General features: G+C 51.8%; 61 protein-coding genes across 61 annotated transcripts; 29 read left to right on the top strand and 32 right to left on the bottom strand.

Moving 5' to 3' along the window:
* Nucleotides 1-319: 319 nt before the first annotated feature.
* CGGC5_v005182 (putative DNA primase large subunit) lies at nt 320-1,990 on the bottom strand (the record flags this gene model as incomplete). The annotated part of the gene is made up of 4 exons (XM_032032995.1): nt 320-482; nt 554-1,161; nt 1,209-1,753; nt 1,801-1,990. The coding sequence occupies 4 exons, from the start codon at nt 1,988-1,990 to the stop codon at nt 320-322; spliced, it is 1,506 nt and encodes a 501-aa protein (XP_031893405.1).
* Nucleotides 1,991-2,904: 914 nt separating this feature from the next.
* CGGC5_v005181 (uncharacterized protein) lies at nt 2,905-6,071 on the top strand (the record flags this gene model as incomplete). The annotated part of the gene is made up of 5 exons (XM_032032983.1): nt 2,905-3,083; nt 3,342-4,862; nt 4,925-5,442; nt 5,493-5,757; nt 5,807-6,071. The coding sequence occupies 5 exons, from the start codon at nt 2,905-2,907 to the stop codon at nt 6,069-6,071; spliced, it is 2,748 nt and encodes a 915-aa protein (XP_031893041.1).
* Nucleotides 6,072-7,099: 1,028 nt separating this feature from the next.
* CGGC5_v005180 (uncharacterized protein) lies at nt 7,100-7,849 on the bottom strand (the record flags this gene model as incomplete). Its single annotated transcript, XM_032032972.1, has 1 exon — nt 7,100-7,849. One exon carries the CDS (start codon nt 7,847-7,849, stop codon nt 7,100-7,102), a length of 750 nt encoding a protein of 249 aa, XP_031893042.1.
* A 2,042-nt stretch (nt 7,850-9,891) lies between these two features.
* On the bottom strand, nt 9,892-10,603 carry CGGC5_v005179 (uncharacterized protein; the record flags this gene model as incomplete). The annotated part of the gene is made up of 5 exons (XM_032032961.1): nt 9,892-9,946; nt 10,005-10,044; nt 10,103-10,329; nt 10,377-10,495; nt 10,547-10,603. 5 exons carry the CDS (start codon nt 10,601-10,603, stop codon nt 9,892-9,894), a joined length of 498 nt encoding a protein of 165 aa, XP_031893039.1.
* Nucleotides 10,604-11,339: 736 nt separating this feature from the next.
* CGGC5_v005178 (uncharacterized protein) lies at nt 11,340-11,827 on the bottom strand (the record flags this gene model as incomplete). Its single annotated transcript, XM_032032950.1, has 3 exons — nt 11,340-11,342; nt 11,391-11,411; nt 11,498-11,827. The coding sequence occupies 3 exons, from the start codon at nt 11,825-11,827 to the stop codon at nt 11,340-11,342; spliced, it is 354 nt and encodes a 117-aa protein (XP_031893040.1).
* A 1,577-nt stretch (nt 11,828-13,404) lies between these two features.
* CGGC5_v005177 (uncharacterized protein) lies at nt 13,405-14,427 on the top strand (the record flags this gene model as incomplete). The annotated part of the gene is made up of 3 exons (XM_066151408.1): nt 13,405-13,598; nt 13,666-14,365; nt 14,416-14,427. The coding sequence occupies 3 exons, from the start codon at nt 13,405-13,407 to the stop codon at nt 14,425-14,427; spliced, it is 906 nt and encodes a 301-aa protein (XP_066008977.1).
* Nucleotides 14,428-18,383: 3,956 nt separating this feature from the next.
* On the bottom strand, nt 18,384-20,015 carry CGGC5_v005176 (uncharacterized protein; the record flags this gene model as incomplete). Its single annotated transcript, XM_032032928.2, has 3 exons — nt 18,384-19,656; nt 19,705-19,925; nt 19,974-20,015. The coding sequence occupies 3 exons, from the start codon at nt 20,013-20,015 to the stop codon at nt 18,384-18,386; spliced, it is 1,536 nt and encodes a 511-aa protein (XP_031893038.2).
* A 323-nt stretch (nt 20,016-20,338) lies between these two features.
* CGGC5_v005175 (uncharacterized protein) lies at nt 20,339-20,993 on the bottom strand (the record flags this gene model as incomplete). The annotated part of the gene is made up of 2 exons (XM_066151407.1): nt 20,339-20,536; nt 20,793-20,993. The coding sequence occupies 2 exons, from the start codon at nt 20,991-20,993 to the stop codon at nt 20,339-20,341; spliced, it is 399 nt and encodes a 132-aa protein (XP_066008976.1).
* A 3,863-nt stretch (nt 20,994-24,856) lies between these two features.
* CGGC5_v005174 (uncharacterized protein) lies at nt 24,857-25,182 on the bottom strand (the record flags this gene model as incomplete). The annotated part of the gene is made up of 2 exons (XM_066151406.1): nt 24,857-25,064; nt 25,136-25,182. 2 exons carry the CDS (start codon nt 25,180-25,182, stop codon nt 24,857-24,859), a joined length of 255 nt encoding a protein of 84 aa, XP_066008975.1.
* Nucleotides 25,183-29,594: 4,412 nt separating this feature from the next.
* are2 (putative sterol O-acyltransferase 2) lies at nt 29,595-31,395 on the top strand (the record flags this gene model as incomplete). The annotated part of the gene is made up of 3 exons (XM_032032904.1): nt 29,595-29,767; nt 29,827-31,315; nt 31,369-31,395. 3 exons carry the CDS (start codon nt 29,595-29,597, stop codon nt 31,393-31,395), a joined length of 1,689 nt encoding a protein of 562 aa, XP_031893036.1.
* Nucleotides 31,396-39,044: 7,649 nt separating this feature from the next.
* CGGC5_v005172 (uncharacterized protein) lies at nt 39,045-39,368 on the bottom strand (the record flags this gene model as incomplete). The annotated part of the gene is made up of 1 exon (XM_032032893.1): nt 39,045-39,368. One exon carries the CDS (start codon nt 39,366-39,368, stop codon nt 39,045-39,047), a length of 324 nt encoding a protein of 107 aa, XP_031893033.1.
* Nucleotides 39,369-43,846: 4,478 nt separating this feature from the next.
* On the bottom strand, nt 43,847-45,547 carry CGGC5_v005171 (uncharacterized protein; the record flags this gene model as incomplete). The annotated part of the gene is made up of 2 exons (XM_032032870.2): nt 43,847-45,364; nt 45,449-45,547. 2 exons carry the CDS (start codon nt 45,545-45,547, stop codon nt 43,847-43,849), a joined length of 1,617 nt encoding a protein of 538 aa, XP_031893398.2.
* A 4,161-nt stretch (nt 45,548-49,708) lies between these two features.
* Nucleotides 49,709-51,795, top strand: rglC-2 (putative rhamnogalacturonate lyase C; the record flags this gene model as incomplete). Its single annotated transcript, XM_066151405.1, has 3 exons — nt 49,709-49,897; nt 50,142-50,822; nt 51,559-51,795. The coding sequence occupies 3 exons, from the start codon at nt 49,709-49,711 to the stop codon at nt 51,793-51,795; spliced, it is 1,107 nt and encodes a 368-aa protein (XP_066008974.1).
* A 767-nt stretch (nt 51,796-52,562) lies between these two features.
* Nucleotides 52,563-54,282, bottom strand: mngA (Mannosyl-3-phosphoglycerate synthase; the record flags this gene model as incomplete). The annotated part of the gene is made up of 3 exons (XM_032032848.2): nt 52,563-53,816; nt 54,122-54,151; nt 54,199-54,282. 3 exons carry the CDS (start codon nt 54,280-54,282, stop codon nt 52,563-52,565), a joined length of 1,368 nt encoding a protein of 455 aa, XP_031893390.2.
* A 1,927-nt stretch (nt 54,283-56,209) lies between these two features.
* On the bottom strand, nt 56,210-62,528 carry CGGC5_v005168 (uncharacterized protein; the record flags this gene model as incomplete). Its single annotated transcript, XM_066151404.1, has 10 exons — nt 56,210-56,231; nt 56,288-56,356; nt 57,098-57,249; nt 57,319-57,648; nt 57,704-58,209; nt 58,336-58,607; nt 58,664-59,281; nt 59,341-59,691; nt 59,739-62,298; nt 62,414-62,528. The coding sequence occupies 10 exons, from the start codon at nt 62,526-62,528 to the stop codon at nt 56,210-56,212; spliced, it is 4,995 nt and encodes a 1,664-aa protein (XP_066009184.1).
* Nucleotides 62,529-67,683: 5,155 nt separating this feature from the next.
* Nucleotides 67,684-69,507, bottom strand: ERDJ3A (DnaJ protein ERDJ3A; the record flags this gene model as incomplete). Its single annotated transcript, XM_032032815.1, has 1 exon — nt 67,684-69,507. One exon carries the CDS (start codon nt 69,505-69,507, stop codon nt 67,684-67,686), a length of 1,824 nt encoding a protein of 607 aa, XP_031893391.1.
* Nucleotides 69,508-80,999: 11,492 nt separating this feature from the next.
* On the bottom strand, nt 81,000-81,974 carry CGGC5_v005166 (Heterokaryon incompatibility protein 6, OR allele; the record flags this gene model as incomplete). The annotated part of the gene is made up of 3 exons (XM_032032804.1): nt 81,000-81,071; nt 81,161-81,479; nt 81,547-81,974. The coding sequence occupies 3 exons, from the start codon at nt 81,972-81,974 to the stop codon at nt 81,000-81,002; spliced, it is 819 nt and encodes a 272-aa protein (XP_031893394.1).
* A 1,560-nt stretch (nt 81,975-83,534) lies between these two features.
* Nucleotides 83,535-85,904, top strand: CGGC5_v005165 (uncharacterized protein; the record flags this gene model as incomplete). The annotated part of the gene is made up of 1 exon (XM_032032793.1): nt 83,535-85,904. The coding sequence occupies one exon, from the start codon at nt 83,535-83,537 to the stop codon at nt 85,902-85,904; it is 2,370 nt and encodes a 789-aa protein (XP_031893393.1).
* A 255-nt stretch (nt 85,905-86,159) lies between these two features.
* CGGC5_v005164 (uncharacterized protein) lies at nt 86,160-87,914 on the bottom strand (the record flags this gene model as incomplete). The annotated part of the gene is made up of 2 exons (XM_032032782.1): nt 86,160-87,490; nt 87,548-87,914. 2 exons carry the CDS (start codon nt 87,912-87,914, stop codon nt 86,160-86,162), a joined length of 1,698 nt encoding a protein of 565 aa, XP_031893396.1.
* Nucleotides 87,915-88,218: 304 nt separating this feature from the next.
* On the top strand, nt 88,219-89,202 carry clpP (ATP-dependent Clp protease proteolytic subunit; the record flags this gene model as incomplete). The annotated part of the gene is made up of 5 exons (XM_032032771.1): nt 88,219-88,371; nt 88,426-88,444; nt 88,496-88,521; nt 88,577-88,718; nt 88,766-89,202. 5 exons carry the CDS (start codon nt 88,219-88,221, stop codon nt 89,200-89,202), a joined length of 777 nt encoding a protein of 258 aa, XP_031893395.1.
* An 875-nt stretch (nt 89,203-90,077) lies between these two features.
* On the top strand, nt 90,078-91,949 carry CGGC5_v005162 (putative dihydroxy-acid dehydratase; the record flags this gene model as incomplete). The annotated part of the gene is made up of 2 exons (XM_032032759.1): nt 90,078-90,154; nt 90,218-91,949. 2 exons carry the CDS (start codon nt 90,078-90,080, stop codon nt 91,947-91,949), a joined length of 1,809 nt encoding a protein of 602 aa, XP_031893013.1.
* A 525-nt stretch (nt 91,950-92,474) lies between these two features.
* On the bottom strand, nt 92,475-93,527 carry vps66 (putative lysophosphatidic acid:oleoyl-CoA acyltransferase; the record flags this gene model as incomplete). Its single annotated transcript, XM_032032748.1, has 2 exons — nt 92,475-93,430; nt 93,497-93,527. 2 exons carry the CDS (start codon nt 93,525-93,527, stop codon nt 92,475-92,477), a joined length of 987 nt encoding a protein of 328 aa, XP_031893014.1.
* A 1,122-nt stretch (nt 93,528-94,649) lies between these two features.
* On the top strand, nt 94,650-98,725 carry klpA (Kinesin-like protein klpA; the record flags this gene model as incomplete). Its single annotated transcript, XM_066151403.1, has 9 exons — nt 94,650-94,670; nt 94,746-94,968; nt 95,058-95,236; nt 95,531-95,980; nt 96,037-96,313; nt 96,824-96,949; nt 96,998-98,604; nt 98,652-98,664; nt 98,718-98,725. 9 exons carry the CDS (start codon nt 94,650-94,652, stop codon nt 98,723-98,725), a joined length of 2,904 nt encoding a protein of 967 aa, XP_066009185.1.
* An 857-nt stretch (nt 98,726-99,582) lies between these two features.
* CGGC5_v005159 (uncharacterized protein) lies at nt 99,583-100,554 on the top strand (the record flags this gene model as incomplete). The annotated part of the gene is made up of 1 exon (XM_032032726.1): nt 99,583-100,554. The coding sequence occupies one exon, from the start codon at nt 99,583-99,585 to the stop codon at nt 100,552-100,554; it is 972 nt and encodes a 323-aa protein (XP_031893020.1).
* A 2,081-nt stretch (nt 100,555-102,635) lies between these two features.
* Nucleotides 102,636-104,352, top strand: CYP51G1 (Sterol 14-demethylase; the record flags this gene model as incomplete). The annotated part of the gene is made up of 3 exons (XM_032032715.1): nt 102,636-102,970; nt 103,048-104,062; nt 104,158-104,352. 3 exons carry the CDS (start codon nt 102,636-102,638, stop codon nt 104,350-104,352), a joined length of 1,545 nt encoding a protein of 514 aa, XP_031893021.1.
* A 714-nt stretch (nt 104,353-105,066) lies between these two features.
* On the top strand, nt 105,067-106,026 carry imqB (Nonribosomal peptide synthetase imqB; the record flags this gene model as incomplete). Its single annotated transcript, XM_032032704.1, has 1 exon — nt 105,067-106,026. One exon carries the CDS (start codon nt 105,067-105,069, stop codon nt 106,024-106,026), a length of 960 nt encoding a protein of 319 aa, XP_031893022.1.
* Nucleotides 106,027-106,708: 682 nt separating this feature from the next.
* Nucleotides 106,709-107,491, bottom strand: CGGC5_v005156 (uncharacterized protein; the record flags this gene model as incomplete). Its single annotated transcript, XM_032032693.1, has 1 exon — nt 106,709-107,491. The coding sequence occupies one exon, from the start codon at nt 107,489-107,491 to the stop codon at nt 106,709-106,711; it is 783 nt and encodes a 260-aa protein (XP_031893015.1).
* Nucleotides 107,492-110,933: 3,442 nt separating this feature from the next.
* CGGC5_v005155 (Transposon Tf2-9 polyprotein) lies at nt 110,934-115,709 on the top strand (the record flags this gene model as incomplete). The annotated part of the gene is made up of 5 exons (XM_066151402.1): nt 110,934-111,456; nt 111,523-111,634; nt 111,676-115,383; nt 115,620-115,632; nt 115,689-115,709. The coding sequence occupies 5 exons, from the start codon at nt 110,934-110,936 to the stop codon at nt 115,707-115,709; spliced, it is 4,377 nt and encodes a 1,458-aa protein (XP_066008965.1).
* Nucleotides 115,710-116,295: 586 nt separating this feature from the next.
* On the bottom strand, nt 116,296-119,420 carry apr-2 (Subtilisin DY; the record flags this gene model as incomplete). The annotated part of the gene is made up of 6 exons (XM_032032671.1): nt 116,296-117,291; nt 117,346-117,612; nt 117,670-117,856; nt 117,919-118,064; nt 118,197-118,321; nt 118,379-119,420. The coding sequence occupies 6 exons, from the start codon at nt 119,418-119,420 to the stop codon at nt 116,296-116,298; spliced, it is 2,763 nt and encodes a 920-aa protein (XP_031893017.1).
* A 21-nt stretch (nt 119,421-119,441) lies between these two features.
* CGGC5_v005153 (uncharacterized protein) lies at nt 119,442-121,447 on the bottom strand (the record flags this gene model as incomplete). The annotated part of the gene is made up of 5 exons (XM_066151401.1): nt 119,442-119,812; nt 119,870-119,929; nt 120,007-120,022; nt 120,419-121,260; nt 121,315-121,447. The coding sequence occupies 5 exons, from the start codon at nt 121,445-121,447 to the stop codon at nt 119,442-119,444; spliced, it is 1,422 nt and encodes a 473-aa protein (XP_066008964.1).
* A 271-nt stretch (nt 121,448-121,718) lies between these two features.
* Nucleotides 121,719-128,025, top strand: CGGC5_v005152 (putative ankyrin repeat protein; the record flags this gene model as incomplete). The annotated part of the gene is made up of 13 exons (XM_066151400.1): nt 121,719-121,732; nt 121,830-121,940; nt 122,032-122,274; nt 122,338-122,548; nt 122,606-122,634; nt 122,799-122,805; nt 122,860-123,099; nt 123,159-123,300; nt 123,363-123,785; nt 123,851-124,185; nt 124,394-124,403; nt 124,454-127,653; nt 127,705-128,025. The coding sequence occupies 13 exons, from the start codon at nt 121,719-121,721 to the stop codon at nt 128,023-128,025; spliced, it is 5,286 nt and encodes a 1,761-aa protein (XP_066008963.1).
* Nucleotides 128,026-129,794: 1,769 nt separating this feature from the next.
* On the top strand, nt 129,795-131,781 carry MFS2-4 (MFS siderochrome iron transporter 1; the record flags this gene model as incomplete). The annotated part of the gene is made up of 5 exons (XM_032032637.1): nt 129,795-130,006; nt 130,071-130,341; nt 130,403-130,748; nt 130,801-131,176; nt 131,226-131,781. The coding sequence occupies 5 exons, from the start codon at nt 129,795-129,797 to the stop codon at nt 131,779-131,781; spliced, it is 1,761 nt and encodes a 586-aa protein (XP_031893363.1).
* A 1,538-nt stretch (nt 131,782-133,319) lies between these two features.
* On the top strand, nt 133,320-135,202 carry CGGC5_v005150 (uncharacterized protein; the record flags this gene model as incomplete). Its single annotated transcript, XM_032032626.1, has 3 exons — nt 133,320-133,729; nt 133,798-133,973; nt 134,028-135,202. 3 exons carry the CDS (start codon nt 133,320-133,322, stop codon nt 135,200-135,202), a joined length of 1,761 nt encoding a protein of 586 aa, XP_031893373.1.
* Nucleotides 135,203-136,279: 1,077 nt separating this feature from the next.
* CGGC5_v005149 (Zinc-type alcohol dehydrogenase-like protein) lies at nt 136,280-137,461 on the top strand (the record flags this gene model as incomplete). Its single annotated transcript, XM_032032614.1, has 3 exons — nt 136,280-136,870; nt 136,927-137,230; nt 137,280-137,461. 3 exons carry the CDS (start codon nt 136,280-136,282, stop codon nt 137,459-137,461), a joined length of 1,077 nt encoding a protein of 358 aa, XP_031893372.1.
* A 600-nt stretch (nt 137,462-138,061) lies between these two features.
* CGGC5_v005148 (Uncharacterized protein) lies at nt 138,062-139,369 on the top strand (the record flags this gene model as incomplete). Its single annotated transcript, XM_032032603.1, has 1 exon — nt 138,062-139,369. The coding sequence occupies one exon, from the start codon at nt 138,062-138,064 to the stop codon at nt 139,367-139,369; it is 1,308 nt and encodes a 435-aa protein (XP_031893371.1).
* Nucleotides 139,370-140,533: 1,164 nt separating this feature from the next.
* CGGC5_v005147 (uncharacterized protein) lies at nt 140,534-141,760 on the top strand (the record flags this gene model as incomplete). The annotated part of the gene is made up of 4 exons (XM_032032591.1): nt 140,534-140,685; nt 140,742-141,099; nt 141,158-141,474; nt 141,589-141,760. The coding sequence occupies 4 exons, from the start codon at nt 140,534-140,536 to the stop codon at nt 141,758-141,760; spliced, it is 999 nt and encodes a 332-aa protein (XP_031893370.1).
* A 634-nt stretch (nt 141,761-142,394) lies between these two features.
* Nucleotides 142,395-145,231, top strand: CGGC5_v005146 (putative transcriptional regulatory protein; the record flags this gene model as incomplete). Its single annotated transcript, XM_032032579.1, has 8 exons — nt 142,395-142,505; nt 142,558-142,581; nt 142,726-142,841; nt 142,963-143,459; nt 143,515-143,807; nt 143,857-144,312; nt 144,365-144,615; nt 144,667-145,231. The coding sequence occupies 8 exons, from the start codon at nt 142,395-142,397 to the stop codon at nt 145,229-145,231; spliced, it is 2,313 nt and encodes a 770-aa protein (XP_031893368.1).
* A 2,883-nt stretch (nt 145,232-148,114) lies between these two features.
* Nucleotides 148,115-148,933, bottom strand: hsdA-2 (3-alpha-hydroxysteroid dehydrogenase/carbonyl reductase; the record flags this gene model as incomplete). Its single annotated transcript, XM_032032568.1, has 1 exon — nt 148,115-148,933. One exon carries the CDS (start codon nt 148,931-148,933, stop codon nt 148,115-148,117), a length of 819 nt encoding a protein of 272 aa, XP_031893367.1.
* A 719-nt stretch (nt 148,934-149,652) lies between these two features.
* On the bottom strand, nt 149,653-150,723 carry CGGC5_v005144 (uncharacterized protein; the record flags this gene model as incomplete). Its single annotated transcript, XM_032032557.2, has 1 exon — nt 149,653-150,723. One exon carries the CDS (start codon nt 150,721-150,723, stop codon nt 149,653-149,655), a length of 1,071 nt encoding a protein of 356 aa, XP_031893366.2.
* A 1,446-nt stretch (nt 150,724-152,169) lies between these two features.
* Nucleotides 152,170-152,508, bottom strand: CGGC5_v005143 (uncharacterized protein; the record flags this gene model as incomplete). The annotated part of the gene is made up of 1 exon (XM_032032546.1): nt 152,170-152,508. The coding sequence occupies one exon, from the start codon at nt 152,506-152,508 to the stop codon at nt 152,170-152,172; it is 339 nt and encodes a 112-aa protein (XP_031893365.1).
* Nucleotides 152,509-153,739: 1,231 nt separating this feature from the next.
* On the top strand, nt 153,740-154,851 carry cctO-7 (Cyclochlorotine biosynthesis protein O; the record flags this gene model as incomplete). The annotated part of the gene is made up of 5 exons (XM_032032534.1): nt 153,740-153,799; nt 153,855-154,032; nt 154,082-154,398; nt 154,462-154,487; nt 154,539-154,851. 5 exons carry the CDS (start codon nt 153,740-153,742, stop codon nt 154,849-154,851), a joined length of 894 nt encoding a protein of 297 aa, XP_031892992.1.
* Nucleotides 154,852-155,098: 247 nt separating this feature from the next.
* CGGC5_v005141 (Uncharacterized protein) lies at nt 155,099-157,324 on the bottom strand (the record flags this gene model as incomplete). Its single annotated transcript, XM_032032523.1, has 4 exons — nt 155,099-155,574; nt 155,626-156,814; nt 156,868-157,028; nt 157,084-157,324. The coding sequence occupies 4 exons, from the start codon at nt 157,322-157,324 to the stop codon at nt 155,099-155,101; spliced, it is 2,067 nt and encodes a 688-aa protein (XP_031892993.1).
* A 4,881-nt stretch (nt 157,325-162,205) lies between these two features.
* rntB (Ribonuclease T2) lies at nt 162,206-163,249 on the top strand (the record flags this gene model as incomplete). The annotated part of the gene is made up of 2 exons (XM_032032512.1): nt 162,206-162,513; nt 162,649-163,249. The coding sequence occupies 2 exons, from the start codon at nt 162,206-162,208 to the stop codon at nt 163,247-163,249; spliced, it is 909 nt and encodes a 302-aa protein (XP_031892996.1).
* Nucleotides 163,250-163,613: 364 nt separating this feature from the next.
* On the bottom strand, nt 163,614-164,153 carry CGGC5_v005139 (uncharacterized protein; the record flags this gene model as incomplete). The annotated part of the gene is made up of 2 exons (XM_066151399.1): nt 163,614-163,809; nt 163,972-164,153. 2 exons carry the CDS (start codon nt 164,151-164,153, stop codon nt 163,614-163,616), a joined length of 378 nt encoding a protein of 125 aa, XP_066008946.1.
* A 4,079-nt stretch (nt 164,154-168,232) lies between these two features.
* Nucleotides 168,233-170,568, top strand: CGGC5_v005138 (putative sucrose utilization protein SUC1; the record flags this gene model as incomplete). Its single annotated transcript, XM_032032501.1, has 3 exons — nt 168,233-169,032; nt 169,095-169,536; nt 169,588-170,568. The coding sequence occupies 3 exons, from the start codon at nt 168,233-168,235 to the stop codon at nt 170,566-170,568; spliced, it is 2,223 nt and encodes a 740-aa protein (XP_031892997.1).
* Nucleotides 170,569-182,515: 11,947 nt separating this feature from the next.
* Mfsd1-1 (Major facilitator superfamily domain-containing protein 1) lies at nt 182,516-184,228 on the bottom strand (the record flags this gene model as incomplete). The annotated part of the gene is made up of 4 exons (XM_032032479.1): nt 182,516-182,864; nt 182,917-183,121; nt 183,173-183,826; nt 183,883-184,228. The coding sequence occupies 4 exons, from the start codon at nt 184,226-184,228 to the stop codon at nt 182,516-182,518; spliced, it is 1,554 nt and encodes a 517-aa protein (XP_031892995.1).
* A 1,996-nt stretch (nt 184,229-186,224) lies between these two features.
* Nucleotides 186,225-187,886, bottom strand: CGGC5_v005136 (uncharacterized protein; the record flags this gene model as incomplete). Its single annotated transcript, XM_032032468.1, has 1 exon — nt 186,225-187,886. The coding sequence occupies one exon, from the start codon at nt 187,884-187,886 to the stop codon at nt 186,225-186,227; it is 1,662 nt and encodes a 553-aa protein (XP_031893000.1).
* Nucleotides 187,887-189,617: 1,731 nt separating this feature from the next.
* On the top strand, nt 189,618-191,322 carry betA-6 (Oxygen-dependent choline dehydrogenase; the record flags this gene model as incomplete). Its single annotated transcript, XM_032032457.1, has 2 exons — nt 189,618-189,900; nt 189,947-191,322. The coding sequence occupies 2 exons, from the start codon at nt 189,618-189,620 to the stop codon at nt 191,320-191,322; spliced, it is 1,659 nt and encodes a 552-aa protein (XP_031893001.1).
* Nucleotides 191,323-191,437: 115 nt separating this feature from the next.
* Nucleotides 191,438-192,898, bottom strand: Pm20d2-2 (Peptidase M20 domain-containing protein 2; the record flags this gene model as incomplete). The annotated part of the gene is made up of 3 exons (XM_032032446.1): nt 191,438-192,282; nt 192,336-192,479; nt 192,538-192,898. The coding sequence occupies 3 exons, from the start codon at nt 192,896-192,898 to the stop codon at nt 191,438-191,440; spliced, it is 1,350 nt and encodes a 449-aa protein (XP_031892998.1).
* An 871-nt stretch (nt 192,899-193,769) lies between these two features.
* Nucleotides 193,770-195,567, bottom strand: CGGC5_v005133 (putative transporter; the record flags this gene model as incomplete). The annotated part of the gene is made up of 6 exons (XM_032032435.1): nt 193,770-194,189; nt 194,255-194,587; nt 194,644-194,769; nt 194,820-195,157; nt 195,210-195,313; nt 195,365-195,567. The coding sequence occupies 6 exons, from the start codon at nt 195,565-195,567 to the stop codon at nt 193,770-193,772; spliced, it is 1,524 nt and encodes a 507-aa protein (XP_031892999.1).
* A 637-nt stretch (nt 195,568-196,204) lies between these two features.
* Nucleotides 196,205-197,272, bottom strand: GOR1-2 (Glyoxylate reductase 1; the record flags this gene model as incomplete). The annotated part of the gene is made up of 1 exon (XM_032032423.1): nt 196,205-197,272. One exon carries the CDS (start codon nt 197,270-197,272, stop codon nt 196,205-196,207), a length of 1,068 nt encoding a protein of 355 aa, XP_031893351.1.
* Nucleotides 197,273-198,031: 759 nt separating this feature from the next.
* On the bottom strand, nt 198,032-200,044 carry CGGC5_v005131 (Lactose permease; the record flags this gene model as incomplete). The annotated part of the gene is made up of 8 exons (XM_032032412.1): nt 198,032-198,218; nt 198,275-198,762; nt 198,812-199,045; nt 199,095-199,236; nt 199,294-199,446; nt 199,507-199,623; nt 199,681-199,762; nt 199,822-200,044. 8 exons carry the CDS (start codon nt 200,042-200,044, stop codon nt 198,032-198,034), a joined length of 1,626 nt encoding a protein of 541 aa, XP_031893301.1.
* Nucleotides 200,045-202,193: 2,149 nt separating this feature from the next.
* On the top strand, nt 202,194-204,828 carry priB-2 (Protein priB; the record flags this gene model as incomplete). Its single annotated transcript, XM_032032401.1, has 8 exons — nt 202,194-202,396; nt 202,459-202,536; nt 202,589-203,013; nt 203,074-203,215; nt 203,277-203,583; nt 203,651-203,944; nt 204,009-204,395; nt 204,460-204,828. 8 exons carry the CDS (start codon nt 202,194-202,196, stop codon nt 204,826-204,828), a joined length of 2,205 nt encoding a protein of 734 aa, XP_031893348.1.
* Nucleotides 204,829-205,724: 896 nt separating this feature from the next.
* Nucleotides 205,725-206,417, bottom strand: CGGC5_v005129 (uncharacterized protein; the record flags this gene model as incomplete). The annotated part of the gene is made up of 3 exons (XM_032032390.2): nt 205,725-206,130; nt 206,334-206,346; nt 206,402-206,417. The coding sequence occupies 3 exons, from the start codon at nt 206,415-206,417 to the stop codon at nt 205,725-205,727; spliced, it is 435 nt and encodes a 144-aa protein (XP_031893347.2).
* A 1,231-nt stretch (nt 206,418-207,648) lies between these two features.
* CGGC5_v005128 (Bifunctional solanapyrone synthase) lies at nt 207,649-209,332 on the top strand (the record flags this gene model as incomplete). The annotated part of the gene is made up of 4 exons (XM_066151398.1): nt 207,649-207,948; nt 208,035-208,735; nt 208,790-209,001; nt 209,061-209,332. The coding sequence occupies 4 exons, from the start codon at nt 207,649-207,651 to the stop codon at nt 209,330-209,332; spliced, it is 1,485 nt and encodes a 494-aa protein (XP_066009144.1).
* A 4,600-nt stretch (nt 209,333-213,932) lies between these two features.
* On the bottom strand, nt 213,933-215,483 carry tpr (Thiol protease; the record flags this gene model as incomplete). The annotated part of the gene is made up of 1 exon (XM_032032357.1): nt 213,933-215,483. One exon carries the CDS (start codon nt 215,481-215,483, stop codon nt 213,933-213,935), a length of 1,551 nt encoding a protein of 516 aa, XP_031893344.1.
* A 3,237-nt stretch (nt 215,484-218,720) lies between these two features.
* On the top strand, nt 218,721-220,184 carry argH (Argininosuccinate lyase; the record flags this gene model as incomplete). The annotated part of the gene is made up of 1 exon (XM_032032346.1): nt 218,721-220,184. One exon carries the CDS (start codon nt 218,721-218,723, stop codon nt 220,182-220,184), a length of 1,464 nt encoding a protein of 487 aa, XP_031893343.1.
* Nucleotides 220,185-221,454: 1,270 nt separating this feature from the next.
* Nucleotides 221,455-222,336, top strand: BNA7-1 (Kynurenine formamidase; the record flags this gene model as incomplete). The annotated part of the gene is made up of 1 exon (XM_032032335.2): nt 221,455-222,336. The coding sequence occupies one exon, from the start codon at nt 221,455-221,457 to the stop codon at nt 222,334-222,336; it is 882 nt and encodes a 293-aa protein (XP_031893346.2).
* A 2,268-nt stretch (nt 222,337-224,604) lies between these two features.
* CGGC5_v005124 (uncharacterized protein) lies at nt 224,605-225,790 on the top strand (the record flags this gene model as incomplete). Its single annotated transcript, XM_066151397.1, has 6 exons — nt 224,605-224,788; nt 224,844-225,056; nt 225,116-225,362; nt 225,423-225,495; nt 225,634-225,715; nt 225,774-225,790. 6 exons carry the CDS (start codon nt 224,605-224,607, stop codon nt 225,788-225,790), a joined length of 816 nt encoding a protein of 271 aa, XP_066009146.1.
* Nucleotides 225,791-227,685: 1,895 nt separating this feature from the next.
* On the top strand, nt 227,686-228,402 carry CGGC5_v005123 (uncharacterized protein; the record flags this gene model as incomplete). The annotated part of the gene is made up of 3 exons (XM_032032310.1): nt 227,686-227,745; nt 227,812-228,207; nt 228,283-228,402. 3 exons carry the CDS (start codon nt 227,686-227,688, stop codon nt 228,400-228,402), a joined length of 576 nt encoding a protein of 191 aa, XP_031892951.1.
* Nucleotides 228,403-230,052: 1,650 nt separating this feature from the next.
* On the bottom strand, nt 230,053-231,197 carry ERG26 (Sterol-4-alpha-carboxylate 3-dehydrogenase, decarboxylating; the record flags this gene model as incomplete). Its single annotated transcript, XM_032032299.1, has 2 exons — nt 230,053-230,661; nt 230,736-231,197. 2 exons carry the CDS (start codon nt 231,195-231,197, stop codon nt 230,053-230,055), a joined length of 1,071 nt encoding a protein of 356 aa, XP_031892952.1.
* Between the last annotated feature and the right edge of the window lie 1,223 nt (nt 231,198-232,420).

The following is a 232,420-nucleotide window of genomic DNA, read 5'->3' as shown; positions in this document are numbered from 1 at the left end:
CCTGAACGCCGAATTATACTCATGGTCCGTGAGGGAGACGGAACCAAGCTGCTGGCTGCCTCTTGTATGTTCATAAGTGTAATCCTGCGAGACATTTGCCCAGTGTCTTATCCAACGCCTCCCAAAAAGGTCCAGACCGTCGTGGAACCCGCCCTTTCATCAAGCTACCCTTCATTAGTCAGGCCCAAATGCAAGCCTGCCGTTCCTCCCCCACGGAGCCAGACAGAGCTTAATCAAAGCTTCATCAAAGCTTGAGAAACCAGGAGCTTCTGGCATTCTGAGCCGTCTCGTGACCCTTGCCCTGCATGCCTTACTCTGTTCACTCCTCCATCTTGACGTCCGCCTGCTTATCGAGGTTCTTGAGCAGGTAGCTGCGCTTAAAGTATTCGTTAGGGTGCACAATGGTCTCGAGTTGTGCAGAAGTGAAGACGCCCTCGTCTTTTGCCTTTTTGAGTTCCTGCTTGTGCAGGTGCTCGAACACGCTAGGGGTGTGTTAGTCAGAGTGAATGGAGCGGCTGACCAGCCGTAGGGCTGGCTGAGGGTAGACACATACCGATTACACGCCATGTGAAACTTTTGATTTTCTTTATCCTCCTTGACTCCGTTCAAAGTGGCCCGGTCGCTCACGCCCATGGCTTGTACCAGCGTCGTGAGGTTCTCGAGGTTAAAGTGGCGGTAGGGGCAGCCGTGGGCCTCGCCTGGGCCGGGAGGGTGTTCGGTCAGAATCTTTTGGCAGCTGAATGGGCTGTAACCGCCGCCGCGGCGGTTCGAGTCGCCTCCGACGTCGCCGTAGACGTGGCGCACGTTGTAACGGTATTCCTTGTTGAAAGTGTCGTCGGTGATGTTGCGGAAGCCCTGGCGCCAGAAGACCAGGCACTCCTCGAGGTTCAGGCCGATGCCCTTGAGGAACAGGGTGTATTGCAGACGGCCGTAATGTTTAAGGTGGGCATCGCGGCGGAGCGAACGGTGCAGGTGGGACATGCAGGCCGGGAAATGTTGGGCGAGGTTGTCGATGTTGCGGGCGGTGATCTCGGCGCCGACAGGGGCTCCCGTGTTGGAGCTGTAGGAGCTGTCGGGGGTGATGAAGTTCTTGGAGAGGTGGTCAAGGATCGGGGTGAGGCGGTCGTCCTCGTCGAGACGGGGCAGGGCGCGGGCCGTGAGCTGTTGACGTTAGTCTTTGCCTCCCTCTTGATGTCGGTGATGCATACCTCAAGCTGCCTCTCCAACCTGGAGACGAATTCGCCAACGACCATGCTGGCCTGTTCCCTCCCAGGTACGAATGCCTTGCCCTTCTTCAAAAACACCTTGCGCTGCTCCACGAGTTCCGGTACACGGTCCCAGTCGACCTTGAACCAGTCGTCGTCCTCCATGGCGTTGGCGCCTCGTGTGCGTGACATGGACTTCAGCTCTTGAGCGTACATTGTCTTCTCCTCTTCCGTGACAGTCTCCCACCAGTCGAGACTCAGACTCTTGACGAAGGCAGTACGCTCCCTCAGGTCGTCGCTGTTTAGCCGCAGGCGGAAGAGCATGGTCTCTACACGTACGAAGCGGCGGCGGAGGTCTTCTGTCCTCGAGAAGGCCAGGCGGAGAATAAAGTGGCTGTAGTGGTCTTTTTGGCGTTGGGAGAAGAGCTTCGGCGAGTGTGACATGTTCGATTCGAGGGGAAGGTACTTGTCGAGCAGCGGCTTCATGTGGTTCGCGACTTCTTGGGGAGACTTGTTGCGAAAGGCGCAGGCTTCGAGCTCGGCGAGGACTGGACATGTCAGCAGGCGGTATGGATCGGTCAAGCACAGGACGCACTCCTTAGGCGGTCAATGGCCCATTGTTCAAACTGCTCAAGGGTGATGTCTGCCGTGGGCGCATCGGCATAGAAGTTAAGGCGGTGGGGGTACTCGGCCTCCTTGTACGTGGGCGACGCGAACTGCTTCTTGCGATGGTCGAGGACATTGCGCCGCTTAGGGTCGATCCGGTTGTAGTCTTGTTTCAACATCTTGAGGTTATCTGGGCATGTGCGTTGGCGAGGATGACGACGGGTTCTGGTGGTGGTGAGGAGAGAAATGTTGCGTCTGGCTGGGGTGTCGGCGTCGCAGGGGACGCGTCGAGCGCGTCGTGGGGACAATTCAATTAAGAGGCGTCGGCCAATGGGAGCGGGCCGAATTCAATGGTGGAGACGTGCACTCAAGATGAGTCAGCATATCGCTACGTATCTGCTCCTCCAGATGAACCGGTGTTGCAGCCGTTTCTTTCCATGTGAATATCATCCTGTTTCCCTCTCCCTACCATATCTTTAGAGGTCATTCTCTTTTCATGAAACCCCCAATGCCATAGTAAACAAACCAAATCAGATCGTTGGATCTCCGCATCAAACAATCACCTGAACAGAGATGCATGCCGACACGCTCCATCAGTGTTCCTAATCTCGGTGTGAACATGCTTAAACTCCAGGCAACCAAGAGCGCCCATCCCGAGAATCCAGCTGCTTCATCCGGAACGATCTCGTATAGTTCCGCCAGCAACTAGCCATCGATCGTTCCCTTTCGTCGCGAATATGCAGGACATCACGTTTCTCTCCCAGTGCATACCGAGCGATCCCCAGACAGCCCAACCAGAGCCCCAGACCGCTAAGCCGGTGCCCCGCGTGACCTGCCCGCCGATTCCTAAATCTTGTGGCCCCACCACACCTCCGGGGACCCCTTTCGTCAGCATCAGCGCCGGACCGCTCCAGGCAGCCTTTTTCAACCCCGTCTTCCGGCTTCTTCACACACAATTCACGGCACCGAACCTGATCCTGTTCTATCGCTTTGTGATATGCACTCATCCTTCGTCCACTAATTTGACGTAAACCTTACCGTTATCATCCTTGGAACCCCGTTCTAGACACCAATGCCGCCTTAGGCTTTCGAGATGGCTTCCCTGTCATCTCTCGGCCTCAACCTGCGTCTTGCCGACATTGATGAGAACCTCAAATCTCACTCAAGTGCTCTATCGTGGCCTATAAACGGGACAGGAGGGAGTGCCCCTCGACGAACCCACGACTTCATTGATGACGTTCCCTGTTTCGCTTACAATGAAGTATTTGAAAGGTACGCAAATAGCTATTCATAACTTGCGGTCTCGGAGGATTTGATTCCCGCAACTCTTTTTGGATGTGTCATGCACACATTGAGCGGATTAGAATAGCAGAAGATGGCCTGTTACACCTACATTCAAACTGGTTTGGGATCTGCAAGTGCCGGGGTTGAGACCTCACCTCCAACATCTTCCGCCGTTGCAGCGTCACCGAAGCGCAGTCCGACTCGACGGCGCGGCATCCCAGCCACAAACTGACAGCTTGGCAACAGCGGCGAAATCTTCCAAGCCGTCTCACCCGGCTCAGGCATCTACCTGCCTCTCCACTCCTCCCCATGCCCTCAACCGGCCTTCACTCTCTCCAAGTCTCGGCCGGCCAAGACCATAGAGCTCGACGTCCACAGTCTGTCTCTCTTGCAGTCTCTCGCCATCGCCATCCCATCCCCTTTCGACTTTGCTTCCCTCTTGGCCAACTATAACACCCTCAAGTCTCATTTGCAGCACCTCGAGTCCATCTCGCCAAACCACCCCACCACTATCGAGCTACGCCTTCTCATCCGAGATCTGCTCTTGGACAGGGCCCTCTATGCCGGTGTTGGTGTTCAACTCCACCCGTCACAAGGGCTGTTAACTATCAACCAGCTTCATGATATGCACCAGAGGAGCGTCGACGCCGGCCTGGATGACCTAGACTCCTGCTTTTCTCTCGGACTCATACCCGACATAGTCACCGACGACTATCTCGAAGGCCTGAGTGCTCGATTCACCGAAATCGCCCTTGCCGGTGACCTCGCATCATTGCATGAGCTGTGCGAGCCAGTCGTGCGCTCCGGCGAGATTGAATGGCAGACGAGTCCAGACCTGCTGCTTAAGCTACTAGACTGTGGCCGTCTAGATATCTACCGCTACGTTCTGGATCTCGCGTCACGGACCAAGGACAAACGCGACAGCCAACAAGGGCCATGTCTCGCGGACATAACCCACGACGCCCTGCATGTAGCAATCCGGCTCGGTCATTCAGAGCACGTCGGCGGACTCCTCCAACAAGGGGCCACTTTCTTGGGTGTCTACCAGGGCGAAGAGGCTGGCAGCGGTGTTGTTCTCACTCCCCTTTCGGCTGCTGCCTTCTGGGGCCAAGCCGACATGGTGCGCTTGATTCTGAGCCACAACATCATGGCCGATGGTGCGCAAGAGGCTGCTGCGATTGCGCTTTTCAACGACGACACGGAGATCATGCAGATTCTCTTGTCATCCGGTGTCACTAACCCGCCAGCAGAACTCCTACCGGAGGATACTGTCAACTCGTTTGCGGAGCTCAGCCTCATGGACCATTATGCTGGGTTCACGGTGAGCAAGCCAGACGCCGTTGAGTCCGCCGCGGGGTTCCCTTCTGGGGACGAGGCCCTCTCGCCGTACCCGTTGGTCAACCGAAGCATGTCAACATCAACCGAAAGGCCCCTCCGGCGACCGATGTCGAATCTACGGAACGACCCCGTGCAGCTCAAAGGCTCGCGACGTCAGAGACACTTGCTTGGTCGCGATCTCGTCACGAGCATGCACGAATTGTGCTCCAAGCTACGGGACGTATGTAACCGCTCGACTTACGATGAATTGAAAGACTTGGAAGACGAGTACATGGATGGCGACGGCGTTTGGTATCGTGGCATCAGTGTCTTCCGTGGCCTCATGCAAGACAGCCCGCCATCGGCCTTGGGCGAGGTTGTCGACTCGCTGTTGGTGGGAAATGCCATTTGCCTTACCTTTTTCAAGAATGACGGGGCCATCTTCAACCAGTACGTTGGCAATGCTGGGCAAAGCTAATACCTTAAAGTGACAGACGCTGATATAAATGTAGATTCTGCAACGACATTAGTAAATGGCGCTCAGTTCTGCCCATCTCGTCTTGTATACCGTTCGACGAGGTTGCACACGAAATGTGGGAGTTCATTCCAGCAGACGAGCCATCATGCGGCCTTGATCTCGGCAACCTACACCACTTCCAAGGACTCGTCCAAGGCCTTCTGGCGCTTGAGAGACGGAGGGAAGCTGCCCCATCGCGAAGCTCCGCTTCTGGAAGTAGACTTGCCGCCATTCAAAGGGCGTTTGAGACTCACGAGAGCCGGCAAGGGGTCGCCCAAGGCCAGGCCATCCCAGGTCGGTCTCCACCGCGGTCTGCAGCTCATTCGACCTCATCGACGCAACAAGACGACTTCATGTGGGCAGACTTCCTCCACATGGACCGCTTTGAGGAAATGGCGAGAGTGGGGTCAAGAACGCCGCCTGCACTCCCGAATAGCTGGGAAGATGCGCTGTCCTCGACCATGATGCTGTTGGCCTCGGTCGCATTCTCTGTCGTTCTCTCTTTGGTGATCGGTGAGCGAAACTCAATTTCCTTGATAGCCACAGTGCTAACAACATCGTAGGTCTTCACGGCTCGACAACTCGCATTCTCCAAACCATCTCCGGGACCCTTCCCGGATACGCCCGTTCATATACCCTGCTGGCAGAGTACCTCGCGATGCACAATGTCCTGGTCACACCCAAGCCAGACCCTTTTCAATCGGCCACCCCATCCATCGTTCCACCATCACCTGCATACGGGTCAGAAGCCGGCATCACCCCGAACAGCAGCTTCTCTTCTTTGAACACGCTAGGCATGCGCCGCAACGTCTCGTCATCCAGCATCAGGTATGTTCTCATGGTCAACCGAACCGAACAATGCTAACCGTCTCTGCAGTAGCATCGCCTCCACAGCCTCCAGGCAGTCGTCGCGCGACCACATGACACGGGGTGGTAGGCTGCCGTGCCCGACGCCGCAGTGCACCAAGACGTTTTCCAGCGTCAGCAACCGCAACAAGCACATCCGCGAGGGGTGTGCGTTCACGCGCGAGAAGAGACAGCCCTATCAGTGTAGGAACTTTCCTTGCACGAAACAATTGACTACAAAATGGTACAGAGATACCCATGAGAGAGAGCGGTGCCGGTTCAGGCAAGCGGAGTAATACCGGGATGGGTTCTGCATCGGCGTTGGGGTGGAGCGATTGTCATTTGGCAGGCAGCAAAGACTGTGCGTCCACGAGGGGAACGATTGGTTTTCTTCTGAGGCTTGAAGCACTTAATGAACTTAAATGAATACAATTGAAAGGCGCCTACGACTTATGCCTTTTCGGCTTGAGACCGCTAGATTTTCCTGTGTCTAAACGACTAGATGTCCTGTGTGCCGGGTAACTTTGACAAGGACGACGACAGAGGACGACGATAGACGACGACGATAGAAGATGACGATAGACGACGACGACGACGGTAGACTACGACGACAATAGACGACGACAACAATAGACGACGACAACAATAGACGACGAAAAAGGACGACGACAGAGGACGACGACAGAGGACGACGACAGAAGACAACAGCAGAGGACGACATCAGAGGACGACGATAGATAATGACAGAGGACGACGACAGAGGACGACGACAGAGGAAGATAACAGAGGACAACAATAGATGACGATAACAGATGACGACAACAGAGGACGACAATAGAGGACGACGGTAGAGGACGACGGCAGATGATGACGATGATAGACGACAACGATAGTAGTAATGATAGTAGTAATAATAGTAGTAATAATAGCAGTAATAAAAATAGTAAATTTAATGCAAACAATAGTAGTAAAGATAGGAAAAGTAGTTGCTGTAGCGTAGGAAAAATAGGGGGGCTATTCGGCTTGAACTGCGCGTTGGTGTTTGTGGACATTCGGTAGACTTGTCGCCCCACTTTTGCGCGCGAGGTTGATGACATGCAAACTTTGGTCCTCTTCCATCAGCAAATCCTCGATAGTCTAGTGGTGAGGATATCGGCTTGTCATTGTACTAAACGCCGGGGACCGGGGTTCAATTCCCCGTCGAGGAGTTTCTTTTGGTTTTTGTTGCTAATGCGTTCTCTATTCGATCTTCTCGCGCAAGTTTTTGCCTCTACTTTTTTATCAACGTCTCTTTTTCCATCGCTGCCCAGCACTAGATGCACCCTCACGGGTTTTCGACCGCCGCCAACCTGTACTTGTCCGAAAATATCGGCGCCCACATCCTCTCCATGAAGAATCCGATCTCAGGGTTGCTCGAGTTCGCCTTCTCAAACTCATCCAGCGCTTTCTGATAAACAACCCTCGGAAGCCTTTGAATCGTCTCCCGCCTCACGGCAAACGTGCCGCCGTGCATCGCCCGGATCGCAGGCGGGTGCCGGCTGCCGACCACCCTAGTCCAGAACTGCCCGGGCGTGTACGGCGCCAGCGCCAGCGTCTTCTTCTGGCTCTGCGTGATCCAGAGCGCCTGCTTGGAACTGTTCCAGTCGATCTTGGTCCAGTCCGCGACGTCATGAAACAAAGTCGGGTTGAAGGGCGTGACGTCGTCGGCGGGGACCTGCAGCGCCTTCTCGATCATCTGGTCCGGGGTCGTGGCGGCGGGCGCGAGCAGGTCGAACGGGTCCGCCTGGGTGAAGACCATGACGTCGTCGAGGGTGTCGTAGTTTGTGGCGATGTGGAAGAGGTGCGTATGGCCTTCGCGGCCGATGTTGGGGAGCGGGACGTAGGAGCGGAAGGAGGAGTGCTGGATTGTGTCGTTTTCCTGCGGGACGTTGCCTTTGGCGTAGATTGTGGTGAGGTTGGAATGCGGCGCCCAGGGGTCGAGGGGTTCTTTGAAGCGGGCGACAACGATGCCGAGTTTCCCTGGCGCGGCCGCGGCGAGGGTCGCGAGGAGGAGGGTGAGAGTCAGGGCGACCATCGTGAACGACGTTTGGTAATGTTGGGGTTGAAGTTGGGTTGAGTTGGGAAAAGGAGGTGAGGGGCGAGGGAGTTGGGGTGGGCATCAATGTGATGAACTCCGTGAACTTTAATCTGTTGTAGTTGTTGCAAGGGGGTTTGAAAGAGTTCATCCCACCGGTAAACCTTCACCGGCGGTAATGTTACGATTCGAAGCTTGAGCCATGTAACAATCTCGGTCAACCAGGTCTGTTAGATCGCAAGCCGAGGACTTCGGATATAACAATCATTGGCTATCAATACTTGAAGATTCCACGCCAGTAGGCACATTGTGATTAGGAACAATCCGGTATGCGCTGGCATGACGAACAGAAGAGCGTATAATTCCGTTGCAAATGTTAGAGTTAATTATGGACGAACCGATCCCTTTTCAAAATTGACGCCGGCAATTGAAAAGACAGAAAAAGGGGAAAAGGGTATACATTGTGCAGAATGTGAGACTAGATAGCATATTTTCAAGATGAAAATAAGTGTCGTCCGCAACGCAGATCATCGTCTATAACCCTGATTCTTTTTGAATAGCTATGCTGTTCAATGGCGACGTGATAGGCAGCCACTACTTGTGCGAGTACACACATAGAACTGGGACATTTCTTCAAGAGGCATATGGTAGATATGAAACGGTCCCTGGCCGAATCATTCCTTCAACTAATAAGGAAGCAAACTTTCATTGCGCCTTGAGATAAACACCAATGTCGGCACATTCCTCAGCTTCCTCCAATGATATCGAATCTTTCCCCTTGTTCACTTCATCCATTCGCTTATTCCAGTAATCCCCGAAGACACGAAAGGACTGCGTCCTGTCACTCAGCCTTGGCTTGAATTCAACCATGAGATCTTCCAAAGTCTCCGCCAAATATCGGTCCTCATCTCGTATTTCTTCGGCCTCCGTATAATCCATGAGTTTGATACGCGGCTCTAGTGTGTCAATGTCATGAAAGTCTAAGTCGTGTGTACAACAAGTATGACGCATTTCCAGACGATCGAAGGTACAAACTCGGACGAATCCGGCCCTAACATCATCTTGCTCCTCGGAAATTATGCCAAGCATCATGCCTAAGTCCTCGGATTGGTTGCTAACTTGAGGTTGGTAGCGACCGTCGGAGAACATTCGAAGACGATCACGGAGTAGTCTAGACCACGCCTTCGCAAGCAAGGAGATTGAGTCGCAGCCCTCCGGCGCACAGTAGCATTGACATGGATCTCGACATGATTCTAAAAATATCTTCCGCAACAGACAAAGATACTGACGCCGAATTTGAGAGTACTGGTTGTCGTCACTTTTCGACATGCACGCCGTTCCATACCCCAGCATGCTCGCAACACGATGTATTGCGCGGAATTGAAGTGGTCCTGGAAGGGGGCTTCCTGATCGTGAAAGTAAACCAGCTGGAATAATCGCGAGGAAGTTCGCTTGTTTTTGGCGAAACCAACTAAAAATTCTTAAAAAGTCTGCAAGATCGTTGTAGTTCTGCATCATGAGAGGTGTACATCCATTCCAACTTGAATCAGTGTTATGGAAGCCAGCCTGGAACATGGCCTCTGCTAAGATATAGGTCATAAAGGGCGAATGGTAAACGGACCCAGGCCTAACCTTTACGAAATCTGCCGGAACCCAGGCGGTGCAAGACTTCAATGACTCGCCAACTTCGAATGCGGTCTCTTTCAAGAATGACATGTTCCTCAGGTCGAAACGAGCCACTTCTGATTCGGGGAGGTGTTCAAGGGCATATTGCAGCATCTTTGTTCTGCGGTCTACAAGAGCCGCTACCAGAACCTTGCAAACTTCCTTATCATGGAGCTTGTAATGCCCATAGGAGGCCTCGTCATAAGTTGTATAGGTCGACATGTCCTCAAGATCAGCTGTCGCGTTCTTTTCCAGCAACATGGCCACGGACTCGGCTTGGGGCCAATAAATGGCGCATTGCAGCGGCGTATAACCCGTTGAGTCTGTCGCATCAATAATTGAGGCGCACGCATCATTTGCCAATTCGAACAGTATTTTCAAGCCTTTAGGCCAGTACACAGAGACATGTAACGGCGTTTGTTCATGGTGCCCCTTTTCAGAAACATGATCGACTGACTGGCAAAGTAGCCGGCGAACATCGACCTCTGACCTTCGAATTAAAGCCGATGATAATGGTCCGTAATCGAATCCTTCTAGTACATTAGCAAGAAGTTTTCAGTTGGCCAGGAAAAGATGCCGTGTACACACCATGAAGGGCGTCTCCAAGATGAGGTAAGAGGGCTGACAGGGCCCACGAGGCCCATGGAAGTGGATAGATTTCCAGTTTCTCTGAATAAATGGCGCGTTGAAGTATCAATTCTCGAGCGATGAAGCTGTATGGCTGAATGTGATCAAGGTAGCCATCCGTTCTCTTCGGTATGCTCAAATCTGATCCATTGAGCTCGTGATAATACAAGAACCACCGTAGCGGGGTACTTTTGAGAAGTCAGCTAGTAATCTTTTTATCATATCTCTTACTTACCCGTAACGGCCATCTCCATTAATGGGAACACCCATCGACACCAAAGCTGCTAACAGCTGGACAAAGAGGTGATGCGTGTTATCAGGCCATTTTTTCGACGAAAACACAGCGCAAGCTCGCTGGTGTCTGGTCAACAGAGCCTGTTCAAATCGATATCATATGTAACTTACGTGGATAATGTTTTCGTCTGTCCTCGTTATGTCCGTTGGCCAGGCTTTGTGATCCATGAACAATTGACGCAAGCCTCTGGTAATAATCGACAATTTCGCTTCCACCTCATCTTCTGTCATTTGACGATTAAATTCATCCAAGGAGTTTATGAGCTTGAATGCAGGGCTATTGTCATGAATAGCTGTCACAGTTAAATTGGACTGCACCTGGAGATCTTCCAGGAAAAACCGAGAATAGCGGACGCTGACTTTCCAACGAAGAAGAGTGCTGAAAATCCTGATCTCGCCAGATATCGTTCGTCTTCTCTTGTTAAGAAAGGCAGCAGGGCACACTTCTTTGTGTTCTAGTATTTCGGGGCTTCGATAACCAGGTTGACATTTAGGGGCGTGTTTGCATGTGCAAACAAAATTCGAAAGCAATGGCGTATTTCTTTCTTCAAGCTGCTGATATCTCTGGGGGTACGGTTCCGTAGCAATATCAACACTAGATGAGGGGCTTTCGGTGGACTGTCGGCCGGGATCAAATAAATTGCCACTGGTGTTCAAATCTTGCCGATCGTCTATAGGAATCGTTTTCCCTTCTCCTTGGACATGAAACTGGGTGGTCTGTGGTGCTTTGTTGGAGCGTGCTAAAACCAGTTCTTCCAGTCGGCTCAATCTATCGTCTATGCTCTTGTCTATCTGGGGTAGCAAAAGGGATATTTGGTCTGTTGTTCTTTGCCCCTGTAAGACGATAGCAGAAGATATTTTGGCAGCCTCAGAGACTGTGGTATGAAGAACTTCCGTCGTGCGATCACTATGGATTGTTAGGATGACGCCATCCCTATTCTATGGGGAGACTTACTAGTTTAGCAAAAGCAAGCAGCTAGAGAGAGCATTTTGAAATTCGAGCATCTGGGATTTGAGACCATCGAACTTGTGTTTATGAAACGGAAACTGTAGTTGTCGTACAAATGCCTTGCCCTGCTTTCTGTATCCAGAAACAGCTTTCGGACGAGCATACTTGGTGTTGAGCGCTGCGAAGTCCTGCAGACACATGTTGCATGTGGCATGACAATCCTCGAAAGTCGTTGCTAGAGATTGATCGACCTGGAAGTTTCCCTTCATACGGCCTTCGATCAACCGTAGGAAATCCTCCAAACTTTTGGCATGTTGACTGAGGGCGAGGATGTCACTGTCTCTGCTTTGATAATCTCGACAGTACGCGTTCAGGCCTTTGCAAACCTCGATACCCAAGGATATGAGGCCAGCTACGCCGGTAGCTGCCGAGAAGGGATCCATGGTCCATTTATGGGTTACGATGACTAAATCCGCCGTATGCTATATCTCGTATTCGATGACTGCGATTGGCGAGTGGAGGACGCGATCAACGCCGTCTTCTTCGGACGAGCAGTGACGCCAGCCAGAAGAAGTCGGCCTTTGGAGTGTGAAGCATAGACGAGAAGAAACATGGGAGTGGGATGTCCGTGAGGGGTAAATTTTGGGCGACGCCATTATGCATATCAGCCGAGAGAATCGCCTCGCCGTCATTGCCTGCCGCAACCTGCGCACAGTCTGCGCACAGCCTGCTTGAAAAGCCCACATGATTATCTGCGTGAAGAGTCTGGAGGACAATTGCAATTGGCTGCTTTCCTGTTCACAGTGACAACACACTCCCAAAAGGTCGCAAGTATCAGGCCAATGGCAGAACAGCTTGACAATCCCCGGTTAAGCATGTATCTCACTAGCCCAGCCCCTGGAAGCCCACGAGCCTTGAAAACACGCGACTCGATTGTGTGCTTTTATTTTCGGTTAGAAGACTTTGCGGAAAGTTTGACAGACAGTTGGAAGAACAACTTGGGCCACCGTTGACATGAAGGAGGGCGAAGTCTCTACGACAACGTGAATCTGAACCCTCAAACCATCCCCACAGCGATCCACGCAACGCTCGACAACATGATTGCCGCAAGCGTCGTCACCCACCATGTCCACAGCGACAAAAAATCATCAAAGCGCCGATGGTTTAGTGGTAAAATTCTCCGTTGCCATCAAGCAGCGTCGGGGAGCCGGGGGTTCGATTCCCCCTCGGCGCAATTTTTGCTGCGATTAACATAGACGAGTGCTGTGAAAGTCTCTATCGCTGCCCTTTTTGTCATTTAGTCGAGCTCTTAGAAAGACAGTACTCATGCTTATTTAAACTTACAGACGTTAAGATTTTTCTGCTTTTAAACATCATCGTTATAATATTTGTCGCGCAGCCTGTCTAATCCTGGATCTATAGATATAAATGCCTTTCAAATTAAGGCACATATGTGTAAGGTATCACAGTTTAAATCAAATGTGATACCGTACAGACACAAAAAGAGATCGTGGCATTTGCATCGACCATGGGCTTAGGTTGTTTCACATATAGACGCGTGTTTGCTGCAACCTCGTCAGACGTACCAGCCGATTCACGTGTGACAAGTCCGACTCGCAGCTTGCTACTACCATAGCAAGCTTCCCGAGACTGATTACTTATTTATCCGCCTACCAGCGAGAACAGCTCGGACTCAGACCAGACCGCCATTGTCTCCCAGAATACCTAGTACAAAAACTCACCTCGACCATACTTCCCGATTTTGGTCCCATCGAAAATTGCTGCAAAGATGGACCCCTTATCAGTTATCGCAAGCATCGCTGGCGTCCCTCAGGCGGGAGCATCACTCTCAAAAATGATATACGAAATAATATCCACAGTTCGTGGAGCACCAAAGGAGATTGCAGACATTGCCGGGGGCATTACTGATCTCTCTGTCATACTCAGCGAACTCAAACGCGTCTTGAAAGACGGTCTGTCATTATTCCGACGAAAGTTGATTGGACGTATTCGATCCGCTATGAGACGGATCGATACGATTCATGGCGAGATTGAGAGGCTGATGGATATCAATGGGGGCGTGGGCCGATTGAAATGGGTGTTCAGACGATCGATGAGCGTAGAATTGCTTCACCAGATTGAAGCTCACAAGAACGCCATCAACATGATCCTCCACACGATGACGCTTGCAGTCCAGATCAAGTTGACAATTAGGTACGGATCTTCTACATTCATTCGCAGAGGAGAAAAAGAAAATCTCATTGCTAACAACCCGGCGCAGCTCGAAACGGAGCAGTACTGACGATACTGGTGTGACCGAGAGAGCTTTGAAAATCCAACAGACAGAGAATGTGGTACAAGCATCCTACCAGTCATTAAGAGAACTTAAGGAAACAGAGTTGGTGACTTCACGGTCAGGACCAGATGTCGCCGATGACGAAGGAGCCAACGAAGACTATGGACAAGATCAACTAATGCTGTGGAGAGACGCCACGCGAGACACGGCGGGTTGGCTTTATGCCGTCGTTTTCTCTGCTTACGCAGAATGTCGCGCGGAGGGAGAATATGAGCATGAGCATGGTGCCGTCAAGGAAGAAGATGATGAAGCATGTCCGTCATCTTCCTACACAGGCCATGGATGGGTCGGCGATTTATCTTTGAGGGTGACGCAAAAGCCGATAGACCCGCGAAGGGTTGTCGATGAGTTACTTGCTGAATGGACTGAGCTTTCTAACGACGAGATTCAGGGATCTATTGCGAAAGATCTCGGAGTACAAGAAGCCGAAAGTGGCAAACCGGAAGATGCAAGGGCACAAGAGCCCATTTCTCAACAGCAGAGAGCCAGGAATGCATATAAACATGCACAACAAACGCCGACTTATCATGAACATCGACACAAGAAAGGAGACGAGTTGATTGAATTCAAAGATGCTGTTGGAAGGAAATTCACCCTCCCGTATCACGAGGTGAGACGCTGGAGAGTAAGTAACCCACACTTTGCAGTGTTCGTGGGCTAAAATCAAACGATTAGGATATGGAATAAGTGGTAAAACAAGCCTTTCTTCACGTTGATGTTATAGGGCCACATGTTCAAGAAGGCCATTATGACCTGATAGGGTCAGATGGGCGGATAATTCTCCCAATGCTGTGGGATTCGGCGATCAGACCGGGGGAGGCTATTGAAATGAAAATGTGGCCCTGGACACATGGACAAAAGGCCCTGCATCTGCTTCTCGACAGCAAGCTCAAGATGTGGACCATAGCTTTCCGCGTCCAACGCGTCCTCCCTTGAAGACTCCACGGCGGCCTGTAATACCTCGACACGAAGTTTCAACTGGGGACATACCGATGACGTACACCGAAGACCCTTCTCGGCCATCTTCGGTACCGCCTCCTACGCGAAGTTCCCGTCATAAGGAGGAAGACCCGGATTCTCTGAGTTCTCTTTTACCAAACAACGATGGAATGCTTGCTGGTAAGCGTTGGGGCTCCCAGATTCCAGCCCCTCCATATCCCTTGCACATTTCTGCAGACCCTCAATCACTTCGAAGTCCAACATCGGCACCATCTCCATCAAAGCCTGGTGTACGGAGTGTGGAACGGAACCGCAAACGCACGTCGAAAAAAAAGAGAAGAGGACGCGACCTCATTGAGAGTTCGCAGAGCTCTTCCGCATCTGAGTCAAGCGATGACGAGGATAATCAGTCGAATGCGGAGACGGCCAGCCTCCCATCCACGACCCCAAAGGCCGAGAAGAAGAAAGAGAATATCGTGACGCGCTTTGGACTGTGGCTTAGCAAGTAGGGAATCTTTCATGAAATTTCGTCGAATAGTAGCGTGTGTGATCTTATCTGCGTTAGTCATCTATGCCTTGTGACGACGAGCGAAGCCAGCACTTTCAAGCTGAAATACATTATACGCAAAGAAAGTTCGATGCTATTGCAGCAAATAGATTTGCCCAAAAGCGAAGAGATCACAGGGGATTAAGCTTGTAATGAAACTCATGCCCCAATATCAAAATCAAATCATGGCCTGAATGAGCTTAAGAAAGTAGAGTCGCAACCTGAAAACATTGATAAACTCGCTGATGCTGTGATATATGGCCTTGTGCCGGCCGGCACCGGTGTCTCAGGCCGCATACATCGATGACCAGGACACTAGCATCACATACCAGAACCTGGATGCTGATCCCTTGGCCATGTCATGAAGCTTTGATATCCGGGCAAGTAATTCTAGCGAAGCGGACAGAGGAATAAATGCATTGGTCGGAATTACATTATATTACGGTTATCGGTTTTAATATCCTTGCTGTCACGCATGTTCACCCACTTAGCAAAAATCGCATCCCGAGTATGAGGACAGTCCAGCCCCGTCCTGGCACGGATAAGCAAGTCACAAGTCAAGGCCCTAGAGTCAGTTCTTCGAAAGATGCTGGATAGCGGCAGTAATCGCGATGACCCATCCTCCCGGGACGTTCAACCACACCAAACCCCTCGGACAGGCCTCGTCCCTACATCGGCATCCCACCCGTGCCACGCCGCCTCTCAGCCCGAAAACAAGCCACCACCACCACCCCGAATCACCGGCAAACGCCGTAGCAATTCTCGCTCAATCAGTAATTAAACCGCCAAAACCGCCCGCAGATCAATGCCCCCTTTGCCAGTTGAAGTAAAGGTCCAGCCCAAGCCGATCGATCTCCCAGGACGACGCACACACACAAGTCATTACTCACAAGTCACACGTCGCTAACTCAGCCCAGCTAGCAACGCCAAGCGCGACCCAGCCCGCCGCCGGTGGTTGCCGGCGGGCGAAACTCCCTCGGAAGCAGCCGATGTCTGGGTGCTAGGTGCTTGGCCACTCACTCCATAGTACGCAAAATTTCAGACGTTTCGCCGGCAGTCGAGAGTCAGGAATCAGGGGGAATGGACGTGCGATTTGCCCACGGAGATGGTTCCGTTAGATCCTGACTGGGTGAAGGGAGCTTTAGAGTTATGGATAGTTTTCAATTAGGATGGTCTCAGAGTGGTTGGAGGAATCAGGAATTTCCGCGGGCTTTGGGAGAGAAAGTTTGACATTCACCTCATATCAATCAGCGCACGATCGTTTTTTGCAGTGAAGGTATCTGTCAGAGCCTGGATGAACCCTCGTGAGTGACCCATGTCACATGTGCACAGACAGATAGACGAAGAGGAGGGAAAAAAGACGATTTGGCCGAGGTCTAGATGTCAAAAGATAAGATAGAGAATCAGAGACGAGTGAGAAAAAAAGGGATCAATATGGACGGGGATAACCCTCTAAAAAAAGTGGTGCGAAGGAAAAGGCTCGATCCCCGAAATGACAGAACAACGCTGAACATCTCGGTACCAAACATGTGCGCCAACTCGCGAGTCGCGATTTCGCCCATGTTGCCTTGCTTGCATCTCGTCATCCCGGGCGCATCTCACGCCAGCTGCTATTTTTCATTTTTATTTTGGCTCGTGCTGTGACACCCCTGCCATGCGAGGCGGTCGCGAATCAGCGCAATTCAATGCGTAACAGGAACTGGTCGTCGAGCGTGGGGAGCGCGTGGGAGAGAAGAGACAAAGAGGAAGGAGGACAATTGTTAGCATTTCAACGTCAATGTTGGAAGCGCACGTCGACTTGAGAGGCAACACCGAGCCCCGGCTGTGCCCGGGATTTCCGGTCGGCAGGCTGGGAATTGATCAGTTTCCATTGTTTTGTTTCCTAGCACTGGAGGTGGTGTCTAGACTCTGCTCAACTCCGTCAACATGGACCCCTCAGTGGAGAGAGAGAAAGGCGCGCGCCGGGGCTGAACCCCTCCATCAGCATTTTTTTGGCAGCGATGCCCTGCAAAGGGGCCCAGTTTCGCGCTCCAACTTGAGCCGACGGCACTCCCGTTCCCCGCCTTGGCGACCGAATTGGCGGAAAAGACAGCATTGAGTCGGGATAGTTGACTTTTCCGACAATACCGCCGTCATGAGCTTCTGATGATGTTGTCAAGAAGCCTTGACGAGAACTGTTACTCGCAAAATATGGCGCTGAAAGACCGAGAAACCGAAAGCGACCTGACATCCCAAAGCCAAGAGCCAGGCGAAGGAAAGCCAAGGAACATAAGCAGCTGAACGTGGTACCGTTCAGTCGTGGCATCAACTGAAAACCCACCACCCTTCCACTGCATCTGCATGTTGCTGGTTGCTGCATGCATACGGCCCAGGGACCGTCCGGAGTAGCCCATACGAATAGACGAAATAGACGAGAGGAAATGCTTGGGTAGAGTGGGAATCCCCTTATCGCGCCGCGGACAGGGCAATCGGAAATGTTCCCCTCACCTCCGTGTCCGGGCCTGAAGGTGTGCAGATCAGCCTGATCAGGGCACTCGGTTCGGTTGGTTGGTTTCTTATCGCGTCAGATTCGGTTTGGCGTTGCTCATCCTCCCCACATCATCCTCGGTCTTTCAATCTCACTTCATCGCCAAAACCTGTCGGCATCACCATTTGGTCCTTCATGTCGGGGGAATATCGTCTTTTCCAAAATTTGGTCGTTTCATCTCTCTCCGCTCATCTCATCCCTTCCCCCTCTCTCGTATCGTGGTATCGCGTCATCTTCCTCCTTCGCTGATCGATGCTATTGTACAATGTCATTCCAGAAATGCGTGTGCTCGCTGCTGTGTTGGAATCGGAAAACCCCAGACGCCGGCCATGATACGCATTCATGACGTTATGCCCTGACCCAAATACTCCAAACATTTCCAATCCCTTCTCGCCCGCTTCTTGAGGTATCATTGATCCCATCCTGACAACCCGGGTAATCGCCTGCGCCTGTCGAAGTGGCGGTTGCTTTTTTTGCGGCCGTCGCATCGTAGCATCTCTTGTCGTATTAATAAAATGAAAATATAAAAATAAAATAAAATGCCACTTGTCCGTGACTCGTCGGGGGTATATGTGTCGCTCGTTTTATCGCCTTCGAAATGGGAAAATAATAGTTGCATGGTAGACGCCATTAGATGAGCGAGAACTTGGAGGGGGCCATGTGCCCCAAGGCTGCTGCCAAGGCGGAATGCGAATCGGGAGCGTGCTCCGTGTAATGCATGTCCTCCTCGAAATACGGCAATACTTTGATGCCGCAATGTTGCTGAAAAAATTGCACACCAACGTCATATCGGTCTCTGCATCGTCTGTCCCATGGATCAACCTTCAACGGACTATGAAAGCAGAATGTGTTGTGCTCCGCGCCGCGAACCGGGAAGACGAGGCCGGCGTCCTTCATCGTGTTCCACAGATCCAATGCCTCTAGTCGAGTCGTATCGCCGTTAGGCCACGCTGCTTGCAACAACTGCACCACAGCGTATCGAAGAGACAGGTCTTCCGCGCTACCCTGTCCGTATCGTCCAGCTATTTGCCGACGCATCGGTTGAAGCTCGGCGAGAAGCTTTTCGAGTCTTTCGGGGTTGGCGTGGTTGTAAAAGATGGCAAGGTCGATCCATGTGCGGGCCACGTAGGGGTGGCGTCTGCCATAGATAGCTTCGAGTTCTTCGGCAATGGTTGGGATACAACCCCAAATGAGTTCGGAAAGCGTGATCGGGCCGTGCTTCTGCTGGACTTCGTAAAGAGTTGAGAACGTCTGTCGGAGGGGATGAGATCGCTCAAAGTTGGTCGTCGAATAGGCCGCGAGGTACTTGCAAAGTGCAGTCATCATGCCGGCGTCACGGTGCACCATACCAAGGAGTAACTCCTTGATACCCTGTGGCGACAGTTGCTTGAGGTCCATCTCTAAGCGCTTGAATGCCCTCATCAGCAAGTGTCCGCCGGCATCGTGCTCGCCCATCTCGAATTTCTTGTTCGCGTCAGTAAACATGTCGCTCGATCCGGCGCCCCAAAGCATGATCGACGTCCATCCAATCTGCCGATCCGTCTCGACCTCGAACTGGCGACAGTGCAAGAAGGCCTTCCTCATGTTCGCAACAACTGTCTCCTGCGCTCTGACTAGATCTGGTGACTGCAGATAACCCGGAGCGGGCGGCGGTGTCGGGGTACGACATCGCACGTACGACGGAAGTTGAGCAGGCGTTTCGAAATCGACAAGATCGTACTCCGTCACTCCCTTGCGCTTGAGATACGTGCCCAGGTTGACCACTCTGCCGTTGCGTACGAATTCGGATACCTTGCCCTCGGCGTCGCGCTGAAATTTCATCGATAAAAGTCTTTTGACCTCGTCCTCGGTGTTGTTCTTGACAAATCCCCATTGCGAAAACCGTGTCTTGTACATCTTGGGCCTGTGATTGTGAGCATGGGTTTCAACATATAGAAGCCGACTGACGTACGTTGCCTGGAAGCCATACTGGTCAGCCATGATTTGCATGACTTCCTTCAGAGGCCGTCTTTCTTCCAAGTACAGTTGTTTGATGGTTAGTTTAAATGATTCCCATGCCTCGGCAGGCACCTGCTCGCGAGATGGTCGACTACCGGCGCCCGTCGAAGGCTTCGGTGTAGGCGCGACACTGGGGGCAACACTGGGTGCGACGCTTGGTTGTCGAGCTTGGCCCTGCACGACGTTAGAAAATAAGCTTTTGGCTGCCGTGTTGGCACATACCCGGAACGACGTGGGAGGTGGAGGGCCGAATGGTGTCTGCATTCCACTCGGGGTCGGGGGCACAAAGCTCGGGGCGGGCGTGGGTGCTGGGCTGAAGCTTGATGTCGCCGGGCTGAACGGTGTGGGTGCCGGGCTGAATGGGCCTGGACTGAAAGGTTGAGGGGGCGGACTGAAGGCATTCAGAGCATTCGGAGGAGGGCTGAATGTATTTTGCGGTGGACTAAAGGCATTTTGTGTTGAATTAAAATTGCTCTGTTGTGAGCCGAACGGATTTAACGAGTCAAAGTCGCTTGACTGTGAGGTAAATGTATTTGACGATGAAGTCAGGTTGTTCTGCTGTGAGCTGAATGCGTTCGCTGTTGAAGTCAGGTTGTTCTGCCGTGAGCTGAAAACGACTGGCTGAGGTTGAGCGGGTGGTTGAGGGGCAGGTTGAGACTGAGGTTGCGACTGCAAATGCAGCTGCTGTTGATGTTGAATTTGCTGTCGAGGTTGAGGTTGTAGTTGAGGTTGCGCGGCGGAGTTGGAAGGACCTGGACGATTGTTCCCATCACCGAATTGTTGGTCTGGCGTGAATAATGGAATGTTAGACGGTGCGCGACCCAACACAGGCTTGGTACTTCGTGGCACTGGTGGACGAAATGACTCCGGGGCACGAAAATAATTGGGCGTTGCTGGGCTGTTGACGACAGGACTTGTGATTCTACTCATGCCAGAAGAACTCATGTTTGTTGAGCTATGCATGCTGCCGTTCATGCTGCCAAAATGTGCCGATGAAGGGCTCGTGACTGTCGGGCTTGCCACAGAACCCATCGGACTCACGACCTTGCTACTGCTAGGCGGTGCGGCGCGAATCCCCTCAAAACGAGCGATTAAGTTCGAGACACCAGGCCCGGCCGGGCTAAGTTCGTCAAGCTCCATGCCATCGTTCTGCTGTTCCTGCTGTTCCTGCTGAGGTGCGTGGCTCATCGAGGAGCCCATGTTGAAGCGCGTCTGCTGCGCGCCCGGTGAAGTCCATTCCATGGTCGACGAGAAATCCCTCTGTGACTGTTGCTGATGCTGTTGCTGCGGAGGCGGACATGTCGAAGAAGAGCCGGCCATGCCTTGCGGCATGCCAAACCTTGGCCATTGTTGGCCAGAGGTATTGAGAGTGAGGCCGTGTTGACTGCCCCCATATCCTGAACCTGAGGGAGCACCGCGGGGCCTGTCCCCAGAATGATTGAACATCTCGGCCGCGTCCCGTCCTCCGATGGAGCAGAGGACCGGACTGCGGGCTGATGAGTTCAAGACTCGGACGAGTCAAAGCTCCTCGGTAGGACAGGTGCCTCGTGTCGTCGAATGCGATTCATCCAAGAAGCCCAGCGCGTTGCCTGTGGCAAGGCAAGCATCAATTGCCGTGCGGTTGGAGGGGGTGCCACTGGACCTTCAAATGAAAGACGAGAGCGTGGGAGGAGACCAAACAAAAGTGCCCATGATCGTCGCCACATAAAAGAGAAGGTCTCTCTGGGTCTCTAGCTGCCAAGTTAAAAATAGAGCGGCAGAAGAGAAAGCGTCATGGTCCAGTGTGGTAACCGATGGGTTCGAAAAGATTAAAGAGTGAGTGAAGGGCCTGAGACGGTTGGACTGGCGCTGGTCGGGAAAGGTCAGGCTCTGGCTGCTCTGGCTTGACACGTCGGATTAGGACAAGGACAGGAACAAAACCACTGGAAGAAAGGCGGCAGGACCTGGGCTGGGCTGGACTGGACGGGTCAAAACAGGCGGCGGACGGCAGGCAAAGTTGTCTCTCCTGCGGTCTGCGTCCACGGAGGAAGAGAGATATGGGGATCAGGGAGCCGTCAGTAGCTCGATATGCGAAAAGGCAGACAGCAGCAAGCACACCAGGTCGTTTTGGTAGGGCTCTTCTCCGACACTCAACGAAGACCACTTTCCGCCGTTGCGCTGGTATTGGTCGGCGGTCGCCAAATTCCCCCGTGTGGTGAAAGCTGCAGGCAAAAGTTCCTTCGCGTAATTTCCTCAACAAGGAAAGCGAGCGTGGCACATGGGTAGAACAAGCCCGTATCCCGTCCCCTCGGGGCTCTTTCCAGTGATAAGAGGGCCTCTCCAGCAACAGAGCAGCAGCTGGGTCCGTGGAGCTGCGCAAAGGGGGGGAAAGAAGCGTTACATGGCCAATGAAGTTCTGGTAGTCTAGCCGTCCGGGCGTCTTCTAAACGAATGGGGAACCATTCACGACCACTCTTGTTGCTTCGGAACGGGCGCTGGCTGGCAATTTGACCGAGAGGAGCAAGAGGAGATTGGGGGGACCTGAGCAGTTCGGATGGGGGGAAGGGTTGGGTTGGGCGTGGTGAGTGGGAGGGACGGATTGCTATCGAAGACATGGACATGGCTTCTGGCGAAGCTGGGGCAGCAGGTCGGTTGGTTCATCCTGTGGTTGGTTCAGTGGGTAAGAATCTCATCGCGGCGGACACACTCCCTCGTTGTTCATCGCCGTTCCAGCGCGCCCTACTGCGTCCAGCCTCTTTCTCCAGGGCCTGCACCGAGAAGTCCAGGAGACCCCCGGGATTTCGTCCCATGTTTGTCCAATGGGCGGCGGGAAGCATGTCGACATTCTGTGGTAGGGCTGTGGGAATGTGGTTGAAGCGCACAACAACCAGCAGCAATTCCAATTTCCAGGGTGGCCAGGAGGCGGGGAATTGTGACAATGGTGTCACCACTGTTCTGGATTAAGAAGGTGTGAAAGTGACCTGGCCGGCCTAAAAGGCGCCAACGACCGAGTCCTGACTCAGACCACCAATCATCGTGCTTGTTTCCGAGTGTCCTATCGGCCTGGCCCTCCCCCTTTTCGGAAAGGCCGCGGTGAGAGTCGCAGGCTGTCGCCAACTCGCTGTGGCCCTGGGTCGCGACCGGGCAGTCTTCCGATGTCCCTCGGTCCACGTCGCCCTCAGGTCAAAGGCTTCATCGTCCGCCATCGCGGATGCCCTCGTTGTTCCGCCATGGTTAGCCAAGCAACCAACGCCAGCTTGGCCAGCTGTGTGTGAGGCAAAGAGCAAAGCTGGGGAGAGCTGTGCCGCGGGCGGAAGACTAACGCCGTAGAAGCATGGTGCATGTTCCAACGGCCTTCCACCAACCCGTGCTGGTGCCATCCGATAAGCCACTCGTTGAGCACGGCCAATGGCCGTGATGCTGTCAGAGACACGTCCGAATGAACGCCGCTTGAGGCTAACCCGTTGGGTGGGTTGAAAGTTGCGATCGCGGATGTGCCATTCAGCCACTTCCAATAGGCGACGGCGAAGCTGGCCAAGCAAGGCGGCTTGGGGGCGAGCTCCCGCGGACTGGCCGCAAGACAAAGGGGATCTCTGTCTAAGGATGCGTCTAAGGACGCCACGATTCAGACCCAAAATGCCAGCCACCACGCGGAATTGCCCTTGTATTGGGTGGGCTTGCGGGGGCACTGTCCAAATGCTTTCGGCCGGTTGTACCACTGTCCGTGCTGTTCTGTTCAGGCCGAGGTGTGGCCAAATGCTGACTTCAAGCAACCAGATAGCCTGCTTCAAGGCTCTCTTCCCCTCTCATCGAGGCAGAATGTCACGAGCGTTTCGAAGTCTCAGCCTCTGTAGGCCCTCGAAGCCCACAGGAAACAGCGGTATGTCTGCGCTCTGCAACATTTCAGCGTGCAGCTGAATACTCGCGGGAATACCACCTCAAAGCTGGACGCAGGATGCCGACATATCCCAATGCAGCTAAGTGCCGGGTGTCGACCGTACTTCTCGAATTTTCGACCCCAATATCCGTCTGGCCAAGGAAATCCTTGCGGGGCGTCTCACGAGCACGATAACCGGCGACGGGCTCCTTGTCAACCTAAAATGAATTGAGCTGACATGAGTCCCTCTGTCAGAGTGTTCCAACGACCGATTGTTTCGTACCGCTTCGGAGGCCGGGGTAATGAAGAGCGTGAAGCCGGCGGGCAGTACAAAAATGCCCGGTCGAATGAGATAGCAGTCAGTACGACGATTAATCTCCATTTCAGCGTGGGTCTCTGTACCGACCAGACCCCGAGTGATCCACGGGCAGAACCGCGATGCCGTCGGTTCGTCCCCAGCTGTCTCCAGCAAGCATGCAATTTCGATTGAGTAACACACCTCAAGCACGACTTCACGAGCATGAAGACGTGCTCACGTTGCGCTCCAGAAGCGATCGGCCCTGGAGATGTCGTCCCCGGATCCATTATTCAGGGCACGCGAGCCGAGTGGCTCTGGGCGCCTGTGATCGCCTGGAGAATACCCACTTCTCGGATGTTGATGGGTGTCTTCCGTGGAACGTAGACGTCTTCGCCAGCAGCCAATGCGATATATTACGCCAGCGTAAGGTTATGTCCCAGATTACCGATGACGTCCGCGATGTCAATTTGGAGATGCATGTTGGGGTTGTGGTGTGGCAGCCACAACCCGAGAAGAGACATCCGGTTATCTTTGCGGAGGCATCGAATCAGCTCAGAGTCCACGAAAGGTTTGAGCTGGAAGCTTGCTGTGCCATGATAAGTCGAATCATGGTCGACTGCGATGCCGATTCCCCTTCCAAATACGTGGACTGAAGTGGCCCAGATGATAACGCCAGAGTTCCACCTTGTTTCCTTTGGGAAGGTAGGTAGGGTACTTTGGTCGAGTCCCCGTCATTGCCAAAGACCTATGCTAGCCGTTGCGACGGGGGTAATCACATATTCACCGAAGATGCCGGTGACATTGGCGCCGTGAGGAGGGAGTTTTCCCGCAACAGTTGAAAGGGCCGTCCTATCAATACTGACTGGTTTCGGTGAGGCTCGTGCCTACCAAGCCCGGTGGGCCAACAGCGTTATCTGACTGAGCACCACACTCGGTGACTGTGTTGCTACCTTAGCCGCGTTCCTCGGGCGGTATCCAAACGGTCGTCCACGACGGGTATGCACGGATAGATGTCACTGGACTGCCGATCCTAGCCTTTCCCCGGCCGCGAGCCATCCGGGGCGTTGGCTCGTTGTCCATGTCACCCAGCATGTCGGCGGGAGGCATGACGCTTGGGTCCGTTAGGTAATGGAGGCATCCAAGGAGCATTTGCTTGGGCCTGGTGGATGATTAAAGGTTAGCCTCTGTCACCGAGTAATGCTCAGGTCCGCGATAAAGGGCGAGACAGACAAACCAGCAAGATTGAGCTCGCGTCCTTTTCTTCTCGTGTATGTCATGAATTTCGAACGGATTTGGGCACATGCGTCTCGTCGAGAATGACTACTCCCAACTGAATCGCTCTGTCGTCAGATCATGCGCAGGGTGCGTGCTAGAGGTCTCCAGGCGACACATCAGTTCATGGACGGAGATTGTCGTTGATCGCTCCCTTTCCAGAGAGAATCACGGTCTAAACCAGGCACAGAGCCCGTACGCCTTTGCCATGTCGAGACACTTGAGCCAATGCGTAGGAGACATCCGATGACGACCGTTGCTTCAGGCGCGGGGGTCCGTTTTCCTGCAGTCAATTAGGGGGTGTCCTCGGAGGCTGCCTTGAAGCCTGACGCGTCCGCGGCACTTTTGACACTCGCACTCTTAGCGAGGTATGTCAGATCTTAACGCACATTGATAGATGATGCCAGGGTCAGCAGGCGCCCGGCTGACGTCCAGAAGCAATCGCAGTAGGAAGCGGCAATATAAGAACTCAGGCGGTGGTGTAGTGTGCTTCTGTCTTGAGTCCCGTTGATACGTGGTATGTGGTGTTGGACATCTTGGATCTCTTCGCGTTGAGTTGTTGTCAGCATCAAGGAAGGTCGTGATGCGGACGAGGGAGCGTTCGAGTTGGAAGCCACCGGTTCCTTCCAGAGGCTACTCCGACGCGGTGTGAGGAAGGCTCGACCCACAGCCGCCTTCCCCGGTCAGTGGTTCCCTCAACCTCGTTCTTTCCAAAGCCCTTGCTTCAAAGCCACAGAGGCAACTACCCACCCTTAGGCATCCACCTCATCCCTTCCCGCAAAGGCAGTAACCTGCTACATTAAGTCCCGGCAATCTCGCATCCAGACACATGCACCAAACCTACCTATATGTAAATGGAAACAGAAGCCTCACAATGACCATTGTCATCGTCTCCGGGGTCTCCTGGCTTGTGTTTGTTTCTTGACTTTCGCAAAGTTCAATTCGTGGACCAAGTAGTTGTTCCATACACGTGCAAAAGCCCCTATTCGGCAGGCTCTGTCCTGTGGGAGTCGATGGACCTCCAACATCTTCAAATTCGAGTCTCATTAAACTCTGCAAAACGTCTCATCATTGTTTCTAAAGATCTTAACATAACTATTGTTGGCCTGTAATACTTGACTTGCTCCGAGATCTCTGTGCTGCCGTCATCGCGCCTATCGATCGCAACAGCGAGTCAGGGTTTGTTCTGCCACTGACGGCCGAAGTCCCGAAAGACAGCTACCTCGTTCAATACCATCATTATTTGTATCGATAGGTAGCTACCCCTATTGTCCATCGATACTATTCATTCGATTCCCTTGTGTTCCTCTGCCCAGCCCGACAGACTTGCTAGATACCAGTCATTCTGGATGGGTTTGAACTTTCACTTCATCTAACTACGAAGAAGCCAAGATACCATTCTTCTCGATGGCAGCTGACCACTGGAGAACCTTTGTAGATATTGCCATAGCTACCGTCATCGCACTCGAAGTTTCATGTTGAATAGGCTGCGGTTCAAGAATTGGTCTTCTCTTTCATCTGGTCATTTTCTTCTGACTTTGATGAGCTCCATATCAAATTAGTTCTGATCCCCAGTTTCTACTACGTGTGGTTTGAGGTGTCCTCGATGGTGATGAGGGAAGACAAGTCTATGCATGACCAAAATCATTCATCGTTTCAGCGAGGTATAATGGAAACGATCATACCTAGACATCATGAGCGAACGACTGGGACCCATGCGGCTGCTGAAAAGCGCATTGAAGCTTGCAGGTGAGCCCCTCTGACTGTGTAGCAGTCTTTGACTGGGCAACGACACAAAGCTAGAAGCACCTAGCTTGTTATCTGAAAGCCTGGCAACCGCAGGCTCTGAATGTCTCATCTGTATCATCTGGAATAGAACTCCTTACGAGAGGACGAGGGAACACATTATGTTTACTATTGAGTATGCACTCAGGCACTCGTTATATCCTCGTCAGATTACATCCAGACGCCTGTCTAATAGTAGTGATGATTTCTAAATTGAAGTTGAAATTGTTGGAAATTTGCCATCCTTATCGTCGTTCCTGTTGTTAAGGTCATGTTGGAATCAGATTTTCTCTCTCCGGGAAATGATGTACACTTTTCGTTCATGCCGAGAGTTGCAGCCGCAGACATGGAACGTTGAATTCTGTGATATCAGCCTCTCATCCAGAGGTATTGTGATCAGCAACTTGTCTTGCATCTTGATTCACTGTCACTCATCATCATCCTCTAATTATTCACATGTACCACAAGGGAAGAAAGACGTTCGTTCCCCTACGCCATCACCTGGATGCATATGGCGAGCATTGCGTTGAAATCAGTGACTACTAACAAACTATCTCCCGATAGACAGCTAATCTGAACCCAGTTACACAAGATGAGGGATATTTGGGGTGCTTAACCCATAACGTTGGAACGAATATTTATCCTCATAAACAGTTTCCAGCACGCTTCTGCGGTCGTGAGATATGATTGGCCACCTTCAAAACGACTTTTACCCGTTCGGTTGCATATGTAACGAGGAAATCAGGTTTAGGGTGGAATTCATATGATCATATTCGCTTTCTTACATCGGTAATCGCGGACATTGGTGCAGAGAAGAGCCAAAGTCGACACGGTAGAGTTCAGCAATCGACGTCTAGCTAGGAGTTGATGACAAGCACTGCTCAGTGCTGATGGTCGGTGTTTCTGGTGTATTGGGCGTAGTTGTTGCTCATAATACCGGAGCCTTTTGCACCTTCTATGTGTCTGTTATTCAAACAAGTAATCAACCAGACAGCTTGAAGCTTACCCCTTCAATCTTAAGCATATTCGTAGGATCATTTAGTAGCTCGATTTGCCTTTGTGTGAGAAAGCTTTGACAGCTTGTTGTATACTACGGGAATTGTTAATATGTTTTCATGCATGATAACTATGATTCTTTTCTCAGTCTCCTATTTGAAACTTAAATTACTTCGTGATCTTTCACTGGTATTATGAAATCGCCTTACAAGCAGTGATTTTGGACACTGAGCATAGTACCATGATGGGAAATCCAGCGTCGGTCAGACGGCTTTGAGTTTCTGACCTTCGGAGCGTACATGTCAAGTCCTTGTTGTTGAACATGAGCCAAGTTGGATGATTCACAGATGAAGTAAGCCTGGAGAAACAAGCCTAGGTAGGAGCCCTGTACCACGAGAGGGGCAGTGCAACACCAAGAGCTTATTGAATCAATCTTGTCTCATTACTGTCAGAGGTCCTAGGTGACAACTCTGAAGGATAAATCGGGCCATGCCACGGCATCAAAAGAGGATGACAGCGTTGCAGAGAGCTCAAAATTGGATGCTGACGGCGACGCTAAGCCGCACCGCGAGCGCCGATCGGGGTATCGTCCAGTGAGAGACCGGGCCGCAGCAGGCACCAGCTTTAACAGACGAGTGATATTGCATGTCAAAAGCTCAACGCCACATGTTTGTGCTCCTACATTGGCACATTGGTGATGGCAGGTGTGGCTGTGCGGCCAACGCCACGTAAGGCAGTGCGCGTTAGCAGCAACAAATGCTCCGGTTGGACATGACGGAAGCTGAGCCGGCGAACGGCATCTCTCCAGGCTCAACGGAGCCGAAGAAGTCAATGGCGACGGATTCCGGGAGCGAGGACCCCTGTCAAGATCGCCGGCGAGGCTCTCTGCTCCGGGCACTAAGGAGCATCTGGAAGCACTCTGATTGGGTGCATATCTGGTTTTGGCCCCACCCTGGCCCGTGATCCCATGCATCACGTGGGGGTGACGTAAACGTGGCCCCAAAGACCGGAAAGTGCTGTGCAGTCTGCAGGTGAGAGACAGAAACAGGCAGTGGCTGCTCCTTCCGGTAATTGTGGTGGGCGGCGCTGACCTCGATGCGACGCGGACCCCAACGGCGCCAACGACGTGCAGCAGCAGCAACAAGTGGAGGAGGAGGGGCATCACTTACCCACGCCTTGCTTTGGTATCCAGCATCAACCACACGCGGGTCCCGTCTGCACAGCATAAGGAAGCCGGATACCTCGCCTCATATACGCGGACTCTACCCGAGGACATGGCCGCAACCCCTGAATCCAAATTCAAACTCACATTGCGACCCTGAGACCCTTCTTTAACTTCAGTCGTCTCCTTTTCGCGACGAACCTAAAAAAAAAGGAGCCGACATCCCCGTTGCCGGTTGTCGTCGACCACCTCTCGCCGCTTGCATCATCACTCGCATTCCCCTCCTTTCGCTGCCGCCACGCTTGTGTACGCATTTCCGCCGAGGACCGACTGCACCTATCTACCTGGCCGTGTTCCATCGCATCCCACGATTCCGGCCGGGCGCCAGCAAGCTTCACAACTTTAAGCCTTCCGACTCGCGACCGGTCTGAGCTCCGTCAATAGCTCCAATCTACCCCGACCAAGCCGGACACGATGGCCTCAACAGCGACCGCGCCCAACGGCGCTACGCACGACCAGGTACTGCGACCGAGGCCCAGGAAGCCGCAACACTCCCAGCTCACGAGGACCATCAGCAACACCTCTGTTGGCGAGCTCAATGGGATGACTCCTCTGTCCGAGACGGGCCAGACGAGCGGCAATACGAGGTATGCCCATCCCAGCTTCAATTTTGCCGATAATCCCACAGCTAACACCATCGTCGCAGTGGCCGCTCGACACCCGTTCCCGCCGATGCTCTCCCCTCCGTCAAGTCCATGTCCTCCGCCCGAAAGCAAGCTCGCGCCGAACAACGCCGCCGAATCTTCCCCACGATCGAATTCGCCAGCCGCGTCTCCCACTTCGACCCGAACTCTGATTACCGCGATTTCCATGGGTTCTTCAACCTATTTTGGATCGGTCTTGCCATCATGGCCATCACCACCATGCTGCGCAACATCAAGGATACAGGATACCCCATGCGCGTCCAGATCTGGACCTTGTTCACCATCAAGATCTGGCATCTGGCCATTGCCGATTTCCTCATGGTGGCCACCACCTTGGTGTCTTTGCCCCTTCACCGTGTGTGGCGCGCTGCCCCCGCCAACAGCGCATTCACCTGGAAGAACGGCGGCATGGCAGTCCAGAGCATATACCAGGTTGTCTGGCTGGTGTTCTGGATCGCTGTGCCTTTTGTTCTTGACTGGACATGGACTGCGCAAGTGTTCCTGCTGTTGCACACCATGGTTCTGCTCATGAAGACGCACAGCTGGGCTTTCTACAACGGCCACTTGTGCGAGACGGAGAAACGTCTGTACGATCTCGACAACCCCTCGACAGCCTCCAAGGACCCGGTCTACCTATACCCGACCCCCGATAACCCGATGGGCACTGTTAGCAGCCCGAAGAGCCGCAACCCGGAGGCCACTTCGGACTCTGAGTCCACCTCCGATGAAATCGATCAGCTTCGCGAGGACCTCGCCCAGGAGCTTACTTCCCCGCTGGGCAACAATGCCTATCCTCGCAACCTGACCTGGTCCAACTACTTCGACTACCTCCTCTGCCCTACTCTGTGCTACGAGCTCGAGTACCCTCGTACGGCGCGCATCGACTGGCAGAACCTCATCTCCAAGATTGTCGCCGTCTTTGGCTGCATCTCCTTGCTGACGGTCATTTCGGAAGAGTTCATCCTCCCAATTTTGACCGACGCCTCCGTGCGCCTCAACGCGACTCCCGCTCCGCCCGTCTCCGAGGCTCTCCTCATCCTTGCCGAGAGCATCTCCTGGCTTCTTTTCCCTTTCATGCTGACCTTCCTACTGGTCTTCCTGGTCATCTTTGAGTACGCACTCGGTGCTTTTGCAGAGCTCACCCACTTTGCCGACCGCCACTTCTACTCGGACTGGTGGAACTCGACCGACTGGATGGAATTCTCTCGCGAGTGGAACATTCCTGTCTACAGCTTCCTCCGTCGTCACGTCTACAGCGCCAGTCGACCGCATATTGGTCGCTTCCCCGCCACTGTCATCACCTTCCTCATCTCCGCCATCGGGCATGAGATCGTCATGGCGTGTATCACAAAAAAGATTCGTGGCTATGGATTCGTTTGCCAGATGTTGCAGCTACCCATCGTAGTGCTGCAGCGCACCAAGTGGGTCCGTGGGAAGAAGACTCTCAACAACGTTTGCTTTTGGTGTTCCATGGTCATGGGACTGAGCATGGTACGTTTTGCCTATCACATTTCAAGTCAGCACACTAACTAGCATCGCTCTAGATTTGCGCCCTCTACGTCTTGGTCTAAGTGCCACTGCATTGTATAGCATCACATGTCTGCCGCCAACTTTGCTTCATTTGGTCAAGGTCTGGCTCTTTTTTGGGGGTCGACCGGGCCGTGTACATATATCAACCCACTCTGTATCATTAGCACATCGATCGACGGGCGGCGATCCCGCGGCGGCTTTCATTTTCTGGCGTTTGTAGATAGATCTTTATACCCCCAATCTCAGGCCCTTTGGGGCAACTTTCACCGTCCTGCTGCTGGATTTCCGCTCATCTTGAAGAATACTGCAATAAGAACTCGCATTGGATGTTTTTGAGAGACGCTGAGAACCACCAATACTCTCGCAACCAGCCTCTCTTGTCTTGATGAACGGGCGAGATCCTACCCGTTCAGTCCAGTGTCCCATTCGTGGCGGTTGGTGGAGCAACAGTAGTGTTTAAGTTTGGCTAAGCTCACAATGCGTGCTGCCCACCACGCGATCTGGACCATTGCCCTCCACGGCGTGAAGAGCTGGCTGTGTTCAACATCGGCGAAAAGCTCCTGTGCAACCAAGATCTGCCTGTCGGGCTTCGTTGTTTTGCCGATTAAGCTAGGGATATGGATCACGGACAATGAGAGATCGCGTAGCGGTGCTTGTGGTCACAGGTTTGCCGCTTCAAGGCCTTCGATAAGACCCCACCCCAAGCAACAGAATCCCCCCACAACGGAGACACGTTAAAACGCAACTTTTCGATACGCGCGATATAGATGCACCCTACTTCTTATAAATTTTCACTACTATAATAATTAAAAAGAATTCTTTTAAAAATACTAAGGTATACTAAATACCTTTATATACCCTATTTAATCTTATTTCTACTATTATAGTAATATAAGGTAGTAAGCTTATTTTATACACTTTATAGTAATAAGGAGTATTATTTATAACTATTTATTAATACCTTACTAATATTATATTAATATAAGAAGTAAAAAAAAGCTAATAATACTTTCATATAAAATAAAAATTAGCTTTTATAATATAAGTATTTATATAAAGTTCCCTTAGCTTTATTTTTAGCTACTATTATATTTAACTTTTTATTAAATATATTATCTATAGTTATTAAAAGTTGTTAACACAGGTATAAGCGTATTCAGGGGCGTGGTATATACGCCTATATAGTATAGGGTTATAGATGGGCTTATGTTATGATGAAATGTAATAATCCTAAGCATTTATAGGCATTTAATCGTATCGAGAATAATAAAGGAATTGATGCATTGTGATTACTCTTATTGTTGTTGGCAGGTTGCATCCTCTAGTAGGGAAAAGTGAGGGGAAAGATAATCTGAAACGTAACCTACTAAACTGCTAATTACATAAGGTGCTTACGTAGCTATACGTATTACATAATCAATATTATAGTTATAAGTTGTAATAAATAGAGTATTTTATATAAGGTTTTATACCTTAAATGTTATTAGTTTATTTTATATAGAATATTAAAGTAAGTTAAGCGTTATTATTATTCTTATATTATTATTATTATTATAAAAGAATGTTATATGTTAACAAAAGTAATATTAAACTTTTTAAGAGGAAGTGAATAGAAAGATGTTTATATTATAATCTTATTATAAAGAATATAAGAGTTTAGAAGATTAATATATATTAAGAAGATATTAGTATTAATAATATAAAGAAGTTTTTTTAAGATTATAGCTCTCTTAGAAGTTAAGAAGATTCTTATAAGTTTTAAATAAAATATAAATAAAATAGAAATTACTGAAGAGATATAAAAAGATAATTTAATATTAAGATATTTTAATAAGTTTTTAATCTTTATCTTTAGTTTAAATTAATATACTTAGATAACTATAATATAAAGGTATTTAAAAGCTATAAGCTATAGTTAGGTTAAACTAATAGAAAAAGCACCTAAAAAGTAAGTATAATATTACTATACTACTTTTACTTACTTCTTTTCAATTCTTTATTTTTAACTTCTAGTAAATACTTATTAAGTCCTTACTATAAAAAGTTCTATACTTTAAACTTATAAACTTTTCTATCAATTTAGTTTCTACTAATTAAACTATCCTTAAACTTTCTAAACTAAATATCTAATCCTTTATAATTATCCCCTTTCTAAATATAATAATCCTTATTATAAGTTTAGATATTAAGACTAGCGTTTTATTAATATCCTTCTCTTTTATCTAAATAATATTTTATTAAACTTAATATTATTATCTCTATTATTTAGTATAATATTTACTTACTATATATTTACTAAAAAATAATAAAATTTATAAAACTATAGCTATAATAACTAAACTATAACTTATACCTCTTAGTAATATAAATATTTAGTAATATATTATTATATATCTTCTATTAAATATAACTAATAAAATTCTTATAAAATTAATTCTATTATCTTATTTATTTTTATATAACGTTACCTTAATCTCAATATATTATAATTGTTTTAAAGATTTTATAATAGGAAGATCCCTTTTTTAAAATAATAAGCTTCTTTTAAACTAAAAGATATTATTCTTATTAAGTTAATATTTCTAATATTCTCTAATATTTTAGTAAACTTTAGTTATAAGTTCTCTATAAAAGTAGTCTTTAGTTTATAATTCTCTAACTATTTATTTAAGATTTATATTTAATTATAATATATATATTATTTTATTTTAAATAAGTTTCTTTATTATAATATGTAGAATATACTACTTTAATATGATAGCTTTAGCTCTCCTTAAGTTCTTTAATATAGTTATTACTATCCTCTTATAAAATATTAGTATAATACTTATATAGTTATAGTTTTAAGTAAATAATAATATTAATATGTATATTTTGATATAATAAATTATTAACTTAAGCTTATATAAATTATCTTATTTAGTACTTAGTAAATACTAAATATAAATTTTTTAGCTTAATTAGTAAATATTATTTAAGTATATAATACTATTATTATTACTAATCTTTTTGAAATAAAATAAAAATAAAAAACTATAAAAGTGTTTAGAAACTATAAACTGTAGTTAAGTTAAACTAATAAAAGAAGTACTTAAAAAGTAAATATAATATTACTATATTACTTTTACTTACTTTTTCTAAGTTTTTTATTTTTAGTTCTTAGTAAGTACTTATTAAGTCTTTATTATAGAAAGTTCTATACCTTAAACCTATAAGCCTTTCTATCTATTTAGCCTCTACTAGCTAAGCTATCCTTAAGCCCTCTAAGCTAAATATTTAGTCCCTTATATATAATTAAATATATCTTGTCACGGGCTAGAGCCCGGATTGATATCTCCGGCTTCGCCGGAGCAGTTACCGAGATCCGGCTCCGTTGGACCCACTATTCTGCCGCAGTACGCCGCCTAACCCGGCCTGCTTCACCGCTGTTAGGTGCCTATCCCTGTAAAGTCCTTTCTTCCTTCTTCAGCTTAGAATAGTCAATCGACGGCACCTCTACGTTGAACAAGCCTAGGGGCCAGCCCCTTACATATCTTAATAAATAGTAAATATCTTAACTTCTTTTAAAAATAAAATAATATAGTAGTAATAGTTCTTTAATAAACTAAATAATCTTACTTTTTAGTTTTTTATATCATTATAGAATAACTAGATATTAAACTCTATAAGTTTTAAGTAGCTAGAGAAAATATTTATACTAATAATAGTAAATAAAGCTAAAAAATATTAATTTAAATATTTCTTTATTATAAATAGCTATAAAACGTATATTTTAAATAACGTTAACTATATAGAAATACTATATAAATAATATCTACTTAATATACTTATTTATTTATTTATTATATTTTATTTAATTACTTAATACATTAATATTCTTATTTCTAAAAAAAGCTTATTAATATTCTTTTAAAATATATAATTATATGAATTAAAAAGTAGAACTTTCTATATTACTACTTTTATATTTAAAAAAAAACTTTATAGGTTTATATTATTAAATTAAAATAGAAAATAATAAGTATATAGCTTATTGATACTACTAAGCTATTAATAAGTTAGTTTATTTATATACTTATTACTATAGATATTTTATAACTTTCTCTATAGCATAAGATATCTATAATATAAAGAAATATTTTTAAAAACAGTGTTATAAAAATACTAAAATCCTTTTATAATTTAATATTATATGAATAACTTTTGAATAATAAAGTAAGGTTAAAGTTTAAAGTTATTAACCTTATTATCTATATATTATTTTTAGAGAAAATTAATAAATAATTAGACTTTAACAATATAGCTATAGTAAGTAACTAAGAAGTTATTTAATACTTTAAAGTTTAAATTAAGAAATATAAGCTAAAACTATATATAAAAGTTAAGCTAAACTTAAATAAAAGGTTTATAATAGCCAACTAGATTTAGAAGAAGAAATAAGAAATATAGAATTATCTAATTAAATTATAAGTAGTATTAATTAATAGTAAATCGTTAAATAATAAAGAGAGTATAAGATTATATATTAAAGTTATACGTTTATAGAGATATTACTATTTATAATAAAATATAATTATAGGTTAGGGCTATATAATGCATATGAAATCGCGTCTCTGTTGTAGGGGGATTCTATTACTTAGGGTAGGGTCTTATATGTTAATAGGTTCGCCTCAGTTGTTCTTCTTGGAAAAGTGGACTGTTACGGATGAGCTGATTGGCGTTCATTCCTGTCAATGGATCTGGTGGTTTTATGAACGCTTGGCTTATTTTTGGCGGTTCTGGGACCATCATAAAAGACAGCCTGAGCATGAGCTCAGTATGGCAGCAACGAGAAATAGAATTGGCATGAGAAACTTGTTCATTCCGCATGCGAATGGCTGTGAAACTGACATTGTGCAGAGTACAGGTTATGACTCAGATGTGCCGGGCACTGTTTGCTTTGAGCGCCATACCTCTAGGTTCAAGAATACCCAAACCGAATATCTCTGAGAAAATTGCGGATGGAGGAGGAACAGAGGTGAGTGGTGGGGCCTCGGCGTAAGGTGTTTGATCGTGATGTGTGTATAGAGGGCATAGAGGGCATCGTGACCAGAGGACGTATTACGGTGAGTCGCTTGTCTATTGCCGAAATTGAACGAAAGACGAAGAGGGCCAGTTCCATACTGTGCTGTCCGAAGTCGATAATTAGCATTACATTTGAATTTATAGTATTCAAGCCGTCTTGATTCTCCCAGCAGACATCTTTGAGGTAGTATTTAAGCACGGCTCGAATTTGGATAGCTGGGATGTTCTGTAGAATGATACGTGAAAGGGCATTGAATACTAGAAGGTTCTTTTCGATAGTTTCCTGGAGGGGCACGCGTGTTCAGATATGGGAAAGGCGGTTGGCTGACTGAAAAGCTACGTGATGAGCGGAAATCAGGGAGGGGTCGAATACGCCCAGGATGAATCAGGATAGCGGTGCCAAGGAACGACCGGGGACCGAAAGCTGGCGTGGGATCCTGGGATACAGCGCCTGCGTACAAACAGAAGATCTTGGTGAAGAGAGCAAGGTCAAGCAGTTCGTACTTTTTAGCAGCAGCTACAGTTGCAGCATTGGGCTTCGGTGGCTTCTCGTCAAACTTCGATGCGCCTCTGCTGTTTATAGTCAGCCCACGACACAGATCGTCACGAATCCCTGAAGGTTTCTTGTACAAGCAGAGTTCCATCGCCAAATACTTGTTTCGGAGCCGCGAATGGATCATTTGCTTTGCCACTGTCGTATGATATCTAAAGATTGTTTGAGCGATGTCGTCCAGTTTCATCAGAAATGTCCCCCTCAGCAAGCCTAGTTGCCTGCTCCGAAGTCAATCCCAGAATTGAGAGACATGTCTTCATCTGTCTGGGATCTTGCAAGGATCAACGTCTGGAGGGAAGCAATACATTCGCTGGACAGGGACGAGACTTGAATTTGTATATAGTGGAAAGTAATAAGCTGAGGAGGATAATGAGAGATGATATTCGCTTGTGAGGCAAGATTATGGGAAGATGGTGAGGATGAAAGAGTCTTGGTCCATATTGAATCCCAAGGTTGTCCTCACAAAGAACCGCTGCTGTTATCTATAGACTTCTGAGCGTAGGTTGAGCCCATCTTACTTGCTCTCTAGCTAAGATAAAAGAGACCCAAATTCCTCTGTAGACGTCACAGACCCAATCCATATCTGTTTTTTCTTCGGTTTTATGTATGCTTCGCAAGATCGTACTGACCGAAACGGCGAAGACTGTACCAGCGGCATCGTCCTTGAAACAACCAATTACCGCCCGTTTACTTTCAGTGATTTCATTCATGAATTTGGAATACTTGTAGCCAATACCTGTACAAGAAGGACGGGCGATGCTGGATGACACTCCGTGGCCTGTGGGTCTGTACTGTGATGATTGAGACACTGGATTGAAGTCACTCTCCCGTCTGTAGATAATGTGCTTAGCATGGATACTTTTCAAGGAATCCGTCCATTGTGTACCCCCTAAATTATTGTGTCTTCCCCAATTCTCATGGCATCATCGGCAGCAACTTTCGTCACTTTTATATCAGGTGAGAGGTCGACCGCTTTATTCAGAGGCGTGGTTGCTATTTAAACGCATCGCACGTCTCAAATAGCATTCAACTCAATGTCTGTATCTCCGAAAACCATTTCAATGAAAGATGCCTGGTACTCTGTCTGTGCAGTTTCTGAGCTCAAAGGACACGATGGATTTCAGAAGGGGTCTGTGGTGGTGGCCAGCGGTCCGTGTGGGCGGTGAGGCCATGGTTGTCTACAGCTTCTTAGTGTGTATTGGAGTATATTGAACACTGAGAAGAGATGTGTGTGGACGAGTTAAATGCGAAGGTGCCCTGCAGTCAGAACATGGATACAGCTCGGTGATGATGCGAAGCACACCCCTCACTAAAGCTGGCACTTTTGTGACTTCTCATGGATTCACATGACTCCAGGATCGTTTTGGCTTTCCGTTCAGACTCATTCAAACCATCTGTTCTTTTATCAGGGCCTTAGATGTTGAGACGGGCGTTGGGTGGCGGCGGGCTTTTTGCACGTCTTAAGGTGAAGTAGAATGCGATGCTCCCTCGGAAGATACAAACAATCATCTTCCCCTGATACGTTTTCCGTTTCCTGAAGATGACTGTCATGACTAGCGAGATCTTTCTGTGACAGATTTCCTAGGCTGCAGAGCGTTGTTTGGGCTATGGCCCTGGGAGATTACTATCGGAATAAAGTCAAAGAAGAGATCCAGGGAACGGAACACGTTTATTGAAGTAAGATTGCTGAATCAACGCCGCGATAAAACAGCTAGACCAAAGAAATCGAAATAACCACTGATCATAGTAGATAGCCTACATCATTGCCTATCGATGAGAGAAGAACGGTACATCGTGGTGCCTGGTGATGTTTTTAGGTGCAATACGTGAGTTTTATAGATTTCAGCCGAAATATGTCGAAATAATTTCGCCCTTGACCCTGACAGTCTGAAGTTCATTCGATCCATCAACCCCAACTCGGAAATGTTGGAGACACCTCAGTACAAAAAAGCCGTCCGCCGCAGGCCGAGTTGCGTCGATGTAGGAAACCGATGACCTCCACGAGCCAAGTGACTCATTGAAACGAGACAGACTGAAACTCCCGCCAGACGTGACGTCCCCGAATCCCGTCGCTTATGAGTTGTTTGACGAACTGGGAAAGACACCGCCCGGCTGCGGCTCGGGCTTCTTCGGGCAGCACTTGGCAGTCCAGGTGCAGGGGTGGCCAATTCTCTGGCCGTTGCAAGTGTCGTCCGAACCCATCACCTTAATGAACGAATAACCGGGGTGGCAAGTTTGAGGCTCACGAGGTGCTCTTCCGCAGATAATCTCTCCGTCTTGGATGCGGCATTTCGTGTGCCAGGTCGTCAGTTTGCAGTAGTCTAGTTCCTTTCCTGGGAGGGCGGAGGCGGCGGCGATGAGCAGCGACAAGGTCGCGATGAGGGAGGTGATGCGCATCTCGTAGAGGTTAGGAGGAGAGAGCGAGTGGTTGAAGTGAGGTTGGTCGGTTGAAGGGGTTGTGGTAACGTAGATGAGTAGGTTAGATGTACGAGAAGTGTTTGATGGCAGTTCATGATTTCGTGAAAATTTCCGAAATACTGCGTTGTGGCCAGGTGTGCCAAAAAGGTGAGGGCTGAATCCTCGAAAGAAACTTGAAAAGTGCGAACAGTAGTTAGTTGTACATAGTTACCACTGAACCTTCGATCAAGGTTCGCAAGTTGCATCATCAGACTTGATTGACACGTGAATAAAGGAAGAAACCTCTATGGCCAGCCGACGGTGCTCACCATGACTCCGACGTCAGCTTGGATTTACCAGTTAAGGAAAGCCACACTCTAAGGTATCCGTGTCCAATCAAGCAGGTGGCAAACTTCTGGAAAGGCGACTTCCTCTTCGAGACATCAAAATTTGGAGATAAATAAGAGTCAATCAGCACGAACGCAAGTCCGTGAGATTCCCAGCAATCCATACAGCCTAAACGTCTCCACTTGATCGTGCAATGAAGCATGTATTAGTGGCCATCTAGAATTGCGCTTTTAGTTTTCTAAGGAATGTAGTGGTAGCTATTTCAGGGAAGTTTGAATAGTCTAGAGACAACGGGTAAATACACAGAAAGAGACAAAAGATAACGCACGCTAGAACCTGAATATTTGGAGAACTGCAACCAAATCCCAAGGTTCTTTTGATGTCATGTGTCCCGAGAAACAGACCACGAATTGACAAAGATCTAAACGCTAGGATTGCGTGGGTCTAGCTGAGGATTGGTTGAAAGATATGCTATTTATCAACTGGTCGACATCTTGATTTGAAGAAATATAGCATTGCAGGACACTGGGAATCGCAGTTGTAGAAATCTCATAATCGCCTATAAAGCTTACTTTATAACGCCTACTGCTGCCTTTTTAATACTTGCTAATAAGATTCTTCCTTTATTCTATAGACTAGTTGCATATCTTAAGGATCTTGTCGGGATACTGTTACGTTCTGTTGCTGTTGAAACTAAGGTAAACTAAGCTCTAGCGTCTCTAACTGCTCCTTAATGGGAGCAAATGGAAATATCGCCCTCATAAGGATAGGATCAGATACAACAGAGATAACGGACGAAGAAGGAACGCAACGGAAGCTCTTCACCGTCTGGTGTACAACACGTACCAGCAGCAAGATGATGACTAAGCAGTCTCAGAGGTCTGAAGCATAAGTAGCATGGCCGATGATCATCGCCATTGTTGCCCCCAGAAAACAACTGCTGAGAAGATTTGTCTTCTCTTGCTGGGTGATCTTTCAAATTGTCTTATACAGAAATAACATTATTGAAGCAGAAGGATGAATCCACCGGTTGAGCTGATCGTTAGGATGAGCCATTGACACAACAGATTGTCGACTACTATCTAGTGCCTAGCTCCGCTCTCTCGCCTGGAAGACCACGAGTATCAATCGCCCACTTGTACCTGCGGATTTCTCGTTAATAGTGGGTATAAAGTCTCAACTCTTAAGATCATAGAAAACAGACCCATCAACGACGAGAGGCGCACAAAAGGTTACGCATATACTACTCCAAAGTCGACACGAGATATTATTATATCGTATTAATGAGTATCCTACATTTAGGAGCGACTACCTCAAGAAGATAAGATAATCATAAGTATAGTTTGAATACTTAGAAGATAGCAGAGGCGCAGGAAGACGCCAGCGGCTGACAGGCACTGATCTAGGTGATGTTTGCAGCTCAGATGGAGTGTAAAAATGTCACTCAGTCTCTCTCACTCAGATGGACACCGGCAAAATCGATATCCATTCCGCACTCTGCTGGGCAGGGACCGCATTGTGCTGTCTCGTTCTCAAGATGCTGGCTCATCTTAAATACTCCGTCCTGCATCCATCATACCCCGAAAGTAACGAAGCCGACATACCACGGCTAGTCCCACCCATATAAAAGATTCAATCGTCACCCAAAAGCTTTCCCGTCCCACACAAATTGAAGTAGCAAAGAGTAGAGGATGTTGGAGTGTTTGCATTCTTCAACAGCAGCGAAGTAGCTAACGCCCCTGTCTCAGCCATCTCGCATCACCACCCCTAATGCTATTCGTCTTCCATGTTCTTCAGTCTTCCTGGTGTATTCGCTCAGATACCATACCTCGTGATATCCTTATGTCATCACAGGCCGCTATTCTTCGTCACGTCACAGAGACTCTAACTTCGCTGTGTGGCATATCTCTAGCAGACGTCCACTAAAGCCCTTGATTCATTCCTCTGGTATTCGCTTGTCGCAGCTAATAACACGTACCTTGCTCGTAAATTTATACTACAAGCCAATCCCTTCCCGCGATATTGCAGTCAGCCCAGCTCACCACCGCGACTTCGACTGAGCTACGGCTCGCGTTGCCATATAAGGGGATCATGCTAGACAGGCAGTCTTCGTCTCTAGACCAATGTCGTCTGCCCACTCACATTCGACAGCAGCAATCTTAGCAGTCTAGGGCTTTTTTTGTCGTTTAAAGCAGAGTTGTCAACGCCATTGTGAGGTCCCAATTGTCTCTCACCTAGGAGCTACCTCATATACGGGCGCCCTCATCATCATGCGTCATCTTCACACATCTATTCTATCTGGATACGCTCAAACTACTATCCTCAGCCAGCTCTTAGAAATTAGCAACAACAACACCTCGTCACCAGAGAGAAGAGTAAAGAAGAAAGTCACGCGTAAGTAAACATAAGGAATTGAAACTCTGCTAAGTACATGCAGTACGCAGACTTAATCGATTGCATAAAAGCCTTCTACCCTTCCATCATCTTTGCATTTTATACATCGCCTCACGCACACTCCCGCAAAACCCAGAACCGCGATCTACATATTCGCGATGAACATGGTATGTATGCACTACTTTATAAAGGCAAGACCCTCGAGCACAAATCAACCACCTTCCCCAAGACGATATGCTGGTTGTATGCCTTGGCAAGGTGACGATGCGTGCTTCTCAGCTGCCTTATGCACAGAGCATTAACCATATCACAAAAACCGCACCACAGCTCATTCTCCCACAAGCCCAGGGAGCACACGCATCACGTATACCCTCCATCCATCATCGCCATTCGAGTATATCGCAGCAAATACAACCAAGCCGGCCATCGCATAATCAGGACCCTACGAACCTCGAACTCCCCACCAACAACCGAGCGGGAGTTTCCCTGAGCATCGGAGGTAACTCAGGCTCAATCCCCAAGTCGGTCACATAGTATGTCCGATTTGCTCCTCTCAAAATCATCTCCCTGGCCATCCATCCTCTTATATACCCATCCTCACCTCCATCTTCACCTTGCCGCACGCACGGAGCAACACCACCTTCACAACCAAGCCCATGACAACTTCCATCATCCACAACCTCACTAACACCCCCTCACCTCACGAAACGAAGCAAACTTGAATGGGATGGGTATCAATTATATATAAACGTCCCTCAACACCTATCTCTCCAATCTCACACTCCTTCTTCCCCTCGCTCCTCTCTCCCCTTCCCCCCTCTTACAATTCCCCCCTCCTCTTCCCAATCTGCACCATGCTCCCATCTCCTCCTCTCCTCTCCCCCTTGAACAAAACACCTCCAATCTCAACGCCCATCCCCGAACTAAAAACAAGGCAAACGCCAGACATGAACACAATCCCCCTCATCACCTCTCACCAACAACCTCAAAAGGAAACACAACAGCAGGACACTCAAAGACCAAAAAAGAAACCTTATTTTTTTTTTCAAAACAAAAAAAGAATCGCTACGATTATACATTTTATAATCGGGGTCAGACAGACAACCTCAAAGAAGCCGGTATGTCCTGTCGTTGGGGATGGTGGTGGTGTGTGATGCGGCTCAACCGTCTGTTCAGGGTGTGGTGGTAATATTCAACTTTCGAAGATAACAAAAGGGGCCGCGACACCACTCTGGCTCTCTCTCTTTCCCCTCTCCTGCTTTCAACAGCATCAGCATCTTCAGAAACACGTTCTCCATTCCATCCAGCCCCGTCGTCCATCGCCACAAGTCATCCTCCTCTTGAATCGAAAAGTGGCACACGCGTCGACTGGGAATGGGAACATCCTTCTCTTTCTTCTCGCATACGCTGACCCTTATGATGCTGTCGCTGCGGAGCCTCGTCGGCCTTCTTCTCTTCGGCGGTGTAGGGTTACAAAGGAAACTAAAGCTTGGACCGTGGTGCTTCTCTAGAGGTGTGTGTGTGTGGTCGTCTCGCCGTGGGACGATGTCGGAAAAATAATTTCGGGTTGGGAATATGGTCGATAAATACATGTGAACGTTCGGGCCGAATGCTGCGAAAAGGAATTAGGAGAGTCGTAACGTCGTTGGAGGCTCGCCTCGCGGGTGGTGGTGGGTGGGTATGTCGGTAAGGTAAACGTAGGCACGGATATATGACAGGTTGATAGGGTGAGTCCATCACATGACGATGCAGCAGCCGCAACCGCCGCTCTTCTTCTTCGACTTCTCGCCGCCCATCGACATCTGGGCGGCCGAAGGTTGGTCGGGCACGCGGATGACGGTCTGCGTCTGCGGGGGTTGCTCGGGCTGCATCATCGGGCTGCGGGGACTGCGGGGACTCGGCAGCGGGCTGTTCTGCGGCTTGTCGTTGAGCTTCGGCATGGTCGAGTAGGAGGCGCTCTGCTTGATGCTCGGGGACGTGGGGCTCTTGGGAGCGTCGCCCTTGAGGGGCCACTCATCGTGGGGTTGTTGTTCTTCGTCGTCGTCCGGAGGGGTGGACGTGCTTGGGCCGGCTTCGGGCGGCATCAGCAGTCCCTCGGCAGTCAGGGGACGGAACTCCTTGTCGTAGATACTACCAGACTTGCCCTCGCGTTCCCACTGCTCTTGTTGTAATCGTCTCGCCACGGTCGGGAGCAGTTGCTGCTCCGGGGGGAGACGGGGGTCGGGTTTGAAGGATCCAACCATCCATGGCGGGTCGCCCTCGGGCTTCTTGACACCGGGAGACAGCTCGCCGGATCTCGTCGTGGGGCGGGTCGTGCTCGTCGAGTCCTTGCCGCCTCTTGTCTTTGGCTTGCCCGACTTGGCTTGCGTCGACGCCTTGCGCGTCGCGGGCGTGTTGTTTGAGGCGCCGCCGCTGCCTTTGCGGGGTGAAGTATCGGTGCCAGTGCGCTTCGCAGGTTGCAAGTTCGGGGTAGCACCAAGGGTATTTGCGCTGCCGCTCCTCGGACGTTGCTTTGGGTAGGCTATCGTCTCCAGTTCGTTGGGTCCGCCGCTCAATCTCCGCGCAGAGGGCGCGTGCCGCTCAATGTACGATTCTGGAATGGGAGCCGGGCTGGCCTTGGCGACGGGAATCTTGGACTGCCCCTTCCTCTCGCCATTGGACATCCAGTAGTTACCGTCCCCTTCCAAGGCAATCTCCTCGGGCCGTCGCAGGTCCCAGCTGGAGGAAGGCTCCAAGTCGGGCATCTTTTCCGTCGGGACTCTGTTTTCCGGGGAGATGGAGGCTTTCCTAGACCTCGGGCGAGGCATCTCATCATCAGCGGCGGTAGACGTCGTCCTCTTGGTGCTCCCGTTCAGCTTCTCCTCGCTACGACCCCTCCGCGGCCTGCTACTCGCGCGCGGTCTCGGCAAGATGATGCCCGCGGCCTGGAGCTCCTCGCTCTCGATCTGAGCCAGCTTATCGCGGTGGATCCATTTGGAATTGTCATGCTCGGGGTCGTTCTTCAGGTCGTTGGTAGACCGCTTCTCGCCAACCTTTCCGCCAAAGACGTCGTCCGCCACAGCCAAGCCCGTTTTCGCCGATGCGTCGGTATCGCGGCGGCTCTTCTTGCCCAGCGACAGATTATCATTAGAGGCCTTCTTCTTCGGAGGCGGCAGTGGCTCGAAGCCGTACTCGTAAATGTTGGCCGAGTTGCCGTTTTGCGAAAGGGGCGGCCTGTTCGAGTCGGACCTTGCGGACTTCTTATCCTGAGGGTTCTACGACAGATGGTCAGCGTCTGCGCCGGCATGCCGCTGCGAAACCCGTGGGCGATTGTTTGCCCTCTTCTGCACAGCACCTACCTCTGTGGTGTCCCAGGAGTTTTGGTTTCCGTTGCCATGGCTGCTGCTGGGCGGCGTGATGGTGTTCGCGGTCGCTGACGCGGCAGACATGGCGGCCATCGCGTCGTCTGGAGAGCTGGAGGCCCAGCAATCTCCAGACTGTCGTGAGCGGGTGTTGGTTGGGGAGGTCGGCGTCGGCAGAGCTCTCGTGTAGATGGGGAGTCAATTGTCGGCCAAGGAGAAGGGTTTCGGGGGCTGGCGTGCGCGCGCGATTCGAAAAGGTAGTGAGAGAAGCAAAGATGGCGCTGGAGGAAACGCGAGCGGGAGATTGAAATTGCGTCGTGGGCTGGCGGCTTAGCGTGGTTGGAGTTTGGTGTATTTGCGGTAGCTGGCGGCGGCGGTGGTGGTTCACCGGCGAGGCGGCTTATTAGGAGGCGGCCACGAAGTGGCGCGATGGTGGGAAAGGTAAAGTGCAGTTGCAGGTGCCGGTGGAGGCAGCAGGTGCAGAACAATCAAGACTGGCTGAAGTCTTTTTGGGATGGAAACAAAGGAAAGCAGGATAGCGTCAGGACGGAGGGCCGGCCGGGAGGAGGACGGGGTCGGAGGAAGAGGAACGAACGAAAGTGGCGGCAGGTCGATCCGAAGAAAGCTGCTTGCTGCAGACAGCGAGAGTGAGCGAGTGGTGAAGAATGGAAGTGGTGTGTGGGAATGGAAGAAGGTGTTTTCGGTCAAGTCAGGGACAGGTTCAGCGAGAGGCCATTCGCAGCGGTGGTTGACGCTGTGGTGTCGTCCGTCTTGCGTCTGGGTCTGCGTCGTCTTGTCTCTGAAGATGGCCGCTCGCAGCGTTTCCACAGTGCCCAGGAGAAGGAGAAACGAGGACGACGACAACACGCGCAGGTTGGTGGTGGTGGATGTGAATTGGCAGAGGACGTGGACGGGACGGGGGCAGCGCACAGGCACACGAGCACAGTGCGGGACGCAAAGACGCTAAGCAGGGGAGAAGGTGGGCTGCTCCGAGTACGTACCGCTTCTTGAGGGGCTTATCTCGATCAAGACTAGCGCAGCCAAAGTCGAGGGGCTGGTTGGCTGAGACCCTAGTCCAATCAAGGGTTGCGGATCCACAGGTGCAAGGCGTGGGATTCCCTTTTTCGGGGAGACGAGCTTGCTGATAGGAAGAAATTGAGGAGGCACTCGAGTTGTGCTTTGCTTGCTTGCTTGCTTGCTTCATCCCCTATTATCCCAAGCTCCAGCTGATATCCGTCCCGATTCGCGGGTATGATGAAGGAGTGACGAGTGTTTCCTTACTGCGATACTTTTAAGAAGCGAAAGCCAGTCATCAGGCAGGCAGGCAGGCAGGCACATGGAATTAAAATAACTTATGCTCCGAGCATGCTCCCAACCTGCGCCTGCAACCGGGACCAGAGTTGCATTCTGCCAATCTTCGTCCCAACTGCTGCACGCCTCGGATCCCTTTGACTTTGCATCTCTTTCTCGTCATCCGCTGTCATTGGCCGACGCAGACAAGGCGGGCACCGCAGCGCAGAAATGTTGGTTAGCATTTCCATGGTGACGAAAGACAGACAGAAGAGGGGCCAAACGAAGCACAAATAAAATAATATCAAAAAAAGGAGGGGGATCGAGCGGCAGCAAAAATACCCAAGCGATGGAATGAACCTACGCCAAGTCAAGTCAGATCAACTGGCACTTGACACTGTCTGTCTGTCGCTCAATGTCATTGGAGAAGGCAGACAGCTTGCTCCTCCTCTCAAGCCCTCTCGACAGCACTGTGACTCCTCCAATTGGCGGTCCGCAGAGCAGATGCGCGATGCAAGACAAGCTGCAGCTCGACCGCAGCCAATGACGGCAGCCAGGACCGCCAGACAAGCTCCTTCTAACAGAGTCTAGAGCTAGGTAGGAGCCGTGCAACGGCCCACCTTTGTCTGCCTTGTGACGCTGCACATCACAGCGCGGCAGACAAAGGCACACACAAACCTCGCTGGAAGGACACACAGAGTCTTTGATGAGTCGCTGGCGGCAGCGTGGCAGCATGCCCACTGATTCAGAGGGACCGGGCCTGAGAGAGAAGACATTGAAGAGACATGGCACAGGAGGCCCAAGTCACCACCACCCCGCCTGCTCCTATCCCCATGCCCGGGAGGCACGGAACGAGCGTCCTTTTCTTTCCTTCTTCCCTCTTTTCGTGAGCAGAAAAGAAGAAAAATCCGGGTAGCGAAGACAGTGCATCAACTGCGCTCGGACGGGTTCCATTTTCCATTCTAACCCTTCCATCTGCACGTTCGGAGACGGGGGAACTTTGGCTACTGATGCTATTCCCAATGGCCCCCAAAGCAGCCCCGGGCCAGGAGAGAGCGGGACACTATGGGAGGTGAAGCTCAAGCGAGTGGCCGGTCCACAACGGAGCCGCAGACATAAACACAGCGAGCTGTTGTCAATGGTCAACATCGACGACGGGGATATCGCTCGTTAATTGCTGTGGAGCGGGTGAGGACCGTTGAAGAACGATGGGGGTCAAACAGCCGCCAGCCGCGAAGGGATTTCGGTGTAAAAAAGGGACACACACACGCAGGACCGATGCTTAGCATGAACAATAAGCCGGCACCAATCCACCATCGTCATCTGTCACCCAGGCTGATCCCGTCCATTCCAGCCAGCTAACCTGGGACCCAAATTCAACGTCAGCTATTATTGTCGGGTCAGGTCAGCGATCTCGGATGGTCCTCCCGTGGTCTTCGGCACTTGGTGTGTTTCTTTTGCTTCTGGGGGGAGAGGGTTTCTTGTTGATCACTAAGGACGGGAAAAACTCACCTCACCCAGCTGGTGCCGTATCCTGCATAAAACCACACACAACAGTCATCTTGCACAAACCCGCAACTGACTCTTGTGGGCTCTTCCTGCGAAGAATTGGAAAGGCGCACTGTGTCTGGACCTCGTTCGAACTCGGGGCCCTTGCAACTGCCTGTTGCACCCCGGCACTCGTCATTTGCGCCTCCTTGCGCAGTAATCAATCCCAGGAAAACGACTCCAACGGTCTGTGCCTTTTTTCTTCCCTTCTTTTTTTTCTTCGTCTTCTCCCGTTGGGCTTCTGGCTCCAGGCTGTCGGCATTTTCCATTCGAAATATTGCGGCCTTGCAGCCTTGATTGGACCTGAAGCATCGTACAGCATCGCAGCCTTTTCGTATCGCGGCAAAGGTAACGCCTGCTAACTGCATGTGTTGTCTCTGCCTCTGCATTGCTTTCTTTTTGTGCCGTCACCTGCAGACCGTTTGTCTCTGCGTCGGACCATTTCGTAAGCCAATGGCCGCCCAACCTCGTGTTTCCTCTCGTGCCGTTTCTTGTCATTCACCTGTCCATCTTGAATAACAGCAAGACCCTTCACAGTGTTCCTCACCTTCGGGTCCTCACCGCCAATAACACCCCCTCCAGGTCCGCCAGCATCTCGCATGACGGAGACATTTTCGCCGGCCCCACATCCGGACAACATCCCCAGGTGGTGTCCCTCCAGCATGGCCCCCCTCCTTGTGATATCGCACCGTCCGAACGAATGAATGCTTATCTCATCAAACCATCAAAATAACCACCACACACATAACACTCACACTGCAAATACATGACTCCATCCATCATCAAATCTGCCCTGCCCTGCCCCCCTTCCTCACCTCCTTCTAGAAGAACCAACTCATCCAAATCTCGCAGGGGTGGGCCGTGGTTGGGAAAAAAGATCAATTCAGATCGTCCTCTGCCTTATAATTTCCGAACGGGGGCTCCGGGGGCAGGCAACAACACTGTTGAAAGCTACATTCGTCGAGGGGAGGGCCTTGCGTTGCGTCTTCACATTGCTTGCCCAAGTGCCCTACGGCTTGGGTTCTCTTCCCAGGAAAGAGACAACCTAAGAGCCGGCGCACGGTGAAACAACGCCGACCTACGAATAGCAATTAGTGCCGGCCTGCCCTTTCCCATCATCCACGTATTGGCCTCTCTGATTACACCTGCATCCAGCCTGTTTCAAGTGAGGCACCGCGCACAAACATCTCCGTCCATCAATCTCGTTAGGCAACCCCCTAAACCTGCGTCCGCGTGCACAATCACCCTCCTGCCTACAACACTCTTTATCCAATACCAGGTTTGCACAACATCCTTCATAACCAAGACCTAAGCACTGAAAGAAGCATCGCATAACATCCTGCCGGCCGGCCCCCGTGTCACCGACCATCCCGCCCCATTCCCCGGCCCCCGATCCCTGACCCCCGAAAACCAGAAACCATGGACTCCCTCGCCGGCACTGAGGCCCAGCCGCGCAGCACCAGGTGCCGCCACCAAGACCCTCCCACCCGGACGCGGAGGACCCGGTTCGTCTGCGTCTCCGACACCCACAACACCACCGTCAAGCTCCCCAAGGGCGACGTGCTGATCCACGCGGGGGACCTGACGAACCAAGGCAGCTTCTCAGAGGTACGTGCTGCGGCGGCCTCCGTCACGGGACTTTCCCTGCTGTTCTTGCCTTCTTCCAATGTGTAAACTCCCCTCCGCCGGGAACTGTGTGGGAGCACCACTTCGTTCGCGCAGAGGCTGAAGCTGCGTTCTCGTCTGGGATCTTCGCGGTAGTGTGTAAATAAACAACACCGAGCTTACTTGCCACCACCATCACCATGTTTACTTTCTGTACGGATACCGCACCCGGCTAACATTACAACAGCTATCACGAGCAGTAACCTGGCTCGAAAAGGCCCCCTTCGAAGCCAAGATCGTCATCGCAGGAAACCACGACCTCACCCTCGACGCCCCCTTCTACGCCCTCCACGGCCCCCATTTCCACAACCAAGCCCCGCAGTCCCCCTCCGACTGCCTCGCCCTCCTGACCTCCTCCCCCAGCATAACCTACCTCAACCACGCCTCCGCCAAAATCACCCTCACCTCCCCCTCCGGCCCGCGCACCTCCTTCTCCGTCTTCGGCTCCCCGTACTCCCCGCGCAACGGCCTCTGGGCCTTCTCCTACGACACCCCGCCACAGAGTCAGACTACCCTGACGGCAGCGGACCCCCCCGCGCTCTGGGACGACATCCCCCTCGACGCGGACGTCGTCGTGACGCACACCCCGCCGCGCACCCACCGCGACGAGTCCCGCCTCCGCCGCGCAACGGGATGTGAGGCCCTCCGCCGGGCGCTATGGCGCGTGCGCCCAAAGCTGGCGGTTTGCGGGCATGTCCACGAGGCACGGGGGGCGGAGAGGGTGACTTGGGATCTCGGGTGCGCGAACACGGCGTTCAAGGAGGACGGGATCGCCGGGTGGGAGGATCCTGGGCTTGGGGGGAAGCAGTCGCTTGTCGACCTGACGGCGAGAGGCGGACGGGCGTTGGAGAATGACGGGTCGGTAACGGTGGGTGAGGGTTTGAAGACGGAAGTTGTGGGGGATGTGAGAGGGTTGGGGGGTGATCCGGCGAGTGTGAGAGCTGATCGGACGGCGTTGGTGGGAAGGTTGGGCAGGCGGGAGACGTGTGTGGTGAATTGTGCTATCATGGCGAAGAGTTGGCCGCATGTTGGAGGGAAGACGGTGAATAAGCCCATTGTTGTGGATTTGGATTTGCCTGTGTGGGAGGAAGAGTAGGTCTGGGATGGTGAGGCAGACTCGTGATGGTGTTGAACGGAATAGGGCCCTAGGATTGCTCAAGTAGACCTAGACTGAGGGGGCAGTGACAAATATCTTCGTGTTATCGTTAGATGCCTTTTGCTGCTGATCAGGGTGAGATCTCAGAGACCTCTACATCACGACGAACGACGACCCCAGTGCTAAGTAGGGGCAAGTTGTCAGTTGTCTGAGGATGATGATGAACAGATGACGAAGGCGATGAGGACGGTGAAGATGGCAAGGATGACAAGGACGACGGGCTATCTTTGCGCGCCTAAAGTGGTATCTCTGCTGTCGGAGTTTCCCTCCGCTTCCCTCTATCCGTTTGTGACTCAGACCACGGGGGCCATAATTCGTTCTGAGCAACTTGCTCACTTTCGAATGCCGTTTCCTGCCCTGAAGCTCTCCAAACCCCAACTCGTCACGACCAACTCCCCTTCAACCGATCCCTCGGCCCCTCCATCTCCTTTTTCCGTCTGTCAAACAGACCTCTTCAGCAAGGGCCCAGAGACTGAGCGCTCCAGGTGTTGGGAAGGTACAGCACGTCGATGCCGCACGAATCCGTCACCTGGACGAAGAAGTTCTTGCCCGAGGCCAGGATGTAGCCGCCGTCGGTCTTGGAGATGCACCCGCTGCCGACCTGCACGTCGAAGTCGTTCTTGAGGGCGACGTTGCAGTCGGCGAGGGCGCTGGCGGCCAGGAAGATAGCGGGGATGGCGGCTGAGAACTTCATCTTGTCTGTACAGTTGTTAGTTGATGGGTTCTTGTCTTGGTTTTCTGAGCGTGACGAACGGTTGGAATGAGCGGGATGGTAAGTGTAAGATGTGTAGAACGAGTGATGTATTGTTTAGTCGCCGGAAAAAGAGTGACGGTGGTTGAAAGAGAGGACAAGCGCAGGACTTGCGGACATGATGTAGCAGCATATTTGAACGCTCGCAATCGGTTTAGATCGTCAAACGCGTGGGAACTACGGGTCATGATCATGAGTCGTTTGCCGGAACGAAAGCGAGCTCGGGGTCCGCCCCGGGCCCATGGCATAGGTACGTGCTTCCTGCTCACATGAGTCGGTGGATACACAATTTGGGCGAAGTCGTGGACTAATAGCTCTGCCCCGCTGAATAGGACATAGAATAGTAATCAACGGACTTCTCTAATCTCCTGTAATGCCGTACGATACATTTGTCGAGAAGCGTTGTGTTCTCCGCGTCAGCACCATCTACGGTATTAGGGATTCGGGAGGAATATATCCACATTTAAGGCAACAACACATCATAAACGAATATTGGCAGGTGCTAGAAAAGATATAAGTGCTGCGTTCAATTGAGATCGCTATCTATCTGGAAAAGAAATATCTGGCTTGCAAAATGCTAGAAAATATGAAAGCAAACTCCCCTGAGGGCGATAATCTAGTTGGGGCATGATAACATAAGAAAGACGAGCCGGCATACGGTACGCTGTGCAACTCTACCAAGCAAAAGTTGAAGGAGAACATCAAAGCCAGGTCTTCCTCTGTGGTTGTTGTGTGCTTATCTGAAGCCTTTTGGCGTTTTCAAACACTCTGTCAAGCTTCCTCAAGTCCAAATCCTTGATGGCTGGATACACCCTCTCCTTCCTCGGCGTCTCACCCTGTTGCAGCAACCCCTTCTCAATCATCTCCTCCAGCAAGTCCTTCTTCATCCCCTCCGGAGTAAGCGGCGAATGGTAGATCACATTCAGCCCCTGGGACTGCATATCCCCCACGTGGCCAGTGCCCTTGTTGTCGTGCAAGTGCGGGTTGCGAGTCATGTGTTGGTGGATGTGCACCAGACTCGCGGCCGCAGCCTTCGCATCGCCGCTCTTCCCCATCTGCTCCAGCAGGAAGATGTACTCGTACGGCTCCACGGCGAAGCCACCGGCCATCTCCATCTTCGTGGCCAGCGCCATTGTCATTGCGTGCTCGCCCGCGTTGCCGGTCTCAATAATGTTGGTGTACGTGCTGTCGTTGCCAGTTTCTCGGTAGATCTCCTCGAGGAGCCGGTTCAGCCACCCGTTGACGACCTCGGAGCACCGCCCGCGGCGCTCAAAGACCCATTCGTTGTCGCGGTACTTGGGCTTCGAGCCCCAGGATATGCGGACCATGGCGTCGGCTGACTGGGCGAGGTGGAGCCCCGAGGCGAAGGACTTGCAGTACTCGAAGGCGGAGCCGGGGATGTAGTTGTCGGCGTCGATGAAGCCGAGGTACTCGCAGCCCTGCATGGCGGCGAGGGTCATGCCCATGAGCATTCCCTCACCCTTTCCGTTGCGGATTGTTGGGATGGCAGTGGATGGGTCGATGAGATCGGGTGCGCCTGCGGCTTCGAATGCTTCCGCGGTGGCTGGGTCTTTCTGGTGGATGGCGATGGCCTGGCGTCCTGTCAGGCGGCAGAAGTTCTTCAGAAGACTGACTTCTATTCTGTAGTTGTCGACTCCGCCGTGTTCTCCTCGGCTGCTGTTGGAGACGAATATGATTGTGCAGCCGTGAGGGATGCCGGCGAAGAGGTCGTCAATGACGTTGGGCTTTTCGTTCATGCAGAGGATGATGATGGCCATCTTGGATTCGATAGCGAAGAGCTTGTCCTGGGAGACGGTCTGACTGAAGGGAGTGCTGTGGCCGTACCCAGCGTCCATCTCCAGAATGCGCTGGAGATCATGGACAAGTACTGAGCCGACTTGCTCGAACCTCTTGGCGACTTCGAGTCTCATGACGGTGGTTAAAGTAAGAATGATCTGAAAGGGGAAGTAAGATGTCTAGCGAGGGAAGAAAGTGATGCCTGATGGTGTCTCTCCATCCTGAATCCTTCGAAAAGATGCAGTTTAAATAGAGAAACTTTCCTTTATCAAGCCTTCCACCGCCGTGCTTCGCCGTACTCATGCGAACCGGTCGACATATTGGCCTCCTTCTCCCCGGGCCAACTTTCAAGGCAGCAATTCCAATTAGTACCACACAGCGACTTTCAAAACCGACACAGCAATAGTGTGCCGACAAAGATTTCCCATTGGCGCCGCGAACCGCAAGGCATCGAGTGCTTTACCCGGCAATAAGCGTTGTTCATGTGGCCTGCCTGGGATGTGTGAGATGCGGCCTTTCCATACTGTCGGGAGCACTCACCGATGCGGTGGGTTTGGGGGCTATTTCCCGAGCGTCTGGGTCCGAAAGTACGCCAGTAAATACCGAAAACTTGGATGCCTGCATTTTTGGACTAGATGTTTGTGGAGGGTAAGACAGACGGTGACGGCCGGAGTTGGCCGATGCTGTAAAGGGAGTGATTTCGTTCGCCCCTATTCGCAACCTTTAGCCCCCAAAAATCGTTCGACCCGCGAACATTTCTGTGAGCGGGTAAGACACCCGGAACAGTGAGTCAACCTGGGACATAAACCCGTCATGGGATGAGTGCTGGAAATAAGATTGAGGCTCTGTCCCCATAAAAGATGACGCGGGCACGTCAGCTTGCCAAGTCGGGTACCCTAACCGTTGGCAGCCTTAAACGGTTGCTGTTCTGGCCCGCGACTTGCCGACGACGAGAACGAGTGCGGTGACTCCTGGCCGTAGTTTACTTGCTTTTGCTATGTAATTTAAAGTTTCAAATGACATTCAAATTTCAGTGCCAAGTAGCACCCTGGCGTGGGGGGGGCGCATGCTTGCTTGGTCTTTTCATGCTTAAGTAGGAGGAATGGGATGCTTGCTGAAAAGGCCCGCGAAGCAACGTCCAACCAGATTTCCGGGTACGAATGTGCACATTGCTGACCACATGTGCCAAGGGCAAGGCCAAATAGACCTCTAAAGAGTATCCATCAATAGTGACCCTCCCACGTAAGAGGCGCATTAACTGAGCCCACTCGTGACTGGGGCTATGTCTCGTTGCCTTTACCTATGCCGCATCAGCCACCCAAATCAAATATTATTACGCAGTTGCGATGGCCGTGATGCTATTACTCCTTTTTATACTGTGAAATTGTAAACTGTGTGGGTATGAATGATTCTCGACATTGCGCAGTTGCGAAGTCTCTATGCTGATGAGGATTTCCGCGCACGTGGGTATCTTTACGACTCTGGGTCATACGCCGAAATACGAGGGTCAAATGAAAATGGGACTTCCATCTATGCCTTTTATTGGTCTCTCAACTTCTTCGACATCGGTTTTTTTTTTTTTAACCCAAATCAGTCGGCTTAGAAATGGTGAAACCCAATGTAGGTAAGGTAGAGTCTATCTCTCGTAACTACCGTCATGTGTTGATTGGCGGGAATTATTCGACTTGCCTCTCACGAGAATTTCGTCCCAAATGTTTCCGAATTTCAACCTTTGCTGTGAGTCTCGCTGTTTCCAGAATCTCAGGCTACAAATTCCAACTTCAAAACATTTGCGCCTAATTTCCTTACACTAGTTAAAGAAAAAGCATATATACTGCCAGTTTGAGTGTTGAGTATCAAACATGTAAGACTTCCACCGCAGCGAGCGATATGAAACTTTTATTTCTGGCAGCTATATAATGGGAAGAGAAAATAGAATGGCAAATTTGTAGAAGCTAAGGAATAGTCTTTCCCGTATCAACGTCGTTTTCTGAGAGATAAAGTCCCAGCGAGAAAACAGTGAGGTATATTCTGAAAATTTCTGAGAAGAATATTTAATATTAAACGAGATTTAGTTTGTCGTTCATGCTTAAGACTTCTTTCTTTCACGTATTTATTATCGTATCAATTGAAAATTAGCGCAATCAGAATATGCGGGGTTTAAATTGTGGCCTTGAGACTTGATTTGCTACAAGATGTTTGTATTACTCTGAGGATGAAAGACCTGCTTTTGTTTCTACACGTCGCCTTTGCTGGTATACACAGACGGCAATGCTCAGCTTGCCAACTTAAGCAACCATGCCAAGGCGCACAACATTCAGCACAGGGTTTAACCTCGGACTGCCACGACTGTCCTATGACACCCAGCCCCATCATTTGCAGTCTAATGTGGTACAGCAATTCAAGGTTGAAGTACCCTCGCCTCCGCAGCTGTTGAAGAACGGCTGTGCGCAAGTAGCGCCGTTTGTGAACGATTTACATTTGGCTGATACGAGAGAAGGTCCGAGTAACGCTGCAACTGCGGCAACTACAAGGCGGGAGATATGCATCTTTAAGGTTTCGCTGGGCTGAGTCTTATTCACCTTATGTAAGGCTAGTGGTGTATTGCGAGCGCGAAGGAAGCACTTACGAGTTTTGATTGCTTTTCTTAAGGAACCCTAGTATCGATGCTTTAAAGAGAGTGAAGAGCGGGAAGTGACTGAAAATGTTGCGATGGTGGTCTAAAGTAGTTCCGTGGCTGAGAGAAGACGAGACCGGCCTTTAAATATTTCGACCATACGCCATCTCTGATTCAGTATCGACAACATCGCAAGATAATTCGCTGAATAGCTTTACCACCAAGCTGGTACGGGCCATCTGAATCACGCCGTCTATCTGATACAAAACGTTGCAAAGTATCCCACCGGGCGTGCATCGTTACCATACGGCCGGCACCCGATGGGATGTCAGTAGTGGTAGGTTTACGGAGATTCTCGTCTCAACGTCGGAACAAAGACTGGACTAGATCGGTATCAATCGAAATGCGACGAACCACGCGGTTCGAAAAACTTAAAGAAGTATGGGAATCGTCTCAAGGCCTGTCCTGAACTTGGCATGCCACGACACTTTGACCAAGTGAATGGGTTGTAGATCCCTGGTGGTTTTCAAAAGTCTCCGGCTCACCACCTTTTTCCGCGGCGTCTTCCTGACCATCTCGGTGACCCGGTGGCATCTGCCATGCCGATCCACCGGCCCAGCGCCAGCCCTTAATAATTCGACATCCCGACGCTGCCTCGTTCACTCGGAGTGCAACCATTCCCATACGTGCATGATTCATCTAGTTGGGAATCGACGACAGCATCTCATCCCTAGACTGGATTTCGTTCTCTTTCCGTCTTGCTCATGAACGACAGGAACGTGACTCGTGAATGCAAGTCAAGCTTAGCCAGGAACAACTGACCATGTCTCTCCTGTGAATTTCAAACGTCCAGCCAGCCTCAGTGTCTCTGGGTCAACATAGACCTTAAGACCTATGTCCTTTTGCCCAAGATTGTACACCCGGAAAATGACATACACTGTGTCGCTATCGTCTGTAACAAGATTGTTTCTCATCTTTGGCATCCAATATTAGAAGCTTGTTTTGGGCTGATGCGAGCACTCAAGGTTGTTCTGCAGACTTACTCTTTGATACTGGGCTTTGCTCATGTAAAACGCTGTTTCGCAAGACAAGGTTGTCGTCTTGACTTCTATGAAGTACTTGGGGCCACGAGGTCGCGAGAGCCACCGGGTCTCGAGGTAGCCTTGTCGAACAAACAGGGACGTCAGCTGCTTACTGACGTCTTCGTACACTATGTCGGAGGTCTCTCGACCGCTCCAAGGCTCCATCAACGCGTAGTCTGGATGCACTGTCACGTATCTGCGGATGTTACTTTGCCAGTTGTCTCTGGAGAACTCAGGCAGTGGGGGCAGGGGCACATCTTGGTCCGATAAGTGAGAAAGCAACTCAAAGACCTGGCAAGGGCTAGTAAGTCGTCTAGTATAGTGATGATTCAGGGTGAAAACTTACATAGAGCTCTTCCGCTGCGCCAATCTTGCAGTCTCGTTCTATCTGACTCGCCGAGCGCAATCCGAGTTCTGCGTCGTCTCTAATGGGCTGAAGATCCGTGTATAGTTGACTAAGATCAAAGGCTCCGCATAACGGCAACGCATTTGCCCTTGGGTTTTGGCCTGCGGCGATCACCTTGCTCAAAAGTGCAGCATAGGGAGCTTGGCTACTGGCGTCATTCCGAGAACCCCCAGATAAGGGAGTCCATGAACCTTGTGAGGGGGTGTTTGATGTCCAGGCCGAACTTTGTGCAGACATCGAGCGATTGACTGTTGCGCTGACTACAGCATGTTGGTTGGTTGAGGAACTGGACGCAAAGGCCATGCGTATTTCCGCATCCTCCGCCTCGCTCCCACCCCGACCATTCGCGTTGTTGTCTGTTCTCGTATCTGCAACTGATACTGCTGTTTCTGAAGAAGCCGTGTCCAGGGCTACATCCTCGTCAACGTTCGCAACTTGGACTTGTGCTATGCCATTGTCCTAAAGGGCTCGATCGAGCATTGCAAGCGGTGCCAGAAGGATGTTTTTTGTAGCATTCATGGCGCTGTTTGTGACGTTTTGAGACACTTGCGTGACAGGGTGTCTCATCATACAGTCGAGCAGCTTGTCTGGCAAAAGATTGGTGAACATATACTCCTGATGATCTTTGTCTCGTGGCACGTATATCTTGAGACCAGATTGAGTCTCATCGATGTGCAGGCTTGACTTTTCTCCTTCGACAGCAAAAGAAGTCTCGCCTTGCACGAGACAGAGACCTGAAGAGATTCCGTCAGTTTCATATATTCGTGCTGACCGTAGAACAGCGAGGAGGGAATCCATGTCTCGACTGTTTTGCGAACGAGGGCTGTCGAAGTGTGCCGCAACTCTTTCTATGGGATCAGCATGCGTCCGGATGACCCGACAGCGCCTTGGACAACTTACCTGAGAAGAGCATGGGCTCGGTTTCGAATCTGTCGCTGCGGATTTGTTATGGGAGTTGCTGGTCCGCCATGGAAGGAGGTAATTTCCTTGACGCAACGCGAAAGATATCTATCTTCCAAGTGCGTCCATTCAAGGAAGGGACGCAGCCGAGCCACTTGTTCTAGTGTAAAGTCGAGAAAATTCACCTTGTTTTTAAATGAGGATCTCAGAGATTCACGGTCGATGACGCAAAATCCAGTTGTTGCAGTTCCAACCGTGACCCTGCCGTTGGGGTGCGCGATAGGGAAGATCTTAGTCTTCAATACGTCTCGCGAGCTTGGTGGCTTATGCACGGTAGGAAGCAAGGAGTTGACGGCCCAAATCAAGTCCTTGATTTCAGAGGACGTTGCCGACGCCCTCGTTGCCACGCTTTTCAGGTCGTCGATGGCCATCGAGAGATCCAGTGGTTTGACACCCAAGAAGTCGACGAAGAATACCTCCAGATCTTCGAATTCTTCATTGAGGGAGACTCTTCCGCTCAACTTCGTTGCATTTGACCACACACACTCAGATGGTCTATGCCATGATAGCCCACTGTCTACTGGGAGATATATCAGTGCTTCGTCCTCGAAAATCAACCTAGAGTAGAAAGTCAGTCGCCATGCGGAGAGCAATCTCAACCAGTAAAGAATTCATACTTTGACTGATCATCTTGGATCACCAAAGGATCACGACACAAAGCATTTAAAGCTTTGTAGATCGTCCCAATATGGTCTGTGTCGTCGCATTTTGAGGCCTTGAGCTCCCTCAACTCGTCGATTAAAATTGCCCATGTGCAATCCTCGATGCCGATCATGCTTCTAAAAAGGTTCAGGTAGGTGGAGTTGTTGTTCGTGCCGTTGGCCCTAAACCAAGGTTGGTAAAGCCGCTCCAGAGCGAATTTAGTCCTCATATCAAAAGGTGCCGTCCAGACACATTCGTCTGGCAGAGCCCATTTATGATGCTTATACCGTGGAACGAAGATGCATCTCCTTGTGTGAAACGCATTACTACATCCGTTAGAGTCCCGCTTGAATCGGATTCGCATAAACCGCACCTGATGATCTCTGCAGCAGCGACTCGATTGTCACTTTCCTGATACTGCATGTGGATGTGTTGATACAATTCAAATAACCGGCTAATCCTTGTGGGGTCCATAGAATCTGCGTAAGCATCTATAAAACGATTGAGTATGGCCAGAGCAAACTCCAGATCGTTGACGGGTTGCCCCACAGAAAGCTTTGATAGCAGAGTCTTCCATTTCGGCGGGATGGCCTCATAGACTTCGTGTCTTTCAAGCCATAGCCAAGGGAAGAACGCGTCCTCTCCGATGAAACGCGCCACGCGTTCTGTCAGCCTCTGGGTTGGAAAGTAAGTTTCTTTCAGAGGGATCTTACGCTTGCCGCCTCGACACAAAACTGTCAAAGACTGAAGGTAGCGAATCTCGCCCTCCTTAAGTTGCAAGGAGGGTGTGTGGTTATACCATTGCACAACGCAAGCCATGAACTTGTCTGGTCTGCTCAATTGAATGTACAGCGATTCATATGACAGATGGACCCCAAACCTTGGGCTCGAGACGATCTGTATGTCAATGTGTGTCATGACCGCAAGTCTTTCACTAAACCAGGCACGCCACGACATGTTCTGGCCTTGTGGAGCTGTTGGTTCGTCTTCAAAGTACCCCCTGTTGACGAACACGACATTGTAACCGAGTGCACCGTCTCCGGGGTTTGGGCCCGGGCTTGTTGGTTTGAAAACTTCCTCAGCGCCGTGGGGGTCATCGTTCGCCAAGTACATAGTCTGCTGATTTGGCCTCTGACACTCGCCACGATGGTTGAAGATAGCTATGGGCTCGTATGCACGATTCTGCAAAGCCAGATTCTCAGTCATATAAAGGAACTTGAGATGGTCCTTGGAAGCCTCAATGGTGAATTCTGGTCGTGTGCCTCTCTCATAAATCTGCAGAATTTGCCGACGCACCAGTTTTGTTTCAGCAGTAGTGACACCCAAGGACTTGAAAAGCAGTAGTCTATGGTGATCAGTCACTCTCCTTGAAACGACTCTCAACCCGACGTCAGTGGGAACGTTCAAGCTGTCGGCCTGGGCGAAATAAATTAGCCCTGACGAAGTAGATGCCCACGTTCCATCCGCAAGAGGAACAAGGTCCAAATTGACAAGGTCAGCAGTGATTTGATGCATCTTCTTGACGAAAGCTGCATTCAAAAATCTCGCTGCTCGTTCGTGCCAGTTCTCTGGAGTGTCTGGCGACTTCATTCTAGACGATTTCGCGTTCCTCAAATCCGCTCTCAGCCAGCCAATAACTCGCGAATGATCTACATCGCGCAGTCCGTAACCTCCAAGGAGGCGTAGTTCGGCTTGGCTGTATCGTCGTGAAATAACCTGTGCTGGATTGCCGTCGTCGAATAGTGGGTTCCCGTGCTCGTCGGTGCAATCAGGCAACAAACGAAGGAGCTCAAACACTCTTCTTGGAGCGAAACTCTTGTGATCATAAAGCACGGGCTCGAATCTCAGGAGCATGGCAATCTTCTCAACCAAGCCAAGCCAAAACCCATCCCAAGAGCCATTACGATCTGGTAGAAACTGCACCCACCGATATCGCAGTGTCTCATGTGCTTGAAAGTCGATAGCGGCGATGACAAATGCTTCGCCAACAGCATGGAGTAGACCAATGTTACGGCGAGAATCTTTCAAGATGTCTTGTCGATTTGCATTGGTGACAAAGTCGGCTTGTATTACGAAGTTGAACCCAGCCGGCCTTACCGGGAGGAAGGCAAAAACGTCTTGCGGTTCAACGATGGGCACTAATGTCTCCGAGAGCGGAAAGGCAACCACGACTTCCGAAGCAGAATACGCCTTGGCCGCGTCTTCTGCCTCCGTGTAGGTTCTGTTGTCGTTTTTCGCAAGGTTCGTCGCCTTACCGCGCGTAACGTGAAAGTACTTGGTTTGCTCCCGTTGTCGTCCGTTGGTGGCATAGACACTTGACAGCTTAACCTGACCTGGTTGGGGTTGCGTGCGCAAATGTGAAACTGCCGTTGTTCGTCGTCCGTCATCACCGTAAAAGAAGACACTGATTTTTCGAATGTTCTTCAAGAATAAGAGTACAGTCTCTTGGAGCTCGTCGAACTGTGCCCGGATCATCTCTCTTGTTTCAGCCACCCCATTGCTGGTTTCAGTGTTCAGGAGATGGAGAGTGATTCTTGTCAACTGTGACTGCAAGACTTCATCAGTCTCCTCCCACACCGGAGTGATCATACCCATCCCAGAATCTCCTTTCTTGTGTTTGAAACTGACTGAGAAGGCGTTCGACTGGATGTGTACTTTCCACGCGACCATAAAGACGGATTTAAAACCGATGCCCTTTTCGCCAATGTAGCCCTGGGCGCCCGTTTTCGAGCTTTCTCCGACCGCGCAAATCGCTTTCATATTTTCGTGAGTGAAGCCATCCTCATTACAGTGAATGACGATCCGACTGGGGTAAATGCGGAACGAGATGTATGGTGTGTCGCCTAATGCTGAAGCCTTGCTATACTGATTATCGTCGGCGTTCTGGAGGAGCTCGAATATGAACCGGGTCTTGCTCGAGTATAGATTCTTGGCTAAACTATTGACTCATGTTAGCTTGACGTCAAAAGTTCGGAGTGAAAGGTACATGCGTGATAATGCTGAGTCCGCTCTGCGCCGAAAGACTACGAATTGCATCTTCAATCTCACGGCGCGCCTCCGGATTGGTGATGTGCTGCAGAGTCTCCTCCGCGAGATATCCGTACTTCTTTGCAATCTTCTGCACCAGCTCTTTGGCCAGTCGGCGTCTGTCTGATTCTGCCATTGGTAGGAAGTCGGATGGAGCAATTCGAGCGGAGCTGGCGACAATTCCTAGCCAGTCGTGACACGAGAGAGCTATTGAAATGGGAGTATCAGATTGGAAGAGCTGGAAATAGCGAGGCAGCGGCTGAGAAAAAGTAACTAGAGGGCAGAAACCTGAGCTTTCCGAAAAGGCGAAGCCTCCCGGCGCTCAGTATGAGCACGAATAACGGAGTGATTAAACACCCTTGCATCCACCATCGTGTGCTGTGGTGTGAGTGGCCCATGTAACGCCAGTTATACGTTTTGATTCGCCTCTGAATGACAGATCCTTACACCAACAACCAACACTTGCACCGACAACCAACAAACCCCTGATTTGGGTTTCAGCTTCCCATGCACCTCGAAGGCGAGCGGTCCCAATCTAGCGATTACTATCCGCAATGGGATAGACTCAAAAAAAACTGACTCGGTCATCTTGTGCAAGAAGGCGTGTTCGTGGCCAAGGCATGGGCGGTGTTTTATGCAAAGCAAGAGAAGATGTCTCCGCACCGCATATAGGATCTTGGCGATGAACTTTAGAAACCAGCCGCGACCTCTGGCACGATCTCCCTAGTCTAGTAGCATCGATAGTGCAAGGCTTGATGTGGTTTGATGAATCGAGTGGTATCTCAGAATGTGGAGCGTCTCAGTTGCGCCTGGGAGACGGAGAGTGCCATATTGGCATACATATTTGATCTCATCAGGCCCGAGAAAGAACCGGAACGACACAAGATGGCATTTAGGAGGCGTGCGACATGGGCAGATGCTACTTGAGACGCAGAATCTATCACGCAATATAGATCGCATAGCTTCAACTGCCACGCCAGCCTCTCGTCTCTCAACGCAGGCTTCTCTCTTATGTGTCTTTTCCGATCCATCCTTCCTCAACTAGCATCATCAACACTAACACAACACGCAGCCATTCCTACTAGCTCACACGAGTACACGCCGAGGCGAACTGATACCGCATTTCAGCATGGCTTGGCATCTCACCGTAGGCTCCAGGTCTGAAATGTTCTCCATTTGACGCAGTCATCACACGACGGCTATTAAATCAAATAACTAATCCTGGTCTCCCTCCATCTAGGCAAGAATAGACGGTGAATAGTTCTTCTGTTTCACGTACAGATTGATTTCCACCTCTGAAGGAAGGCCTCCCTATGAATTTCTCTCTCATACTGCTAGTGCATTAGAGAGCTTTATAACAATCGTTCCTGTCGACGTCTATCACTTTTTGTTATCCCGAGCGTATTCAGCGGTTCACAGTTCGTTTCTTATAAGCATCTGAAAGCCTTGTCTCATCTCTTCTCCAAGGCAGGATCAAGTCCGAGATTTGTCTCTCATATAGCAGAGAGATGCTTATCCACGGTTCGCATTGCTTATCTCGGGTGTTTTAAAGGCACATCAGGGGGTATGACCTACCACAAGTTATGCATTTATTTGTCTACTGCAGCAACCCTGTGAGTCCAGACTCAGCTGCGGAAAGCGATATAAAAGGGATGCTAAGGCCCAGTAGACAGAAATCCTTCTGTGCAGAAGATCGTGCCATTTGTTTGCCATTGATGCTCAAAACGAAAAGTTCAAGTAAGGCTCACAAGCCGTGCTGATCGGTGATCGGCCATATCACTCACCGCACGAGAACAGTACAATCATTCCCGCCATTCTCCTTGCCGTCCTTCTCTCCTTCTCATGAGTCATTCTAGCATAATCATTCCATGCCATCGCTGGAGACATCTCAACGAAAACATGGATACGGCATCTGGAGCTACGGTACGAAGACCAAGGCGCGGTAAAAATCGCTCTTCAGCCAACGAAGTAGGATCAGGAAACGCTGCCGCCATTACTCTCATAAAACCTCCATGGAGTAGCCGAAAGGGTTTAAATGCCCCCACAAACATCACTAATTCAGTCATTGGTAAAGCCTTGGAAAAGCCTTATAAATCAGCCACGAAGAACGGTTTTCACTAACAAAGCAACCGATGCTATGTCCATCTCATCACCGAGCCATTCGGGAAGTTGGATGCCTAAACGCGAGTGACGCTGTGAAGAAGACACTCTTTTCTCAGGGCAATCAGCCAAGACTTTGTTACGCTTTCGCGTGCCATATCTCCTTCCATCGATGACTGATTCCTCTAGGAATACCAAGGCGGCAATGAGGGATACCGAGACCAACGGTCCTCATGTCGAACTAATGTGGCCACCAGACAGCCCTCATGTTAATAATCGGTGCTCGCGCTCATGTCATCGTGTGGACCAATCGCAAACTTAATTAGTCAATCCCTTCGGGCTCAAAATGGATCAATTCTGGCTCTCTCAAACCTATGACGACGCCCTCTCCAAAGCTTTATACCAGTTCGTGTGTCTATCCGAGCGAGGCTGACTTTACATCATGGCTTACATGCCCCTGAATAGTACACAACCAAAGCATATAATCAAATTCCGAGAAGGCGGTCGAGCATCGCGGTCGAAAGTCGCAAGGGTGAAACTAAGTCAACATTTATAACAAAGTCTTGGTGGGAAATGAGTGAAAGTCACGGCTTTGACCCCGTTGTCTCTCAAGCGTGGGACGAACTAATATTTCAAACGCATCCCCGAGTTCATTCCTTTCCCCATCCCCTCTCTTAGCGGCTTATGCATCACGAATCCTCTCAAGACACAAAAAAAGGATCAGTCCTTCTGTGAAGGCTGCTTATGCCACGGATTGATCCGGCCAAGTTACAGAATGCTGCTTCTCTCTGCCTATCAAGCAAGGAAACGGAAATTAGGTTCATGATCATGGTTGTTGAACGGTGAGGTGAACGCTTTCTGCACCCATTTATGTACTTGGCCTAGACATCCATTGTGCAATTCAGATCTCATCATCGGCGCGAAGCTCACCTACGCTCCAATGTATATAAAACCACACGTCCCTCGCACCGAGAAACGTAACGACCAAGACAATGGCCCGCTAAGTACTTGCATGGTGTTTATCTCGTTTCGTTTCTCTTCTGTTCAAGTCTGATGTATCCAGCAACTCACAATCAGTACTGCAACCTTGCTTGATCCTGATTCCTTCGTCATCGTCCGTCACCCGTCTCTGCCTGTTATCCGTTTTATTCTCTTCAATTTAAACGACCTTACAGTTTAGACTCACATACTACAAAAAAAGCTTCCATTTGCCTGATGATTCATGGCCAGGTCCTGCTCAGGGTAACCAAACTGACGGCTCCATCTATCAGAAACAAGTAGCACATGCTTTGATTGCTGTGACATCATCTTCTCCTCTCCTCCATCAAGACCCTCTTATATATCCCCAACTCGCCGCCCAAACTCAAGCATCAGCAATACCGACATAACACATTCTACCGCCCATCCTCCTGACGCAGCTTGCAATGATATAAATGACACACTCCCGATAGATCCTAAGACGGCTCAGCAATGAATGCCCGCATTGGAGAGTGTCCACATTGGCCTACCTTCCTTTCCATCGCAGACGCCATGTACGACACCACAACCCTCACCAACTATGCAAACACCCAACTCCCCTCCCGCAATCCACCGCTTCCAACAGCTCGTCTCCCATCCCCTCTACTCCCCGTCTGTTCACACCCCAATACATTCCCTCCAAGACCTCGTTTCCTCTCATTATATCTCTTTGAATCCGCGTTCTGAACAACACCTAGCATGGGCTGCAGGCACGAAGACTTTTGATAAACACTGGAAAAGTGCTATTATTGCGGCAGTTACAATTGTTGCAGAGAAGCATTCCACTCAAGTGCCTCCGTCTTATATACCGCATCTTCACCCCATGTCACATATCGTTCCTCAGCCGTCCTATCCACCTTCACGAGAGACCCCCTTCCCGTCTTCTTTCCAGACATATCCAAGCTTGTCAACCACTCAAGCACTCACTTAAGAACCAAGTTCCCATTTGCCCCAAACCACAAGGCAAACTCTCACCCCTCTCATGTCACATCCACACATGACATCATGCAAACTTCACTCTCACTCTCACCACGTAAAATGCAAGAAACGTCCGTTGACATTCTAGCTAAACCTGAACCAGACTCTCTCCCTCTCGTCCATCTGATCCTTCTCATCACAAACCAGGGAATCTGCCCAAGCCCAATGCCCTGTATAGACCTTCCCTCCTCTTCCATCAATGCCTCGTCCCTCTTCCAATGTCTACCTCATATCCATGTATCCCTCACAGTCCTCGCAACTTCCCAAAAATGAGTGTGGTATCTTTCCTCTTCCAAATTCAACTCCATAAGCGAATGACGGTGACAGAAAACACATAGTTGTAGATAAACAAAAAATCGATATCTTTAGTTTCGTTAAATGAGGCAAGATAGATAGCCCCTGACATAAGATAGGATAAAACGCGCAACTCATAAGAAAAATAATCGCCTTCCCAATGCATGCATGTATGTGTGTGATGTGTGATGTGATGTGATGGATGTGTGTGTGTGTGTATCGTCAGACTCCAGCGTACAACAACCTCTGTGAGAAACCCAGGACTATCCCAAAACAAAGTCCCCGTTGCATAAAGACCAAGCTGGGCGGTCGTCGGCGGTTTTCGTCGCGGTCACGGTCACGGGTGTGAGTCCCTCGGTAAGAGAGAGCCCTGGGCTGCCTTGCGGGCCACAAAGCCACGCATGACAACCCGACACGGCCACTCGAATCCGCTCCCCGCAGACCACGTCGTGACACAACCCCCTCCAGGCAACCGCCCGCCCGCCCAAAGCACGTCTCGCTCCAATAAATGCCAATCAACGACCGATGTATCCATGCGGCCTTTCATATTCCCTCATATGCCATCCCCCCTCCCAAGCGCCATAATATCTGGGCCTTTCTTTCAACAGCCCTCCCGAAGATTTGATATCAGAAAAAAGTAAGACATGTCGGTAACTCGTTACTGTATGTGTTTAGAATCTTTGTTTGTCGTCCCCTCATACCAGCACGGAACCAGAGAAAAAGAACCCAGATTGGAAAACGGACGAAGAAATGGACCGAAAATGGTTGTTAAAAAGTGAACCGCGTCGCGGGACACGCGGGAGGGCTGATCTGGACGCATTCCTGCGCGCGATCGGCTCTCTCCTCGCGGAGACGGCGGCGTGTGGGAGAGACGGTGGCAACCCTGCCAACTGCTATCTTTCCTAGGCGTATCCTGCATACTCGTAATGGGGGTCACGAGCTCTGCGAGGGATGTCACTGTAAGTGACGTTGTAGGGAGCAGAGGTCTTGACGCTGTCGAAGCCCGAGTAGCCACTCGAACCCCGGTCCATCGAAGGGCGCTCGACGTAGTATGGCCTGGAGCGAGGCGGAGACTCATCGCGGTAGTAGTGCGACGACTTCGACTCGACCGGGACAGCACGCCCGGCGTTAACAGTGTAGCGGGTTGAGCGGCCGGCGTTGTAGTCGATGGGGACGGCGTCGTCGACAATCTTGCGGTGACTCCTGCGGGAGTGTCGCGGCTCGTCCTCGGATTCTGAGTCTTCGCTGACGGTCTGCGATTGCATCCTCGAGCGGTGGCGGCCGCGCGAATCGTCGACGCCGGTGTGGAATGTCTGGGCCCTCTGCAGGCCGGGAATCGGGCGGCTGTAGGTGGTGTCGAAGGTGGTAGCCCTGGCGACCTTGGGCGGCGAACCGCCGGCCATGGGTGATGAGTGCGCGGAAGCATATTGGGGCATGCGGGTAGTCGGGGAAGCTTCCACGATGTTGTAAGCCGGCTCCTTGGCGGGCGACTTCTTATGGCTAGACTTGTCCCGCTTCGAATCGGATGAGCGTCTCGTCTTTGAGCGGCGGGCGTCGTCCTCGGCAGGCATGGGAGGCACCGGGGGAGCCGCGAAGGGCGTCACAGCGGGCGGTGTGGGAGCTGCGACCGGGGGAGCGAAGCGGCTGCTCTCGTGGTATGTCGCGGCACGAGCCAAACCGGGTCCGCGGCGAGACTTGTCCATGTAGGCTGCAGCAAAGAGGATGTTGTCGTCCATCTTTGTGGCGGAGGCATCGGTCGGGAGGGCAGGAGTTGGCGGCGGGGCCTCTTCACGCACGACTTCTCGCGGGATGGAGCGGGACCGCACCTTCTCCTCCTCCCTCTTCTTGCTGCTGCTCGATTTCTTCTCCTTGAAGTAGGTCTCGCCCTCACCGAAATCTTCAACATAAGCACCCACGTTCCTGTGTTTCTTCGACGCGGCCTCAGCCTTGCGAGCCTTTTCACGCTCCTTCTCGGCCTTTTCCTGAGCCTTTTCTTGGGCCTTGCGCTGGCGGCGAAGAAGCTCCCTCTCCTCAGCGGCCTTCTGTTCGGCTCTTTCTGCCTGTTTCCTGGCAGCTCTCTCCCTGTCTTTGCGTTCTTGGCGTTCCTTCTCTGCGTCTCGTATCCTCCTCTCTTCGTCCTTCCTCCGTCTACGTTCGCGATCCGCGGCGCTCTCCTCTTCCTGGCGAGACGGCTTCTCGTACGTCTTCTCGTAGACCTTTCCGTAGTCCTTCTCGTAGCTCGCAGCCCGGCGGGCCGCACGGGGCTCCTCGAAGATGGGACTTGACCGGTGGATCTCCTCGTCCCACGATCGCGAAGGGTACTGCGAGTACATCTTGTTGGGCGACCGGTACGTCGACGACGTTGTCGTCTTGAAGGTGTCTGCTCGGGGCTCGGCGGTGCGGATGTTGACGTCGTAGGTCCTCGCGGAGGCGGCACGGGGCGCGGAGGTGTTGGCGCCCTTGGCGGCCGCCATCTCCTTGCGGAGCTCGGCGAGCTTGACGTTGTCGTCGTACTTGAGGCGCTCGTTCTCGTCGCTCAGCAGCTCGTAGGCCTGCTGGACCTTCTGGAACTCATCCTGCTTGATTGCCTTGAGGGCCGGGTCCTGGACCTTGTCGGGGTGGCACTTGAGGACCAGCTTGCGGTGGGCGGATCGGATCTCGGGGAGCTGCGCATCCTTGGAGACGCCTAAAATCTTGTACGGATCAGGGGGCAGAGAGGAAGACATATTGGGCAGGGCGTCTGTTGGTGTCGTGGTGTTTGGGTGGCTCGTGAATCCAGCTCGACGGCGTCCAAGGAAGGCGGAGGTCGGATCTTCAGGAAGGGTGCGATGACGTTGAGACTGCGAGATGTCGCTCGCAGTGTTGGGTGTCTGGGCGCACGACGAGGCTATTGTTGCATTGAGGCGGTGGTGATTAGGGAGTCGAGGCTGGGCGGGTTTGTGGGTTGCAGGATGCAGATTGCTGGTGGATGGATTGGAATTTGGGGGCGGCGGTGCCCGGCGTCAGGATGGCGATCCGGCGAGTGGGAAGGAATTCGAGGGATGGAATGTGGAGGGAGTGGAAGTGTGTTTAAGGGCCCTGGGGTAGCAACAAGGCAAAGGTAGTAAGGTGGTAGTATGTAGGCTGAAGTGAAGGCGCGCGCAAAGAGAGAGGAAAGGTATGGAAATGTACTGTCGGGTAAGGCAAAGGCGAGGTGATGAAGTAAGACGGGTTGAAGCAAGGTAAGGTGAGGTCGGTTTGTGGTAAGGCGATGGAGTGTAGATCAGAAGAGAGGCAAAAAAGGGCGGCGGGATGGCAAAGAAGAGAAGAAGGGAGCTGGCAGGTCGGCTACGCAGAGTATTCGTATGAGGTAGTGACGGATACTGTTGGTGGTGGTGGTGGTGGTGCTGGTACCGGCGAACGGGACAAGCAAGCAAGCTGGCTGGCTGTAGGGCGACGACGATCGTGGGTCGTGGCTCAGTCTCTTTCGAGCGCTGTGGTGCGGTTCCGCGGTTTCCCCTCGACAACGACGAACGAGCAGCCAGGGAGGAGCAAAGGGGTGGAGTTGTTGTTGCTGTTGTTGGTGGGTTGATGGATGTGTTGCTTGGATGTTCGCGAGAAAGCGACGGGGAGAAGAACCAAGAACCAAGGAGAGGGGACCGAGAGAGCCAGGACCGGAGTGAATGACCACTGGGGACCGATGCAGTTCGACTAATGATGATTGAGCGAGTGGGAAGCGAGTGTTGCAGATGCAGCAGTGAGTTGATTGATTCCTTTTGGTACGGATGCTGCTGGGGAAGAGATCGAGAGACACGGAGACAGGCCCAGAGACACCAGAGAGCGTCCAGTCAGCCAACTGAGAGTGAGAGGTGATCGGTCAGTGGAGCGCGAACAACAAGCGGCGTGGAGCCCGGGGGGGCGTTGTTGGTGGGTCGTTCGTCGTCGTGGGCCGTGGGCCGTGGACCTGGTCAGGGCCGTGGGTGACCACACACTCACGCTGAGCAGACACTTACACACTTCGATTGGCACTGGCGCGGGCGTGGGTGATGGCTGCGGCCTGGCTTGGCAGGTGTCCGAGGTGCTGAGTACGTACTGCTCGTGACGGAAGTACTTCTGGTACGTACCTCTTCTCCTCGCTCTCAATTCCGTCCTTAAAATCCTCACCACATAGGAAAAGAGTGTGGTCGGTGCTGGGGGGGGAGGCTGGGCCAGGCCTGCTCTTTTTTCTCTCTGTACGTACCGCCTGGCAACGGGCACCAAAGACGTCACGGGCTGCTCGGAGGGAAGGCGGTGGGGTCTTGTCCCCGGGTCTGGATTGCTTCTGGTTGGACTAAGCAGGGTCTGCAGCGGATCCGTGTCCAGTCAGAATCCAAGACGGACGTCTAGCGGGGAACACTGGGGGCTTCCGTTTCGACGGAACGGATGATGGGCGGTCGGTGGAACGCCTGTCTGTCGCCCTCCTTCTCAGTAGCCTGTGTCCGTATACGTACCTTACCTCCGTTAGCATTTCTAGTTCTAGTCTTCTACACGTTTGGTGCCCAAGCTGAGGCGAACCACTAACTAGCCTGGACAGCACTACTTTTTGGCCCTACCTCAACACAATGGGAGGCGACTGATTGATATCTCGCCGCCAGTCCTTCCTGTTCAGGAGGTTGGTCAACCCTTTGGGGCTGCTCTCCAGGGCTGTTGCGGCGAAACAAACGCTGATGGGCGTTGATGGGCGCTGCGAGGCGGTACAAACGGGAGTGATGAGGGGCTTGTAACTTGGTGAGACGGTCGTGGCCTTGGCTGATGATGACGGGGGGCCCAGATAGGGATCCCCAAGTCTTGATGTCGACTCGTTCAGAGAGGGGGCTGGAGGGGCTGATGGCCGTGATGCGATGGCGAGCGGGTAGCCTTAGCCTTAGCTTCAGCCTAGCCTGTACTTGACCTACTCTAAAAACCACCTCGAATGGGGTTTGTACTCGCGACACTGCGTCTGTAGTCTGTGGAGTTTGTGTCCAAGGTGGATTGCTTGGCCTGTCGTTGGAAGCCGTCCGTCGGTGCTACCATGACCACAGACAGTCTAGTGGTGAGAAACCTCAGACATCATCTGGACTTTTTGTCCTTCGATTCTGACAGCGCCTCCGGTCTATTCGACGTGCCTGCTATTCTTATCAATGGCAGTGTTCTTGCGCCGTCGCACATCACATCGGTCTCGTCGTCCTGCGCGGTCTCCGTCCCGCGCGCTGGCGTCAACGGCGCTCGTCTGTGCCCTTCTCTCCGCTTCCACCGCCTCGGACACGTCTTCTCGTCTGCGCGCTTTGCCCGTACCGACCCATGCCGGGAGGTACATACATCCGCCCATCGCCCAAAGGAGCGCAGTACAGCAGGTTGCTGTGCGGCCTGTGGCTTGCTGCAGCCGGGACGGATGGATTTGACCCAGACGGCGAATGGCTTGATGACTGAACCCTGGCGGAGCTCAGGTAAGATGCGCAAAGCAAGCCAACTGCAAGCCCGCGAGAGCCCCGACTGACGTATGCGAGACCCCTGAGACCTGGGGTCTTTCTGGGTCACTTGCGTCCTTTGGGATCCCTTTTTTTCTGGGGGCCTCTCGTGCCTTCAGTTTCACTGACAAAACCCGGCGTTGTCGGGGAGATTGTTGGTCAAGTATCCCGTGTGATCCTCTTGCTTGGGAAAAGGCGGCGTGGGAGACGCTTCTGGCGATGAGCGACAGGGACGGCACATGGGCTTCTCTGCCCGGCTGCCGTAGTTCCCCATCCATCCCTCGCGGCGGTCGCGGATACGGTGAAGGGGTGCTTGCGACGACGTCCGGGCGACGAAGGTACCTCTGCTGGCCTTTCCGGTACGAGGTGTATAACTTCGTGTCCGCGGGGGTATGACCGGGATGTGTTCAGGTCCCCCGGAGCAGCTGTATCGGACCAAAGAGTCACGGCGAGAACGACGACGACGCTGGCGACGACTGTGAAGCTGCGCCTCGGGGAGAATTGACTCCTATGGGGCGAATATGATGCCGAATAAATCAACATGGATCAATCTCTGCTTCCACTTTGCGTTTTTCTCCGCCGGATCCAACGGGGATTCGGCCACTTCGCGAGGCATGACAAAAACGAGAGCGAATTTTTTTTGAAATTTTTTTTTTCCTCAGCCAGGGGCGAATAATGGTCTTCGTTGGTTCCAATGGAGCCCGAATGCAAGCAATGCTGTGGTTCTGGAAGGATATGTGGTTGTGTGGTTGTACCCGCGAGAAGCTGCGCTGCAAATCGAGGCAGTAGCCAATGAACCCCAAGCAAACAGTTGCACTGAAGGGAGGACCTGAATGTGGCCAGGAGCAATTGGTGGCCGGCCGGTGGTGGCTTGAAGCCGAGGTCCTAGATACTTTGCCTCGTGAGGGGTAATGGGGCAACCGCCACGTACCGTCTACAAGGATCCCACGGGAAGGGCTGGCTCAACTCAGCCAAGTACCTGTTGTCAATGTACTTCCTTCCTGTTCATCCTTTTTTCTTCAGTGGCAACAGCGCCAGCAACCAGTGTACCCCTAAAGGAAGCAGGCTCTGGTCTCGCTGAAACGATTTTTGCAGTGCAGGCCGCGCTTTCAAGCAACAACCTGAGACGAAAACGCTCCGTTTCCCGAGCGTACCTAGCACAACATGACAGGTCTCCCACAACTCACAATAGGGTGTTGAACATGCAGTAGCCAGCTCTTCCATCCGAGTCTAACGTGACCAGACACCTTGTTTAGCAAGCGTTAGCTGGTTGCTTAGCTGCTGCCGTCTGTGTACGGCGGTACCATGACTATGCATAGTGCTTGCTGGAAGGTGTCAACGAACAAGCGCGGCGGTGTTCCTTTCGGCGAGGGCGACGATCAGGTCGGAGGCATTCGGGAAGCAAATTTGGTTGAATCAGCAAATGTCTGACCCTTCTCCGTGCTGTCTCTGGGCTGGTGATATTTCTAGCTAAACCATGCCGCTGTCACCGCCGACAGACCGTTATCGCTACCCCCGAGGAAGCATGGAAGCCATATTTGGCAGCACGGGAAACATGATTTCAAACGCATCCATCAGCCGTTGCTGAGGTAATGCCCAGACGGGCCCTGCTCCCATTCTCTGGCCTTCACTTGCGTATTCTATACCTTTGATTATAGTTATTCAAATAGTCCGTACCTTACCCTGAGGTGCTGATGACACACGCAGTCAACACAGCCCGGGCTCTGTCTGCAGTCCCTGACAACTGCAAGAGCAAGGCAAGCCCGGGGACATCTGGCGGTGAACGAACACCTTGTTTGACAACCGTTTGCGATAAAAGCGGGCCGGGCGGGCACTGGAGCCCCGTCCTCCGTCGCCGTGACTCCCGCTCCTTCAGTACACTACATAGTACATCCAAAGATACGTACTTCCTCGCTTAGGTAAGGCTCGGGAGATGTCCATGCCTTACGAGGACATTCCCAGTTCGGCAGGAGTGCCAGAGTTTTCGGTGGCAGCTGTCTGAAATGTCACCGTCTGACCCAGACCACCAACGCAGTCTCGCTAACCCAAGGAAGGAGTCTGGACATTCTCACCAAGTGACAACCCAACCACGCCAACCATCAGTCATGTCGACCCAACCCAACCCATTTTCGACAGCACAAATGACGATGGTCATTTGGCGTTCGATGCCCAACTCATCGTCATCTTCCTCTAGAAGACCAAATTAATGAAAGACCCCACGGCGAAGCCCGACGACGACGTCGATGGCTACCGGCATCGAAGATGGCCACCAAGCCCGTGTTTGTGGCCGGCCTGGGCTCCCAAATGATATCAGTCTCTGCTGCCACCAGCCAAAGAAACGTCGCCAGCAAAGTCATGGGTGCGCTATCCCGGGTCGATATGCCATACGAGGCTAGCCGTAGCTGGCCTTTAGCAGCTGCCATTGCCTATTATTTGTCCTTTCCCGCCGGGAACGCGCAAGATGCCATGCCATGCCATGCCACACTACCTACAGCAGCACTTCGGATGAGAGCACTGGCCGTTCGACACATGGCCCTCCATTGTCCATTCAGGTCTGGCCTGGCCGGCCCTCCGTCACCTTACCTTCTCCGGACTAACCAAGGACAACATCCCACTCCTCGTTAGCTTGCAGCGCCCAGAAGGGGCAGGGGAACCGCAAACCTGTCTGCCCATCGCATCGTCTGTCTTGCTCCAGTCGCTCCCATCGCTCCAGGACAACGTCACTGTCGCAGACTGAGAAACTGGCTGCCGTGAGCGTCATCGGCTAGAGCCCTACGAAGGATTGCTCTCTTGAGTTCCCTTCACACCCTTTTGCTCGGCCTTGTCTCAAAGAATTGCCTCGGAGACGTTCATCACAGGCTTCCATGCGCTTCTCGAGCCTTGCATGTTGTCAAGCTTGGTTCGCATCCACCAACCGTGTTGCCTCTACCATGCATCCCAAGGGGGAATAATGGGCACGCATCTACCTTACTCGCAAGCGGCCGATGCATCTCGCCAGTGGCCAATGGAGGCCGCCTGCTTGGACACCGACTGTGGAGTCTGACTCCTGTCGCTCGAATTGTCCCGTTATCCGTCGCCGGCATGCCTGCGAGAGCTCCGAATTCGCCCTCCGCCGTCCAATGTCTACGGCGGCCGGCAATAGAGGCAGCAACAGATGGGTTTTCAGGGTCGCAGTCGACCAGTGACGGCGGCCACGGCAGAGTGCGTGCATGACACCATTCAGAATCCCAGACGGGCTTCCTGCATCCTCCATCACACAATATCACAAACCGTCCGACTTTCAGGGCCATTCGACTCTCGGGACATGTGCCTCAGCATGCCATCCCACTCTCCCATACTCGTGATGGGATCGCCCGTCACCACACAAGGTCGCGTGTCAGCGGCCACACGAAGATCGGAAGCAGGTACGAACTCTCATCATCACAGCCCCCAAACTCAAGCGCCCACCAGAGATTTGTGTGGACGGGGCTTCAGCATGTGCAAAAAGCCGGCACCCATTTCGCCGTCTCCTCCACGTGAAATATCTCACGCCGTTGTGTGGGATGGGAGGTCTGCATGCTGCTGCCATTGGGCCAGAAGACCCCGCCATTCAGGACCAGAACACAAGACGGCCTCCCGCGCCAACAAATCAGACGAAACATGGCACGCCGTGACGACCAGTCAGAGAGGCTCAGCTGCAGCTAGCCCCCAGCGAATGGAGACCTAGACCACGGGAGATTTTCTCAGCGGCTGCCGCATTGAAAGATACAGTGCTCGAATCATGTCGACCCGAGATATCCTGGCGTGAGGCAAGCTTAACAGATAGTAGCTCTCGGTCACGAAGCTTCTTCCAGGACATATCAGCTCGGAGCTATCACCAAGTACATGGGCAAGCTTACAAGTTACCCCTCAGCAGCACCTCACGTCGCCGTCGCCGCCGTTTCTGACTGGCGCTTGGCTGCCAACGGGGTTTCACGTTTTAGCGGTCAGCGGCGTCTGGGCCAATGGTTCGAGGGCGACCTAATCGTCCCGTCTCGTCTTGTCTCGTGCGCCCAGCGGGGTCAGGTCCGTTTTCCTCCACCGCGGATGATCAGCTGGCTGGCGCCGCAATCGCGCGGGTTTAACAGCTGCTGTTAAGGCATCGCCCTGCGAGGCCTCAGCAAGGCCATCCCACGCTGTCTTCTGCCCACCTTTGCCTTAGCACCGCCGGTATCTCAGCTATCGGTCGATCATGGACTTTTCGTCCGTTCTTGGTAGGGGTTGCAGCTCGATCGGATTGGTGCGGGGGGTGTCGATCGGCCGTCTGAGATGCAGCAGGCTGCTCGCTTGTCACAGGCCAGTCGCTCACCCGTCTGTTCAGTGTGAGCAGTAAGACGGGCTGTGAGTGAACGGCGTGAGTGAGAGTGAGAACTGAGCAGCCAACAAGTGTGAAGTCATGGACGACTAGAGGTGACTTGGCTGCACCACGTCTTCAGAGGTGATCCCTTCTTCAGAAGTGCCGACGCAGAATTCACCAGGGAAAACCCTCTTTCCTCCCGTGCAAATCATCAGAGAAAACCACTCAAAGTTGGCACCTCAAAACCAGGTCTTCCCAGCACACGTTCACATTCACGGCGGAAACGGCGGTCGATAGCCTATCACTGAAAAGATTCGGCAAGGTATGCAGGTCAGTTGGATGGGAATTTTTTTCCGTTTCTTACCACAGAGCGGGGACTCCGCCAACTGCCGTCGTCGCCAATCGAAGCCGCCGTTTCCCGCCCGGTCCAGAGCGAGTGTTCGTGAGGGGGGGAGCATGGATGCCATCCCATCTTTTCCGCCCAGAATCCAGGAACTCTGGGTGAAGCCGCTGCATCTTGGAAGCCAGCGCCGACGATCTCTCCAAGGAAAGAGCTTCCAGAAGAGCACAGAGGCATTTTATCTATGGGGCTTTCTGGGAGTGCCATTCTTGCTAGTGCCAGACTTTGCGATGTGTAGCGGTCGTTTCCTGGCTAGGACATCGCTGCCAGGTCCATGGCGGTGAACGTTCCTGACAAGCTTGGACGGAGGGGCTTTGGTAGAGCTTCGCTCAAGCTTCCATCCATGCGACTTCATGCGTTGTTCAATTGAGATTTTTTCGCAGTTGCCTCATGATGAGCCATGTTTTTTTCACAGGTCGCATCTCGATGGACTGATATCCTCGTGAGCAGACGGTCAGGCAGGGTCTCAGGTTCGCATTGCGAGCACACGCACACACGACCCCGCGATTCCGATCACATCACACTGGGCACCATGATCCCACTGCCCGCCGTCCTGGGCTCACCCACTCACACACGCACTCACTCGCAGAGACCCAGCACCCCTCCGCAGAGACACTCCGGGCCCCGCAGATGAGCTCATTGGCCGCGCAGCAAGCGCCGGCTGCAACCAACCCTTTTTGGGGAGGGAGGGGAGGGTGGTGCCTCTTCGCTTTTGGCACCGCAGCCCGAACGGAAGGGCTGATGTCTGGGAATGTGTGCAATGTGAAATGTGCAGTTCTTGCCTTATACAGCCGCAGAGCCTGCTTGATGCATACGCCGTACAGCGCGTTAGGAGCAATTCAAGTAGGCGGGAGGGGAAGCGTGGGCCATTGAGCAGAGGTGGGTAGGTAGGTATGGCGCCGCCCCGGCCAACCGGCTCGGGGCCGCGGGTATGTTGTGTATGCTTGGTATGTAGGTGCTATGTGCTGACGGGATATCTGTTTGAGTAAGCACACCCGAGAGGTTGATTATCCCTCTTCGTGAGAGTGGCTTTTTTTGGCCTATTAGAGATGGGGGTGGGAGTGTGCCTGGGGAATCTGGCACTTTTCGTCAGAGGGAGGGAAGATGTATCGTGGAGGGGGCGCCGTGGTTCTTCTTGGGGGTGTTGGTTGGGCTGGTCCGTTTGTATGCGGCCTGAAGCATTTGAAAAGGCAAGTTGTGAGAATTGATATAATTGTTTGTTGTTCCCTCGCGGCCATTGAAAAGGTCCTCGTTGTGGTTGATTGTGAGGTATCAATGGATGTGGCCGTGTTCGCGGCCTGGGTTTTGATATACAGGAAGGGAGGGGAGGGGGCATCCGCGGAGTACAGGATCGAAGATGCGGGTTTGGGGCGTGGCGGGCAGTCCAAGTCGGGTCAGATCAGGCCAGGCACGGGTGGTTTGGATGCCTGATGGGATGGATGGATGGTGGTGATGGCGGATGCGGGCTGGATTGGTTGAAATCTACGGTGTTTTCGGATTGGTTCGGGGAGGGTGTGAGATTTGGTTGGATGGAACGTTGTAGGAGGGGGACAGAGATGGACGGGTAGGTGAGTGGGTTTGGGTGGTGGGAGAGGCTCTGTTTCTTTCTGCCTGTCTGCGGCTGAGGAGAGGGTTTGGGGATGGGGGGAGAGAGGGAGAGGAGGCTTACATCAGATGGAGATGTGAGGTAAGCGTGAGTGTCCTTTCGGAGGCGCCGTTGCAGGTCGTGGGGGTGTTTGAGGTTTGGGTAGGAGTTGGTGAGGACAGTCGAACTTGATACATGCTGTTGCCTTATGGGTCTAGAGGGTCATTGGCATCTGTGGTTGTTCCTCCTTGTCTCGGAGTTGTGAAGTCTTGAACGGATGCCTGCTGTTGAGAACTCTTGATGTTTCTTGATTAGGCAGGAGGAAAGTGAGGTTGTGTGGAGTGGTATGGGTTGAGGCTCATTAACATCTGTGGCTATCACTCCTTGTCTTGGAGTTGTGAAATCTCGCATGACTGCCTGCTGTTGGGAGCCATGTCGTCTCTTGGATAGGCAGGAGAGGGAGGTTGTGTAGGGTGGTATGGGTTGAGGCTCGGTGCAGATCATTGAGGCGCGACGAGGCTGCGGACGAGGATGGTTTGCCTCGTTGCCTTCTCTCGGGGGTTGCAGTTTCGTTACTTTCGGTGAGTGAGTTCTGCGCGGTTGCGCAGGCGGATTTAGGGATTGTGATTGTGAGGGAGGTTGGAAATGCTGAGAAGTTGATATTGGAAGTTTGGAATGGATGTCTTTGAGGTGAAGTAGAGGGACGGAGGGTGTGTTGGTATGCAAGGGAATGTTTGAAGTATCACTGATTCTACATGAGCCTGCCTACGTGGATAATATGCCTGTTCGTGAAGGGAGTGAGGATGAGTTTGGGGAACACGAGCCTTCATTCATCGTATCTCTAGGTTGTTAGTATGGCTGACGTGAACTCTGAACTACCTCGTTGATCGTGAATAGTACATATATACATTCCTTAGATCAGATTATCTGAATTCGGGACTCTAGCCCTATGATACGGCTGGATCCAGGATTGGACCGATGTAATCTAGTGGATGTTCTGAAACCGTTGTGGTAAACAGACTGTGCGTGGCGTAACTCTTCCCGTGAGCCCTTTGGGTTGCCAAGACCAAGACATTTCCAGATGCTAGTGATACACAAAGTCTCGTCTATGTCGGAGAAAAGTGTTTCGACGGAGTATAGACGGCAGACGATATACATCACTTCCCGATGTCTTATTTCTTCCGTCTCAATCTCAGAGCATTTGTCGGAAACGTTCTCATATCGTGTATATTCCCAATGGTCTGTAAAGTTGAAATTCTCCTGCCTCGCGACACCTTGGCCCATGCATCTGAACAATATGCCAGCGGTACTCTCTTCATCTGCGGAAATATCATAAAGACACTTACATACCTCCCAGTCGGATTTTCTAAATGTCAATGTGAGAAAATAGGGGAAGCCAGTGCCTTGAGGGGCTTCAATTTTGGCTTCAAGCCCTTGGGCGGTACTGTTTTCCAAAAAGCGTTGAAAATTGTGTCCGTCTAAGATGGCCGCCAGTACCACGTGAAAGGGCGTGTTTTCGTTTCCTGGAAACGCTCTTCGTAGATTTCGACCAAAGGCTCCCCCAAAAAGCTTATTTTCACCCAGTCCTTCGTCAAACTTGTACATCGGACGGTCCCAGATTTCTTCGAGAATATCTAGTGCGAAGGATCGGTGTTCTTGAATTTCTTCTAGGGAACCACGGACTAGTCGTAAAGGATCGAAGTAGACCATCGGGACGCGAAGAATAAGCTTGTATGCTTGGTCTGCGACTTTTCGCAAAAAAGACATAAGACGGTCTTTTATGGGATCCTGCTGAATCGCTTGGAGCCAGAAGATGAAGCTCGTCACCCCTTTCCACTAGACCATTCAGGCTTTTGGGGGTCACGACGAAGAGACCACAACCGGAGGCCTGTACCGGGCACAGGGGTTGATCATTTCTGTTTGAAGTGGGAAAATGATTTCTGCTTGAGTCTCTGTATTCTTTCACCCACCAATTGCCAGATTGCGTCTCTTTTATCTTGGTTGTCCACAGCAAGAGTCCGCCGCTGTCGGGATCGATGACGATTTGGAAATCCCAGGGGCAGCCGTGTGAGGCCAGGAGCCCGGTGATGCGATGCGAATTCGTTCCCGCCTCAATCCTTTGCATGTTGTCGTACTGGACTTTATTTAAGGCAGAGCCTTCGACCATTCGTTGCCAAACGTCGTAATTCTGCACAGGTGGTGCCCATGACGGCGACGCATCATCAAGCTCTGCAAGAGAAACACCCCTTGCAGCATAGAGAATGTCAAGATTGTGCTCGTAGGTCAGGCTCCACGCAGCCAAGCCTATTATCATATGTTGGTAGGAGATTGCGTAACTTGGGAGGGGCAGATGGTCGCCCGATGGCCACAACCCGAGGATACCGTATAGGCCATCGCGAATATCTGACGATTTTGACTTTGAAGTCAAGCTCATGACTTCGCTCCAAGACAAATTATGTGATGATCCTTGCGTTGCAATCTTGAGCCATGGAGCCGGGGACGCCGCCAGCGTTTGCTCCATGTGTCTGAGGCTCTGCGGGGAAGCCTCATAAACAGTGTCGACATAAGGCATACTGATTCGGCGTGACAAAACCAGTTCTTGAATTACCCATACCCTGGTGAAGTAATTTCGCGAGAGGATTGTATGGATATCTTCGAGGTCTTCGAGAGGACGGCGAGATGGTAACGCAGCTTGATCGTGGCCCACGGCATCTTCTCCAAGCCATAAGAAGACCTGGCTGCACTGCGAGTAAATCTGACCCATTTTGCGGATTTGCTGCACCTTCTCCTCTGTGTCTCGCTGGTTGATGCAAACGAAGTCTAGCCAGATAAACCTCGTGCCCTTCCATGGGCGAAGGTATCGAAGAACAGCCCAGCAGTTCCGGGTGGCATGTAGAATGTCCCAGTAGTCGCCGATGTAAATAACTGAGTTACTATGAGTTCAAACGGGTCAGCTGATGGACATATTATCGAGACTTGGGGTTACTCGGGGAAACTTACTGGTCCCGATTATTGGCTTCCCCGCCCCAGGCATATGAAACCGCGTCATAATCGGGACGATGATCGTCCTCGAAAATATCGAATGACAGATGGATTGGGTACGTGGTGTCGGATTTGCTAGGTATTGCAGAAAGACATGCAAGTCGGAACTCACTTGGCGTCAAGGCCCTCTCGTAAATTTGATCGTTTTCAAGGCTTTTTGAGGACCGAGAGGGTTTTGCTGATGCTTTGTGGTCTTGGATGCCAGACTTGACTTCAGACAGCGTGAGTCCATCCGTGCCATTCTTTGTGTTGTTTTCGACTTCGATTGGAGGATCATTAGAAGAATATGGCACCGACGGTGGCCACCAAAGACCGAGATGCCCCTCTGGTTCGTCGGGAGGCAGCGCTTGCAGGGAAGTACCCATATCCTCGCGAGGGTGTCGCATCTCTTTTGCTGAATTGCCGCATCGTCTGCAAATTGGGAAGCCATCCTCTGCGATATGTACGTCCGGCTGGTGACAGGTGGGTGCGTGCCATCTCATGTTGAAGATGGTTGCCAAGTATGAAGTAGGAGTCAGACATTGAGGTCAAGCGGGGTAATAAGATTCCCAGGGGTCCAACAAGACCAACAGAACCAACAAGGCCAATTAGAAATCACAAAAGTCAATAAGCGACATGCAGTGGAGAATCTTGCAGATTTACCAGATTCTTATGATGGCTCTTTGATCAGGTTGTTTTGAAGCTTTGAGACCTTGGAAATTTCCCAATCGTCTCATCCACGAAGGTGGCAAATACCACAATGAGATCCATTCACAGGATACCAGTGTACCAAGTCCGGACCAATAGCTAAAAGCTTACGTCTCGTAACTTTGACATTATCATTCTTTCTGATGACAAATTTGTCTCATTTCTGATATCTTGTGCTGAAGTCTCTCTTCGAGACAAAGTGGCTTACTGTCTCGTGGCAATTTGAGAGTACGTTGTATCTCAAGCTGCCTTGCGTTCTCTCCGACGACGTATTCTTTGAGAAAGCAACCGCTTGGTCCTTCAGATATGAGGAAAGGACACTTTTCTCTCAACTTGGGCAGTTTGCACAAATGATGGACATTCAACTTGATGAAAGGGGTTAATAAGGCCCAGTTCTGAAAGACTGCTGCGATAAGAACTCGCAAGTCTATACAGTTGATTATCCCATAGACTGACTGTTCGTGGACTGCGCTACAGAGGATCGTCGAAAAACCCTCGCTTTCTCCAATTCAGCTCAACCGCAAAATTTTATTCGCTGGGAGAAGGTGTCGAGGGCTAACACCGCACCTGCTGTGCTGCACTCCAGCAGCAGTTGATGGGACAGTCGCCACGAATTTAGCCTCTCATGGTTCTTTTGTAGGCCGCCAATTGCTTGAAAGCACAGCATGCCTATCTAAAATGCATGTGTTTCTACTGGTTTCCCATCCGGTCGGAACAACCGGATAACTGGACACGGCTTGTCTGTTTTTCAGGGTTAGTCTCAATTTCACTGCAAGTTAAGACGTTTGCCGAGATAACCGAATACTGAATTTGTTAATTAGTCCCCAAAGAGAGTTCTCAAGCGAGGTCGTCGTAAAGCGCAGCTTTGGAAACCGGCGCGGAGGGCCAAGCGCGCGCGAGAGCTTCTTGGTCGCCCCGGATGCCGAAGCCGATACCACCCTACCGAATTCATTCACTCGCCCTTCAACTTCATTGATTGTAGGGTCTTGGTACCTTCATTACCGGAGAAAAGTGAACAAAGCTTTCCCGCCCAATTACAAACAATCAATTAACCTTCTTTAGTGTAATGACTCAACTCAGGTACACCCCTGTCCAACTCGCACATGGCCAGACACCAACGAACTATCGTCGCCCCTTCATCTCACAATAAAAGGCCTCAAAAATTACATGAAGCAATGAGTCCCTTGGCAAAACGGTGTTTCCTAGGGACCATCGACACTTCGGTCCTCTACAAGTCCTGACAGGCACAGGTACCAAACATGCCTCGACACTCCTTAAAGTCACTCGTTTTTTCTTCATTCATCATCACAGCTCTGGCTGGCAGAGGCGACGTCAAGCACCCCAAGCCTTACCATGAAGTGCCGCAACTAGCCAGACATGACTCTTTTGAGCCTTTCAGCGCGCCCACCCTGGACCATCTGAACCCGCGCCAGGAGAAGACGGCCGACGGCCTCACCGCCATCGACACCTTCACTTATAACAGCGAGACATGGACGGCCTACGAAGATCTCACGCGGTTCGACGGCCCTCTCGTTCTGGTCTCAGCTTCCGGAACACGCCGCGAGATCAAGCGATACGTCGAGGCCTCAAGCGACGAGGCCGTCTCGCTCAACAGGACTGTTGACGCGTACTTTGGTCTCGACCCCGCCAACGACGTGAATCTCAAGCAGAACGACGTCCTGGCGGAGCGCCTCCTCAAGGACGGCGAGCCTGTCGAGACGCATGTCCGCGACGTCATCGACCTGTCCTTCCTGCCGTGGGATACGTACCTCGGCAACGTCCAGGCGAACGACACCATGGCGCTGGACTGGCAGTCCACGACGAAGAACTACGCCCCGTGGAATGACCTGCTCGAGGCAGCGGATGGCACGCACTCAAATTACAGCTTTGACGGGCTCCTCAGCGGCTGGATGCCCGCGTGCCGCAAGATATACCGCGGGCTCAACGACGCGACGGACTGGGTCGACATCACCGCCTTCGCCGACGTCGACTCGCCCGACCCGGAGATCGTCCACGTGTGGTTCTCCATGACGTACATCAAGGGCGGCGTCGTCCGCGCCCACAAGTTCGCTCTAGACTACAAGCAATTCCTGCCCCTGAAGGCACACCCAACCGCCAACGACTTCTACCCGGCGCTCATCCGCTTCACAGACTACTGGACCTCCTACGTCAAGGATGGCCTCTCACTCACGCTGCCCGACGAAACCTGGGCAGACATGGGCAAGCACGCCTTCGCAGCGGAGCTCGTCAACCGCGGCGGCGGCGTGTCCCCGCGCTACGGCGCCTTCGAGCGGGACTACGGCGGCTCGGAGTATGACGGGTTCCAGGACATCCTGACCAGCTCGCTCACGGCGAACCTCGCGTGGGGCCGTTTTGACCAGGCCAAAGCCGTGCTCGAGAACTACATGGACTGGTACGTCTACGACGACGGCGCGATCAAGATGCGCGGGCCCGCGGTGCCGCAGTTCGGCCTGTCGATGTCCCTGATCGCGCGCTACGTGCAGTACACCGGCGATGCGGCCTTTGTGGACAAGTACAAGGCCAAGATCCTCGCGTGGGTGGGCATGCTCACGACGCGGCAGGACGAGAACCTGAAGCTGCCGTCGACGGATCCGTATTACGGCCTCATCTCCGGCTGGAGCGAATCCGACGCGGCGCTGCGGAGCGACGCGTGGCGGTTTGAGAAGCCGTACTGGAATAATGCTGCCTTTGCCGCGCGCGGGTTGAGAGACCTGAGCAAGATTGAGGCGTTCGCGGAGCAGGCCAAGGACTGGAACGAGCGCGCGGATAAGCTGGTCAACCAGACGGCGGTGACTCTTGATAGGTTCGTTCAGCGCAACTTCACCCCGCCGTATGTTCCTGTGCTCCCGAACGAGACGACGCATGTGCTGGAGGATCTGGCGGAGAAGGGGGACGCGTCGTCGCAGTGGTGGCCTCACCGTGTGTACTCTGAGCTGCTGCAGGCGTCTGTTCTTTCGTCGAACCAGACGGACATGGTGATTGACTCGATGCGGGCGTACGGTATCACGAGTCTGGGTGTGGTGGCGAACGTGACGCCCTTGAAGTCCGATACGCGCGACATTCTGGGCTTCATCTCGTATGGGTACGCGTTGAGCCTCCTGCTCCAGGACCGCATCGACGAGTTCGTGCTGTTCCTGTACACCCACCGATACCACGTGCACAACCGCGGCTTGTGGCTAGCCGCTGAGGTCGCCGGCACCGGGGGCGGTTCGAGCACGTACTGCCAGCCCTCCGAGTTCACTATCCCCATCTTGCTGCGAGCTGCGCTGCTGCTGGACCACCCGGACGACGACGCCTTGTTGGTTGGACGGGGCGTGCCGAGGAAGTGGCTCAGTGAGGGCAAAGTCGCGGTGCAGAGGGCCCCGACGAAATGGGGACTCGTCGATCTTGACATGCAGCTGGACGAGAAGGCGGGTACTGTCACAACGACTTTGGGCTTTGATAAGGCGCCCCCGACGGAGGTGAGAGTCAAGATGAGGGTGCCGGAGGGTCGTCAGCTGAAGAATGTTACGGTTGGTGGTGCGGCGACGGAGTTTAAGGGAGAGGAGGTTACGCTGCGTCTTGGGTCGGATGCGCGCAATGTTACTGTCGTGGGAAGCTTTTCGTAGACATCCGCAGACCTGTGATCACGCTTACCTTTCCTTCAAGTTAGTCTCGAAACAATCTCCAGCTCGCATGTGGCCGTGGAAGCAGTGGGCTCTATCCTCAAAGCACACCAAAGAACATAGCCTCCCCTGACTAAGTTCGTGTCTTCCCAAAATGACGCAGAGATGCTTAGAGAGGTGAGATGGGAATGTTGGGCGGCCAGGCCAAATGTATTCGTGCGTGTTGTGAACTTCTTGTCATCCCCAACTTGAATATGCTCATTCATCGGACCACCTGCCCCTCTCAATATCTCTGTGCAGCCTCTTGTGTGTAGCTAATTCCTCCGTAGCTTCCCGTGCTCGCTGGTGTTTCTTTTCGAGAATTGCGTTTATCGCTTCCCTATCAGCTTCGTCCAGTTTAGATAAATCGACACCCTTGGGGTTTCTTTTTGAGACTTTCTTCGGTTCGTCCTCTGTGGGATCGCGCCCTTTGGCTTTGTCCTTTTTATACACGGCGGCTTTGTTTCTCGAGCCTTTCTTCGATTTCTCCTTCGAGGGCTGGCTCTCTTTAGTCTCTGCCGCGGAATCCGTGCTTCGTGTACACATGCCGCGTCTTGGGGCGTTCCCATCCAACGGGCCTCTTCTGAGATGACCCCTTTCAGCTTGCGGTCTCTTTCCTCGTCCTTCGGAGTGGTCTCCTGCTGATGGCTTCCCTCCCGGCGCATCTCTTCGCGAGAAACCCTTGCCATCTTGGCTTTTCTTCATTAGCCCGTCGTTCTTTGCTGTTGCTGGACCAGCCTCTTTGGGCAGCCGTGTCTTCGAAGGAGTTTCCCAGAAATCTTGAGGGAATTCTGCCAAATATCCCTGTAGCTTCCAGAGCACAAGCTGCAGAGCTATTGACCGTCGCTTGCCCAACAGGATCAGCGAGTTGTCCTTAAACAAGGAATACTGCCTTAAAGTCGCCATGTGTTCGGGTCCCAGCAGTTGGTTGAGGTCATGGACGGCCAGCTTCTTCTCCCACTTGACGTCCGGGACGTCAAAAGTAGCGAATTGCTCCAACGGCTCCGGGCCGTCTCCGTTTGGCGGCATCCACAGCAGACACCCACGCTTCTGCATTTCGTGTACGTCCCGGAAGCTGCATGGCCTCAGATACCCACGGTCAGCGTCTTCCGACAGCCGCAAATAATACAAGATGGTGTTGACCGCTTGACGCCTCAGATTCTCCAGCACGAAGTTGTCCATGTCTTGGCGCCATACGATCTGGTTCCTTTCGGTTTTCAAGTTCGCCCGCCTGGCGAAGACAGCCTTGGAGGTTCCAGAATATGGGCTCGAACCCGGCTTTTGCAACATGTTGTAGATTACCCGTTTCCTGGCCATAACGTAGCCCGAAGGCGACCCCATCATGGGTTTCTGCTCTTGCGCTCCTTCGCCAGCACCCGGCTCTTGCTCTGCTGTATCATTCTCTGGTGCCGCTGATTCAATGTCCCCCGGGATTGCCCAAAACTTGCCGGTTTCCAAGTTCTGAACGGCCTTGAACTTTTGGTGGAAGTAGGAGGGGAGACGTTTTCTAAAGACCTGACATATTCGGACGGGAGATGCCAAGGCATGAGCTGGGAAAACCTCGTTAGCTTCGTGACCAGAATTCAAACCAGCTGGGCACAACAGACCATATGCATTTTCCTCAAGTTTCCTCCTCGCTCTCTCCTTCAGGTCCTTGACTTCGCCTTTATTCGCCCTCCCCTTGTGATGCCTCCACCTCTTGGTAGTCTCTACGAAGTCTGGATCCATGAGGGGTGACATGGGCAGCTCGCCAACCGATGTGCTGATCGTTTTCTCCTCGGCGTCAAGCCTGATCTTGTTGCCTTCACCATCTTCCCCCAGGCCGCGATCGAAGTCGGCAGCCAATTCGTTCCTCTTCGTTGCGATTCGCTCCAGATCTTTGGGGGAGAAGTTCGCGATAGTTCGACGACTGCCGAGGGCGGAGAGGAGGCGACGGTTCATGGCGACGCCTGTCCCTACTGGGCGGGAAGCCATCGTGAACCGTCGGAATCGGGCGCAGGGTGATGCTGCGTTGCTCGATTGCGACAATGACGTCTCAAGATTTGGGGAATCGAGCGGCTTTACACGCTTCGGGACATTTTTTAGGCGAGAGGCGCGTTGAAGCTCGGAGCTCGGGGGTTCCCCGCAGGGGGGTCAGCAGCAAGCTTCTGCCGCGCCGCCTGCACCGCTGGGCGCGCACAAACGTCACCTCCACTTGCCGCTGCCAGCCGCATCGCATTCCATTCCTTCAGCTTCAACACCTGCTTTTCAGTTGTGCAGCAAACCTCTTTGCGCCGACATGAACTGCCAGCGCACCCTCTTTCGGTCTCTGCGGGCCGCAGCGCCCCTGCGACGACATGCGAGGGCATTCACCAACTTTCCTGTTCCCCCGATGATGGGAAGCTCGCCACCGGCCGGAAACATTCCCCTGCCGTACATCACCGAGGTCTCGGTTCGTAACACATGGTCTTGATGGTTGGATTTGGGGAGATGGCTAATCGAGTAGTCCAACGGCTGGAGGACATGTCAGTACTGCAACACCCGCGATTGAAGTTCGGCGCTGACGGAGTAGGCAGACGACATCTTCTCCAAGCTTCTACAGGTACGATCCAGCGATTCCGCAATCTCCGAGGCGAGCGACGACTGACGGCGGACAGGAACGAATTGTGTGCCTTAATGGCGCGATCGACGACACGGTGTCCGCATCAATAGTTGCCCAGCTACTGTGGCTCGAATCCGATAGCCCAGACAAGGCCATCACGATGTACATCAACTCGCCTGGAGGATCGGTCTCGTCAGGTTAGATGGCCGAGCCCCGGCGGGGAGAACAAGGCTGACGGACTTAGGACTTGCAATCTACGATACAATGACATACATCAAGTCGCCTGTCTCGACAGTATGCCTAGGCGCCGCGTCTTCCATGGCTGCGCTGCTCCTGACGGGAGGCGAGGCTGGCAAGCGTTACGCACTCCCTCACAGCTCCGTCATGATCCACCAGCCCCTCGGCGGCACCCAGGGCCAGGCGTCAGACATCCTCATCTACGCGAACCAGATTCAGCGCATCCGCAGACAGATCAACGAGATCATGAGGCGTCACATCAACCAGTCCTTTGGGCACGAAAAGTTCAACCTGGAGGAGGTCAATGACATGATGGAGCGCGACAAGTACCTGACCGCCGAGGAGGCCAAGGAGATTGGCGTGATTGACGAGATCCTGACGCGCAGGGAGGAGAAGGACAAGAAGGAGGAGGGGTCGGCGGAGGAGCAGAAGACGAAGCCATAGAGCCGCGAAGCACACTTTGAATGAGCCGTCACGCTGTCTGTGAGAACGCTCTGAAACAGACGTCATGCTCTGGATACCCACCCGACGAAACGATTACGGGATCGGATTATGAGGATTATGGAGGCCGTATGCGCGTTGCCGGGTAGCCATTACCCACATCGCGGACTTGGATTCGGCCCAAAAAGAGGGTCTGGTCCGGAACCGGAAGCGTAGCGGGCTTTAGCGGAAACAAGACATGGAAGCTAGAGTTGGATGTGAGAGAATTGCACGGCAGGTGTGGTCTTGACATGATTGAGTTATTGTGAGTGAATATGCGAAAAGTGTAAGGGAAAACATTTGGTTGAACCGGCGATTAACCCTCCAGGGCTGGCTGATGCTTGTCTCTCTCGCTCATCTTGCTCACCGTCCTCACCTTGACAGGCCACCGCCTTAGCTCCTACACCGGCCCCTCGGCGTGGGCCTCACCGCGTCCACCTCAGCCAGCCAATCAGCAATTTCCTATTTCAATGCGGGGAGTGCGCCGGCGGGGAGCTCCAGAAATTTTACGCAGCCGACATCGCCCCAAATTTCCTGGGGGGTGGGACATGGCCTACGGGTATGGACCTAGGTCAAACTATCTTCAACTTCGTGTGTGCGCCGTGTCCCTGTGACTGTCCCTGTGATCTCAGGTCTTTCTCTACACCGCACCAGCTTTTACGTGACTCACCTCCTCACCCTCACACCACCATAAAAAGATCCCGAGTCGAGAGGACGGGCAATGAATTGAGGCTTGACTTACTTCAATCGACACGACTTACAACTCTTTTCTTCCCCCTCTCCGCCCCTCCTCCTCCGCATTCGCTTGAATATTGGGCCGGCGGTCCCTTTTCGACGCAATGCTCTCCCGGTGCATCGCCCGCCAGTCGACAGCTCTCAGAGCTGCGACGAGGTATTCCTTCGCGAGAAGCCATGCGTATGCTACCCAATTGACCCTGTAACAAGACCCAATCGCTAACAATGACTCCCCCCGGACCAGCCGTCTCCTCTCGTCCACCGCCGCCCGTCGCGCCGACGACAGCAAGCTGAACAAGGTCTCGGCGACAATCACCCAGCCCAAGTCCCAGGGCGCCTCCCAGGCCATGCTCTACGCCACGGGCCTGACGGAGGACGACATGAACAAGGCCCAGGTCGGAATCTCCTCCGTCTGGTATGAGGGCAACCCCTGCAACATGCACCTGCTCGACCTGTCCAACCTCGTCCGCGACTCCGTCCGCAAGGCCGGCCTGATCCCCTATCAGTTCAACACCATCGGCGTCTCGGACGGCATCTCCATGGGCACCAAGGGCATGCGCTACTCGCTGCAGTCGCGCGAGATCATCGCCGACTCCATCGAGACGGTCATGAACGGCCAGTGGTACGACGGCAACATCTCCCTCCCCGGCTGCGACAAGAACATGCCCGGCGTCGCCATCGCCATGGGCCGCGTCAACCGCCCCTCCATCATGGTCTACGGCGGCACCATCCAGCCCGGATGCAGCAAGGCGGGCGAGTCCATCGACATCGTCTCCGCCTTCCAGGCCTACGGCCAGTACATCACCGGCGAGATCACAGAGGAGCAGCGCTTCGACATCATCCGCAACGCGTGCCCCGGCAGCGGCGCCTGCGGCGGCATGTACACCGCAAACACCATGGCCACCGCCATCGAGACCCTCGGCCTCACCATGCCCGGCTCGTCGAGCAGCCCCGCCGAGCACCCCGCCAAGAAGGCCGAGTGCGAGACCATCGGCGCCGCCGTCCGCAACATCCTGAAGGAGGACATCCGCCCCCGCGACATCATGACCCGCCAGGCCTTCGAGAACGCCATGGTCGTCGTCAACATTCTCGGTGGCAGCACCAACGCCGTCCTGCATCTGCTTGCTATTGCTGACTCCGTCGGCATCAAGCTTACTGTCGACGACTTCCAGGCCGTCTCCGACCGCACCCCCTTCCTCGCCGACCTCAAGCCCTCGGGCAAGTACGTCATGGCCGACATGCACGACATCGGCGGCACCCCGGGCCTGCTCCAGTTCCTCCTCAAGGAGGGCCTGATCGACGGCTCCGGCATCACCGTCACCGGCAAGACGATGAAGGAGAACGTCGAGAACGTCAAGGGCTTCCCGGACAGCCAGCAGATCATCCGGCCCTTCAGCAACCCGATCAAGCCCACGGGCCACATCCAGATCCTGCGCGGGCAGCTCGCACCCGGCGGCTCCGTCGGCAAGATCACGGGCAAGGAGGGCCTGCGCTTCGAGGGCAAGGCGCGCGTGTTCGACGACGAGGACGACTTCATCGCCTCGCTGGAGCGCAACGAGATCAAGAAGGGCGAGAAGACGGTCGTGATCATCCGCTACGAGGGCCCCAAGGGCGGCCCCGGCATGCCGGAGATGCTGAAGCCCAGTTCCGCCATCATGGGCGCCGGGCTGGGCAAGGACGTCGCGCTGCTGACGGACGGCCGCTTCTCCGGCGGCTCGCACGGCTTCCTGATCGGGCACATTGTGCCGGAGGCCATGGAGGGCGGGCCGATTGGGCTGGTGCAGGACGGGGATGTGATTACGATTGATGCGGAGTCGCGCGTGATCGACACGAATGTGTCCGAGGAGGAGATGGCGAGGAGACGGGCCGAGTGGAAGGCGCCGCCGCTGAAGTACAGCAAGGGCACGCTGAAGAAGTACTCTTTGCTCGTGAGCGATGCGTCCTCGGGCTGCGTTACGGACGGCAAGTTGCAGTAAAGAAGAAGAAGAGAGAGAGGGGGGAAGTGAACGGGTCTGGTTCAGGGGGGAGCAAATGGGGCGGTCTTCCACCACTAGAGATTTACGCTTTGTTATACCATCTTACTTGTACGGCTTCGGAAAAGGTAGTCCAAAATCGGAGTTTTGTTTACGGTTCGTCTCTGGTGGTTGTACATCACTGAAGTGTGTATATGGTGTGGGGTGTAGAGCAAACTTCCGCGCGCTCAAAAATAAGAATTGGAATCGTGGTATATGGAAGCTCGCCAACAAAAAAACGTACAAACGTAGACATTACACAGCGGCGCGCGTCTGTAAGAAGACGGGGCGCCCGCTCATGACCTGCTTTTCTTCATCTCTTCCCCCTCCAGTGCGTTGTTGGTTTCGAAACATGGCGCGTTCAAGGCAGCCCCGGCTCCTAGCTATGCAAATACCCGAACAAGTTGTCATTAAATCACTGCTGGCCGCCTTTCCTGCTCATCCTTTTTTGTGTGTTGTGGTTGGGTTTACTGCGGTGACGGAGGGATTTCACTTTTTCCTTCCGCTCCATGCTTCGACGAAGGCGGCCTTGTCTCTCAACGTCAGGCCCACACGTTTGTTCCGGCACAGCCTGGCCAGCGCCTCGGCAACCTTGTCGAGAACACGCTGCTCCTCGGCGGAAAGCCCCGTAGGCTCGCCGCCCATACGTCGCTGCGCGGAGGAGCCGGTGTCGTGGGAGGATGACACGCCGTTGGTCTGGGCGGCGGAGGAGTTGAGGATGCTCTCGGCGACGCGGACGCGGATGCAGGTGGTCGGGCGAGAAAGAAGATCCCAAAGGAACTTGAACCAGCGGCCGGGAACGGGGGTGGTGACGTCGGCGGGGGTGTAGCGGATGCTGACGGGGAAGATGTGGACGTCGGGCTTTGCGGCCAGGAGGGACGGGGTGAAGGGGAGGACGCCCTTGCCGTTTGTGGTGGTGGCCTCGGGGAAGACGGCAACGACGCGGTCGGGGTAGCGCTCGAGGAGGGCGGCGAGGTCGGTGAGCTTTGCGCCCTGGCGGGGGCCGAAGCGGACGGGTGAGAGGGCGTAGAGGACGGCGCGGAGGAGGGAGATGCGTTCGACGGAGCGGGTGTTGGGGTAGGAGACGGTGAAGATGGGGTCGAAGATGGCGGCGAGGTAGATTGCGTCGATGGGGGAGGTGAAGTTTGCGGCGATGACGGAGCCCGGGTGGGGGAAGCGCTGCGGGGGCTGCTCGGCGAGGGTGCCGCGGCGGACGCCGTCGAGCTGGAGGTCGACCCACCAGATGCCCGGGATGCCCATCATGCCCCAGAGGAGGATCTTGCGGGCGGCGACGGGCAGGAAGGGCAAGTGGTGGAGGACGAGGAAGTAGGTCGCGACGTAGGTGATGAAGAAGGGGAGGCGGATGAGGAAGAGGAAGGCGTGGAAGACGGAGGAGAGCGCGGAGAGCGGCGTCTTGACCGGGATGAAGGGCGAGATGCCGGAGCCTGGTGTGGGTGCGTGTTAGCGACGGCGATTCGAAAACAGTCGTGATGATGTGTAGTGGTGCTAACCTTTATCGCGGAACTGGCTGAACTTCTCCATGGCTGCGTTTGTGGTTTGGGATATGTGGTCGAGGATCGTGTAAGTCGGAGCAGGAGGCCGGAAGCGGGAGGTTCGGGGTGTAGATCACGGCGGCATGTGGCTCCGTTGCAATGCGATTCGTGAAGGGATGCGCTGCCGAGGGAGGGGGAGTCGCGGTCCGAGTCGAGCTTCGTCAATATCGGGATTGATGGCTAGCAATGAAGGATAGCCTTGCGAGAGAGGATGGGCAGAAAACGGCGTCGACAGAACAACAGCAGTGATACGCGTGCCTCTGCACGGCAGCCTTCGTGTCCTGTATGATCGAGCAGATTCCTCGTCGTCGGCGGGGGGGCGTCAAGACACAAATCTCTGGCGGGAGCTGGCGAATGAGCTTTCCAACGTCATGGTGCGACAGGCTGGTCTTCGTGACATGTGAAAAGGCCACACTGCGACCTTGTCTGCGCTGGGCGGTTGGCGGCGCAAGAAAGCTGCTGCTGGTCTGACCGCTCTGGCGACCGCTTTCCGTATCTGGACTGGTGTCCCGCTTTGTGACGGTAGAAATTCTGGCCTGACTTTTGAGTCGGGACGGGCGTCGGCCTTAGGCAGGAACAGATAGCTTCAGTCAGCGGGTGGCACCGGCGTCCCTTACCTAAGCGGCGGTAATGGAGAGGTGTTCCTGGAGGGCTGGGATTAAGTAGCTTAGGTAAGGCACGTGAGCAAGGTATCTAGCTTAGGTAAGATGCACAACTTGCACAAGTCCGTCGCCCCGACAACGACAGTCACAATCCAGTGTAAACAGGCGCCCCCTGTGAAGGCCTCCACAATCCCCAATCGGGAAGCGCAAACAAGCCGTCACAGCAAAAAGACAGCAGATTGGCACCTCGAGCTCGTGCACTCAAATCCACACCCCTCCCCATATTCAATCATAGCTGTGGACTTTTCGCGATTTGTATTTGCCATTTCGCATGTTTGCAGCTTCAACTCTACAACAATAACGAACGAACGAAGAAGACGTCGTCGCCGTCTCCCACCGCCAGCAGCGGCTGATCGCCCACAGTACCTATCGCCCATTAATCGTCCCAGTCGAGTCTGTCAACAAGCCCCGCCGCCGCATCGACGACAACACCACCACCGCCAGTCAACATGGACTCCTCGGAGAATACGGTGCGTTCTGCGCCTCCTGCGATGACATTCACGACAGGAAAAACAAAATTTGGCTGACTCCCGATGGCAATGCAGCAGCACCAGTTCCGAACGTCCGTCATACGACCCCCCAGCGCGCTGCCGCGACCGGGGACGAGCATGTCGCACTCGTCGAGTATCCATTCGGGCGGCCTTTCAGAGATGAGCGATGCGCAAAACAACAGTCGGACGATGAACAACAATAGCAGCATGATTCCACCGCCATCATCGGCCAAGGTTGGCTCGTTGGTCGACCTCAAGCGACATGTCCCGCAGCCAGGTGGGTATTTTCCCGCTCCAGCTGTTCCAGTGCTGCAGGTGCTTGCCAGCGAAGTGTATCAAAGCCCGCTGACCGCTCTTTTGCTGCAGCCCAGATTTCGGACCCGAAGCGCGGCAAGACCCTCGCACAGCGCGCTGGCGAATACCCCGGCAGAGACGCCGCACACTCAACACACCCTTCAACGGCAGCAGCGGCTGGCCACAATGCTGCTGCTGGTGCTTCTGGCCTCACGAGAGCGGGTTCGGTGAGGGGTCAGACTCTCGCATCGGTAAGTCACCACCACCACCACAGGTGCACACACACTGTGACACCACTCGATTGATTGGACTCGTCACTCCTGCGAGTGAAATGGGTCCATTCTCTCTTCTTTTTTTTTCTGCCCTCTCGTCCCGTCCACGTCCACGTCTTGTCCCGCCCCCATTCCCAACCAACCCAACCTTCAACCCACTTCAAGTCTTCCCCCCTCCCCCTCTTTGCTACTCATACTCCCTGCGAACCCTCGTCAACCTTCGAATGTCCTTTACATGATCCCCCCCGAGCCGGCTCGGACGTCGCGATGGAGCTGTGTGCAACCAGCGTCGACGTCGACGTCCTCCGCATTGCTCACTGGATCTGTGTCCATCTTTACCGTGCCTCTCGACGAGCCCTGCGTACCATCATCTGCGTCGCCCCGCGGTTGTCTACCCTGCCGGGATTGCTGTTTGCCCTGTCGCTGCACTGGGACCACACCGACGTCCATCATCCAGGCCTGCACCAAGAGAGACAGCTCACCATGATCCGCCTCGACTCTCGACGACAGCTTCAGCCATTTCAACCGCTGCCACCTGGTCCTGGCCCGACCTACTTCCGCACCACCTCTGGCCGCTTCCAGCTATGTCTCGGCAGCCAGAGCGACAACGGCAGCTCCCGGGGCGTTCGTCTGTTGGTTGATGCAGAGGTGCACCAGGCGACTACGGAGGCGTGCATCACGGACATCACAGACGACATCGGGGACAGGGATGACATGCTTTCTGTACCACAGGCTGCTCGTCACAAAACCGACCTGTGCCTATGCTGACTCGTTAGCAGTTCAGAAACCCCGCCAGCAACGCCCTCGCGCGTCACAACTCGACCTCGTCGACGACTTCACGATACGGCCAAAACAACAACTTTTCCGCCAGCGTCGGCCCCGGCACCAGACAGCGCCATGAACGCTCACAGTCGTCGTTGGGCAATAGCCGGTCGGTACACGCACAGTCGGTCTCCGGACATCCGCGCTCCCGAAACGCAAACACCGCAAGACCTCGCACAGCTATCGGCAATCGAATTGAGGATGAGTGTGATGGACCAATGGCACAACAGCATGGTACGACCAGTCAATTTCGTCAACTGAACTTTCAACGCAATTTTGAATTTCCGCACAACACGTCAAGACATGCCATTCCAGCACCCCAGATGAACCACCCGTCACGCAGAGAAGTATCTCTCACCAGCCGGTTCGGTGCACTGTCCATTAAGGACGACACCAGCTCGGATTCTGCCCAAGATGAAGATCAAGTGGTTTTCAGCCAAGAAAACAGCGTCAGCTCCGCGACAACGACTGCGAGCGGCGCCGCGCAAATGGACAACGTCACCATGCGCTCCCCTCGCAAGCTCGCCATGAAACCGCCAGACCTGTCGCCGAAGAAGAGGCACGCCAGTCGCATGACTGACCCCGCCACGCCTTCGCCAGACTCTAAGCGCGTTAGGGCCGACATGAAAGTATTCGAAGAGGCGATCATGTCCACCATCAAAGAATCCAGATCCCCCGCCAGATGCCCCTCCCCTAGTAAACTCATGTTCTTGACCAAAGATTCTAACACAACTCAATTTGCAGCATGGGATGTCGAGGGACGCTTGGGAGAGCTAGACTCTCAGTTTAAGAAGGTGCAGGACTCGATGAACAGCATGATTTCCGACAAGGAGTTGATGGATGAAAGAGTTGAGATGTACAAGAAGAGAAGTGAGTCGGTCCGTGAGAGATGAGATGAAAGCTGGCTGACGGTCGCAGTATCCGAGCTGGAAACCGAGCGAGACAAGTTCGCAGACCGAAATGAGAGCCTGCACTCGGAGCTTAACAGCATGCGGGAGCAGGTTGCTAAATTGACGATTGAATCAGAGACTGAGAAGCGCAGCCACAAGTATGAGCTCGAGGATGAGGCTCGCAAGCGCCGCCATGAGGTGGAGCAGCTCCGACGTGAATTGAGGGATGAAGTTGCACGACAGGAGAAGAGCCAGAGCGAGGCGTTGGCCGCCTTGGAGCGACATTACAAGGTCATGATTGAGGATGAGCGGGCCAAGCAGGGCAAGGAGATTGAGCACCTTCGCATGCGACTCGGAAACGAACAGCAGGACCTTCACCTCAACCTGCAGAAGAAGGACCGCGAGGTGTCAGAGATGCGAGCTGTGATTGAGGGGCTAAAGGGCGACTTGGACCGCGAGCAGAGCCTGAAGAAGGGGCTTGAGGCAACCATCACCGAGCTCTCGTCCTCAACTCACCAACTTCAGGGCCGAATCAACTCCCTCACTGGACAAGTCGACTACCTTCAGTCCGACAGCAAGGCGCAATCCGACTCTTACACGCAAATGGAGGCGAGGCTGCAGGAGGCTCTTGAGCAGGCGGAGTTTGCCAAGGAGAAACTCATTAAGGAGGAGACGGAGCGCCGCATCCTCTTCAACAAGTACCAGGAGCTCAAGGGCAACATTCGTGTTATGTGCAGAGTGCGCCCCGTTCTCAGTGCTGCGGAGGGTGCACCGGCACAGGTTGCGTACCCCGACGACAAGACGTCGGCCGAGATCGCCCTCGCGGGACCCGAGGAGATGAACAGCATTACCGGCAAGGCTACCAGAAAGAACTACAACTTTGAGTTCGACCGCGTCTTCGACCCCAAGGCGCAGAACCAGGACGTGTTTGACGAGATTTCTCAACTGGTGCAGAGCGCGCTCGACGGATACAACGTGTGCATCTTCTGCTACGGTCAAACAGGTTCCGGAAAGACTCACACCATGTCATCTCAAGACGGTATGATTCCTCGTGCGACACACATGATCTACGACACTGTCAACAAGCTCAAGGAGAAGTCGTGGACATACAAGATGGAGGGATCCTTCATCGAGGTGTACAACGAAGAGCTCAACGACTTGCTCACCGAGGGCAAGGGACGCAAGCTCGAGATCCGCCATGACGACGTGCGCAAGCAGACGACGGTCGTCAACTGCAAGTCGGTGTCGCTGGACTCGGCGGATACGGTTGAGATGATGCTCGACGAAGCGCAGAAGAACCGATCTGTGGCGGCAACCAAGGCTAACGAGCGGTCGTCTCGTTCGCACAGTGTCTTCATCCTCAAGCTGGTGGGTTTCAACTCGGCAACGGGAGAGCGTTGCGAGGGCACCCTCAACTTGGTGGACCTGGCTGGTTCGGAGCGTCTGAAGCACTCGCAGGTCGAAGGTGACAGGATGAAGGAGACACAGAACATCAACAAGTCCTTGTCATGCCTCGGTGATGTTATTGAAGCGCTCGGCAGGGGGAGCGGACACATTCCGTACCGCAACTCCAAGCTGACGCACTTGCTGCAGTACTCCCTCGGGGGCAACAGCAAGACGCTCATGTTTGTGATGGTTAGTCCCTTGGAGACTCACCTCAAGGAGACGTTGACGAGTTTGAGATTTGCTACGAAGGTAAGCGGGATGCTGAACCGTTTCCGGGAGAACCCGAGACTAACCAGGCACAGGTTCATAATACCCACATTGGTACGGCGAAGGCGACGAAGAAGGTTTAAGAGGCCAGAGGGCTGGCTATGGAGGCGTTCTTGGATGAGTGACACAGTGACACGGCGACAGGCGTTGGAGGAATTTTGCGCTGCAGATGGGGCATTGTCGAGTTTGAGTTTGTATATCCTAGAAATACGTACAAGTACGATTTCTACACACAGTCAATACAGCACGAAGGTTGTTCAGGCAGTCGTTTGAAGTTGTGATTATGAGGCTGTGATTGAAGTGTTCTGGCCACGGCCAAGCATGGGTCTCCATTGTCTTGGGGGCCCCCTTCTGTCAGCGGGCGCTAAACTGCCCTAGACCTGCGTCATTCCGCGGCAGGCCCCGGGCCACACGGACGCTGCCCTGGCACACGGAAACAAGGCGCAGCCAGCACCTACCAGGCTGTTTCCAGGCGGGGACCTTCCAACAAACGCTGAAGACCTCGGTGCAAGGCGGTGGATGGCATCATCCCCCACCCTCACCACTCCACAACCACTCCTTTAAGCGTTTCGCCGGCCGAGCAATTGGATCAACAAAGGACTGGTACTGGTGGCAAGGGAGCTTGCATTCTATTCTTTGTATCCCGTTTTGTACGAAAACATCATCACATTCATTCTTGGACATTGCTGCAATCAATTGTAGCGGTAGACCTGACAACCAATCGAACAAACGAAAGGTCTGGGCAGACCATTGTCGACAGCTTCCTGACGACCAACGGAACGACCTCACGAGGCTACACTCTGCACTCGAAGCAGACCCGAACGGGCCACCGACTTCGAAATAGGATATCTAAAGGTGGATCGGGCTGCTTGCCGAGGACACAGCTTCCAGGCCGCCATAATGATGCGTCAGCAAAAGAAGGGCCTGTCGAGCTCCATGTGGGCGTCCGAGGGAAAGTCCACGAGCCTTGGCCGTCCCTCGACCTCAAAGGCGAAGGCCCCGACGAGCTCGGCGGTCAACCCCGTAGTACCACGGCAGCCCTCTCCGACCATCCCCGCCGAGTCCTGCTCCGCGGTGAATAGCATTCCCACCCCGCCGATGAGCACCTCGGGGTTTGCGTCCACGACCACTGCGGCGACGACGAAGGCGAAGGCTACGACGGCGGCGTACAAGAGCAGTGACCCCGCGGCCGACGCTGCAAAGGCACACAGAGAGCTTAAGCGCTACGAGCAGATTGTGCGGCGGATGCAGTGGAAGAAGCCGTTCCTGAGCGAGGGCTACGACAAGGCGACGGTGAAGTTCGCGGACGAGAAGGGGCGGGCGGAGGCGGAGATGATGTTCAAGCTTGACTTTTACGAGTACTACATGCTGCTGGAGAGGGCGCTCGTGCACCTGATGGGGGTGTTTGAGATTGGCGTGTCGCCGGAGACGACCTCGACGTGGGGGTGCAGCAGCAGCAGCAAGAATGGCAGAGGGGCGGACTTCTCGACGAAGCACAGCTTCCACGAGAACGTGATCTTGTCGCTGCAGAAGGAGGAGAACCCGCTGCACGAGGTGCTCGGGACGGGAGACGTGCTGTTCCAGCTGTCGAGGGCGAAGACGTTGCGGAACTGGTGGAAGCACGCTGAGGACGAGAGCAAGCTGGGCGCGCGTAAGAGGCGGTCGGCGACGGCGCCGTTGGAGAGTTTTGATCTGACGCTTATTTTCAATGCGGTGTTTGAGGGGCTGGATAAGGGATATGTGATTGCGGACAGGTGGGTGGAGGTGCTGCAGAGCAGGATGAGCTGGGCGGATGAGGTTATGGATACCGAGTCGGATGGGGAGGATGCGTTTGACTGGATGGTTGACGCGATGGACTGGCAGGCCGTTTGAAGACGGGCGTGGTGGCGTATGAGCGAGGCGCCGATGGGGATGGATGGAGTGGAGGATGCATCGTTAGGCGATACCCTTATGGTTCATGCATATTCGAGCATGGCGTACGTTGGATAGGTTTATACACGCGGGTTTGTTAACTTTGTGCTTGGCGAACGTGGTTGTGGTGGTGGTGTTTTGATATGTGAGTATGTACATTGCAGCTTGCAGCCCCGCTGACGAAGTGGCTTGTGGGGGGTTGAGTGAGACATGCAAAGTGAACTGAACCAACTCCTTTGCCAAGCCCCTTTTTTTTTTCTTGCTTGTGACTTGTTCTGCCGGCTCTGCATATATCAGATGGGGATCCGGTTTTCTTTTTATAATGACCGCGCCCCGAGGACACCGCGCGGAGACGCATGTGAGCGTTCTTGAAGTGGTCCAGAGGAAGTGTGGGAGTGGGGGAGAGGGATTGGGACTCCACTGGTGCATCGCGATTTGAACTGAAGGGAAACGAGGTCTTTTGCGTGTGGGATTTTTGGATATATGGATTTAGTCTACGAAGGCGTGTCTGAGAGAGAAGGTCAGTTGTGAGAGGTAGGTCGGCATCGGGGCCGTTTATCTGTCCGGGACAGGCAGATGTAAAACCCAGGCTAAGATTATGTTTCTAGTCTGTCTTGCGGAAAAGAAACGGCTTGGCTTGGATGGCGTTGGGCATGCGGGATGCGGGATGCGAGTGTTGCGAGGGGAACGACTTTTTTCGCATGTATGTCTCATGGCGCAACAGGGACTGAAAGCATAATGCGAAGCTTGCGAGAAGGTCATTATTTGTATTCAATTGCCAGTGGGACAATCAAATAGTCACGCTTTGCAAGAAACATTGGGCTTGGCGGCTATTGGGGATGCGGGATATGCGAACGTTGCGAGCTGAACGAGAAAGGGCACTTTCGTAACCCCACATAATCCAAGACAAACATGATCAACGGCGCCAGAGGGAAGCTTGTTGCCCACTCCCGCCGCTCACTGGGCGTTTGCTTTAGCTAGCGTGTTATACGTTGCAGTCGGTTGCTATATCCCGTTCAGACCGCAAGCACGAGGGTGTGGGTGTCTTGTCACTGTCAGATTTACGTGGTGACGGCTGCACGGCATCGCGAAGCTATCTGATAGGCAAACGGGGGGAGGTTCGGCTGGACGAAGATCGTAGAGGCAGACGACCGATGGAAAGGCAGTGCAAAGCAAGCATTGAAGCGGCTAAACCGTTTCGGTGGGCGGACACATCCTTGTTCATGTTCAGAGTTTCCACGCTCGGCTCCTCCATCTGCCGCGCACCGTCTGGTCGCTAGCGCACGGCAGATCCAGCGGTTTGGGTCCCCACTGGCGCCGACCACCATCCTCTGCCCTTTCTCTTCGTTTTGGGTCTTTTGTGCCCTTGTTGAAATGGTTCTGTGCTGCTACCTAGTGAGAGGAGGGGAATATGGACATCCTGGTTGGTTCCTGCTTGAAATTGCCTGGGCCATGATTGGATTGCCGATACGTCTCGCTGCGGTGAGGAGACACTGCGTAGAGTAGCAGGGGGTTGCAGTGATGTCTTGAACCATGAAAGGGCACAAGTCGTATTCGGAATCGTCATCCATCCTGGCGGGGTCGTTCGTTTGGATTCGCCCCGGGGGAGGAGGTATCCTTGCAAGGCGTCCAGACGAAGTTTGGGGATTGGACTAGGGGACCCCGTCCTGGATGGCCCGTGAAGTGAGGGGGACGGACGGGCAAAAAGGCAGAGCTGTTGTTTCTGTATCTGTCAGTTCCCTTTCTTTCGTTCCCGTCGTCTACTAGCGCGGCGTTTGAAGTGGTTGACGGCGCTGGACTGTCTTCATTAGTCGGTTCGAGTGGCGGGCGCCGGCCTTGTATCATACTGACGCTATCCCACGTTGTGGACATACTTTACCAAGTGCTCTCCCAACTCGTCTACACCTTCCTCCTACTCTTCTTTAACCCTCCCGAGCAGAGGAAAAGCTTCGGGCAGAGCGCGAATTGAACCTTCACAAGACGAACCTCCTCCTCCCTCCATTCTCCTCTTCGACACGAAAGACAGGCACAGCCAGACCACGATGTCGGTCTCGACGCTCCTCTTGACGGCTCTGCACCCGCAAAACTGGCCGACGAGCATCTGGGTGCTCCTCCTCACGGGGGTCGCCTACGCGGTGGGCTTCCTCGCGTACCGGCCGTCGTTCCCGCGCAACGCGCCGAAGCTGTTCAAGGGGTACCCCGTGCTGGGGGCGCCGCGGTTCTTCACGGACCGGGGGAACTTCCTGACGGAGGGCCGGCGGTTTGGGCGGTCGGGGAACTGGAGCTTTTATTTTGGCAAGATGAGGATTGTAGGGTTGTCGGGGGAGCCGGGGCGGAATCTGTTTTTTGAGAGTCGGGAGTTGGATTTTACAAAGGGGTGAGTGTCTCTTTTCTGATTACATTGTTTGGTCAAGGAGGAAAGAAAGTTGATGGGACTGACGGTTGGGATGTTAGGTATGGCGCCCTCTTCAACGCGACGCCCAAGATCGAAGTATCCCCCGACCAATCCGTCGAGGAGGACTTCGCAGCCAAGTTCAACCGCCTCATCGTCCGGCTCCTACGCAAAGAACAGCTCTGCAAACGCCTACACCTCCTCGTCCGCGACACGCACGACACGACCAAACGCCTCGCCGCCCGGCCCTCCAAGATCAGTGACCCGTTCGAGGACATGTACCGGCTCGTGTTCCAGCTGACGATGCGCATGGTGGGCTGCGACGAGATCGCCGAGGACGACGCGCTGCTCGTCAAGACGCTGCGCATCTTCGAGGGCATCGACGCGGCCAGCACCGCCACGAAGGTCATGTTCCCGTGGATGCCGACCATCGGGCACTTCCGGCGCGTGTACTCGGGCGCGCAGATGTACATGATCCTGGAGCGGGTGATCAAGGAGCGCAAGACGAGGGGTGTGGACGGGAGCGATGCGCTGCAGTACCTGACGGACGAGGGGTACACGACGGTCGAGATGGTGGCGTTTATTGTTGGCGCGCTGTTTGCGGGTTTGATTAATAGCGGGATCAACGCGGCGTATTTGCTGTGCTTTTTGGGCGCGAACGAGGAGTGGTATGGGCGTGTGCAGGCGGAGGTGGACTCTGTGATTGCGAAGCACCGGCGCAGCGAGGAGGAGACGCCCGAGGAGGTGTTTGCGAGGTTTGAGGTGGAGGACTGGGAGGCGGAGTTCCCGATGGTGGATCTGGGGCTGAAGGAGACGATTCGGCACACGATTACGGGGTGCGGGTTCCGGTATAACGGGACCGGGAAGGATATCCCGATCGGGGACTCGGGGGAGGTGGTCCCGGCGGACGCTTTTGCGGTGTATCACTTTGATGATACGCATATGAGTGAGAGGTTCTTCCCGGAGCCGTTGAGGTGGGACCCCGGGAGGTTTTTGCCGCCGCGGGAGGAGGATAAGAGGGATCCGAGGGCGTTCAACGGGTGGGGGAGCGGGCGGCATCCGTGTTTGGGGATGAGGGTGAGTTTTTTCTTTTCCTTCTTTTTGTTTTTGCTTTTTTGGGGATGTCTTGGCTTGTTGGAGATGAGGCTTGCTAACGAGATGCGCTGCGACAGTTTGCCAAACTGGAGACGTTCGTGGCGACGGCGATCTTCGTGGCCAAGTTTGACTACCACCTGTGCGATGCGGACGGCAAGAGAATGGACAAGGTGCCGGAGGACTCGGTGGACCGCAACACGCACTCTGCGTCGAAGCCGAGGAACAACCTGTACTTGAAGTATACCGAGAGGACGCGGTGGGCGAGGGCGTGATGGTGTTTGGGGTGAGATAGGGAGATTGGATAGGAAGAGAACATGTCTCGTTTTGAAGACGTCTGTGAGCGTGTCATGACATTGCATGTGTTTCTTACCGTGAGAGGCGGCTTGATGTAAAGTGCCAGTATATTTATTTCAGCATCATGAATGATGACGATGCTTTGTGTGAATGTTTTCTTTTCGTTTCCCGGTCACTCGTTCGGCGAAGATGTGACCAGCATACGAATGCCCGAAATAAGTTGTAGATGCCACCACCGAAAGTCTAGACCACCGAACGCCGAAGCGGACGGGAGTACGCCCCGCCACCATGACCCGAACACTGTGATTGGCTGGGCGCATTGGGCGGTCGCTTCGCACCGGCACGTCACTGCGCAATCTCATTCATCTCAACTCAGTTCCGCCTGCTCACATGTGGACTTCCATCCTCCATCTCCGGCGTTTGCCCCCAACTTCACTCCTACTCTTGCGTTCATTTCCTCTCATTTGCCTTACTGCGGAAGGCGCGAAGACCTGCGGAAAACGTTGGATCACAGCGAGGAACCCGGCATCGGCGTCTTCATTGTCATCTCGATCGGATTCGGACCTCAAGTCCATCTCAGTGAGCAACGTCCGGCCCGCAACTCCGACGAAGGGAGCTGGTGGAGGCATCATCATCCGGACATCTCCTCTTCGCCACATTCACCAAGCAAACCCCCCTTCACACCACCCACGATGGTCGTCGTAACGTACCCCAAAGAATGCGAAGTCGTCCAGCCCGCCCCGCCGCGCGGCCGGGCCGCGACACCGCTCTTCCTCCTCCACGACGGCGGCGGCACCACCTTCGCCTACCACTGCCTCTCCCCGCTCGACCGCGCCGTCTTCGGCATCGCGAACCCGCGCTTCACCTCCGGCACGGAGTGGCCCGGCGGCGTGCCCGAGATGGCGCGCGCGTACCTGCGCATGATCCGCAACACCGTCGCGGGGGCGGAGTACCCGCCCATGGCGCCGTGCACGCTGACGAAAGACGGGCGGCGGCGGTGGAAGATCCTGCTGGGCGGGTGGAGTCTGGGCGGGCTTTTGTCGTTGGAGATTGCGCGGTTGCTGGTCACGGGGAAGAACGAGGGCGGCGTGGACGAGGGCGCGGGAGACGGCGGGGACGAGGTCGAGATTGTGGGGCTGGTGATGATTGACAGCGTGTACCCCGTCTGGCCGGTGGGGTCGGAGGTGAAGATTGGGACGTGGATCGAGACGGAGGTGCCGGAGCACAAGAACCTGAAGCTGGCGCGGCGGGCGATGAAGCTGGCGGGCGGGATGGTGAAGGTGTGGAAGATGCCGCGGTGCGGGGCGGCGTTCCGCAACGGGGTGGACTACGAGGTGAGCGAGGAAGGGAAGGATGTGGAGAAGTCGTTTTACGGGAGCAGGGCGGAGAAGGAGACGGCCGAGGTCGTGTGGGATCGCCCGCCGAGGGGCGTGCTTGTGCGGGCGTCGGATTGTGTGCCGATGCCTGGAGAGGGGATCAGTCCTGTGGATGTGTATCGCGGGGATGCGAAGCTGGGGTGGGATGGGTATTGTCCTGGGTATGTCGAGAAGACGTTTGTGACGAAGGGGAACCATTTTGATATGTTTGCGTGGGGGTATGTTGATGAGATTACGGCGAGGGTGGCGGAGGCCTGTCGGTACTTGGAGGGATGATTGTGAGGGATGGAGGTGATGGTTTATAATGACTTTGAGGTCGTAATACAGGCGCAGGGTTGGGTAATTTTGGATAGACTGCATACGGTGTCGGGCAAACGGGACCATAGACGACATCATACTGAAGGCTCACGTAGAGAATGTATCTTGCTTATGCTTAAGACCTTATCCTTTACGCAGCCTGTGGGTGCGATAGTCCTCACGAGTGACTGCCGAATGAAATCAGAAGCTGGCAGGGGCTTTGAAACAAATAAAAAGACAGCTGGCAGCAAAAGATTGCGTCCGCCGGGGTTCGAACCCAGGTCCCTGGCTTTCATTCTCTGAGAGAGTGGGAGGCCAGAATGCTAAACCACTGCACCACGAACGCGCTTTGATTTGAAGATGCTGAGGACGACGGCAGGAACGATCATAGGGCGGCGGACGCGGGAATGCAGTCGTTCTTGCTGAAAGGGGCAGTCGCCAGCCTAACTCGGTGCTCCTGCCTGTTTGCTTCACAGAGGCGAATCGGGCAAGCGCCGGAGTGTCGACCCACTCACCCGGAGGACCAGTGCCGTCCTCTGGCCCGGGCTTCTCACCGCTCCGGCTCGGCGACGGGAGGATGCAGAATGATCGTTTGCTTGAATTTAGGACCTAGCTTCAACGTCTCGAAGCAAATAAGCCACACAGCTGCCCACTCGTCCCCTTAGTTTGCCCCCTCCACCCCCGTCGCCACCACAACCCTCTCCTTCTCAACAACAACCACTCCCGGAACAGCGCCCTGCTCACCCACGATCCTCGCCGGCGCCTCCCCTCTTGCCCACGCTTCCAGCGGCGTCGTCAACACCTTCCGCAGCGCCGCGAACCCGTACCCGACAACATACATCATCAACAGACTGAACATCGCCCACGTCACCGAGACAACCTGGAAGATGAGCCAGGGACTGTCCTCGAGCGAGTCGCCGAACGTGAAGCCGATCTTCTCCTCGAACTCGACGAGCGCGGTGGTGAAGTTCTGCCGCGACTCGTCGTCGTGGAAGAAGCCCTTGCCGCCGGCGGCCGTGTCCTCCTTGTCGTCGGCGTCGAGGGTCGAGGCGAAGAGGAAGAGCCCGCCGAAGACGACGAGCAGGCAGAGCATGAAGAGGATGCGCGCGAGGTGGAGGATCCAGGTTATGGAGAAGAGGAGGAGGACGAGGGCGCCGTGGGGGGAGCCGTTGTCTGCTGTTGCGAGCCAGGTGGCGAGGTTGCCTTGGGACGATCGCGGTGTGTTTGGGGTTGGTGCGCGAGTTGGGGTGGAGGCGGCGACGATGAGCTTGGCGATGAGGAAGGTGAGGAGGGAGGGGAGGGCGATGAGCTGGAGGAGGCCTGGGTCCTGGCCGAGAGCGGTCATGGCGACGCAGACGAGGATCATGAGGGACCATGACCCGAGAAAGGAGACGGCGAGGCCGGTGTAGAGCCACGAGGTGGCTTGGCGGAAGATGTTGGCCATGGGATGGGTGGTAGACGGCCAGGTCCCGATGAGCTTAGATTGATGACACGAGCTTGGGGATTGAGACGTTTAGGAAGCTGACGACCTGGATATATTGTCAGTCGCCGGATGGTAATGATACACAAAAGAGGGACTTACCATATGACAGAACTATTTCGGTCAATTTGTTCGAGTTCTTGGCCTGTGATTGACGGCCATCGTGGGATGAGATGGGAGGAAGGTGAAGATGAAGATGAAAAAGGGGGTCCACTGTGGTCTGCCTGGATCCTTCTGCTAACCGAAAAAAGACTAGCGTGCGTCCGAAGTTCTGCTCCGATGACTTCCCCAAGTACGGATATCCGACACCTACAAATCCAGCAGAGACTAAAATTCATCCGAATCCAAAATCTATTCATGGATCAAAAAGGGGAGTAATTGAAAAGAAAGAAACTGCAGATGATATCTTCCTGGTTTGACCGAATGGTGGCCATAACTAGCTGTCTTCTCTGTCGCCTTTCTTGATAAGCTTGTCAGTTCCACCGTCTACCGATCACTCTCATTAGCTGCGAAACGCCCATACGGAAAATACTCGTACATAATGATAATACCTCTAAACCGACTCGCCACAGCCTGGGCTTAACTCATATGAATTCAAATTCAGTCAAATCGCTCTCATCTTCCGGCCAATATTCTCCTTCCATCACACCGTCAATAATACTGGGTCCCACCAGAACGAAACTCGATCCCTGGGGACGAACAACGAATGGCAACGTGAGCCCAGCGAAGACGCATATCAAGTCACCCGGCTCGAGGCCGCAGGGACCGATCCCACAAGTGCCATTCGTCGTGAAAAATACCCTTCCCGTCCTGAAATAGTCCGCAAAGTCTTCATCCTGAGAGGCCTTCCAGTATTTGATCTTCACTGCACGAGGTTTTCTTATGAGCCTCAATGCCCTCGATTCGAAGCTTATAAGCGATATCAAACTCGTGAAACTTTGCATCCTCCTAGTCTGGTCTGGAGATGTGACCGGTTTATTTCTCGAATCTTTGGCATTTGGGGCACTCAGCTCGGATATCCAGACAGAGATTGCACCCAGAACTGCATTTGCAACAGCTGGGCTGCAAGTCCTCCTGTCTTTTGCTTCTGGCTCGGACGGATGGTAAAGCCTGGGCCCAATGTGTGCGTTGTCTACTTCCCCAATGATTCGCCCTTCCATGTAAAGCTTTCTGTTGTCTTCCGAGAACCTGCACCAATAGTGGCTGGTGCCGGATGGCTTGAACATGAATGCTAGCGATCTGTAGTTCCAAAATCGCTCCGGGATGTCGTTGCCGGCCCAGTCGACCGCCCAAGATGGTAAGTCTTTCAATGCTGTCCAGCGACTTGCCTCATACACAATGTTCGATGACTCGTGCCCCTGAAGCATGTACTTAGTCGCTTCCGTAAATATGGACGCAGTGGAACGATTGTAGTCAACTTCTACATTGCCGAATGTATGAGGGTAAAGAAATCGCAATGCAAACACCTTGTCCCTTGGGTCAGAGGCTTTCATTGATATGAAATCCGCTGCCCTATATAGTTGAAGATCTCTGAAGACTTTCACGGTACGTGGATTGTTAGCTCTGTGGAAGACGTCCTGATGGAACACCATCTCACTGCGGGTGTTGCCGTGTACGTTGCCAAACATATCGAGTGCCTTGTACACCAAGTTCAGCCCTATGACCTGAGAATCTTGGCACAAGACTTTGACATTGACATGTGCAACCTCTTGCAGAGTCCAAGATCGAGTCCAGTATGGCGCATTGCACCAATGCTGAAGACTTTTCTTGTCACGGCAGGCTATCTCGCGTTAGCTGAGACTCGTTATCGTCTTCGCGGTTTAGATGGGTATTGGGATGGTAGTACCTTTGACAAAAATTCGACTTGCCATGTCTGAGACCCAAAACTTGAGGTCCTTTTCTAATTTCGTTTCGAATCCGGAAGTTGGGGGTTTTCTCAGGTCTTCGATCCAATCCAATCTTCGGTGCGACAAAAATGATATTGTCTTGATGTCCTTTGGTGCCCATTGCTCTCCCAGCCAAACGATCACGAACTTCGCCTGGCGATATATATCTGCCATCATGCTCACTTGCACGTTCTTCTCTTCAGTTTCGGCCTGGTTGATGCATACGGCGTCCACCCAAACCCCAGTTCCTGCTCTCTGAACTAATTTCCGCAACTTTCTTAAAGCAGCAGCGCAATTTGGAGTGATGAGAATGGCTGAAGTTGAAGATCCGAAAGCACCTGATGCCGCGTCTTCGTGAACAAACATGGGTTGGCTTGGTGTTTCCCCGCCCCAGGTATATGACAGGGCGTAGTAATCCTCCGGCTGATCCAGACTGGTCTCAACAAGGCTGCAGGATAACGGCGCCTCTTCCTCGTGACTTAGGTGGAGTATAATTAGACGGATAGCCCGCTGATGTGAGAGTGGCTGATAACAGTACGCAGTCATGTTGAGTGATGGCTTAAATGCTACCGACGGACATAGAAGAGGTGATGTGAAAGTAGTCAGTTTTTTTTAGTGAAGAGCCGCCGTGAGGAAAAGAGAAAATGAATCAGGCTGGGCTGAATGAACCGGGAACTGTAACGGGCTAGAGCCCGGCCGAGATCTCCGGCTTTGCCGGAGCAGCTACCGAGATCCGGCTCCGCCGGATCCACTATTCTGCTGTAGCACACCGCCTAGCCCCGGTCTGCATCACTGCTGCTAGGCGCCTATCCCTGTAAAGTCCTTTCCTCCTTCTTCAGCTTAGAATAGTCAATCGACGGCACCTCTACGTTGAACAAGCCTAGGGGCCAGCCCCTTACATATTCTAAGCTCGACAACAAAAGACGCTATACGAAACCTCACGAGAGCGATATGACGATTCGCTAGAGGGTAGTGCAAACGAGAAGACGCTATACGGAACCTCACGAGAGCGACACGACGATTCGCTAGAGGGTAGCGCAACGAGAAGACGCTATATGGAACCTCACGAGAGCGGCACGATGGATCCGCCAGAGGGTAGCGTAAACGACGCGATGAATGCTGAGATTGATCGCCGGATCAACGAAGCGGTCAACGCAAGCGTCCGTCCTCTTCAGGACCAGATGGCCCAGCAGACGGCCCAGATGACGCAGCTCTTGACAGCTCTGAATGGGCTTATGTCAACGGATAGAGCAACCCCTACGCCGCTTGCGAGCAGCGTAACGACCCCGTCCACAGCCGATACAACTATACAGGCAACGAGCGACGGTATAACGATGGCAGCTAGAGGGCGGAGGAAACATCAAATACCAAACCCACCAAAGTTTAGCGGCATACGTAAAGATTTCCAACGTTGGTTCCTAGAGATGAAGGGAAAGATACGAAGAGATAGGGAAGCTTTCGACTGTGATGCCGATATATTCGCATACATCTACGCAAGGCTGGAAGGCACAGCTCAAACCATGGCGTCACCCTACTACGCTCAAGGCGGAGCAGATGGAGCGGAATCCTCCGATCAGTTTATGCAATACCTTGAGACTCGCTATGGAGATCCCAATGCAGAAGCCAGGGCACTGGATAGGCTACGTACTATCCGACAGAAGGAAAACGAAAGCTTTGCTACATTCCTCCCAAAGTTTGAGAAGGAGTTAGCAGAAGGTGGAGGAGGACACTGGGCAGACGCAGTCAGAATCAACTATCTGAAAGGAGCCCTGAACTCCACTCTGCGGGACCGTCTAATTAGTGTAATCGATCCCCCGAAAACCTACCCAGAATACGCCCGGGTCCTTATGATAATAGGGTCAGGGCTAGATAGTAGGACCTACCAGGAACGTCACGAACGACGACGATACCGAGATGCCGATGGGGACACCCTCATGGCTGGAGTCAGCCGGACTAAGGAGCCCAGAAGAGCCGCAAAGTCACAGCGCTACCGCAGCGACTCTTCCTCATCAGAAGACAACATAAGGCCCCAGAAAGATAACCGTAAATGCTATAACTGCAATAAGATCGGCCATATTGCTACACGGTGCCCTAAGCCAAGACGTTCAGGGCCTAAGAAGGTCAAGAAGGTTGAGAAAGCTAAGAGGCGAGAGGAGAGCAGCGATAGTAATGCTATAGAGGAGCTAGGAAGCTCTGAAGCTGAAGAGAGCTCGGGAAAAGAGTAACTCTAACGCGAAGTCGGGCGTTAGAGGCCAAGCCTAGTGACATTACAGAATGGAAGCAGTTCAAGCATCACATGAGCAGCAAATCAGCAGTGATCACTACCCGCATACACAAGGGCACTCAAGCAGACGCCCTAGTAGACACTGGGTGCGATCTATACTCCCTTATCGACCACGACCTCGCCCGTAAGCTCCGCCTACCGGTAGTAGACCGCTCTGAGCGGCTGCTAGGCAGCTTTAGCGACGCTACAGGCGCTACAAAAGCAACAGGTGTAGTTGTCTTCAACCTAGAGCTGTGTGGTTATGATGAGAAGATCTTTGCATATACCGTACGTAGCCTTGGTGACGACCTGTTCCTAGGGAAGCCTTGGATGGAGAGGAACCGTATTCTATACGATGCCGCTGCACAACGGATACGGCATAGGAGGGGTGGCGTAGACCTACGCTTAAAAGGCGAAGAAGAACCAGATCGAGTAAGGGAGATCAGAGCCGCGCGTCTCCTTCCAGGAGCTCCTTTCACTGCACTCTATAGGAGAGCACAACGAGACACCAAACGAACTGCAGGATACGAAGTCCGAGCCATCAGCCTAGCAGATATACAGAAGGCCCTTACGAAGAAGACTGAGAAGGCAGATCTAAAGGCCCTCCTTCCGCCAGCTATACTAGCTGAGTTCCACAAGCTGTTCCAACCTGACGAAGCCGCCAACCTTCCACCACATCGTCCTGGGGTCGACCATAAGATCCCTATCAAACAGGATAGTAGTGGTAATGAGACTGTACTACCATGGGGGCCGCTCTATAGCATGTCACGAGAAGAACTCCTCGTCCTCCGTAAGACCCTACGAGACCTACTGGATAAAGGCTTTATCCGCGCCAGCAGCTCAGAGGCATCAGCACCAGTACTGTTCGTACGTAAACCAGGGGGAGGGATACGCTTTTGTGTTGACTACCGCGCCCTTAATGAACTCACTAAGCGCGACCGATACCCTCTCCCCTTAATCCAAGAGACACTACGCACTGTTAGTGCTGCTAAGTGGTTCACGAAACTGGATGTGGTTGCAGCGTTCCATAAGATACGAATTGCTGAAGGAGAGGAGCATAAGACGGCCTTCAGGACAAGATATGGGCTATTCGAATGGCTAGTTGTACCCTTTGGGCTTACAGGAGCCCCCGCTACATTTCAACGATATATCAACGGAGTGCTTCGAGAGTACCTAGACGATTTCGCTACGGCATATATGGACGACGTACTGATCTACTCAAACGGCTCACGGCAAGACCACGAAGCAAAGGTTAAGCTAGTACTACGGAAGCTTGCTCTTGCAGGGCTCCGGCTAGACCCTCATAAGTGTGCGTTCTCTGTGAAGACAGTCAAGTACCTAGGGTTCATTATCACCGCAGGAGTAGGCATCTCCTGCGATCCTGAGAAGCTGAAGGCAATCAAGGAATGGGCTGCGCCAAAGACGGTTAAGGGAGTTAGAAGCTTCCTAGGGTTTGCAAACTACTATCGGATCTTCATCCCAGCATACTCAGAGATTGCTGGACCCCTTATATCTCTTACAAAGAAGGGCGTCCTATTCCACTGGGGTAAAGAGCAGGAAGTAGCATTCCAGGAGCTTAAGAGGATCTTTGCAGCCAAGCCTATCCTACATCAACTAGACCCTGAGCGTACAACCTACGTTGAGGCTGACTGCTCAGGCTTCGCCCTTGGAGGAGTACTGTCACAAGAAGATGAGCATGGGAGACGTCACGCAGTAGCATACCACTCGCAGCGGCTGAATGCCGCCCAGTTCAACTACCCAATCCACGATAAGGAGATGCTAGCTATTATTAGCTGCCTACGAGCATGGAGAGCGGAACTGCAGAGCGTCAATAAGTTCAAGGTTCTATCTGATCATAAGAACCTGAAGTACTTCATGACAAAGCAGAGGCTCACAGAACGACAAAGCCGATGGGCAGAGGAGCTGTCTCAGTACAACTTCGAGATACAGTACCGGCCAGGAAGTGAAGCAGTAGTGCCAGACGCACTCTCTAGACGCGAACAAGACGTACCTACGTCTCTAGAGGACGAGCGCGAACAAGGCCGGATTCTCCAGCTTCTTCCCGAAGTAGCCCTTACCTCAACGCGTACACGACGCGTAGAGGCAGCCCCATCAGTGCTTGTGTTCACCGACGATAAGGAACTACAGCAACTCTGGGACCAGACCCAAGGGCAAGACCAAGTCTACCAGCAGGCATATAATGCTGTGAAACAACGAGAAAGAAGCTTCCCTCCTAGCCTCAAGCTAAAGGTCCAGATTGCTGAGTGTGAGATCGATAATGGCAACCGACTACTATTCAGAGACCGGATCTGGGTACCAGGTAGCGAAGACCTAGATAGCGAGGCGAACACACTACGTACTCGTATCGTTCAAAGCAGCCACGACTCAGTACTTAGTGGCCACCCTGGTAGAGATAATACCCTCGCGTTAGTCAGTAGGCGCTTCTACTGGCCTGGCCAGTCACAGCTAGTACGACGCTTCTGCCGCAATTGCGATGGCTGCGGGCGAAGCCACATCTGGAGAGAGCATCGAAAAGGACTTCTGAAACCTCTACCAATACCGCAGCGTATACGAAGCGACCTCGCTATGGATTTCATTACCGACCTTCCCCTTACGGATAAGGGTGAGCGATACCTTTGGGTAATTATCGACCGGCTAGGAAAAGGCGTAACCCTTGAAGCTATGGAAAGTATGGAAGCTGAAGCCTGCGCTGAACGATTCCTGAGCTGCCACTTCCGCTTCCACGGCGTCCCTACTTCAATCGTGAGCGACAGAGGAAGCAACTGGACGAGCCGCTTCTGGCGGCAATTCTGCAAGCTTTTAGGAATAGAACAGCGGCTCAGTACTGCCTATCACCCACAGACTGATGGCGGCCCAGAAAGGATGAACCAAGAGATCCAGGCCTACCTACGCAATTACATTACCTACTCGCAGAAGGATTGGGCGAATAACCTCCCAGCAGCTCAACTAGCGCTCTGCAGCCGCGATAGCAGCGCTATAGGCATGAGCAGCTTCTTCTTAGAACACGGATACCACCCAGAGCCTGTCCGGGTTCAAGAGGCAGACCCAGAAGACCATGGGGGCCGTCGCGAGGACCTGGCACGCAAGTTGGTAACAAGGCTCCAGGACGTGATGGATATGGCACGGTCGACCCTTGCCTCAACGCAGCAACGCTATGAGGAGCTGGCTAACAGGAAGCGCCAGCCTACGGAGAGACTAGAAGCAGGCGACAAAGTCTGGCTTCACATGGGCCACTACAGGTCTCCTAGGCCATGCAAGAAACTGGATTGGTTGCACCATAAGTATACCGTTACGAAGGTTATCTCACCATACGTGGTAGAGCTTAACGTGCCAACGGCTATATACCCACGCTTCCACGTGGATACCCTGAAGCGTGCAGGTAACGACCCTTTACCTGGGCAAACGCTAGACGACGAGCAGCCGCCCCCAATTATAGATGACGAAGGCGAGGAGACCTGGAATGTAGAGAGTATCGACGCCGCCGCCTGGAAGCGTCGAGGGCGTGGGAGACGCCGTGAAGTGCTGGTTAAGTGGGAAGGATACGCAGAGAGAACCTGGGAGCCTATCGAGACGCTCCAGGGGACGGAAGCGATGGAGGCTTACGAACAACGTTACGGCCCTGCGATGAAGCACGACGGAGACCCAGCTCTAGCGCCACGGACGCGCCGCCGGAGGGGAGCGGGGAGGTAATGTAACGGGCTAGAGCCCGGCCGAGATCTCCGGCTTTGCCGGAGCAGCTACCGAGATCCGGCTCCGCCGGATCCACTATTCTGCTGTAGCACACCGCCTAGCCCCGGTCTGCATCACTGCTGCTAGGCGCCTATCCCTGTAAAGTCCTTTCCTCCTTCTTCAGCTTAGAATAGTCAATCGACGGCACCTCTACGTTGAACAAGCCTAGGGGCCAGCCCCTTACAGGAACCAGGACATCATGTTGGGTAAGCAAGCCACCCTTCATGCAGGCTGGACCAAGTATAGTAGGCTCACGAGGCAGGCTCTGTGTCAGCGCTTATGATTCCCTGGCTTGGGCCGAGGAGCAAATGTGAGATGCCCAAAAAGTTTCCAAAGTCTCTGAGCATTTGCACGACAGAAAACAAGCAAAAAAACAAAAGATTTTGCGCCGAGGGGGAATCGAACCCCCGGCTCCCCGACGCTGCTGGATGGCAACGGAGAATTTTACCACTAAACCATCGGCGCTGATGATGTTATCGTCTCTGTTGGAGACTCGGAATGGAGGTGAGAGGTCCGCAGTTGGAATATGTTGCGTTGTGGGTGATCGCGGATCCACTGCAATGGGCATGAGGGTTTGAGATGACCCCACTCAAGATCGAACCAGAAGGTCGACAAGGATAGCGAGAACAACAGAGATAATACGAATGAAGATGGGAATAGAAGGTGTAGTATGGAAAATATAGGTTATGAAATAAGGCAACTGAGCGTTGTGTCCTTGAGCTATAAGTCTGGGTGATAATATCAGAACAATGTTGAACATGAGATGATCATAAGCTCGTTTCCCAGCCTCTGAGATCCTTGCAGCATCATTCACGGCCCGCCTAAGCAAGACACCAGAAGACGAAATCCCACTTTGTAGAAATCAACGATCAGTTGATGCCAACACCTAATTGGACCACGAGCTTCTCAAGAATCATCCATTTATCCTCGTCTTTCGCCTTTTCCATGTCATCTGCTTTGGGCTTGAATATTGCCCAGACTGGCAGATATTTGGCGTCCGTCCACTGACTGCTCTTGATATTGTCAAGCGCCTGCTTCATGTTCTTTTGGAGTCGCAACGCATCAGCCAATCCCACGCACGTACTGGCCATCCGAGAGTTTTCCTGCCCCTTCTTTTCAGCAAGACGATGCTCTGTTATCCTGGCGCAGTATATCAGCAGAGATGCCAGCCCCGCAGCGAGAGCCGTGCCGACTGATGATCCATCGTGATACTTGACTGGCTCCGATGATCTTGGATTCTTGGCCTCGGCAACTTGATTGCCGGGAAAAAAGTAGTCAATCCTTTTGACATCCTCGGTATGACCGTCACGCTGGCCTAGGTATGTCGCAGCACCAATTCGGAAGATGTAACCAGGCTGCTTCTGATATGGGAGCGTATCCATGGCTCCTGCTTGGATGTCGTCGCTCGCTGAGCAAAACATCAAAATTCCAGCCTTTGCCGCGTCATCAATAGCATCTCCGAGGGCTTGGATGTCACGTTGCTCCATGGATAGCTTGTCGCTAAAACTACCGTTCCTGGAGTCACTGCCCATGGGGGATGTATGGCCTCCCGTCATCGCGTTCTTGATGGTCCACGACATTGAGATGATGTCCACCTTTTTGTCAATGGCGTATCGAATGGCTTTCGCAGCACTGCCGGCGAATATGTTCCGTCCACTGTTTCGTGACGGACCGTCTTGCACCCTGACGACGTGCAACTCGACCCAGGGGTTGACTCTCACTATCATGTTCGCCAGGATAGTGCCATGACCAGTACTGGAGCAATGCCAAGGTCCACCAGGGAAGTAACTGACTCCACTACTTGTGACGCTGCCGTTGTAGTCGTCGAGGTTGCCAAGATTGATCCCATCGTCAATGAGCGCGAGCTAGGACAACTTGTCAACCACTGAAGCTAGAGCACTTTGCAGAAGAAAGGTTACCTTCACTCTTGGAGCTTTGCTGCCCTTCAGATCTGGGAGTGAGCTCAGAGCTCTTCGGAATACGTCCATCGTGTCGACCCAGAAGTGCTGCTTTTCAGCTGCCTCGTCGCTAACGGGACCTGATGCATCTTCAACAGTGTCCATGTTCGCCATCAGTCCCTCCATCCGAATGACGGTTTTCACCGCAACACCGCCGCCTGTCTTCCTCTGGACCTCTTGTTTGAATCGATTCAGCATGGCAAGCATTCTGTCTCGAGTTTCGAGCCCCTGGTAAGTTGCTCGTTAGAAAGGCAGAATAGTACAAGCCTTGAGAATGAGACTCACTGGTGCTGCGTGAACAGTAACTCTCTTGAGCCTCCGCTCCATTGTCACATATAGCCGGGGAATACCTTCATCGCAGTCCCATGCTCTGAGAACAGCCTGATTTCCACTCCAGTAGAGATGCACATTCTCGACGGTAGGCGCAGCAAAGGCAATGACTTCAGTGCTCAAGTCAGGCTTCCGCCAATCCCTTCATGTATTGTTAGAGTTACAATACTCCTGACATGACAAATGGTCATGAATGACACCTACCATGTCTCAACAGCTATGGGTTCTCGTCCTACCGTTCCACCATCTTTGAGAAAGGACTCTCGACCTTGTAACGCAATCTCTATGGAGGCATCCGTATGAGAGGGAGGGTGTCTATCTTCGACGTATAGGCGCAAGATCTTCTTGACCTTCAGCTCATGCAACTTGTCGAAAACTTTGACGAGCTCAATACGACCGGGTGACGGATTTTCAGTCAGGGAACGTCTTTAAGCTGCGCTCGCGTTTTGGCCTGATGGCGTATTAATCGAGCTGTGACTGACCGTTGGGAGATGAACGTAGGCGAGAGTATCGTTGAAGCCACCGGCGGACATGCGGCTTAACAGGTGAACTATGCTCTTCGCATCCTTTTGTCCCTTTGCATCAAAGCATAGGTTCTTGTCGAGGTCTTAAACGAGCTCAAAGTCAGCAAGCTGCCCAATGGAACTCTGAGAAGTTTACCAACCTGAAATGTTGCCTCTAAATATCAGATCTCGGGCTTCCATATCTGACCGCGTTCGGATGTAATGTGTGGTAATGAATTCGTTCAGCGCGCTCCAGCCCCTGAGTTTGGCCTCGAAAGTGGACATGTTGACCGTCTTCTCAGTCCCTACGTCCCTCGGTCTTTTCATATTCGCGCGAGATCGACCGTCCGTTGGAGTCGAGGACTGAAGACCAATTGGGGTTTGGGGGCGGTCTGACGCATGCCCAGCTGTATTGGATCTGCTGATGCTAGGCTGTATTGAAGCTGTTCCGGCCTTTGGGCCCTTCATCATTGGTTCCTTGACGATACCATCGGATGTTGCAGTAGTTCTTCCCAAAGGAAGTGATGGCACTTTCACAATGCCTACCATTCCTGGATCCCTGCTGGTCGGATTGACGTACATATCCGCCGGGGGAGGTCCCATGGGTTGCTTAGGGCGACTGTCGAGAGCTGTTGTTTCTGGTCCCGGCGGTGTCGCCGCATTCTCGAAATTCATTAACCCCTTTGACCGAAGAGCAGTGATTTGCGCTTCCTTTTTCGCCATTTTCCTCGCGGAGTAGTCTCTTTGGAACTTTTGATGGATCTTTCGGCCAAACATAACGGGAGACTCGCCTCTTTCGTTGAACAGCCGGCGCTGTTCCTTCTTGATGACAGCATCTCCGGCCTCAAACATTGCCTTCACCGCTTTGAAGTATTCATCGGATCGGTCCGAACACATCCGGCAGTCCATTGCGTAATGAACAGGCGTATTTCCGATATTATCTGCTGTAGCAATAGTCTGTGGTTTAGCTTTTGAAGACAAGCGTGGGACAAGAAGGGCCTTCTTGTCGCGGATGGCCTTCGTTGAATCCCACGTGAAGAGATGGTGTAGCAGATTCTTGCCCTCTCCGTCTTGAACATAGCAGATCTGAGAAATTGTCTCCCAGACATCGCTCAACACAGTCGATGAAGTCGTCGTTGTTGTAGTTGATGGCCACCAGAAGAAAAAGGTCTTCTTTCCCTCGGTGCTGAGGCCCCAGCTCATCGCATGTCCCACCTCGGCATTCTAAAAGGTAGCCAACAAGATTGGTCTGAAGGTTCTTAGGAGCCTGGAGAAGTCTCTCTTGCTTTTAGCGAAAATATGCAGTGCTGTGGGTGCAACACGATCTCGGTAATCCCTCCTCGACGCAATGGTCTTCTTCTTGTAGTCCTCGAGAAGCGGCGTCTCCTCGTCGCATTCTGTACTGTCCCATCGTCTTTTTTTGTCGATCAAAAGATCTAATACATCTAGGCACTGCAGATCCAACTCCAAGCTCTTCCATTCTTTTTCCACATCACTCTCTTCATATGTTGCTTTGGGATTGTCAACTGCATGGTTTTGGACCTGGAGGACGTCCAACTCGTGGAATTCGTCGTCCGTAAAATCGAATTCCATATCTATGTGGTTCTTTCACATTACAACTTGTACAGATCGACATCCGAAGGGGAACTCACTTGGTCGGCTAGAGTAGACTACAAGTGATGCGCCGAACTTGCGACTGGGATAGAAAATGTCTGGCGCCAAAATCCCAAATCAGCAAAGTGCTGCACGTAGCTCGCGAGGCTCATTGAGAGATGTCAAGCTCACATACTACGTAACCCCGCTCGCTGGATTCAAAGTTCTCACCAGTTTGTGTCTGCATGAACATGCAAGAATTTGCTAATTTTCTCTAGGATGATACGCATGTATCGTGCTGGGGCCTTGGTGCAGAAAGATCGACCGAGACAGGGCATGCATTCACGGCCGAGAACAATACGACTTGCAGGGCCATCTCCATAACTCTTGCTGAACAGCCTATCAAATATGACATGAGGAATTTGAGTTTCGGTTTGATTGTCATTTGTATCTGACCAACGCACCAACAGGACCTATGCAGTGGCCGTCACTCGTTCGGCCGTACCAACCAACTACCAAGTGACAAATGACACCAACATGTCTGAATTTGGAACTCGGTTCTATTCTTATCATGACTCAGCCACTGCAATCTCGACAACTGTCGTCACCTTTTCAGCTCTCCCCTCACGCAGCGACTGGGCCCTGGATGCCTTGACTGCTTCCTCAAATGTGTTGTGAAATGTACAGTCCCACAAACTGGATAAGTCCACCTGGCCCAGGTTCCAACGCTTCTGTACAAGGTCGTTTGCTAGCGCGTTCAGAGGCTCGCTGGCTGGTGCGAGTATGATTGGGTCATCGCTTCTTCTGAAAGCCATGATGGAGCCTAATCTGGTCTTCAGGTCAGGTGTCACCTGGACATCAGGCAACAACTCAAAGTCTTCCTCTGTATCCCTGGTCAGAAGAACACACGCTCGAAAAAGTGTCATAATCCCGTTCTGCTGAGACTCGTTCTCTTGCAGAGACCATTGCGCGATGGGATAGTTGCTCCACTCGTCGCAGGGGTTGTTTCCCACAACCTTGGCCGCATGCGTGGTCACCTTCTCGACGGACCTCTCGGCACGCAGGTTGGTGTTGACATTCACAACAGCGCCTCCCGAAACCCCGCCCTCCCCTCCCACTGTCTTGGTCACGGTTTCTGTGGTCTGCATCATGACGTGTTTTCCAAAAGGCGCCACTTTGGTGACTGTCGGGCCTATGCTGGCGCTGCCTTTCTTTGCCTGGAACTCGAACGAGATGTTCGCCTCCTTGATACGAGTCGATCGGTGCGAGAAGAACGAAAAGTCGTACACCAGCAGTGTTGCTGGTGTGTGGGAGTCTTGGTCTAAAGTGCCGTAAATGATGGCTTTGGCGATGGCACCAACGTTGAAAGCTGGCTTTCTCCTGGATCCCGAGTGGTATTGGGTTGCTACACTTCGCAGGGTTTCGCCACGTCTGTTTCGAACATGGAAGCCTGCGTTCGATGAGATCAAAGGACTCTTCTGTGCGGGTCAAGGACTCGATTTACCTCCTGACTGACCTTGCGGTCTCATATCCATTGTAAAGTAGGTAGCATCTTCAGAAATCGACTCATAGTCCTCGATCTCGTCCGATTCTGAGTCAGTACTCATCCAAAGCTCAGAATCGTCAAGTTCGTTCATTTTTGAGTTACTTAAGTTGACGTTATCGTTGGTGTCGCAAGGTAACGAAACTGCAAGATGAAGACAACTTTCCTACAGCTGCTTCAAATATTACCGCAATGTACAGCTCATTTAACCTGAGGAGTGCAAATAATGACGAGATCATCTACTCCGCATTTGGCGACGGGGCAAATTCCCAGCGAAACTTTCTATTTTCGTCGTCTCTGGAACCCGTTGGCGCTAGTGTTGGTCCTTCATGCATGGCGTAACGTTGTGACTTGGAGTGGCCTGCATGCTTGTAACAGTGTGAGTACTGCCCTCCCGCAGGGGCTTTGCCTTGCTGCCTGTTGGCAGAAAGACACATCATCTGCTGCAAAGGTATTTTGGCTGATAACGGGACTAGCAGTAATTTTAGGGACGTCTGCTTTGATCTCGAGGGCCCAGTGTTTGCGAACCCCCGCTGTCACACTTCCGTCTACAGTCGGTTGAACGCCATCTGCCTTCGCAGACTCAGGTATGTGATAGAAATATTTTATTCGTTTCTCAAGCTTACTGCTGTTTTCATTCATTAAACGCTTATACGCTTTTGATCAACTCCTATCTAGCATGACGGGGCAGGTCCTAGCGCATGTGTTTGGAAGAATTACCTGGGATCAGCCGTCAGAAAACAGTGCCGCCATGTCTGTTGAAGATGTACCGCCCCCAGCACGGCATACTTCAGAAACGGAACCCAGAACCCAACCCGAAAAAGGGAACGATGCCGTCGAGGATGATGTCGCATTGTCATACCTGCAGTTGAAGAGCAGCCACTCACCCGGGGAGAGTCAGGGTGGCTCCGACATCATCAAGTACGCCGCGCCAGAACACATGAAATGCGAGGTGGCCAGAACTGACGAACTCTTTCTTCACAGTATCGTACATGTCACATGCTTCCGGCCTGAGGTTCAGATGTTCAGCCGTGAGCACCTGCTCTCTGACAAGCTCACTGGGATTGAGACCAGAGAGCTCGTGTTTCAAGTGGGGATCGATGACCTTCTTGTCGGGGAGATGGTGCAGGAATGCGTAGAGGATCAAGCCAAGTGTCTCCTCCGCGGGCTCCTGGCAATAAGGGCTGATACCTCAGTAAGTCAAGTCAATCACCTAAGCGTCGCGTCTGATACTAAACAGCTCTTCATCAAGAACAAAAGCCGAACGATAATCTTTGTAGCGTATGATCTATGATCTGTCGTTGTTAAGACGGTGAGTTAGGCCTGCATTATAAACCCAAATTTCAGTGGTAGTTACTCACACTAGGGACTTTACTGAAATCACAGACTCTCTACTTGGCAGCCAGCTTTCCAAGCATGTATCCGGATATCTTCTTTGATACCAGAAGAATAGTAAGGATAGAGTCTAGGATGATTTGATTCCATGTGAAGGCTAACGAAGTTAAGGTATTTTCAGGATGTCCACAACGTGGGGTGAATGAAAGCGAGTTGGCAGCCAAGCTCGGCAGTTTTCTGGTCGATCAAAGCAACGAAAAGGCCATGTTCAGCATCATTTCCACGTCTATACGCAGTCTTGCAGCTTGCATCTTTAGGACAAATCAGCTGTTCTCGATGTCCAAAATCAGTCTTCGCTGCCTCATTATCAGCCTACATGCCCCCAGCGAGAAGCAGGAGACATTGCATCATGTGAGACAGGAGGTTCTAGACCGAATCTCAACAGCCAGCGATTCTGACAAGTGAAGTAGACTCTGGATGAATTCACTGCGACTATGGGACTGCCATCTGAAGTTATCATCCAAGAAACAGTTAGAGTGCTATCAAAGAAAGAACTACCCATGGAGTGGAGGTTCTGCAACCTATCTAGAACGATTTCCAAGCATTTTTTAGGTAAGTCTGTTCACTACAGTGAGAAGAATTTTGCAAAGTATCAATGAACTAAGTCATGCCAGTCTCTTCGTTGCCTGCCCCATGGGCCGCCACAGAGAAATTTCTCCGTTCCATTTCTGCCCATCCGCGCCAGCTGCGGCCCAGGAGCCAGGATGAAGACACTCATGGGCTAGGACCGAAAATTGAGTCAAGCCCTTCTTACCGAGAATGGACAAGCTCTATTGGGAACAAGATTATCTACGTCCACGGTGACTCAACTACAACGACTCACGACGTGGCCGACTATATCTTTGCTTCACATGTAAAGAATCTGAGAGAAAGCGAGACCTTTTCTCCGAATCGGGCCTACATGTATACATTTGACTCGCGAGATCCTCTTCATGATTCAATTCCAAGCCTGGTTGCTGGCATGCTTCTTCAATCTGTCGTCAGCCGAGGGTGTCGAAGGGACGAGTGTCAACAGCTGCAAGAACCATTCCTTATGCGTGAGCAACCCCATTCAAAGTACTTCATATGAAACATTGAGAGTGCTAACTAATTGATGCAACAGAGGCTGGTTGGGGAGACAACTCATGTCAAGTGGCTTTGGAGACACTTAAGATGACGTGCCTCTGTCAAGGACTAGTCTTACTTCTTCATGACTTTGATGAGTGCAACTCGGATAGTGGGAGGCGATTCCTCGAATACTATGGAGGCATGGTGGAAAAGACTGAGCATGAATTCAAGCTGATAATCACTTCGAGAAAGCCTGATATTCTGTTGTCAGAGCTTGCAGCATGGCCTAAGCTGAATGTGGATGAGCTCCCTTCGAACGCCACCACCCCAATCATCAGAGTCGTCCACAAATCCGATCCGTCGAGTACGATTTCAAGAATGGAAGTCGCGGTATGGAAACATCTTCATGGTCTTCGTGCTCACCATGCAGACTCGACACTTCAGACGATCTTTCGAATCGTCCAAAACTACACGGGCTGGCCCGAACTCCGATCAAAAGCATCTCTGACGGTAGCCTCTCGACTTTTACAATCTGTCTCTCCTACCGACACTGTCAGGACCTTTCTGCACAGATTACTCAAATCTAATGATCACTTAGAGGATATCAAGTGGGTCTTGAGCTGGTTACTTTGTAGTTATCGACCGCTGAACGTACAAGAGTTTGTCTTTGTCTGCAACAAGAGACGTCCTTACGAGCCGAGCGATGAAGAAAATATTGGTTCACACTGGGTTTCAGTTGATCTGACATCAAGTCTACCGATATGGCTGATCTCTGTGCTTCGTATTTTCGTTGACACAGAGAAGGAGCCAGTTGAGATCCGTGGTGATGTCAGGAACCTTTTGGAGCACGACCCCGGAGCCGAAGAATGCATATGGGACGAGGTCAGATCGACGGCACATTATACTCTGTTCGAGTTCTGTGCCAACTATCTCACAGCAAAGCACACTGTTGAGAAGTTGGAAGTCGTGCTCAAGAACTATAACACACTGTGGCAAACCAATCAGCAGGGAAAGAAACCCGCTGCTCCCTTGGACTGCGACAACAACGACATCGTCTACTATGCCATACAGGCACTGCCTTATCATATGTCCAAGCTGAGAGACTCTGCCACGGCATTGAAAAGATTTTGCGCTCACGGGGGAGGGAGAGCTTCGACCGTATGGGCAAAGTTGTACTGGGCAATGAGCAGCTTGCGAACCAGCAACCCACCAGCATCGGCACAAGGGGTTTTGGGTGGCCTTGGATTGACTCCTTTTGCGGAGGTGAGAGAAGAAGCAATTGAAGTGAGGGCAGAATACGCTCTCATGAAAATCCTCCAAGGCAGAGGGGGCGAGATATGGTTGCTCCTTGATGAAGGGCAGTTCTCGCTCTTTGCCTTGGAAGATATTCTCGCCACTTCCATTCAAGCTGGTGAGGAAGAAACAGCCCGAAAAGCAGCAAAAAGCATAACATTAGACCCCAATTGGAGGGCTAAAGCCTTCTCGTCGATGGAAAAGGCAATCTGGGCAGCAACGTGGCTAGGAATGTCAGCCCTCATGGATGATCTATTGCACGCTGGAATTAGCCCGAACTTGACTTCGATGCCCCATGAGGCTGCAGACAGCACTTTGCGGCATCCTAGTCTCATCTATATGGCCACGAGTCGTGGTCATATAGATGTTGTCCGGTCTCTCATGAACCATGGAGCGAAGATAGACGTCATTGGGCCAGGTCAAGAAGACAATCTCCTTGCCGCTGCGTTCTCCGGGCATCTTGACTTGATCCGGCTTTTCTCCAGTCCTGCTGACTCTCCTACGATGCTGCATCGCAAACGTTCTGGTCTTTTCGTGGCAGCTGAAAGGGGACATTGGCGGGCGGTGAGCTTGCTGATTCAACTTGGGGCAGATCCTAATTCATCCCGTGGCTCGCCCTCCGACGACTACCGCGAATGGAGTCCTCTCGCGATAGCATGCAGAAACCAGTGGCCAAAGACAATGGAGGCGCTCTTGCAAGGAGGCGCCGACCCAAACATCCTGGGGCCGTATGGTGTGGATACGCCGCTTTGGTTTTGCACCGTCGATGAGCCCAACCTCCAATGTGTTCGTTGTCTGGTGCAATTCGGAGCGGATCCCAACCATAACAACTTCTCTCCGCCGTTACTACACGAGATGGCAAAGTCGGCACACAAAGTCAACATTCTCATCGATATTTGCGACATACTCCTTTCAGGCAAGAGTGCGATCAACATTAATGCAGCAGCCGCCGACGGCGAAACTGCTCTCATGCAAGCATGCCGTACGGGAAAAATGCCACTCGTTCGCTGGCTACTTACAAAAAACGCAAACATCAATTCTGTCAACGATTCTGGACAAGATGCCATGAAATGTGCCATCTGGCATGGCCGACTGGACATCGTGGCAGAACTCCTCAAGCACAATCCTGAGGGGTGTCAACTTGTCCCGGCTGCTACCGATGATCCTGTCAACACTTTTGGACCATTCACTTATCTCACTTTGGCTGCGCATAGTGGAAGGACAGAAATAGTCGAGCTATTGATGGCAAACGGACTTGATGTGAACCAGGCCGACGGTTGGCAGATGTCGCCTGTCCGTTACGCGATCGACAGATCCAAGTTGGTCAGTGATACGAGGCTCTTTCGACAGCTGATCGAAAATGGAGCCAAGTTAGGCGATGCCGTGCACGGGGAAAGTCTTTTGCACCGTGCTATCGATGCACCCCTGGATTACCTGAAAGTTCTCCTGGAATTCCGAAGAGATATCGACATTGACGTTCTTGGTTTCTCGAAGGCCACGGCGTTCCACTATGCCTCATCTTGCTCGCGGATGGATCACATGCGGATACTCACCAGAGCAGGCGCCGACATCAACATCGCAAATGGTCAAGGATATACAGCATTGCATGACGCTGCGTACAGGAACGACCTTGACGTCACTTCATTTATTCTTGCCCAGCCAGAAGTAAAAGTCAACATCACCGCGCCGAGTTACGGCACTGCGCTTCATATGGCTTGCAAGAGGTTAAATATTGAGGTCATACGGAGTCTCATATCTCACGGGGCGGACACCAACGCTATTGCTTTCAACTACGCCAATGGCACGCCGTTGATGTCGACTATGCTATCCAATGAGGATGCAGTCCGCGACAGGGACGCCCAAAAGGTGGACATGGTAGTCCGTATGCTTGTCTCTAACAAAGCCGATATCCAACAGACTATGTGCGGATCTGCGTTCACATTTGATACAGCATTCCAGGGTGCATGTTTCAACGCTGGTGTTGCTACAATCAACTTTCTTCTCGACGAAGGAGCTTCTGTCCAGCATTCCGATGCCTTAGGGCGGTTGCCTCTTCACTTTGCGGCCGCAAACGGCATTGAAAATTTTCTGGCCGTCATGCTGACCTATAGGGGCGATATGATGGCCACGGATAAGGAGGGAAAGACTTGCTTGCACTGGGCAGCACAATTTGGAAATTTACAGACAGTCAAGTTCATCATAGATCGCCTCCGTGGTGCAGACGTAGACTGCAAAGATAGCGATGGATGGACTCCACTCTGCTGGGCAGCGCGCGGGTCGAAGCCTGCAGACTTTGGCAAGATGAGGTCAGAAAAGCCAGACTTCCTGAACGTCATTTGCACGCTTCTCCGACACGGCGCAAGCTCTGAAATAGTATGCAACCTCTCCGACGACGAAGGCACTGGCACCATTCAGAAGACAGCACTGGATTTGGCCCGGCTGTGTGGTTCGGGTGTCGAAATTACTAGCGCACTGGAACCCAAAGTTGGCAGTTCAGGCAGCGAAACTGCAGCATCGAATCGCCGATACGTTCTACAGAGACACATTTGCCACGCGTGTTTGGTGGTAATGTGGCCCAAATTGCCTCCCTCTATTACGCATCTAACAAGCCTTTAGACGATAACAGGCCCATTATTCGGGTGCAAAACTTGCAACGCCCTCGCCTTTTGCAACAAATGTGTCCAGCACTTCGAGACATACCATTCAAGCGAAACGCAAAAGGATGGGAAATTGCATGTTGCTGAGAAGAGTACTGTCGACATATATCGGAATGCAACGCTCGATGTTGATCTGAATGCGGACCATGCAACGAAGACGTCAACATCAGCTCAAGATGGACTGCAGGAACAATCAGAAAACGGGGAAATGAGTGAAGAATATGATTCAAGCCTTGACCTGGACTTTGATTTGGATGGATTGGGCGAAAATCTTTCATGAGCGCCCTCGACAATCAAATAGATCCAGTCCTGATGCATTTCAGGATCAACTATGAATACTTACGGACCTTCATTACGTTCCAAAATCTAGACGTTGTGAACTACACTCTGTGATCCTGTGGGCATTTTGTCGGGATGTGGTTTCCGATCAGCTTTCACTCGCGGACGTGCATGTGAGCTTAACAGTGGTCTTCGCCAGGTATATTCTCCACACCGAGCAAGATTTATCCAGTTGGTTTGCAAAATTCGTTGCCAAGAATCGAGTATGCAGGACAAAAGCGATTCCAGACATACCTCCGCCAGAATCGAAATGCATCTACGATGGCTCGAGTGTAAGTCTTCTCATATACGACAGATGTTAGAGGTTGAAACGAGCCGCGAGGAAACTTTACGCTATCGCAGGCTATCAGCTGAAGTGGAGACATGGGTTGTAATGTGGAACCACCCATGATTCACAAGAGAAGGCCAGCAAGTGGAAACTGTCAAACAACAAATGTAGGCAGGTTCAACAGAAGATGCGGTGGAGATTTTGAGGCCTGTTGTTCAAAAAACAATAACTGAACCTTTTCCTGCTTTGAGCCCGTAATAATAAAGCTCCGAGGTTTTGTCAGCGGATGTTAGAAAACGCTCACGCGTGGGACCGCATGTACAATCCTAACAAGCTGCTGCTGCTGCTGGGGCCACAAGTCTTGGGGAACCACACACTACGAGCTCCATTCCTGAAGAGTCAAAGTCATAACTCCTCTAGCTTTATGGATAACGCTGCAATGGAATCACAAGCACTAAAATTCGGGCAAACGGGCGCCGACTCGAGTTTGTCGTCCAAGACCTAATCGACGAATGAGCGTATGCTTCCACATTAGTGACCAATGATAGTAGCCTGAAAGACAGGATTGGCAGGCTCGAATGCTCAAGATTTCTCAAAACCCGCTGCAAACGCAACTCGTCTACGCAGGGTAGTGGGTGGCCTCGGTTAGAACTTCCCCATCTCACTGACTCTTCTGGGAGGCTCCATCTTCATCTTATCAGATCCGCTCCCGCATGGCGCCAAGCAAAAGGCAAAATTTTATCTGATCCGTTGCCAACCGCTTGTGCCAAGTCGGCGCGATGCGATGAGGAAGAGGGTCCGAGGGGACCTCATGATGGAAGCTTGTTGGTCAGACTGGTGATCTACACGCCCGCGCGGGCTACCCTTCGGCGCGGAATTCCTGCAGTCTATGGTAATACGACGTTGGGTGTCCACCATTCACTGACGAGCTCCCCTTTTCGGAAAGCTTGGACGATTCTCACGGCGAAGAGTTCGCCCGACCAGCCAACAGAACAGCGTTGCCAAGTAGTGTTTAGTGGACCTGTCTCGCGCAAAGTCGGAACTGACACAAGTTTGTTGGTGACAACAAGACCGCCCAGCCCTGGCTAGATGAAGTCGTTGAACATTTTTCTTTGCTGTGCCACTGATTTATCCCTGTGGCTCGTCCGATGCCGGCTAGATGGAGCTGGTCAGTCCAGAACCTCGCGTGGTCCTTCTCGTTCGGTTCACATATTCCGTGACATATTGGCGTGGTTGAGGAACGTTACGTAAAACATGCATGAACCTTCGTATAAGCTTCTTTTTGGACGAAAACTGGGCCGTAGCCTTACCTTGTGGATGCTTACATATAGATAGTGCTCCTTCGTCCATGCTTTCATGGGTTCTGTCCTATGGATCACCGTTCATCCTAAGCTCCCAAGCCGAGACCCTTCTCTTGGCGCCAACCTCAGCTGCCCGTCACCATGAGCGCGCCCGCAGTCCAGTCAGCTCCGGCTGAGAACCACAGCCAAAGCCAGAGCCTTGACGAGAAGAGCCCTGGCAAAACAACAACCGAGATCAGCGCCGACAACTCTGACGCTGAAGATGAGAAAACGGAACCCCAAAATGGTGTCAAGAAGATCCAGGCCATTACTTCCGCGTGGTCGTGGAGAGCGCTGATTCTCACTTACATCTTGTGGGTTCCCTCAGAGTACCTTATCAATGCAATTGACACCGCTGACACAATGATATACTTGTAGCATCTGGATCACCTCCTACACACATTCCATGCAGCAGCAGATGAACAGCAACCTTGCCCCCTATGTAACATCATCGTTCCAGCGCCATGGCCTCACTGCCACTACTGGCATCGTCGCCTCAATCGCTGGCGGCGTTTCTCAATTGCCATTCGCCAAGATCCTTAATGTCTTTGGTCGTATGGAGGCGTACATACTTGCTCATGCCCTTTGCTGCTTTGGTCTGATTCTGATGGCCGTTTGCCGCAACGTCGAGACGTATGCCGCTGCGCAGGTAAGATGCACTTGTCCCCAGCTTTTTCAATTGCCTCCAGTACTGGGCTAATATCTTCAAGGTCTTTTGGACTGTTGGAAGTGGGGGCATTGGCTACATCCACACTGTCATCATCTCTGATACGACTTCCATCCGTAACCGTATGATCATCTACACCCTCAACTCGACGGCCTACATTGCGAACGCGTTCGCCGGTCCCGTCGTTGCCCAGCTATTTGTCGAGAAGAGCAGCTTTCGTTGGGCGTTCGGATCCTTCGCCATCATCTTCCCCGCCTTCGGAATGCTCATTACCGGCATGCTTTGGTGGAACCTGCGCAAGGCCTACAAGATCGGCAAAGGTCCTGAGTTGACAAAGAGCGGCCGCAGCATTCAAGAGTCGTTGGTCTTCTATTTCAAGGAGTTTGACGGTTAGTACCCATCATTCATGGAATGTTTACGTTGATGCTTACTGTAGACCAGTCGTGGGCATGCTGCTGATCATGTTTGGCTTCTCTCTTTTCCTGCTGCCTTTCAGTTTGGTTCGATATGCCGCCAAGGGCTGGGTCTCTGGCCACATCATTGCCATGATCATCCTCGGAGTCTTCTGCCTAGTTCTCTTCGGACTCTGGGAGAGAATGTACGCCGATACACCTCTGGTCCCCTGGAAGAACCTCAAGGATCGGACTATTCTTGGCTCTGCCGCTACTGCTGGTGTCATCGCCCTGAGTTTCGGCACTTGGGATTCCTACTTCTCATCATATCTCCAGGTTGTCCACCACCAGAGTATTAGTCAGGCAGGCTTCATTGGTAATATCTACACCATTGCTTCTTGCACATGGGGACCCATCGTTGGACTGTAAGTTGCTTCTCAACTCTCGCAAGAGCACGTCGCTAACGGCTACCAGCCTCATCCGCCAGACTCACCACTACAAGTGGATTGCTATGGCCGCCATTCCGGTTGCCTGCCTCTCAACTGGTCTTCTTATCCACTTCCGCACACCCGATACCTACATAGGGTACGTTATTATGTGCCAAATCCTAAAGGCTGTCTCCTCAGGAACCATCATCATCTGCGAACAACTGGCTGTTATGTCTGTGGTCAAGCACAATGAGGTTTCGGTAATGCTGGCTTTGATCGGCCTTGCAACTTCAGTGGGTCGCTCCATTGGACGTGCTATTTCTGGCGCCATCTGGACCAACGAATTCTTGGACAAGCTCATCAAGTTCTTGCCTAATGATGCCAAGAGCGACGCTGTTACAATCTACGGAGATATCAAAGTTCAGCTTTCATATGCTTGGGGAAGCCCAATTAGGGCTGGAATTATCCAGGCTTATGGAGCAGTTCAGAGACACATGGTTATCTGCGGTGCAGCATTTATGCCGTTGGCGCTGGCTTGTGTGTTTTTGTGGAAAAATGTCAACGTATCCAAGGTGCACCAGACAAAGGGTCAAGTTTTCTAGGGTATCTAGGATGCCATCAATTATAGAAGAGCTACAACTTGATCAATCAGTCTTAAACTTAATGAAAGGGGTGGTAAAGAAAACAGCGAATTTTCTGATAGACCACTGATCAAAGTTCCTCGTATGAATTGAGACTGTTCCAGAGCACTAAGCTTAGAGCTTCTTAAGTGACCTTCGTAGTAGTACTACTTGCAATTGCGTATCTGAGCCAATCTCAAGCAGGCTGTATGCCTCGCCAAGCAAGCCCCCTTATGTAGGCTAAACGAATGGATACTAAGCAAGCCTGCTGTATGATTTCCACACATACGAGCGATCACCTACAGCGCCCGTTGTAACACATTCATCATGCAGGTCTGGTCACATGGTGGCGCAGGAAGGCGCCCATCTTGCCCCTTATCCCGTTCTCATTGGTCCTTTGGGGGTGCCAACCTCAGCTTGGCTCTCAAGTCAGGTAAGATCATAAGGTCATACGTGGACCTTTCAGACTACTAGAACATGACGATCCATGATGGGAGACCTCAGGGTATGCGGTTAACTAAATTGCTAAATATGCGAAGACAACAAAGCAATCGAGAAGAAACTAGCGTGGAAACCAACATATCCAAAGAAAGAAAAGTAGCTATAGCTAGTTCTTTCCTTGAAAAACAAAGAAAAACAAAACGTAAGATGGAAAGATGGAAAGATGGAAAACGCTTTCTTCCTGAACCTCTCTCTCAATCGATCGACATAATGAGCAGTTACACCATAATCCGAGCTCTCTATTTGAGGCCAAATGGAAAGCATCTATTGTACTTTGATGGGTCACCATCGAGCTCCTCCAGAGGAAGGCTCTCAATTATCTGTTTGTTAGACTGAAGATGTTCCGGCAGTGTTCCGGAGGCTCTGGCAATAGGATGATGCCCATGCTCCCATCGACAACGTCTATTTTATGAGACCGTGAAATCACGTCCTGGACAGGTGTGAATTGGCAGTTATGGTTCAGCCCAGCCCCTTACTCGGCCCCCTCACTGCGCAAACTCAGTAAGGCTGCGACATCCGACCCTCCAGTCGTTCCAGTGGCTGGGCTGATACCAATAGCCTTGAAAAGCTCGAGGAACTTTTGATGACACGGGAAGGAACCCCTGCATGTGCAGCTCCATTAAATTGAGAAAGCATTGGCAGGCTTGAGTCCAGAACCTCTTGGCCACCCGCAAGTCAGCTGCAGGTGACAATATTGTCCAGCCTCAATCACGGAATGAATACGAACTTGAACAAGACCTACAGCCTTGAACGGAACCACAAAATAGATACAAAGCTGGACGATAACTCGTGCGCCTGCGCAGTGTTTAATTTCTGCTCCCTCCCTCGTCTCCTCCCCCTTTCCTGCCAGTCAACGCAGGCTTGCTGATGAACTAACCATGGCGTCGTACGAACCAGTAAACCAGGCGCCGATCTCTTCAGGCAACACATTTCACCGAATACCCCGGAAAAGAGTCATGTCGGATGTTATCATAGAGCTCGAATCACCGTCGTCCAAGGCCGAAGATATACATTCAACAATGGACACTCAGTCCGACATTCCCAATACTTTCCAAGATCAACTACCAGTAAAGACTGCCGGCTGGGAGTGCTCGCCTTTTCAATGGTGGTCGATTGAAATACTCTGCTGTATCGCCTCCGCTGGCTGTCTTGGCAGCATCGTCGCGCTGCTTATCCTCTACGACGGCAAACCCCAGGAAAGCCGGTCAAGCAATGTCCTCACCCTCAACGGTCTCGTCGCACTGCTTGCTACGCTCTGTCGCACATTTTTTATGGTCGCTATCTCGGCGGCCCTGGCACAGGGGAAATGGAATCAACTTTCTGGCCGAAATGACGCTTCACACTACCAGTTGCGAGACTTTGCTATATTTGACGACGCTGCCAAGGGCCCCTGGGGGAGCGCAAAGCTTCTTTGGAGGTTCAAGGGCTTGTGAGTCACGAAATTGCCCGCCTAAGAGGAGCTTTGACAGACTGCTAACAACATTTCTTACCTGCCAGTCATATCGCATGTTTGGGAGCCGCTCTCTCTATTTTATCGCTTGCCTTTGGTCTCTTCTCGCAGCAACTGATCGGCCTGAGAACTATCGAAATTACCAATGACTCGGTGGGAGCCACTGGACGAGTGCCTCGGGCAACGTTTGTGGACACCATGAAGGCCGGAAGTATCAATCCAAGTAAATCCACTGGACTCGAACACATCCTGCAAAGTTCTCACTAAAATGTGACAGAGTCTTTGCTACCATCAATCAAGTTGGCAATCTACGAGGGATACATGGCGGAAAATGTCGACTTTCTCCAGACCACCTGCCCAACCGGTAACTGCGATTGGCCGATCATCCCGACCCTTGGCGTTTGCGGAGCCTGTGTCAATACCACAGACGAGATCATCATCGACGGTCTGGGAGGTTCCTGCAACGTTTCCACGCCCTCGGGGATTAAATTCACTGGCGGTTGTGGTAACGAGTGGGAGGGCACCAAGTTTATGGTCGGAGCCGGCTCAGGAAAGGTCTTCTCGTTGGTCCCGGAGGCCCCAGACCACAGTGAAGCGCCGCACATCATCGTTGATTTTGGTGCTCTTGGAATCCCGCCGGGCGTGAACAACACGATGGGGCCTCTCCATGAGGGCCTAGTGGCCACCGATTGTGCTCTCTGGTACTGCCTCCAGGCACACAAAGTATCTGTAGTCGAAGGCAAGCTGACAGACGAGATCGTGAAAACCTGGAGCAAAGTGAACGAAAGCGAGGGCCTTGAGAGCTACAACTTCCTACAAGCTCCGGCAGAGCCGTTCAATCTGGACCCTGATGAGCGTTACTACATAGCACAGCATCAGATGTCCACCGTTCAGGACTACCTCTCCAACCAAAACATAAGTGGCACGGTCGCGAGATATCTTCCAACGTATCACTCTACTACCGACTTTGCAGATGGCCTGTACAGCGCTTTCGACGACCCTGTGTCGTGGATCGAACTATTTGCCTGGAGCATGACCAACGAAGTACGGTCGCTTGGGGACAGGTATGCGCAGCTTACTTTTTCGGCGGAGCCACCTGACGTGCGGACCTATGCTTCGCAAAACGTACGCTATCGGGGCACCGCAAGATCATCTCAGGTTTTCGTCACTGTGAGCTGGTTCTGGTTGACCTACCCTGCCCTAATGGTCCTTCTCACCGTGGTCTTCCTCGTCTTTGAGGCTACCAGAACATCATTCCAAAAGGATATCAGGGCGTGGAAAGATGACTCCATGGTGCCGCTCTGCATCAGTCTCGACGAGCGGGTGAGGGAGATAGCGCGAGAAGGCTTCATAGAGCCCAAGGGGGCCATGAAACTTGTGGGAGATCATGAGCTGCGGATCACAAGGGGGGCCAATGGGTTTCTTACCGGCTTTGCTCCGAAGGAAGATTAAACAGCTCATGCAGAAGACGGAAGATTTATGTTTTTTAATCGAGACAAAACCTTTTCCCTTGCGAGCATTCGCAAAGACAGCAACAAAGCTCGTGAAGAGAGTCTTGTCTTTGACTTGAAGCTTATCCAGAAGCTCAAGTAAATCGCGTGATAAGCTTTGACACTGAGCCACAAGGCTTTGAAGTCCTGTATCCTTATTTCCTGACTGAGAGATCCTCAAATAGCCAGAAGCTTTCTCCAGATCCAGGACAACGTTGGCGATGTGGTTGTTTTCTGACGTCGAACCAGAAGCGGACTTGTAGAGCTCATGGGCGCCTTTGACGATCTTGAAGGAAATGTCGATGAATGTCAGGATACTAGAGGCAAGACCAGCCGCTTCCATTGTGGTGCCGATTTCCACGATGGCTTCACCGCCACCCGTCTTTCTATGATGACTCTGATGCAGGAGGGAAGAGGCTTTCGAGGCAGCTGGGCGAGGCCGAGAAGCATCATCTGATCAGGCTGCGTAGACTGGGCAGCACACGGCGTAGTCTGCATCAGCACCTGAACATGCGGCCAACGATTGGCCTTCGTGCAACGCCCAACTTCATTGGAGGAGACGCGACGTCAGCAATCGCTTCGAAAGGACTCATTAGAAAATGCCCCTTCTCACGTGACAGTTATGGCTGAGGAAAGATAAGTGTTGACTCAATTGATCCGATGACAGCTGTGCACCTGAATACGCTAAACAGACCAGATAATTAGAAAACAAATCCGCGGCGATGGAAGCTGACTCACTCACGATATCCGTCAACGTTATCACTCACAAATGCTGCCATTTAACGACATAACCAAATAAAGCGTACACGATGCACAAATTCTTTTTGCCTCGCCGTGGAACCTGGATTATGCAATCATCCTTAGAAATCCACTCCGATAGAGGCGGCGCGGGGCAGTTCCACGCCACGAAAATGCCGAAGTTGAACTGAATGGGAAGAGCGGCAAGAGTGCACTACGACTATATAAAAGACACCCAGGTTTCCGGTTTCTAAGTCGTTCAAACAGCTTTACTTTCCATTGTACGCGTAAAACTGGAGAAATGGCCAATAATCTAGCAGCAGCATGGAGAATTCGAAAGAATATCGAAGGAGGCCTGACCGAAGAAGGCATCGACCTGAACCTCTCACTAGAAACAGTTCCTAAGCCGATGCCAGGGGAAGGTCAAGTCCTCGTCCAGATCCATGCAGCAACCCTCAATTATCGGGATCTACTAATCTTGACATCTGACCCCCGCTATGCAAGCGGTAGCCCTGTGGAAGGTCTTGTACCCCTGAGCGATGGCGCTGGTGTCGTTGTTGAGGTCAACTCCAAGTCGTCGCGATGGAGGCCCGGTGACAAAGTCATCAACGCAACCAACTCAACCTGGAAAGCTGGTCAGACTGCTGCAACTTTCAACAACAAAGTTGGCGGCGGATCAGGCGACATGGACGGAGTTTTGCAACAGTATTCTGTGTTCGACGAAGACGCGCTTGCGCCGATGCCATCGAATCTCAATTTCGAAGAGGCCGCATCCCTCAGTGGACCGTACGTCACCGCCTGGAATACGCTCTTTGGGGGCCCTCAGTATCTGAAGAAGGGAGACGTTGTGGTCATTCAGGGCACCGGCGGGGTTAGTATCGCAGTGCTGCAGGTGAGTTGTGCTCAGGTTGCTTGTATCTGGTGGGCAGAGACACTGACAGGTTCGAGATTGCTGCTGCAGTTGGGGCGGTGACCATTGCCTTCTCAACATCAGAGGACAAACTTGATCTCCTTCGCGAACTCGGGGCGACGCATGTCTTCAATTACAAAAACAACCCCAACTGGAGCAAAGACGTTCTCAAAGTCACGGAAGGACGAGGAGCAGACCATGTTGTTGACGTCGTAGGAGCCGCGACCATCGCCGAATCCCTTCGTGCGCTTCGTCAAGATGGTCTAGTCTCGGCCATTGGGTTCCTGTCCGGCTCCGAAAAACATGATCTGATACCCGATCTTGTTTTTGGCGCGAAGACAAGTAGGTTTGAGGCAATCCTTAGCGCAACACCGACTGACTTAGTTCGCAGTCCGAGGCCTGATGTTTGGGAGTCTGGGGATGTTCCAGGAGATGAGTGCGTTCGTCGAGAAGAACAACATCAAGCCGCCGGTCGCTGAGGTGTTTGAGTGGAAAGATGCGAAGAAGGCCTACAAAGCTTTGTTCAGGCAGGGCTTTGTGGGGAAGGTTGCGATCAAGGTCGCCCAAGACTGACCGCTGAAGAGCAGTTCTTAGGTAGTGATTGAGATACTGTAGGAGAACACGAGCATCGTGTTCTCAAAAATACATCTGCTCTTTCAAGTACCTGGATTTGCAATTCCATGATAAATGTAGTTTAGTTTCATCTGCACACAATGTCCAGCGAGGCATGACTCCAGTCCAATGCACCGCGTTGGACGGCATCGGTCGAAAACGCTGTAAGTGCTGACATACAGCCGCCTTCAGCGATCTTGAGGGGACATGTGACTAAAGCCGATGTGTTAGCGCACCAGAGCGATCGCCACGCAAACGGGCGCGAAAACTAACAGTGACGGGCGAAGCACGAGTAGCTACGCGTTTTGCAGTTACAGTGTGTGAGATAAGAATGTAAGCCATGTCAGCATGCGGCAGAAAGTTGCCGCGTTGAAAGGATTCCAGCCTCATGACGCATTAGATTTTCGTGTGAAAGCTGTCCTGTTGCCTGATGAGATGTTGGCATTAGAATAGATATTTTACCGTCTGCGTGAGTCCTTTTCGTGGCATCGAAGTCAGCCATCAAAAATCTAGTATTCGTACCCAGCTTTACAGAGGGCCAACTGCCTGCACCACACTATCATGGCACCCCTGGAGATTCTCATCGTCGGCTGTAGCATCGCCGGGCCGACTCTCGCCACTTTTCTCTTACTCACGGAGACACCGGAGTCCGAGAAACCTCGCATCACGATCTTGGAGAGAGCGCCAGTTTTCCGTCCCCAGGGCCAGAATATCGATGTTCGAGGTGCGGGTGTGACCATTATTCGTAAGCTCGGACTCGAAGCCGCCATACGTGGTGCCACCACCGGCGAAGAAGGCGTGCATTTCGTTGATAAGAATGACCAAATTTGGGCCTCTTTCGGGGCCGACAAGAGTGGTAGAACACAAACTCCCACAAGCGATATCGAGATTTTGAGAGGCCGGATGGCAGATTTGTTGTACAAGAAGAGTCGACAGGTTAGCAAGGCGGTGCAAGATGAAGGTGGGGCCGGGATTGAGTACATCTTCGGGGACTACCTGGATCAGCTGGAACAGGATGGAGACAAAGTCCATGCCCACTTCACGAAGAGTGGTGAAAGACGGACTTTCGACATCGTTGTTGGAGCTGACGGTCTCCAAAGCGGGACCCGAAAACTGGCTTGGGGGCAAGAAGGTGACGAGGACAGGATGAACAGACTCGGCATGTACGGCGGTTTCTTCAGTATGCCGCGCGGCCCCACAGATTCGGAATGGCGCCGGTGGTTCCATGCCGAAGGCCGCCGTGGAATCATGATCCGTCCGTCAGGTTTGAAGGACCGGACGACGGTCTTCATGGCCATTGTCAACGACCAAGATGACAGACTTCGGGCAGCCGCAGAGAGAAAAGGGGGAAGCACTGCAGCGCAAAAAGCGATTCTGAAGGAATACTTTGAGGGTCTGGGGTGGGAGACTGGTCGAATCATCAAGGAGATGATGGCGACTGATGACTTCTACTACGACACCATCAGCCAGATCAAGATGGACAAGTGGAGCAAGGGCAGAGTTGTTCTCCTGGGAGATGCAGGATACTGCGCGAGTCCGTTGTCAGGCATGGGAACGACCCTGGCACTGAACGGCGCCTACAACTTGGCGGGCGCTATCACACGATTCCCGAACGACTTGCAAGCCGCCTTTGATCAATATGAGGAGAAGATGCGGCCGACGGTTGACAAAGCGCAGCGTTTGGCACCAGGCATGCCTCACTTGTTTCACCCAGAGACGGCCTGGGGAGTCTGGATGTTGAACATCTTTGTGTTTTGCCTTTCATGGTCAGGATTGATGGCGCTTGCGGTGAAATGGGGGCCGCCGGCTAACGAGGTTCCCGTTGAGGAGTATGGCTTCAGATCTCTCTCAGAGGAGCAAGTGCTATGAAACCGAGGGATGCCGTTGTCCGGTGACTGCAAGTGGCTTATTGTGTTATAGAAGCTTCGCTCATAAACTTGCATCCAACTTGTGGAAGACTCCGACGTACTCAGATTAAAAGTTGATTGTAGCCTAATTCAAATGATATCATCGCTGGGCCAAACAACATCCTCCGGTTGAAGCCAATCATCACGAAGTGAATCAAAGTTGCATGCCAGTGTCATTGGTGTGTCGGGGAATACTTCCCAACACCTCAAGATTCCGCTGTTGCTCGGATATATATCAAAGTCCTCGAAGGAATTAGGCAAACTATTCGGTCGCGCAAGAGGCTCTGCTTTGATCCGAGCTCATTGTTGACGTCCCGCACCGCGCACCGACATCGCGCACGTGGAAGGCAGCAAGTTTGGGACCTCTACCAATGGTTCGAAAATAAAACAACCCGACTTCACTGTTTTTGGTTAATATTTTGGGACTTTCTCATCACTGAAAGATACCCAAGAGCCGCCCGATCACTGCTAGAGTGTCACTGAAATTGAATGCTTAGTTTTCCCCTGCATCAGGGAGGCTATGTCATCTGAATATAATGTATAATGACGCGAATTACGGCATAGTAAACTTCGGACGGGTGAACAGCATTATGCTTTGTCTAAATTTGAAGTTGAAGCTGGTTCGGACGGCTGCTTCTGCTCGCCCCTCCATCCCGTCTTTTAGAGCCCGGGCCAACCACCCCACGCGAGCTACCAGTAGACTAAGAATCTCGGACGGTCTTGCGCGACCCAGGAGGAGCATACGACAAGCTAAGGACAGTCGCATTTTTGGATTGGTTTTCGTATGGTGGGCAGAAAGTAATCTTGTTGTCTGGGTGAGAGGTGCGATATGCGGTGCACATCCAAGAATACCCGCGCCCGTTTTGAGGCAAAGAGTCTGATGACAACATGAACCCGGCATGCAGGATCACGGTCTAGACTTGAATCCAAATCCAGACCGATGTGCCCACAAGCTCTCAAATAATGCAATTGGTGATGTTTATAAAGACGTCTTGTCTCCAGCTGCATCCAGATTTTTTCTACATCAACTCATCAGTAGTACTCCGACGAAGTTCTCAAGCTAAGACCACAGTCGTTTCTTTTCTGATAACTCCATTTAGCTTTCGAAACGCCTCAAAGACGTACAATGTTGTCCAAGTGTTACGCATCACTTGTATTGTGTGCCGCGTTGCTCACCGGCGGAGCTGACGCACAAGGGGCAAACTGGGGAGGGTTCAACACAATCCGTAACATCTGGACTGCTGGAGCGTCCATTGATTACATTGGTTCCGGCGCGCTGTAAGTTGAGAACTGAAATATGAGCAGGCCCATATATTGACGAAGATGTACTTTAGGAGCTACAGCACAACCGCCAATGGTCCCAATCACATCAACTACATCGTCAACGCGCGAGGAGCTAACAACGTCAACCTCAACAAATTCGCCTTCCCCGGCGCCGTCACCGACAGCCGGTATGCCACGCCTACCTCGGTCCTAGGCTTCAACCCTATTATCAACTGGAACGACCAGATCACCAACATTGCCAACGTCTTTTCGGCTGCTCGACTAGCAGGCAATGCCTCATCCAGAGACTCTCTGTTCATTTTCCTTGGTTCCAACACTGGAAACGATGTGCTCAACACATACAACACCACCAACCAGCCTCAACTCATCACCAACCTGATTGGCACAATTCGCTCCAAGTTCGACCAGGTAAGTAGTCCCATCAACGTAACCTAATTGTAGCATCGATCGCTAATGGGTATTGAAGATCTACAATGCTGGTGCCCGTAACTTCATTTTCCTCTCTGTCCTGCCTGCGGAGCTCATTCCCCTCATCCAGAGCCGCGGTGCAACCGACATTGCCAAGGTTGCCGACTTTGCCCGCAACTACCAGACGGCTGTCGTAGCTCTGATCAACGAGCTCAACAACAACACCAAGTACCGTGGACAGATCACCATCTTCTCTCCGGACTTCACTCAGACTCTCCGTGACATCAAGAGCGGTGCATTGAGGACTGGACCTACCGCAGGATACCTGGACCGTTCCGGATATTGCGCTGATGTTGGGCCCATTGGCGAGTTTGTGTAAGTCTCCAAATTTTGCGAAATGTCGATTGCATCTCAGGCAACGGCACCGAGTCTCCATGCTGGAAGATTTATCATTGAAACATCGGCTAACGTTTTGTTCACAATGTCTAGCCCACCGAACCCCGACTACACTTCGCCTAACTGCCAGTACTCGGCTCGCAAGTACCTCTTCCACGACCAGATCCACTTCACCTCGCCAACCCACTGCGAGTATGCTCTCAACTCCCTGCGTGCAATGGGGGTTACTGCAACTCCTCAGCAGCTGTCTTGTCAATTCGCTTAGAGGACAATGGCAGGATCGGAGGACAGCCGATTGTGTACATAGAATGCAAACCATGTTGCTGATAGAAGAGCCATTGTGACTCACTGCCGAACACGAGATCTGAGTTTCGAGCACTTTTTTACAGGCTAGAACGAATATGAGATAAGTTGCTAACTCGAATGAGTGTGAAAACGTGCGCAAAAATATCGACGATTTTAGCGCTTTGACGAAAATCTCACAACTTAAGTCAGAATATGCAACGATGCAAGGATTATTTGTGCAGCTAGTATGCTAGAAGCCCCATTAATTCCCCAATCTGGGCAATATATCCCGTACTGGGGCGCCGCGGACAGAAACGGGTCGCGCGGCCTCCGAAACCCAGCGCGCAAAAGAAATAAAACTAAAATAACGACATATGGACAGATGCTTCCTAGAACGGTCGAAGACACAAACTGTGCTGCCTTCTCATATTTCGGGCCCCGACCTCTCCTCCCCCGAAGACAAAACGCAGGTTGCTTCCAGTCTTGCGGATTCGAATCGGCTCCCACGGTACGCGAACATTCATATTGACTGGCAATCCTCCGATTGGCGACCCCCACTGATCGAGTGCCACTATTACACGCCCCTGGGGAAGCAAGACGCGAAGGATTACAGCATGGAGGACAGCCAACTAGACGCCAGCGGTCATGAAGATGCCCCAGACGATGGCCCCGAGGAGGCGCCTGAGCCGACCTCAGCTAATCAACAAGTCACTATTCGCAGAGCAGTAGGTCGTTGCTGGTTGGTTCGTGAAGATAGAGCGCTGATTTGGAGTCTAGTGCGACGCTTGTAGAGCAAGAAAAGTGAGTTGATATACAAACAGCTGATGTCTTGGACCAACCCACATGCCCAGAAACGACGATGTGCATCATTGCTTGGCATCACGTCAGACTTGACAACACCAAACGGTCACTCAAGAACGAATGCTCACCTTATTTCATGCATAGATCCGATGCAATAGAGAATCGCCCTGCTCTTATTGCACTCATGCCAAGATCGAGTGTACCCACGCAGACAACAAACCGAAAGAAAAAAGGACTAGAATCCTCATCACCCCACAATAGTAAGTCGATCCCGCCTGCAACAACTAATATCTCACCTTCCGCATAGCGAACTCTACTCTAAATTTGTTTCTTTGTCGGCATGTGACTATGAAACACATGATGGTAACTTGCGTGCTACAGTGAGAGGAAGATCGATCAGATTGACCGGCGACTTGAGACTGTTATCCGCCTGCTTCATGACATGAAGGTCAACCCCTCGGCTGGAACTACCAGCAGTGATAGGTCAGGTGGAATGATGGGAACACCACCCACCGAGGGAATGTCACTGTTTTCCCAAGATGGGCCTCCTACATCAACAAATACGCCATCGAGCCACGCTCTTCAGGCAGACGAGGAGTCGAGTGCGGTCGTTGAAGGAGAATCCTCTCTGGCGGCCCACTCAGTCTTCGCGACGGAGTTCCTTCAAAAGGTTGTCAGCACCAAGTCACTGCAGGATTCAAGCCTCGACTTGGGAGAGACGCTGGAAGCGCTATCTCAAATCGTCACCGCTCTCAAGCAGCAGCCAGTTGCGGGAGAGATGACATATCCTCATGCAAAACCGGTACAAAGGCAACGTATCCAGGGTCTTGAGTTGCCTCCCATCCAAAAGGCTGTGAACACTATTCGGGTTGCAAAGAGTGAGTCCCCTTCCCGATGTATGCTCAACGAGGAATTGACTCATGCGAGGTGAAGGCCAACGACTCTCTGGAATGGCATGGATCTACGACTTCCTGCCAACTCGCCGATTTCCAGACCTCTGTCTTAATGTCTACTTCTCAGAAAACCACTCCGAATACGACTTCATCACTGTCAACGGCGGTCTTTACTCACTATTCACCGACTACGCTGCACAAATCTCACCAGAAGATAAGAAAGAATACCAAGAGTACGCCAGGATGTGTAGAACAAATCTGGAGACCAGCTTGTCGAACCTTCCACTTCACTTGCCAGCATCTGCCGACGTAATTGTAGCTCTTCTATTCGGAGTAAGTTAAAAGAGTTTTTCTTTCCAGGCGCAATTGCTAACTACGCCAGACATTCCACGCTGTCGAGATTTCAAAGCCATCACTCGCATGGACGTTGGCATCAAAAGCCTCGGAATTATGTCAGACTTTGGGCTACCACAGAGTGGAGTGCCTCAAGAACACAAAAGATGACGGGAAACCCAGGGTTCGCGGCATGCACTGGCACCAATTCCTCTTCTGGAACGTCTACTATATCGACAAGAGCCTATCACTTCGCTTGGGTCGTGCGTCAACAATCCCCGACTGGCACATCACCATGCCAGAGCCTTCATTAGAGGATCCCTTGGAGGACCCTCTACTACCGTACTACGTCCTGTGGATCCACACTGCCAAGTGCCAGGGAAAGATCTATGAGATGTTGTACAGCCCAGACTCAATGGCACAGCCTTACCATGTCCGCCAGACTCGCGTGCATGAGCTTGTCTCCATGCTCCATGACGTGGAAACGCGGACACAAGAGGCGAATGTGAGTGTTTAGACATATTACCGAAGCTGGACAACACTGACTCTCATAGCAGGCCAAATGGGGTGACAGGGCCCGAGAAATGGTGGAAGGGGCTTTCGTCGATTTCTGTCTCATATCTGACTCGGTTCTTCGACTGTCAATGTTGACAATGGTATACAGAGCTGCACCACGTGCTGAAGGTTCTCCCACGACTTTCAGCCCTGAGTGCATCAAGGCCGCTAGAGCAGCTCTTGAGAAACACCAAGAGTGTGTTTCGGTCATGCGGAAGTCTCATGATGTCTATTTTGCGACTTACATCCACTGGTTAGCTTCTTAATCTCGAACTACTACAGATCGCTGCTGACACTATCGCAGGACTATCATGTTCGCACCATTCATACCCTTCATTGTGCTCTTCTGCCAAGTTATCGAGACGCAAGATCAGCAAGACTTGGCTCGCTTACATGGCTTCATCCTCTTCCTTCAGGAAGCAAACACTCTCTCCGACGCGGCGCACAAGATGCATCGCCTATTCCAGGTGCTGTACAGCGTTGCTCTCCGGTTTGTCGAATTCCGAACGTCTACGCCACAGGCGCAACAGACACAGGCGAGCGCTGAGATGGACGCTTATCTTGCTGCCCTTGGATTCCCGGCAAAAGGAGGCAATGGCGGAAATCAGCAGGTTCAGCAACAACAGCAGCACCAACAGCATCAACATCAGATGGACTTTTCTCAAAATGCGACTCAGGCATCTCAAATGGCGGGGGGCACTGTGATGTCAGGTATGGGAGGAGACACGATGGACGAAGGGCTGATGAAGCCTGGGAACCCAATGATGTGGATGACGAATGCAGCCCAGCTGGAGGACTTTTTGTACAGCAACCAGGCCATGATGGACCTGCTTCAGGAGCCCAATTTTGAGTCGGCCCAACATCCTTGACTTGATCTTCACTCATGAAAGTCAAATGAAGGTCCGGGCGTGCAAGTTGTAACATAGATTCAGCGTGAGCATATATACAGGAAGAAAGAAGGGAGGCTTTTGTATAATACATAACGACCTTTAACGACGATATCTCATCTTCTCTCAGATCCATTTGATGAACACAAATCTGCGTCACAAAACTGTTATCTTTTCCTCGGGTAGAACGCTAGGCTTCCAGACACTTTCAAACCAGTGGTCCCTTTCTGACGGCTCCGCGCAAATGACTTCCAGTGATCCAACCCGTATGTATGCGTCGTCGGAGCTTTCGGGGATTTTGGTCACCACCATGAAAAAGTCCCGCGTCCTAGTCAAAGTCAGTTGATTCTTGTCTGTCCTCATTCCCTTGATATACAAAAGTGCTGCCGGAAGAAAAGCGCAGTGGGTGCATAACCCAGAGTTGTAGTGCTGGCCTTTACTTCCTCTGCAGATGTAACTCTTCTCCAGCTTTTCAACTGTCGGATCTACCCATAGAGATGATCTTGCAGGGCCGAACTCAGGCGGAGGTTCTCCGTTAGGGGGAACGCAATTTTGTTGCCATTCCCGATTGTCTTCACGAGCGTAGAGAAGGAATTTTCCATAGGCTCGGTTCGTCCAACGTCTCTTGACGTCCCACCGAGAGCAAGGCCTCTGAATGAAGACAGGCATCCGGCACGCCTTTACCTCAAGGCGGCCATATGACACTGAGCCAGTCGGATCGGGGCCTCGCGGTGGGCAAGTGACTTTTGCTGTCTTCGCGACTCCAGCGGTTTTGTATTCGAGAATTTCGGCTCCATTGAATATGGGGTATTCGACTTTGCAACCACTCCCAGTCGAAGCCCACGACCAAGACGGCGCGATCCACTTCCGACGCAGGATCGTTTCGCGTTGTTCCCGCCAATTAGCCACGGTCGACACATGCCACATCAAATCTTGCTCCAGATTGTTTCTCCAAAGCCCTGCAAGAAATGTGTCTTTGGTGATTTCAGCCATCTCACGGGCCAGGCCAGAGAGTGCAGGCAACATATCTGAGGTCTTGGTGAGATTAAGACAGGTGTACTCGCCTACTACCCGATGCCACCTCTCATAAGGGTCGATCTTTCCGTTCTCTGTGCGAAGGGCTGATGACGATGTGGTCGTGCGGTTGTTTAACAACGCGACATACTTCGATCTCGAACGCAGCGGGGTGTACGTGCCAGAAAGACCAACGACGTTGTTCCAATCATAGTGCTGTTTACCACCGCATTCGCATGTGTACCCCTTCCCGCAGTCGAATGCAAGCTCTCCGTAGTTGCAGTGAATGACCCGGCGAGAGAGAAGCCGCTCTTGGAGGCACCAGGCTCTATTGAAAAGCGGAAAGTATCGTTGAAGTTTATCGTGCTGTGCCAAGTTCCGAGTTGCGCCTGTAGCTAGCGCAATGAGGAATTCGTCCCCAGTTTGATTCGTGACCTTGAAGCATACTGGTGGGGAAGTCTTGGAATAACATCCTCCCTTTGAGTCATGAGACCAGCTGACTGCGATGGTTGCATATGAGTTGCGATAGATGTCGACCATCTGTGCGGCTTCCCTCTCCCAGTCCGCAGAGTTGTCTTGAATTATACACAGAGAGTCAATCCACAAGTATTGGACCCTCAATTTCCGCGTAATCTGGATTGCTTGTTGGAAGCTCGGAGGAAGCAAAGACCATGGAATAAAATTGAGCCTCTCCTGGAGAGTTGCGTTCTCCGTTTTAGATCTGATTGGGGTCTTACCCCAGCAGTGACTGAGGCACATATAAGTTCCTCTTTGACCTCTTGTGTTCACAAGACGTACGCCGTCGATTCCGTTGTCCGAAACTCCGGTCACGTCGATGAGACGCGTTGGAAGTTCCAGCTGGGTCCCTTTGCCGCAATCCTTGTGGTTCGCTTCGCAGTCTCCAATCCAGGTTCGGGCGCGTCGAAGACTCAAAGAAGATGATGTGTCTCCTACAATCCCATTGGTTGTGTCCATCCGTCGAAATGTATTGCATGAGTTTGACAGGTTGAGGATTCTGACGCATGTCTCCTGTCCGTCTGGCGCCGTGACTTTCAGCGTGCCCTTGTGGCCTACGATCCATCTGATTGTTGAAGAACGAGAGAGAGATAATGAATGTTGTGCCTCAGCTTCACCAAGCATCAGTCTAACAGCTCCACAGGTTCCACATCCGCTAAGGGCAGATTCTGCCAATTCGTGATACTCGAAGGCCTTCCCTTGGGCAACGCGGTGCTTGCCTCGTCTGACGATCTCTTCGTGTGGTGCTTGTGAGCTTTTGATCGCTTCTGGCGAGAGCTTCTGCCGAGATGCGAATTCAGAGCAGTAGAGAAGACAACCTTCAGTGCCAAATGTGTCGAAGAAGTCAAATGTTTTTGGTCGAGTGCCATCCGCACAGCGGGTGCTGAGAGCGTCCTCGAGAGATATTGAACGAATTAAACAATCCATGTTCGCTCTGCCTAGATCATAGATAACATGCAAATAGGTTCAGTCAGGCTTTGAGTCTATCGGAGAGTATGACATGATCAGCTTTGTACGTCGCACGATTAGGCAGCCAGGCTGCCAAAGTGCGGCTTTTTGTGACATAGTCACATGTGCATCATCGGGATCAATCTACCAATTACAACTCTCCTGCAACAAGTATATGGTCATTATCCCTGCTACCCTGCTACGAGCGGACTCGATCAATCTTCCAAAGACTACTAAAACACATCAAATGGCATTGGCAACCCAAACAACTCAATCTCATCAACATCGTCTCATGACAGAATTCACAATGCGAGTACTTCTTGCGCTCATGGATATTCACTGCTATACTTATTAAACACTCGGGTTTTCCTCCATTATGCTAGAATCTCACTCCGTGTCCCACCTCATGGAGGAGACAATGCCGCCGTCCACCAAAATGTCCGTACCAGTGATGAAGCAGGACGCAGGATTGACAAGAAATGCTACCGCGTTGACAATGTCTGCCGGCGTCACAGCCCTCCTAGCTGGAGATATCCTTACTAGATTATCAACGGATCCATCCACCCCGCGCTGATCAGTCCGAGCAGGAATCACTCCAGGGCTCACACAATTGATCCTGGCCCCCCTTGACCCCCAAGCCGCGGCAGAAGCCTGCACCCGAACCAGCTTCCCACGCATGGATAGACCGTATGCCGCAGCCGCTCCTTGTGGGCCCGGCTCATTGATGTTGAAGTCGGGATGCGCCAGGAGCCGTTCCCGTGATGCCGTGGCAAGGTGACGTTCGAATGCGGGATCTAAAGGTGGACAGAGGTGGCCCGCCATTCCAGAGATGCAGACGAAGTTGGAACCAGCCTGCACGATTGGAAGGAAGGCATCTATAACGTTGATGGTCCCGAGCAGGTCGATTTCGTAGACGGTGCGGGCGCAGTCGGCTGCTGGACCTACGCCAGCAGCGAGAATAATCGTCTCGACGGGGCCGATGACAAAGGCCTTTTGCGCAAGCTCGTTGACCGAGTCGAAGCTCGAAATATCCACGAGTGCCGTATGAACAAAATAGCCCTCATTGTGTAAGGCGGTTGCGGCAATGGAAAGCCTATCGGCCGAGACATCCGCGAGCAAGACCTGTCGGCCGATGCCCAGACGGCGGGCGCAGGGGAGGCCCTTGCCGCCGCATCCAACTACCACGACCACATTCGAGGACTGCATCGTGTTTTTCTTGCCAAAGATAAAGTATGCTTGATGTTGTATGCGATTGGAAAGAGGACGCGTTTCATAGTGTCATGAGCAAAGCTTTCGATGTTGGTCAAGCGATAGAGTCATGCTGGACTTCGCTCTCGCTCTCGCTATCGGTTATGTGTACCGCTAAAACTTCAAATCCTCTATAGTCAACTTTTAATCTCTTGTTGGGTTGTAAGTGTATCATTTCGATGTCCACAAGCCTTCGTTGTCACAGCTGACTTTAGTTAAAGGATTACGGACGGCGACAAGGACGTTAACGGAGACAACAACAGAGGTAACGGCTAACGTGAGGATAGCTACGAGTGTAGAGAAACTGGAGCGAACTATGCCATTGAAATTATTGAAATTACTCTTGAAGACCTGCGGTGAGACCATACTGGGCATCACGAACAGCATTTCGGCGATTGGGCGGCATCTCGTAAAGGTGAAAGACACGAAAGAAGAAATACAAGAGCCAAAGAAATAGCATGAATATTAGAAGAGCAAAATGATACATCCAGCACTTCTTTTACTTCTCCGCCCGAATTGAGAGATTTGTCACAGCAATATGGCATGTTCAATAACGTACGAGATAACTATGCCAATTAATACAGCGTAGCGACTACCAATACAAAATCTGCTACTGTGACACAGGAGGCGGGAGGAGTGCTATGGATGCTACGTTCCTGCTTAGAATACTGAAGACTCTAAAGCTCTGGTGAATTCTCTCCTTCTAGTATCACGGCTGTGCGGGCAACAACCGAAACGGTAGGCGACCACTCCGATAGTACGTCTTTGCCACGCATGAGGCCATTGTTCGTTCGGACTTGATACTGGTATTCGACTCCATCCTCAACACCCATCGTATCATGTCGGTTTGTGTCTTTGCGCCAAACCTCCCACTCCGAAGTCTTGTCGGAGCGGCATCTCACGTCATATCCTAGAGCGCCGTATACGCGAGCCCATACAACCGTGATCCCCTGCGGCTGAGCCACTGCAGTGACGTTCACTGGAACAGGACTCGGTCTCTCTGGGATCTTCTGCGGTATGACGATTTCCCTGGTGCCGATGCTGAAATGAGACACCAAGGTTTGAGAGAATGCTCTAGCAATCTGGAACTCGCCAAGGGCGTTAGGATGTAATCCGTCGTAGCTACCATCAAAGCAGTCATAGATCTCGCGTATTCTGACCAATCGAACAGGAGAATCTCGATTATCCCAGCTGTGGATCGATGGCTCCAGGTATTTGTTATACGTGTCTACCATCTTTGCCAATTGCTTGGTGCCTTCCATGGGAGTTCGTTGAGGGACACTTGCGACGGCAAATTTCAGACGTGGACTGGCAGAGCGGGCGTTATCGAGCAGCTCCTTCATGACCTTGATAGTGTCTTCTGGTCCTCTGACGCCCCATCCCATGTCGTTGAAGCCAAGCATGACAAGTAGCAAGTCTGGTTCGTACGTTGCCACCTGCTGGCGGATCGCCTCCGCGCATTGCCCCGTTTGCTGTCCCCAAACGGAGAAGTGCTGAGATCCAAATTTCATTCCGTCTGCGTAACCACCGTTGTCCATGAACTTGCAAACCTCTGGTGATGCCTCATTTGACTGTTCTATCGCCAGTAGAGACGGGCTCGATGTCTGTGATTCCGAGGGTTTGAAGGTGCTGTTGCACGGACCAACAAACTCAAAGTTGAGATTCTCCTCATTGAGCCATTCCCATAGCCTGTACCGCCAGGTGAAGTCTCCCTCGCGGCCGTGAGACATCGAGTCCCCGACGACCATGATTTTGGAAGGGTGCTTGATTTCCGTCGAGTGACCAGGCATAATAGCCAGTTTTTGTTCTGATGGTGTCAGCATTGATGTCATCGTAGACTTGATGGCGGCGTACCGAAAAGGTGCATCTGAGTCCGGACGAAGCTCAAAGCAAAGCGTGAATATCCTAAAGCAGGTTGATGTTGCTGTGGGACTAAAATGGTGAAGTTGCACATCAAAATTCGAGCAACGGCTGTGAAAGGATTGAACGACATTTTGTAGGCTGCCTGATAGGTTCATACAGCGCAGCAGTCAGGATCGCTAATGTTATGTCGTTGGGGAACATTGGTGTCGTCATTGGGCGTCGGCAATTTGAATCTAGTTGACTTTCCGTTCAGCGGGGAAACTCACCTTCCCTTGCACCTTCTTCGACGAACACCTGGTCTGTGAGGCAGGCGGCACCTTCCCACAATTTGCGCTGTTTCGGATCGTTCATGAAAAAGTAACGTAGGAAGTGGTTTCCTCTGCAAGTATGTTGTCTTGACTCTTTCCATGATTAAGCCATGAACTCCATTAACAGGAAAGGGCCTGAGGCGCTCTGTAGGAACTCACGGTCTGAAGTAATTAAATTACACATTGGCCTCGGCACACATTGAAAGCAACCGGTTGATCTACTGCAACTCTCTTCAACCCTTAAAGACCTCAATCTAATTGTCAAACCCCTCATGCAAATGGCGAATACCTCCCAGTGAGTAGTCCAAAGCCCGCGGCCCATGCTTAAGCCCGGCATGTTAGTTAGGCGCTGCTACCTAGGGCACTAAAGAAGCAGAGTGGAGATGCAAATTGGAGTCGTCGATGGGTCTTGGCGGATAAGTGCAGCAAGACGGGTTAGGGCTGATCCACCTTTTCTACCATTGGGACATATTTGCAAAATTTTCATCGTTTCTCATCAAATGGCATCCGATATGGTGTAGTGGCCAACATGATGCCCTCTCATCTCGTGAGAGGTTAGGCATAGCCCCGAGTTCGATTCTCGGTTTCGGAACGTTTTGCTTTTGCTTCGGCTGGGTGCCGGCCCCCACGATACCTGTCTTATATGGCCGAATCACAGAGGATGCTTGTGCTTTTGTCTCTTTGGTTGCAGTATTCGCAACTTGTTTGTTTCAAGCTTGGAGAATCTAACTAGATATGAAAGCAAGTGCATGAGCATGTACAGGAAACTTCATAGTGGCGGAACTAGTCTCGTTTGTGACAATATGCGATGTTGAATTCAGTATTTTGTGACTCGGATTCCTATTTTCTAATTCTTCCGAAACTCATGACAGCCGTTCGTAGAATGTCCTTTCCAACTACACGCTGAACCTCCTCAAAAGCTTTCTGAAGCCACTCTGCCCTCGTGCGACTACCACTGACCTGAAGCTGTCATGGTTCTCGGGCTTCTTAACCTCCTGATGAACATAATAGACATCATTCCATCTAGCTAATGATGTGAGGGCTGATCGGTGGGCCGTATGCCTCGACAGTCTCGCGCTTCTCCTCCACAGCCGGGATATGAGGGTTTATGGGAGGACCGTAGGCCTCGACTGTGTCTTTCTTCGAAATGATATGCGGGTTCACAGGCGGGCCGTACGCTTCGACATTGTCCTTTTTGGAGATGATGTGCGGATTGACGGGAGGTCCGTACGCCTCCACGGTGTCTTTCTTGGAGATGACATCCGGGCTGGTAGGAGGGCCATATGCCTCGGCGACAACTGGCGCACCAGAGGCGAACGAGACGCAAGCTGCGACGGTGACAAGAAGACTTTGGACACGCATGATGAATAATTGGTATGATAACCGGCTGTCTGAGGGCTGACAAGTTTGTGTTGGCCTGGTTGATGACTTGGAGTTGATATAGACCACTGATGATTGCAACGGTCGTCGCTTTATACCGTTTCTTCAAGCCTGCCAACCTCCTTGGTCTATCACCTGCGTCAAGATGCCTTCAATCGTCAACGCTAAAGAGGTATTCCGCTGTCCCGTCGCGAAGATAAGCGCCCATTCTCTTCGATATTCCGCCCGACGTGCTCGTAACCAAGTAGCGCTTGGTCCTGGTAGGACTAGACTGTGTATGATACCATTGTCGCCAATGTGACACGAAATCCATCGCCAATCCTACTCGAAGCATCATGCCAATGAAGGCATGTCGTATATCTCACATGACGTACTGAACACATACTTTACATGCCGTTTCGAGACAGTCCGAGATCGTGACTACTGGGCTAACTCCATCGAGAAGGTGTACAACCGCCCCCAAGTGCTGGGTGGATTTACAAGGGGTATCTGCAAGCGCGGAATCCTACGCTTAGCAAGGGCCGTTGCCAAATAGACTCAATTCCTGTCTACGCGTCGGATCAGTGCCGCAACCTTGCCGAAAGCTCTACTTCATCTGCGTCTCACCCTAGAGTGTCTTGTTCCGCTGGCGGGGCGATCTTTTGGGGTCCTAGAGGCACGTCTTATCTTTTGTCCCACTTCTTTACTGACCTTCACCCCATCCTTCAGCTGTTTGAGAGTTCATCGTCAGCAGGTTTCATGTGCCAAGTTGACATTCGATGGCCTATTTCACTCTCAATATTCGGGCTGTTTTCATGCGGCGAAATGGGCTACATCAAGACATCTCACTCATTCGTACTGCCTCGTCGCTGAATAAGTCCAATTTAGTAGTCAAATCTCACTTCTTGGCATAATCCTGGTGGTCTCGGCGCATCCTTCAGCTGCATTGTGTGATTGGGCAATGCATCTCATGCAGCCGCGAGTTCCTACACTTTATGCAGGACGTGAAGGATCTAGATGGCTTTTCGATTTCAGGCAGGTGGAAACATTTCATCTTACGACTTCACTCGGTCTGGACAGTTTGACAAAATCCTTCATTTTGCCATCGCTTACGGAGTACTGCAATTTTGCCGACGTTAACCCCAATGGGGCGTGCCAGGAAAACCAGAATCTTCTGCTACAGCCCGTTTGCTTCGCTTGCGGCAGACTCTGCTTTTCAATTCAACTTGCAGAAATGAGAGAGATCTATCACAACGACCTTGAGAAGGACTCTGCCGAGAGCCTTTTGGATGAGGTGAGCAAAACACTCGTTGCTGCCGACTTTTGATAAGGAAAGCTAAGGACTGGAGTCATCGAAATCGGACTGGCCCTCTCAAGTTCCTCCGAGTAGGCAGGTATGGAGCTATCGCTCGAAAGCAATCACGATCTTCAATGTTTTCTTCTTCGTCTTGTCGTGTGGAATGCTGTTCGTCTCTTGGAGACTACTGCATGACCCCATTCGGCTTATGAAGCGGGTTTCACCTTACAGTAAGTTCGTACTATTGTTCACGAATGTTGGTCTCACGCCGCTTGTTAGGTCCCATACTCGACGACGTTCCAATCAAGCTCGAGACCGTCGAAGTCAAAGGAACGCTGTTCAACGACTACACTCCATCCCGCATTTGGCGACAGCCGCCCAGCGAAGAGGTCGACAAAGCATGGGATGACATGGCGCGCATCGAGTATTTTGGTGTTAGCGGAGATGCACTCAGAAAGATGGGCAAAGATCCAGAGATTTCTGTGTCTATCCCTGAAGACTGGGGCGTGGGCCCCGACAAGTACCTGGTCGAGATTGACATGCAACACCAGCTGCATTGTCTCAACGCGATACGTAAATATGCCTACTGGGACTATGTAAGTTCATCGAGGTACCTCGATGCCCAAGCATCATAGACGACGGTACTGATGCAGTTTTAGTATTACAGTAATTCATACAAGAACATGTACGTTTCAATGGTAATTTTAGGTTGGACATGATGCTTACTTTGAACAAGTTCAATGGCACCGAAAAGGCATCAAGCTCACTTGGCACACTGCGTCGACATCATCTTGCAGGCCTTGACATGCAACCCAAGCCTAGATCTGATATCCCACAACTGGATGAAGACTCAAGAAAACCCATACCCTGATTTCAACATCAAACGGCAGTGTGTTGCTCATGATCCAATTTTGGAATGGCAGCATAAGAACGGCATTTCTGAGCAAATTCTGAAGTTCAAGAATCTTCCCAGACCAGCGGGCTTCCCCGAGGTTGAGCCAGAACCGTCGCTTCTACTGATCGGGAAGGATGCAGGGCATCATAATTAGGACTGGTGACATACAGCATGCGACTTCATGGCTGTGATGTAATCATTTCTCCTGAGACCGATTTCTCGAGGGTGGCATTATTTCTGGAACCACCGTCTACACTGAATATGGACAAATAGTGCCTAAATAATGTTTGGACGATTAGAATTGAATCAAACGAAACGTGCAATTTTAATTTCTGTTTCAACTAACACACATCACATCAACCATTCATGACCACCTATAAAGGAACTGCACAACTAATCGCCTAAACACCTTGGGATTCTACGCCGTGGTGTGCCGCCCTCAGCCTCTCTTCATGCTTCTTAGCCTGCTCTTGGACCTTCTTGTACTCGTCACCATCCGCGTACAACTTGAAATTGTACACCTGGTGATCAGGGTGAGCGTGCAATTTGTGTTCAGTCTGCATCAAGTGGTACAATGATCGAATCTCCGACTTCACCTTTCTGCCGTTCTTAATTGTCACTAGGCATGGCTTCCCATCCCCGTGGTTGTTCTGGGGTCGATAGGTTTCGTCGTTACACAGCTTCTGGAAAAGCGACTCGTGAAAGGTAGCGTCCTTAGGAATGTCTCGCGTGGCGCCCTTGTTAAGAGGGAATCGAATCCACTCCCAGGTCTTTGTTTTCTCGTCGCGCTTGTCATTCACCTTCCCGCGGAACCAGAAACGGTTCCAAAGGTTTTCGCCGTGAGTTATTTCCCATCGTTGGATCAGAGGAAAGAATTCTATACCAGTTAGTTTCAAATCCCTCCATCATACTTGGTGTTGGCGCTTACCCAAGAAGTTCCAGAACAACACCTTGAAAAAGCCGGTGCCGAAGCCGAACATGATTGGATCATGGACAGAACCGTTGAGGGCCGATTCCTTGTTGTGTTCATACCGATGCCTGAACTCGTTGACTTTGTCTTCCTTCCAGTAGACGTGTCTGTCGGCCTCGAGCTCTTTCATCATCCACATCAAAGGGACATCGCTCAGCTGGCAAGGCTCAAACTTCAACTGCTTGCTCTTGGTGTGGGTTGCGTCTCTGCAGACGATCTGCTCGTGGCATGCCTTGCACTCCGTCTTAGAACACATTTGGTGTCCTGTCTTGCAGTCTGAAAGGAGGCACTTCTCAGCCTTGCATAGACCGCAGTCCTTGCAAACGTGACAAGCCATTTTGCCAGGCCCAGTCTTCTCTCGCTTCACTGGACTCAAGCCCAAGAGAGCACGGAATTTCGAAACAACCTTCGAGGTACGAATGTTGGTGTACGCATTCGATGCACCAACTTTGATCCTTGCCGAGTATTTTGCGTCCTTGTCGTCAATCTCGAGATGGTCTTTGACGGGGTCCCATCCTCCGCCGACGTCGCCGTGGTTTCCTGGGAACCAGACCTCCTTGATATCCTCGTAATCGTGGTTCTGTTTCTTGTCCTTGTCTTGTTGGAAAAGCGCTGCCTTGAACTTGACCCGACGCTCATCCACGGCCACGGCATGACGAATGATGTGGGCAGTGCCCTTCACCAGAACTTCCTTGGTGGCCTTTTGTTCCATGGTACCGACAGAGTTGACACAGTCCCAGAGGCCCAAGAAGTGCACCTTGACGTTGGTGACCTTCGTCTGATGTCTGGGTCGGTCCACGTCAAAGGAAGGTTCCTGCTTGCAGAAGGTCTTGCTGAACTTTCGAAGCTCTCGTGTGCGAGCCTTACGCTCTTTCTTCTCTTTCTTTTTGATTCTGACAGATTCGTCAAGCTTGTGATCTTCGCAGTCAGACTCTTCGTCTTCGACATCAGAGTTCTCGTCCTGGCCCTCGCCCTCATGGTTCTTGCACTTGAGCTTGCCATCAAGATAGCGGTCATAGAGACGGTATGCGAAAGGAACCATCTCTTCATTGCCTCTACAAAGAAGACCGACGCTGTAGACCATGCGAGCAAGGAACTTGGCAGTGTATGCACCACGGCTGAATCCAAACATGTAGATCCTGTCGCCCTACGCGTCCATGAATTAGAGACGGTAACGTCACGCGAAGTTGTTATACTTACAGTCTCATAGTAACGCATTAAGAACCGATATCCTGCCATAATATGGGCGTCAAAGGTTGTGGCGAATCCTTCATCGATAGTTCGTTCGACAGTGCTCAAGACTTCTTGAAAGGTATTCTTGTGGACCGTCTTCTCGTTGACATTGTAGGTTCCGATACCAGCTATAGCAGATTATAAGTAACGGGAGTAATAGCTACCTTAGTCTAGAAGACTTACTCTGGTAGTAGTGAAACTGGTCCTCGTGGTTACGGTCAAGCATGCTCAGAAGCTTGACCACGTTGGTATCCTTCTCGGACGCAGTGAAATCATTGCCGGTGCCGTCAAAGCACAAGATGAGGTTGCGCTTCTTCTTTCCCGGCTGTCGACCTGCGGGGAAATGCTGCTGGGTGGGACTGCTCTGAGGCGACGAGAGAGCCGTGTCCACGGAGGCTTGAGACTGGTCGGAAGGGAACGACATCTTGGCTATGAGAGATGTAAACTTTTGCTATACTGTGACTTGAGTGATTCCTTTCGGATTGCCTCCGCAGAGGCGACTCTTTATATCGCTTTCCTGCCTGGGATCAAAACAAGAGGCTTCTCCTGTTTGCGCTTCTCTAGCATCGTTCGGTATTCCTCTGCACGGGCACATGCCATCGACAAGCTCAAAAATGCGAACGGAAATTGGACATTCGGCTACTCCCTAGTAGCATATTTAGCATCATGAAAACGATTCCACTGCAGATCACAGTTTGAGACGTTCGTCCCGCTAGAGCACGCGCGCTCAGCCCAACGAACACCATACTCACAATCCCATCCACGTCCTGATCGCAGATTTCCTTCGCGCCTATTCTGTTACGGTTTAGGCTCTCAGGTAGCCACATGGCCTTCACCCTCTGCGTTTTACTCCGGTTGGAGAAGTGGTTTCGCCGAACAGGGCCAAGCGCCACGGGCTGAGAGGCCGGTTGAGACATCGCACGAGACACTGTCTGACTGCCCAAATCAGCTCCGTGTCTTGCAGCGCGATTCGTCGAATCAAGAGGCTCTGGCGGGTTTCCCCGCCTTGTCAGTCAACTGTCCCGGGTGCATCTTCCCGACTTGAGACGCGCTTGTGGCTGTCTGGGGCAATTCTGTGTGATGATCTCCCTGCCCGACTCCACGTTCGCGGAGACGTGTTGCAGAATCAGCGATATGAGCCAAGCCACTGGGTCGAGAAATACGAATGCAATCATTCCAGGTCTTCAGCCTTCCTGGTGATTGAAATGTGCCTGGTGTTGCAGCTCCTGAGATAGGAAACTTGAGGCATGTGCTGTGATGAGAGAGCACGAATCGGTAATCATTATTCGGGGGTGTCTCAAGACTTTCTCGGAGTGTTATCTTGCCAAGATCAGCCCAGCTATCCGGAGTGCCTAAGGGAAGAAGTACCCGTCAGCACACGGCAATTGCCTGCCGAGGAGTCCTCGGATGTCCGTTCAACATTCTTGTTCTGGTACCTCTTGGTTTATAGAGCATGAATCCATTCAAGCAGCCGTGGAGCCTTCATAAATGCTCGAGCTACCAATCCTGACAACAGGCGTTCACAGTTGGATCGTTCACTTCAAGCAGATGATTTCCTGCACTTCAACCTTCAGGGACAGAAGCATGTATCCCGATTTTCGGTGCCCATTTTCTAAGTCATCTTCAATGTCAGTCTCATTTTGATGCTCATGTTTGTCTACCATTTCAATAGGCATCCCGTGAAGTATTACTGTTCATCAGGAGCTAGCAAGCTATTCACATGACAACCTTGGCCGTTAACAACCGGCATCTTGCCTAGCAAAAGCCACTCGGGTTGTCTCAACCCGTCCGCGAGGACAATCTCTGTTCTTTCTTACTGCATTTTCCTGTTGGGGAACCAGAATGGCTGATCTTCGCTAGTAGAGTCAGTATCTTCTGCCATTGATATTCACGTGTCCATTTTGGGCAGAACATCCAGGCTGACATAACTCTGTTAGCGCCTCGAAACCTAGTAATACGAGTTCACGACCAGAAGGCATTGCTCGCTTTCAGAAAGCTGACTGCAACAGCGTCTGGGTACCTTGTCGGCCTATGGAGAACAATCAGTACCAGATCATTGCCATGTTTCCCAGTCAAAGGCAGTCGTAGGAAATTAGTTCTCACGAATGTGGACATCACACGAAAGTCTTAGAGGTAATGTCCCAGACCACGATACAAGGTAAATTCACTATTTCAAACAAGCCATAACTTTTTGAAAGGCGACAATGCGCAGCAACCTCCTGAATACAGCAGCAAGAACAAAGTATAAACATATCCCTGTGGGTTTGTTCAGTCATGATGTACATCTTCCAGCGCCCCTGATTGTAGAGAGTTACTCCTGTCTCTTCGCGAGTATGTGCGCCCACATACCTGCCGGATAGTATGACAAGAGCATACAGGCATGAATGCTGTAGATAGTGGCAGTCCTCGTGCACGCTCTGCCTGCAGCAAATATGTGGCCTACTAAAGTCTTCAAGGTCCTTCCACCCGCCCGGCTTTATTGTCGTCCTTTGCGTCAAACCCTCGGCACAATCCCCTGCGGGTGCTTTTTTTTTGGGGGGGGGGGGCCGCAGCGTGTTTGCGTCCTATTGTGGGAGTTCCAATCTTGTTGCAGAATGATGCATGCTCAACGCATATCTGCCAGTGGATACGCCCGGTCCTACGTCGTCGGCGGGAAGATGGTGTGTTATAGCCATATATCAAGAGCCCAGATCTGCTTACATTGCGGATCCTTCAAGATTTCCCATCTGTTGCCCAGGTGGAATTGGTTCCGATTGAAGAAGCCGAAGTCTCTTGGTTTTTTGCCTCCGTAGTAATTAGAGCTCAATGAAAACCACGCATCTCGGGGATCGCTTCGTCTTGCCGCCTAACAGTGCTTCGCCCTCCCAGTGTATTATTCATACTCGAATCATCAAACCAGGTAATTTGAAGAAGTTCGTTGGACATCCGCGCTCGTGCTTGTGTAAAAGACCCGAAATCAAGATGTGTTCTTTGTTATTAAGAACAATCAAGAGTTTGGAGGCTCGCGGATTTGAAGGACTTTCCCACAAGACCCGCTCTCATTTTATAAGAAGTAGTGACAGCGGCGTCGAGGGACTTGAGGAATCGCTGATGTCTTGCGGGAACGGGAATACCCAGCTGTCTTCTGACTTCTCAATTCGCTAATCTGTATGTATCTAGGACAAAAGAACCCCCAAAGGTGCGTTTTGTCACACGAATATCGTAGCCCAAGGAAAGCTACAAGTTGAATACAATTTGACTTTTAAAAAGCTTCAATGCGGCCGCAATTGTGCATATCGCGTCTCTGAATCAGGTAAATGCAAAGATAAGTATTATCTACGACAACGAACAACTTCTACAGTTTGCTTTCTCGAAAGTGTCTGTCGCATGAATTTTCGTCTTCTCTCGTTCATGTTGTCTGTTGTATATGCGGAACAGCATATAACCACAGATAACACGGTATCAGTTAAGGCTTTGCGCGTTTTGTGTTGTTACTTAAACTTGTCGATAGACGATGTGTCAAAGCTCATATTGACATCGCGATGCATCAGAGGACCGGATCGAGGACATTGTCGTTTCTGAGACAGAAATTCCATGTGCAGTGGTTTGCTTAAATACAAAACTCCTCGCCCCCAGCTGTGACCTAGCGACACAAAAAATGCCTAGAATGACATGGATCAAGCTATCTCCAGATCGCGCTTCGTGTGCGTCAGAACACGACTTATCAGGCATCCTCCCAGGCCTTATTCAACGTCAAACGAGGCAATTGAAGCTCTATCAATCATGCTGTGAGATTTGGCAGTTAAAAGTGAAAGGGGATCCGGAAGTCCCGCGCGTGAGGCCTGATGTACAACCTGCTAGACCATTCACGCCTAAACATTCAAATTCACTACCACCCGTCATTGTCTCTGTTCTCCACATATTCTCAACATCGTATAATGATGAGAATCATATCATCGTCCACGTAGCTGGCTCCCCTCCACAAACCACGCAAAGTTGATGATCTCCGGCTCGCACGCGCGCACCTTTCCGCAGCGAGATACTCACAGCATCGACTCCCATTTGCCGGGACGAGAGTCTAAATCACATTGGATAACTGAATTTATACTCCTCTAACTCGCTGACCCTCTGGCCAGCTTAGAGACATAAACCACACGGAAGTAGTCCTCGAAACGAATCCCGATGGATCATGTATAAATTCAGAAATGCCACGCAGTCTACCACGTCCTCGCAACGACCAATCATGCGCCTTCGTGGTTTCTGCACTCGCACATTACAGAAGCGTCTCAGCAGGACCGTTGGATAGAGTCAAGCTTCAATGCCATAACCCAAGCGCGCGAGGTTCACACCATGAGGCCGTCCATCATCCTCGTCGTCCATGATCTATCTCGACGTATTCAAGTTATGCCAAAGACACCACGTCAGACGTACCCGAAGATGCATACAGCAACCTAAACATAACTTAGACGCAGCAATGCTAGAATTGGCGATCACACATATGTACATTGCAGCGAGCCCAAGAAGACACAGACGTCCGGCATTTGCGCTGTTTCTTATTCTTCTTGCAAAACCAGCAAAATCATCGCTATTTAAACACAAATATGCCAATGACGCGGATAGTTCCTTCCCAAAATGAAGAAATGAACCGTTCGTGGAGCATGTGGTCGTCCATACCTTGGATACACACCCTGTTGACCTTCAAGATCGTCCCGACCCGAGGACGAAATGGGCCGTTACGATGAATAACAGACGCATCTACCACACCATTCAGGTTTTGAAAATTCAGCGTTATTTGTCACCGAAAAGCGTCGATGGCTAGTGCAGCAAGATAAAAAAATACTGGCGGTGGCAGCGGCACCCGCAACAAGGACATCGAAAATAAAACATCACAATAAGTTGCACCAAAATTCAACAACATCCCTCACCCCTCTCAAACTCCCCCAAAAGCAACAAAATTCAAATCCTCTACCTCAACTCTCCCATCTACCTCTCAAGCAATACCTCCAAGGTCCTCATCAATCCATTCATCTGCCCTCATCCATCCACTTACACCTCCCCTCTCCAAACCAACACCAAACCCACGTGCCCCCCTGCACGTCACACCCCCACCAAACCCACTCCTCCCCATCCCCACCCAATCACACCTCCCAAACCCAAAGCGGTGTCCCCCCAGCCCCAGCCAAATCCCCACATGACACGGCAGAATCCCCCGGTGCAGCTCCCCAGACAGCTCCGCCTCGCAACATCGTCACCACCTCCGCCCCCTCGCCTCGCCATCAATCCAGCTTCAAGCAATCAACCCAACAACCACAATCAAACCTCCAAAATGCCGCCGTCGCTCAAATCCCTCTTCACAAGCTTCACCTCCCTCCTACCCTTAACCCACCACCAACACCCGCTCTCACACGATGCCGCAGCAGCAGCAGCCTGGAAGGGCGAAGTAACCCCCTACGAGCCCCTCTCCGGCGCCCCCTCCTGCCCCGTCGACGGCCCGACAAGCTGCTCCAGCCCGGGCTCCGGGACCGACTCGTGCTGCTTCGTCGCGCCGTCGGGGCGGATTCTGCTGACGCAGTTCTGGGATGACACGGTGCACGCGGGCGGGAGCGAGGAGGACTGGACTGTTCATGGACTATGGTATGCTTCCCGCTCCTCTCTTCAATCTAGGGAGATCACATCTCGTCACTGGAAGAATCACATCACAGACAAAAACTGGCGGAATTGACTTCAAGACCCCTCATGCAAAACACGCACTGACTGAAACCTTGCCAGGCCGGACCTCTGCGACGGGAGCTACAAGGCCTTCTGCGGCATGACGCCGCACTTCAACAACATCACCGACATCCTCCGCCACTACGGGCAATCCGACCTGCTCGCGTCCATGGAGCGGTACTGGGTCGCGGCCTACGGGACCAACAACCACCTCTGGGCGCACGAATACAACAAGCACGCCTCGTGCATCAACACGCTCTCGACCCGCTGCTACGGCGAGAGCTACGACGCCGGCGTCGAGGTCGTCGACTACTTCACCCGCGCGTTTGCGCTCTTCAAGCAGCTGGACACCTTCACGGCGCTCGAGCGGGCGGGCATCGTGCCCTCGCGGGAGAAGACGTATCCCATCAAGGACGTGACGAAGACGCTGGAGAGGCTGAGCGGGGGTAAGGTAGTACTGCGGTGTTCGGGACGTAAGAGGGATGTGCTGCACGAGGCGTGGTATAGCTACTTCTTGAAGGGCAGCTTGCAGACCGGGCAGTTTGTTCCTGCTAGCGAGCTTGGAGAGCACGGGGACGCGAACAACTGCGCCGACAGCGTGCGGTATGTCCCGAAGCGGTGCAAGGGCAACTGTCCGCCCAGTTCGTACGAGGATCTGTAAGAGTGTCTATCAGGGAAATTGGTCTTGGGTACGGTTAATCGGATTCTTTGGGATATCTTGGCGGCGTTAGGGAATGTGGGGATTATTCATGAACTTCCTCCTGTCCGGAGCACATCGTCGGCAGTTGAGCTGTAACAACAATTCTTCTTGATCAGTTCGCAACATGCCCGGTGCTCTCCCTGTGAAGTGTCTGATATGATGGCCGGCAATTGACCTCCATGTTTCAGCCCTGAGTTGCCGGTCGGAGGTTGGGAATGTTAACGCCGATCCAGCTGGGCAATAGCCGACAACAGCCTGCCGTCTCATGAAACTGCGCATCAGAGATGAGATGGACAAAGTCTAACCAGGTGGTCGGGGCGCCCTGTCACTGGCGAACTCTGTCGACGACCACGGCGGCATCTTCCGCGGCGTCGGACAAGAAACAAGCCACGGAAGGCATCCAGACCTTTCTGGGCCGTGTTTGCGAACAATCAAACGGTTGTGCAGCCATGTGTTGACGGCGGTCTAGGATGCGCAGCGCACGAGTGTTTGGGGCGCCACGGTGTAGATGAGGCAGCTGTCTGTGTCTGTTCCTCAGCCTTGCATGTCACTGGCCGCGGGTGCTGAAGAAAAAAGAGGCAGACTGCAGTAGCGCCTTATCGGGCCGACCGACAGCGCTAATCCGGGAACGGGATGGCGCATGTGGAGGTGGAAAGTGGGCTGAGAGCGGAGGGGGGACGCACAGAATCATTCCATCGGATTTGGGGGCGCGGTGCCGTTCCGCCTGGTTTGGTGAAAGCGGCCTCCGCAACCCCGGCATGCTTGAGCGCTGGTTCGCTGGCTCGCTGGCTCGCTGGCCGGTACTTGGGCATGGGGAAAACGGCGGTGGAGCTGTGGACGGACGGCGATGTGCTGGTGCAGCCATCTTGGGCTGGGCGCTGTCATGGAAGGGATCAGAGCAGGGAGAAGACGCCGTGCGCCTGGGAACTGGCCCTGTGGAATTGCTGTTTGAGGAGATTCGCATATCTCTCTGCCCAAAGGACATGGGCATTTATGGCGGCTGTCGTGCCTCTGGTGCCACGAGGGGGATGCCAGGGTCAGAACAGGCTCTCCTGCCCCGTTGCGACTGCGTATGCGTCGAAACGTAGCATTCCTAGATGCTGGGACTGACACGATTATGTCGACTCGCATGTTTGTCCTCAGCTGCTGTGCCACGAGGGACTTTTTGCCGCTGACATAAGAGCAGTCGCCCTCCTCCGGGCGTGCCGGGAGGACGGCATTTGCAGACAGAGGCGGTGTTGATGCACGTTAGCGGCGGCGGGGAGGCAGGCGGCGGACACTAACACGCCGTCTCATGTACGCGTAGCCGTAGCGTTGGTTTGGCCTCCGCCACGACGGGGTGGTTGCCCTGATGTCTGACTTTTTTGCCATGATCAAAATGAGTCCTGAATTGGATGTCAGGGCCGGCGCCAGAGACAATGAAGTTGAGATGTGGTCGTCACGGTCTGTATCTGGCACAAGACGACATTAGAAATGCCTCTAGATGGATTGGCAAACATTTGCTGGGCAGAAGTAGACGACCTGCATGGCAGTTGACGCCGTGACAGGCTGCAAACGGCGAGCTGCGTCGACCAAGGAGGGTGGTCGAGGGCAAGACATTGTTTGATAGGCGGACTGGAGCGAGTAGAAGCACGGTGGAAGACAATTTGGAAGGTTCCCTGCTGTGTCGCTTGAGGGCGATCTGGGGGATGACAGGCCCAGGGGTCATTGATGGAGGGTGAGTGTGACTTGTGAGATTGCTTGCGAGTTGCCAGATTGCCAAGACCAAGCCGTGTTTGCGTGTGGACGGTGTGCCGACAGGATTGCGGAAGCCATCATTACCCAGCGTGAAGTTCATACCCAGCGTGAAGCGCTGGGTATTGTCTGCTACGGCGAGCAAAGGAACCCCATCTCGATCGATGCCCAAGTTGTGGGTTATCGAAGCATGCTTGCTGCATGGCCATCATAGACCGATTCCAGCCCCGTCAGAACACAGGAGCCGGTGAGAACTTTTGAGGGGGTGGTCGTTGGGTTAGAGGAGCCCAAGTGCTCAGTCAGTGGGAACAGACGCTGCAGGCTGTAGTGTTGGACGGCGCCTTCAGCCATCCCAAGTGTCGGACGATCAGTATCTCGTCGAGGCCAACAGAACAGAGTTCATGCTCTGCTGAACTACTGGATGGTAGTGGCGTCGAAGATTGGTCGGCATTGACCCGAGCCCCATCGAGAGTCGAGACAGCCGGTGTTGAGAGGCTTTTTCGAGAAACCTGGAATGCAGCGTCCCCGCCATTGACAGAGACAGCAATAAGCAATTGCAAGCAATGTCCACGGACCGGCAATACGGAGGCAGGGCAAGACATCGCATCCCGGGTCAACGGTGTCCCTGCGTCCAGCATCCCCATGGGCGCATCAGTGCGTCTGTTTGTGGCTGCTGGCGTGGCTGTCGAGGTGCGGCGAGGGATGTCCCTCGCACAGGCGGTTTCGTGTGCCTCAAATTTCGAAATGTCGAGGAGCTGCAAGACAGTTGGCAACGGGCAGGAGATTTGAGTGGACTGGTGCAATTATGGGCAAAACGCAGTCGATGCCGGCTTGTTGGGACGGGACAAAAGGCTGGAAGTTGGCTAGGGGCCCCAGCAGGGCCAGATCAGATCAGATCAGACAATGGGCGGCAGCGCGCCATGGCCCATAGGACCCAGTGAAAACAAAGGGACGGCGTGGCGGCGGGCTTGGGGTGCTCGCAGGCGGTTTGGCTCGTGTTCTGCTGGCGTCGTCGTTGTTCGTAACGAGTGCCGGTGGGCAAATTGGTGGTGATGAGGGTCGAGTACGGGAATGGCGGAGGGGCATCACGAGACCAGCAGCTGAGGTGATGTGGCTTGCCCAGCGAGCGTCATTGCCGTTCCGCGGCTTGCGCATACCGAGAAAGATGCGTCCTGAACGGCCACCACAGAAGGAGCTCGAAAGGGAGGCGAGTATTCTGTAAAATCCTGACCTCGGTCAAGTTGCGACTGAAACGTCGAGAAAAGGACGGCGGCTGCCGTGGCCGACGGGTACCGCGAGAGAAGAGGCGACTGGCATGCAGCAGCAGCTGGAGGAGCAGGTCAGCAGTCTGGTTGCATGTACTCTCCGGCGGATGATTGGGCAAGAGATACATCGAGGGCATTCGTAGGCGCAGTCGCTGACTGTCTGTCGCTGAGGAGGACCTCCAATGGAAGGTACAAAGTAGCGCCTGGACTTGGTCTTGCCTCGGTTTGGCGTTCCTTGAGGTACGAATACTTGGAGAGTGACGCCTCCCATTGGCCTGCTCGTTACGAAATGCCATGTACAGGCAGCAGCTCCAGCCTTCGTACGACGTTGCAGGCGGCGTCTCCCGCGCATCGCCCTGTGTTGCTGCTCCTGCCAAATATCCCTCTCTGCCTCTTGGCCATGACGGTCTCTTGCCCTCATCTCCAGCAGTTCCGTGCAGCCGAACTCAACAGCAATGTAGAGGAGGACTTGCTGGCGTTCGGGGCTGTTTCCAGTGATTCTTCAGAAATATCAGGGACCCCTTGGCTCGTCTGCATTGACCGTGGAAATTTGCACCATTTTCACAATGGAGAAGAGACACATTGGGCGATGGAGTGTTGACAGCAGCAGGTAAAAGGTACGTACCGGGTACAATGCAGACAATAAGGACGAACAGACAGAACGCAGCGAGGAAGGCGCCCCCTGCGCACAGTGCCGTTGGTCTGGTGAAAATGACGCCTCACTGTAGGGAAGCACCCGAGGAGAAGGTGCTCCTGCCCGGTTTCGTGGGCTGTCACCCCAACTCCCTCAGGTACTGGGTAATGCCCACCATGTTCCCCACAGTGTGTCTGACAATTTTTTTCATCTCCTCAAGGCTGTGACCTGTCTCGTTGCTAGCGCCTCTTTCTCTGCCCAGTGCTCGTCTCCTCCCCCGGGGGCAGTGACCAGTCCAGAGGCCGTCTCCCCAAGCCGCGCATCTCAGTCGGGCTAGCGTCTTGCTGCAAGAGGCCTAGCAGCCCAAGCCAAGCCCACCAAACACACAGGTAGGAGCGCCCCCAAGTATCCGTACACCGCAGAGGTACCTCTTCCCGTCACCTCGGGCACTGGAAGGAAAGTCCTCTCCTCTGGCCTCTCGTCCTCTCCTTCCCGTCGATTCGATTCCCATTTTCTTAGCAACAACCGAAGTGCAAGTGCGAGTGCCCACCACCCTTGTTCATCTTCAGACTCTCGCGCGCCGCTCTTTCCCTTATTCTCCACTCGTTGACCACCTAAGCGTAGCTCGCACTCACACCAACTTCCTTCCAGCCCGTGCCGTGCCGGTCCTCTTTTCCTCTTCCACTTTCCCTCTTCTACCTTACATAGTATGTGACTTCCCTCAGCCCACTGCGGTTCCATACATCCATCCTCCCTCGCCCACCCACACCCGAACTCCTCTTCCTCAGCAACCTACCGACCCTCACCGAGAAACCACTCCCAGTCTCTCCTTCAACATCGCCAGTTGTGTTTTTCTCTCGAGGCAAAAGCGACAACTCCAGACGAAACAGCCACCGTCGACGTCCGGCACTCGATTAACGCTTGCTATTCTTCTGCACAGACGACTGGAAAGGGTTGTAACGGGCGTCGCAGCCCCGGATTTTGGCACCATCCCCCGCGTTTCGCTCCCAGCGTGTGCATACAGAAAGGGCCGAATACTGCGATCCATCCTCACAAACTCCTCCGCGACTCCCCCTTCCCACGCCTACCACTTCCCTTATCAGTCCTCTTTCCCCGCAAAACTCAATCGTCTCTTGCGCCCGCTGGAAATCCCGCTGTCGATGCCATCACCCGCCGCTTTCAGCCACAGCCGTGCAGAGTAATTGCAGCAGACCCATCCCCAACCCGCGAGACGACGACACCCGACGACGCCCACGACGGGACCCCGACACCAGCAATACCGCAACCACGTCTTCACCGCACGTCGCCAACATGACACAGGCCGTCAAGCGGGCCTGTGACGCCTGCCATCGCCGCAAGGTCAAATGCGACGGCGTCAACCCGTGTCGTAATTGCCACACTGCCCAGCTGTCCTGCACCTACAATGCTATCCCTCAGAAGAAGGGCCCCAAGGGCTCCCGCGCAAAGGTCATTAGCGAGTTGAGGGAAACACAGCGACAGACGAGTCTGTCGGCAAAGGTCCAGAACCGCATGAACGGCATGTCAGGCCCTGCAGGACCCGTCAGCCTCGCCCCGACTCCCGGCCTGCTCTCCAGCGAGCTCGTCAAGGAATGCATCGATTTCTACTTCGCCAACCTCTACGAGAAGATGCCTATCCTCGACCGCCACAAGATCGAACAGCAACTCCCCTACATGGAGCGCGACCCCGACACCTACTGCCTGCTGACCTCTCTGTGCGCTTTCATGATGCTCCAGCCCGGAATGTCTATGCCCGCCGGCGACCCCTTCAACCTCGACGTTATGCCTGGTGCCTCCATCGTCGCCACCCAGTTGCTTTTGGAGGAGACGCTGCAGGTTCGCAAGGGCTACGATTACCTCACCGGCCCCTCCGAAGGCCCGACTTTCAACACCCTCGCCACAAACTTCTTCATCTACGGCTGCTACCACGGCATGGAGATGCACAACAAGGCCTGGTACTATCTCCGCGAGGCTTCCACCATGATGCACATGAGCGGCATGACCAAGGAGGAGACCTACCGCAGTCCCCAGTGGGACAACGCCGAGTCCTCTCGGAGAAGACGCCTCTACTGGCTTTTCTACGTGATGGAAAGGTAATGAGCATTTTTCTTATTCCAACGCCATGTTTCATCACTAACGGGCGATCTTCATTCAGGGCCCACGCTATTCAGCACCAGAGACCTTTGACACTTCAAGCCACCATTCAACCGCCTAACTCCGCCGATGACCCGAGCGACCCACTCAGCCACCAGCTCAACAGCTTCATCATGCTGGTCAACCTGTTCCATCCCTTCGACGACGCCTTCACCGCCGTCTGGAACAAGACCCGAAGCAACCTCTACGTTTCTAACCTGCAGAAGCAGTTGAACGAGGTCCTGCCAACATACCTCTGCCAGGATGGACAGTTGTCCGACTTGCGCACGAACCAGCAGTGGCTGAAGACCACCGTCTGGCAGCTGACCCACGGCAGCATGAACTCTCAAAACGAGGAGAGCATGAACAACTTCCAATACCCCGTCGACTTGTCACGCGAAATGTTGATGAACCTCGCATCTCACTTCCCTGGACAGGGCATGGAGCTCATGGGATCCGGACTGGTAAGAACCAAAATTCGCTGAATTAATTGCAGTGAGCTGACTAAGATGTAGATTGAAAAGCTCTTCCAAATCACTTGCAACATGACCGACTTCCTCGCAGTGCAACCCGCCGCCCGGGACCCCTTCACTGTCGGTCCCCGCGAGCAACTCAACCAGACGCTCAACATTGTTGCCGTCCTCCGCCACAGCGATTTCCGCTTCCTGCCCCTGCTTCTCAACAAGGTCGCCGACATCATGCCTCGCCTGACCAACCCCATGCTGCAGAACGCCCCCGAGAACGCCAACCTGGGCGCTATTGACATTTTTGACGGCTTTGGAAACGCTGGCATGGCGCAGCCTCCCCAGATGCAGATGCAGATGGACACCGACTACGACCGGAAGTTTTCCGTTGCCGACTATGACAAAAAGTATGGCATGTCGGACATGAACAGCAACGTAAGCGACACCAACGTCTCCACTGGAGCCCCGTCCGTTTCCGTGCCTGCCACGACTGCAGACATGAACTCGCCTTTCGCGAGCTCGCCAGCCATCATGTCTCCACCCATGGAGTACCCACACAACGGGATGAACGATTATGGGTGCGCGCAAATGCCCGATATGGTCATGAGTCCGATGGGCCAAAATGGATCGTCGATCGGTGGTTCGAACCAACATCAACAACACCAGTCGCATCACATGTTGCAGAACCAAGGCATGAATCAACAGCAGATGCAGCCCAACATGAACCAGCATCACAACCACAACATGCAGCAAAGCCAGAACATGGGCAGCATCAGTCCACCATCGTTCCAGGGACAGCAGCAGATGAACGCGCCGTCAATACCGACATCCCATCCAATGGGTCCTGGTGGGAACAACCTGATGAACTCCATATCTCGGCAGCAACCCCAGCGGGCCAACAGTTACGCCATACCACAACAGCCGTTACCGCGGACTGTCGGCGAAACTTTCCACGCGCTTCAACGAGCCAACTCGGACATGCCAGGTATGACTGGCATGCCTGCTGAGATGGACTTCAATACTCTTCGTTGATCTTGTGCACATTACTGGCCCCATTTACAAGCATTTAGTTGACGCAGATTGTCACATGCTATTAATTTCCTATGTCAAGCGTTGGCTTCTTCTCCTAAGACCTTTTTATTTTTACTACACATTTCGGCCATCCTTGCGATGGGGCGCGGGTCGATACCGCAGCCACTTGAGGAGAGTCGGCAACATAAAAGTGCCTTGGATTGGTTAGGGAATCGGGATTGCGAAAATACGGACTTGTGTACAGGCTAGGGACGCGAACATTTTGCATCTGCCGATTGGTTTGACATCGGCCAATGGTGTTTTGTTTGGGAGTTCATGGATCTATCAAATGCACGCAATATCAAGAGGAGGACTCGGGATATATATATGAAAGCATTGATGGCCGGCGTGGAAGCTATTGTATGGTCCGACTACGGCCGAAGCTTGGTAGCCGGATCGCGACTACGCCGGGCCTCGTATGAGAATTATGTGTATGCTGTCGGCAGACTGGATACTCGATAAGATACTAGATGAATGAAGAAAGAAAACTAGATTGAACTTGGTTGACCCATTCTTGTGATGACGTGATTGGATTGATTGGCTGCCGTTGTGACATGAATGTTCCTAGCACGGGACATGGCTCTACACGGAACAGTGGCAGCGACGAGAATGACGACATTGATGGGGATACCGGCTCATGCTTTCCAGTTAGAAGTACTCGAGGCCAAACACAGTGAGAGCATGACTTTTAGGGGGTTTGCTATTGTGCATAATGTTCTTGGCCGCGTATGGATACGTTGAGAGTAAGCTCCGCCGAGGATGACGGAGGGCGATGGAGGAGCAATCGCAGGGGATCGAATTTGACGTGACGCCGTATAGAAATCATCACAGTCGAAATACAGCATGGGTCGAGTGATGACTTTCAGCAGGAAACGGACAAAAGTGGATTAATTGCCTTGCTGGGAGAGAATGGGTTGGGGATGGCTTTTATGGGCGGTCGTTGGTGGTTGGAGCGTGGTGTGGCGGGGTGCCTTTGATGGTATAAATAAATGATGCTTGTGCGCTGGGACTTGTGATTCTGTACGACGCAATGTAGAATTCGTCTTGTTGGATGTCGTAGACAACATGTCCTCCCCCGCAGAGTCGTCTTTTGAGATCCTCTCGGTAGCGAACTGGACTTTGCGTGTTGCAGCTGCGTGGGGCGTTTAATTCTGTAGGAATATACTGGAAGTAAGGTGCGTCAGAGATGAAGGATGGCGTTAAGGAAGCGGCGGCAGGATGGCAGGCGATGCGGTTGTACCTCTGTGGACCACTTGTGAGATTGAGAACGCCGCATAAATTCAAGCAGAAGATCACCAGATTGCTGTGTTCCAAGCGAGATGCGATGATGATGGCTTTTATGATCCGTTGGTGCAGTGATGTCAGCCTTGCTGTCTTTCCACGTATAAATGCATGCTGACTTGCTTAGAACTCCTGTGTCCGGCGCAGACAATAGCAGCCCATGGATCGATTTCGAGCAAGCTCTAGTCGTAAGACGCTTCTGCTGCGGATAAGCTTTATGTTGCGCTTTAAGGTGTGCAGATCTGGTTATCGGAGCTTGAGTTCTTATCACAGAATACCATCAGAGTGAGGCATGAGGGAGACGACGGACGACGGTCTGGTGGGGGTTGTAGCGGGAATGAAGACGGGGAGAGGGTGTCCTGAGGTCGTTGGGGCTGTTCCGGTGTGGATGTTGAGTCTTGACGACTTCCCATTGGCCTTTGCCTATCAGCACACAAGGGAGAAGTCCATCAATTTGCGTTACGGTTGAAGGGTTGGATGTCGTAGATCATTATATACTGCGACGTCCTATTTGTGTCTGCCATCTGGTGATGGAAGGTAATTTTTGGGATAGACGCGGAACCGTATGTGGGGGGGGGGGGGGGGTACATAGGTTGCCATATGAAGACTCCTTCCTTTCTGCAATCACCTCTTCCTACTGAGAATTCTAATTACCTGACGGACGTGCACCGAGCATTAATGCTTCCTCGCCTTGCGTTGGGGATGGAATGTGAAGGTTTAGAAGGTTATGAGCATGTGTTTTGATGGACTACGAGTTTTTATATGAGGGTGAATAGCGTGAGATTAGAAGTGAGCGTGGATGATGGAGATGGATGTGTTAGCTTTAGAGGTAGGTTTTGTTCCTGCTAAGTGATCGGTTTGATGGGAAGGTGTGTTGGCGAAGGAACGCTGCGCCAAGGCGATAATTGCGTCGTATTGTCTTGCTGGGTTTTAAGCAGATCAGGAGTACCTTACGACGTGCTATTTGTATTCTAAGGCAGTTATGCTCGAACCGCGGAGGTGAACGAAAGTCTGGCCCTGATGAGACATGAGACAAGTATTCAGGAATAACACATAGTGTTATGAGAGGGGTTTTGAAGCTTCAAAAGCAAGAGCGATAGTTGTTTTCTTCTTAATGGAACAATGCTCCAATGTGCTTCACGGTTGAAGGGGACTGTACTGCTTCCCGTATCGTACTTACCTTATCTACACCAGAGAGTTATGGAGCCATTTCTTTGAAGATGTGGATGCTTCGTGTAGTTTCAGAGGGGATACTTGGGGACCTAGGGAGATGGAGGGCGCCGACGTGCTGAGGGGCCATTGGGGAGATAGGGGTGGTGGGAAGTTATATTGTCTGAGCTGCATTGATATATGAAAGGCACATGGCTCACTGAGCTGCGACACCCTGTCATCACACCATCACAACCCTCCCTATTGCCTTTTGCGATAATGCGTATGCCATAAGTCGTTCTTTAAATTGACTGTATTTATATTAGCGCAGTTACGGATATGGTTGTGGAGGATCATGCGATTCTCGACTGGCTTGCGTTGAAGGTATTTAAGGAGCCGCGTTTGGTGAAGAGTCGTTCTAGGACAGAATGTGCAGCTTATGGGTTAGAGTGAGATGTTCTGGCTGGTTCTCAAAAAAGCCTGGTGTGATGAGATTGAAGGCGCTGTCTGCGGGTTGGTAACCTGGCAGGTTTGCGACTGGCTTGCGATGTTGTGGCTTTGAATACGTAGGGGATGTAAATGAAGAGTGGTAAAGAAGGTGGCCTCGCCTCATGTTGATGCAAGAGGAGATTGAGGCCCTTATGTACTAGGTGCTTTTTAATAATTACTGTTGAAACTTGTCACAACATTGTCGATGATCAAATTGGGTTTGAGGATTTTACTCAAGCTTCTTGATGCTTTATATGCACGCGAAGAAGTGCACGCTGAGTAGGAAGGACCTCTATCATCTTGCTGGTGTGCTGACGGGCATGCCTCGTTCCCCTGGGCTGGCATTCCGAACTGGCTGTGACCGGGGTTGGAATGTTCTTCTCAAGCCGATATTATGCATGAAGGAGAGAGACGTTGCTACTGCTATGTCGAAGCATATAAATATTGTGGCAAATAGTGGTTATTTTGCCCGGCTGCAACAATAGGCTTTCATGCAAGCCTGGCTTATATCAATGTGTGAATTATCTCCATCCCCATACTCTCAGTCCTGCGTTGTGCCTTTGAAGGACTTGCCATTTTGAGCTCCTTGAGAGTATGAGGATAGATAAGCAACGCAGTGCGCCAGATGACGGACAGGGGTAAAGAATTGCTCGAGTGTGGTTTGCGCGGCGGCATATGAGTTGAGGGGATGCTTCATTAGATGTGGCGTAACCCGCGTAGACACTCAGGCCCTTTCCAGCTTTGCCCAGAATCTAGAGTTATCTACCAAAGAGCGAATTAACTTGCGCTGCTTCAGACTTGTGTTGGCCCGTTCCTTAAATAGATTTCATTGTGGACGATTGAGCTCTGGGATGTACCCCTCCTCAAGTTGCAAAAAAAGCCTTCAGCATGCGCCAGGACGAGTGAATTTCGGAGATCTTGATCCACTTGAGTATATATTGGCAAAGACGTCTTCCATTTCAGTGATAGTCTTCCACAAGAAAATCAAACTCGCTGAGCCGGTGTGAAATTGACAACGCGGCTTATGCTTGCCTGGCTTAGGGTGAGGTGAGTCTCTGGGCTTCCCGAAACGACTAATTCGCCATTTGCGGCAGGCAAAGATCATAGTCATCTTCCGGATATTTTGCCTCGAATACTCTGCTGATAGGAGGGCGGCCTAGCATTAAAGTGGATAGAAGCCTTTAGCTGCAAAACTAAATGTGGAAGCCAACCAAAGCGAACGCTATCAATAAGTCACATAACGATAACAGTTATACTGCTGGAATGAGAGATAGGCTTTCAATACCCAATATTATTCATAGATAGCATTAATTTTAAGGAGATCGCTTTTTATATTAAGAACATAACATGAACATAGGTACCTAGAGTATAATGTATTGAGATAACTTGAAGCCATCATGTTTTTAATGGTTCTGCGTCTGTTTCTCTTCCCTCCCGAAAAGAACGATGTGCTAGGGCATCCGGCTACAGCTTACCAAGGCATGTAGGATGATATGGCGGATTTGCGTAGATGGTCACGTCATCATTGGAAGGACGTCTGATTATTCTGGCCAGAATCTAATGGGAACGTGTCAGATGAGTGACAACAGTTTTGCGGAACTCTGGACATCAGAGCAATTTGATAGCATACCGATCTTTGCATTCGCATCTCCTTGGGAATGAACTTTGGGCTTTTATGACCGCAACTTGCAAGTAGCAACCCTCCCGGACGATCGCTGTCTAAAAGGATTATCAGTAATCGCTGCGAAGCTTTAAATATGATCTATCTGCAAAGATACATTCTGGTAATGGTTTGTAGTCTTGATTGAGTCTGAACTTGAGACGGGTATGGTGTGACCTTTCTGACGGGAGAGGGTCCTAGTTGGGGCTGCGAAAAGAAAACACAAGAAATGTTTCATTTTGGAGCCTTGTTTCCCAACCAAATTAGTGGGTTCGATGATCCCGATCCGTTGCTGTTGAAAAATAGTCTCGTCTGATCAGATATTCCAGAGGTGGAGTTCTGCGGCTGCACATGTTGGGACGCCGTTTGACTGCCCAAGGTACGCCTTGTAATTAGGACTGGAATACTACAAAGACAGGCAAAATGAAAGATCATGAGATACTTAATTTTCCTGGACCGGGACTCGAGAAAGTTGCACAGGAAATCACAAAACAACGCCAGGGCCACCCCAAGCCGGCTGGCCCACCTTCTGCGAGAGCTGAGAAAAGAGATTAAAGGTTCGTTAGTAGAACCTCATTTGTGTAGTTTATTGATACTTGCCCATAGAGAAAGGGCTTTTATAGTTGTGCTCTCTCTCGGAAGTTCATCTTGACGAAGTAAGGTAAGTCAGAGTGGTTCTTGTCCTGCCCTATGCAAAGTAAGCGAGTAGAGCCTTCTTAAAGGAGATAGGTGTCATGTTGGCCCTTGAGTAAACCAATGCAGGGCTCTGGTGGCATGTGGTAAGTGGGGAGGATCTCGACGTGATCCTCAGAATACATCTGTATCCACTTGCGATAAGGCCGTGGGTAAGTTACTGACCAATTAGAGCTCTCCTATCCTTTTCGTTCATTGCTCTTATTGTCTGGTTATTCACAAGTTGACCAGAAGGTGTTTCCCCGACTTGGGTCGTGTACATATTTCCATAGGTACTGACAATGGAACTTTGTACGTACCCCCACGGTGGAATGTATGACCCTGAATATCTTCGTAAGGTGCTGAATCGTCAGAGAACAATACAATTCAAGTCGATTTATGGTAAGGTCAGAACTCTTTCTGGAAGAATAGCTGATACAAGACGCTTACACAATAAAGCATGCCGGTGATATTCAATTTGATTCCGTCATATGCGCGCACATTCGAACAGTAGAAACAAAACTGCCTAGCAGCAACAGCTGGGCCTCAAGTCGATAACTATATCCTAGCTGATACTTAGCCATCCTCATTCCCTGATTCTCGTCCTCGACCTATTATGTTTGTCACGGCTCTTGTTCCAAACTGTGCTTTTATCCTTCCTCCAAGGCACATGTCACCTTCGATGAAAGAGCGTGTCATTTCTAAACAGTGACTGAAACTGTTCCTCCCAGCAGCGGTGTGTTGACACAGTTGTCCATGACAAGTCGCCCGTATCATTCATCACTAGAACTGTCAGCTTCCCAAAGACACAAACATGGAAGCCGTATTTAAGGCGAAGATGGATGACATACGATGCAGTGGGCACGCGTAAATCTGTACGTCGTAGCCGAGATGCAGTTAGAGGAGCCTCCCGCATTGCAATAGACTTTGTTGCCCAAGTTCGTTTCCCCGTAGACGGCAGTACTGCAGACGTCATCGCAAGTTCTGCCGTTTGCATGTACCGCGCAGCAGTGGCTTCCATCCTGCCAGTGGCACTGACAGTAACCACATGCTTCGACAGTGGCTATGGCGAGAGCCAGGATAGAAAGAATGGAAGTGAGTTTGACCATTATGCGCAGGTTTATGAGAATTGAAGAAATGCAATTGTATCGGCAGTGACAGGGAAACGATTGACGATGTGTGCAGAAGTAAGAACAGAAGTAGGTAGTGATAGATAGAGGCAAGGACAGAGACAGAGGTAAAGCATTGTTATTAGCACTTCTTATACAGTTCTTTTTTGGTGCTGTTTCAGGTATAGTGATTACAGCAGGAAGTTCCAGTCACTCAATTTCAGTTGCGGAAGAGTCATGATCCTGAAGTGAGTTTTCAGGACGTCGGTTTGATGAACGCGAGCTGCTCGCATCAGAGTCTGCCACCGCCACATACATATCGGCAAATATGAATCGTCTACGGACAGGGTCGCACCAGAGGCGGTGGGTAATAATAAAATAGACTTTATCAACATCTCCGTTCTTGCTGATTGTACCATTCGCATCAATGAGCGTACCCGGGCTCTGAGTCTCACAGTGGCGAGTAAGAGATTGTTCAGGCCGACCAAGGATAGGATCGTTGGTTAACGTCTCGTAATCAACAGCCCCAGTAGACTGGTAGCTACTAAGCAGGAAAAGTGTCAACCGATAGCTTAGAGAATGCTATTCCGTGTCCCCTAATGCATGGGTTGTCCAAATAAGGGTAGACATGCGGGCATCGCTCGAGACAACTGCAAAAGCATTAGCAAAGCTGAATATGGAACATCCTACTGTGGAAAATTAGTCGCTTGGCCTCGTCCGCAGCAACATTCTGTCTAACATTGCTTGCCTTGGCTTTGCGCTTGGCATCCTAGCATGAGCGAGGGAGGGCTTTTGTGGCGGCTTACTGTCTCACAGGCTCGAACATTTACTCATCCCTTTCTCAATGTAAGGTAGTATATATGAGTACCACACAGGCAGTCATGAAACTTTGGCGACCTCGATTTCCATTTAAAGAGGGTTCTGAAGCTCCATACTCTGTCCACAAACACTCAACCTTCGTCTTTCACACAATTTTTCGTATCATCTAGTACCTGCCCTGATGATTGGAAATTTTGCAAATTTTCATTTCGATTCGTATTTGGAGAATTCCGGTCATTCGCGTATTCGTAATGTCAACCATTCCTTCAGAGGCAGATCTGGAGCTCCAGCCCCTTGTTCTCCGCCTGTCCTCAATTGAAGACTCACGCCGCTCAATTGAAAGCATCGCTACATCAGAAAGCTTTAACTCCAGCGTGGAGCATGATAATACTCACGGTTTGTTGGGTGCCATCGCGAGTGGGGAAGTATTACGAGCTTCAGGATCCGACGCGGCCAACCCCACGGACAACGCCGAAAATACGAATGGGGCGGAAGACTGCAGAGAGAGGATTGATCATATGAAGGTATCGCAATCTCAACCCAATATCTCATGGATCCGTCGTAACATAATATCAACAGGTAGCAACCGAAAGAGACAGCGAAGTACTCCCCGAATGCGATGAGACAAGCACTGCCAGCTCCCCACCACATCAAATTACACTGCCACCACTTGACGCAACCAGCGGATTAAGCCATAACGTTACCGGATCTGAGACAGTAGAAAATGAGGCAGAGTCTCAAATGTCTGCAGAGCTTATGCACAAGGCGGCATGGCGCCCATTCTGGTTGCGACGGGAAGTCATGGTATTTTTCACGGCCATTTACTTGGCCATCACCGTTACAATTCTGGTTATGATGTGTGTGTCTTTGCAACACGAAAGCATTGGGAAAGCTCGGCAGAGTTTCGCGCTTATTTGGAGGTTTGGCCCAACAACCAGTAAGTGTCTATATTGAGACACTGTCAAGTTTGAACTATAGGAGAGGAGAATCTGATAAGGAGACCAGTTCTTACGATGCTCGCAGCCCTTTGGGGGAGGGTCGAGTTTCAGGCAATGAGATACACGCCATGGATCGCTTTAAGCATGGCGGAAACATCGATCGAAGAAAGCATCTACGTCCTCGACTACTCATCAATGTCTGCACCGACAGTTCTTATACAGTCATTCCGGCGAAAACACCTGCTGGTGTTCCTTTCAAGTGTGATATCTCTCATTATGAAGATCCAAATTGCATTTGCCCCAGGTCTTTTCAGCCTAGTCGATGTCTCGTTCAACAAAGCAGTCACTGTCAACGTCCTAGACTCATTTGATGTGAACACCAGCTTCAACGATGCCCACAGCAGACATCTCTTCGAAGACGCAAGCCCTTATTATATCCCTCAAGCAATTGAATATTTTGGTATGGAATATCCATTTGGGGTTAGCAACAAACCGCCCGTCACATATCAGACCTTTGAGTTAGAGGATGTAGACTTTGGCGGCTCTACGAGCAGAACCGATTGGTCACTGCAAGCATCTGTTGATGGTCTCTTCGCGGACCTTCAATGCAGGAAACTGGAAAACTACTTTGTGCTTGGGTCTGCGCTTCAGATAACCCCTTACTCCGACTTTAGGGCATTTGCGTATGATGTCGATCTTCGTTTCGAAGGTTGTGACGAGTCCGTTCGAACAAGGGTTCAGCAGAACTTTTACCTGCCAAACAAAGGCAAGCCGCATATTTGGGAGGTCAAAACGAAACACGAATTCGACATGCCGTGCTCAGACCTACCACAACACGCCAGGCAATTCATATACTTCGCCGCATTGCTTGAGGCTTCTCCAACCAACTCTTCGCTGATGGAGATCTCCACTGCGGCTGCTATCATTTGCTCGGCCTTTGCTTGGATAGAGAACGTTACTGTGACACATGACGGGAACAACACATCTGTAACGAAGTTGGCAGATCAAATCAAAACGCCAGTCGCAGCAGACATTTGGCAATTGATGCTAGTCTCCTTTCCTGGTGGCTCCTCATTCAATGGAGACTCGGACGAGATCAGCGGTCCCATTGCCATGGATCGATACAGGGGCAAAATTGTTGACCCAATAGATCCTTTAACATACAACAGCGATGCTGTGCTCGAATCCATGCTGAAGATGTTCCACGACATGAGTCCTTTCATTGGTCATTATCGTCTTAGAAATGGACACAAGCATGAAGCCGCCGGCTCGGTCATCTTGACATCACAAATGATTGGCGTCAATCACCGAACCGGAATCGCAATGACAACGTTGTTTGCGATAGCTACCTGCGCGGCGTTTTATGTGGTTTTTCGCGGCAGCCTCGGCACTTCAATGACCACATGGCACAGAGATCCAGCAACCATTTTAGGAAGTATCGCTTTTCTTCATGCGAACCCTAGGATTATGGAAGAATTTTCAGTCCTCCATTGTTATCAACATCAAACGTGCTGGGGCGATAATCAGTATTCACCTGTGGTTCTAAGAGTATGGGTCAGAGTTACCTTCACCTTTTTCGTGCTTGGTACAATTATCGCCCTGGGCTGTGTACAGAGACTCTCAGATGCATCGGATGGGTTCGCTACAATATCTGCCTACGGATTGAAGTACACATACCTGCTGTGGACATCTGTACCAGCTCTGGCAATGCTCGTTGTATCCACGTACGCAAACTCTTGCAATACCACATGGAAATCAATATTTCCCTTCTGGATTCTTTCGTCTAGGAGCTGCAAAACCTCGCAGCTCGATCGACCATTTCTGGATGTCGTCGCCGTTAGGGCTTTATATCGGTCTTTCCATCTCAGGGCATACAACATTACTATATCACAAGTTCTTGCAATCGCCTCAATGGTCTTGACGACTTTGGCGTCCGTTCTTTATACTGTACAAGACGTCCAGCCTCAACCTTGTTCCTTTATTTTCCAACAAGCATCAAGATTTGGGACGACACGAGACAGCATCAAAGAAGATCCCTCAAAAATGCGGAATATATTGAGTAGTCTTCTTATTCATCAAGGTGATGCCAACTTCACCTATCCACGGAACACTTATCACGACCTCCTATTTCCGGCTGTCAAACCTAAGGATAGTTTTGATGAAGAGACAGTTGCATCGTCTAATAGTATTAATATGCTAGCAGCACAGCTCCAGTCTAACTGTACTAGATACTCAGGTTATCTTCATCAAATCTTCATTACATTAGACGGCGTAGTGGTTGAGGTGACCTTCCCATACACGTGTTCAGACGGCTCTACGTTTAATGGATCGACTGCTGTTCGTATACAAGGTTCTTCAGATTATTCCTATTTTGGACTCTCGATACCGCAGTTCGTCGCGGCATCTGAAAGGGAGCCTGACTGCAAGAGTGGTGTCGGCCGACCTCCACGGCGGGACGACACTTCAACAACTCAGCACTACTTATGGGGAACATACTCTTGGAATACCAACGACTTGAGCTCTCTATCTGTCTGGGAGTGCAACTACAGATGGTTTCAGGTTGAGGCTGAAGTAGGCCTACAGATTAATGATGGGCATTGGTCCATTGATCCCAAGACGCCCCCAAAGCTTAACCCTTCACCAACACGGCCATGGTACGCTCCATTCAATATCCCAAACGTTGTGCACAATGCGACGATGGGACAATCTTACAGGGTGTCGAGTGCATTCCCCGATGTAAGATTTACAGAGGACCGAGCATTTAGAATACAGGACCAAGTTGCACTCCAAATACAACCGTATGGAAGGTTTGCGGTCGAAGAACTAGGAGACCCTTCAAAAGAAGAAGATATACTGATGGGCATCCGTCAAGACTTCGCGTTTATCACCGCGCAACTCGCAAACATTGAAAGTCGTACCGAAGTCGCTGACGACCTTAGCGCTGATGCCCAGTCTAGTCTCTCAAGAATAAATGTAACCATCAACTACAAATCTCAAAAGCGACTCACTCAACAGCTGAAGCCGACTTGTGCCATAATTGCACTGCTTTCAGCCATCTTTTCTTTCCACATGTGGGGCCTCCTATCAACGACCGTGAGACGCTTTGGATTGGTTCGAAAGCACTGGTTGCTTGAAATGGACGTGAAGGGTCTAGCACCGCAGGGCTTCAACAGCCTAGCAGCTACCTTTAGCTTGTTGCGCGACTCAAATGTCTACTTGTACCTGCCCCCTTACGGCCGGTCGGTACCAGAAGATGAACTTGGGACGACATTCTCTCGTCTAAACTTTCGCATGGGCTGGTTTCAGACTATGCCGAACAAAGAACCACGCAGGGTTTTCACTGTTGGTGCAGTAGATGATGAGAACTTCCCGTTCTTGAGTGGGAAACATGAGGGTAAACTTCGAGACAAGAGGCCATGATTCCTGGCTCTCGGGGTCAATACGAAAGTCGAGGTGGTCATTTCATCGGTCGAACTCAGGGGTATCGAGCAAAAGAACTGAGCTTGGCTATGGAGGCATTCGAACGTGCAACGATAGTGACCAAAAGTTTGACGACAGCAAAAGCCTGGGAGAAACCTACTTCATCCAAATGAACCTTTCAATCAACCTCCAGGGCTGTCGGACCGCAGAGCAAATACAAGGAAAGTTCATAACAAGACATGACACTTGGGCTTTGGTGCAATTCGTCATTATGGATACGATAATAGACTTCAGACATATCATTGTGTCTACAGCACGACTGTCTTGTAAATAGCATTGCCGCTCATGGGGATCACGTCCTTGGTAGCTCTCTAGTCGTTGTTCCCGGTTGCGACACCCCAGAAGTAAGCTGCCCACGATCCAAGGATCAACAGAACCAACCCACCGAAGCAGACCTTAGAAATCAACTTGTTACGAGCCCCGTTCTCCTCGTGGAATGCCCTCTTTCTCTCATTCCAAAGGTCTCCGTTGGCGATACGTTGCTTCCTCGTCCATTGCAGGTTACCCAGATCAACGGACCACCATGAAAGTCCAATCAACGCGATGGCAACCAAGACTGATGCAGCAGCCAGGATAACGTAAACAATGACGACGTGTTCGTAGCTGTCATTGTCGGCATCCTGAATGGCGCCAGTGATGATACGGACGATGATGTTCATGCTGAACTCCGATTAGTCGGTGCTTCATTGAGAGTAAATAGAGGCAAACTTACGCATTGTTCATGGCAATCTTGACGGCGTAAGCTGAGCCAAAGACGGACTGGTGCCACATGGACGTGCGAATACTGTCAATGATAGGGGTGGGACCGAAGGTAGACGAGATTGCGTAGATGCCGAACGCAGCGGCGGTTCCGGCCTTCTCGGAAGCCCAGTTGACAAGAGCCATAGCCAGGAAAACACCAGTTCCGCAAATAGCGACTGTAGGACATTAGTATCATAACGTAACCAAGGCAGGTAGGATCTACTCACGCAAAGTGATACGGTTGCCCAGCAAGTCGATGAAGGCACCAATGCATGGGACGAGAAAGAAGCCAGCGTACTGCAAAGTAGCAGAGTACCAGCCAGCAGTGATGGCGTCGGTCTTGAACCGTTTCTCAGCCAACTCAGTCGCATTCTGGGTAAAGACGATGGCGGCACTCGTCTGGAACAGAGAAAAGGCCATAATCGCCCAGAAAACCCAGGGAAGCTCGAGGACCTTCTTAGGTTGGAACTTCTTCGACTTCTCCGTCAACTTTTCGCCGGTAGCCGGGTCCTTCATGTTGCCGAACTTCTTGTGGGCAACGCTGTTGAATTTGTAGAAGCCGACCGTCATCACGTTGGTGAAGATGTTCATGAAGACGGCAACCCAGAAGACCCAAGCGAAGTTGCCGGTGTTCTTGGCAATCACGTTGGCCGAAGACTTGCCGACGAAACCGCCAATTTTCTTGATTCCAAGTTCCAGTCCGAGGGTCGATGCAAAGCCGTTGTTGGGCGAGAACCAGGAGCTGAAGACCTTGTACTGGGCGACTTGGGTAGCGATGTCTCCGAGGGCAAGGATAACACGTCCGCCGATCATGAGCTTGAAGGAGCGGATCTGAGCCGCGGCAGCGACAAGGATAGAGCCGATGGAGTAGATAATGTTACCTGAAGTTATCAGTAACGAGTCTCAATGCACTCTGGAGTTGCCAAATTGTACTCACCATACAGCATGGCGCCGGCTCCACCGATTCTGTCGGTGACGATACCACTCGTAAGGATGAGGAGGGTGACCATGAAGTCCTCACTGGCCTCAAGAAGGGAGAACTGCTTGTTGTTGATGTCAAGCTCCTTCTTGAGGGTAGACTTCAACGCGCCGGTAATGCCGGAACTCCATGATGAACCGAAGCTGATGCACGAAATCATGATGACCGCGATGAGCTTCCAGTACATCGGGGGTTGCGGCTTGTTGCTCTCAAGCGACGTGGAAGGGGAGAGCTCCGGGAGGTCGTTGACAGCTTCGGTGGGCTGCTTCTCCCGGCGGGACTCAACGTCTGAGCGTGACTCCATGCTGTCAGGTGTTCCGATTGCTCGGTAGCTGGCAGGAATATGAATTGAGGAAGGAGATGCACGAGGAGAACTCGAAATCAGCCTGAAAGCTGACGTTGAAGAAGTTCATATATCCGCGCGCATCGTCAGTTGGAAACGACTATTCCGTAAAAGTGGGAGCCGGGATCGGTCGGGAGGATTTGCTCACTGTGAGAAAACGAAAAAGGAGCCCAAAAGGGGTCTAGAAAACGGGGGTTTTCGCGCAGGATTTTTCTTTCCCCAGTCAAGGTTTTGCGCTCGCTAGCGCGCCAAGTCCAACGATGGGCTCGGAGATGCATCTGATAAGATTAAAAAGGCAACGGACCCCTTTACGAGTCAGGGATATGCCGGACTAAAACCAATCCCTTCACACAAATGCTCTGGCCACAATCCACAGCGGGGGCCATCCGAAGTGGAGTTCCACGCGTGCTCAAAGTCTGGCACGCGGCTTCGCGATGCCGCTCCTTGTTTACTCGGTGACAACTTCGGCCGGGAAGCGGCCATTGTGGTGTCAAAAGAGCTTAATAGGAGGACCCTTTTCGGAGTACGAGTCCAGCTGGGCGGTTCTACGCAGTGAGCCGAGTGGGATCACGCTAGTTTTGACGCTACGAGCTTTCTCCCATGTGAGAAAAATCGTTTCCTTGTTTAGGTGCCCGCTGGGGGACCATCCGATTGCGGCAAGGGGAGTTTCGTGGCAACTTGATCATCTTCTTTCGGAAAGGTGTTGATCTTATCATGTCATCTGTGGCCAAATCCTAGCGAATGTGGATATCTCTTGATCGCATCCTATCCGGGCCAAGACCGATCCATCCGTCGTGGGTGGAAAAGGCTGCTGTTCTGTATTAGACCATGTTATGAAGCCTATTTTGGAATGTTTTCCAATGCTTGATCAGTTCTTCAGCTGAGCCAAGGTCGTTGCCTGGCATAATCGAAGCTGTTCTACCTTTGTCCGCATCCAACTGAATCTGGAATCCGGCTCCGTAACTCTTCGGTGCGCTTCCGAGACTTGGTGACCTTGTCGCCGGTAAGGGTACGCTTGCATCTCGAAGAGGTCTGTCAGGGCCCTTTTTGGGGTAATAGAATAGGTGCCATGGGTACTCTGACGACATTCTTCCCTCTTCATCATCAGCTCCTTGCTGCTCAGCCTACTCAACTCAGCCACGTTTTCTTGTCGCAGACACCCCGGCCCTGGAGTACACTCTCAGAATTGGGTCCAAGTTCACACGCCAGCTGGTGTGATGTGGGTTTCGTGCCAAGCCATGTCCCACACCTTGACGACGTCAATCTTCAGCCCTATCATGGACAATACTCCCTTCTGTCGCTTTGAATGTAACGTTAGAAGCGATCCAAAAGACGCGTCGTATATCAAGCCCCGCGGATACAGTTCTTTGATTAGCTGCTCCGGTTGAAGAGTTGGACCACGACTCCACGAACATGCCCAAAATCACGTATCGACGAACAACTGATTTTTGGCCCCCAATTAAACTGGAGTGTGTGGAATTCTTACAAACTTGAATCGCCTGAAGCTCGGCTCACGGCAACTGAGTGGCTTGCCAGGACGCTCGTCGATGTTGATCCGCGATTGGATATCTGGAGACCTCCTCGTAGAGGGGGTCTTCGTAGAGGTCACCAACGGGCTTATCGTAATCGACAGGCAAACGGCTGTTCCTATATAAACCCAATGTGTCATGTTTGTCAGAGAAATTCCCCGATGCCCGTGAAAAACGCAGAATATTTACGCTGAGATGCTTTTGTCTGATCTATGTACAGGGGCCTGGCACCCCCTCCAAAAGAATGTGCCCGTCGGTAAGGAGGCCGATCACGATGCGGTCGAGCAACCGCCGCGGGCCCACTACGATGCCTTCCATAGCGTGGTAAAATGGGTGTGATCATTCCTTAAGGACAATGTCAACAAGGCTGTGGATTATGGAATAACCATCCAGTCTCGAGGCTTTCATATCTTGTGCTCGACGCTCCCCTAAGCCTGGCCTAATAAAAGCCAATTCAGGTTGAAATCGCCATCATCGTCTTCCTCTTCCACCTCCTGCTTAGCTCTCTTGATTGAACCCCAGTTTTCCGGCCGGTATCCAGATCCTTTCCTCTGTGCGGTGTATTCGTCCGCCGTTGTATGTATAACACCCTCATCCTCTTCCGCCGCCTTCACCCATCCCCAGAAGTTTGTTTCAGACATGCCTGTCTTGTCTTCATTCTCAGTGCCTCTCATGGTTTGATACTCACCGTAGTCCTCCTCGTCCTCCGAGACCTCTCCGACCTCCTCGATCACAAATCGTCCGCCTGTCGCTGGTCCATATCCGTAGGGGAAGTACTTTGAGGCCTTCGCCAACACCGCCTGCTTTGCTCTTTGTCTCTCACCTGCATACGCAGAGTCCAAACCCTCGTTAATGTTGATCCTTTTATTGGTCGCATAGACCCTGGGCTTCCACTGGTACGAGTCCATCGGCAAATTCTGAAAGTGCGCGGCGTTGTCAGCGCCCCAGTCCAGGTGTAGCACATAGACAGGAATGATCTGGGCTGGGTCAAAGACGATGTATTCAAGCTCGCGGTTCGCCACGTGTGAATCAGCACCCTCATATGGCTCCGACTGCGCGCGCCAGTTGTCTCCGCTGAACATCTGTCGCGCGCGACCCATGATGGTGGCGCACACAATCAGCTTGAGGCCGAAGTACTCGGTGGGCGATGTCGGCCGCGCCCAGGAGTCCGTGTAGCTCAAGGCAAAATCGGCGCTGGGCGAACTGTAGATGCCGCGACCGTAGGTGGACCCGCAACGGACCTCGTGCAGGTTTCCATCATTTCCTCCTTTGTTGCCATTTGGCACGCGCGAGACCGGCTTGAGGAAGCCGTGACGGACGATCGAGGGAACGAAGTGGCGCTGAGTGCCGTGAAACGTCATGAATGGACGAGTGAAATGCTCAAGCTTGTCCTCGAGACGGGTGTGCTTCGCGCAGCACTTCGGAAGGCTTTTGCGGTGGCGGATGAGCTTTTCGCGCAACCGAGCTCTGGAAGCATCGAAGCGAGCAGCTATATCGCGCCGGATGACACACTCGGCGTGAAGAACTCGGTAACACGAGGGTATCGACTTGCAGATCTCCCTAGCCGACCTGCCCAGGTACTCCAAGGCGATCTCGTTGGTAGTAATCGCCTGGACAGCCTTCTGTTGAAATTGGTCCGAAGGAATGCGTTGCGTTTTGTTGGCGTTTTTGTTGGCTCGGTTTCGTACCGCCTTTACCAGAGCATCCGTCTCTTGGGCCATCTTCAAGACCACCTTGGTCGCCTCAAAGATTCCGTACGTGCTATTTCCCCTATTAAGCCATTTCTCGACGCAATTCGTCTCGGCCGCCTCCTCGATCACGCAGCGAAGGGTAGCACGAAGGCCATCTATGTCCTTGCGCGAGAGGGTGAGGTTGATGAGGTCAAAGAGAGGTGCCGTGACAGGATAGTAAGTACCAGCTGTGACCTGAAGTACGAGCTCTTCGTACGTAAAGCAGAGTACGTCGTCCATGGGTGAGGATAATCGGTGGTCGTTGCTGAGGAAGCCAGCGTCAATGAGAGCGTCTGTTTCTTCATCACGAAGGAGAGCCAGCTGAACGATATCTTCTTCAGAGAATTCGAGATCAGCCATTCTGGTTTCATTGACGTGGCCTGGATTCGCACGATGCGGACAGTCGGTCGGTGTGGGAGGGGATGAAGGCGTTTATGAACTCCCACAGCTAGCGTGGCGCTAATTGTTCAAGAAGATAGTTGACAAAGAGAATCGAAGCGGTGAGCTTGATTAATAGCAATGCCAATGCAGGTTCTCTGACCAAAACTTCCACACACGTCGCTGTCGATTCTTGATTCAAGTGGAACCCGGACGATCTTTCTGCGGTAAGCGGCAACGGTACTGATTGGTGTAGCTCTTGGGGACTGGCTCGTTCAGGAATCCTAGAATGCAGCTCAAAGAAGATGTGTCAAGTCCCTGGACGTTGTTCTACGAAGTTTGTAATGCTCTGAATTTCGGGATGATAGACTTATATGCCTGTTTGAGTAGTCGCGGTTGTCAACAAGTGATTGATGTGATTCATCTGAGGCGTCCTGGGGCTGGCTGTATTTCACTGTCTGCCACAGTTGTGCGCAGTAGTGCTGCTCTGAAGTGTATTTAGTCTATGACTCTTCGGCAACAAAAGGCCTGTGCTCATGTTAAATGTTTGAAATCGAGGTTATTCGTAAAGGTGTTTCAAGCTAGTAACGTGCTAGAAAGGTCTAGCGCACATAGAATGACTGCCTATCTTCGGTGAGCCCAAAATGGTCTAGGTCAATCCTCCGATTACTAAATCCAGGTTAAGACAACCATATTGAACATCGGACTGTGTATATTTGTCGCGTTAACATACGCTGATCACTGAAGGATTTTGCTCGAACTGAAATGAACCATTCCCATATCAATACGTACAGATGCTTTTGATGTGACAGAGCTTCCAACACAAGGTCGTATCACAGGTGGGTCATACGAGTTCTGGGCCCATAATCTTCGGCGGTAAGTGGAGATTGGATTGAGCTATGCCATCGGCTTCAGCCCACATCGAGGTTGAGAAACCGCTTCTCAGGGGTTGAATGTCAAGGTCATTGATTCAGTAAGGATAATTGAAAGTATCTGCGGATCAACATGTCAACAGATTCACCGAATACCGCCCCTCCAACACCAAATCTGCAGTCACTTTCTCCCCCGAACGATCGCCTACGATGACTTCAAGCGATGATGCTGTGTGGGACTGACTTGCATTATCTGCTCCCCAGCCAGAGTCTTCATCCAAAGGTCGAAGCCAAGTCTTGTACGGGACTGTTTCGTAGTATTCAGTTCCCTCAAATCAAACTTGAGAAGACATTTCAATGCGCACTTCATGTAGGTAAGGGCGGCAGCCTGAAATCCGGAGGAGCTTGCTGCTTGGAAGCCCGGAACACCATCAGTGCCTGGAATTATGATGCCATGTCACTTTTCGCAAGTAGACGCAGAAAGCGGACCCTGCGCATCCGGTGCGGAAGACGATCCATATTCGTCTCCTAAAGCCTAGCTGCAGATCCACAGCCTGCAGACTCAGCAGCTACCAACACCAGTCGATGCGCCCGGGGAACCCTCAGAGTATCATCCAGGCAAGCGGTCCAGTAGGCTGACTTCTTGGCATTGAATGCGAAATTTGAACAACTCACTGATGGTATACTAGGGTAGGTAGGGTTCCCGTCTTCGTATAAAAGCCCAGGCTCCCTCAAGAGTCCTATTTTCTGTTGGCCGTCGCGATTCTTCCACGTGGTCTGACTTCACCGGGATCCCCTCTCAATTCGCACATCTCGTCTGGAGCCGAGTGTGGGAGTCACAATGCTGTTCAATGTTTGGGATTATATCATCGTCGGCGGTGGCCTCACCGGCTCAGTCATCTCAAGCCGGATGCTGGAATACAACAGCTCTTTGAGTATCCTGCTCATCGAAGCCGGCGAAGATACTCGAGCTCGAACGGACATCTTATACACCAATGCCACTAATCTCATGGGTGGGGAGCTTGACTGGCAGTACCCGACTGAACCAGTCGCAACACTTAACAACCGCACTCTTGTTTTCAATCAAGGCAAGGGCCTCGGCGGTGGCGCTGCTATCAATTCTTGTAAGGGCACATCTTGACCTTCCGGAGTGTCAATTGACGATCTTAGGTGGGTACACACGGGGACCTCGAGTAGACTATGACGAGTGGGCTGAACTCGTCGGCGACGACCGTTGGAGCTATGAAAACCAGTTGCCTTACATGAAAAAGGCCGAAGACTGGTTCAACAGCAACAACGCCGCCCAACACGGTAACGGTGGGCCTCTTCACGTGGCTTCCGTCTCTTCGACCGATCGTGCGTACCCTTTGCGTGATGTTGTTGCCAGCGGCTGGGACGAACTTGGGGTTCCTGAGCTCCCAGACCTCGACAGCAATGCGGGCGACAACATCGGGCGCGCTGAGCTGACCGAGACCCGTCGCGATGGCATTCGTCAACTGACCCCTGTGGTGTATCCTCTCAACGGTATCGAGGTTCTCACCGAGACGCTTGTTGAGAAGATTCTGCTTTCCAGTGATGTTGACAATGTAGAGCTGCAAGCTACTGGCGTCCAGCTTGCCAATGGCACCCAGATTTTCGCCAACAACGTTATCTCAGCCGCTGGTGCCTATCGCTCTCCGCAACTCCTTATGTTGTCTGGCATTGGTGAAGCGGCAGCATTGGAGAAGCACAACATCAGCGTGAAATTGGATCTCCCTGAGGTCGGGAGAAACCTGATTGACCACATGTCGTTTTACCAATATTGGAAGCTCAGAAGCCCAGAGAATGGTTACGCACTCGGATCCAGTAACCCAATTTTTAGCCAGCCCGAGTTCAGCACGGGGTACCCTATTGATTGGGTGACATCAACGGGGGTGGATAAGACTGGTCTTGCTTCTGCCATCGAGAAGGATGAAGGGGCTGCTCCAGACGCTGCATCTCACTCTTTACTCAGCGCCAACCGCACCTTCCTCGAGAACTTCGTCATTTACCAGGCCTATAGTGCCTCCAATCCCTCTGTTCCGATGGACGGTTCTCATATCTACACCAACATTGTCTCCTTTCTGCCTACATCTCGCGGAACCGTCAGTCTTGCATCCGCTGATCCTGCAGATGGCCCCGTCATCAATCTCAACTATCTCGACACGGAGGTCGATCGTCATGTCTACCGAGAGGGGATCCGTCAGATGACGAAGCTGATGCTAAATACTGCCTTCGGAAAAGAGTACATTGTTGGAGAGACTGCTCCTGACAACACCGAGCCAGTCTCGCTGGATAACACTGACGAGTACCTTGACTCTCGTCTGGCCGAAAGCGGCGTCACTACATGGCACCCCCACGGAAGCTGTGCGATGGGCAGTGTTGTCGACTCCAATTTCAAGGTCAAGGGCGTGAAAGGCTTAAGGGTTGTCGATGCGTCTGTCTTACCCGTCCCCATTGCGGCTCATTTGATGGCACCTTTGTACGCCATGGCGGAACAGGCGGCTTCTATTATTACTGGCAATTAACGAGAAACACAGGAAGAAGTCGACATCATCCAAAACAGATGTAATAGTGTTCAACAGATGTCGAAGCAGAATTCCAAACTTTAGAATTAATAAACCAATCATTAGCGTCAAAACACTAGAAAATAGCGCGACGTCTTCTGCGCTTCTCCTGCGTAGCCTCAAACTCCTCCTTAATTTGGTCCAAAAGGCCGTCAACAGTCAGCACATCAACGGCAACACCAGCAATACCCTTAGCAACCATGATAGCCTTGTCAAACGCCGCTCTGCTACCAGCAGCAACCTCAAAAGCCGCAGTGTGGGGACCGCCATCAGGCACACTTCCGTTCTCGTTGGTGATGCCGAAGAACGGGCTGATACTAGGGAAGTCATGGCTCAGGTTTCCCTGGTCAGTACTTCCACTGGGCTCACGCAGCTTGTCGACTTCGGCATCAGGAACCTCGCCGCCAAGCTCAGTGAAGTACTTGGAATACGAGCTCGCCAAGAGGTCGTTGCTGACCATGTTGTCGTAGCCGTACGGCCGCATGGTCAGATTCAGCTCGGCGCCAGTCGCCAGAGCGCCGGCCTCGAAACACTTCATCACGCGATCGGTCCACTCCTCTAGAGCCACGTTGTCTGCGGAACGGATCTGGAAGGAGGCTTCCGCAAGGGCGGGGATGACGTTGATGCGAGAGCCAGCAGAGCTGATGATGCCGTGGATCTTGTCGGTGGACCGCGTCTGCTGGCGGAGGAGGGCAATGGCGTTGTTTGCGACAATGAGGGCGTCTTGGGCGTTGATACCCTCCCAAGGGGAGGCAGCAGCGTGAGCCTCCTTGCCGTAGTACTCAACTTCGAAACGGTCCGTGGAGGTGGTGATCATGTAAGGGGAATCGCCGCCGTTGGTTGGATGAGTAATGAGGGAAATGTCGATATTGTGATCAGTGAAGGCACCGGCTTCGTGAAGCTTGACCTTGCCGCCGAGACCTGAGAATTTTCAGCTTCGTATCCAGATTTCGACTTTCCAAAATGCATCTTACTCTCTTCGGCGGGCGTTCCGAACAGAATGACCTTTCCAGGGAGGCCATCAGCACGCATGATCTCAGCAGTGGCAAGCGCACCACCGACGGATGCAGTCGCGATCAGGTTATGGCCGCACGCATGGCCGAGACCAGGAAGAGCATCTAAGCCGAGGGTCAGCATAATCCTGATGATCATTGTTCCAATTGAGTGCCCACTTACCATATTCGGCATTGAAAGACATGATAGGACCATCTCCGCTTCCCTCGAAGACAGCTACGAAGGCAGTGCTGATGTTGTAGATGGACCTGGTCACGTTCCATCCCTCATGAGCCTCCATGAAATCGGTCAGGAGTTTATGCGCTTCCACCTCCTCATATCCAAGCTCCGGATTGTCGTGGATCTCCTGGTTGATCGGCCACAACTCATCGACAATGGAGTCGACATAGTCGGAGATGGACTGAAAGTACGGGCTGATGTCGGGGCTCGAGCTGTTGGACTGGCGGGGCAGGACAGAAGATGCTGCTGCCGAGCTCGCGCCAAGAGCCAAGATGAGCTTGCTTGAAAGACCTCTGATACCCATGCTGTCTGACTTGAAGATGACGTCCTATGTGTTCTCGAAGACAGAGCTTGACGGAAGGACTTCAAAACCAAGTCAGACACAGTAAACCGTCGCCTCTTTATACAGCATTTCCTAGCCAGACTCGATGTCTAATCAATAAATGTCATGCTTATCTCTTTCTCCAAAATACCATCTGAGCAGACGTGTAATACCGCCGATGAGCGGATGACGAGCATCATGGCCCTCATTCTAAAATCTTGGCCCTCGTGGCCTCGAACCGCTCGTCGGCTCTTCATCAATGGTTTCGATTCGTTGTTCCTACCAGTGGTGGGTAGTGCGGGGAAGTGCCAAATTCCTCTGCCAGTCAAATGGCGGCAGAAGTTTTGTGTCGCGGCCTTGTTTACTTGAATGGATGACTGCCAAGAAGAACCCAGCCAGCAGTTTTGATGTTATCCCCACTTCCAACCGGGGCCGAAGGACTTGGCGGTAGAGATAGGTATTTATTCCCTCGCACCACTACCGCTGACATCTGTCCCGACATTCTTGGCTCCGGGAACTTGGTAGACACCGACCGGAATACTCCATGCAAAAGAACAAAAGCAGCCGATGTGGGTAGTTTGCCGTGGACAAACCTCCCCACTATGCTCCTGTCCCCCTCCGCACCGCCATGGGGAAATGCTGGGGACGGGGTCGACCCTGGCGAGTAAGCTTAAAAAAATAGCCGATCGTCTGTTCTTTTGCCGACGGGTTATCTGAAGTCTAAACACAATTACTAAAATCAAGTTGGTCTTTGATTACACCATTGGCGGCTCTCTCCAGCCACGCAATTCGATCAAGAACAGTGAGATTTCAACGGTTTGACATCATTGATTTACTCAAACGAGTGTAGCATTTAATGCACATAACGGAAACTGACAACCCCCTCACCGCCGTGCCCAGCCTTTGAGCCCGAGATATGATTGTGGCTCACATTGCCCGCCCTTTCTTCCTCCTCGAACTTGGCATTCTGCTTCTTTAAATAATACTTGATAAACAACGCCGTGCCTGCACAGACCAAGCACGCACCAGACATGACTCCGCCACCAGCGTAGTATCGAGGCTTCTGGTTATCAGGAAACATGTAGCTGGTGTAGAAGTGTGCAACACCGGCGGCCATGAAGTTTACGATGGCAAGGGCAGCAGCGCGCTTGGCTCGCGGACGAGGGAGAGACGCGGATAGCCAGCTAACACAAAGGTTGTAAGGTGCATATGAGCCAGCAGTCATGAGGAACATGGAGAAGTAGCGTCCACCCAGTGAGTCAACGAACATTGCCTGCTTTCAGTTAGCTCAACTGTCTCCACAGAAGACGAACAGAAAATTTGACAATGGAAACCTACCAAGATGTTGCCGAGGAGGGCAAATACCATCGGGATCGCGATGTGGTATCCACGCTCATCCTTGTGCGCAGCGTGGAAAGAAACGCAGAGAGACACAATGAAGGCGAAGAAGTAAGGCGGCGACGTGAGAAGAAGCGTTGTTGTGCGACCATAGCCAAGGGTACCAACGATGGAAGGAAAGAAGTTGTTGAATGACTGGGCTGTGATGAGAGCCATTTGTTGGATGATGAAAAGGTACAGCTTGGGGTCGATAAGTGCTTGCTTGAGGCCCCAGAAGATTGACTCTGGGTCCTCATCAATGATACCTGCGTTCTCCTTGCGAATTCTCCACTCCTGTTGCTTCACAGTCAGTCAAGCCAAATAGGCGATGAGATAGCACGTTAACTTACGGCGTACAACTGCTGGTCGCGAGAGATGAAGAGATGTTTGCTCTGTAGGGGGTAATCTGTGAGGAGAGGGAGAAGCAACAGCGCAATGACCACAGTCATGGCGCCCTCAATGATGAACAGCCATTCCTGGATCGCATTAGTATGGACGCGCCTTCTGAAAACTGTGAAAGACTCACCCATGCGGGCTTTCCTGCTTTGCCTTCCATTCTCGAGATAATCCCAGCCGCAATGAGTCCAGAGAAAGCAGTCGCGACCATGTTGCCACCATACAGAATCGCAATCCTCGGCGGCAGCTCTTTACGGGTGTACCAGCACGACATCAGGACGAACACAGCCGGAAGGAAGGGCGCCTCTACCAGTCCCAGAATGAAGCGAACGGCAGCGAGCTCCGAGAAATTCTTCACGAATCCTTGGCTCATAGACAGAATGCCCCAAAGCGACGTGATGAGACAGATGTAAATTGATGGCCGGACCTTTCCAATGATGAGGTTTGAGGGAACTTGGGTAATACAGTCTGAAAGAAGTCAATCATGGATACCAACAGGTACTTAGTAGAAGTGCCATACATCCAACGTAGAACATGAGAAGGCAAGTATTGTACTCGTTGTTGGTCATGTTCAGCGTATCTGTGATTCCTGCGATCTTGGCACTGGCGATGTTATTTCTGTCCCTGATCAAAAAGTCAGTGCCAAGAACGTCGCTTCTAGGCCATATCACTCACAGAATGTTCAACAGGAACAGAATGAAGACGGTGGGCATGAGGGTCAAATCCAGCCGCCTCGTCAAGCTCCTATCCAGTAGCCTCAGCTCGTCGCCACCAAGGTGTTCCAACTCTTGCGGGAGCGGCAGCTCGTCGGGCTGAAGAGCGCGACGCTTCTCAGCGTGCTCGGCCTCGTACTTCTGCTCTTGAATCGCGTCTGCCATTTTGGTGATCGGATTCGGGGTTGTATCCAGCAAAGTCTGGTTCACCTGCTCCGTCGGAAAGACGAAACATGTTCACAACCCCAGCGTATTTAACAGAAGGCCCAAACAGCTTGGGGAGATTCATAAACATGACAAGGATTGGGCGAGTTCCGGCGAGAACGCCGGTGGATTACATCGAACCGTGGGGGCTTCCCCATGTTGGGGCCCCGGATTCTTGGCTTGCGGGGAAAGAACGGGTCGCGGGTACTGAATCCCCTCGAAGTAGCCTCCCGGGGGAGTCACCCGAGCATCGGTGAGAATGCCGATGGCTACATATTGGCAAGTTGATGACCAGATTTGGAGAAGTGATCGAATGATCTGCTTTTCCGTCCACATGGGACATTTCCTCGGAAAAGAGCCGATGAAACGGTCGGCACTTAGCTCAACTTGTGGTGCGCCTCTTGGACCTTCATCGAACGGCAGATGGCGGCAGATGTGCGGGGCCGTAGTAACTTTGCCATGTTACAAATTAGAGAAGAGTCGATGCCCGACTGTTGATGCGAATTGAAGCAACACGGAGCCTCTAGAGCGTCTTTCATCGGCAGCTTTGCTGATATTGGAATCATTAGGGTCTATTCGAATTTAACGCTAAAGTCTTCTATTTAGATGCAGACTCAAATGCCTTCCTGTTAACCGGAGTCAAGGGCTCGCCAACAAAATCTCCGTTTGCCCCCACAACCTCAACAATATTCTTCATAGCATTCAGCTCGAAGTTCATCCTTGTCGTCAAGGCTGCACCACCATTATGGCATGTCAATGTCACATTATCCATGTCCGCAAGCACCTTTGAAACCTGCGGTTCGTGGTAGTGTACGTCCAGCGCGGCAGCCGACAACTTTCCACTCTGCAAGGCCTCAATGAGCGCATCTTCCTGTACTAGCTGCCCACGTGCCGTGTTGACAAGTCTCGCACCATCCTTCATCGCTGCGAATGTCTCGCGGTTGAACAGATCTTGGGTATGCGCGTTCAGCGGGGTATGCAACGTAACACAATCCGATACGGCCAACAGCTCATGTAAGTTGGAGTGGAAGGTCGCTTTCAGTTCCTTTTCAACTTCGGGCGGCGAGCGGACGACGTCAAAGTAGTGGATATTCATTCCCAGCGCGGTACGAGCCTTGTTGGCGAGCTTCTTGCTGATGTTACCCAAGCCCACGATACCAAGGACATGGTCTCGGGGGTTCCACGAGATGCTCCCAACCAATTTATGCATGGCTGTGAACTGTTCTGGGTCACATGTTCTCGCTGCCCGCTGCGCTCGCCAGAAGTTGCGGAATACCGAGAGAATCATGAAGAGCGCTGTGTCTGAGACGGCTTCGTCGCTGGCACCGGCACCGTTGGCGTACCAGATACCCCGGCGACCAAGCGCGTCGACGTCCGCCCAGTTGAACCCTGCACCGGCGGAAGCGAATATGCGTACCGACGGTGGCAGAAGGGGGATCAGTTCGTCGTCCCATTGGCCCATCTCACCGCCCGTTTGGAAGTGTGGACGGAAGATCGCTGAGAAATCTCCATACTTCTTTGACTTCAAGGCTTCGATGAAGGATGCCCGGTCGGGTTCTTCGTTCGCCACGACATCGAATCGCTCTGTGAAGGCGTTCTTGTAGTAGTCGTGATTGTACTTGATGTCCTCGCCAAGCCGCAGGACGATGGGTTTCTTCCCCGCCATGTTGGAGTATTTGGAGATGTTGAATACAGGGATTGGAATTGACGACAATTGGGATAAGCGCCGGGCCATAAACTTGGGTAACTCGTCCTCTGAAGGTGTGGCTGGTCAAGGAAGTATCCAAACGAGAAGTCGGTAACTTTAAGTGCTCATTTTTATCCGCTTGTATTGCGTGCTATGTGGATCATGTTCACGCATGTTGAGGTGATGATGTTGGTAAGTCGGCAGTTCCCCGCTCCTGGACTGCTCCGTGTTGTCTCCATGCGGGAAGATGCGTCGGTGAGAAAGCCGACGTCTTCTACCCCCAACTTTCGGAAGTTGTCCGACCAGAAGATGCATTATGAGATACGATGCCGCCACAAATTGGTCACCAGATCGTAAACCAAACTGTTCCGGCTACAGCCTGCTCTCTCTATGACGGCCGGTCGTGAGCGTTTCCGCATCGGCGCCGACGTGACCCAGTTGCTGGCCCCAGCTCCGTAGCCTGCTACATCATGGGCGACTGAATCAATATTTTTGACGTGTGTACGTCCTGCTTGCAGAGTACTCATAGATAGGGACGACGAATGACAAGAACCGCAATATATCTATCAGCCTTGGTTATGATATTGCGAATCGAAACCCGAAGGGTCTTCAATCCAATTATGTCATAGCTCATCTACCAATTACTCGATTACACATCCCTTTGCACGGGTATCCAAGCCTCATTACCAATTTTTGACATTTAAGCATCAACTTCGTTCTGTGATTCGAGTTGTAACATTAAACGTGCTCAACATCAAACTTCTCGTTCGGAACCTTCATTGTCTCTAGCACCGTGCTGGCACTGCGGGGTTCCAAGCTCTTCTTGACAGGGTTTGGTGCGGAGAACACCTCCTCCAATTCCTCAAGAGTACGATGCTTGGTCTCAGGGAAGAAGAAAAAGATGAAGATGGCTTCGAGAATGTCCCTAAGTTGTCATGTCAGTTGTCTTTCTCTATAATCCATCCTCCAGGTGATGCTTACCAGAAGACGAAGACGAGATAAAAGTAATATCCAATCTTCTCAAAAGCAGGCCCAGAGCTATAAGCCAGGACAAGGGAGATGGCGGACGACGCAAAGTTACCGACGGCAGTTCCCTTGGCACGAGTGGTAGTCGTCAAGGTCTCAGCGATATACATACTCTGCTGAGCCGTCCATCCGAGCGAGAAGACAACACCGAAAAGGTACACAAAGGCAATGGTAGTGTTCGCAGCATTGGTGTTATCCGGGTTGTCAACAGCCATTTTAGATGTTCCGGTCATAACAGCGAAAGTCATGCTGCAAAAGAGGATACTGTAAATGAGCAAAGGGCGACGACCAACCCTGTCAGTCAGTCGAGCTCCAACAACACTACCAAGGAGACCAAGAACACTGTTGACTGCGTTGAGGGCGAGGACCTTCTGCTCCTGGACAATGCCAGCGGTGTTCATCATAGTGACGAGGTAGTAGCTGGAAAGAGAGTTTCCGGAAGCCTGCAGCTGTTAGCGATTAAGAAGGAAGACCGAGTCGAGCCGTAAGTACCTGTCCCATGATGGCCATGCCAATGACACAGATTAATCTCCTGCGCGCAGAATGGGTATTCCAGAGTTCGTGGTAATCCCACCACTTCTTGTCGCTAGCCTCGCTGGAAATCTGCGCCATCATCTCTTTCATCTGCAATTGTACAATCGGATGTTCGGGGTCCTTCTCGCCATGAAGCCTGGTTAGAATCTTGGCCGCTTCTTCATGTCGATCGTTGGCAACAAGCCACCTGGGCTATTTCCAACTGTCAGCAAAGTCATAGGAAGGGAAGACAGCAACTTACGCTCTCGGGGAGGAAGAAGACGAAAATGAGCACGATGCCGCTAGTGACCATCTGAATCCAAACGGGGATTCTCCATCCATCATCTCCAGGGATGAAGGAAGAACCGTAGACAACCCATCCTGCAATGATTGATCCAACAGGCCTGTTGTTTGTGAGAATCTTGAGACTTCAACTGATGCACGTCTGTGTCTGTACTTACCACATGCAATTGTACAAGCCAGTGAGCGTTCCTCTCCACTTGGGATGGGCCAGCTCGCTCACGTAGGTCGGCGCAGAAACGCAGCAGAAGGAGACACCGAAACCAAGAATGAAACGTCCACCCAAGAAGTGAGGAATGTCGTGGCTCGTCGCCCTAATACTCTTGTTAGTAATGCGGATTTCCAAATGTTCAAATTCCGAAGGGTTGTCTTACTGGACCGCGGTGCCGACGATGATCAACGCCGCACCCGTGAACATGCCCCAGCGGCGGCCGAAAAGATCATTGACGGGTCCGGTGAAAAAGATGGCAGCTACAGAGCCGACGTTGTACCTAAGACCCCTCATCAGAAACCAAGTCCTTATATTCATATCGCAAAGCGTCGCTCACATCATGAAGACAATACCAGTGGATGAGCCCGAGGTTGTCATGTTGAAAGTTCGTTGGTACGAGGTCATGCCATTGAGACCACCTGGGAGACAATTAGCGACCTCCACCCCCTGCTACGTCCACATGTGAGGCCTGACATACCCATAAGCGATCCATCGTAACCATTGAGGGCACCGCAGCAGTATGCGACGAAAAGAACGCCATAGAGGGTGAACATTGACTTGGTCCAAGGCGAGTATTTGCTGTCGTCGACTTCGTGCGCGATCTCGTGTGCGACGACCGCGGCGACCTCTGCGGGAGGCGCATCTTCTCTCACGTCGCTACTGGGGTGGTCATATTTCTCGTCGTTTGTTGGCGCAGCCATGGTGGCAGGCAGGAGACGGAACTCGTCAGTTTCTCGTTACTTCAAAGGGTAGATGATAAACTCAGAAGGGCGGACAGTCAAAAAGCCAACTACCTCTCCAAGCCCTCGCAGGCGCACACCTCTTTTATAAGCTCCAACTGCTTCATCCCAATGGCTCGCTTCTCCCACGCTCCCTTGGCTTGCAACCATGCCACCCAAGAAAAAGCCATGCAACGCCAACGCGTGAGGTGCCAAACCCACCGCGTATCCACATCCGTGGGTTCATCGAACAGCTGAGCTATCCCCGCAATACCCCAGACCGCGCGATCCCCCGGCCGATCACATGAGGAGGTTGACGGCGTGTGGTGCTAGGGTGGGATGCGAAATCCGGGTTGTGTCCGGCATTGCACATCGGAGCGCAGCGAAGAGCCGCGGTAGGAAATTGAACCGGATCGCCGAGGCGCGTCGTGATTGGAGGGGTTAAAGGTGTCGAGCAGACGAACGACGGGTTGGTCCATGGCGTCGCTTGGCGATCCTTTGCCGATGGGGTGAGCGGTGCTGTCGGCTCCGGGTTCCCCGAAAGTACGCTGCTAACTATGCCGCGGCGTGGGTCAGTCGCAACGACTAGAACATGTCTTCACTGTTTGGTGAAACTAGGAACCATATTTTCTGATGGCTCATCTCTATTCCAGACTTCTGGCTGACCTCGGCAACGTTCCACGTTCTCGGGATGCGCCACGTTGGTTGGCCTCTGTTGAGCCACCTGCGCGGGAACCTTCATCAGGTGGCGTGCGCGAGATCATGGGATAGGTAACGAGATTCAAATACACGAGATCTTCTCAGGTCGCTTGGGTTTCTGCGTGTTTTGCCGACATCTGCCGGATTCTGCGGCATCGGCCGGGGTAACCGGGCCGGACTTGGATCCTGCTTCGCCGGCTCATGCCAGGCACAAATCATAATCTGTAGTACTGAGGGAGATGCCACAGACGATTCAAATACGTCCAGATTGGCTCTCCGTAGTACATTGAGTAGGTGCAAGAGCCTGGCTTGAGGTGCAATATGTACAGCTGGAGAGGCCAACTCAACCTAGATCAGCCTCTCGACCCTGGTGTCAGGCAATCAAAGTCTCTTGCTTGGCATCTGGTTTTCCATCTGTCTCTCTACATTAGTATATCGTACTAGGTAGAAGCTCTTACCACTTAGCTCAGGGTTATTGTACCTGAAATACGAACACTTATTCTCGTTCGACATGAACATGACATCATGAACTTATTGGCCTGTCTCCCAGTCTTTGCAGGGAGCCCAACCGACCCATCTCGGCTCCGGCCGGCCTTCCTCGGGCCACATCCCCGCGTTGTCGTTCCCACTGTCAACCGCCTGCAGACTGCAGTCATTTAAAAAGCGGGCGCTGTGGGTCGTTTCCACCTTCTGACCCGAGGAATCTTTCGTTACGGAAGTCTCGACTCGGTGTTGGCGATGAGCACCGATGTTGCTCCATCTGAGCAGGCGACGACGAAATTCTGTGTTTAGGGGATGGTTTTGTTTGTCTACTCTCCCGGTCATGATCATTTGTAATTCACGATGTTATTTGCTATTCAAACGGAATCCTAACACTACCACAGTGTGCAAGGAAAGCAGCATTCAGTAGCCTCAACAAGTACCCAATCCCAGTGATCTGACGTCCGGGCAAATTCATCACATAGCCGTCCTGAGTGCCAACTTTGTTCGATGTGGTGTTTTCTTGGAACACCGGCTGAATCTATGCATGCCAAAATTGGCTTTAACCCGACGAACGAAAAGAATTGATTGGGCTCAGAATACTGTCCTCTATCTAGTCCCTCCCGCACTTGGGTAGGGAGGACGTGATCCTTAGCATTAGTCGGTTTACAAAGTTTCAACATCAATTCACTACCTTATCTATTCTCATATGAGATGCCAATCATGTCGACAACATGTGCTTTAACCGAGTACCCTTCGCTAGGTCCGCATTGATGTGGCTGGACGCCATAGTCGAAAGAGACAAAGGCGCACGGCCACATGATTTAAGCCCCGCGGTCATTTGATCTAAACCCCGCGATGAATCACACATCAACTACACGCGAAATTCCATCAATCGCAATCTATTGCGGCTTGCACAACATTGCCCCTGTTTGCGCAATCTTATAGTCCAATGGGATCAGACGGTTTGGAACAGGAACCGACCGAGGGACAACAGCCGCCGCCGCAGGCTTCGACTACCTCTGCACCAGAGAGGGAAGAACAGCACCTGCTTTCAAGAGGCTCTGGAAGTGACGGCGGCGTTCCTGCGGTCCATCCGACTGCGTGCTTCAATTGCCGATCAGCAAGACAACGATGCGATCGTCGCCTGCGTTGGTAAGTCGAATATTCATCTGTTCGCAGCCAAGATGGAATCAACCGCTGACATCATGAGGCAGTTCGCGATGTGTTTCTCAGGATCGAGCCTGTCGATATCCATCTGGCTCTCAAAGAGGTCGCAAGCACGGAAGTGTAAAGTACGAAGACTCCTTGCGAGAGTTAACATTTCATTGGCTGATTTCGGGCCAGTAAGCCGGACACCGTGGAAAAGATACTCGCACGCATCAATGAGAGCCCCTTGCGTGCTCAGGTCATCGCTGCCCTCTTTCGCGAACACAGCGGACAGACATTTCCAACGACACCACCGATACCTTCAAGACCTCATCCTGCCCCTACCATCGCCGAAGATGCAGTCTCTAGTTGCATCCACGTTGCGACTCAACATCATGAGTCATTCCCCCACGACAATCACCGACAAAGCCTTGGCCGAGTTTTCACACCAAGCGATCAAAGCTCCGTGGTGTCGCCTTATCATATTATGGCCGCAGCTGCAGCAGATATGACTTCTTCGCAATATGGGGGAGCTTCACCCATTCTTGACCCAGATTTGACCGCACATTTCAGTCATGCTGAAACTCCAGACCCCATTTACAAACGCCTCGAAACATACTTCAGTAACAATTACTCGTCTGGTATCTCCTGTGACATGACATTGCTGACAAGATGGTGGCCAGCACCTCGGATTACTTACCCTAAGGACTGGCAGATCTTAGCATCCCAGCCGATAGACAGCACTCTCAAACTAGAAGCCGATGCCTGCGACCCAATTACTGCCCGTTTGATTGACAAGGAGGATGTGGACCTGTACTGGAGTCTGTAAGTATGGCCCTTCTGGTGCTGCATCAGGGTTAGGACTGATCACGATATTGGGTTCAAGCTTCTTCCAAATACGCAACTCTTTCGTCGGCCTTCTAGACCCTTTACTCCACACCTCCGAATACGTCTACTCAATTTCTTTTACGCTGTTCTCAGTTGTTTGCGCGATGGGATGCGGCATCTCAGGTCGAGCAAGAGACCGGATTCTATACCCGACATTGCTATCGATCGCGGAGGCCAACGTAAGATGGTCCATAGCCATGCCCGTCAGATCAGTGGAGTTAATTCAAGCCATCATCAACTTGAAATACTGGGCACCTCTTTGCGAAAGACATGCGGATGATCCTTACTGGCTTCAAGTCAGTTATGTAGGTAAATGGGTGCAGCATCTGGCAACTGGGCACTGTCACTGACTACTATCCGTGAATTCACTAGATCGCACCATTGGCAAGAGAGATAGGCATCAACTCCCCTGATGCCGTTGCAAAGCTGGTGAACGCAGCCCAGCCAAACGCGACCAGTGAGTGGAAGGAACGTCTCATGCGAAACTTTGAGAGAACTTGGATCTATGTTTTTCTTGCTGAAAAATCGTTTGGGATCACCACTGGCCGTTATCTCAGTGTTTCGTGCAGCGAGTTGCCCCAATCCGTACCTGATTGGTGGCGGAAACCGATGACAAGTCCCACCGATCGTATGATCTGCGGTATCATAGAGATCAGAGGAAAGCTTGTGAGTAAATTGCTACTGGACTCTACCTAGATGGAGCATCAGTGTCCGCTGACCAGTAGCACAGTTGACAGCTTTAGGAAAACATTCGCTCGTAGATAGAAGCCTTTCAGCCCTGTTGGGCTGGCACTCGGAAGCGTTCGGGATCCTTGAGACTACTCGGGATCTCCGATGTACCCCAGACGGCTCACCTTCGTCACAGTATCTTCCGATTCTTGACTTCTACATGGGTCATTCACTGTTGGTGCTCAGCGCAACTGCGTTGAAGGATATGAGATCCCTTGACAAAACCGAAGCATCGACAGAGATATCAATCGTCACTGAACGAACATTCAAGGTTGCTTCGCGGGCGCTCAATGTCATTCTCTATGATGAGACTCTGCATGAGTTGATTCTCGGAATCCAGAACAACATGTATATCATGATTGCTCACGCCATTACCGAGATAATTCAGGTGGGTCTTTCTTTCAGCCCATATGCTTCCCCTAGGACTGACGTTGAATGAACTGCTTTCTTAGGCCATCAAGCGCGGATGCATCGCATCCTCCGACGCAATTGAGGCTGCGACCAAAGTTCAGGCGACTTTGAGACGACTGGAGAAGCTAGGCCAACAACTACCTTCTTCGTCCCCGATCCATCTATACAAAGGCCTCGCCCGTGTTTTCGCAAGAGAACTGAGCAGGTTTATGAAGTCCAAAGAAAATGATTTCGCCCAAAACGAGGAAGAAAACACGGAGGAGCCTCCAGATTGGCTTAAAGCATTCGATGGAGGATCGTTGGACTCTGTCGCATGGTTAGACATGGGCTTTCTGAGCTCTGGGCAACCTCTTTCTGATGCTGCTCAACTCACGGGCGCCGAAAGTCTCAACGGACTATTATTTCCCTAGACCTCTGTATCCCCCTGCACATTCTGAAAAGGGGTACCACATGCGAATGAGGGTGCCATCTGTGGAAATCGACTTTCAGGACCGATAAACCTAGTTGAAAACGCTTGACACGCCTTTATGAACCATTCTAGTGCAATTGAATCTCGTACGTTACACTACTAAACAACGGGCCGCAATTATGGAGAAGTCTCTACTCGTAATTACAATACCAAAGATAAGCTTTCGCCGCAAACTTTGAGTTCAAGTTCCCCATGGATCTTGAACCTTATTTATATCCCACCCCCGACCACTCCCGTGGGACTAAAAGTTGACTTTTATTGGCCTTCATTAAATTGAAAATAACTTCGAGCGAATATTGACAAGTCGTGATCTGCTCAGGGAGGGTAGCTGCTTGTTGTGTAACTACATGGGCCGTTCACACTTAGGCTTTCCTCTTCATCGAAGCTGCAATAAAACGACGCATGTCTGGTTAATGTTATTGAGATACCAATTGATGGAGTGTATCTCAATGGATGTGCTAGTGTGCCTGTTGCGCAGTGTATCAAGTATTCAGATTTGATGCAAGCACTCGCGGCAACTCCATAAGTAAAGCTTCCACCAGTCTCCATGATGCAAACAGTTCAGTAAACTTCAAGGGAAAGAAAAATTGTGCTGCCTTCCTTAACAACCTATCTGCTGTCTATCTCGGTTCTGTTGATTTCCCAGGCGATAGCGTCTCCAAAGAGCTTTGCCAGCTTCCGCGAAGTGGTGCCAGAGCCTAGATCATTGATCAGTATATCTCTTCAATGGACGAAACGGATACGACGTTACCATTCATGATTTTTCTTCAATAAAAGGACCATTCATGATACCCTGATTGTTCGACTTGGGGTTCTTAAGTGATAAATGGCGGTCTGTTATGATCGATAAAAAGCATAGTCCAGCCACTCGTGCATGTCGATGGTGTTCAAGTCGACTTCCGGGATGTCGAGGTCGGCAAGCATTTCGTGTAGCTTTTCGAGCCCGCTGTGTTGTCGTTCTTCCCATACGCCAAGTCGTCGGCGCCGCCTCTCATCCAGAGCTCGCTTTGCCGCACCTTTCTGATGATGGCGCAGCACCCTGTCTAGAAGGCCATTCAAAAGGGACAATACAACGCATGCGAGCCAGCCTTTGACCGTGACGGAATTCGGCAGCAGGGTACCACCTGTCGCGGCACCGATAGTGCCTCTGAGTCTCAGTTCGGACATGGCCGCGGGCCATGTGTGATTGGAGGCGGATGCCATAAGCCAGCAGCGCAACGGCGAGGGCGGAGAAAACGATGAGCTGTGCAAGGATTATGTCACTCTGTCATGGGCTCGATGCATGGAGTCCACAGAGGGTGTAAAGTCGGCGGCCAGGCCGCGAAGTCGGACCTGCGATATGGTGGATTGGAGATGGCGGAGTACCGGCAGTGTCGGACAACAAAAGTTCAGCTCTGTGTGAAGGCTCTCCAAGTGTCCGACCGCCGGCCGGTGCGGCACGCGGACCATTGACGTTGTTCTACGGCTAGAGTCAAACTTTGATCCGATGAAACAGCGCGCTCGAATTCTATTACCTCCACCAACTAACATTTCTGCTGAGCTTGGATCAATTGATCCGATGTTTCTGGACTCACTCATTGGTGACGACAGAGGCCTGGAAGCCGGCCCCGCCGCCCCGGACATCATCGGAGGCCGGTTAGGGCAGAAACAAGATGAGCGGTAGATCACCTATTGGAACCGAGTCAAACTGCTTGTCAAATGTAAGTTTCTGGTCTGGGGTTGTGAAGCGTTCTGGAAGAATTCCGTCCACTTCCTTCTTTGGTTTCAGAGAAAGACGCGCATTCCATTCTAAACGCTACAACGATGCAGCAATACACGTAAAGATAAAGCGACTGATTGGCCGCATTGACGTCCGTTTTGATCGCCAGCGGATCTTTGGGGATCTTTGGCGGACCAAGCCCCATCTGCCAAATACGAGTGCGAACAGTGCAATACGACGGAAATGCAGTGTGGCTGACTTGCCGAAGTGGCGCCGAACCAGGACTACTCCGTGAGAAATTCTCTAGAAGGCGATCCTATACGTCGTAAGGATTAGATCGCTAACGTGTAAACCCGCTTATTTCCTTCAATCGAAGAGCCTTGTTCGTCTCAACGCTTGATGTTAGAATGGTAATGTGTCACTCCAATTTCCAAAGCCCCCCCCGCATTGGGTCAAATGTGATAGCAAGCCGCATTAGAGACGCGGCTTCAGACGAAAATCGCCTCGCCTCCGATGCCATTTGCGGGTTGGTGTTGTGGAAACAGTTCCCCAACCGTGGGCCACGTCGCTTTCCATGTATTCGCTTAGGTATGGAGCACCTGGAGATGCATGCTTAATCGTCATCAGGCTACGAACTGCGCATGACTGCCGTGCGCTAGTGCAGGTTCGTGGATGGCAACGGAGGCCAAATGGAGGCTGTTGTGGACTGGTTCCGCCCATACTGGCGGTACCATCAATGCCATCGGTATATCCATTCAGGTAAGGCTGAGCAGCATTCGCCGAGATTTCAACATGCCGAGACCGATTGCGATCCAAGATGGGTGATGATCTAGAGATGGGACTGATGGAGAAATTCCGCGTAGGGGCGCAGTAGTAGTATTGAGCAGCATCTTGGGGAGTGGAGGGTCGTACAGATCATCAGATAGGGGTATGGTTCATCTATCACGATCATAGATAAATATCATCCTTTCTCTGTTTGTCTTATCTCGAAACACTCACCATCCCATCCTCTTTCGTTCTAATCACATTTCATTCATTATCCCCAACCCTTGACCGCCAATCATGTTGTCTCCCCCAGTTCTTTCCGCCCTATTACTGGCCGGCTCTGCTGCAGCCGGAAGCTCGAAGTACGGGCGCCGTGACTTGTTGGTCACAGACAGCGTTAGAGCTGCCTGTGACCAGCTGAGTGCCATCGCCTCCAACGCGACCCTCTTCCCCAATTCGACCGCATACGAGACCCAGCGTATCAACGTCTGGGATAAGAGGGCCAACCTTTCCCCTGCGTGCATCTATATGCCGAGTACTGCGGATGATGTTGCCAAGGCGGTTCAGATCTTCCACACCAACAAGGCCCCTTTTGCTGTCAAGGGTGGTGGTCACATGAACGCGGGTGATCCTTTTGGCGCCTACTCTCCTGCCCCTTATCCACTAACGGAATGTGTCGACAGTACCCCGGATCCAACACGATCGACGACGGTATCCTTCTCGCCTTGAATGGACTGAACGCTCGCAAAGTCAACGCCGACGATAACAACATTGAGGTTGGACCTGGCAACAAGTGGGTGGATGTCTACCAGGAGTTGGCACCCTATGGAAAGTACGCCATCGGCGGTCGTCTCAAGACCATTGGTGTCCCCGGCCTCACCCTGATCGGTGGTGTCAGCTACTTTCTCAACAAGTATGGCTTCTCCATGGACAACGTTCTCAGCTACGATGTGGTTCTCGGAAATGGCACCCAGGTCGTCGCCGACAACACTACAAACACTGAGCTCTTCTGGGCCCTGAAGGGTGGTGGCAGCAACTTTGGAATCGTCACCAAGTTCACCTTGAAGACCTACGACATCCCTCTGGTCACCAGCACTTTGCAGGTCTTCCCCCAGGATGCCATCCCCGATTTCATCAAGGCCGCCTGCGACATGGTTCTTTCTGAGGATGGAAGCGTCGGTGCCGGAGCTGTCATTAACATGAACTACAACATGACCACCAAGGAGACCAATCCCCAGGTCTTTGGTCTTCAGGAGACTACCGAGTCGCCCCCTTCCCGCTTCGCCAACTTCACCGCCATCCCTAACGCTATCACTCGCGTCCACAATGTCACCAAACCCATCTACTGGCATGCCCAGATGGAATCTCCGAACCAGATGTTCCGGTAAGCTTTGAGCGTTGATGATCCTTAGTAGCAGTAGCTGACCTATCTTGCCAGCATCCAGTTCGCTCACCAAACCATCAAGCCCGATGCCGACCGACTCTACGAGATCTATCAGTCTTGGGTCGAGGCTATCCAAGATGTTGCTGATGTCGAAGGCCTTCGCCCTACTTACATCTTGAACCTGCTTCCCGCATCCGCCTTGACTCCCTCCAAGACCAACGGCATTGGCAACACCTTCGGTCTTGAAAATGATCAGCCCTACATCTGTATGTGACATAGTACGAATCTTAGGCTCTCTTCGTTCTTAACTAACACACCAATGCAGGGTGGCAGTTTACCACTTCTTGGGCTCGCGCCGAGGACGATCTCCGAATGACGGCTTGGCACGAGTCTCTTCTCGCCCACCACCACGACATCAACAAGGCCAAGGGTCTCGCTACCGAGTTCATCTACATGGGTGACGCTGGCGAGTTCCAGAAGCCGCTCCCTCAGTACGGTGCTGCCAATGTCGAGAGGATGAGGTCCGTACGTGATCAGTACGACCCTGACTTGACTTTCACCAAGCTCAGCTGGGGTGGCTTCAAGCTTGGTTACTGAGAGTAACTTTACCATGCCAAATTCTCGGTGGCTTCGTAACTGAACTCACCGCATTTGTATAGACATGCTTATCTTCTCTTCTTTTACATAGTTACATACATTTATTTGAGGCTTTTATCGCAATTGTGCTTCCTAGTGGCTTCGACGTGCCTGTATTCTGACAACCTTTAGTGACATAATTTTATCACATTGACTGACTCCTTGCCTCCTCATTCCATTCCGAAAACAGCTTCCTCTTCCACGCTATCAGTCAAGTAACTGAAGTCGTTGACCAAACACTCCCCAATCAGTTTGCACCTCTCAAATCGCATTCCTTTCAGAAACGCACGGATTTCGACCGGCGACTTCGAAGAAACTCCGATCTTCTCTGAGTAATAACTAGACGCTTCTCCCAAACGCCGAATGACGAAGGGCACTCGTGCTCCTCGAAAAGAGACGACGAGGTCTCCTAAACAAGATCCAGGTGGCAAGATGACCCTGCAGCTATCGTCATGAGTTACGTTGTTGTTGAATGTCCCCATTCTTTTCCTTTCCACTGCTGAGGACTTGTCGGTGATGAAGTTTACGTGGCCCCCCACGTCGTTGGACCAAGCTGTCCTACCGGAACCGCCGGTTGTCTTCCTACCACGATCGAATAATTGACCTTCAATTGTGTCATGGCCCAAGTCAGGGTCATCATTCAGAAGACACCAGTCTTCCTCTTCAACCGGAATTTGTAACATATCGGGGTCTTCGTGGGCCTTCTGCCAGTTGCCAATGTGCTTCTGCATGAGAAAGCATCTCCATCGAGAGATGATTTCCCGTCGCATCTCCCCGGGGTCGTCTTGTAGTCGGTCCCTAATATTTTGGAACGACGCTTCATCCACATCTCGAAGTGTTATCCAAGGCCCGAGGAAATTGACCTGGCCTAAGCATGAACCAATCACGTCGAGACGGGAATCATTCGCGCCTGCCCATCTCATGCTGTCTCTTGCAATTTCTCTCCGTTTTACTTGGGCTTCTGCTGTCTCCTTATCGAGAGAGCTTAAAAATGTAGGTCCAATGAACCCTGACAACGGCAAGTCTGGGAACATCGGACTAAGCCTCTCATCAGTACCAGCTTGAACTTCTCTGATATCAAATGTGTTTAGCTTCACTTGTTGCGAACTCTGCCAGCTTTTATGCCTTTTGATCATCTCGACGCCCATCTTACGCCTCAGGTCTTCGATTCTTCGTGCCGCTTCACTCCGGTTCCAATCCGGGACCCATGATGGGAGCCACCCATAGGGGGAGGCAAAGAATGGTTGGAAACGCACAAAGTGATTGACATGGCTGAGCATATCAAAGCTCTCACTTGTTGTCATTACGAATCTTGCGAGATCCGCATACACTTGAGCTGGTGGCTTGCTGTAGTCGACAGCCAACTTCTTGTCGTCTAGATTGATGTTTGCGGAGATACCCAAAAGCGCGAACACCTTATCGCGGGGGTCCGACGCCTCAAGCTGACGTGCTCTCGTCAGCATTTCGGTTATATCGTCACTTGGTGCCCTATAATTTGCAACCTGGGAATACCACTGGGGTCGGAGATGGCGAAGGTCGTGAGTGGCCTGATAGGCGCATCGAGCCTGAAACATTTCCTGAACTATGTCGAGTCTCTCTCTTGACTGAATTGTCAGGTCGTACTGTCTGTAGTAACCTGAGTAAAGAAGGAGCGATTTGCAAAAGTCGTCCCATGGAACCCCACGGCGGCCGCACCGAATTGACACGAGCTTCGAAACAACCACTTCTTGGAGGACCCACACCCTTGAGAACCATGTGTATGATAGAACAGATGCCTCAACATCTTGGATAGTGCCCTTGAAGGTTGTCAGGCTATTCTCAAGTCGAGCGGGCCGATCAAAATCTTTGTTGCCATCGTTGTCAAGAGCCCACTCGCTGTTTCTTTCCAAAAAGTTCCAGGCGCAGTGACTTGTAGCTCTCCCATTGTCGTTACCAAGATAGATTATCGTTTCACTGGATGAGGCGTATATATCGCGCATCTGCTGAACTTGATGGTTGCGCTCATTAACATTGAGCTGGTCGATGCAAATGGCATCTGCCCAGACTCGAATAGGCTTATCTCTTCGGCGTATGTGACGGAGTGCATCGGAAATATTGCGGCCGATTGGCAACTGTTGGCCATTGATTTTAGCCGTACCACTATTTGTCTTCCGACCCCAAACGTATGAGAGAGTGACATATGACGCATGTTCGTCTTCGCAATCGGAAAGTCGTGTTGGTATCAGGCTTCCCTGTAGTTCGGCATCAATCCTATCAGCAGGGAGCAAAATTAGAATCCTGATTGAGTCCGAATGTGGCAGTGGGAAGTAGATATCAGGGATGGTTGTAAGCGGTGCTTCTGCCATGCTAGATGTCAGAGGCAAGGGTACCGAAGAAGTGATTGATTCGAGTTGTTCTGTGAGACCCTTTCTCAGCCCAGCAAATCGTTGGCTGAATTCGAAGGACTGCCAGTCGAAGAGTCACTTTGTGCACACATCGTGATCGCAACCAAAGGACACCTTGGCACATTGGAGGCGGGGAATTGAAAGCAGCCTGCCATCCACTGTGGATCATGCTGCTGCGATTGGGATCGGGGACTGCGAGACTGGGCACTTGTATCGCGATAGTGTTTTCCATTGGTCGACCAGAGGGTGAGAAAATAGCGCGGATCCTCGCCGTGACAGCTGTGGTGATGTAGATCCCGCCAAAGGATTGATCTGCCTTGGCAACTTGAGTGGCTGTTCAATTCACAGCCATCCCACAGCCGCCCAATAACTGGATAATCTTCTGGCGAGTACCAAGTCGCCTATGTTCAATTTTCACATTTTCATGATTTCTGATCACTACTGTAATTTTCTGATCACTGCGGGCTCTTGACAGTGAACAATAACGGTATACATTGCACACCACTCCGAATCGCGTGATGGAAATGGAGATTTCTGAATATTATGGCCATTGAAATACAATCTTCCGCAATAACTGTTGAATTTATGCTGCCGATAGCTGAGTCCAGGCAGTCATCATCTCATGACGCAGCCGCTAGGCAGCAACAAAGTCTCAAAAGGGCTATGCCAACGCAAGACTGTCTCATTTGCGTGGTGAGGCGGCAAATTGCACCCTGCAGGTATGCTGTCACACTGCGGCAAAGGTCACAGTTCCTTGTAAATCCTACACTTTCTTGGGTCTATGCGCCTTTTGCCAGAAACTTCGCCTTTCGCTTAATCCGCCGCAACGATGTCATAGAGCCGAAGTGGGCGATTTGCCAAGGATTGAAATGAGAATAATTATATGAGTCTCCCCGTTACAGTGAGACTACATGATCGCATTCTGGCAAAACCTAGGCCTCGCTCTTTTCAGTTCTCTGAGCTAAGTCAATAACCTTGTTGAACTCGACGTTCCTACCACCGCCTAAGCAGGTACTTTGTCTCCTTTTCTTTACCCAAAAATTGCCATGGAGATCAGCCACGTGTTCCAACGTGACAGCGACTTCGATCGAGAATACGAGTCTGGCAAAACGGCCACCCAAGTCATTGGCGGAGGCATCATTGCTGTCATTGTCATCGTCATAGTGCTGTTCATCTCGTCGATGATAGCCGCTTGTTGTGTATGCAGCAGGCGCAAAGAAAGAAGACGTCAGCACGACTTGGAGATGAGAAAATATATGGGCGAAGACCGATCAAGCACAGCGTCCAACGATGTACATCCAGCTGGAGCAGGCGCTTCCTCCACATCACCCTATGGCCAAGGGACTTATCCGAACCACGGATATGCCTACAACAACAATACCGGCTACAGCTACAGCAAGAATAACGGAAACACATCGAATGGTGACAGTGGAATGCCTCCGGCATACACAGCCAGAGATGGGGGCTCGACCCATGGAAACAGTACGCAGTCAGGTGGAGGAATTGGTACAGCATTGTAGCAGGCCGGTTCGGTCAAACTCTAGCAGGCGTTTGTTTAGTGGAAGGCGGACAGGAGAAGACTTGTTTATCCTTTAAGATACCTCTTAGTTAATTGACCTCCGGCCCAATAATACACGATGCCCGACCACAAATTCGTCCTCAATACATTGGCTCTCAGTCGGACAGAACCTAATAGTTGGGCAATGATGTATCTTTTTCCGGTGCTTGTTTAATTCATGCCATGATGACTACCACTGTTTTCCACTGTTTATCGATTGTGAGGACGTGGACTGTTGAACCTTCGGCGATTAGTGACACACGGTTAACGGAAAAGTCGGCCCAGAATGCACAAGAGACACGGTAGACACAAGACAAATGTTCGAGGCAACTGAGATTGCATTGCTATAGTGGAAGTAGACCTAAACGACTTGTCATTCTGCCTTTTAATTTTCCATGATTTTCCGTTACACCGCCAACTTTTCCTGGGCCCAGCAAAGGCAACAAAAAGCAGCGACACAACTTTTTCCCAGACTCAGAAAGAGTGAGCCCGCAAAGTGCTGCAGGATTGAAGCAGAAGGAAAACATGAGACAAAATCATACTCCAGACCGCAGTTGCCATTAACGACAGCCCACCCCCTCCTTGCAAAATAAGTGACCGGTCACTTATTTTGCAACGTTTACTTGGCAACACCAATGTGCGAGAAGCACTTCTTGAAGGAGTCGGCCTCAAGAGCGAACAGACCGCCATGGTCAAGGAGGGTGGCGGGGTTCCAGATCTCGGGGTCGAGGCGGCCGAGGAGACCAGTGTAGCTGGTGAGGCCCTGGGGCTCGGTGACACCCCACGGGTTGCGGAGGACGATGTACTGCTTGTCGCCGATGACGCAGTATCCGAGGACGGAGTAGGCGTGGTTGGCAACAATGTTGGCACCGTGGAACTCGCGGCCGGTGGCGTAGGTGAAGGCCGTCATGGGGTTGATAGTCTTGTTGTTCAAACTGTTGGAACGAACCAGGCCCAAGAGGGTGTGGGCAGAGTGGTTGTTGCACTCGTAGTAGTGGGGAGTGCGGCCGTTGATCTGAGCCATAGCCTTGATGGGGTCACCGCAGTGAGTCTGGGTGATGTCGGGCTGCTCGGAGTTGGTGCCAGTGATCCACTTGGCGAAGGCCTTCTCGTAGAGCGAGGGCCAGATGTCAGCACCGTCGCTGGAGCGGCAGTACAAGGGCTCGTTGTCGGAGTTGTTGATGGGGATCTCGTAGTTGACCTCAACAGTCTCGGTGCGGTTGTTCTGCTTGCCTCCCTTGTCGTGGAACTTGATGGACAAGAAGCGCTTCTTCTCGTTGCCATGGGTGTGGACGCGGGTGGCGCGGTTGATGGCGCAGGGGTCGGCCCAGAAGACGGAGAAGAGGGCAGAGACGAACCAGGAGTTGCTGGAGCAGCCCTGAGTGGGGTCGTCGAAGTTGCGGAGGGTCTCGCGGCGGTCACCAACGCGGAACATGGTGATGTCGGAGATCAGGCGCTTGTTGACCTGCTGGAAGAAGTAGTCGTACATGTCGCGCCATGAGGCGTTGGGTGGTTGCCAGCGGCCCTTCTCGCGCATTCTGAAGGGGGTGACCAACTCGTTGATGGACATGGTAACCTCACGGTTGGAAACGGTGCGGGCGAGCTCGTGGGCGTGGAGGACCAGGCGAAGCTTGCCGTTCTGCATGCGAGCAACCTTGACCTTGGTCTCCTTGATGTCCTTGAGACCAATCTTCTCGAGGTCGTCCAGGCGGCGGACACCAGAGAAGTCGGGGGTTTGGAGATCACGCTCATTGAGGATCTTCATGTCCTTCTCGTCGTACATCTCGGCCTTGCGCTCCTTCTCGTTGAGCTTCATACCGGCGTACAAGACGGACTTGTGACGCATGTCGAAGAGCTCATCGTAGTCGGTCTGGAGGACATTCTGGAGGATCTGGGCAGCGGCCATGGACTCGCGGTCGATCTTGCGGCCGATGAGAGCCTCGGCGAGGGCGTACGGGTTGACGGCACCAACGCAGGGGTTCTTGGGGGGAGAGTCGGGGCGGGGCTCCTTGCTAAGGTCGTGATCCTTGCTCATGTCAACGAGGTCCTCGTACTCGTCGATGTTGCTCTGGGTCGAGGAGCCTGGCTGGCTCTCGATCTTGTGTCCGAGGATGGCCTCGACGAGGGCGAGGACATTGCTATCTCTTTCGGTGTTGCGAATGTCACCCATTTTGAAGTTAAAGGTTATGTAAAGTATGTTGTAATAAGTTGATTAGATGTTGTGCTTGATGCTGTTGTGAACTGAAGACTAGAGCTGAGATCCTGCTGAGTATCAGAAAACACAACTAAAAGGTGGGGTGTTCGTCAAGTTTATATACTCTTCTTGAAATGCTTTTGATCACACTTTCTCAGCCTACTTCGGGCCCTGCAAGCCTGCAAGGTGAATCATGAATGCGCAAACCCCAACTCAAACAGCGTTATGCGTGTTCGCTATCGGTGCGAAAGTTTTCGCATGGTATACTGCGGAGAAAGTCGAGGTGAGATTCGGAAAACAGGCGCCGAGACTTTCCATTGCCGGACTCCTCGTACGGTACCACAATGTCTCCATCGTCGTATGCAATCTCGTAACATCAGCGAACTACTGGTCTGAGTGTCAGGTAGCATTTGCCAATCAGATGCTCAGACATGAGCTGTGTTTTCACATGTGAGTACTACATCGTAAGCAGGATCTCCACAGATGCTGAAGCAGAATTAGCGCTAGATGAAGTCAAAGGCTTACGAGAATTCGTGCCTAATTGTCCGTGAGGGGGTGTCTGGGTTTGCTTTCAGCACGAACTAGAGCTCGTAGGCTGCGTGACGACTGGTGATGTAGGTTTTGATGAAACCCCGAAGAGGAGAAATTCACACAGCTCGCCGACGAAGCGGGGCTCTCAGATGTTGAGGAGTCCATCTCAGGAAGATGCTTGAATGCAGCTTCCCCGCGCTGATGTGAGAAAGTGGTAAGAACGTACGTGTGGAGTTATCATGAGGCTGAGATGCAGTCCCAACAAACTCAACTCTGCAGCTACGAAGGCTGATCTACGATGCAGGGGTCTCGCAAGGACGGCAACATCGGAAGAAGCATGGGGAGCTGGTCCGGTTTGAGGTGACAACCGAGCTAGCCTCAAAACGTCAGCCGAGTGTCAGGTCTATGACATTGAAGTTGGGTGCCACCGATGCTACCGATGAAAAGCAAACTTCGAACCCACGTGGCTGAACGGACCTTCGTGGCGTCAAGCTCTGTCTCCCAATCCCAGCCATATTGCAACAACATGTCAACAACGACCACCGTTGCTATTTGACTTTCACAAACCCCTCACTCGTGCATTGAATCTCCAAATCCCCATTGGGTTTGCTCTTGCTGCAGCTCTAACGTAGCAAACGCAATTAGATGTTACGGCCGTGTCTTTCCACCTCGACTAGCTTTTCGAGCTGACGTTCTCCTCAAACAACCGACGGTAAGCGACGCGGAGCATGTAAGTGAAGCGGAAAGCACGCTTTGATTTCATCACGAAGATGCAAGGCAAGGCTTTCAAGGTTGCTTCGAAGGTTGCGGGGTACTGGCAAGGCGCGCGGGGTATGTGAAGTCTAAGGACACGAGGCTATGCGCGGCATTCTGATAGCCTCCAGACGATTTTGACATATGTGACACTTGGAGCCAAAGACGGCCAACGAGGGCCAGATTCAGGTCCACGATGATGATGGTGGCGGCCGCCATTTCCCCGCAATTGTTCGGCAGCCGGCAATCTTGATCTCTCCCCTTGAGGCAATTCGTATGTCCGACAGCTTACATGAAGTTTCAATGGCTGTAGCTTGTGAATGTTTGCTATGTAATCACGCAGCAGCTTGGTCCCTGAGTGCGTCTGCATGCGCACAAACGCGGGGCTGAACCCAAGCGTCGTGAGGCAGGCGTGCGTGGCTCTGAAGGAATATGGGGCATTGATGGCCGTTCGCCGACAGGAAGATGAGATATGCAGCACGGTCTGACCAAAGGTCCAAGTCAAGATCCTCCCCCCGCTGTGAAAGTCAGGACGATGTCTCAAGAGGCTGTCGGGCCGGGCGGGGAGAGCGGCCCGAGCCCGGTAGGGCGGACCCCGCCCGGCCTGAGTGGGGATTCGAGTGGGGATCGTGGCCGCCCAGCCGGCCGGGTCCAACCGAGGGCCTCAGAAAAGTCCATGTTTAGACGTGTGTCTGCTTGTATCACTGAAATTAATTATACGAACTCGAAGACTCGGGTTCCTCGCTTGCAAATTGGTGTCTAATCAAGCCTGAAACGTTGCCCATGCATTCAACTTGGCATCAAACGCTGAGCCTCGATGCATCTTTGTCTTTGAGATTTGCGAAAGCGACGACAGCTAGCGAAGAGCTTTGGCACTTGACATCTGCGGGAAATCGATCTCATTTACCGTGCCTGAGATCTATCTTGGGGACCGCTAGCTTGGGCCCATTCACGGGGCGATTTGCGCCCGTTGCTATCAACTCACTGAGCATAGAGTGGTCTGTTCCGCGCGTGAGCTCAGGGCATGGACTTGTCTCGACCATTGAAGGAAGTGAACCACAAAACAAACCGACCGACGTCCAGGCTTCTTTACTTGACTAGTGTGTCTGCGTCTCTAGCAATGTCGTTGCTTTTGAAGCGATGGCAGAGCATAATCATTTGCTTGCCTAGCCTGCACTTCTTCCAACATCGACCGAGATTGAGAGTTGTTTTCAACTCCCTTGGTCTAAGCTCATTCAGTGGCTATGCAAACCTACGCTCGACAAGCGAGATGCCTGGACTCTGTGTTTCGAGAAGCAAAAAATTAGTTTCCACAGAGTCTAGCTCGTCCGAGTTGGCATAACAGCTAGAAAACCAATGTCTTATCTTACACATTTCGCTCTAACCTGACTTTTTCTGCCCCCGATTAGGGCCGGGGAACTTGCGGGTAAGTGGAGTTGTCAAATAGCTTTCGTGAGTCGTGAACGTGCATTAGTGAATATTCATGCAATGCACTTGTAACCATGGAAGTACGCGGCGCTGCAGGCCGACGATATGAACCTAGCCGGCGTCCCGCACGCCCCGAAAGTAAAGATATCGCCAACTTCATTTTCATATCATACCCGCTGTATCAAACGAACATGCGTAGATGGTGATCGTAAATACGCTGCAAGTAGGGCCTTTACCCATATTAATGACCTTCCAAATCCGACGCGGGCGAAGCACCGGGCTTGTCACCGAATCGGCTCCGAAGATCCACGATTGCCGACTCGTCGCCTCATTGGGTTCCACTCTGATGTTTCCCCGCCGCGCTTATCTCCAGTGCTCAGAGCTGTCCTCTTTAGTTCCCAACGATGAATGAGTCAATTTCTGCGGTTGATGGCCGGTGATTAGTATGTCCATCGTCAACTTTCCTTCAATCAACAAGACCAACGTGGATTACGTTCAGAAATGGGCTATGCAGTCAACCCGGAGGACCTGCCGGTTCCCGGCCGAGACACCTACTTTTGGCTCGGGGAGATCAACAAGGCCAGCGCTGTGATCAATTCAGATGAAGGACTCCTCGAACCGGACATCGCCCGGCGCATCGCTCACGGCCTCCAAAAGATGCTCGAATCTGGCAATCGGCCAAATGCCCCACGCCCGAGCCTTGTCATTACGTTCGAGCCCCTGCTCATTGAAGCAGCAGGCGTCGAAGCAACACTTCTCCATGCTGGGCGCTCGAGCCAGGACATGCTCACGACGGCTTCCGCTACCATCACCCGCGATGCCGTGCTGAAGCTAGCCTCGCAACTACATGCGACCACTCGGCGCTTGCTTGTCTTGGCTGAGACTCACAAATCGACACTCGTGCCCAACTACACCAACGGCGTCGCTGCACAGCCAAATACATACGGTCACTATCTTCTTGGCCACATAGCCGGGTTCCATCGGGACGCAGAAAGGTTGCAGCAGTTTTATGCCAGACTTGATCGATGTGCTATGGGGACCACTGTTCTCAATGGAACAAGTTGGCCTCTCAACCGCGAGCGCATGGCGAAGTATCTGGGCTTTCCAGCTCCTGTCGATAACGCGTATGATGCAGCTCAAATCTCAGCAGCGGAGTGGCCTGTTGAGATTGGATCGATAGCATCTCAAATCGCACTTCATGCAAGCGCCTACATCCAGGACGTGATGGTGCAATATGCCCAGCCGAAGCCATGGATTCTTCTGCAGGAAGGCGGAGAAAACACATACGTCTCAAGCGCGATGCCACAAAAGAGAAATCCAGGGCTACTCATTAGAACTCGAGCTGAGGCTTCGAGAGTGATTAGCTTGGGCGTGGGTAGAGCAATTCAGGGACATAATCTCCCTCCAGGCATGTTCGATGCTAAGGACTTGGGAGATAATTTGGCTGTCGTCAACGGTGCAACTGGTGTCCTCGGTGACTTGCATCGTATTCTCGATGCTCTGGTCATTGACGGCGAGAGATCCCTGAAGGAGTTGGACCTGGACTGGACCGCGTCTCAAGAGCTGGCCGACATACTCATGCGCGAGCACAAGGTCCCTTTCCGCGTCGGACACCACTTTGCTTCAGAAGTTGTGAGATACGCAAAGTCAAACGACTTGTATCCTAGCAAATTTCCATACGCTGAGGCCTCAAGGATATTCGCCGAGACGATAGCGCATACAAATCTTGTCAACGAGGGCTATCGATTCTTGAGCGAGCAAGAGTTCCGCGAAGCTCTTGATCCAGCAGGTATCATCAAGCGCCGTGCAACTTCCGGTGGCCCTCAGCCTCAGGAGATGGAACGCATGATCAGTGGCTCTCAAAAAACCCTTAATGATCTTGAATGCTGGGTGCAGGAACGCAAGTCACATATTGAGAACTCTTTGGGGGAGCTGAACGCGGCATTTCAAACTTTGCTCCAGTAGCATAAGGTCGATAATCGTAACACATTGACGAGTAGTGCCTCATACTCCTTCAACAGAGCGCCAGTTTACCTGTGCTAGAGCGACTGCTTTTACTATGGGGTCATATATACTTGCCATTACACCCTTATCGTTGACGTTGTCGTCGGCGCCTCTACTATCATCCATTCTACTGTCGTACTCAACCGGATCAAGTCAGTACACAGAAGACATCGCAAAGATAAGGCAAAATTGGGCTTTTTCTTCTTCAATCTTTTCCAGTCTAAATGAGAACCTTGGCTCGCTTAAGACCGCTCATGACCCCGTCCACATCCATGCTTAGAGCTTGCTTTTGATTCGCTTGCTCGGACTGAGACATTGCAGCGATTCGAATTCAGCGGTGAGAGGCAAACTTAATCTATCTGTTGAAAAGTGTCGGAAATTGCAAGATGACAGGCTAGTAAGAGGGGCACGAGAAGAAAGAAGTCGGTTCAGTGTGACAAGAAAGCAACCTTAATGGCATCCGTGGTGGACGTGATGTCGACGCTAACAGAAGAGGTCATAGCGGACTTCGAAAAGGAAGCAAGCGTCAACCCGATCGCAAGGTTGATGTCAGAGTCTGAGAATACTTCAAGTTTCCCAATTTGAAGGGAGCGTTATCCTCGGAATGCCGGGTCGTGTTGTATCGACTCCAGCTTCCGAGAACGTCATCCATATTCCCATAGTCCCATCGCGGGGTCAGCACTAGCCAACCCGGATCTTCGGTGACCCACCCGGAGCCGATGCCGAACGTGTCAAGCGATATGATGATAAGTAGCGTTCCATCCGTAAAGTTGAGGAGGGGCCGTCGGAATTCCTTCTGCGTGAGCGATACAGCACTTGGCGTCAGCACTTTGTGGAACTCAGCCACCAGCACTTCAGATACGTCCAAATGATGGGAGATTTACCCCAAAGTGCACTAGCCGCCATGGTGTGATACCCGCAATGCGCCGTATCTATCCCCGCAAATTGCCGCGGCCAAAGGTCCAGGTGTCGGGGTATGTATCTAGCGTGCGGCCTCGACGGGAAGATCATGGTTGATAATTCCTTATTAGATCCATGCTGCACTACACTAAATCTCTACCCCAGTCGGACAAAACTCACATATCGAGTTTAGTCGAAAGAGACTGAGTGCAACCCACCATTCGTGATCAGGCAAACGTAGCAGGGTAAGTCAAATATATCTAGGCCCCTCTGGGTTCACATTCCCAAGACCTCGGGCTCGGTACGCTCAATACCAAGGCCATCACTCACCATGCGTCTCTCAGTAGCGTCAGTTGCACCGTTGCTCGCGATGGCTTCCTCCGCCAATTTGACGAGCTACTCGTACGGCTCCAACGTTCTTCAGTCCTACGAGGTCTACATCCCGCCATCTTCGGATGCGACCACGGCTTGCGACAAGCACTGGATCGTCTGGATCCACGGCGGCTTCTACCGCGACTTCACGAACAACGCCACATCCTCAATCGAACCCGTCATCGCATCACTTGAGGCTAACAACTCCGATGTTGTTGCGACCCAGATTTCCGGCATCGCCTCATTGAACTACCGTCTGTCCGCCCTCCCAGGCGTCCAGCCCAACAACACCCCGCCAAATGAGCTGCAGAATGCCAGGTGGCCAGACCACTTGAACGATGCCATCACAGCCATCAAGGACCTTGGCAAGCGCTACCCAATTGACGGGAAGTACATCATCAGCGGTCACTCCGTCGGCGCGCAGATTTCATTCTTCTCGATTTTGGAAACCTTGAAGGATCCTTCCATCCCCAAGCCTGCTGCTGTTTTGGGTGTCAGCGGAATCTACGACTACCCGCTCCTTCACATTAGCAACCCCGAGTACGACACCTTGGTTCTCAACGCCATGAGGGAGGACCAGCTAGTTAAGGCAAGCCCAGCCAAGGTCGATGCTGACAAGTATGCCTCGATCGATCTCAAGGCATTTGTTGTGGCTCACAGCAGGAATGATGGACTGGTTCCGTGGGATCAGGTGGAGGCCATTGAGGCGACGCTGAGTAGCGTGCCTGAGCTGAAGAACAAGACGACCGTTGTAGAGCTGGACGGCCAACATAATGAGATTTGGAAAGGAGGTGTGCAGTTGGCGAAGGCTTTCACTGACACATTAGCACTACTAAAGTAGGAAGAACCCATCAACGGTGGTACTTCGATCTCACAGATTCTATGTGCAACAAGCTATCCACAGAAATCTTAATAGTATGTATGCTTCTCAAAGTTTTCGGGGCCTATTCCCAACGTTAGTCTTGTTTCTTGGACGTGAGCAGCGACGTTGACGGGTTGCGTTGTCCGCCACGGTGCCACCTGCGTTCCCACTATGTCCATTCAACCACGGCGGTAGAATTCGCAGAGTATCAATTTCTTCTCGGATTTTTCGACATCATCAGTGCCAGAAACTTCCTCCAAACTTCCGATTCCGTCAAAACCCAACTTGCTGAGTGAAATGGCCCGAGAGTCTTTCGCCGTGGATGACTTGGCCTGGAAGACCCATGCACCGTTTTGCAGCACGCTGCCTGGACTTTTCCTTTGCCTTTGCGTCCAGCTGCCTAATCCGAAATTGCAAGGTCTGATTATGATCCAGCACGTAGTACTCATCATTTGCTGCACGGGAAAGATGTGTAGAATGACGTTGTATGAGACACGCTGATGACAAAGCAATGCTTTGAAGAAGCGAGAAGACGAGGAGCAAATTTCGATATTTCGATTGGCAAAGCGCAACAACCTGAAGCCATTTTGATGCGTTTGATGCGAGTTGACGGTCAAGGGCACAGTTGCGTTGCTAGTGGGCCATCGACTTTGACTGATGGTGGCTTTGAGAGTAACGAAAGACTGCAGGTAGCTTCATCTACCTTCGTCGCGAATCGGGTGAAGCCTTTGCTGGGCATGGCATCATAGTGAAAGCTCTCTCACAGCTGGCTGTCCAAGGCGGAGTAGCTAGGTGTGTATCCAGAAGCAATACCTTAGTATCCTTAAGTCACTTCACCTACTTGATAAGTGAAGCATTTGGTTAAGATCTGGCGAGTATGTGGTATTCAGTTGTGATTTAGCGAGCAAACATTTTGAAATTGGCGAAATTGGGTGCAATAACGAGTAACATCCTTCTTACCTGACCCACTCTACGGCATATTTGTGATGCCTTCGCGAGAAGACTCATCCGTACTAACGGCTAACGAGAAAGCCTTGGAGTCCGGCACTTAGACACTTTTCCGTTCTTGATCCGAATCAGAGAAGTGGAAGTTCTGGGCGCATGACAGCCTGACCGCGCCACCGCTGCCAGTATACAGTCCTGCCCGCCTATTCTCCAGGCCTCAGCTCATTCGCCAGCGAGGCTTCGTAAGCACAGGACCGCATGCATGGCCAAGCAACACGACAATTGGTTTCCAAGCAGGCAACAACGGCGAGGAGACACGTGAGTCAGCAGTCACATTATTGCGCGCGCCCTCCATCCGCAGTTTCTGGCACACATGACCGCGACGAAGCCCCGCCTCAGCAGATTCCATCAAGCGCCTTCCCAAGGCTGCGGCCGAAACAAGATCCATCGACACCCTCAGATGCCCTGTTGCTCCGTCAAAGACAAATTTTCTCGTGTCTCTTATTAGCCAAAGCTTTCAGTTTCATGTCTGAGTTAGACCGGAGTGTCTATACTGTGGCATGGATTGCGCCGCTCGAAATTGAGGCCCTTGCGGCATTACACATGCTAGACGAGAGACACAGAGGAAGATTTCCTTCCTCTGACAGTGACAAGCATGTCTTTCATGGAGGGGTGATGTGTGGGCATCACGTCGTGATCGCAACGATACCTCCCGGCGACTCATATGGCACGGTGTCGGCCGCCACGCTCGCCAGCGAAGTTAGAAGATCTTTTCCCAATCTTCGCTTTGGTCTTCTTGTGGGGGTTGCTGCTGGTATTCCAGATTTCTCGATAAGTCCGCCGCGCGATATTCGACTCGGCGACGTTCTTGTGGCTCTCCCCGACTCCGCAACTCGCACACCAGCGCTTGTGGCATATGACTTGGGAAAGGAGACAGCTGAGGGTGATTTCGAGCTTCTCCAAAGTGGCCACACACTCAGAACCACAGATAAATTGGTTCGGTCTGCCATTGGAGGCCTTAAGATGAATGCCCCAAATGAAACCGACATCTTTCTTCCATACTGGAGAGACATGAGACTCAAACAACATTCTCGAGGCATATTTTCAGACCCTGGACAAGACAGAGATCAGCTCTATCTGTTCAGTTCTACGGGACAAAGGACAATTTCCAGACGGCAGTTACGGCCTGATCACAACAGAACTAGAGCCTGGTACGGGCCCATAGGTTCCGGAAGCAAGTTGATGAAGAACTCTCGGTTTAGAGACCAACTGAGGGATAAGCATAAAATCATTGGGCTAGAAATGGAGGCTGCCGGTGTTATGGAAATTATCCCAGTCGGTGTCATCCGAGGCGTTTCTGATTATGCCGACGAGCACAAAAACAAGGATTGGCAACCTTATGCTTCCGCCATCGCTGCCGCATATGGTAAAGCAGTTCTTCAAGAGACACCACTCAGAGCAAGAGATTCAATTCCATTTCATTCCGGTAAGCAGCATTTCAGCTGGGGAGCTTTGGAACAGTCGGCTGATGGAATCATAAGTTGCACAGGGCAGCGACGTAGGACCGTCTCAGCTTTCGACGAAAGCTACATGGACGCTATGCCTCAACAATAACCTGAAGAGAAGAACGCATGATCTTGAAGAATTCGGTCAAAGGAGTGAATCCGAAACTCACCCGCCAGATAGCCGCTTTTTGAGCTATCGTTCGACAAGCGGAGATGAGTCTTCCGGAATATCATCCAGCCTAAACAATGGTGAGTTCAAGCATCCGTACCCTTGTATACGACAGCTCATGATGATTTCTGTTTGCTAGACGTCATCCCACCTGGCTCCCAGCTTGTCATAGATCCGCGAGAACAATGGCCGGATTACCAAACAGAGCGTCCCCCGCTTTCCGCGAGATTCGTGGAGCGCTGCGACATACCTGCCAGTCTCCTTGCCGATAGTGAGACTTGGCGTACGTCAGACCGGCAGTTCACATACATTGCTGTCATTTATGGCCTATCGGGCGTTGGCAAAAGTCAGATGTGTTTGAGAGCAATCACCCAGCAGCAGAAAAGGTTTGATCAATCCGATTCACCTAGTCTCACATATTTTAACTTAAATGAATTTCTTGTTAGATTCCGTGGCGTATTCTATGTAGATGCGAGCAATCCCACGACTGCGAGCAACAACTACCTTGACATATCCAGGGTTTGTAACATTCAAAGTCACGAGGAAGGTATAGAGCTTGAAGAAAGGATTCGAATCATACGATCCTGGCTAGCTAATCAGAAAGATCCATGGCTCCTGATGATTGATGGTGCGAATTCGTCAGACTCAGCCTTGCAGGAATACATTCCCAAGACTGGCTATGGAACTGTTCTCATCACTACAACTGATGAAATTGTCGCCCTGCACGGTCACACGTTCAGTAAGTTAGGTATCATGGATGAAGTCGGGGCCATTGATCTTCTGATGAGCTATAAAAGACCAGAGACAGTCTTGAGCTTCGAAGAAAATAAGGCAGCCAGAATACTCGCAGTCAATACCTTAGGTTGTCTACCTTTGGCTATTGCGCAGGCTGGTTCCTATATCTTCAATAAGTTCTGCACTTATCAGGAATACGCTCAGGAGTTTGAGGCCTCTCCTGGGATAGTTCTTCGCTTTGAACCAGTTCCCAGTACTCTCTCTGGACCACAAGAAAGTGTTTGGAATACTTTCGTGATTTCTCTCAATCAAATCCAAAAGTCATCTCAACCGGGAGCCACAGAACCTTTGGAGCTACTTCAAACTCTGAGCTATCTCCATCATGAACGTATCCCTTTACGCCTGTTTGAGTTAGCCTGGAGTAATTTGAAAGACGCACCAACTTTCTCGTACTTCTTGCCTTTCTTGGATACGAAGAGCCCTCGGTGGGACACTCCCAATCTTCGAGCAACTTTCGACATACTCCGCCGTTATAGCATATTGAACTTTGCGTCACCAGGTGCGCAGCAGTTCTCCATGCACAAACTCATCCACACAATATGCCGAGAATCTCTATCTAAGGAGCAGCGATACAAACACGCCTTCCGTGCGGCTTCCTTGATAGCTATGGCTCTGCACGGTATCAGAGCCCCTTTATCATGGATAGATAATCCGTTAGGCTTCGAGTTTCAAAGGTGTCTGATTCCTCATATTGAGGTCTGCACCGCTGACGGAATGAGAATGATTTTGGATAATCGCCCGCCCGGAGATTGGAGAATTGAAGCGAGAATTCTCGTGCTTTTCGCAAAGGCATACTCTGCCACAGGGCACTTCAAAGATGCGCTTGATCTACTACTCATCCCTTACACTACTGTGGGCGGTGCGGTCACAGCTAGGACAACTCTCAGTAGAAGAGCCCAGGATGGTGATCATACAGCCTTGCAGGTTATGGAACTATTAGCCATCTGTGATGCGCATTTTGGTTCGCACATCAGTGCCCTGAGCGCACGCCAACATATTGTCAAAGTACAAACCTCGAATCCGGCGTATGATGAAGGTGATCATTGCGTCGCAATGATGAACTTAAGCGATAGCTTGTGGGCAACAGGTCAGCGAGCCGAAGCTCTTGCGGTTGCCAAGCGAGCACTGCGTCGTCAGGCGATACTATTGCCTAACGATCCAAAGTTGCTTCGCACCAGACGAAAGGTTGCGGAGTACCTCCATGGGTGCGATCTCAGATTGAAAGCTCTGAAAATGCGAGAACGAATCTTGAGGGATGCCGAAGTACGCAATTGTCAGTCCGACATCGAGACACTCGACCTACTAGCCTCCAAGAATGCGATGGCTGACAGCTATCAATGGGATGGTCAACTTCTCAAAGCCCTCGAGATCCGAAGAAGTGTTTACTCTGGGAGGCGTAGTATTCTAGGATCTGAGCATCCTGATACCCTCCTAGCGTACGACAGATTAATTGGAACCAAAAGCTCTATCAACAGTAAGAAAGAACAGAAAGAGGTCTGTAAGATGCGGGAAAAGTCCGTTGAAATCTGGACTCGCATACTCGGAGGCCTCCATGAGCATACTCTCGAAGCCAAAGTAAATTTGGGTCACAGTTACAGTACGAGTGGACAATTACAAAAGGCCATCGTGGTCCAAGAGACGGTTCTCCAAGTCCGACAGGAGCAATTCAACAAGCGCAAAGACTTATCAGTCGTGTCACACTTTCTGTCATCGATGGGGAACCTTGCGAATCTCATGACCAAATCCGGGCGTACTGAAGATGCTTTGGCAACGAGAAGGAGGGCCTTAACAATTGCACAAGAGTACCTCGGTGATTCTAGCAGAGTCACATTCAAAATTCGCAACAACCTGATAAATTGCTTGGCTAGCCAAGCAATTGATCCGAGGGTAAAAGAGGAGGTCCTGAAACTAAGAATGGCAATCTGGAAAGAGCAAAAAAGTGTTTTTGGCAAACGAGACGCCGGCGTCTTGAAGGTGACATCCCTCTTGGCTATTGATTTGGCAGATTCTGACATTGAACGCTCAATTCGCACTCGCAAGAAGCTTCTGAACAAACAAAAATCAAAATTTGGCGAGGAGAACCGAGAATCATTAGACAACATGAAGAAGCTCGCAATTTCTCTGGCCGTCAAAGCCTCTTGCGGCGGTGCCAACTTTGAGGAGCAGACTGTATTAATGGAGACCGTCGTAGACGCCCAAATCAGACTGCTAGGGGAAATGCACGACCAGACTTGCGACACGAGAATCGAGCTTCTTTGCTTGTATGATCTGGCTAGAGAACGTGACAAAGCAGACTCTTTGGCAAAAGCGTTCGATGCTCTCGAAACAGGGTTTTCAGACAATGGAGACAATTCAGACTACGAAGATTTGTTCAATGTAAGACAATCGACGTATTGTCCGGACCTTCGACGCGCTTGGAGAACCTCACGACAACACGTAAGTTGTGACTGAAACCAGTCCCTGTCACGGTCATTTTGAGTTATATTACTGACGCAATGTGCGTTGAACCAGAAAATGAAAAAGTATGAGCAACTGGAGCTTCCTAAGCTAGAACTCCCTGATTACATATTCAGATCTTCGAGTGGCGAGTATTCTGGGGAATCGGGATCTGAAATATCAGATATTGGGTAACATCCTCCCGGGCATTATGTCTAAGTTTTGCAAGGCTTTCTTCGTGGTATTTTCATGGCACCTGTATCCGCTTTCCCTTTCTTTATCACGTTTACATGGTCTTCAGAAGGGTGGAATTTATGTGGGTGTTGTGGTTCTTCACATTTTTGATAGTGACACAAATTTTGTCCAACTGCTGTTTATATGGAACATATACGGAACATGTTTTGGTAAGGTAGGTACATTTTGCGGACTAAACTTTGAGGTCAGTGTAGAAGGGCCATCCTACATGCAGTGCGAACCCTTGAGGGATTCTTCAATACATGTATCATTTGGCAAGTGGTATGAGCTTCTGGGGCACACTTCTCTCAGTCCAGACCTTATAGTCACCTCGCTAGTCAGTAGCATAATCAACTTATTTCCTCATGTCACTTTTCATTCCCCAGGTTCCACTGCGCAGTCGACTACTCCAAGCATTCTCCATTGCTTATGTTGTCTCTTGCAGCCGGCTTGCACAGATATACTCATAATTTTAATTTTTCATAGGGCAGTCAAAAGGATGCGCCCACAGGCGGCAAACTGCGGAAAAAAAGGAAGAAAGAAAGCAAAAAGAGATGAAAGTAAAAAAAGGTCAGAAAGGAAGAAGGATGGTCTAGATCTCTCCCTCGAGTTGAAAAATTGATGGCCATTTCATTGTTTCATTGACAGGAATACCATTCGTCAACGCCAAGGGACAATTTTGTCTTACACCACTCAGATCCGTTGAGTTGCCGGTCTGCTGAAACTTCATCTTCGGCAGTGAAAGTCTCTCATCTCCAAATTGCAGGGATTCAGGCGTTCCAACAAACACAATTGCTTCTCGTGTACCCGGAGGCATAACGTCTCTATCACATGAAGCCGCGAATGCAAGTTATCTAATAGAGGGTAAAACGTTTACTTATTAGTTCTTAATCGTCCTCTAAAAGCGACTGAAGAAGGAGGCGCATGAAGAGTAGGGCAGCAGCGACAGCAGTTTGCAAGTCTCTACCGTTCTTTCGACGTACCAGTTACAGACAAGGTCGTGAATAAGTCGTGCAAAAGAATAAGTCTGAGTTTCCCTTTATCGCTTCTAACAGCTTGCTTTTGCTATGGGGCTTCATTAGCAAACGAAAAAGACAGAGTTTATAGCATTATTTTGAAAGGAATTACTCTTACTTTAGTCCCTGATTTTTGATATAACTGAAATTGTCTATGGCGATGTATTTCTCACTAGGTACCTACTAAGAAGAGAATTTAATGAAATGAAGCCGAACGTACGCAGAGGTCGCTTAGAAGGTGATACTCTTGCATTTGTGTGATTGATGGCTAAAGAGAGGATTGCGAAAGTTGAATGGAGCTGAGAGTCCTGGTACGATCTAGGAATCCATAGATACGTAATTCAAGATTCTGCTGCATCTCAACTCATTTCTATAGCTTTATATGCGTTGGTCGAGAGCTGCCATTTAGGATCCAGAGACCAAAGTATAAACCCCCAAGCGTATAGAGCACGATATGTCTGTCTAATCGACATCATCTCGTCATATTATACCTAGCTTGCCCATGCTCCCCGTCTCCGCCGGAATGGGCTTGAAAAAACAACACTAAGGGCAGATCAACGCGACTTGGTTCCCATCCCCAACAATACACCTCGGCTCAAGTACTCTCCTTCCCCTTCTGCTTCTTCTCATTCTCCAAAAACCACACCACAGCCCTCCTGATCCCCTCCTCATTCCCGACCGCCGGCTCCCACCCCAGTCTCTCCTTCGCCTTATCAATGACATACCACCGACTCATACACGCAAACCGCACAATCGTCCGGTTCAGCGGTGACACCTCCCCCTTGAACCAATAAAACCACTCCATAGCCCACGCGTACGCCAGCGCCATGTTCAAACTCACAACCTTCACATCCTCAATCTTGGTCTCATCCCCGGCAGCCTTCCACATCGTCCTGCTGAAATCCCAAAACTTCATCGGCGGTCCGTTGGTGATGAAGAAGGCCTCCCCGGCCACGCCCTCTGGCGCCGTCAGGAGCTTCTCTGAGGCAGCGATGTGCGCGTCCGCCGCGTTGCCCACGTACGTCGTAGAGAATAGGTTCGAATTATCCCCCAGCTGCACCTTATTCCTACCCAGACGGTAGTTGCGCATCAGATTCGGCGTGATGTCGTTGTCCCTCTCGCCGTGCACCGCCGCCGGACGGAGGGTGCACGTCCGCATGCCCTTAGGGTCGTCATATTCCAGCGTCATCTTATCCGAAGCAGCCTGTTACACCATCGTCAGCAACCTCCCAACTTCCCCTCGCCCCTCTCTCAAGTAACACAAGGGACAAAACACACCTTCGTCTTGGGATAAATCAACGTATCATCCCGCTCCTCCGCCAACCCCAACCCCTCATCCCCGGCCACAATATCCCGAAACATCTCCTTCTGCACCACACTCGCACTACTCGTCGTCACAAACGCCCTCACGCCCACCTTCCTCGCCGCCTCTATCACATTCCGCGTGCCGTCCACATTAATCGCCCGCACAAACTCATCCGGCATCGTCTTCCGCCCGACCGTCATCATCCCCGCGCAGTGGAAGACGACCGTCGGGCGCACCTCGTTGACGATCCGCGTCACGTCGTCCGCCGAGGCGACGTCGCCCGCGTGGTACGTGGCGCGGGGGAAGGTGTTTGTCGTAGGGTTGCGCGAGAGCACGGCCACGCGCGCGGAGGGGTACTTTTGCAGGAGCTTTTCGACGATGTGCGAGCCGATGAAGCCGCAGCCGCCGGTGACGAGGTATGTTTCTTCGGCCATTCTTTGGGTGTTTGTGCCGGAAGCTCGGGGGATGGTGTGTGGTGGTGTTTGGGGGTGGGAGCTCACAGATTCCGGTGGTATGCGTGCTTGCTTTTTATTCCCCAATATCTGTCTCGACTAAACTTTCCGCGGGGAAACACGCAGGCAGAGATGAGGTGGAAAACGTGGCCAGCTTTTATTCAAAATCCCCCGCCGATCGTCCAATTATCCTTCCGAATCGACCATTGATAAACAGGGGCTCTGAGACGGGCGCGCGTCAGCAAAATCTGATATAAGCGCTTGTGAGCCCTGACACTCGGATCGTGCTGCCGGACAGGTCGTCAAGATATGCTCCCTCGCACCAAAGTCCCTGGTACCCCTGATACAGGCCAGCCCTTGCTATTCCCGAGCCTGAATAGGCATATCTCTACGGTGCTGCTGCTTGTTACCTAGAGCTATGGGTGAGTGAGCTTCTACAGGCTGATAGGAAATAAAATAATCAACTCTTCTCAGAAATCCTTCGCGAAGCCAACCGTCAAAAATGGTGTTCATCCCAAATAAACCCCTTGACCCCATCCGGCCGTTCCGCAAAGCCACATCAGCCATAAGGTCAGCACTAAATCCTCCTCCCGTGCCGAATTATCAGATAATCCCAGACAAAAGTCCTAATTGTACATATTGTCCAAAGAAGCTCGCTACCGTTACTCGACGTGATTCTGTGCTCGGCACCGCGCACGTGATAATCAGCTCATGCACACCTCGTAAATAAAAGCTTACAAACACCGAAGACTCCGAAAAACCAAATAGCCAACTCCAATACTGTCAAAAACAGCGTCGTCCAATGGTTGGTGGGCCCCGGGGACTAGTGCTTAATCAGACGAAAGGCAAGGCCCGGCGGCGGACGCATCGGAGGGCGTCTACGCGGTCGGCCGGGGATAATGCACGATAAAAGAGAAGAAAGGCAAGTCCGATTGCAAAGTTAACCAGGCATGGCTGGTCGAAGAGGGGACGTCCTGGGTGAGGTGGTGGAAAGCTTATCACCTGTGCCGCGTGGGTTGGACGGGATTACATCATAGGTTGGGTGTCAGACTTTTGACAGTTGGTTTGCGGTCGGGAAGCAGATCAATTGAATATTGAGGACCGGCCCAGTCCTAGATTAAAGATGAGCATGTCAGTCTATTCATGCCGGTCGTCACAACAAGAGTAGCATCGCACCAAGTCACAGGAGAAGCATGAACAAACAT

Source organism: Colletotrichum fructicola (assembly GCF_000319635.2).
Source record: "Colletotrichum fructicola Nara gc5 chromosome Unknown KSG_Nara_v1_contig03, whole genome shotgun sequence".
NCBI classification, from domain to species: Eukaryota; Fungi; Ascomycota; class Sordariomycetes; order Glomerellales; family Glomerellaceae; genus Colletotrichum; species Colletotrichum fructicola.
This window is presented reverse-complemented; position numbering and strand designations above follow the sequence as displayed.